General features: G+C 50.7%; 2 protein-coding genes across 3 annotated transcripts; one reads left to right on the plus strand and one right to left on the minus strand.

Moving 5' to 3' along the window:
- The first annotated feature begins 52,951 nt into the window (after positions 1-52,951).
- Positions 52,952-198,430, plus strand: GNG12 (G protein subunit gamma 12). Of its 2 annotated transcripts, none has more exons than XM_055140516.1 (4): positions 52,952-53,277; positions 123,896-123,946; positions 192,108-192,222; positions 194,288-198,430. In XM_055140516.1, exons 3-4 carry the CDS (start codon positions 192,130-192,132, stop codon positions 194,411-194,413), a joined length of 219 nt encoding a protein of 72 aa, XP_054996491.1. In that variant the 5' UTR covers positions 52,952-53,277; positions 123,896-123,946; positions 192,108-192,129; the 3' UTR covers positions 194,414-198,430. The 2 variants fall into 2 exon arrangements, with proteins under 2 accessions (XP_054996491.1, XP_054996490.1); XM_055140515.1 differs by having other exon boundaries at positions 52,956-53,273.
- Positions 198,431-211,522: 13,092 nt separating this feature from the next.
- Positions 211,523-214,589, minus strand: GADD45A (growth arrest and DNA damage inducible alpha). Its single transcript, XM_004607077.2, has 4 exons — positions 214,337-214,589; positions 213,739-213,840; positions 213,288-213,522; positions 211,523-212,196 (listed from the first exon to the last, which is right to left on the minus strand). The coding sequence occupies exons 1-4, from the start codon at positions 214,378-214,380 to the stop codon at positions 212,083-212,085; spliced, it is 495 nt and encodes a 164-aa protein (XP_004607134.1). The 5' UTR covers positions 214,381-214,589; the 3' UTR covers positions 211,523-212,082.
- Positions 214,590-285,968: the final 71,379 nt, after the last annotated feature.

Below are 285,968 nucleotides of genomic sequence, written 5' to 3' on the forward strand. Positions count from 1 at the left end.
AAGCCTCTGCCCTCTCAGAGAGCCCAGCAAGCTACCAAGAGTATCCCACCTGCACAGCAGAGCCTGGCAAGCTACCCGTGGTGTACTCAATATACCAAAAACAGTAACGATGGTCCTCATTCCCCTGACCCTGAAAGAGCCCCCAGTACGCCATCGGGCTACACTATCACATGACAGAACGAATGGAGACGTTACTGGCACCTGCTCAAGCAAATCGATAAACAATGGGATGACAGTGATACAGTGATACAGTGGGAAAAGGATAGATGCACAAGAAAGGACTGGACAGCAGTGTCAAGAGGCAAGGACATATGACTATTTTTCTGAGAATGTGACCATTTTCTATTCTTCCCATCAGAGGTTTACTTCAGGCTTGCATCTTCCAGAACCCACTAGCAGAGATAGATTCCACCCAACTTGCATGAACCTGAAATGGAGTATGTTGTAAGAGAAAAAGAATTAAGATGGGCTGTGAGTAATGGTATTAAAATACTCAACATGTTGATCACCATCAAATATGTGTGAACTATATTTTGCAATGCCGGTGATCAAACCCAGGCAAGGCAAGTGTTGAACTGCTGAATCACATTCCCAGCCCAAAGATATATACATTTTATTTTATTTTGTTAAAATTTTTAAATGAATTACCATGAGGTACATGAGGTACAGACTTACAAACTTTCGTGATTAGGTTTCAGTTATACAATGATCAAGTACCCATCCCTCCGCCAGTGCCCATTCTCCACCACCCATGTTCCCTGTTTCCCTCCCACCACCACTCCCCTCCCCCACCTCTGTGACAGGCACATTCCCTTTTGCTCTCTCTCTCCTTTTGGGTGTTATGGTTTGCAATACAGGTATTAAGTGGTCATCATGTTCGGTCTATATTCGACTTTCAACACCATGTATTAGTCATAGTAAAAATACTCTCAGAGACATAGCCAGAATATTTTGTTTCTCAGAGAAAAAGATTGAAGGTAGAAACCCTAGACTACCTCTTGGAGGCATTTCAACTTAACCATTCTGGAAGGGAATGGGTGACATGAATATTAAAATTTCTCCTAAAGTTTTAAAACTCTGCACTCCAAACTATAAATACATCAGGTTTTTTTGGGGGGTGGGGGAGAGGAGGGTTGTTTTGTTTGAGGTTTTTTGACTCCCAAAGAGCTTCATGACCCAATAAATCAATAAGTGCTCCCCTCTATTGCTAATAATAACTGCCTTCCTTAAGACAATTTATTTCTATCTCTGTTAAAGAAAAATATAATAAAATTCCTAAAAGGGGAGAAGGCTGACTTTTGACCTCTGAATTTATTTTCTTCCTTCCATTTCCTTTACTGTTGTCACTGTGATGACCGGGGGTCACGGAGACTTGGCTGAGACACTCACATTCTAGTTGTGGTGTCCACCCACACTTGGTCAGTGGCAGAAGACCACATTCTCTGTGGAAGTAGCAGAGTGGCTGGATCCAGGCTTGGCAAATACAGAGCACCAGAGCTCTGAGAGTGAGGAACTCACAGCCTTGTGCTTCCTCTGGGGCCCTGGGGCCATCCCTCAGGCCCCCTGAGTTCAAATGGATCTTTTGTAAAAATAGGTAAAGGGACACCAGAATGATAGTACAGAGAAAGGGTGCTTCCTTCAGGTGGCTGACCTGGTGTTTATCCCCAGTACCCCAGAAGGTCCTCCAATCCCACCAAAAGTGATCCCTGAGTACAGAACCAGAAGTAAGCCCTGAGTACCATCAGGTATACCCTCTCCCCTCTCCCACCAAAGAATAGGTTGGGGTAGGGCTAAGTGGGAATCAAAGTTAAAATTTTTAAGAAAATACAATTCCATTTGGCCTATATGGACTGGAGCGATAGCACATCGGGTAGGGCATTTGCCTTGCACGCGGCCGACCCGGGTTCAATTCTTCCGTCCGTCTCGGAGAGCCCGGCAAGCTACCGAGAGTATCCCACCTGTACGGCAGAGCCTGGCAAGCTACCCGTGGCGTATTCGATGTGCCAAAAACAGTAACAACAAGTCTCACAATGGAGACGTTACTGGTGCCCACTCAAGCAAATCGATGAACAAAGGGACAACAGTGTTACAGTGCAGTTTGGCCTATATTGTGGAAAGTGCTATTTGTATTATTGAATAATATGATTGTAACATGTTCAAATTTGCAGCCAAGTCCCTGACCAGCACTTGGAAAATATTTAGAGTTTTATTGGGTTGGGGGTGGGCTGAGAATTAGACCATACTCAGTGTGCTCGGGGCTTATTCCTGCCTCTGTGTTTAGGGATCACGCCTAGTGGTTCTTGGGGGACCATATGAAATGGCAGGGATTTAACCCAGGTCAGATACAGTCATTCAAGCAATGTATTTTAGCCCTGTCCTGTCTCTCTAATACTGATCTGTGTAGGGCTTTGATTAATATTGCTCTTGAGAGTATCGCAAGAAGGATGGCTTTTCCTCCAGAAGGGGTCGAGTCTTGTGGGCAAAATCTGTCTAATTAAGACTCACGCTTTATGCTTCTGAGCCTGGGTCCAGCAGAATAGTTTCTTGGGAGTACTGGGAGATGGAAAGGGCTCACGAAGGCCATGCAGAAGGCCGGATGGATAAATTTGATGTGTGCTTTCAGTCAGCTCAGTTAGTATACTCCCGTTCCTTTGGAAACGTGGCAACAGGAACCTAGAAATGCTGAATTCTGGGCTGGAGCAATAGCATAGTGGATAGGGCATTTGTCTTGCATGCGGCCAACCCAGGTTTGATTCCCAGCATCCTGTAATTCCTGAGTGCAGAGCCAGGAATAACCCCTGTGCATCGCCGGGTGTGACCCCAAAAGCAAATAATAATAATAATAATAAGTAGTAGTAGTAGTAGTAGTAATGCTGAATTCTGTGACAGATAAACAGGAGGTGTCAGGGATTATAGTAAACCCCAGACAAAACACATTTTAAAGGCTATAATATGTTTCGTAGACTAGAGTGAATACGCCTAATGAAGTGTGTTGTCTTGCACTGGTTCACAATCTGAATTTTGAGTTCTCATCTTCCAGGTACCCTCCCTCAGAATGTCACTGTGTTGGTTTTAGCACACAGGCAGGTCATGAAGCACGACTGTGCTCTAACACACTGCTCAGCCTTTCTCTGGTTGTTTTCTTTCTTCCGTCTCTGTTTTCTTCTCTCTTCCTCTGTGATTCCCCAGTCTTCTGCTCTGGCCCCGCATTGATGTAATTCTCATCCTGCACCTCTTCGGAACATCCCGGGGGTCCCAGTGGCCCTAGAATGAGAAGTACGACTCTAGGACTGTGCCTCCCTAGTCTTGTTCCCCCAGACTTTCCTGTTTCCATCTCCTGGGACTTTATTGGAAACGCGGTGCTTCCCGAGATGTGCTGACCCAGAGCTGTCCTAGCATAGGAGACTCAGCAAACGGGTCCAGACGCAGGGGTGCTGAGTAGAGAGCGGCTGGAGTCCCACCAGCACCCCTGAGATCTGAGTGCAGATGCTGCTTGGCAGGGGGAGAGTCCATGCTGCTGAGGATGATAGTGGCGACATGGTGGGCAGGAGTGAGCTGTTGGGGAAGCTGTGGGCTGCGGGGACAGGCGAGTGTGTGCCCATGTAGCTCAGGGAGCTTTCCCTTGTGGTGGCAGGGACATGGCCGCCGGGAGTCAGCCACCGGGAGAGGCAGCCGTGTGGAAGCAGGCTTGGGGCAGGGCATGGCAAGGACGCGATTTTCTTTTACTGGAAGCCAGAGTCGCATGCAGGGTGCTGGGTGCTGACTCTGGAGGGCTGTCGGAGGGAGGCAGAGAGGCCAGAGTGTGCCTGGCTGGCTGGTATTCATGTCCCGAGTCACACCAGGAGAAGATGACATACAAGCCGGAGAGGGGAGAGTCTCGCTCCACTGCGTGGCTGGATGACACCCTGCAAATCAGTTCAGCGCTTAGGGCCAGGCTGATAGCTCAAAGGGCTGCGGTGCATGCGTGGCATACATAGGACCTTGGGTTTCAGCCCTGGCAGCTCGTGGGTCCTCGGGAACTGCCCAGCCTAGCCCCAGTAACCCCCGCCCTTCTGGGAGCCCTCCCCAAACAAAACTAAACAACTCAACTTCCTCACTGTATTTTCATTTTCTTAATGATTACAGAGAGTCTAAGGATGGGGAGTTCCAGGGACTAGAATATACATTGTAACCATCTACTTTAGGTTGCCGGGTTGCAGTTCTGCAAAAATGAAGCAGCTTTGCCCGACTGAGTCCCATTTTCTTCTTCCTCCTTTTGCTAGTGTCGTCTCTCTCTCTCTCTCTCTCTCTCTCTCTCTCTCTCTCTCTCTCTCTCTCTCTCTCTCTCTCTCTCATATTACGTAAATATTCAATAACCAGCATCTATTCTATGAAATCTGTATTTCAATTCTACCTCGGTTCTATATTTAACATCAGCATGTATGAAATGAATAATCTATTTAATATTTCTTCACCCCACAGCACAGGATCATAAACACTGTTTCCCACAAATGTATTATTTTTTTTAATGAAGTGGAAAACAAATGCGCTAAAGCAGGTACTTGAAACAGGGAACGCTGCCCATGGCGAAGGGAAAAGAGCCTTTCTCTGCTCTGGTTGGAGCCTCCCCCCTCCAACCCCCTCCATTCCTCTCCACCACCCACACCCACACACCCACACCCACCCACACACACACACACACACACACACACACACACACACACACACACACACACACATTCACACAGCCATGCTGCTCTACCCCCAAGGACTTTGCGCACACGCAGCGCCCCCTGCCTGCCAGATGTGTGCAGAGCCGGTCTCCTGTCCAAGGTCCACCACTCAGGCTACCCAAGCTTTAGCTGTCTCCCCAGCAGCCAGGCCAGGGACCCCCGTTTCCCACACAGCCCCAGGCAGCAGGTGGAGACAGAGCAACCACCCCCACATCTCCCATGACCAGAGTTCCCTGCCCACCCCCGGGTTTTATAACCTTCGCCAGCCTGAAGTCTATGACGTCAGGTACTAGCATGGCCAACCCTGCTTTTCTGAGGGGCTTGTTGGCTTGAAGAATTGTTGTCCAGGCTTTGACTTTGAGTCTGTGTTTGTTCTGACTGTTCAAGGGTGTCTCTTGCAGGCAGCAGAGTGTTGGGTTCAATTTTCTAATCCATCCTGCCGCTCGGTGTCTCTCTTGATTGGTGTGTCTATTTAGTCCATTGACATTGAGAGAGATTACGGTGATGGGGTTACGTGCCTTCTTTCTTTGGTGCATTTACAGGGCTTCTTTCCCCGCTTTTAATTGTACATATTTCCCAATGTGTTGTTGACTTTTGTCCGTTTCCAGAGTCCTGATATGGTGGGTTCAGCCCATTTCCTCCAGCTGGTTTTCAAAGAGAGGTTTGGCCTGCTGGGAGTCTCCGTGAACAGGAGACTCCTCACCAGGAAGGGGACTCTTCCTCCTGAGTCCTGAGCTTGGGTTTCTGAAAGTGGAAACTTGGTTTCAGAAATCTGGTTCCAGAAAACTGGGAATGGGTGACCTCTGCCTCTGTCCCCATTTCCGGCAACTCAGCAGTCACGCCCACAAGCCACCTCTGGCTGGCGCCAGATAATGTTGTCAATGGCCATGATCCAGAGACTCATGTTCCTTCTCTCACAGAAGAGAGCATAAAACAACACATGCCACAGTCATGCCACTGGACCCTGCACCAGGCTGTTTCATTCGGGGCACCCCAGAGTGGGGGGATGTGAGGTCCCTCCCAGCCCCAAGGGACCCAGCCCCTGCAGCAGAAAACCTCCAGAACCCAGCCGCCCCCATGCTCACAGCCACTCTCCACATGCCTGAGTCAGCCTCACCCATGAGTAAACCTATCCCTGAACCACATGACCGCATTTGTGGTCTCATGACACCTCATACCTCACACCAGTCATACTCCAAGAGTAGCACACTACATTTGATGGGGTTTAATGTAGAAGGCAACCAATCTTAAAGGGAAATATATTTTTACAGATATATATATATGTATATATATATATATAAAATTTTGCTCTCAATGTAACGAGCATCTCCAAATGGAGCAGCTATGTGTACCTGGGTCGAGAACTCAACATGAGGAACAACTTGGTGCCAGAACTGCTCAAGAGGAAGAGAGCAGCGTGGAATGCCTTCAAGAGTATCGAAGAAGTGGTCAAGAAGACAAAGAACCTCTGACTCCAGGCACATATTTTTGACTCCACCATTCTTCCTGTACTAACATACACCTCAGAGACCTGGGCCCTACAAAAGCAGGATGAGAATGCTATTTGGGTATCCCAAAGAGGAATCAAAAAAGCTATGCTTGGAGTATCACATTTTACTCAAGTGAGAGAAGTAATCCAGAGTTCTGACCTCCGTTGATGATCAAGAATTAGGGACACTGTCTTTTTTGCAAAGGCGTCGAAAATCAGATGGGTCAGACACGTAATACAATTTGGAAACGACTGCTGGACTAGAGCTGTTACCTACTGGATTCCACAGGACATAAAAAGACTGCATGGCCGCCCACCTACGAGATGGTCAGACTTCTTTGTCAAAACCCTGAACAAACGGTTTGAGGCTTTTCGTGTCCCTGGAGTGAGCAGATACCACTGGGCTACTAGCACGCAACAGGGATGAATGGAGACGTTACTAGTGCCTGCTCAAGCAAATTGAAGATCAACAGGATGACAAGTGATACAAGTAATATATATATATAAATATATAATATATATTATATAATATATATACAAGGTCAACCCTTAACAACATATTAGGAATCTCTTATAGAAGGGCTTAATGGACCCTGGATGAAATACAACAACCTTTATACACTCTCCTCTAAGGAAAGTTTTTTTTGAGCATCTTCAGTGGTTTTTCATAACAAACAATACAAAATAAATTATTTCAGTCTGCTTGGGGCAGGGGTTGTGGTTCTGGCTGGAAACATCCAAAATACGGTGGCGGGAAGATGTAATGGTGGTGAGATTGGTGTTTAAATATTAAATGTAATCAAATACTGTGAACTACTTTATAAAAATAAAATATATACATATATATATTTCACTGTATCATTGTCATCCTATTGCTCATTGATTTGCTTGAGTGGGCACCAGTAACACCTCCATTGTGAGATTTATTGTTACTATTTTTGCATATTGAATATGCCATGGGTAGCTTGCCAGGCTCTCCGAGAGGAACAGAGGAATCGAAACTGGGTCAGCTGCATGCAAGGCAAACGCCCTACCTGCTATGTTATTGGTATAGGAAGAAAGAAAGGAAGGAAGGAAGAAAGAAAGAAAGAAAGAAAGAAAGAAAGAAAGAAAGAAAGAAAGAAAGAAAGAAAGAAAGAAAGAAAGAAAGAAAGAAAGAAAGAAAGAAAGAAAGAAAGAAAGAAAGAAAGAAAGAAAGAAAGAAAGAAACCTGGTTTCAGAAGCCTGGCTTCTCCTAGACTCAGGTTTCTGATGGTTTGGCGAGACTAGAGGAGGAGTAAGAGGCAACATCAGAAGAGCCAGGGTGAAGTCTTGTGAGATAAGGGAGAGAGCAGAGATCAGAGAGATGCTGGAACAAAGCCAAAGGGCTCCTGCTTCCTCAGCCCAAGAGCAGCCAACAAACAGAGCTGGTCCTCGCACAGCTGAACCCTGACCCCATGCCCAAACTAGGTAGTTGGCAAATACCTGCCAGGGGGAAGAAAGGGGGTGGGGAGAGACACGGATACAGAAAGGCCTTGACTCCATTAAAAAAAAACCATACATTTAATATTGACTTCAATTTTGGAGCCACACTTGGCAGTATTCAGGAGCTTCTCCCAGTTCTGTGCTCAAGAATCACTCCTGATGGAAAGGGTCAGAACAGCAAATCAGCCTAGGACTCACTGGCTACCATAATGTGGAGGGGCTGTATTCTCCCTCAAACCAGCAGCACTAGAATAATCTGGACTTTTCTCAGACTACATATTCTTGGGCCCTTTTTTTGGTCTGATGTCTCTTAACTTTGCAGATAAAATGGGGGTCCCCGGAGTCTATTTTAAAAAATTTTTATAGCACTGATTAAAACTCATGTGATTTGCTAAGTTGCTCATAATATTGTTGTTTCAGGCCTCAAATGTTCCAACACCAATCCCACCTCCAGGGTGACTTTTCCTCCACAAATGTTCCCAGTTTTCTCATCCCCCACCTCAGCCTGTCCCCATAGCAGACACAAAAAAATTTACTTGATGTATTTGTTATGAACTGGAGCGATATCCCAGTGGGTAGGGAATTTGCCTTGCATGCAGCCAACCCAGTTTCGATTCCTCCGTCCCTCTCGGAGAGCCTGGCAAGCTACTGAGAGTATCCTGTTCGCACGGCAGAGCCTGGCAAGCTCCCCGTGGAGTATTCGATCTCCCAAAAATAGTAACAAGTCTCACAATGGAGACATTACTAGTGCCCGCTCGAGCAAATCGATGAACAATGGGATGACAGTGACAGTATTTGTTACAATACAAAGGCAAATGGAATTTATCAAAAGTTAGATCAATCAAAGTCAGTTTGTGATCATCATTACATCTCACGATGTTGTGACGGAAGTCATTGTCTGAGGATTTCCTGAACTCATCTGTGTTATTGTTTCCATCCACGGAACTTGGTGGGCTTCTATGCAACTCTCCCATCAGATTTGCGGTGACCATATTGGGCTGACAGTCTGTGAAATTTGGAGGTGTCATCCAGCCGCACATGCAGCCATGTGGTCCAGGAACGATGGAGCTGAAATGAATCGGGGGCTTAGCAGTTTGATGAGGTTTGCTTATGGAGTTGGGTCGTTTCTTTGTCCGAGGCTGTGGGGTATGGCTGTGAGCTGCCGTGCCTTCAGGCAGAAAGGGAATCTGCCTGCCCCTGTTTTGAAAAGGCCCCAGAGTTGTCAGCCTGGACCAGTCTACATGAGAAGATCCAGCAGCATTTTGTCCTTACCATGATTTGTTGTAGAGCTGGGGCGTTTCTCTACCAGCGAGAATGCAGGTGTGGGAGGGGTCTCCGAGTCTGTATTTTTAACAATCTTGTCCCACCCCACCCCCCACAGCCAACCCCTGGAGAATCTCATGCATAATAGAATTTGCGAACCACTGCCAAAGTGATTCAACATAAGTGTGCTATATCAAGAAAAATTACTTCGACTAGAATATGTAACAAAGTGAAAATTTTCTTTCTCGTAATTTTTTTTAAATCAATGCATAAAAATTGTCCTCTTCAGTTAATCTAAGCTTCACAGCATAGCAAAGTCCTCCATTTTCATTTTTCAGAAAAAGCAATCAAAATGGATCTTGGAAAATAGATCCGTGAAAGCCTGAGTTAGCGCCAGGGAGCAGTTGGAACTGTCCATGCCCTTCTGGTGGTCACCTGCCGTGTATACTGTTATTGTTATTGTTATTTGTCAGAGCTGTTTCCCCTACTAATAAACTCGGAGTTCCATGATTGTATCTTACGACTTTTGTACTCCTGGCACAAAAACCCGGCCGAATCAAATTCAGAACCTAATGCTGTCCCTAAATAAACAAAAAAGGAATTTCCCTTTCCCCCAGTTGCTCCTGAGGATCTTGTGACCCCACCCTGGGCCATTCCAGAAGCCTCCAGAGGCCAGCATTGCCCTCTTTGGGAAACGGCACCTCTAAGGGTACTCTTCTTAGACACCCATCAACTCTGATAAAAGGACTGTATCTTTTCATTTCCAAAACCATTTCAGGTATCCTATTAAATTGACCTTTAGAACCATTTCCCTTACTTTTGAGCACTCAGGAGAAAAGTTGCTCAAGGATGTGTATTGCAGAATAATTATGCAACTAGCCTTGTTATCATCATCAGAATTGCACCCCACACTTTGATCAAGGAAAAGCACCTCCTTCTCCTAAAACAGCATTTTTAACTTCGGAGTTTAAAAATTCCGAAGCGAGAATGAGACCAAACAAGCTTTTAAAAGAGCAACTCCTGACCGAGAAGAGATGGACCGTGTTCTAAAAGGAGAAGGACAAAAACAATGTATCCATTTTACTGTTTCAAGGGAGTGGACGGAGGATGAGACATGCCTTAAAATTTTTCCATTACCATGAAAACTCATATAGGAGCACTTATTTACAAGGAAATAAAAGAGAAACATAATACAGTCTGTAAAATAGAAAGCCTGTTAGCCCCCAAAGTGAAACCATTTGGGAGACAGTTCCCAGAAATTAATTAAGAGGATACACTGGAACCAGCCAGACATGGTTGAAATCTAGACTTAACCACAGGGAAAAAAAGGACCTACGTAATCTTCAACAAATTAAGAGCTCTGTACCTTTATCTTATCATTTCTAAAGAAGGAACAATGACAACCTCTTGCAGGGCTGCAGCCCAGAGTGCTCTTTAATTATTAGCTACTTTTCTTGTTATTTGTAAAGTTTGGAGCAAAATGAAAACACAAATTGTGTCCAGGAATAGGCTGCTGGCTCGCTATTGCACCTAATAAAGGAAATGGGCTTTGGGGGTGGAGGGGACACGTGACAATGGAGAAGTGTAGCTCTGGGTTCTACCAGAGAGGAACATAAACTCCAGGACAGAAGGGACATAGTTCAAGAGATGACCATATTTCACCACCTAATCACTGCCAACGGCCATATCTTACCACCTAATCATCATTGCACCGTTTATTTTTCAGCAATTAGTATTAGTATTCAGTAAATACACCTTTTAAAGGTCTCATATGGAAAATATTGGTTTTGGAACCATACACACCTGAGACTATATCATAAATATCCTTGCAATCTTGTAATTCGTGGTGATTCAATTTAAAATAATTTTTTTAAGTCTCCATAGGGTTAGTACCCTACTTTTTTCATGTGCACACACAAAAATTGGCAGCAATGATGAGGTAAAATTTGGGGTTCCGAAATTAGAGAGCTTAATTTGGGGGCAGGGTTTGGGTTTCAGGAAGGAAACATCTGAAATCAAATAATGGGAAAGTGTAATAGTGGTAGGATTGGTGTTCGAATATTAAATGTAATCAAATATTGTGAACAACTTTACAAAAGTAAAATTTTTAAATTTTTTTAAAAAATCAGAGAGCCTGAGTTCTTGACTCTATCCAGAGCAGAGGAGGAAGATGACAAGACGCTCAGTGCCCTGGGATTCTGCTCTCATTCCTCTCGTTCTGGCTCAGTGACCAGAAAAAAGCTACCTACTCCCTCTGTACTTCAGATTCCCGTTGAAAAAAATAAAAATATAACAGATGGGGCTGGAGAAATAGTCTAGTGGGTAGGGCATTTGCTTTGCGCATAGCTGACGTGGGTTCAATACTCAGCGTCCCATATGGTCCCGTGAGCACTTCGAGGAATAATTCCTGAGTACAGAGCCAGTAGTAACCCCTGAGCATTGCCGGGTGGGACCTAAAAGAATAAAAATAAAGATGACATCACAATATCTAAACTCACAGCATAGTTTCTGAATTCAGCATAACTATGTGCCCATCATGTCTATCACGATGCTTGGCACATAGCACCATAGCACGTGTGCAAAGAACACTGAATATTAGGAGCAGTAACGACGCTACCAGTAGATGTATAAGTAGCGTCTCTCGTGCCACACTCTAGTTCCTAAAGAAGATGCCTGCTCCAGCATGATTGAGAACTGAGAGGGCAAAAATGACACCTATAGTTTTATAGAGCTGGGTAAGCAAGGCAGACACTCAGGGAGACGCTTTATAGGATTCAGCGGCAGGGGTAGGAACTCCTTCTCACCACAAGTCCTTGTTCGGTAACTTTCTCACTAGGTAAACAAAATAGGTCTCCTCAGACAGCCACCCCTTCCCAAAGTGGCCAATACTGAAATGATGGGGGACTGCAAGGATCCAGGGTGGGGTGATTAGATCCTTTGGTGCAACTTGGGGAATGGGGCCCTTACTTTTTTGTTTATTTAAACGAGGCATGTTTCCAGGGGTAATTTTTTTTTCTGAAAAGAGGGCAATAGGCCAAATAAGTTTGGAAGTCTTTGCTCTGAACCATTATCAGAAGATATGTGACAGAGTCAGGCATCCCCAAAGCTGCCTCTTTCCTTGTCCAGAATCCCTTCAATTCCATTTTATATACAATTTAACAATTTAACATACCATTGGGTTTCCAGGACCAATTTTGGAAGAAAAGGAAAAACTTCTGCAGGGAATCTTGTCAAGAGGCAGGTGCTCTAAATAAATCAAAATGGAAACAGACTACAAAGCATAGGGGTCTTGCACCATTTCTTGCCATCACAGATTGCCCTGGATGCCTCATAAACCAAGGAAGCACAGGCAAGAACTAGATATTCATCATGATAATTCTGAATTCCCATATAATAAGAATATCACCAACCACCCATGGCTCAAGCCAAAAATCCAGTAGTTACTTTTCTTCCAGACCCCCACCCCTCTTTTTTTTAATTTCTTTAATTTTTTTTTTGCTTCAGCCTCATAGTCATTCATTCAGCAAGTCTTGGGTGTCATAGAGCCAAAATATGTTCTTGGTTGGCCTCCACACTCTATCTCCACTTTCTACCTCGAAAAGTCTCTGGTCCTTGGGGAGTGGGAGGTATACTGGGGTTTTTGGTGGTGGAATATGGGCACTGGTGAAGGGACGGGTGTTTGAGCATTGTATAACTGAGACATAAGCCTGAGAACTTTGTAACTTTCCACATGGTGATTCAATAAAATAAATAATAATAATAAAAAAGAAAAGTCTCTGGTCCAAAAAGATCACAGCAATGGCCTCCTAACTGGCTCCCACAACAAGCCACTCAGCTAAGTGAGCTTTTAAAAGCAAATACTCTGCAGTTGAGTGGGGAGGGCACAGCCCTTGCATGCGGTGGGCCTGGGTTTGATCTCCGGCATCCCATATGTTCCCCCCAAGCCCCACCAGGAGTGAGGCTTAGTCATCCCCAGGCAAACCCTCCTTCCCTCTGTCTCTTTTCCTTTTCCTTTTTTCAAATATAGATTATCGAGTTGACTGTTCTGAAGCCCATGGCTTCCCAAGGCCCTTTGCACTTGCTCTTCTCTGTTCCTTGCATCTCCAGCCCGGACGTCAGTTCTTCCCACACATCTTCCAATACCTCGTTCCACCCACTCAGTCCATTACTTCTCAATGTTTGGCACCGATCGATGGAAGCTTCTCGTCGATTTCCCAGAGCTTGATCTGCTGTCCACACACCGGAAGATGATCTTTTCTCTAAACCCTCCTTGTGGCTCCTATCACCCAGAGCGGTACTGGCTCCTACTAAATGCCTAATAAATGCTAATGAGAGTGAACATCGATGAATAAATCTCTCCTTTTTTTAAAAAAAAAAAGTTCTTAAAAAAAAAATCATTGCAGAATCTTAGGACCTCACTGCCTCACTGGAAATCTATGACAAGCTCTCCGCTCCTATGCAGGTCCTTCCTGGTGGCTGTTGACTCGACTCTGCCTGCTGGCAAGCGATGCGGGTTCTCCCCAGAGAGAAGCTTGGGGGAGAAGATCAATTAGAGAGGTGAAGTTGGAAGCATATGCAGGAAAGGTCAGAAGAGGGAAGGTGAGAGCCCAGGGACCAGAGAGATGTTTGTTTTCTCTGTCCAGGCACGAAGTGATGGGGCTGGAATTAGCAACAGCAAAAGGAACAGATGCAGGACCCTGGCACTGGCAGATAAGAGGGTGGGAGGCTGATTAGATTTGTGGAGGGAGTGACCAGGGTACACCTCTGAGAGCTCCAAATCTTGGCACCGATCTTCTCCCACGTAAACGAAGTCTGCTCTATGTAAATGACAAGCTGCCTGGTTTAATAAAGCAATATGGATTCACAAAGAGGTGTAGCAGAATGTTGCCTTTTAATTTGATTTTCTTGCCCCGATAATCATGAAAACATGCATTCTTTTAAAAGATTGGGAAGCCTTTTTTTCCTACCCATGACACACCAATAAAAAATGATAAATTATGGTTATGTACTCTATGAACACTAATATTCTGAAAAAAATTCAATTAAAAACAACAGTTGGGGTTTCTTTTTAGTGTTTTAACACTTTGATGGCAATGACTGGATTTGGTACTTGACCTGCCCGTTTGGTGTAGACGTTCGGTTTTCGAGTGCTGTCCCAGTTGAAGACAGCAAACTTGGTAGCCAAGGCACAGCTCCGAGAGTTAGGATGTGACCCCAGGGGCCCTTCCACCCCAGGACTCTCCAACATCAGATCATGTGGGAGAGTCCAGAGTACTCAGAAATTCCTGTGTGAACAGGGCTCCTTAATAGACCCCTCCAGCTGGTTGCCTTGGAGATTCCAGCTCAAGGAGCATCTCCCTCCATGCCAGTAATGCAGCCCTGGTTTTCTCTTTGTCCCTGACACCCTGCCTTCTCCTGGCCTTTGCCCAGGGGATGACAGCGTCTCCTCCAGCTGTTTCTAGCCTGTGCTCTGCCTTGCTCTCTGCTAGTGGCTCTGGCTGCAGAGACTTGTTCGTGATGAGATTGGGCTATGGTCTGTCTCAATCTAGGGGCCCCAATTCTAGAGGACAGGGAACACACTGAGATGTAGATAGGGGGTGTGCAGATGTGTTCAGAGTCCTAAATTTATAGCTGAGTTCACCTACACACATGCATGCATGCACACACACACACAGAGACAGAGAGAGAGAAAGAGAGAGAGAGAGAGAGAGAGAGAGAGAGAGAGAGTATAACAGGTCAGAATACTGGCCACTGATTACTCCCTGATGCTTATGCAACACAGTATTTAGACCTGAATTTCATAGCACATGAAAATAGAAAGAGGATGACCCTGGGGCCAGATTGCTTTGGCTGGACCCCACATTGCCATAGGTAGTAGTTCTTCTCCCTTCCCATGCCTGCCCCTCCATGGGTGGTGGGTCACAGTCATCCACAAACTCCCACCCCCACCACCCTCCATGCTTGTCTCTGAGCCTGGTGAGCTAGTCCTGAAGCCCCTCGTGGATAAATGCTGTATGGCAGGGGCAGCATCCTGGCCACAGTTAAGGGCTTTATGCAAATCATCCACCCAGACATTTTCTCTCGCTGTAGGTTGATTCCATTTCTGGAAACTCAGGGCCCCTCCTTAGACTGCTTTTGGGGTTTTGTTTTTTGTGTTTTGGAATCCCGCCCCTACCTCACCCCACTTCCCTGGTAGCTTGCTCATCACAGGGAGCCAAGTCTAGAATCATCGATCTTCCACCTTATCTCCCATCTCCGCAAACACCTTGGAATCGTGTATAAATCAATTGTTATCTTTCCCCAAAGCAACTTTTCCTAAGCTGCAGCCTAGGGAGACTGGCAAAATTCAGCTCTGCTCCCGACAGGGAACGTGCAGAGCCTATCAGCCCTGCTTTCAACTGTTCAAGGGGCCACTCAAGAAACAGCAGAGCTGAGCCCATCCTATCTTGGTAACACAGGGACCCAGAGAGTTGTGGCAGAAAAGCCAAGGTGAAGGACAAAACCAGCACTGCGCTGAGAACGATCAGTACCTGGCATATTTTTATTTGCTCCATCTAAACATCTCAACTCCTTTCTTTCACCACCTCTTTTGTCTGATTTGGGGGAGACCTGGAAGGCTTGAACAATGAGATGGGCTGACAGTAGCAAAGATAAAGTAACTCTTCTTGAAATGTATCCGTAACTGGTACAGCTTTCTGAAAGATATTTCTGAGACAGGATGATGGAATGGCTCAACGGGCTTGGATGCACGCTTTCATGTGGGAGCCCCAGATTTACTCCCTGACACCATGATCCCCTGAACCCCAAGTCTGGAGTGGCCTGCCGGGTTAACACACTTCGGTGGGTGAATCCCCCCAAAAAAACACACAAAAAAAGTAAAAAAGAGTAAGCTATTTTGATACAGAAAGTCCATTCTCTCCCAGTTAAAATGGTGGGTGGAAGGTGAATTCCAAGCCCAGGAAGCACCAATACCAGAAGCAGGTGTGCACCTGAGTGTGAATTGTACGTAGGGAATTTCCCGCTTCCCCAGTTGTGTTGGGTGGTGGGATAGGGGCCATCAGGATTCACATCCTCTTCTCACTATGCTTGGCAGCCCCAAGACACCATGCTTTAGAACACAGGACCTTCTTTCACTGAGGTGAGGCTGATGAATGAGCCCATACATGTTTCAGCGGTACAATTGCCTATCTCTTTAAAACGTAAAGACACGGTATACTTTCATACCTCTTTACACGTGATTTGAGCAAGTTGGGAGAAAGCATGTTCCACTCACTGGGATGGCTTGTCAGGAGAGAAAACTACTCAGGACAGACAGGTGTCATGCTGAGAGTAGCTTCTGCCTCTCGATCCCCAAAAGAGACTCTGTCTGTCTCTTTGCCAGGAGTTTGCTCTAAAGCCTCCGTTCCCTACTAGAGAAGTGGTGAGGAGTTGGTTTCCTTAGGATCAAGTGCACCTAAGCTGGGACAGCAAGCACTTGTCATCGAGAGGACCAAGGCTAGCTCCAGACAGAGTCCAAAGGACTGAGCCCCTGCTTAGCATGCAGGAGGCCCTGGATGGACCCTTGGCATTGCACAGACCGCCAGCCACCCTTGGGAATGACCTTACAGCACAAAGTCGGGAGTAATCCCCGAGCACTGCCAGACCCCGCACACACATAAAATAAAAAGAACTTGAAAAGAAAATGACAAGCTAAGTCTGACTGACACATTCTCCGTGTACACAGAGTTGACAGCTGAGTGAAGCTTGCTCAGAAAGGAAGTGGGCGGGTTTTGTCTCCTTTGACTCGGGGTGCCCAGAGCCTTGAAGGGTGCCCTGGTCATAGAAGGCTGCTCTAAGAGTGAGGAATGAATGAGTGATGGACTCGTTCACATCTCGCCTCATGGAGAAAGTGAGGGACTGTGGACCGGTGCAAGATGCTGGGGGAAACTGGGGTTGCCCAGTGCCTGCGTAGATCTCTCAACCACAGAGTCTCAACTTGCCCCCAAAAGGAAAAGAAATCAATAGAGCTATGTCTACGCGGTTGGACCGGCGGTTGAAGTACAGCACTGTTCTGGAAACCCCACATCATCTAATTCTTGCCTCCAAATCCTTCTTGCCTCTTTTGCTGTTCAGAATGGGTCTGCCAGCTGCACAGACCAGCATCAGCACCTGCCAGAAGTGGTGTGGGAATTCAGATCAGCCTCTCCTGAAAAGCAGCCTCAGAAAGACTGAGGCACCTCCTGTGTAAAACATAAAGCAACCACCCAGGGGACTATCAAATGCCCCAAAAGCAACAGAAAGGAAGAGCAGGAGAACTGGTTTTCAGGGAGCCCATGGGGACAGGTTAGGGAAGGCAATATTGGGAAAATAAAGGAGGTGGAAAGTACCCACCATTAAGGCGGGTTGGGGCAAGGGGAGACCTAGGGGCTGGGGCAACTGGAGACATTAGTGGAGGGCAGTGGACACTGGGGTCGGATCATCGAAACATTGTATGCTTGAGATTCAATCATAAATATATTTGTAACTTTATGATGGGTCAATTAAAAAAAAAGTCAGGCTTAGCTTTGTGTGCAATCTGCAGAAACAGCTCAAATGGGACAACAGAAATGGATTGTTTTGCCAGAAGTGAGAGGATGCTAGATAGAGCCAGGAAGAAAAATCCCTAAGTTTCGCAGAGAGACAGAAAAGACGAAAAAGAACCCAGAGCATTCTAGGGGTGGGTTTGGAGACAGAGCATTGGATGCCTGAAAATCTGCTATTAAAAGCACTGTCCAGCACAGTGGCTGAATAAAATAAAATATTTCCCTTTGGGATAATCAGAAAAGAAAAAAAAAGACAGAGAAAAATGAACATACAGTTTGTCAGTAGAGGCACTGAGGAGCCACGAAATGGTTAACTTCTGAACAAAATTACCGGGTGAACTTTACAATAACATAATAAAAGGAGAACATGAAGAATCTAAGTGCTACATGGTGCCATTTAGATACAAGAGAAGAGGTTTTCAGAGGTATCTCCTTGACAACCAAAGGCAGGGTGGAGGGAGCGTAACCCTCTGTAGCCTGGTTCTGTCAAAACAAACAATCTCTTCATTACATTGTTCCAGGTGGGGGCCTCTCCGTGTTTCACACACACAAATGAAATCATGTTTATTCATTGGAGTGATTTTCCTACCCAGATTTAATTTGATTTGATTCAGAAATGAAAAGCCCAGATGCATAGAGTAGGGCTTCTGAAACTTTTTCTGCCTGTGACCCCATTTTTCGCCAGAGACATGATTACCCGGTCCTGAGTATATAGGTATAGTGGCAGATGAAATAGGCATGCAAATCAACCATTCTACTGATAATAAGTCACAAGGAAAATTTATTTCAAAGCAAATTGTTTAGAGTCCCCCTATAATTCAGTTAACCCCGTAGGGAGCTGTTTCAATCCTCTGTTTCAGAAGCGTTGGCAGAGAGAAACCCAAACTTTTTGGGGTGGTATGGGCAGCTTCTCGATGGTCCTCTCCCTCTCCCCCTGTCTCCCCCACCCAGCTCTCTCCAAAGACATTGCAGCCACCAGAAACCAGCCCTACATCCCCACGTATGCTGGTTCCTAAACAGGGTCCCTCTGAACCTCTGCAGTCTCTGGGCCCCACCCCGGACATTTTCATCCTGAGATGCACAAGAGGCATTGCTCTTTTCTTTTTCAGATCCCTGGGACCCGTTATCTAATCAAAAAGACTTCTCTGGGGCTGGAGCAATGGTATGAGGGTAAGGCAGCTGGCAGTTCAATCCCCGGCAACCCCCTCTGGTCCCCCAAGCCCCACCAGGAATGATCTCTGAGCACAGAGACAAGAGTAAGCCCTGAGCACTACTGGGTGTGGCCCAAACAGCAAAATGAAAAATGAACAGAAAAAAAGGGAAACTTCCCTGGCCACTCTACTAGAATGAGCAGTTCCCACCCTATCCTTCTTGCTTGTGTTCCCCATTTTTAAGGGTTTTTCTTCTTTGATCTCATATCATCTGAGTTAAAAAAAATGTGGGGTGTGTGTGTGTGTGTGTGTGTGTGTGTGTGTGTGTGTGTGAGAGAGAGAGAGAGAGAGAGAGAGAGAGAGAGAGAGAGAGAGAGAGAGAGAGAGAGAGAGAAATGAGAGAAACAGAGAGGGAGCGCTCCCGAGTCCGGATAATGCTCACACAGAATCACAGAATCAGAAGCTGCCAGGTTGACTCAGATTCCGGACACTTTCAGACACTCTTGGAAGTCAGGGCTCATCTGGACATTCCACCCTATTCAGAGGATTAAAAAAAAAAAAATCTGGCGGGTCAAAACCCTCCCGGGATTAAAATTAGCCAATCCTATGCTACCTCCCTTCAGTAGCAACTTTCCACCAATCAGAACTGCACTCACTAAAAGACTCATTTGCATAGGAAGGACCTAATTAGTAACTAGCCCCAACGTTTCCCACTGAGCTATGGGACCAGATGTGGGTTTTGCTCGGGCCACCTGAGATTATAAACATGCATCTATAGATTTGCTCTTTTGCTTTGCGATGTCCCTTTCTAAGGGGGGGAGCCCCTGAAGGCAGGTATGGCTCTTTGAGTCCACAGCTGCTCCCCCAGTGCCAGGACCAGTCCGGGAGTACATTCACTTCCAGGTGTAGCGTGTGAACCCCTATATTCTCCCAGCAGTTTCCACGCTGCTCCCACACACCGGCCGCGGTCCTGTCTCCACACCCTCCCACGTTATTGTTCCTCCACCCAGAAACACCTTTTCCCTTGATCGTGGCTCTCAGAGCAGTTCTGTCTACCACCTACAGGAGTGACATCAACGGGGAGGAGAGGAAAGCGGGGTGGGAAAGGGAAGCTGGCCAGAAAAAACACCGGAGAACGAGGAGCAGTGGCCGAGCTAAGCACCCCTCCTCGCCAGCCTGGACCTCAGGCTCACACATGCCTGCGGTGTCTGCTCTGGTGCCAGTACTGCAGCCAGGGCCCTCCTCCTCTCTTCCTCCTTTCCACTGATCACTTTTGTGATCTACCCAAAGCCCCCTGACACCCCACCCACCCAAGGCAACTGTCCTGAGTTCAAGCAAAAGAATTTATTATTATTTAATTTTAAAAAAATTTATTGAATCACTTGTGAGATAGTCCCTTACAAAACGGTTCATGATTAGGTTTCAGTCATACAGTGTTCCAGCATCCCACTCGTCCCCCCACCAGGGTATATCACCCGGCACCAAAGTCCCCAGTTTCCCCTCCACCTCATCCCCTCAGATTGTCTCTATGCAGGTGCTTTTCTTCTCTCTCTCTCTCCCTCTCCCTTTCTCTCTCTCTTTCCCTCTCTTTCTCTTTCTCTCTCTATTTCTCTCTATGTCATATTTCTTTTGCATTGAGTTTTCCTCCCCAATATGTACTCAACTTCTCGGAAAGCAAAGGTACCCACTGTGAGATATGGTTGAATTCTGACTCCCACCATATTTTGCTAAATCTAAGCTGGGGTAAGGCAGCATTATTTCCTATATCACTGATCAAAAACAACCAAAAAATACTGCCAAGTCATGTCAGACAGCATCAGTTGTCAAATGCAATCTGATTTCAGAAGGATGAGAACGGGGAAAGGGGGCGTGAAGACACTGGGAAACTCTGGGATGGGCAGTGTGTGGCATAGAGAAGTGGCCAGCCCTTGGAGCTTTGGGCTTGCCATTTGTGACATGAAAAGCTGCTTTCCCACTCCTCCAATAATAGTTATTGGATGATTAAGTGTTCAGATTGGTTTTATATTTTTGTAGCCAAAGAGAACAGGAACTGACTCTGGTTCACTTAAGCAAAAGGAGATTTACTGGAAGAAGGTTGGGAACTCAGAGAACTAAAGAGAGGCTGGAGAACCGGGCTTTGTGATGCAGGACGCAGAGATGCAGCGTGGCCCAGGAAACAGGAACCATGGTAACAGTCTCCCACCAGGAGGGGTCCAGTCAGGACAGGGATGCTGTCCTTGAGTAAACTCAGGGAACTCTGATGGATGCAGCCTGCCCTCTGGTGTGAGGGTCAGGACCAGCACCTGTCCCTTTGGCTTTCATAAGGCAGGCCGACACCTGTGTTTAACACACAGCAGGGCAGAGAGCATCCATTTCCTTAGAAGAGCCACACCTTATTGAGAAGGCAGGGAAGGGGAGGTTGAAGCCAAGTGGACAGAACAGGAATTGCAACAATAAAATGATTTTGCTGTGAATTCTTTATAGATACTTCCAAAACAGCCACGGTTTTGCTGCCACAGGACCACAATCCAATTCAAAATGTGGAAGGGGGTGGGGTGGTGAGAGGTGTGGGGGAGTATTAACCCCTTATCCTACATCCCCCCCACTGAAAAAAAAAAGGACGAAATTAATGAAGAGGCTGCTCGGAGAATAAGTGGAGCAAGGCACACGTGTCTAAATCCAATGTTTCACTCGGGGCGCCCCAGAGAGGGGCCGGGTGAGAGCCTTCCCTGCCCCAAGGGACCCAGCCTGGTAGCCAAAAACCTATTCCTGGACTACGTGGCCACGCGACACTTCATACCATACACCCTACGCATACTTTAAGAGTACTACACCACATTTGATGGGGTTCAAAGTAGGAGGCAACCAACCTTAGAGGGAAACTTTTAACAGGTACATTATGTATATGTATATGTATATCATGTATATATGCATACAAGGCATAACCTTTAGCAACATGTTAATGATCTCTTATAGAAGGTCTTAATAGCCCCTCGGTGAAATACCAACAATCTTCACATTCTTTCCTCTAAGGAAACTTTTTTTTAATAGCATTTTCAATGGTTTTTCATAAAACAATACAATATATATAATTTCACTTCTACTTTGGGACAGGGGGTGGGGTTCGGGATGAAAACATTCAAAATATTGTGGTGGGAAGGTGTAATGGTGATGGGATTAGTGTTTGAAAATTGAATGTAATCAAATATTCTGAATTACTTTGTAAAATAAAAAAAATTAATTAATAAATCCAACAGCCTATTCTCCTATTTTCCCCTGAACGCTCAATCACTTTTGACAGTCAATCACTCCGGCTCTGTAAAACACTTTCTCCACTTGGCGTAAAGTCAATTCTCATGGCGTACCTCCTTCTTCACTAGCTGCTCTTCCCCTTTGCCATCTTCTTCATCTGCCTGTCATCTTCATCTTAGGTATGGCCGGGCCCCAGGACTTAGTCTTCTGATTGCCTCCTCTCTCTACACTCATCCTGTGATGAGTGCATCTAGTCTCCAGGTTCCAACTCACAGCAGAACACTGGAGGCTGATACGAGCATTTTTTCCAGTCAGAACCTCTAGGCTGAACCATAGACCTTTGTAGACAGCTAATGTCTCTGCATCTCCATGGAGATGTCTAACCAGAGATTTGATTTCATTGTGTCAAAATCTAATTCTTCATCTTCCTGCAGCTCAGCCTGCCCCATCCAAAGTTTTCTCCACATGAAGAAGTGTCGGCAACTCATTCTACAAACTTGGGACATGAATTTATCAGCACCTGCAATTGGTTCCAGTTTGGGTACCTTGAGATGGGCCGTATGATTCAAGGACACCATATGCTTCATATGCACAGGGTGCCCCAAGTTTGATCCCTAGCATTTCAAAATTAAATAAACTTATGGCTAAGTAAAGAAACAAAATCCATATCAGATCCTGCCCACCTGCTCAAAATTGTTGACCCTCCTCAAATCCTCACACAGTCTTTCTTCCAACCTTTTCAATTTCATCTTCTGATTCTCTCTTGTTCATTCACTCTGTGCCAACCTGGTTTCCTCTTCTGAATTCTTCCAATTGCTCTCACTTCCTCCCAGAATGTTCCTTCGCCTATGGGTTCACATGACTTCCTCCCTCATCTTTTTAGCCTTTATCGAAATGTCATCTTCTCCATTAGGTGCTCTTCCACTACCTAATACCAAACTCCAGTACCACCATCCTTCAGACACACACCCGTCCACAGTCCTGATCCCAATGCCCCTGAGAATTTTCTCGAGACCCCTTGTGACTCACAGACATACTATATTCGAGCTAGGAGTGTGTTGCTTCTGTCAATGTAAGCTGCCCAAGGTCAGGGCGCCAACATTCACAGCTTCAACATGGCCTGACACAAATCCACCAATAATTGTCTTTATCTCATCTGTCTACATGCCAGTTGAAGAAAATGTGAGAAATTATCCAAGTCTACCATGGAAAGCTCATGGAAGCACCCTCTGAAGCCCTGCACTTTGAAAGTCGAGTTGTGCTGAAGACAAAGGGATTCACGAAGTCACCTTTTCACACACATTTGGCCCATGTTGTCACCTTTCCTATGAACTAAAGACTTGAAACTGTGTTTTCTCCCCTGCAATTCAGTGAAAATGTCCTCATCAAATCTTTTCTTCTCACGACAGTTACACATTTCCTCTCCTCTTGTCACCATTCCATCAGTCTCTTCCCCAGCACCCCCAAAGCACTTCATGAGAAATAAAGAGAAGATGAACACAACTAGAACAATATTACTATATAATAATCATTGTTATTAGAGCAATAGTTGATTGTATGTCCCAAAACATGTTTTTAAGACATCCAAATGCCTAATGTTTTTATAGAGGAGAAGGAGGGAACTAGAATAATAATAATAATACAGTGGGTAGGGTATTTGCTTTGCACACGGCCAGCCAGGATTTGATTCTTGACATCCAATATGGTTCCCCAAGCACCACCAAGAGTGACCCTGAGTTCAGAGCCAGGAGTAAGTACTGAGAACAGCCCAAACTCCACCCCACCCCCCAAAATAATAAAATTAAATAAAATGGAATGTCTGGTGAGCTGAGCTAGAGGGCAGGAAGGAGACCAGTACTGGGAATGAGAGACAATTCCAGGGGCCCAAACCCTGAAAGTAGCGTCACGTGGCTTCTTCCCCAGACAAATCTGAGCTGCCCTCAAAGCATGTCAACCTCCACACAGAATGAGCTCCTGGACATACCCCACCTCACAGCCCAGGAAGATAAAATTATAAGTCCACAGACAACCGTTGTTCATGTTTTAGTTGTTAGGAAATACTGCTAAAGAGAGAATCACTGGGTTCAAAGCAGCGTGTTTGGAAACAACTGACTTGATGGCATTCATTCAGATGCTTCCTCCTCCTCTCTCTTCAGCATCAGCCAGTCCCGTCACTCAAAGCCGCTGCAGAAGGACTTTGTCTTTCTGTAAAAGCCCTTGAAAGGCAGGATGATCTGGAAGCAGCACCTGGCATAAATCAAGGCGTCCCAGGACCCAGCAGGAATCCGCCATGTTGCTGTGACTTGCGTGTCCCTGGAAGGCTGCCCACCCGTGTCTGGCAGAGGGCCCTGAGGGAGGCAGGGACCAGTACAATGAGAGCCACCCTGTCCTCTGCGCACAGTCTGACGCAAACCCATGCTGGACACTCGGAGACGGCCATCATCTGATTTTAGACTTAAACTGGCCCCATGAGGTTGCACTTCAAAAGCTCACCAAGAAGGAAGTTCCTACCCATTGTGTGGGGCTTCCCTGTCACATTGTGGGGACACTACGGGTGAGGAGGATTAAGGGACTTTTCATGGTATGAAGTGCCTGGTCCCAGGTAGCTAAGACACACACACACACACACACACACACACACACACACACACACACACACACACTCACTCACTCACTCACACCCTTCCTTGTCTCCTTGGAAGGGTCTTGCGGAAGGCACTTGCTAGTCCACCTACAGCAGCTCAGGTGCGTCAGCAGGGTGGGCTGTACTGCTGTACTTCTCGATTTTTCCAACAGTCTGCTGTGTGCTCCTCGAGCCCACCTTGATGTAACTGAGGGGCTACTGTCCAGAGCTGGTCTTTTCTAAAGAAATATTGCCATCTGGTGGACATCTGCCCATACTTTCAAAAACAGATTTTCATGAAACATCCTAAACGGAAGGGGAAGATAAAAGGTATTTTGAACTCAAGTTGTTCTTTTTCAAGTCTTGATTCTTGAAATTCTCGAATCTTCATCCATTCCGCGCGATTGGCTTATTCTCTACTGTCAATACACTTCAACCTCCAGATTTTATGCTCATCTGAAAAGATCAGGATCACTATCCACTGCTGACCACCTTCTGCTATCACCACTGATGGCCCCACACATCAACTTCCCTCTTGCTCCGACCCCTTATGTAGAGTCGAAAGGACTCATCAGTCTAATCAGTCAAGCATTCTGGGAGTTATTTGTGGTAACTTCTTTATCATCTGACCTCCTGCTCCCCTTCACGTACAACCCCTCCCCATTCTTTTATTTTAAAACTGATATTTTGCTCAATCTTTATTCCTTTTTAAAATTAAAATTTAGTTACTGTAGATTACAAAGTTAGTCATGATTGAGTTTCATATATACAATGTTCTTTCTTTTTTATTTTTTGCTCTTTGGGTCACACCCAGCGATGCACAGAGGTTACTCCTGGCTCTGCACTCAGGAATTACTCCTGGCAGTGCTCGGGGATTATATGGGATGCTGGGAATTGACCCCGGGGTGGCTGCGTGCAAGGAAAATGCCCTACCCGCTGTGCTATCGCTCCAGTCCCCAAACATACAGTGTTCTAACACCAGTTCCTTCACCCGTGTCACTTCCTTCCACCAATGCCCACCCCCACCATTTTCCATTCAACCGCCAGCCTGCCTTCACCTTCTCATTCTTTTTGTTCATTTTGGTTTGGGGGCCACACTCAGCAGTGCTCAGGGGTTGCTCCTGGCTCTGCACTCAGTAATCCCCAACCAACCAAACAAGGCCCTCCTATGCACAAAACCCTTTTAAGCCCAAGGGTATAAAAATTAGCCATCTTTATAGCTAATATATAGCTTCATAATAGGCGAAGACTTGGGTATTTAAAAAAAAACAACAGAAAATGCACATGATATAATTATAAAGAACAATGTGCTCCAAGAACAAGCCATCATACAGAAAGTACCCTGGAGTTCAACCAGAACCAAACTCCTAGCAGTGCTCAATGGACCATATCGGATCCCAGGGATTGAGCACAGGTCACCTGCCTAGGAGGCAAATAACCTACCTGCTGTGCCCGTGCTCTCCATTCTTATAAATCCTATATCCAAAACCTTCAGACGACCCCCTCCACTCCTTCCCTGGAGTACAGTACTGATCTCCTACTGAGTTTCACCGGCCGCCACACACTGATCACCTCACTTCCTTTCCGGGTTCTGCCTATGTTGCTGAGTTCATCTTCAGCTTTCTGCCTCTGTTGTCCTGCATTTCAGGCACCTCAGAATTATACACTGTTTCTGCTTCTTCCTGTCTCAGAACCTTGGCATATACTCTCCAGGTGTGACTTACTCTCTGAGTATTACTTAGATGTTGCCCATATAGGCAAGAATTGAAAGTTCTTGAGTCACAAAGTCAATCAGTCTCCGGGGTTCTTTTTGTATGATGTCTTGTTCTTAAAGCACATTGTTCTTTATAATTATACAATGTTCATTTTCTGTTGTTTTTTTTAAATACCCAAGTCCTCGCTGATTATGAAGCTACATATTAACTATAAAGATGGCTAATTTTTATACCCTTAGGCTTGAAAGAGTTTTAGGTATAGGAGCGTTTTGTTTGGTTGGTTGGCGATGTTTTTCCCCCTTTATTTAAACACCCCAGTTTACAAAGTCATTTATGGTACATTTGTTTCAGGCATTCAATATTCCAACACCAATCCCACCACCAGTGTGACCTTCTTTCCACCATTCTCCCTATTTTCTGAGCCAGATTCCAAGTCTGCCCCTTCAGCAGGCACAAAATAATTTATTTCATATTGCTTGTTGGAACTAAATGACTAATGGAATTACCAAGAACACTTTTTGTCTCTCCGGGGGGGTCATTAAGTTCTTGTCTGAGGGTTTACTAAGGTTTACTAAGCTATTCGTTGCTAGTTGAGTCTTCTGTGTCAATGTTTTTAGTTTTTTGAACGTAGTTGGCTCTTATGATACTTTCCCATTAATTTGGTGTCCTCCTACTGGGATGACATTATTGTAGAATTTGGAGGTGTCACTGCTTCGTGTTCCAGAAACTCCAGAATATTTAACTGGGCTATGAATTTACATGGCATCAGTCATGGAATTGGCTGTGGCTGTTGGGGCTTCCGAAAGTATGGGGGTAGGGGGTGGCTGCTCACCGGACTTTGAGAAGACCCCAGAGTTCACAGTCTAAAGACCCGGGTACCTGGAATTTTCAGCAGTTTGGCATCTATGTAGAGCTTAGTCGTGAGGCAGTGAAGCTGAGCCCTTGGCTTGGCGGTTGCTGTGGGGGTGTGAGTGCAGCGACCAGGACTTTGACAGGGCTGGAACTCAGCCAACCCACTCGTCAAGGGTGCCCCAGCGTTTTCAGTTGGAAGACTTGTGCACCCATGAATCTGGGTGGCTTGTGGATCTCTTCCAAGATTTAACCAGGAGTCTATAGAGCTGGGCCAATGAATGAGTTTAAATGGTAGTGGTTACCGGATGGGAAGTTTTGGGTTGGTTTGGTTTGTTTTTAAGACCTAAAGCTTCCTATTAATAATTAATTAGCCTTTTTACATTGCGATCATTGTTGATAATAATAGTAGCCTGTATTCTTTTAAGCACATGGTTTATTAGAAATGGTTATTGTTATTTCACTGAATGGGACATAAGATGAAGCTATGGACTGAATGTTTGCCCCACACCCGGGCCAACTCCCATGTGAAGTCCCAAAGCCTAATGCAATGGAATTAGGAGACGGGACTTTCAGGATGTAATCAGAACATGAGAGTGGGGCCCTCGTTAGAATTAGAGTCCTAATAAATGAATCCTAAAAAGCTAGCTCCCTCTCTTCTCCTATTTTCTAAGGACCCATCTGGAAATATGGAAAGAGGATCCTCACCAGGGACCCCACCAGGCTTTCACTGTGATCTCAGGCTTGCAACCTTTTAAAGAGTCTGTGAGAAATAAGCATTAGTTGCTAAGCCACCCCATTCATGGTTGTCTGTGACAGCCGCCAGCATGAAGACAGACAAAGAAGCACATGGAAAGAGTTCAGTATTATTCGGTGTTATTAAGTTGTCTCCCCAAAGAAACCATCTTCCTAATGATATTATCCTTTGCATTTGCACCAAATTTCCTGTCCCTGTCTCAGGAACTCCTCTCTAGTCCAGCCAGTCCTTTTAATTTTGTGCGTGACCGGTAGAGTCAGCTTCCTCTGTGCAGTGTCACTGACCTTCAGTGTGATAGTGACCTATTTGGCCCCTATTGATGCTGAGGGTCCCAACCCATTAATGGGCCAAGGACACCCACCCCACCACAGTAGGTTTTTTACCAGCATTTATGGAAATTAAATTGGGGGCAGGGATAGAAACACAGGTGCAGGCAATGTTTACAATACTAGTATTTTGTTTTGTTTGGGGACCATACCTGGTGGTGTTCAAGATTTATCCTTAGTTTTGCACTTGGGGTCACTCCAAGTGGGTCTGGGAGACCATCTGGGGTGCTGAGGGTCTAACCTGGGTTGTCTGCATGTACTCTCTCTCTCTCCAGGATTACAATATTAGCACTTTTTAAAAAAATTGAATCACCTTGAGATACTGTTACAAAGCCTTCATGATAGGGTTTCAGTCATACAATGTTCCAACACCCGTCCTTCCACCAGTGTACATACATTTCCCACTACCAATATCCCCTATATCGTCCTGCCAACAACCACTGCCCACCCTCCCCAACCCCGAGCCTGCCTCTATAGTAGGGGTAGGCTCTTCTCTCTCTCTCAGCATTATGATTTGCAAATTATTCGCATTTTCATCTTCATTAAACAGAAAAGTTAAGTAGGAAATCTACTTTTTCTTCTTCCCAGTTTTCCACTTGTGCTCATCCTCCGGGAGAAAGAACAATCGTAGCCACACGTTCAGTTCCTTTCTCTCTAGACCCCCTTGTCAATTGACTCCAGGAGGAGCAGTTGCTGATCTGAGTGACTAGAGTCTAAATCTCTGGTTACCTCTTTATTTCTCTTTTTAAAAATTTAAAATTTTTTATTAGAGAATCACTGTGATGTACAGTTACAAATTTATGAAGTCATCTCTTTATTTCTTGTATCACTTGTCATCCCGTTGTTCATCGATTTGTTCGAGCGGGCACCAGTAACATCTCCATTCGTCCCTGTAGCGTGCTAGTGTAGCCCAGTGGCGTCTGCTCGCTCCAGGAACACGAAGAGCCTCAAACCGTTCCTTCAAGGTCTTGGTGAAGAAGTCTGACCATCTCGTAGGTGGGCAGTCACACGGTCTTTTGATGTCCTGTGGAACCCAATCGGTAACAGTTCTGTTCCAGTGGTTATCTCTAAATCGCATTACGTGTCTGGCCCATGTGATTTTTGACGCATTGGCAAATGAGACAGCGTCCCTAATTCTTGATTGTCGATGGAGGTCTGAACTTGGGATTCCTTCTCTCACTTGAGTGAAACGTGATACTCCAAGCAGAGCTCTTTCGATTCCTCTTTGGGATACCCGAATAGTGTTCTCATCCTGTTTGCATAGGGCCCAGGTCTCTGAGGCATATGTTAGTGACCTCTTTCTATAATTTTAAAAAATATTTCACTAAGGCACTTTGATTTAACAAAGATGTGCCCCACTGTCCCCAAGTTCCCTCCCACCCCAAGCCTGTCTCCTTAACACATTTTAAGTTTGGTTTTTGTAGCTTGTGGGGGGAGGGTGGGGGTCAGTGGACAGTGCTTCCACTGTCGTTGGCTCTGTGGTTCAGGTAAGTACACAAACCACACCCCTACACCACACCTGTGCTTGAGGCCCTAGGCCCCTCCCCCTGTTATCTCTGGTCACACCCATCTTATTTCCCGCCTCCATTTCTTTTCTCCCTGTCCTTCTCATTTTTATAACCTAGGGTCAAGGGTAATCCAGGTAGCCTTGATACCTTCATATCTTGTATTCTCAGGGAACACTTCTGAAGGAGAGTTTGGCTGCTGTTCTCCAGTCCTCCTCTACGACAAGTGGTCTTGCAGAGTGGAGCCCTGTCCCCTCCCAGCCCTCGCTGGAAATCATACCCTGGGCCCAGCTGTCTCTCGCAGAGATACTAGAATCCTGCCCTCTCCCAGTTTTTGACCTGCAGCCTGAGAGTGAGGCAGCCAGCCTTCCTCTCTTGTATGGCAAGTTTGGTCGGCGAGTAGATGAGACGCTGCAGCGCCGGCTGTTCTAGACTCAGCCGGTCTCCACCTGAGATGGCAGGAAACCCCAGGTGAGCTTCCAGCCCCAGGCCCTCCAGTACAGCTCACTGGACAATGCCCGCCGTTGTACCAACTAAATCTGTTTCTTTGTTCTCTTGGTGGCACTGGGTCCGTAGAGATGTAGGTCCCTCTTAGCTCAGCCCTTTGAAGGTCTGGGACACCAAAACCCCACTACAGATTCTTAACAGGAGATACATAGCACTCCCCTAGGAAATAAAGCAGATTTATATCATGGACATTAAAAATCTCCATGTATTGGCTGTAAAACTTTAGGCAAGTCTGTCATCTCTCGAGTCTTAGATTTATAAACTCAGATGTTGGCTTTCTTCTTTTTTTCCCTTCATTTAAATGCCTTTGAGTTTACTTATCTCTGAAAAAATGTTGCTTTTTATGTTTTTAATTCTCATTTTTTTAATTTTTTTATTTATTGGGGGTGGGTCACACCCTATTGTGCTCAGGGCTTATTCCTGGCTCTGTACCCAGGGATGGTTCCTGGAAGGGCTCAGAAGACCATACGAAATGCTGGCGCGCGAACCCAGATCGACTGCATGCAAAGCATGTTCCCTAACCACTGTACTATCTCTCTGGCCCCTATTGTCATATTTTAGCTCCACTGAACTCACACTAAGAAGTCTATCTCTTGAGCAGTAGCTCAAATTTCCTATTAGCTCTTTTATTCCCACACTGGAGTGTTTCTCTGCCCTGCACATGTGTGGTTTAGGGTCCAGTAAGATACTTAGGCATAGTTTTTTACAAAATTTGGTCCATCCCTCTGCCACCCTGCCTTCAAGTTCTTCAGTTACTGCAGCACTACCGCAAATGTTCAGTGACTCTAGTTGTCTCAGAGTCTCTTCTAAGTTTCCAAGGATGGAAGATGCCCAGTTTTCAACTGAAATTTCTAGGTGTTGACTGTGTGCTGCCTTCAGGAACACCATCAGATGCAAAGCTCAGAGGGGCCCACTTCTCTTTCCCATTTCTGCCTGCATTTCTATACATGCCAGTGACTTCAGAGAGTTGTAGTGGAATATACGTACATAACCATCAATACTCTTCTATGGGAGTACTCCTACAATAGGAACCAATTTCACCACAGATAACACCGATTTAAAAGTCTAGGGACATCCCAATTTGTCTCCTTCCCAGATCACTGGCCTTCCAGCAACCCTCCAAACTAGTTCTCCCTTAGGATCTGTTTGCTTTCTGCCTCCCCTCTCCCACCTGCTATTTCTGATACTAACTTTTCACTTATTTTTCACTGAATTTATTTTATTTTCCCCAAATTTTACTGCACTGTACTGTAGCACTGTCGTTCCGTTATTCATTGATTTGCTTGAGTGGGCACCAGTAACGTCTCCATTGTGAGACTTGTTGTTACTGTTTTTGGCATATCAGATATGCCACGGGGAGCTTGCCAGGCTCTGCCGTGCAGGCAGGATACTCTCAGTAGCTTGCTGGTCTCTCTGAGAGGGATGGAGGAATCAAACCCAGGTCGGCCGCGTTCAAGGCAAACACCCTACCTGCTGTGCTATCGTTCCGGTCCCTGAATTTTACTTGTCAAAAATTAACAGAATAAAACATATATTAACTTCTCGTTTAATTGTTTTCTTTCTAAATTTTTATTTATTTTTAATTTATTCTTCTATTTTGGCGGCACAAAACAGAATATCATGTCTCACTCAAGTGAGAGAAGGAATCCGGAGTCCTAACCTCCGTCGACGGTCAAAAATCAGGGATGCTGTCTCGTTTGCCAAGGCGTCAGAAATCAGATGGGCCAGACATGTAATGCGATTCAGAGACGACCGCTGGACTAGAGCTGTTACCAACTGGATTCCATGGGAAGTCAGAAGACCTCGTGACTGCCCACCAACTAGATGGTCAGATTTCTTCATCAAATTCCTGAATGAACAATTTGAGGCTCTTCCTGTTCCTGGAGCAAGCAGATATCACTGGGCTGCACTAGCACACGGCAGGCACAAATGGAGACGTTACTGGCGCCTGCTTGAGCAAATCGAAGATCAACGGGACTACAAGTGATACAAGTGATTTTGGCAGCATTATTTACAAAATTACACATAATTGAGTTCTAGGTATGTGACTTTTCCAACACCTGTCTTGTCACCAGTGTGGCCAACTTCCCTCCTTTCCTCTGCTTCCCCTCCGCACCCCCACCCCACCCCCACCCCCACCCCCCGCAGCCCCCGGATTCCCTCCTCAAGCAGCACATTTTTACTTAAGTGTAGTTCAGATCGCATGCTGTCAGTTTGGTTGCTTCCATGGTTCAGAAATGATGAGTCTCAGGACCTTACCTGGCACAGACAGAGGGACAGAGACACGTAAAGTGAAGAAACAGGAGATGCTTATGGAAGTGCGCTCCTGGGCACGCCCTACAGACGTCTGGTGAGGCTGGAGTAGAGCCTCCCCGGGTAGAGACGAAGCAGATTTTAAGTTGTCTTGGCAGGGAAGGAAGGAAGCCCAGTGGGAGTGGTACTCGTGGTAGGCATGGAATGTTAGCCTGGAGGCTACCAACCTCGGGATGGGCCCCTGGGCCAATCAATAAACCCCGTCTTCATTGCAGGAGGGAGCAGGGTGATCTTTGCTTTTGCTGCATGCCGCTATCTTATCATCTGGCTGCCATTCGGTCCCACGCGAACCTTACCAGAAATATAGTCATAGAACATCTCTACACCACTCATGTGTCTGCCCCTGATACCCTCTGTCTGCCTCTTTTTGCTTCCCCCCTTCGTTTTCTCTCCTTCCCTCTCCTTAGTTCTGGAGATCAGGTCGCAGGGTAATGTAGGTACCCTCCCTCTGCTGCCTTGCTTTCTCTTGTCCTGTCATTCCATCCGCCACAGATAACTGCATTCTCCCAGTATTTGTCTTTCATCTTCTGACTCATTTCACTCACCCCAGTTCCAAGTTTGAAAACAATGATGACTCTACTTCAGAGCTGGGGAGAGAGCTTAAAGGGGCAGAGTCGGAAGCCCAGCACCGTGGGGGCCTCCAGGAAGGCTGGGTACGGCCCCCAGTTTGTTCGTTTGTTTGTCAAAGTCATGTTACTTTTACCATACACATGTGTTAGAACTCAGAAGAGGCTCAATGAGCATCTGCCTTCTCCTCCACATAGGGTTTAGTGAGTGCCAGGAGCCTGTATTTCCTGTTCTCTTGATAGTTTCCTCACTCCGACGTGTGGTGCCTCAGTGCCCACACAATCACAAACACACACATGCAGAAACACACAAACACAGAGAGACACACATGCAAATACAAACATGCATCCATGTCCAAACATGTGCACACACAAGCTTGTATAAACACAAACACACATACCCACAAACAGAATCACACAAACAGAAACACACAATGCATTGTGAGGCAGCGTAGTTCCTGCTCAGTTGCTCTGTCTACAAACTGCTCTTAAAGTTAATGACTTGCCAAGTTCCTCCTTTCCCTCCCCTCTCCCGCGATTCGGTCTATGAAACACATTCGGATGGAGCCGAGAAAAATATTCATGGGCTCTCAGAGATTGTTCCGGACCCACAGCCTAATCTCCAGGTGGCGTTCACAGGCTTCAGAGAGTCGAGCTAAATACATACAAAGCTCGGCTGATAGCAGACTCACGTTCTTTGGAATCCGGAGGTCTGTGGACAAAGTCAGAGCTGAGTAACTCGGACGCAGAGTTACAGAGCCGTGGGGGAGGTGAGTGAGCCTGAAACCAACGCCGTATCTGCACAGAAAACCCACCTTCTTTCAACTTCAGCTTAGTGGAAAGCTGTTCTCTTATCCTGAAGGCTTCAGGACTTGGGAATATTGGGGCGGGGTGGGGGGGGGGGTGTTTGTTCATTTGTTTTGGGCAGAAGGCAGGGCACAGGGAGAAAAACTTCTAACAAGATGAATCTTGCTCCGTGGAGGGGCCATCTGCAAGAGACATACTATCTGTGCTCCCTAACTCTTTTTTCTTTTATCTCCACTTGGAATTTTTAAAAATTTATTTATTTTTTTAATTAGTGAGTCACAGTGAGGGTACAGTTACAGATTCACACATTTTCGTGCTTGTTTTTCCCTCATGCAATGTTTAAGAGCCCATCCCTCCACCAGTGTCCATTCTCCACCACCAATGAACCCAGTATCCCTCCCACCCCCCAATCCCATCCTCCCCACCCCACCCTGCCTCTGTGGCAGGGATTCCAGTTTGTTCTCTCTCTTTCCTTTTGTGTGTTGTGGTTTGCAATAGGGGTATTGAGTGGCCATCGTGTTCAGTCTCTAGTCTACTTTCACGTGCTCCCTAACTCTTGGATTTTGTGCTTTACCCATTAGATCTCTGAGCACACAGCCGGGGTGGAGCCAGAGTGGCTCCCAGTGCCCGGATGGTACCCAGGGTCTCACACAAGCAAGGCCCCACTCTGCTTCCTGAGTCATGTATTCCCCAGCCCCGTCCCACTATTTTTTTTTTTTTGCTTTTTGGGTCACACCCAGTGATGCGCAGGGGTTACTCCTGGCAGTGCTTGGGGGACCATATGGGATGCCGGGGATCGAACCCGGGTTGGCCGCGTGCAAGGCAAACGCCCTACCCACTGTGCTATCGCTCCGGCCCCCCGTCCCACTATTGTGTTTTTATTTATATGTGCTATATATGGACTGGAGTGATAGCACAGTGGGTAGAGCATTTGCCTTGCACGCAATGCAGCCAACCCGGGTTCGATTCCTCCATCCCTCTCGGAGAGCCTGGCAAGCTTCGCAAGCTACCCATGGCGTATTTGATATGCCAAAAACAGTGAAAACAAGTCTCACAATGGAGACGTTACTGGTGCCCACTCGAGCAAATCGATGAACAACAGGACACCAGTGCTACAGTGCATATGTGAACTACTATAGTAACAAAAGAAAAAGCCAACAAAAAATTCTAGCTACGATTTTTTTCCTCTTCCTGGGGATCTCGCCTGGGAGACTAGAGTAATAAAGACTGATGGGGGAGGCTTTAGGCAGTGATCAAGAAAGGTTTAATAAAAATCACGCATTGGGGCCGGAGCGATAGTACAGTGGGTAAGGAGTTTGCCTTGCACGCGGCTGATCTGGGTTCGATTCCCAGCATCCCATAGGGTCCCCCAGCACCACCAGGAGTAATTCCTGAGTGCAGATCCAGAAGTAACCCCTGAGCATCGCTGGGTGTGACCAAAAAAAAACCAAAAATAAATAAATAAAAATTGTTCATCAAGATCATCATTAGGATACGGAACAATTAATGTAAGGATTCTGCTAAAGACTTTGCCCTGATCTCGGCTTTCAGGAAGGAAGGGTAAGCGTGCTTTTGCGGGGCAGGCAAAACCTTGGGTTACCAGCCAAAGAACAGAGGGCAAGATGGCAAGTCCATTGTGAGACATCATTAATATTTGTAGAGGACTGGCAGCCAATTAGATGAAGAGACGGGCTCAAAGGCAAGATTTATTATTACTAGCACGTTCCTGAATTCCAAGCAGATTCCAAACATGTGACCTAAATCTACCCAGTCCTGTGGCAGAGTTACAGACAGAGTAACTTGGAGAGCGTTGTCACCAGCTTTGCCCCCACTGCCCCACCCTCACTCCCCCCCCACCCAAAGTCTTGCCAATGAACAGAATGTGCCCTGTGTCTTTCTAGTTTTAGAACAGGAGCCGCTGCTCTCAGCAAAACTTGTTTCGTTTCCCTGCTGGACATTCAAAGCCTCCTGAGTCGGAGTAGCTTTCATTCATTCACTCAGTATTTGGTGAGCCCTGCTCTGTTCAGGGGCTGTCAAAAGAGCTGCAGCTACCACTGGGACCCACCAGTGCCCCTTCACAGAACCTGCAGGCAGATTTGAGAGACAGGAGGTGAATGCACATTGTTGGACAATGATGAGCAGAAGAGAAGAATGTATGGCACTAGGGCTCAGAGTCGCACTGCAGGAGGAGGAAATAAGGGACCTGGTGTTACCCTCCCAATCGATAACAGCCGCCCATTCAGTGAAATATAGGAAACAGCAGCTTACAGAGCACTCTCCCTGGAAGGCCAAGAGATAGGGATCTCTGAGAGGTGGGAGACAGAATGAAAGAGTGCTACAGTTTCTCAGCTTGCCACCCGGAAAGACTTTCCAAGCTACAGCAGATAGAGGGCACATTCAGGAAGAGCATGTTGAGAACCCGGAGTTGGGGACAAGTATCCCAGGGCATCAAAGCATCCAGGATTCACAGGACAGAGCTCCAGACAGACTCAACTGAACAGAAAGAGAACCCAGAGGACAGCAAAAGACCCCCTGGAGGATAGCCACGTGTATGAGACAGGCGATGAATGATGGTGATCTCGGTTGGAGGTTGCCTCTCCCCAGGGCCGGAAACTCTATTGTCTGAGCAACAGCAGTACCTGATGCTTCCTTGGAATGGGACAATGGCTGTTCTCATCGGCCAAACCGGAAGACATAGAGATTTATAGAAAACAGGGGTAAACACACAAAGTTACTTTTCAATAGGATGGGGCATGGAAGTTATCCCTAGAGTGATCATTACTTTAATTCTGTTGATTACATATTAAATGCAAGGGGCTGGAGTGATAGTACAATGGGTAGGATATTTGCCTTGCACACATCTGACCCGGGTTCAATCCCCAGCATCCTATTTAGTTCCCCAAGCACCACCAAGAGTAATTCCTGAGTGCAGAGCCAGAACTAACCCTTGAGCATCGCTGGATGTGACCCCCAAAGAAAAATAAAAGAGATAAATGCAAGATACGGAAGGATAAAATTGCTTTTACATCAATTAAGTGTATTCCAGAACAAAGTCCAAGGCTGCTCAAAGCAACACAAAGTGATCCTCACATGATGCATCGGGAACCTCCAGAAGTAGATCCATGTCCAAATTGACGCTGGGGAAGATCCGCAGCCTTAGTAACCTAGGAAATAGGAAAGAACTCTAAGTGACCCCCGAAGAGGATCTGAGCAGGACAGAAAGATGGCCAGAACCCTCTGTAAATGAATGTGCCTTCTCACATTCAAAACTTTAGTGGGCCTGTCATTCACTGGTTGCACTCAAGACAAAAATAGTGCCCACTTCTATTTTTGAAAACTCTGTGATAATGGAGGAATCTGGACTTTGTTGTTGGTGTTCCTTTGTTATCTCAGTAATTCTAGAGAAAGGCTAGAGTAATAAAATAGTTTCGAATTGAATCATTGATTCACATTTTCTGAGATTCCCACACACTTCCCAAAAAGCTATTTTCTCTATCTTGAGAATCGCGCCGTGGTTCAGTGCTCACAGGAATTGGAGCCAGTGGTTGTAGGCTGGGTGCTTTCTGTTCACCCTGGAATACGAAGCTGAATGAAAATGAAGAGGTCTGTTATCAGAGTGCCCAGAAAAGAGTTTGCACTTCCATCACAGCTTAGCTCACAGGTCTACACGTTTGGCTCGGTCTGCTTCCCTTTCCGACGCTCCTGGATTCACAGGACAGAATTTCTCTTTCCTTCCAGGAAGGCCAGGTTCGGGTGAGTGGCTGACAGTGTTTCTGCAGAACCATTCGATGACTTAGCATCTGCGTATCTTCCACACAGGGGGCCAGCATCCAGCTCTTCGGGCTGCCTTCTGGAAAGGACAGGGACCTGGCAGAGCGTGTCATTCCCAGGAGCGGGAGTGTAGATTCTGAGCACCAGAGTGGTGGAGGGGGAAGCCCCAGACTCTGCTAGAAGTGTTCCCCGGGTGCCTGTTGGAGCAAGGGGAGGGGAAGAGTTAAGGAAAATAAATGGAGAAAGGAAGAGGGAGGGTTTGTCTTATCCTTTTGTCCCTGGTGTTTGTTGTCATTGTTGGTTATTTGGGGAGGGATAGGGAGCACACCCAGCTACACCCAGGGTTTACTCCTGGCCCCTTCACTCGGGGATCACTCCTGGTGGGCTCAGGGACCATATGGGATACTGGGAATGAATCTGAGCAGACCACAGGAAAGACAGATGCTCCGTCCACTGCACCATCTCTCCAGCCTCATGGTGGGAGTTTCTTCCGCTCCACCACTGGATCAAGACGCAATTAGGTGGGTCACTACTCTTACCACAAGTCAGTTCTTTCTTCCCTTTCTTCCTTTCTTTTTTCCATTCTTTCTTTCTTCTCCCTCCCTTCCTCCCTCCCTCCCTCTCTCTTCCTTCCTCCCTCCCTCTCTCTTTCTTTCCTCCCTCCCTCCCTCTCTTTTTCTTTCTTTCTTTCTTTCTTTCTTTCTTTCTTTCTTTCTTTCTTTCTTTCTTTCTTTCTTTCTTTCTTTCTTTCCTCCCTCCCTCCCTCCCTCCCTCCTTTCTTTCTTTCTTTCTTTCTTTCTTTCTTTCTTTCTTTCTTTCTTTCTTTCTTTCTTTCTTTCTTTCTTTCTTTCTTTCTTTCTTCTTTCCTTCCTCCCTCCCTCCCTCCTTTCTTTCTTCTTTCTTTCTTTCTTTCTTTCTTTCTTTCTTTCTTTCTTTCTTTCTTTCTTTCTTTCTTTCTTTCTTTCTTTCCTCCCTCCCTCCCTCCCTTCTTTCCTTCCTTTCTTTCTTTCTTTCTTTCCTCCCTCCCTCCCTCCCTTCTTTCTTTCTTTCTTTCTTCTTTCTTTCTTTCTTTCTTTCTTCTTTCTTTCTTTCTTTCTTTCTTTCTTTCTTTCTTTCTTTCTCTTTCTCTCTTTCTCTCTCTCTTGCTCTCTTTCTCTCACTTTCTTTCTTTCTCTCTCTTTCTCTCTTTATTTCTTTCCTTTTTTCTTTCTTTCTTTCTCTCTCTTCTTCTCTTTCTTTCTCTCTCTCTTTCTTTCCTTTTTTCTTTCTTTCTTTCCTTTTTCTTTCTTTCTTTCTTTCTTCTTTTTCTTTCTTTCTTTCTTTCTTTCTTTCTTTCTTTCTTTCTTTCTTTCTTTCTTTCTTTCTTCCTTCTTTCTTCCTTCCTTCCTTCCGTCCTTTTGGGTCACACCTAGAGATGCTCCTGGCTCTGCACTCAGGAATTACTCCTGACGGTGCCTGGGGGGGCCATATGGGATGATTGAACACAGGTCAGCTACCTTCAAGGCAAAACGCCCTACCCTACCCGCTGTTACTATCACTTTGGCCCATAAGTCAATTAGTTACATCCAGGATTCCTTCCGCATTTTATGTTGAAGAGAGGCATGCAAAGGAGGGTAGGGCCCAGCTTTTCCCATTGAAAGAGCATGGGGAGAGGGGCAGAAACGAAAACCCAGATGGTGGCTTATCTCATCAGGATCATGGGAGGGCAAGGAAGAGCATAAAGAGCAGGCAAAGAAAGATGGTAGGAGGGAAAGGAAGGAGAGGAAGGAAGGTGAGAAGAAAGGAGAATCTAGGGACAGACATGCTAACCCAGAATTAGGCTGTGATAGAATCAAAAGGCATTTGTTCAGAACAGGAATCATGATCCCAGTGCACCACCAAGAGGCAGTTCCCAAGTGGTATTCCAGGGAGTATCAAAGGATCAGGCTGATGGGCTGAAACTTTCTGGATTGGTTATTATTTTTGAAGGGGTCACACCCAGCGGTGCTCAGGGATTAGTCCCAACTCTGTGCTTGGGATCACTCCCCTGTGGTACTTGGGTGACCCTGTGGTGCTGGGGATCCAACTCAGGCTTCCTTCATGCAAACTGTACACTACAGCTTTTTGAGCATCTCCCCTGAGGGATGGTTCTGAGGTTCATTGGTCTTCAGACAGAAGGGGGTTTGCTGTCTAGATCTGTAGATCGTCTCTCATTTTCTCCTTCATTACAAATGGCTGAGTCAGGTTGTTTAATTTCTACCCCAAAGTCTCAACCTGACGCTTGGAAACAAGATAGTGTCTGTTTGACTCAAAACAGGTTCCACGTGAATTGTCCCAATACTGGTATTGTCACTTCGCTCTATTACCATAATCACTACTCAGATTGGGAGACGCTTTCAAATAGATTGCTCTTGTTCTGTTTGTAATAGAAAAATTCAGAGATATTGAAATTGAAAGAATTATTGGAATCCAAATTTGCCGTTTGGAAAAATGTTTGAAAGCCTGCTTTACTGGTCTGCATACTTTCTCCTTAAAGAGGTAGATTCATATTTTAGGCTGCTCATGAAATACAGTATCTGTAGCCTAAAAACCAAACAACTCTTACTTTGGCAAAGCAAAATTCAGCCAAACAATAGCTAAATAAGTGGGTGTGGTCTTGTTCCAATATAACTTTATTTGCCAAAGCAGATGGCCTGGGATTATCCCTCTGTTTGCCAACACCATTTTCACATTTTCCCCCTTTCTTTAACACACATTAAAAAAGATACACTTATAATTTTAAAAACCATTGTTTTATAGCAAAACTATATGCTCACACTTGTGGAAAAATTGCATACAGGGCCGGAACACTAGTACCATGAGTAGGGCTTTTGCCTGGCACCTGCCCACCTCAGGTTCAATCCCTGGCATCCCATGTGGTCCCCTAAGCACCGCCAGGAGTAATTCCTGAGAGCAGAGGCAAGAGTAACTCCTGAGCATCGCTGGGTGTGGACCTGATAAGACAAAAACAAAAAGACATGCAGTATACAAACCTGAGACAATCACTGTTAACATTTTGTCACATCTCCTTGTGACTCCACTCATTTGACTGTGTGCTGTGTTGTGTGTGTGCATCTGTGTTTTCTGAAACGCTTCGTTTCCTTCTCCCCTCCCCTTCCCTTTCAGGGTCATATATCCTGTTGCAATGCGGGTGCCCCTTAGTTTCGGTGATCCAGCGCGCTTTGTTATGATGCCCTGCAGGAGACTTTGCTGCGGCACCAGAGGTCCCAGCTGGCAGTGCTGCCTGGATCCCAGTTGGCATGTGGGGTGGTGCTGAAAACCAAATTCATGGCCTTGTGCCAGCAAGGCAGACTCTCTCCCAAGGAGCCAGCTTCAGATCCCCTCGACATTCCTTTCTTTTCCATCACCTTTCTTTGAAGCTAAGATATATGTTCGGGGCTGCCTCTCACATGAATATTTAGATTTGTCTCTGGCCACCAGGGTACTTTAGATGGAGGTCGTGTGGGTCATCCGGTGAACATCTGGATTGCTTCCCCAGATACTCTCTCTGCATCTCCTATTCCTTACTTGTCCACTGATCCAGTCTTTCCAAAGTAGGGAAATTTGCTGGTTTTTAAAAAAATATTAATATAAATTGTATTTATAGTTTATTATTTGTTCATTTACTTGACCTCTGGACAGGAGTGTCTGGAGATAACTTGCACTTTTTTCCCCAGAATTAGAGGGCTTTGTTTTGTGACAAACTTTAGTTAGTAATTAATTAACTTGAATTACTTTTTTTTTTCTTTTTGGGTCATGCCCAGCGATGCACAGGGGTCACTCCTGACTCTTTACCCAGGAATTACCCCTGGAAATGCTCAGGGGACCATATGGGATGCTGGGAATTGAACTCAGGTCGACCGCATGCAAGGCATATGTCCTACCTGCTGTGCTATCACTCCAGCCCTAATTAACTTGAACTAATGCCTCACTATTGGTCACTGCCACCCAGGCCCCCTCAGACTTTTGCCTCTCTATGTAAGTGAGTCAACATGGCACCCTCCTCAGAGAGGCAGAAGCTGGCAGGTGCCATATTGACTCACTTATTCATCTCGTAGCCACAGTTTGGGTCCAAGCTCCTGCCAGTGGCAATACAGGTTTCAACAGGTTACTTGGGGATTTCCAAAATTGTGGGTGCTTCTCTCTGACCTAACTTCTACATGGGATGATGGCAGCTTCTGACTGAGCAGAAAAACCAGTTTGTAGAACACTTACCCATGGAAGCTATTCAGTAGGAGGCACGGAGACACGACTTCTCAGGCAGGTGCGGACAGAGAGTGTGGCCATGTGCCTCGGGACAAATCAAATCCTTAGAGGCAAAGCTCATACCTTGGAAAAGTGGTTCTGAAGCCTGTGGAATACGAGTCACCCACGGCCTCATAGATTTGTCTCCTTTTTTTTCCATCTTCCTTCACCATCTGATAATTGGTTGATGCTTTAGTTAGGGTGTTGCTCTTTAGCATATTGAATATACATTCACAGAAGTCAAACTTTCTAGATGCAATGGCAACTCATTTTGAAAAACAACTTCCTAAGTCTCTTGCTTAATTTTTGAGGGAGTATCTAGCAGACCATGTCATGTCTTTGGGAAACAAGCTCTTATTCTCATAGAACTGGAACTATAGAGAAATCCTCTACAGACCCCTTTAGAGACAAACAAAAGGTCAGGAAGGTGAAGTGATGGCCCCAAATCCACCCAAGCCAGGACTTCTTCCTCAGGGCCTCATCTCCTGGTGAATCATATTTTATGTTTCTGCACAGTTGTTCTCTCATAGGCTTGCTTGCTTGGTGACTGAACAATTTATTTATTTATTTATTTATTTATTTATTGCTTCTTGGGTCACACCCGGGGATGCACAGGGGTTACTCCTGGCTCATGCACTCAGGAATTACCCCTGGCAGTGCTCAGGGGACTGTATGGGATGCTGAGAATCGAACCCGGGTCAGCAGTGTGCAAGGCAAATGCCCTACTGGCTGTGCTATTGCTCCAGCTCCTGAATGACTGATCTTAAGCATCATTTGAAAGACTGGAAAAGAGTTGAACTTGATAGTGGAAACGGAAGAGTAAGGAAGATGAAGGGAAGCCTGTGAGGAGGAAAAAACTAAGAAATTGAATTCCTGGGAGGCCATTCCTCCTGGGTGCTCCTGCCGGGATTGCCAGCCCGTGGATGGCAGCAGAGATGAGAGCCTGGAGTGCACATGATGGGGCTCGCCTCAGACTCCCAGTTCGGGCTGCCGAGAATCCTGGCTCCTGACCGCTCACAGTGGTGTCCACCAATGGGCAGTACTCTCAGGGAAGGGCTAAGACTAAAGCTTGTCCTCATCCCAGAACACGAGATCTTGGGTGACAAAAGCCCAGTCAACCCTCGCCTCAGCATCCCTCCCAGTCACCCCCCAACGCCCCTCCCCCCCACCATCACAGCATTCCTTTCCCCCATGCGTCACAATATCCTCCACCTTTTGGTCCAACTCTAAAGTGCCAATAAACCGTGATCCCTGGATACTGCAGGCCCACCGTGAGCCACAGAGAGGAGCAGCTTTGGAACTGGCCACCAAAGGCCTTCTTCCTCCAGGCTTGCTTCAAGGTAACTCAATTGAGGTACCACTCCCATTCATACTTTGTGGGTCTCCCTGGGAATCTGAATGACACCCATGTTTCCTGACCCATGGTTCTGGTAGCCAAAGTCATCCTCGGTTTCTCTCTTCTCTGGGTCTGAGGTGCTTTAGAAGCCAACTCGATGGAACCACCCCCCCTCTTCCTTGCAAGGCGGGCAACCCATCACCCCTCCAAAGGACCTTCAGGGTGTTACACAGATGAGCTGGGTCATGCCTGGATAGCCGCTTTTGACTTTTAGAGTTGTTATCTTAACCTGGGTTTCTCAAATAGTAGACCCTAAGATGAGGTTGCCCGGGAGAAAAAGACTTATTAGTGTCCCTGCAGCGTCACAGGTACACTGGCTGCGAAGTCTTGTGGGGACCAAGCTAGGATTAATACTCTGATTTTGTCTTACTCTTATTTTAAAATTAGGAACATTAAAAATAAAAATGTGTATTTGAGGGGCCAGAGCAGTATTATAGCAGGTAGAGTGTTTACTTTGCATGTGGCTGACCCAGTTAGATCCCCAGCACCCCATATGATTCCCTGAGCACCACCAGGCGTAATTCTTTTTTATTTTCCTTGGGTCACACCTGGCCATGCACAGGGGCTACTCCTGGCTTTGCACTCAGGAATTACTCCTGGCAGTGCTCAGGGGACCATATGGGATGCTGGGAATCGAACCCGGGTCGGTCACGTGGAAGGCAAACGCCCTACCCGCTGTGCTATTGATCCAGTCCCAGGAGTAATTCTTGAGTGCAGAGCCAGGAGTAACTCATGAGTATCACCAGGTGTGACCCCAAAAGCCAAAAAAAAAAAACCCAAATAAATAAAATGTGTACCTGAAGGATATCTAGTAAATGGTCCCCCAGCAAAAGACCTAGCAGATGTGAGAAGAACAAGAGTTGATTCCTGGAGCCACCCATATCCGTTTAGCTCCCGCAGGCCTCACAGCTCAACAAATGCACCCCTTCCTCCAAACCCCACAGGAGATCATGTGTGCAAACACCACAATTCAGACATGGACCCCAGGCCCTGCAACACAGAAAAGGGACAGGCAATGGATTTGCTCCAGGTTCTGCAAATCACAGAGCCCAATCCTGATTAGAAAGGATCTGGAAAATAATACTAGAAGGAACGAGGGGTCGGGACTCAGAACGTCAGCAGGCCAAGCAAGAAAATGCTGTGAAGAAAAGTCTCCTCGGGGAGGTGAGAGAATTTGGCCCAATCTTGCAGGAAGTTCTGCAGACAGTAGCAATCTACTTTGGAGTTGCCCCAACTGGGGCAAGGGAACTGGAAGATTTATCCCTTGAGATGCCTCCGACGCTTGTTTTGGGCTGCGGCAGAGGAAGGGGGCGCTTTCAGTTTTCCTGTCCAGAGGAACAGCGAACTTGGTGCCTGAGGGTGATGTCAGAAGTTCAAGCTCACCTGCAGCCGTGGGTATAGGGAAGCAATTGCTGGAGTTAGGCCCCCACTGTGAGGTGAGCTAGGGTAAAAGGCTGTTTCTCACTGAGTAAACCCGTGATTTCAGGGCTAAAATTACAGTCAGGGTAAAACAGGCAAGACCCAGCCATAATCCAGCCCAATGATGAGATGTAAAGTCATGCAGGAAGAGGGGGAGAGGGGAAGGAACATGAACCCTTGGGGTCTGGCCTCAAAGGAGAAAGCTCAGCACCAGAGCCACAGTTAGGCCCCAGAGCTGAAGTCAAGGGAAAGTGGCCGGAGTTTGAATTCTGCCTCTACGTCAGCCTGGACTGACCTCCAGGTGCCTAACCACTAGGCTGGTTGGAAGGAATAAGAGTTAATTATGTAAAACATTTAAAGCAACAGCTGTGAGGTGGGCAGTGACTGTGTCCGTTCTTACCATTTCTGTCCCAGCTGCTAACGAGATCTGTGCTGCTAGAACTATCGGGTGCATTTTCTTTTCCATCTTTTGTGGAACATGAGAAACTCAAACTGGCTAATGAGAACAGGGAAATCAAAGAGACACACAAATGTAAAATGATAGTTGCAGGCAGAACATTTATTCTAATTTCTACCAAAGTTGTAACCTGCGCCTCTTCAACTTTTATGTTTATCTCATAACAGACAGGACACAGTGCCTGGAATTTCTCTGTTCCCTGAACCACACTTGTACTGATTCTAATCTATAAATTTCTCTTTATACATGAAATACTAATTTTTTTAAGTGCCTAGAGAAAGTAAACAACCATGTACACGAAGAGTTTGAATGAGATGTATATGTATGGCAAAATACCCCAAGAAACAAAAAACTCAGGTGAAAAGATACTAAATAAGAGGTAGTCTAAAGTGTGTCTGGGGGGCCAGAGCGATAGCACAGCGGGTAGAGCATTTGCCTTGCACGCGGCTGACCCGGGTTCGATCCCCAGCATCCCATATGGTCCCACAAGCACCGCCAGGAGTAATTCCTGAGTGCAAAGCCAGGAGTAACCCCTGAGCATCGCTGGGTGTGACCCAAAAAGCAAAAAAAATAAAATAAAAAATAAAATAAAATAAAATAAAATGCTTAAAAAATATAAAAAATAAAAAATAAAAAAAATAAAGTGTTTCTGGAAAGCCGGACCATACTGGGCTTCCAGACACACTCGAGACAGGTTTGTGAGCACAGGAAGAGTGTGAAATGTGTCCATGTAAATGTGTAAATGTAAACGAAAATGAGAAAGAGACAGAAGTCAGATTCTGACGGTCCTTTTAGGTTCTTACAAGGGACTTGCATTTTTCTTTGGCGCCATTTCTACAGTGAAATCCGTTCATACTGCATTTTTACTCTTGCAGAACAACTATAAGCTACAAAAAATAAAAATGAAACTTAAAGACTACCCCTTCCAGAAGTCATTGGCAAGGGAAGTCACGCAGGCACGTCGGGGAAGCGTGCCAAGGTTGAGAAGAGAAAGTGGGCCAGGCTGTGCTTTCCATCTGACAGCGTGTCCTCGGGCCACATTCAACATCTTAAGGGGTTAAAACTCCAGTTCAGGGCCTGAGCAATAATACACCAGGCGGGGCACTTGCCTTGCATGTAGCTGACCTGAGTTTGATCCCCAGCATCCTATTACAGTCAGGGTAAAACAGGCAAGACCTAGCCATAATCCAGCACAGTGATAAGATGTAAAGTCATGCAGGAAGAGGGGGAGAGGGGAAGGAACATGAACCCTTGGGGTCTGGCGAGATAGTACAGCTGGTACCGCACTTGTCTTGCATGTAGCCAATCTGGTTTCAAGTCTTAACACTCCATATGGTCCCCCAGAATCCTTTATGAGGGATTCCTGAACACAGAGCCAGGAGAAAGCCTTAAACAGTTCTGGGTGTGATCCCAGCATCCTATATTCCACCCCCCCCTCAAACTCCTGAACGCATAGCCAGAAGCATGCCCTGAGCATCGCAGGGTGTATCCCCCAAACAGAACAAAACAAAAGAACTACAGTGAAAACTAGACATCTTCCTGACTTGAAAATTCACGAGAGCGTTTTTGAAATGACTATAGCCTTTAGAGTCGTACTTCAGGGAGCTGGAGGGATAGTACAGCATACGGTAGGGCGTGTTTGCCTAGCACGTGGACAACCTGGGTTCCATCTTCGATGTTCCGTAGGGTTGTCCCATTCAGAGTGATCCCTGAGTGCAGAGACAGGAGTAAGGCCTGAGTACTGCCAGGTGTGGGCCAGAAAAATAAAAGGGAGTGGGGTGGGAGGGGGACTTCGCTAACAAGAGAGCTAGGAAGTAAGGTGGTACAAGGACAAACCAAATTTTGTAGTAAATTATGTCTATGTATCTTACTAAATTGCACATGCGCAGATCAGAGTGATGCATCTCAACCAGATGTCAAAGAGCCAAGCAGAAATCTGAGCCACAAGACAGAATCTCCAGTGTAAATCCACTCAGTAGTGTGAATTCAACTGTGCTAACATATGAAAATGAAATAGAAAGCAACATAGCAACATTTTTTTTAGAGATACATAGCAGGATACAGAGACTTAGAATGTACCAAATATCCGGGATATGATCCAACATTATTCAACAAAAGAATTAGGACAACATGATCCATTCTCAAAAGAAAGTTAATGTAAGACCAACCTTGACTTGAGCCAAATGTAGACGTGAATAAAATAATATCAAACTTCTCTTTTAACTACATTTGAGATAGAATGAAAAGTCATTAATACATGACCGTGCACAAAATCTCAAGAGAAATAAGATATATTTTAAAAGAATCAAGATAAATTATAGAACTGAAATAGACAATAACTGGAACTTAAATTAAGTTTGGGCTCAATAGAATAGTGCAGTGGTTTAAAACACCTGTCTTGCAATGTATAGTGGAGTTCAAATCCCCAGAGTCTCATATGCATGGACACAATGCTGATAGTTCTGCTAACCGAGTCTAGCTGCTACAGTCAGTTATCCCTGGCACCATAGTGATTTTGAGCCACGCTGTACACAGGTGTATGTAAGCTGATGTGTGTCCTGTACCGATGAGTACCACAGCTCAGCCAGGCAAGTGTGTGGCCTCCAGTCACTGCCAGCGACACCCACAACAGTGAAGTGAAAAATCAAATGAGGGGCTGGAGAGATAGTACAGCTGGTACCGCACTTGCCTTGCATGTAGCCAATCTGGTTTCAAGTCTTAACACTCCAGATGGTCCCCCAGAATCCTTTATGAGGGATTCCTGAACACAGAGCCAGGAGAAAGCCTTAAACAGTTCTGGGTGTGATCCCAGAACCAAAAAAGCAAACTTTTAAAATTAGTAAATAAAAAACTCAATGGCACTGTAGCACTGTCGTCCCGTTGTTCATCGATTTGCTCGAGTGGGCACCAGTAACGTCTCCATGTGAGATTTGTTACTGTTTTTGGCATCTTGGATACTCCACGGGTAGCTTGCCAGGCTCTGCCGTGTGGGCGGGATACTCTCGGTAGCTTACCAGGCTCTCCGAGAGGGACGGAGGAATTGAACCCGGGCCAGTCATGTGCAAGGCAAATGCCCTACCTGCTGTGCTATCACTCCAGTCCAAAACTAAATAGACAACAAGAAAAATTATTAATAAATTGAAATAAAATGGAACCCCAATTACTATTCTTCTCTTCTGTGTGTTATATTTTTTAGGTATCTTACTATTTTCAAGAGGGGTTAATTTCCCTTTTTGTAGAAATTCCTTAAATACTTCTTTGAGGGCTAGTTTACTGGTGACAATTTTCTCTATCCATTGTTTGCCTGAAAAGTTCTTTATTCCTCCTTCAAATCTCATGATAACGGACTGGATAGAATATTCTGGAAGATCTTTTCCATTATATACATCCTGCTACTCCTTTATTTTTTTATTTTTTAAATTTTATTTTATTGAATCACCGTGACAAAAGTTACAAAGCTTTCAGGTTTAAGTCTCAGTCATATAATGATCAACCCCCCATCCCTTCACCAGTGCACCTGTCCCCCCACCCCTTCCCCACACACCTGAGTGGCCAATGATCTTCACTTTATTCTCTCTATACTTTGGATGCATTCAATATTTCAACAGAGAACTGATGATTAGTATTTGGAATTTTCCCCCAACAATCAAACCTGCTGAAAGGTTTCATTTGATAGTTTGTTTTCCGTTGCTGAGAATGAAGATTATAGGAGCGCTATAGGTTTTGGATTTCTGTTGTTTTAGCTCAGCTCACAGTCTAGATGCATTTCAATAAGTCTCTGGGTGCCAAAATGGGTTAGTAGACCTCCTGGATCAGTCTTTAAGGAGCAGAGGGGCCGGCCGTGTCATGCGCAGCTGCTCCGGATCTCATCTAGGCCGAGGGCGTGCTACTCCTTTCTGACTTGTAATTCTGCCCAGATTTTGGGGTTCCCATCCATGTGATTCTTCCCTTCTCTCTTAGTGCTTTTATAATTCTCTCTTTATCTCCAATTCCTACCATTTTCATTATAGTTTGTCTTGGTATTTTCCTGTGTGGGTTTATTTTGTTCGGAGCTCTTTAAACTTCCTGGATACAGTGTTAAAACTCTTTTCACCTTGGGTAAATTATTTCTCCAAATAATAATTGTGCTCCTTTCTCTCTTCTTTAAACTTTTTTTTAAGGGAATATTGTTCCTCTTGATAACCTTATGTGTTATCTTCATTGCTCTGTGCTGGTCTTTGTTGCATGGTTTCCATTACTTTGAGTTCAATTATTCTGTTTTTAGTTTCTTTCATTCTGCTCTAAAGCCCTTCATCCATTCTGCTCTAAAGCCCTCCTATTGTGTTTTTAGTTCAGACTAGTATTTTGTTCAGACTACTATATTCTTTTTTAAAAAAATTTATTTATTAGTGAGTCACAGTGAGGGTACAGTTACAGATTTATACATTTTCGTGCTCATGTTTCCCTCATACAAAGTTCGAGAACCCATCCCTTCACCAGTGCCCATTCTCCACCACCAATAAACCCAGCATCACTCCCAAACCCCCCAATCCCATCTCCCCCCAACCCCCCACCCCACCCCCACTGTGGCAGGGTATTCCCTTTTGTTCTCTCTCTCTAATTAGGTGTTGTGGTTTACAATAAAGGTGTTGAGTGGCCATTGTGTTCACAGTCTACTATATTCTTTAGTCCTAACATTTCTGTTGGGACTTTCCCCCGACTTTCTCTCATACTTTCTCTATCTCTGTTGAGGTTCTCTTTCATTGTCCTTGTTTCAGGGAATATCATTAAAACTGTTGCCTTGAACTCTTCTTCTGGTAGCTTACATAACTCTGTAGTATTAGGCGTTCTTTCCAGTCTGCTGTCATGATCATGGGTGTGTGTGAACTTCTCTGCCCCCTCCCCCATGTTGCTCTAAGAGGGCAGGGGCCATAAAATTCATGTTCACAGGTACCTGTCCCAGGCTTGGCCCTGAGTTCAAGCAGGCCTGTGTGGTGACCAGAGGGTTGGGATAACAAGCACCTGAGGGCATCTGTGCATTGGGTTCAGGCAGGCCTAGGTGACCTCTGTCCCCAATTGACCGGACAGTGTCTAAGGAACCCAGGCTGGGGTGGGTTTAAGAGGAAGTGAGGCCTCAGTCCTAGGTGGTGGCTGAGTGCATGCTGCAGGCCTGCAAGGTGCAGAGTCTGATTGGCTGAGGGCCAGCCAGTGGGGACAGGAGGCACAGAGATCCCCTGCCTAAGTACTGTGTTTTGGAAACCACAACACCCAAAAGGAGAGAGAGAGCCAAAGGGAATGCCCTGCCACAGAGGCGGGGTGGGGTGAAGGGGACAGAGTGGAGGTGGTGGGAGGGATGCTGGGACCATTGGTGGTCGAAAATGGGCATTGATGGAGGGATTGGTACTCGATCATTGTATGACTGAAATGCAAGCATGAAAATTTGTAAGTCTGTAACTTCATCTCATGGTGATTCACTAATGAAAAAAAATAATTAATTAATTTTTTAAAAAACTGTGCTTTGGGTGGTCTCTAGGATACTCTGTTTATAGGGGTATGCTTGCTTTGTAGCAGTCAGACCTGCAATGTCTTGAGTAGAATCTGCTTGTTAGGAAAAAGCGCCGTTTGTGAGTGTCACTTAGTCCCCAGTCACCTTGGCTTTCCATCTGGTGTACATCAAACTGTCGTGAGAAGTCACCAATATGGCACCCACCGGTGATTCAGTGTTTTTGCCCTACAATTTCTTGTCTCCCGTTCCAGTGTTGGATGTATAAGATGGGTTAGGCCATTCACGTGGCCCTCTCCTGCTCCCCAGGGAAAAACCATACCTGAGAAGTTTTCTTCAGCTTACAGTTAGTTGTTGCATTCAGGGTTTCTTTCCAGCCACATTCATCTCTCTGTCTGTCTACTGAGATATCGCGCCTTCTCCCCTTGCTGTAGAAGCTTGCCCTTCGGGATTTCAGGTCCAGTTCTTTCTTTTTGGGTCACAACCGGCAATGCTCAGGGGTTACTCCTGGCTCTGCACTCAGGAATTACCCCTGGCGGTGCTCGGGGGACCATATGGGATGCTGGGAATCGAACCCAGGTTGGCCTCGTGCAAAGCAAAAGCCCTACCCGCTGTGCTATCACTCCAGCCCCCTGGTCCATTTCTATATTGATTAGCCCAAGTTTCGGGGGACCTCTGTTGGGACTCTGGGAGGAATTAACTACGAAATCTCCCTAATCAGCTATCTAGAACTTACCATCTCTGGGCCACTCTTTGAATTGTGCTAAAATAGAAAACCTTTGAGAAATCATTCAAATTTTGGAGCCTCCGTTTCCAGGTAAGAGATTACTTAGGTGAAAGCATCAGTAAACTATAAAGTGCCCCGGAAACAGAAATCAGTGGCGCTGGAGCGATAGAACATCGGGGAAGGCACTCGCCTTGCATGTGGCCAGCCCAGGTTTGAATCCCAGGCATCCCATACGGTCCCTGAGCACCGCCAGGAGTGATTCCTGAGTGCATAGTCAGGAGAAAGCCTTGAGCCAGTGGCCCCCAAACAAACAAACGAGAGAGACGGAATCAGGGGTCAGATGGCAGTAGTGGACACACAGTCCAGCCTGCGTCCTCCTTGGCGAGAGGCTGCGTTTCAGGGTGTAGCCTCGGAACTGTCAGTGTGTGAATCAGCCAAGCGTTTCCTACCACTGCCCAGAACAGAAAAGAAAGGGCTCCCCTGGCAGGCTGCGGCTTGCACCCCAACAACCACTCCGGTGCATTGCTTGCTCAAACTATCCTCCTGGGTTCAGGCATCCAATCACAGACTTCCTCTCGGGGCAGCATCCCTTCCGCTGCCTGTCCAAATGACTTCCTGAGAACCACAGCCGAGGGGTCAGGAGGAGTGAGATCGAAAGGTTCTTGCCTGCACCCGGGCTCTCAGCTTGGCCCAGGCTCCCCCGACCCCCAGGTGTGTGTGTGTGTGTTTGGCGACATCCCGCACCCCCGAACTCTGAGGCTCCATTTCACCCGTGGACTCTGCCCACGCTGGCTCTAATGACCTACTTAGGTCTCACCTCTTTATCTCCACCCTGTCAAACCAGAAAGCAGATATCTCTCTGGGCAGAGATGGGAAGCCTGCTGGGGGTGATGTGAGGTGGGGGAGGAGACTGGAGCCATTCACCTCCCAGGCTTCTCTTGGACTTTGTGTAGGCTGTGTCCATGCGGGTTTTCCTCTTCCCTCCCCACGAAACTTCCTCTGGCGCCAGCAGAGGCTCAGTGAACGTCAGTCCAGTGGCTACACGTAGGCATGAAGAGCTTGACGTTGGTGGAGACCCAAGAGGAGCTTCCAAGACCCATGATCCCATCCGGAAAAGACCAAGCAGATCCAATGAATTCAGCCCCACGGAACGCTGCCAGGAACGCTGGGCGTTGGAAGCGGACTTTTCCTGGGGTGGCCGGTAGAGGGGAGCGAGGGAGGAGTTCCTGTGCTTCCAACCCCACTGTCCACAGCCCGGTCTCCACTTTCTGGGAAACAACGCTTCCCCGTGGCCCCAGGGCCCTTTAAATTTCCCTGTGACTGTTTTCTTAAGAAATTCCTGGAGCGGAGCCGAACTTTTTTTTGTGTAGGGGGGTAAGGGTGTTGGCAGAGCGCGTCTTCGCTGCCCAGGGGACGGGCTGGCCTGCGAAGTCCAGTTCCCGGGAGTCAGAACGAGCCCGGAGAGGGTCTCGATGGCCTGGACGGGGTTCGGGACGGGAGGTGGGGTAGGGCGGACGAGCCCCTGAACCCGGGGAGGGGGGGGGTGTCTCTCCGGAATTCCGGAAAGAGCGCCAGGGGGTGGGGGCCCGGACGTTGGTGGGGGCGTCCCCCGGCTCCCCACCTCTCCAACCTCTCGTCGGCCGATCGGGCCACGAGCCGGGGGCCCGGCGGGCGGCCGAACCCGGGACCCGCCGGGGCGTTCTGGGCCGGAGGGCGGGCCGGGCCGGGAGGAAGGAGTCGGGGCCGCGCCGCCCCGCCCGTCGGGCCGTGCGCCCCGCCTCCCCGGGGCGAGCGAGGCGGAGCCGGCGCCCGGAGGAGCCGCAGCAGGCGGAGGAGAGCTCCGAGCCGTCTCCACGAGCCCGTGGACACCGAGGCCCCGGCGGCCAGCGCGGCAGCAGGCGAGTGAGCAGCCCCGGACGGGCCGGGACCCCGCGGGGCGGGGGGCGCAGCGCCGGGCGGTGGCCGGCCCGGGCCGCCCTCGACTTCCCCGGGAAGCGCGATGGAGGGAGGGATCGGAGCGAGGAAGCAAGGAAGGGAGGAAGGAAGGAAGGAAGGAAGGAAGGAAGGAAGGAAGGAAACAAGGAGGGAAGGAAGAAAGGAGGGGAGAGTGTCCCGGAGGGCGGGGACTGGTTGGGGCGCCGGAGGAGGGCGGACCCGGCACGCCGAGCCGGGGAGCCGGGACCCCCGGGGCTGGGCAACCCCCAACTCGCGCTGCCTCCCGGCGTGCCGGCACCCTGACCTGCCCGCGCCGGGAGGGTGGCACGCTCCGCCGTCCCCAGCCCTGGCGCGCGCCGCGGTGCCAGACTTGGCGGTGAACTTGGCATCGGGGGCGCCCGGGGCGCCACGCCCCTCTCCCCCGCTTTCTCGCGCTCCTCCCGGGCGCTGGCGGACCTAGCGCATCGCCCCGGACCCTGCCGGGCGCTCGGCGGAGGGGGAGGGAGGGTGGGTGGGTTGGGGGGGGGGCGTGCTGGGGGTCTAGCGGATAAGTAGCGGGTCGCAGACACAAGCCCCCCGCACCCCACATCCCGCGCGGGGTTCGCCCCCTCCCCCAAGCGCTGCCTCTGCAGGTGACTCGGGGAGGTGCGTAACTCAGACGTGAGTCTGGAGTGATTTTTTTTTTTCTTTTAAAGTCTTGCCGGAACACTTACTGCGTGGAAACTTCCTTTAAGAAAAAAAACTGTGTTGTGTTTTTTTTGAGAACTAAGGAGGCATATCCATGAAAGCGACTTAGAAAACGCCGTCACCCCAAGTCTCCCCTTGTCCCCGCCGCGCCTTGTTTGTGCGCCCCGTACGCTCGGCTGGGAACCATTCATAACTTTGGAAGAGGAGCTCGTGATTCCCAGGAAACCCCCAAGACGGCGCGGGGAACAGTGTGGGACCCCCCGGGACAGCTTAGGGAAGGAACTCGGAGCCGCTGGAGATTGGGGTGCGGGGTGGGGGTGGGCTTCCCGCTCCCCACCTCCGCTGTCGGGGCGTGGTTGCGCGGTTGAGAGCGTCGGGGACAGGGGAAAGGGCCAAAGACCAGGGCAAAGGGAGGGCCCGGGGCGCCCACGTGTCCGCGCCGCAGAAAAGCCGCGGGGAGCCAGCAGACCCCGAGAGTGGGCGCTGCCCGGCTCGGACCCCCGGCGCGCGGTCCGCTTCCTTCCCCATCGCCTCCTTCCCCTCCGCGTTCCCCGGCGCCCGCGGCCTTGGCCGCCTGTGTTTATGTTTCCTGGGGCGGTTGTAGCTGCGTCTGAATGGATTGTCTATAATGAATCTCGGGGATGTCAGGGCGTCTCTGGGGCTGGCTCTTCTCTCCAAGCCCAGTTTGCCTTCGCCTGGTTTTTTTTTTTTAATTTTTTTTTTAGCGCTAGTGCCTGCGGGGAGTAGGGTGGTGGGGGCGGCCTGACTTGGGGGTACCCGGATGGCAGGCAGACTTGGGGGGATAACCCTGACCCAAACAGGTCACTCAAGTTAAGAGTTTGATTTGATTTGATTTTTTTTTTTGGCCTAATCTCTTCCCCCTTCCCCCTCCCCCCCTCCTCGCCTTTAAAACCAAATTGTATGTCTTCGCCAGCCCCTCTTCGGTAAACATATGATTCACACACATCATTTTTAAAAGCCATCAAAGGTTTTCCAGGGACTTCAGTGATCAAAGGACTTTCAGGGTAAATGTTCAGTCCCTTTGCCTTCCCTCGCAGGCAGTTCACCAGCACCAACCAGGCTAGTTTCATTTTTTTTGGTTTAAGTTCAAAAAATATAAGAAAGAAGAAAAAGGGGGAAAAGAAGTAAAACCAGACTGTACAGTTCAGCGGCCGCGACTTTAGACCTGACCGAAAGCGCAGTCTTCTGCCTCTGTCCACGCCCCCCAGGTGACTGGCCAGTGTTCAGCTCAGCCTCCGCGCCCCACATATAAATACAGAAAAAAACCTGGCCCTCAAAAAGGGTCTGGAACGACGGAGCCAAACCAGTGGGATGCTGGGGGCTGTGGAGGCTTGGAGAGCTCTCTGGCAGTGGGGTGTGGGGTGCTGTCTGCTGGGGCAAGGGCTCAGGTGGGACATCAGTCCAGAGACAGCAAAGAGCGTCAGAGTGAAAACTTCAGGAAATAGCTTGTGTGTGTGTGTGTGGAGGGGGGGGTGTACCTTTGTCTAAATGATCCAGTCTGGCTATGGCCAGATTAGTTTCGATTTTTCTGTTGAAAACCTCTCTTTGAGAGAAAAAGAGGCATTTCAAATTTAGGATTGTGCCATTTACTGTGTTGGATTTATCTGTTTTGTTTGGATTGGGGGGGGAGGGGGGGGACGACGCACATCCTTCAGTGCTGGGAGTTGGGGGGAGTCACTTCTGGGACCATATAGGAAATGGGGAATCTAATTCTGCCCAGCCTGTGATGGGCAAGTGCCCTACCCACTGTGCTCATCCCCTGGCCACTTTCTCTTTCCCTTTCTTTCTTTCTTTCTTTCTTTCTTTCTTTCTTTCTTTCTTTCTTTCTTTCTTTCTTTCTTTCTTTCCTTTCTCTTTCCCTCCCTCCCTCTCTTTCTTTCTTTCTTTCTTTCTTTCTTTCTTTCTTTCTTTCTTTCTTTCTTTCTTTCTTTCTTTCCTTTCTCTTTCCCTCTCTCCCTCTCTCCCTCCCTCCCTCCCTCTCTCTCTCTTCTCTCTCTCTCTCTTTCTTTCTTTCTTTCTTTCTTTCTTTCTTTCTTTCTTTCTTTCTTTCTTTCTTTCTTTCTTTCTTTCTTTCTTTCTTTCTTTCTTTCTTTCTTTCTTTCTCTTTCCCTCCCTCCCTCCCTCTCTTTCTTTCTCTCTCTCTCCTTCCTTCCTTCCTTCCTTCCTTCCTTCCTTCCTTCCTTCCTTCCTTCCTTCCTTCCTTCCTTCCTTCCTTCCTTCCTTCCTTCCTTTCTCCCTAGCTTTAGATGTTCACTTAAAACTTCACCTAAGGAGGTCATGTAAGTCTAATACATGTTCTGAGTCTTGATTTGGGAGTCGGTTTTGGTGTCAGACAGACCTACATGGGATAGTAGTTGTTCTGATGTTTCCAGTCTCTCATTTTATAACAAAGGTGAGCGTGGTCTCTAGCACAGAGGTTTTATGGAAGTTCATAAAACAATCATTTGAAATCTCTTATCTGCACCTAACACCACCATTAATGTTCAGAATTATTAAAAATTTTACTTAGTGGTCCTGCTTCAAACCTGGACCTTGACTAGATTGTGGACGGGTAGCTAGAATCTTCTGGAAACACTTGAACAATTTCAAATTTCAAAAGGACTCCCTGGTTAGGTACAAAGAGCTGTGATGCATGCATTATGTGTGTGCATATATACACTTACTATTTGTGCCCTTATATGTGCTTCTACGTTGGATGAATATTTGTGATTAATCAGCTGGCTAACAGCTTTAATATGCTTTTAGTGCTGGAGTCATAACTGTATATTTTCAGAGCCAGGCAGTCAGGAACATTTCATTAATCATCTTATTAAAAGAGAATATTTTAATATTTTTTACATAGTGCTTTGTTAGCTCTATGCGAGCAAACCCAACTGAAACAGAAATATCTGTCTGTTACCAAGTATGCAAAAAATGTAACCCAGGAATACACAGTCATTTACTGTTTTGACATATTGGTAGCCAGTGGCTAAGAAGTGTTTAGAACCGATGGATTGGGAACATTTTATAAATGTTTTGTGAACGTATTGTGGCGGGTTATAAACTCTGGTGAGAATGCTGCTTCATTAACCCCTGGGAGTCAGTTCATCACACCATTGAATAGTTTGCTAAAATTTCAAACGCTTTGCCTAGTTTTTTAAAAATGGTCTTAATCGCCCGTTACTGTATCTTAATGCAGGGCAGGTACTAGGGACTGAGGTCACAGGAGTTGTAGCCGGTGCCTAGGTGATTCGGTGCCTCGGATAATATCCTGTTATGCTAAGGGGAAGGCAGAGGGGGGTATTTTACAGCATTTTGATATATCTGCAAAGGGACCGGTATTCTCCGGAATGGTCTCTTGCCTATGATGTCATGCCCAGGAGCTGCTGAGGATGTGATTGAGTCAAGTACTAATGCATCTTGCTCCCAGCACTCTATGGTGGAGTGACAGGCTCCTGGGTCTGGCTTCCTGCCGTGGGGTGTAGGGTGTGGGCATGAGGTGCTGCGAGGCTTAAGGTTATCTATGAAGCATTTGGAGTGGAGCCTGGCACAGAAGTCTATGTTTAGTAAATATTAACATTAAGTTACTGTTTGGTGACTTTTCTGAATGCTCTATTGTGATTTTTTGCAACAAGAAAACAACTGAACAAAAATTGCAGTGTTTCCCAGAATCTAAAAAAAAAAAAAGAAAGAAAGAAAGCTGTTACTAAAAAGTCCTGCCAAGCTAGGCTTACAAATACAAAGATAATCGGGCAATTGTCATAGCATTTTTAAAGTGTGAAATGAATTGCAATGTTAATTTGTTGAATCATTCTCCTAGATCTCAATTCCTTTTTCCTTTTTTATTGGGAATTAAAGAAAAATCAGTGATTAGTGAAGTCCATGTTCTAAGAGTTTAACTAAGGAAAGGACTGTAGCACTGTAGCACTGTCGACCCGTTGTCCCGTTGTTCATCGATTTGCTTGAGCGGCACCAGTAACGTCTCCATTGTGAGACTAGTTGCTACTGTTTTTGGCATATTGAATACGCCACAGGGAGCTTGCCAGGCTCTGCCATGTGGGTGGGATACTCTCGGTAGCTTGCCGGGCTGTCCGAGAAGGATGGAGGAGTTGAACCTGGGTCGGCCACGTGCAAGGCAAACACCCCACCCATTGTGCTATGTACACAGTAGAAATATGTCATTACAGTTACCACTTGGCGGAAGGAAAACCATGCAGGAGAAATGCAGCAGTTGGATGGTGGGTGATGATGCTTTATGCCCCTCCACACCCAATTTCCCCAGTGAACATGTATATATAATAAGAAACACATTTGTGTAGCTGTGTAAACTCTACTTGTCAGCTACCAGGAGCAGGATTTTGTCATGTTAGAAGAAACACCAGCATGGCAATAGGTGTAGCACGAGGCTCCTTGAATGAAGTAGCAAAACCTTCACAGTGAGATTGGGGTCGGAGCAATAGTACAGCGGGTAGGGCATTTTGCCTTGCATGCAGCTGACCTGGGTTCGATCCCTGGCACCCCATATGGTCCCCATATGGAGTTATTCCAGAATGCAGAGGCAGGAGTAGCCCCTGTGCATTGCAAGGTGACCCCCAAAGCCAAAAAAACCCCAAAAACCCAAAGAGCCACCAGAGGGGCCCTTTCAGACACTGTTGGTTTATCTTCATAGGTGATGTTCAAAGCTAGGGTCTGCCCACAGAGCCCTGGCCTGGACTCTGGGCGTGGCCCCTCAGTGGCCTGCTGTGGGGACTGTCCATTGCAGCCTCCCAGCTGCCTGCAAGCAGAGACCTCCCTGTACGTACCAGCTGAGGTCTGGATAAGGAGTTGTACTGTTTTGTGCTCCCCAGGGTGGGATGTCTGCGGCCCCCGTGCCCTTGACATCAAGCCTCCCTGCAGCTCAGGGGCAGCCGCTGAATCTCTTTATGTTTTATGTTTTCCTTTTTGGATCACACCCGGTGATGCTCAAGGGTTCCTCCTGGCTCTGCAACTCAGGAATTACTCCTGGTGGTGCTTGGGGGACCCTATGGGATGCTGGGAATCGAACCCGGGTCGGCCACGTGCAAAGCAAATGCTCTACCCACTGTGCTCCAGCTCCCACTGAATCTCCTTAAGCCGAAGGACCTGAGTGCTTTGCTAGAGTGGCATGGCTCTGTGGTGGGTAAGACTGGGGTGTGTGTGTGTGTGTGTGTGTTTGAGGATGCATGGTAAGTCTCTAGAATTATTATTTCGGGGCAGGAGGGCCACACCCTGTGAAACTCTGGGCATCAAAAGCAAGGCTCCTGGGTGCAAAACATACCATCTCCTGCGCCCAGGAAGTCTCACTTAGGAGCTATAACTCAGACCCAGGGAAGCTTAGGAAAGGATGCTCTTAGGGAGTCATCAGTGTTCTTCATTTGGGCTTGTTCCTCATCGGCCATGGGCGTTAATGTTTCTAGACTTGCTGCAGCAGACCTGGGGGTGATGACATCAGCCTGCCCCATGCCTGACTCACAGGAGGTGCTCGGGAGAGTGAGGACCACCCTGCTGACGAATGGTGGAGAGCAGCTCCTCCCCTGAGTCCTGACCTCCCCATCTTCCCTTGGGGGTGAAAGGACCGCGGGGAGCAGGAGGCTCCCATCCCGGCGGAGGACAGAGGTGACAGGGCTGAGAGGCACTTTGCGCGGTGCTGATTCCGTCTCCCTGCTGGAGAGAGCCTCTTGAATGTCATTTTGAACGTGGCATGTTCGGTGTGTGCCAGGCTTCATGTGCGGCGTGAAAGCTCTTCAGTGTGAAATGCTGCTTGCTGGGTCTTCTGTTTCAAGGCTCTGCATTTTGTGAGGTGGGGGCGGAAGGGCTCCTCAAAAGATACTCACCAACTGGGGTGTTGCAGATTTTTGAGAGTGTTGATTCTGCTGGAGAACTAGTAGCTTAAAAAAATAATAATTTGCTTTAGGTTTGCGTTCATGAATCGGCAGCCAGGAATCATGGGGAGTTCTTCATGATTCTTTGATTATAAGAATTGGGGGCCCGTGGGTCAGTAAGTCCTGGAGCCTGCCTGAGTTGGTCTTTGGCTTTTTTGTTCGTTTGTTTTAATTTATTTTTTAATGAATCACCGTGAGATACACTTACAGATGAACATACTTTATGATTGTTTCAGTCATACAATGATCGAGTACCCATCCCTTGACCAGTGCCCGTTCTTCACCACCAATGTCCCCAGTATCCCCCCTGCCACCCCGCTGCCCCCTCGCCTCTGTGGCAGGCACAATCGCTTTTACTCTCTCTCTCCTTTTGGGTGTTAGAGTTCACAATACAGGCACTAAGCTGCCATCCTGTTTGGTCCATAGCCTACTTCCAGCACGCGTCTCCCAACCCGAGTGAGCCCTCCAAGCATCCTTTACTCAGTGGTCCCTTCTCTGTCTGGGTGGGCCTTTGTACCAAACCAATGGCCTGTGGCCTGGGCGCCCGGGTCTTATAATCGACAGACTGTCTTCTGGTGGGGGACGCTGGGAGGTTGGGTTGAACTCATGCTCCCCTGGGGTAGATGCGGAGTCTCCACATCTGCCTGCTCCCGAGAGCTGCGTCATCGGAAGGGCCGTTTGCGGGTGAGTGCGCGTGGGCCCACAGGGCGAGGGGAGTGGCGAACCCCACCAGTGGAGACAAATCCGACTTTCATTTCAATGTTGATGCTACCTGCCAAATCGTGCCTGGACACAGGAGTTTCAACCCTCATTCCTGTGGCGACCCAGGGACTGAGACCTCCACACGAAGGGACCTTCCCCCCCCCCCCCCCCCCCCCGCCCCGGGTCAGCTTGGCTCAGAGCCTCGCCGTTTGGCTCAAATGTGACCTCAGTCTAAGGGTGGGGGGCGGGGTGGGGATTCCAACTTCACACGCAGCTTGGACTCGACCAAGGTGTGAGGATGTGCCTTCACCTGGGTTTATCTAGCCAAGCCCCTTCGGATCCCGAGGTGCTGGAACCAGGTTACCTGCTGTGTGTGTGTGTGTGTGTGTGTGTGTGTGTGTGTGTGTGTGTGTGCGCGCGCGCGCGCGCGACGTGCACCTGCCTGCCTGCCCGCCATCCTGAAACCAATGGGGTGCTGAGTCGGGGCCTGCACTTGAGCCCCTGGGGCTGCACATGGGTGTGCGGGTTTGGGACTGACTGCCGCAGAGGGGTCTTGGGGGCGGGTGGGGAGTCTGGCTAAGAGCAGGCGTGGATTGAGACTTCCTGACAATTCTTCAGAGGTTGTCACAGGAATGTCTGGCCAGGAAAATGTGGTGTGTGCGTGTGTGTGTGTGGGGGGGGGGGGGCGTGCAGTCGCAAATCTCCCAAACCCTATGATGAGAACAAGAAGGGGGCTCTTCTCTCTGCAAGGTGGGGTCCACCCGGTGACGGCGCCCCTTCCTAACTCAGGAGCACCCCACGACCCACTTCTCCCCTCCGGTAGCACAGCAGACCCCCACTCCAGGGCCACTGTGCCTGGCACTTAGACGATGTCAGTGGTGTACAGGATAATGGGGTTCACGGCAGCAGGTACCTGGCCAGGATGCTCTGTTCATCCCCCAGATCATGATGCTCTAACTCCCCAGGCCATCCCCGTCTCTTCCTCCTTGCGTCCTCTGGCCAGATTTGGGCCGGGGGGCAATGGGTCACCTGTACCTCTCACTCATGAAAGCAGTGTTGGGGGGGGTGCACACAGAGACCTCCATGCCATCCCGGGACCGACTGTGGACCCTCCCGTCGGACAGGACGCAGACGCCGCCTGAGCTTAGCTGCTGGCACGACAGACTTCTTGAGTGTCTGGTTCGATGTGGGAGTCTCGGGGAGGGAGGTTGTTAGGGTCCTGCTCGCTGCCAGCTGGCACCTCTGCCAGCTTTCTCTTTGAAGCCTGTGACGGCCTTCTTGGGCACCGACTTCCTCTTCCTGGCTCGTCTCTTGCCAAGCGGGCATACGGCTAGGACAGCCACTGCTAGGGGGCCAGACTGCGGGCGATGGTGCCAGGGCTCACGGTGCAGGTTTGTGCTCAGCCTCCCAGGCCACGACGGATGGACAGATGTCCCCGGGTGGAGCAGGGTGCCGGGTACAGAAGCCTCTCGCGTGGAACCGGGCTGAATGCTGCCTTTGTCTGCTAAAGATTGTCCGGAGGGAAACAGCAGGTGGCCAGCAGGGATCTAAACTGCATTTTATTTATTTAGTTTTTTTTTTGATGCAAACTCACCTGTTGCATCCTTTGCAGAAGGATTTGGTTTGGGTTTGGGCCCACACCTGGCTTCTTCCTGGGCTCTGCGCTCAGGGATCACTCCTGACAGGGCTCAGGAAACCATATGTGGTTCCAGGAATTAAAGGTGGTCCAGGGACCTGCAAGGCCAGTGCCCTACCCGCTGTCCTATCTCTGGCCCGAGAAGGAACTGTGTTTTTCACAAGATGTCAGGAGGTTCCAGTAGTTTAGAAATCTCTGCTAGGCCGAGCTAAATATTGCAGCACCGGTGTTGCCCTCTCTTTGAGCTTCAGTATTTGACGAGCATATCCGTATCTGTCCAAGGGCAGAGGCCCGAATGTCTGGGGCGGAAGCCTCGCGTTTCTGTGCTCCACCCTTCTCCCTGCAGTTCTCCGACTTCCTCTGGGTTCAGGGCAGAGGGCCGCCTCCCGTGCTGGGCCGTGCCCACCTCCTGAACCTGGCTTCCTCCCCAGCCTGTGCCAGAGCCCTGGGCAGCTCCTCCCCACGGCCACTGGCTTCTGGGGGCTCTTGCCCCATCTTCACACACCTGGAGAAACGGGCTGTGCGTTACCCTGGCGAAGGCGGCTGGGGGCTCCTGGGGCCAACCAGGCGGGCAGCTCCCCGGGAGGCCGGAGGATGTGGTGCAGCTCTGAGGCGCTGAGGAGGACCTGGGTCACCTCGCGGCACTCGGAAGTGCCTCCAGGGACGCCCCTGGCAGTACTTAGAGTGTGTGTGGGGGGGGGATTGCTGTGTGGTACCTGGATGGCAGCTGGATCTCACACATGCGAGGTACGTGCATAACCTATTAACCCCCTGGCCCCAAACCTCTGGATTTGTATTTACTTTTTTGTTGGTTTTAGGGTCACACCCAGCTGTGCTCAGAGTGTACTCCTGGCTTTGCTCAGGGATCACGCCTAGTGGGGCTCGGGGGACCCAGGGGTGCGGGGGATCGAACCCAGGTTGGCCGTGTACAAAGCAAATACCTTTCCTGTTGTACTCTCGAGAAATCTACTTTTTGATTTTTTTTTTAAGGTAAAATGTATATCCCCCAGTCTGCCACCGTACAACCTCAGAGCTGTGTGTGTGTATACATATATATGTTAAATGTATTTATATTTATATTATATATACAGTATATGTATGTATATATATTATATATATGCTGCTCTGAAGATATATATTGTACATATACTGTGTTCTATACTGTACGTATAATATATATATACTGTATATGTTATATATATACACAAATTGTACAAAATTGAGATATATATGTGTGTACACACACACACACATATTACTCCCATATCTTCAGAACTTTTACATTCTCTCCCCAGGTTATAAATAGGAACTTTTTTTATTATATATTTTTTATATGCCGAAAACAGGAGCAATAACAGTTCTCATTCCCCTGACCCTGAAAGAAGTCTCCAATAATTGGGAAAGACGAGTAAAGAGAGGCTGCTAAAATCTCAGGGCTGGGATGAATGGAGACGTTACTGGCACCCGCTCAAGTAAATCGATGAACAATGGGATGACAGTGATAGTGATAGTGATTTTTATTATATATTTTATTTATAAATATATATATATTTGTAAAAGAGGAAGCTTGCAGAGGTGCCAACTGGCAGCGAGCAGGACCCTTTATATTTAAAGATTATCCCAGCCAGGGGCTGGAAAGATAGCTCAGCGGGTAGGGCGTTTGCCTTGCATGCGGCCGACCCGGGTTCAAATCCCAGCATCCCATATGGTCGCCTGAGCACGGCCAGGGGTAATTCCTGAGTGCAGAGCCAGGAGTAACCCCTGTGCATCGCCAGGTGTGACCCAAAAAAGAAAAAAAAAAAATTATCCCAGCCACTTTTTGTTGTTGTTGTTTGTTTATAATATATAGTCATATATTTTATTTACATTTATTTATAAATGTATGGATATATTTATATTTTATTATATATTCTTACACATTTTTATTTTAAAAATAAAACTTTAAAAAATTTTATTTAAAATAAATTGTTATTTGTTTTAAATAGAAAATGGAATTTATTTCCATTCTGCCTTTTTCTTTCACAAAAGGTGTTAGGAGACCCCAATATGTCATATACTGATTTCCCACTGTGGGGCCTATTCCTTCAGCCCCCGGCTCCCCACTGTGGCTCCCTACCTTGTTCCCCATCTTTGCAGCAGAGACAGGTGTGAGCATCCCGTGCTCGTGAGCAGGGGTCCCAGGAGAGGGGCTGCCAGGAGCCAGGCCTGTGCTTCCCGTCACTCTCCCACCGGCCTCGTCCTGCACCCGTACCCTAACACTCGAGCCCCACCGGGGCCTGCTGTGCCGTCCGTCTGCTTCGGCGAGCCTGGCCCGGGACTCTCGCTTGGACCCTGAGCTTTTCCCACCGTGCGGAAAGCAGTTGTCTGGGACTGTTTGTTCTTCTTTGCTGGCGGCTTTTGGGGTCTCCTGAGGACACTCCTCAAACTTCCGTGCCTTTTGCAGAACTGCGTTGCTCGGAACTGTCTTAATTCGAGACTTAGGAGCAGGATGGCTGGAGCCGGAGAGACAGTGCCGCGAGGGCGCTTGCCTTGCACAAGACCGACCTAGCTTCAATCCCCAGCGCCACGAATGGTCCCCGAGTCCCGCCAGGAGTGATCCCTGAGAGCAGAGCCAGGAGTGAACCCGGAGCACTGCCGGGTGTGGCCCCGAAACGAAAACAAGAACATGATGGGCCGAGGGGGAGAGTGGGCTGCCAAACGGTTGGTACAGAATCGAGAGAGGTGGAAAGTAGGGTTTTATGCCAGTGGCTAATGTCTGACTTATAAATAGTTTTCTGCTAATGGTATTTTTAAACTGGGACTTCTCCAGAACCATTATGAAGATGATCTTCTAGTCTAGAATTTCTCCCTCTCAGACAAAAACAACAGAGAGAGAGAGAGAGAGAGAGAGAGAGAGAGAGGGAGAGAGAGAGGGAGAGATTGAGGAAATGTAAATTTCAAAGGCATTTCCTGCACAATCTTTTCAGAAATCTGGATTTTTTTTTCCCACTGGCATGCATCTCTTGAAAGATTATCCCAGCCACTTTTGTTGTTGTTGTTGTTGTTTGTTTGTTTGTTTTACTCATGGAACATCTCTTCCCCTTTGATTTTTACCGACAGAGATATTTCACTTTTTCCCAAGGTAGCAGTAAAGAGGAAGGAATGTGAAAGCCCGAAGCCTGCTCAGGAAGGCTCAGAGTTGCTCGGAATCTTCTTTCTTTAGGCTTTTTCCAGTGAGCTCCCAGGATGTCAGTTCCCTACAAAGATCAGTTCTCGTATTCTGAATATGAAATCCAACCAAGTGGAGAGAAATTGCGGATTAGGGCAAAGATATTCCCGGGGACGGCTGCCTTAGGAGGCAGTTGTGCATCAGGTTAACCTGCATCAACAACCGAAACCCGGAAGATACCGCACTTGCCACCGGTGTTCCTTCTTGGAATCCCCTTGACAGCCCCAGAACCTGTCTACCCCCGAAGTTTGTGGGTTGTACCTTTGTGAAAGCTGATTTGAAGCCCCAGGGCTGCTTTTCTCCTTGGTCCCAGTTGGAGTCTTGGGTTCTGCTGATTGACGGCTCAGCGCCGTCAGCTGCTTCGGCACAGGCTCTTGGTACCCTGAAGGGAGCCCTTCGCTCCCTCAGGCGCACCACCCCTTGTGGGTGAATGAGGGTTATGTCTTCCAAAGCCAACTGGATCTTCATGTCCCACTGTGTAAAGGCCCCCCCATGTCAGACATGGGCTGGGGGTTGCGGGAGGAGTGTCACGGTGACATTTCTTGGCCACCTGGCAGGATTCTCCAGCCATGGGGTGCTTGCGGGCTGTGTGCTTGGTTCTTTACAGCTTGGACTCGTGATCTCGGCCACTGGGACAAGTCACCTCACCTCTGCTCCTCTGCTCCCTTGTAAAATAAAGACGGTGCCTCCATATACCAAGAGACCCAGGGTGCCATCAGTGCTGAGAGGCGCTGTCGTATTTTTGTGCCACTGAGATGTGGGGAGAGTGGGGACACCTGGCTCACTGGACATTTAGCGTCTTTTGGGGGGAATGGGTGGAGGTGCCGGCGATGGAAGCCAGGGTCTCTTCTGTGGAAGGCAAGCGTTCTGCCGCTCAGCCACATCTCCAGTTTCACTGTCACTGTCACTATCACTGTCATCCCATTGCTCATCGATTTGCTTGAGTGGGCACCAGTAATGTCTCCATTGTGAGATTTGTTGTTACTGTTTTTGGCATATCGAATACTCCAAGGGGAGCTTGCCAGGCTCTGCCGTGTGGGCGGTAGCTTGCCGGGCTCTCCGAGAGAGGCGGAGGAATCAAACTCAGGTTGGCTGTGTGCAAGGCAAACGCCCTAACCGCTGTGCTATTGCTCCAGCCCAGCCTCACCTGTAAGCATCTTAAAAGAACAGATGCATTCTCCCAAAGTTCTGTGCTCAAAAGTTGGCACGGGCTCAGCCGACTTCTCAGCTGAGGGTTTTACAAGGCTGAAAAGGGAGGAGCCAGGCACAGGTCCTGCCTCATTCAGGGGTTTGGTAGAATGCAGTAGCTTAGAGTTTCGGAGAGAAGGTCCCTGCTTCCCGCTGGCTGTCAGCTGGGGGCCGCCTGCCCTTAGCCCTTCGAGACTTTCTGGCGCTAGAACTTGGCTGCACATCTCAGAGCCGGCGAGGTTTTCTTTGGCCTGAAGTCTCTGTGAGATTCCCTTCCGCTCCGTCTCTCAGCCTCCAGGCAAGCCTCTGCTGTGATGGACCAGTTTGGACGGAGTGACATGACTCACCTGGCTGTCTGGCCTATGTCCCCCTACAGGAGGGTCTGCACTGTAATAACCCTGCAGGGTCCCTCCTGCCATATAATATAACGTATTCCAACTTCTTGAAAAAAGGATGTGGACTTCTTGTGGGAGGGCATTTTTTTTTTTTGCTTTTTGGGTCACATCCAGTGATGTACAGGGGTTCTCCTGGCTCTGCACTCAGGAATTACTCCTGGCAGTGCTCAGGGGACCCTTTGGGATGCTGGGAATCGAACCCAGATCGGCCACATGCAAGGCAGATGCCCTACCCGCTGTGCTATCGCTCCAGCCCAGGAGGGCATTCTGTTCCCCACAAACAACCATTCCCACGTTAGGAAGGATCAAAGGTGGAAGGCATGCCTTGGAGAATTGATGACATGCTGCCTTTGATTGGAAATAAATGATTTCCAATCCCGACGTATGTGAAGCGTTCAGCTTTTAGCAGTGGCTGCTCAGGCGTTTACTGTTGTCATCATTGCAATTAATATTATTGTTCTCACATAATACCCATCACCTTTTCTTTCCCTTGAAGTTCTTTGCACGGTTCAGTGCATTTGACAAACACTAATTGAGAGAGTGGTGTGTGCCAGCAATTAATTCAGTGACAGTGAGGTGATGGTGCCTCCTTGAGTGACAGCTAAGTATCCACACATGTAATGCCAGAAGCGTTCCATGCGTTTCTTACTGCTTGCTCTGGCCCCTGGGGGGGTCACACTGGCAGCTAGTGAGGAAGCAGCGTCTGAAGCCTGCCTCTAGGCTCAAGAGCACAGCAGGAAGAGATGGTGGCATCTGGGTTGGAGTGTGCAGCTGTGCATTCACCAAACTCTGCAGCTGGTATTTTTTCTGGCACCACATTCCCTGGTGGTACTGGAGAGACGGGGTGTAGATGTGGCCGGAGATGGTAACCTAACAGCATCAGGGACACAGGCGACATTCTCTCTCATACTCATGTCTTTTGTCATGACAATTTGCTCACTGAAGACTAAGCTCCTCTCTCATTATCCATTTCCCCCCCATTTTTTAAGAAGGACAGAATGATTGTAAAATGAAATAAATTTTGATATATAAAATGATCATTTCCCCGAGGCCCCTCAGAGGGGATGGACTCCAGCTTCCCTCCCCACCCCGAGCAGAGCTCCCCGGCGGCCAAAGACCACCGGAACCTAGCTACAGCCATGCTGGAGGTCCCTCTTCACACATTCGGACTCATGCATGAAGGTACCGGCAGAGGAACCCAGGTGTGTGTCAATCCCATCAACGGCCAACATTCAGAGAGAGACTTAAAAGCAAGCTCCCAGAAGCTTATATCTTTCGCCTACTTCTCCCTCTGGGAGAAACTGGCAAGCTACTGAGAGTTTCCTGCCCACATGGGACAGCCTTGCAAGCTTCCCATGGTGTATTCATATGCAAAATCCAGTAACAAGCTGGATCTCATTCCCCTGACCCTGAAGAGCCCCCAGTGCAACATCATTAGAAGGGCCGAGTCGAGATGGACTTCTAAGATCTCAGGGAAAGGACGAAATGAGATGTAACTGAGCCTGCCAGAGAAATCGGTGATTAACGGGATTTCATGTGTGATTCGTGTGAAAATGATAATTGAATGCAAATGAATTGCCACCTAAGTGAAGAGTTAGGATCTGAAATGTCAACTAGGAAAGAGATAAAAAGATCCTAAGAAGGCCAGAGCATGATCCTCAGTGTTAGAGCACATACTGTGCATGTTCAAGGCCCTGCGTTTGATTCCTAGCTCAGTCCCTCCCCCACACACACACAGGGGCCTAAAGGAGGAGGGCTAGTTTGAAGTGTTTCATGGGTGGCCTTTGTGCTTGGTGAATCATGAGAACATGGACAAATATGGTATGGGAGGGAAACGCAAGCCAGATCCTGACGGTCATAGAATTTCTTCTAAGACATTTGCATGTTCATTTTATGGTGAATTCCGTTCCTGCTGCATTAGCCCCTTTTGCAGAACAATAGTAAGTGATACAAAATAATTTTTTTTTAAAGATAACTATGATACTCTGAAGTCATTTGCAGGTAGAGAAATGCAGGCCGATTTGGGAAAGGATGAGAAAGTAGGGCAGGCTGTTGAACTGTCCAGTGGACAGTGTCTCTTCAGCTCCCAGAGTGTCGGAAGCTCCTGTTGGAAACTGGACGCCTCCCTGCCTTGGAGACTCGAAAGAGAGTTTGAGACAGCTGGGGCCACTGAACATTTAAGGTAGCGAGTGCTTCAGTCACTAGGGCACCAGGAAGCAAGGTGGTGGAAGGTATGCCAAATTTTGTTATAAACTGTGCTTATAGAGCCCTAAATTTCACATGCACAGGTCAGAGAGAAGCATCTCAATGAGGGATAAATGAGCCAGGCAGAAATCTGATATACTGTTCAAGAGACAGACTTTGTAGTGTGAGTCCAGCAGGGTAAAAAATTTGAAATGAGATGGACCAGAGAGATAGTACCGAGGGTAAGGTTCTTTTCTTTCTTTCTTTCTTTCTTTCTTTCTTTCTTTCTTTCTTTCTTTCTTTCTTTCTTTCTTTCTTTCTTTCTTTCTTTCTTTCTTTCTTTCTTTCTTTCTTTCTTTCTCTTCCTTCCTTCCTTCCTTCCTTCCTTCCTTCCTTCCTTCCTTCCTTCCTTCCTTCCTTTTCTTTCTTTTCTTTCTTTTTCTTTTTGGGTCACACCTGGCGATGCTCAGGGGTCACTCCCGGCTCTGCACTCAGGAATTACCCCTGGCAGTGCTCAAGGGACCATATGGGGTGCTGGGAATTGAATCCAGGTTGGCCGAGTGCAAAGCAAATGCTGAGGGTAGCACTCTTGCCTTGCATGTGGATGACCCAGGTTCAATCCCTAGTCCCCCATATGACCACCCTGAGCACTGCCAGGGGATTGCAGAGCGTACCGCTGAGTCTGACCCAGAAACAAACAAATCGAAACTAGGGCCAGGGAAATGGTTCAAAGGGGGTGGAATGCATTCCTTTCATGCTCAAAGCCCTGGATTCAATCCCCAGCCCCGCATGGCCCACTCAGCATGTCCCAGTATGGTCTTGGTGGCCCCAGGCTAAATATCACCAGTAGCTTCTGGGTCCCCAGGCACCACTGGAGACGCCATTCCAGATGTGAAGATAAAGAAAACAAAAACAAATCTTCAGAAGAATAAAGCAGAATCAGAGACTCAGTAGACTACTTAAAATATGTAGGACAAGGTCCAAAATTACTCAGCTAAAGAAGAGTTAGGACAACATGACCCATTCTCAGAGAAAATCAATATAGACCATTGAACTGAGTCGAATGAAAACCAAGCATCTATTACAATTACATTCAATTACGGAATGGAAACTATGCTAATAATTGAGGAATTTATATATGAAAACACAGCAAAATAAGGTCCATTTTTAAAGGATTAAATGTAAAGTTTAGAATGAAAATACACACGATGTAAAATTGAAAATTCAACTGAGAGAAAATATTGAGGAAAGATCAAGTTAACTTCAGGGCCTGGGATTATGGCTCAAGTATTTGGGCACATGCGCTGCGTTTGTGAGGCCCTGGACTTGATCCCTACCACATAATTCTCCTCCCAGCACCATCCGGTGTGACCTGTGGGGGGAAAATATTAGTAAACTTGAAAATAGAGACCCCATTATTAGTCCCATTCACGTTTTATGCTTTTCTCTTTTGTTTTGGTGTCTTGCTCTCTCCTACTGTGCTTCTTTTCATTTTGCAGAAATCTCAAGGTTTGTTTTTTTTTTTTTTGAGAACCATTTTAGTAGTAATGAATTCGTCTGTTATTTTTCTGAACACTCATTGTTCCTTCTGCAAATATGAGTGATGACTATTCCTGGTGGGAGGTCTTTTCTATTTAACATTGTGTGTGTGTGTGTGTGTGTGTGTGTGTGTGTGTGTGTGTGTGTGTGTATCAGCCCTATAGAGTATGTAGAGGAATCTACTAGACTTATGGGTGATCCCTACTTATCAAGACTGTTTTTTTCTTTTAGATCCTCTGCATTTGATGTTTGCCATTTTACTGTTAATGTGTCTTGCTGTGAGAATAGGTTTATTTTATTTGGAATTCTTCGGATTTCTTGGATTGAGGAACTCCTTTTACAGTTTGGGAAGTTCTCAGCTATTATTTTCTTCAAAGAATTCTGCCCCTATCTCTCTCTCTTTATCTGGAAGTCCTACAGTGTGAATACTGTTTCTCTTGATGTTGTCCTCTAACGTCTATGTGTGATCTTTATTGATTTTTCATTCTTTCTACTTTGGGCTCATCCTTTTTTTAGATGACTTTCACTAATTTTCTTCAAGCTCAATGATTCTGTTTTCATTTTCTTTCATTCTGCTTGCTATAAGCACTTCTATTGTGGTTTTTAGTTCAGGCTACCATATTCTTTTTCTGGTTTTTTTTTTTTTTTTTGGCCACACCTGCAGTATTCAGGGCTTATTCCAGGCTCTGTGCTCAGGGAACATTCCTGGCAAAACTCGGGACCATACATGTTGAATTCATACAAGGCAAGTGCCCTACCTGCTGTACTATCCCTCTAGCTCAGACTACTGTGTATTTCAGCACTAAGATTTTTTTTTTTTTATTTTATCACCATGTGGAAAGTTACAAAGTTCTCAGGTTTATGTCTCAGTTATACCGTATTCAAACACCATCTCTTCACCAGTGCCCATATTCCACCACCAAAATCCCCGGTATACCCCCTGCCTCCCACCCCAACTGTATAACTGATGAATTTCACTTCATTTTCTCTTCACCTTGATTATGTTCCATATTTCAACACAAAACTTACTATTGTTGTGGGAGTTATACCCCCAAACAAGATAACCCTACTAAGGAAGCATTTGATAATTAGTTTTCCATTAAAAGATTGTATGTTTTCAGGTTTTAGAAAAGGTTGCGTGGCCGCTATTGCGGCTGCGCGGCTTGGATGTGTCCCAGTCCCGAATCCCGGAGCCGTGTTAGTTGCTGCTCAGTGTCGCCAAGGCTCCATCTGGAGAAGGTGTGCAGGCTCCACCTCCACCTTCCGGCTCCCCAGTGTCGTTGGCCCCAATTCGGGTCCGGAGCATTTTCCGGGCCGTGTTGCTCACCAGAATGCCTGGCCGCTTCTCTGTTGAATATGGCAAGATGGCGCTGAGGGTGGGTCGAGGGTGTGACTTCTGGTGGCCGGGACCACTTGGAGTTTGGGCTGGCGCCGCCCACTCCAGTGCCCCCCCGCGGCTCGGATGTGTCCCAGTCCCGAATCCCGGAGCCGTGTTAGTTGCTGCTCAGTGTCGCCAGGGCTCCATCTGGAGAAGGTGGCAGCACTAAGATTTTTGCTGGGATTTTTCTCCAACTTCCTCTCATGCTTGTTGTTGTTATTGTTGTTGTTGTTGTTGTTCTCCTCCATTGTCCTCACTTCAGGGAGTATCATCAAAACTGTTGCATTGAAGTCTTCTTCTGGTAACTTACATAGCTCTGTTTTATTAAGCATTCTCTGCAGATTGCTGCCATGATCATGAGTGTGGGTGAATTTCTCTGTCTCCCTACTCTCTTGTTTCATTGAAACCTTGGGCAGGGGGCATAAAATTCACTTTCACAGGTGCCTGGCCCAGGCTTGGCAGAACATTCAAGCCGGCCTGGGTGGTGACCAGAGGGTTGAGATAATAAGCACTGGAGGGCATCTGTGCATTGGGTGCAGGCAGGCCCAGGTGACCTCTGTCCCCACTGGCCTGGGTGGTGTCTGTGGAACCCTGTGCTGGGATGGGCTTACGAGGAAGTGCAGCCTCAGCTCCAGATGGTGACAGAGTGCGTGCGGCAGGCCTGCAGGGAGCAGAGTCTGATTGGCTGGGGGCCAACCGGCGGCCCCTGTTACTTCCCTTCAAGCTCAGTGATTCTGTTGAATGTGTCTTGGTGGGAGTACCAGTTTTCTTTGGAATTCTCTGAGCTTCTTGGAGAAGCTCTCTGTGAGGCCCCCTGGCTAACAGCTGTGCTCTGGGAGGCCCATGGGTGCTGCCTGTCTAGTGCTTGCTCCCTGACAGATGTAAACTGACCTGGGTGGGGTCTGTTTGTCTCCCTTGCCCTCACTTGCTTGCCTTTCGGCAGTGGATGGGCTCCCAGGGAGGTCCTGTGACTGTGGAGACGGAAACCCAACATGGTATCTGCCAAATTGTTGTGAGAACCTACCAAGATGTTGCCAGCCCCTGACTCGGACCCTGGTGCTCTCGCTTCCCGCCCCCGTGTTCTAAGTACAGAATTATAGGAATGATGCGTTGGGTGTTGGGGGGCCCCCTCCTTGTGCTCTGCAGGATAGATCCCACCCCTTCCGTCTCTCCCATATTATAGCTGTGGCTCCACCCAGGGCTTCCTGGTGAGGATGTCACCCTCTCACAGGTGAGATGAACCTACATCAACCCTCTCACGTTGATAGGGATGCTCTCCTTTCCTCCCTCGATGGAGACCCTTTTGGGCTGCTTGTTGGTGCCTGTTCCTGGGGGGGGGGGACACAGACCTAGCATGCTGGCGATGGGGTATGGCATGTGGTGCTGGGGATTCAACCTACACTAAGGCTCTGCTACTTGAGTCAGGTTCCTAACCCCATGGAAGCTCACGTGTAGTGTTGTCTTTTTTATGCTAGTTCAAGTGTTAGCATGGCACTTCCGTGATCTTTGGACAAGGTAGAGCCAGGTTACCCTAATTCAGCCACGTTGGGCCACACATTACAACTGTTTTGTTTGCAGTGACAAGTGTTTATCAGTCACCAACACGGGAGGGTGAATGATGTGCACTGAGTTCCTTGAGTTAAGCCACATTATTATTATTTTATGTTTGTTTGTTTGGGGGCCACATTGCTGCTTAGGGGTAACTGCTGGCTCTGAGCTCAGGAATCACTCCTGGTGGTGCTCAGGGGGACCATGTGGGATGCCAGGGATCAAACCCAGGTCAGTTCTGCAAGCCAATTGCCTTTCCCCACTGTACTGTCTCTCCAGCCCCATAAAGGCCACAGTGAACTGGATGAACTGGATTCTAGTGGGGGTTCTACTCTGTGAATGCTGGGTGCAGGCACCTAGGAGAAGAAGGTAGTTGGCAAAGGTGTCGGGAAGGACAACCCTAAGGTGGTGACATTCTGCCTGAGGCCCCAAAGATGAAAAGAAGACAGCCAGTTGGGAGAAGAGCATTTCAGGTGGTGGAGGAGGTTGTGCAAAGGCCCAGGGGTAGAGTGAGTTTGGCATGTTGTAGCAGAAAGGAGAGGCCCTTCTGGAGCAGAAACTGAGAAAGCAGACAAAGGAGAAGATGAGGTGAGAGGAGGCAGAGCACATAGCTGCAAAAATGAGCTAGATGAAGCAAAAGGCAAACAGGACTGGGCAGAGACATCTGCCTTCTGTTCCCACAGCCGGGGCGTATGGTATCCCAGATTTACACTGGGATGTGGTGATTCATGGAGTTTCTGGTGCAGAACTCCTGGGTGCTATGAGTTAGTTATTCGTGTGTGTTTTATTTTGCTGAGGCAAGAACCTTTGGAATGTCCTTAGGTCACCTCTGTGTGGAGACGGGTCTTTGAAGAATCAGCCAGGAGTAGAGATAAAACTGCCAGCCCCTCCCTCCGGTTTCCCTGGAGGGGAGAGGGGAAGGGGGTTGAATCAATGAGGTCCTCGTGCCTATGAAGTGAAGCCTCTATAAAAACCCAAAGGAAGGATCCGGAGAGCTTCTCACAGATGTACAGGTGGAAACTCAAGGAATTGGTGCTCTTGGAGAGGTCACTCTGTGTGTGTGTGTGTGTGTGTGTGTGTGTGTGTGTGTGTGTGTGAGAACAGTAGGGAGAGGGTTGGGTTGATTCCCTATGCCCAGACCTGGGCATCCCTTTTCTCTGAGGGGCCCCAAGGCATTTCCTTTTACCATAAAATGGTGATCTAGAACCAAAACAAACGTGAGAGGGTGCTCTAGAGAGCCGAATGTCTGTCTGAGTCCTGTGACCCACTCCAGCGAGTTCATCAAAGCCAAGGAGGGGTCAGGGTTGGCCATAGACATAAGTGACAATCTGGACTCGGGACTGCTGTCTGGTGAGGATGGGGGTGTCGAGACACTGTATGGGACTGAACCCTCAACTTAGAGAACCGGCGCTACTTTCAGACCTAAACTAATTCTGTAGCCAAGTGTCCCTGCCGGCGTCCGAGAGGTGCTTGTTTGTGTAGCGACCCCCTGTTCCGTACCCCCGTGTCAGAACCGGTGACCAGGCCGCTTCGTAGGTGGTATCCGACTTTCAGAAGGAGGAGAGTTTAGCATTGGGGAAGTCCCGCCTTGGAAGATGATGTTATGCTACTGGGCCACAGGAGAAAGGAGAAAGCCCACTCGGGGTCAAAGTAGTAGCCCCCTGAATTCATGAGCAAATCCATGCTCATAGTCTCTAGAATTTCCTGATCCACAACTGCCCATTGCCCGCCTCAGGCTCCTCCGGTGGGTGGCCGGGTGGGGGGGGAGGGGGTGGCCAGTCTCCCATCTGAAACTGCTTCTTCCTGCCTCAGGGGGTGTCCTCGTGCCACCTCCCTCCAGCCAGGGTGCAAAGCTCAGAGCCCTCGAGTCTTCTGGAACCTTCTTCCGTCTCACCCCGCCACACCTTGACTGACCAACTCCCCCCGGTCTCCCTGCCTGTTCTTCTCTACTCGAACTGCCACTCGGTGGGGTGGTCCCACGTCTTCCTCGTAGACTCCTCCACTGCCAGGCGATTGACGTTTTCCCCCTGAAACTCGGGTCTGGGCATGTTGCTGCGTGTGTAGCAGTCCCCCACGAGGCAGCGCCATCTGTGGGGTCAGCGTTCCAACCGTCCCTGTGTGTCGTAACTCGCCCAGGAGTCTGGGAAGGGTCATTGCATGGCCTTGCCTCCGTTTCCCCATCTCTCTTTCCCCACGGGGTGCTAACGGTGCCTTTTTCACAAATGGATGTCAAGCGTGAGCGTGGAGCAGCAGGGCCCTTAGCCGGAGCCTGGCCCTTGGGAAGTCCAGCCTGAGCTGGCCTGACCCACTCACCGGCCCTCCCTCCCGTGTCCCTCAGTGGCCAGAACACGCCGCCGAAGGCTTGCAGCATGGTGAGTGCCAGCGTGCCGGTCCCATCTCTGGACATTCTCCCAGCAATTCGACAGTCATCTCTGGCCTTTTCCATTTCATTTTCCTTGCAGTTCCTTCGACTGCACTTCCCGAAACTGGCTGCCCAGGGCGACTTGTCCCTTGAACCCCAAAGGGGGACCTTTACAGCGGACAGCCCGAGAAGCATGGCCTGTGCCCACCTTGCCCATTCTCCCCGTGTGGCCGCAAAGCCCTCTGGGTTTCCACCTCATTCTCCTGCCCTTCCCTGCCCGCCCGCCTCCCGGAGCTGATGGCGTGGTGGCTCCCGAGTGTCATGGGGCCAGCCCACACTGAGATGCAGGGATGGACGGAGAAGTACTTACTCCCTGACTCTGGAGAAAGGTCTCCTCAAATCGTCAGTGAATTGGTGTTTGTAAGCGGAGAGTCGTTTCATCTTTTTGTTTCATCGTTAAGAAAACATTTGTGAAATACCAGCTGTTGGCTAGACACTTTCTCCTTGGCTTCCTACTGGAAAGCCGGGCGAGCAAGACGGGGGTGGGGGGTGGGGCATGTGTGTGTGACAGACACAGAAGCAGGGGAAGTCGGAAGGGAAGGGCTGATCATGTGTCAGTGCGAGGCTAAAGAATTGACAAGCACAGAGAAGGGTGTGCCCCGTTGGGCCTGGGCTGGCCCAGGGTGGGGGGGTGGTCACAAGGGTTCCATGGTGAACAGCTGAGGTCCAGCCCTGGGGCCAGCTCAGCTCTGCCCCTCACCCCCCTCTGATTCCCTTCATGGGGGGTGCGGCTGCCTCGGTGTCCCAGCCCACCCGCTGCAAAGCCAGAGCCTGGAAGGCTGCTCAGCCACCAATTAAATGTGTTTCTCCTGGGCCTGGAGGCCGGGGCCTTCAACCTCCAGTCACCGGCAGCTCTTCCCTCCGTGGGACCCTCTGCTGGTTCCTGCTGGACAGCGTCTCCTCTCAGAGCCCTCTCGTGTACAAGGGGGTGTCTTCCCTTCAGGAAGGAGGGTATGACACCCACCGCTGGGCCAAGGGTGCCAGAGGAGTAGTCAGCGGGCAGCTGTCATTGTCACTTGGATGGGAGGGGGCCTCTGGGGAAGGAGGGAATCCAAACAGCCTCAGCTGTGGTCTCCGACCCCGAGCACCCAGGTGGAGGCTTCCGAGATGGGGGTCTTGCTTCCCAAGGTGCGGGGAGGCCGGCCCAAGGTGCTGGAAGCGTCCACTTCCCGGGGGCAGAGACCTGCATCCCCCTGCTGTCCCTTCAAGTGCCTGAAGGCGGAAGGGCGACCTCAGGAGCCTCTTACCGGCGCCTCGGCCGCAGGACGGATCTCCCGTCGGCCCCGGCTCCCCGCGTCTTCAGAGTTCCCAGCTGAGCTGTGAGATGGGCCCAGCTGACTAGGTTTCTGGGCCCCGTCAGCACCTGGGGTGCGTTTCCCTCACACGGCGGCCGTGTGGGGCTGCCCTGGAGTTACTCTGCACCTCCTGGGAGACGAGTAGGTGCAGAATGCACCCCAGAGAGAATACAACCCCCCCCCACACTCTGCATTTTCACCCTCCCTCCTTCCCCTACCCCCTCCCCACTGCTTCGTTTTCCCTGGCCCGGTTCCCTGTAGGTTACCTGTCAGCCCGTCCTAGCTAGGATGTGAATGGAGGCATCTTCCCGGCCACGTTTCTGCTTCGCCTCCAGAGTGGGGGACACACCCGGGGTCCTTCTTGACAGTTGTCCCCCTTTCTTTACATTGCCTGTGACGGGCAGTGTCCGGTCGTGGGATTTCGATGGAGTCACAGTAAACAAACCTTGGCATGTGGCCAACTCTGGTTCAACCCCTGGCCTCGAATGCAACGGCTCAGGGTGTTACCCAGCCACCATGAGCAGGGCAGCCCAGAGCCCATCCCCCCCTTTCAACCCCCCCGTCCCCCGCGCCCCCACTCCACTGGGCCATTCTGGAACTTCTCGGTACCTGTACCTCAGGAACCGAGCACAGCACCATATCCTTGGGTCAAGCAGTGCCGCATTCTCGGGCTAATATGCAGCCTGGTTGCCTGAGAATCACTCGGGGCGGGGGGCCCTCGGGAAGCCCCCCCACCCCCTGAGGAAGGAAATCCAACTTGGAGTAGTTGTGTCTTTGGGAAGCTCTCGCAGGCTGCTTGCTAGGGCCTGAATGTTGTAGCCCCTCCCCCCAAAATCCCTGTGTGAACCCCTCCTCAAGTGGGGGGTGGGGGGGCGTCATAGCATCTCATCAGAGGGACCCTGGAGGACGCTCCGGCTCCTCCCAGTGTGAGGCCACAGCGCAGATGCAACCTCCCAAAATCTTGGGAAACAGACGCTGCGGCCTGCCAGCGTGTGTGGTCTGAGGGGACTGGAAAACGGGCCACACAGCTTTGATCCCACTTGTCAGATGGGGAAACTGAGGCTTTCTCAAGCCTTTTGGCAAATTGCTCAGAGTCATGGAGCAGCGCGTAGAAGCTCGCCAAAGTGAGGTTGGGTCACCAAGGTTCTGTGATCTGGGGGCTCCGAGGGAGCATCAGTCCCCAGACCCCCCCTGCCCCTGCTCTACCTGCCTCACAAAGAGCCGCCCCGCTGGGATTTAGGGGCTGCACACCTGGATGGAAGCCTGGGGCGCGGGTGGCCCCGGAGGCAGGTAGTCACCCCGCCCTGGAGGCTAGAAGAATTCCAAAGGCGGGGTGGGGGGTAGCGTGGCAGTGAGTCAGGGGGACCAATGACATGGGGTTCAGAGTTGGGGGGCTACCCTAGGAAAGGCTGGTTCCTGGATGTCTGTCTCCTCCGCGGTCACTCGCTCCTTCAGCCTCCCCGCCCCCGACCAGGCGTCCCAACACGCCCCGTCAGCAGGCAGATGCCTCACCCCTGCACCGGGCTGTAATCTTTATGAGGGAGGCAGGGCGGGCGGGGGGAAGATTCCCAAGGACTCTGGCCTCCAGGTTTCCTGTCTTGAGAAGAACGACCTCAGAATATATGAATAAATGACCTTGCACGTTATCTTATCATCCTTGGATTTTTTTTTTCTGCTTCTTCTTCTCTTTCTTTAATAAAAACGGCCTTCGGAGGGACAAGCCCCGGCGGCTCGGGCCGACGTGCAAGCGGAAGGGCGCCGGGCCGAGGTTTGCAAACTGGCCTGCGGGGTGGACGGTGAGAGAGAGCTGGCTGCTCCCCAGATCTGGGCAGCCAGGGCCTCTGGCACGGGGCCCGAGGGTGGCCATCTGGGAAAGCTTCCAGGTGGTTCAGGGCACACCAGGAAGGGTGGGGCGTGCGGGGAGGGGGGCCCGCCCGCTGCCTGCATTCAGGCCCTCCACAGGGACGGGCAGGAGAAGTGATGTCGCCCCGCCCCCACGTCTGAGGGGTCCTGGCTCTTACCCTCCCCTAATTACGGAGTCTGGGAGCGGCAGCTCCCGCCTTCCCCCTGGAAACACGCTGAGCTCTACCCTTAGGCCATCTAATCCACTTTGCCTACGTTGGAACCAAATATTGGCAGAATCTCTTAAGTAAAAATTATTATTATTATTATTGTTTTTTGTCTTTTTGGGTCACACCTGGTGATGCACAGAAGTTACTCCTGGGCACTCAGGAATTACTCGTGGTGGTGCTCGGGGGACCATATGGGATGCTGGGAATTGAACCTGGGTTGGCCACATGCAAGGCAAATGCCCTACCCGCTGTGCTATTGCTCCGGCCCCTGTCAGTAAAAATTCTTGACCGGTGGGGCTGGAGCAATAGCACAGCAAGTAGGGCGTTTGCCTTGCATGCGGCCGACCCGGGTTCGATTCCCAGCATCCCATATGGTCCCCTGAGTACCGCCAGGAGTAATTCCTGAGTGCAGAGCCAGGAGGAACCCCTGAGCATCGCCAGGTATGACCCAAAAAGAAAAAAAAAAATTCTTGACTGGACAATGTCACCGGTCCTGTTTTTGTTTTTGATGCTGTCAGTCAGTGCCGCAGCTCAGCCACCCTGAGGAAGGCTTGCGGTAGAGCAAGGGGGCCTGGCCGAGGTCTCTATGGCCAGTCACACCACCGCATGGTCGATTTTCTCTAGAAGGCCAAGTCTTGGATTCTGCCACAGGAAGGTCTCCTAAGGCCTCCTTCATCAGAGCGACCCAAAAACAAAGGGTGGGTCCTAAGGGGTCTGCATAAGCTCCTTAATTTTGACTAGAAATGGCCATAGGGTATTAATTTTTATTTTCCGTCCAGAAGCATATTTTCTTTATATCAGTAAAGGAAAAATTGGGAGGGAAGGTGACTTATACAATTCACAGTCAGTGAAATTATTAAATTATTTGTAGATTTGTGTCGTGAGGTATGGATAGTAGACATATATATGTTATTTTATTTTTGGGTCATACCCAGCAATGCTCAGGGGTTACTCCCGGCTCTGCGCTCAGGAATTACTCCTGGCGGTGCTCGAGGGACCATATGGGATGCTGGGAATCAAACCCGAGTTGGCCGCATGCAAGGCAAATGCCCTACCCGCTGTGCTATCGCTCCAGCCCCTGACTAGGATACTTTTCGAGAGAGATTCTGTGAGGATTGACTTCCCTCACTGGTGATGTTCTCTCACCCCTCTTGAGGGCCAGAAGCCTCTGCTGCATGTAAAATCTCTCCGGGAGCGTTTGAAAGTGGGAGTTTCTCAAGAACTCTCCTGGTCACCGCCTCAGTGCAAATGAAAAGTGAAAGCTTACGCAGGGGAAGCTGGGTTTCGGAGCTCACTTCACTTTTCACAACTTGGCTGATGAGGAGGAGGAAGGAGGGAGGGAGTGACTTTGTATAAGCCTGTGCTTGGCCAGACAGTACCATCCTCTGTTTCAAGGCAAACTCAGAGAGGTTCTGAGGCAGGCCTGAAGCTACACAGCTTCGCAGGAGGACACGTGGGCATACCCCGCTGCCCAGTGGCTATTTTCTCTGTGACTTTCAGAAGAAAGGCACGGGGGCGTGCGGGACTCAAGCCTTTGATGGCTGAGAATTGTTCCCCTGGCCGGCTCCCGGCGACGGACAGACGAAGGGCCCGGGGTATGAGAGAAACAGGGACTGGGCCCCAGGCTGGTGGGTAGTCAGTCTATTTCTCTCCTCCCAGTGTGGTCCGATCTCTCCCTTTACAGCACAATCACCGTCGTAGTTTTGGTCGTAGTCCCAGTCATCACAGTTCCATCACTCTAGTCTCCTCGTGGGCCTCCAAGTCCTCTACTTAGTCATATCCTCTCTTTCCCCTTACAGCATAATTACAGGGAAGTCATGAAGGGTGGGGGGACACCTAGGTGGGGTTGAACATTGTCACAACAACAAGCAGAGGTAGAGACAGTCAGGGGAAGCTCTAGGAGATTAACGCAAGGACACAATCTGAGGGTTCAGATTACTAGGAGATCTGCTCAAGGACGGGATTCCATCCAGGGTCTATTGCTTTCTCCTCCCGTCAGCTAATAACCCATTTAAACAGTCATAGTAAATTTACTTATAATAATTCTAGTCATTTGGTATGAACACAGATATTAAGTCTAAAGTTTAGCTCGTCCTGGGGACATATCACTATACATCCCAGACCACAGTCCTCAGACCAGGTTAGTCTTTCCTTACCCCAGCAGGGTCCTTATTCAGTTACTTCTTTTTGGGTCATGACAGAGTTTGTTCCATGACCCTGCTCTTATACTTATGGTGCTTAGCTTGTCCCCTTTTGATGCCAGAGTAGCTGACAGCTTGCCCTGGGTCCATCCAGTCCCTTTGTTGGGATCCTCCTTTTGGGAGTGTTGAGGAAGTAAGGACAACTGAGGCTTAAGTCAGGTAAATATGGTGGATGCCCAGGAGTAAATATTATGGGAGTCAGTTAACTCGCATGTCACAGAAGCATAGCACCAACTGCCTTCCTGTGTCTATACTAAGGGGACATTGCTAAACACGCCATGCAAATGACATAAAGGAAAAAGAAAAGCAATGTAGGATTATGAGTGCTTGATGGAATTGGGTGTGCCCCAGGGGCACCGTTGTGGGAGTAGCTCAATAAACCTAAGCTCCCTGCAGGAGGAGCAAGGACAACCCAATGTTATCCAACACTCCAGCACCAGAGAGTCAAGGAACTCGGAAGGGGGGTCATTTCCGGAGATTTTATTGTCCACAGAAGCCTGTGCTGATTGGCATGTAAAGCAGAAGAGCACAGAAACTCACTAGAGAGCCCTCAGCTTGGCAGGAATGGGGCGTCCCCCAACCTAGGCGTCCCTGCCTGTCCCCAACCTTGCATGCACATGTGACTGCAGAGATGGCAGTGGTCAGCTGTCTTCCGCCTAGGGGACCTGGTCTTTGCCATGAGTCGTGGAGCCCAGTGGGAAGAGCTTTCCTCCCTGTGCACAGGCCCGTGGTGGGTGTGCTGGGTGTAGGCTTCGGGGTTATTCCACCAGAAAACAAAGCTCAGGATGTCAAGAGTAGCACTGTAGCACTGTCTCCTGTTGTTCATCGATTTGCTCGAGCGGGCACCAGTAACATCTCCATTGTGAGACTTGTTGTTACTGTTGTTGGCATATCGAGTACGCCACGGGGAGCTTGCCAGGCTCTGCCGTGAGGGCGGGATGCTCTCGGTAGTTTGCGGGGTTCTCCGAGAGGGACGGAGGAATCAACCCAGGTTGGCCATGTGTAAAGCAAATGCCCTAACCACTGTGCTATCTCTCAATAAGTCAAGAGTAGCTATTGGAGAAGAACTATTGGAAAACACAGGGTAGGCATCGTTCGGGATTTCTAAATAAGAACAGCCCAGGATGGGCGGTCTGGAAAGGGTGCTCCAGGACAGATCTGGAATATTCTGTCCCGGAGAATATTTGGCTTACGTAGTTGGGCGTAGGCACTTTTGTAATATCTCAGGTGATATTTCTGTTGTGGTTATGGTGATGCTGGGATGGACCCCGTGGCCTCAGAGAAGGTCTTGCCACCTCAGCCACAACCCCTGCCCCGAAGATGTTTATAAATGGCTAAGTTTGAAGGTGGCACAATATTTGTTGTTCTGAGTAAGAGGAGGAGAGCCCCAGTGGCCAAGGACAAGCGTGACCCTGACACTTGCTGTCATTGACTGACCCTCTCAGGGCCTTTGTTTCCTTTTCTAGAAAATGAAGATGATGATGATACCTTCACCTTGGGATTCTTTTTTTTTAAATTAATTTATTTTTAATTAGTGAGTCACAATGAGGGTACAATTACAGATTCACACATTTTCGTGCTTGTTTTTCCCTCATGCAGTGTTCGAGAGCCCATCCCTCCACCAGTGCCCATTCTCCACCACCAATGAACCCAGTATCCCTCCCACCCCCAATCCCTTTCCCCCCCCCCCACCCGCCTCTGTGGCAGGGCATTCCAGTTTGTTCTCTCTCTCTCCTTTTGGGTGTTGTGGTTTGAAGTAGGGGTATTGAGTGGCCATCGTGTTCAGTCTCTAGTCTACTTTCAGCACGCATCTTCCTCCCCGCGCGGGATTTCCAATCACATTTTATTTGGTGTTCCCTTCTCTATCTGGGATGACTTTCCCCCAGCGTGTGAGGCCAGTCACCGTGGGATTCTTGTGAGGCAGAAGTCATAGATACACAGTATATAATATACAGCCTATACCATGGCATATTACATATGTCACCTATGAAGATTCCAAATATATTACAACATGTAAGTCATAAATATGAATGCCGTATTATGAATATGGAAGGACTATTGATGCGTGGTGCTTAGAACTGGGTCTGACCTGTAAGTAAATTAGGTGTTTAATAAAGTGGATGCCTTTGTTGCTTTAATTGGAGCTCAGTTATTGTAACTGGAGGCAAGGAGGAAGCTCATGCCAGTGGAGAGACTCATCTGCCTTGCAGGCAGGCAGACGGTCACGAGTTTGACTCCCAGTGCTGCCTCGTGTATCGAATGTAATCTTGGAAGCTCTGCTTTGAGCACAGCCAAGGAGTGTGGCCCCCATGGCGCATGGGAGCGAGTGCCACAACAGAGAAGTGCCCCTCTATGAGCTCCTGGGCCGAGTGTGTGAGTACTCCCCCCAGTGGCGGGGGTACCACGACAGCCGAGCATGTGTACAACCCCCGCCATTGCCTCAGGAGCATGGACACCCCCCAAGTGCAGGGTTGGGAGCTTAAAAAATTTAGAATAAATTTATTGTTTTAAAAAATTTTTGAGTCACACCCAGCAATGCTCAGGGGTTACTCCTGGCTCTGCACTCAGGAATTACTCCTGGCAGTCCTCAGGGGACCATATGGGATGCTGGGAATCGAACCCGGGTTGGCCGCGTGCAAGGCAAATGCCCTACCTGCTGTGCTATTGCTCCAGCCCCGAGAATAAATTTCTTTTAAAAATGATAGTGTGGGGGCCAGAGAGAGAGTACAGTGAGTAAGGGCACTCGCCTTGCACACGCCAACCGACTTGCGATTCCTGGCACCCATTGGGTCCCCTGAGCCCCACCAGGAGTGGGCCCTGAGCACAGCTGGGTGTGGCCCCAAACCCTCAAATAAATAAAAATAGAAGTGATGTGTTTCTGTTCAAAAAAATTTAGAGCCCCCTCTCCCTTTCCCCCCTCCCCAGACCATCTTCTGCAAAAGCTTCTAGGTGGAGTAGTTCAGACCAGCGCCATGATTTTGAGTTCCTGGTTTTTTTTTTTTTTGCTTTTTGGGTCACACTAGCAATGCTCAGGGGTTCCTCCTGGCTCTGCACTCAGAGATTACTCCTGGCGGTGCTTGGGGGACCTGGGATCGAGTCTTACAAGGCAAACGCCCTACTGGCTGTACTCCAGCCTAGGAGTTCCTGGTTTTTACTCTTCAAGGGCTCCAAATGGGCGTCTCGGCAGCCCCGTGGGATTGGGAGGTCCTGGGATTGGGGGAGTCGTACCTGTGCTCCCATTCCAGCTGGATCCAGCTGCCTTCCAAAAAGTGTCCCTAGCTGCCACTGCTGCTGAAGGAACGGGCCCCGTGGGAGGGAGCCTTGGTGGGAAGGAACCCTGCGGCCTCCACCCCACCCAGGGCCCCCGAGAGAGCCACGGCGCCTTCATGTGGTTGGGGAGGGCGTGAGTTTTGTGGGAGCAACACTTCCACTGTCAGCAGAGACCCCAGGCGGTCCGGGGCGTCGGTGCCGCTGGAGGGGACGTCAGGGAGACGTTCCTTGGTCCCTTCAGCAGCTGCCCTGGAAGAAACTTTGGAGAGAGGGTTCTTGAGGCCATTTCTCACAGGAACCCTTATTATAATTAGAAAGATGCGGCTGGGGCCTTTTTTTAGCCACTGCCTCTCCACAGGAAGTAATAAAGTGCGAGAGCATTGTTCTCCGGGTCAATTTGACAGGAGGCCCCCAGAGGGTTCTCTGGGGAGGAGCGGGGGAGGGGAGCCGGACATCTGGGGCCTGAGGCAGCGCGAAGGGGTGTACAGCTCGGCCTCCCGGAACCCGGAACCCACTCCCTGCTGGCGAGCCTGAGCCCAGAGCCCCGGCCCTCCCTCCTGCTCCGGCCTGGCCCCCTTTAGGGGGCAGCACAGGGCACTAGAACTTTCTGCAGCCAAGGGACCGCGAGGTCTTCAGGATCACCCGCACGGGGCTCCTGAGCTCCCCGCCGGTGGCTGCGTGAGCGGCTCTCTCCTCCTGCGTGACTCGATGGAACCTTGTGTGGGTCGAGGCTGCCGTCCCGGAGGGGCCGGCGTCGGAATACGGGTGGGGAGGAGAGGGAGAGAGGCCTGTCCTCGCATCCTGTCCCCTCTGCAGCAGGGAGCGCCTCTCTTCCTGGGGCTCAGGGGGTTTGCCTCGCAGCAAACCCAGAGACCCCTGCGTCCCCCACCGCCCCCACGCACGTGCACGCGCACACACGCACAGACACATACAGACACACACGCACAGACACACACACAGATATACACAGACACACGCACATGCACAGACACACACGCATAGACACACACGCATAGACACACACACACATAGACACACACGCATAGACACACACACACATAGACACACACGCATAGACACACACACATAGACACACACAGACACACACATGCTCAGATACACAGACACACACACATTTCTTACTCTGCAAGATGGCAGGGCTGAACCTAGTTTCTCTCTCTCTCACTCTCTCTCCCCTCTTCTCATCCCTTTCCCTCCCTTTTTCTCTCCCTCTCTTCCCCCTCTCCCCTCCCTCTGCCTCTCTCTCTCTCTCTCTCTCTCTCTCTCTCTCTCTCTCTCTCTCTCTCTCTCTCTCTCTCTCTCTCCCTCTCCCCACCCCCCCACCATGACCTCAGTGTCCCTGCTGACCTAGCCCCACACGGCATAGTGCTATAACTTGTCCCTGGACTCCCAGCCTCTCCATGCCTCAGTTTCCCCATGGGTCACCTGAAGCTGACCATTCTCTCAAAGGCTCCTGAAAGAGATTCAGATGAGCAGACCCTCCGCCAGCTTCCCAGTGTCTGTCCAGATGTCAGCATCCGGACACCTTTCTAGGTTTGGGACGCCGCCGTGCTGGGTTCTCTTCCCTCCCTCCGAGACTGCAGTCGCTGCGGCCCCCGGCCTCGGGCGGGCCCTCCCTGTCCGAGCTGGAGCCTCCGGGCTCCCTCCTGGCCGTGCTGCCTGCAGCGAGCCTCCGACCCTTCCTCCGAGAGAGCCTTGGGCCCAGCTCCCGGGCGGTGACGGTCCCGCTGGCCTGCCACCACCCTGTCCCCAGAGGTCGCCAGGGCGTGACACGGGTCTCGTCTCTCACAGAAGTTAGTCTTCCCTACCCGCTTCCAGGGGGCTCGGCCCGGCCTGGCTCGCAGGCTCTGAAGTCTCAGCCAGGCTGGCACTGGCGAGAAGTGTGCCCCCCCCCTCACGAGACAGCGGCGTGAGGCCCCCTGGCGGGGCTGCTCCGTGCAGGACGCCCCCCCCGCCCCGTGGGGCACACACCTGCCGTGTAGGGATGCTGGAATGAGGGCGTGGGGGGTCCTCAGCCTCTTCCTGCTGCCCACCGCGCCCCAGGCAGGTGGCGTCCTTGCAGACCTCTGTTTCCCGTGGTCCCCAGGACCCTCCACTCCCCGCCCTGCAGCCTCCAGGCCCGACAGGGCAGCGGACACCTGCGCATCACAAAAGGCCCTTCTGAAGCTTGTTCGAGGAAAGGGCTCCCGAGTCTATGGAGGGAAAACGGTTTCCCGTCCTACGCCCCAGCTGTGATTCTCAGTCTGCGGAGAGTCGGGATCCACCCAGGGCCCTTTGAAAGCAGCCGCGGCCCAGTCTGGCCCCAGGCGAGGCCACACACACACACACACACACACACACACACACACACACACACACACACACACGTAAGGCTAAACATTCTCTCTAAGTCGTCTCTGAGAGATGCTCGGGCCACTGTTCTAAGGGCCACTCTTGGCGCACAGGGCTAGTAGTGATGGTAGAACACAGACGTCGTCTTCCTGTTGTTGTGTGTCAGGTTCTGGGTTGCAGGGGATACTTCGGTCTCCCTGGAAGCAAAACTCCAGATTCCCTCCTATACAAAGGACGTTGCCTGATTCAATAACTCAGCTGCCGTTGGAAGTCGAACCCAGGTCTGGGTAATGCCAAACTCCTTCCCTGCCTGCAGTGTCACTCAACTGACTGTTTTTTTTAAAATTTTATTTATTTATTTTATTTATTTATTTTTATCAGTGAGTCACCGTGAGGGTACAGTTACAGCTTTACACATTTTCGTGCTTGTGTTTCCATCATACAATGTTCGGGAGCCCATCCCTTCACCGGTGCCCATTCTCCACCTCCAGTGAACCCCGTATCCCTCCCACCCCCCAATCCCATCCCCCCCGCCCCACCCTGCCTCTGTGGCAGGTTTTGTTTTGTTTGGCCGGGGGGATTGTGAGGAAGAGCTGGCAGAAGTGCGGTGGGGGTGGGGGTGGGGGTGAGGAGCGCAGTCGGGCCGCCCTGTATCGCTGGCTACGATCATGCCGACTCCTGGCTTTGTGCTCCGAAATCATTCCCGGTGGCACGTCGTGGGGACCCATATGTGGTGCTGGGGATTGAACCCAGGTCGACCTCATCCGTGCAAAGCCAACACCGGAGCCTGGACCATCCTCTCCGCAGTTCCTGTCGCTCGCCCTTTGCTCCTTCGTTGTGGTGGTGGCGCCCGGGATCAGGTCTCACACAAGACTCATCCCTGGCCCTCGCCTGCCTCTTTCGTGCCTCAGCCTCCCGCCGTGCTCCCCGCACCTTCGCCTTCGGCCCCTGCCTCCCTCCTCCGCTGGTCCAAGACGGGAGAGTGGCCGGGTTATTGCGAGAGGCTTGCAAATGGGGATGTAAAGCAGCTGCCCGCAGACCGAAAGTCTCGCCTGTTATTCAAATGTCTGTTCGTGATAAAGATGCTCCGAAGTCTGATCCCGGGGCCGGGCTGGAGGAGGCCGGTGCGGGGGGCTGGTTCCGCGCACACCCCCCGGGGACTCTGGGGTGCAGGAAGATCAGCTGCTCCTCCTGAGAAGTCAGACGTTTGCAGGGGAAGATGCGAGGCTCGGGCCAGACAAGACTTGGAAGGACTGTGCCGAAGCCGGGTGTCCAGTTGCCTTCATTATTACTTTTCCAGCCTGAGCCTGGGAGAGAGAGGAGGGAGACCCTCTGCAGGGGGGGAGTGCTGTCTGGGAAAAAGTAGCCTTGTCTGTCCTGGGCGCCGCCGAGTCCCAAAGGAATTCAGGGTCCGCTTGCAGCTAGGCACAAGCCCCGGCCCCCGCCCCCTGCCCCACTCCCACCCCAGCCCTGCCCCCTCACCTGCCCACCCTCCCTCCAGGCCCGCTGTCTCTCTCCGCTTCCTTCCCGTCCCTCTTCCTGCTCTGGGCTGGCCAGGCCAGCCCTTCCTCCGGGACCTGTTCTGTCCTGCCCCCAGCTACCTCCCGCCTCCCGTGTCTCCTCTCGATGTCTGGCATGTGCTTGCTTCCCTGCGGCCTCCCTGGAGCATGCGTGGTCTCCCCCACGGGGCAGGACCCTCTCCGTGCCCAGGCTCTGTACTCAGCTCTGAGGGCTAAACTCCCGGGTGTGGCTGCCCTGGGCTCAGCGGGCAGCTTGCGTCTGAGCAGCTGGAGAGGCAGCGGTGGGGGCTGGGAGGAGGAGGGGGGACAAGGAGGAGGAGGAGGGGGGAAGAGGAGGAAGAGGAGGAGGAGGAGGGGCGAGGAGGAGGAGGAAGGGAGGGAGGAGGAGGAGGAGGAGGAAGGGAGGGAGGAGGAGGAGGAGGAAGGGAGGGAGGAGGAGGAGGAGGGGGAGGGGAGGAGGAGGAGGAGGAGGAAGAGGAGGAGGAAGAGGAGGAGGAGGAGGAAGAGGAGGAGGAGCGGGGACCACTCCCCTTCCAGAGCGCAGGGCAGAGGCTGCGAGAGGGAAGGAAGTAAGTTCTTCTTCACTGTTCTTTCACCCACCTCTCCTGTCTCCCCGTCTTTGGAAGTACCGTTTGTTCACTCCGTTTCCAAAACCCCCTTCTTCTCCTTCGTGGCTCCTCGGCCTTTTTGTTCTTATCACCCCAGAGGAGAAAAGTTAAAATCCACCCAACGGAGTTCAGTAGATTGACGTAAGTGTAAGTGAAGTGAACTCTCCTAACACAGTGACTATGAAGGGCCCTGTGGGTAGGGCTCAGTGGGTAGGGCTGAGCTTCGGGCAGGCCACACGCCCCCTCTGGCTTGGAAGAACTTTTGAGGCTCCTCCTTTCAGGGCCAGCTCCTGGGGCAGATTGGGGAGAAGGCACTGTGCACCCCGGATCCTCCTCCCCCATCACCTGCTTGACAGTCCACAGCACGTGGACAGTCACCTGATGCTGCTGGGTCTCCCAAGGGTCCCACCCTCTGCCTCTCGCACCCCTTCTGGCTGCTTCTCCATCCGCCTCCCCAGCCCCTGGGCCACACCTCCAGGGCCCAGCCTCAGATGCCCAGGTAAGGTCACATCTTGGCAGAGCCAGAAGCTGTGGCCCAGAGAGTGGGGAGCAGCCCGAGCAGGGTCTGCCAAGGTCCTGGGAGAAAACAGGAACGAGAGAGAAGTGGAGGGGAGGGTGGTGGGACCCAGGAAGCAAGACCTTCCAATTCTCTGCATCCCAGTGATTTGAGTTTCCTGTCACTAATTTTTTTTTTTTTTGGCCTTTCGGGTCACACCCAGTGATGCTCAGGAGTTACTCTCCTGGTTCTGCACTCAGGGCTCACTCCTGGCAGTGCCCGGGGGACCATATAGGATGCCAGAGATCGAACCCAGGTCAGTGCATGCAAGGCAAAGGCCCTCCCTGCTGTGCTATTGCTCCGGCCCCTGTTGCTAACATCTTGACATCATCCCCAACACGCTTTTTTGAAAGTCTTGGCCTCTGGGGGATCGGGTGCCGGCTGCAGAGGCTGCAGAGTGGGGAGCCGCAGGAGTGGCCACCAGAACTGGGGTGCAGCCGGGGAGGCCGGGAGGGAGGGAGAGCTGGTGTTAAGCAGGCACTTCCTTTTGGTAGTGATTCTCTTTCCCCTCATTTCTCCTCACTTGTCCCTTGCACATCCGCGCCCTGGGGCTCTGTGTCCTGCCCTGACTGTCCCTTTGCTGCCTGGCTGAAGCTTCATGGCTCACTCACCCCCACTCCCCGTGGATGCCCTGTGGGGCCCAGCCTTGCGGCTCATTCTTCTGGTCACTCAGGCCTGACCCCCCGGGTCGGTCTGCTGCTGCTCCTGCTCTCGACTAGGAAACCATGCGCAGGGTTGATGGATGAGCTTTTCCTCGCTGGCACTGCCCAGGCGCACTCGGGCCTTCAGTAAGTACTTCCCTACCCTCCCTTGCTCTCCCTGCCCCGGCAATCCCCACCCTCCTTCCTTCCTGCCCAGCCCTCTGGATTCGGAGTTAATCTTTATCAAACCCAGGATTGTGCTGGTTCTGTGGTGCACTGAATTCTCCCCACAGTTCCGTGCAGCGGGGTGTGACCCTGCCCCCACCTGAACTCTCTGGCTTTTCACTGATCCCCAGGGACAGGATCCCCTTGGTCTCACCCCCCGCCTGTCCCTCTTGGCTGTCTCCACCCCAAACATCCCAGATGCTGATGGGTCAAAGGCTCTCCAGCACAGCTGTGACATTATGACTCTGACCCTTTGGGCTGTCTTGAGCAGATCATTTTTTCTGAGCCTCATCTTTCTTCGATTCTTCCGGCCCTCTCGGAGAGCCCGGCAAGCTACCGAGAGTATCCCACCCACACGGCAGAGCCTGGCCAGCTACCCGTGGTGTATTCGATATGCAACAACGGTAACAACAAGTCTCACAATGGAGACGTTCCTGGTGCCCGCTCGAGCAAATCGGTGAACAGCAGTATGACAGTGTTACAGTGTATCTTTCACTGAGCCCGTGAGTAGCACTTGTGTGTCTCTCTGATGGGCTGGTCACGCTGGATATTCAATAGAGAAGGAACTGGACCTGGGTCCTGCCTCCAGAGAGGCGGCTGACTCATGTGAGCAGGGATGATGCTGATCACGCCCTGAGCATTGGCTTGTGGTGGGGAGTCACTGCCGCAAGAAGGGTCCGTGGGTGTATGTCAGGAGCCGGTCACCTGACCTTAGATTTTCTGCTCTGGAGTCGACAATATTCCCTGTACATTTCTAACTTTGTTCTGTGCTCCTTGAGCTTCCTGTGCATATAAATACTCACTGTGGTCTTCACGGTCCAGCCAGAAAGGTATCTTATCCATGACATATTTCCAGAAGGTTTAACATGGAGTGTGGCTTAGTCCTGGAGGGGTCCAAGAGTACTTAAACACGTTTTAGAGTACTGTTTCTCAAGGTATGGTTCATAGACCCCCCCAGGTTTCAAGGGCCCAGAGGGTCAAATTGATTTTCACAATACAAAGGTAATTGGACTTTTTCATTGTATTGGCCCTAGACACATAAACATGATGAGAACATAATCAAGGCAATAACTACCCACACACGTTCCTCCTGCATGTGCACACACGTTCCTCCTGCATGTGCACACAGACACACACACACACACACACACACACACACACCATAAAAAGATGCAACTTTTCACCTTAAGAGTCCTTAAAGAAATTAAAAAAAAAAAATCTAACTCTACTAAGGCACAACCCTTGAATGCATATCTTTTTACTTTTTGGGTCACACCTGGCTCTGCACAGGGGTTACTCCTGGCTCTGCACTCAGGAATTATCCCTGGCGGTGCTCAGGGGACCATATGGGATGCTGGGAATCGAACCTGGGTCGGCCGCATGCAAGGCAAATGCCCTACCCACTGTGCAATCGCTCCAGCCCCGAATGCATATCTTTTTAATAGTCTGTGTGGTATATAACAAACTCGAATGCTTCTGAAGGAAAAGATGGTCATGCTATTCTTTGAGTTGCCAGCTAAGCTAGCCCCCGCCCTCATTTTTGCACCTGATACCATTTAACTTGGAAAAGTTTCACAAATGATGATTGTTCAGGGCCAAACAGATAATCCAGGGGGGATAGGACACTTGCCTAGTGCATAGCTAATCTGGGTTTGGTCTCCAAATACGGGTTTGGCACCATATATGGTCCCCTGAGCCCCACTCGGAGTGATCCTTGAGTGCAGAGCCAGTAGTAAACCATGAAACTAATGGTTGTGTTCCAAAGACAGTCCCCACTGCACCCCCCCAAAATAAAATGCTGATTGCACTCTTGGATATTAGGTGGACAGCTTTGGGGGGAAAACACAGCATCAAATTGCACTTCAAGAAAAGCGAGTGTTGGGGCAGGGCTGGTCACTCAGGGTTCAGGCGAACTTGCCTCGCCTGAGGAGCGCACTGCATTTGATCCCTGGTATCACGTGGCCGCCTGGGCATGCCTGGCGTGGCCTGAGTGACCCCGACCCTGCTGGGCCTCAGCAGTCCACACTGCTCCACCCAGGTGAACTATCAGGCCATTGGCTGAGTGTCACCGGGTGAGACCCTGCACCCCTTGAGCACTGCTTGAGCACTCCCCTGCCCTCCCCCTGTTACAGCAACAACAGAAACCAGTGGTACAGATTTTTCATCCGTGGAAAACGTAGCTTTTAAGCACAGTGTGGGATTTTGGGAACACTTACATCTACTACTAGCTGCTTGACACCTTCATTATATTTGAAGAGGGGGGGAGGTGAGGTCAGCCGTCATGTGAGAATGTGAGAGAGTTGACCTTTCGATGATGTGTGATGAGGCTGGTCAACATTTGGGAAAGCCACAGACCTCAGTGAGCGGAAGTTTCTCGCAATGTGTGGAGTAAGACAAAGCCTATTCAAGTGAGAGATCTATTTTCTTATTAGTCTTTTTTTTTTCTTTAAAAGTTAAAAATCTTCCAGAATTCAATCACCGCCATGCTCATGGCTGTTCTCCACAGGCTCAGAGGAGCCTCACCTATGAGTGAATCTGCTGTATAATCTATTCTAAATTTTAGAATTCCGGGAGCAACATCTCATACTCTGCACCACTGATATACCAAGAGTAGCACACAACATTTAATTGGGTTTAAAGTAGAAGGCAACCAATCTCATGGGGCGGGGGGAATTATATGTGTGTGTGTGTGTGTGTGTGTGTGTGTGTGTGTGTGTGTATGTGTGTGTATGGGATTTGGGGTGGAAACATTCAAAATTTGGTGGTGGGATTGGTATTTAAATATTAAATGTAATGAATTATATTCAATATGCCAAAAACAGTAACATTAGGTCTCCTGACCCTGAAAGAGCCTCCAGTCGTTGGGAAAGACAAGTTAGGAGAGGCTGCTAAAATCTCAGGGCTGATAGACTAGAGACTGAACACAATGGCCACTCAACACCTTTATTGCAAACCACAACACCTAATCAGAGAGAGAGAACAAAAGGGAAGACCCTGCCATAGTGGCAGTGTGGGGTGGGGGGAGACGGGACTGGGGAGGGGGGGAGGGATGTTGGGTTTACTGGTGGTGGAGAATGGGCACTGGTGAAGGGATGGGTTATCAAACTTTGTAAGGGAGAAACACGAGCACAAAAATGTATAAATCTGTAACTGTACCCTCACGTTGACTCACTAATTAAAAATAAACTATTAATTTAAAAAAAAAACAAATACCTAAAAAAATAAATAAAAAAAAATCTCAGGGCTGAGAGGAATACAGACGTTACTGGTGCCCACTCGAGTAAATTGACTGAACAATGAGTGATACAGTGACAGAGAATGAATTATTTTGAACAACTTTATAAAAATAAAATTAAAAACAATTAAAAACAACCTTTCCCTCTCCCACCCGTTTGTGGCTGCTGTTGGTTCTGCAGTGACTGGGAATCTCACACACTTAGTCCTGATGCGACCCCTGAGATGTGGAGCACTGTGTGGGCTGCATCCTGGTTGTCTCACCAGACACAACACCGCTTGGGGCTTCGGCTCTCTGAAGAGAGCTGCGAGGGTAGTGCTGGAGATGGAACCTGTCTGACCAGCCTCCTGGTGCTCCACTGCTGACTGGCCCCTGGCCCGACTCATCTCATCTAAAGCAGTCAAGCTACAGAAGCTGCTTGAAGGTGTCAGTTCGCCTTTAAGAAACTACCGCTTGCGAGCTAGGGATGTAGCTTAGCCGTAGAATAAATACTTGCCTTGTATGTGTGAGGTCCTGGGTTGGATGCGTAGCATTGCAAAACAAGAAACTGCCGCTTGCTATGCTCGAGTGTAATACTGAAGAAGAATAGTCAGAGTTACCTGAAAAGTTGTTCTGTCTGTAGGTGAAGGACGCCAAACTTTCCTCACTTGCTCCAACCAAAACAACATATTATAAGAGATTGGACTACACGAGCAAAGAATAAAAGTCCAGCTGTGGTCAATTAAAGTCATTTGCAGGGACATGCCATGGAAAACGATTTACAAAAATGTCAAACATTTCTACTCTCGATTTTTTTTCCTTTGGGAAGGCAGTTTTTCTTTTCTTTCTTCCTTCCTTCCTTCCTTCCTTCCTTTCTTTCTTTCTTTCTTTCTTTCTTTCTTTCTTTCTTTCTTTCTTTCTTTCTTTCTTTCTTTCTTTCTTTCTTTCTTTCTTTCTTTCTTCCTTTCTTTCTTTTTTTTTTCTTTTTGGATCACATTCCCTGCAATGCTCAGGTCTGACTCCTGACTCTGCATTCAGAAATTACTCTGGGACCATATGGGATGAGAATCAAACTCACGTTGCTTGTGTGCAAGTCAGATGCCCTACCCTCTGTACTATCACTCCAACCCCTAGGTAGAGTTTTTCATAAAATAGCATTTGTTAAATGTAACGAATTGTTTGCTATATTTTTTACGCATAAAACCTTTCGTAAAACCTATGCCTTGTCTTCTCATTGTAAAAATACCAGTCAAGGAAGCTAGGGAAGCTAAAGACCTTAGCGAGCATCCATTTTGGAGAGTGGAAAGGGCTTCTGAGGTTGGAGTGTTGGGGACCAGAGCTGTGCCTCCAGGAACGGCTAAGTCCTCTCCCGGAATCGTCCCATGAGTATCACTGTGGGCTGCGTTCTCGGGCATTGCGTCGCTAGGCACAGACAGAGTGGGGACAGAAAGCATGAAGGGATTACAGAATAGCGTGCAGTGCCCTGCCAGCCAGAGTCCGGCTTGGGGATGAAGATCATTTTAAGTGGGTCAGAGATGCCAAGAAGAGCGCTTTGGTGAAGAGGGTGAAGAACATGGCACTGTGCCTTTGGCCCCTTCCTAAAAGTTCAGCTTCTGCCCAGGGAAGAGCCTGGACCGCTTGTTAAAAATGGATCACGATGTGCCCACATTTATACCTCCTCACAACGTGGCTAAAGTCCAGAAGAGCCGGGGCTGGAGGGATAGCACCGTGGGGAGGTTGTTTGCCTTGCACACAGCCAACCCAGGTTTGATTCCCAGCATCCCATATGGTCCCCTGAGCACTGCCAGGAGTAATTCCTGAGTGCAGAGCCAGGAGTAACCCCTGAGCATCGCCAGGTGTGACCCAAAAAGAAAAAGATCCAGAAGAGCGCCTTAGTTGTGTTCTTCCAGGCCTCTGTGGGCTGTGGAAACTTGAGCTCAATTATTTATTTACTTGGATTTGGAGCCCGTACTAAGTGGTGCTCACCGGTGACTCCTGCCTTGGTGCTCAGGGAACCATTCAGTGTCAGCTTGGTCCCTGGTCTCTTGATGCAAAGCATGTGCTCCAGCCCTGGAGCTACTTCTCTCTATATATTTTTAAAAGATTTTGGAACCATTTCTTTTCCTATTTTTAAATTTTTTTTAAATTTATTGAATCACTGTGAGATACAGTTACAAAGCTTCCATGATTGAGTTTCAGTCATATAATGATCGAACACCCATCCCCCCACCAGTGTACATTTTCCACCACCAGTGTCCCCAGTATCCCTCCCACCATCTGCACCCCACACCACCCCCTTCGTCTATTACAAACACTTTTCTTTTTTTTCTTTTGCTTTTTGGGTCACACCAGGTGATGCTCAGGGGTCACTCCTGGCTCTGCACTCAGGAATCACCCCTGGCACTGCTCAGAGGACCATATAGGATGCTGGGAATCAAACCCGGGTCGGACGCGTGCAAGGCAAACGCCCTACCCGCTGTGCTATCGCTCCAGCCCCTGCAGACACTTTTCCTTCTTACTCTGTCTCTACTCTGGGGCATTAAGGTTTGTAATACGGATACTGAGAACCCTGGTGTTTGGTCCTCTGTCTGCTTTCAGCACACATCTCCGTTCGAAGTGATCCCTCTGACCGTGTTTGACTTGGTGATCCCTTCTCTATCCCAGCTGCCTTCTCCCCTCAACTTCCAGCCATGGAGCTGTCCTCCCGGAGACTCCTCTATGATCCCACTCTAGAGACATGACCAGTGCAATCCCATCCTTGTAGGAACGGGTGAGCCGACCCCACCCAGGGCAGGGAGACTGGCATATGACTCCTGACTCTGTGGGTTGAAAAGACAGTCACGGAACCGGACAAGAGCAGGAGCGTTGTGAGGAAGCAGTGGGGTCATCCAGGATGGATGTGACACAGCAGCAGAGCTGTGTGTCATGAGGGGATCATGTCCTTGGCTGGTGGGACAGCCGAGAGGTGCATCCCCAAGGTGCCTTTTGCCCCTTGAACTGCTCATTTGGGGGAGAGGAGGGTCTTAGTGACATCTGTCCCCAGTGCCATTATTGTCTTGCGTCTGCTTGTATGTGAGGTCTCCCCAAGAGTCTGTTGCTTTCCAGTCAGGAGGTTCGCCGACAGGAAGTTGCCTGGAAGGCAGCCCCAGAGGCAGGAGATGGGTGGAGCAGCCTGGGAGGAGGTGGCGCTCAGGCCTGACAGGGCTTGAGTGCAGAGTCTCCAAGGCCAGACAGCAGTGTGTGTGTGAAAGAGAGAGAGAGAGACAGAGAGAGAGAGAGAGAGAGAGAGAGAGAGAGAGAGAGAGAGCGTGCATGTGTGTCTATATATGTGTGAGTGTGAATGGTGGGGGAGGTGACAGTGTGTGTTGGTGTGATAATACCTGTGTGTGACAGTGTTTGTTTGAGGTGTGTGAGAGTGTGTGTGAGAGAATATGAGAGTATTGGTGTGAGGTATGTGTATGAGTGAGGTGTGGTGTGTGTGTGTTAGTTGGTGTGAGGTGTGTATGAGTGTGTGTTAGTTGGTGTGAGGTGTGTATGAGTGTGTGTTAGTTGGTGTGAGGTGTGTATGAGTGTGTGTTAGTTGGTGTGAGGTGTGTATGAGTGTGTGTTAGTTGGTGTGAGGTGTGTGACTGTATAAGAATGTCAGGTGTACATGTGAGAGTGTGAGTGTTGCTGTAAGGTATGTGTGAGAGTATATGTGTGTTGGTATGAGGGGTGTGTGTGTGTGTGTGTGTGTGTGTGTGTGTGTGTGTATTTGTAGTCATGGTGTCATGTCCACCGAGTTGCTGGTTGCTGAGCTCTGCTGACACAAGAATAAGGAATCCAATGACTCCGTCGCCGAGAAAGGCCTTGACTGGGGAGGAAGTGGTTTTGTTGTTTGATGTTTGTAGCCCCGTGGGCACTATTGCACAGAGTACCCCCTGAGAATTGGAATGGGATTTGGGACTTCTTGTCCCCCTACCTCTCACCCCACTTTCTAAGTCAGAACATCCTCAGGCAAACTATGGAAAACTTAAGTGAGACTCGTTGGCCTCAAACCAGCTGGAGGTGGTCCAGGAGGCAGAACTACTGGAGGGGCCTCTGGCCCTCAGCCACACCCTTCACTCTCGGCCGCTTGAGGTGTCGGTCAGGTGTGGCCTGTGGAGTTTTGTTTTTGTGTTATTCATACTTGAGTTATTTTTCTTCCACAGTGGATTTAATTTATGGTCTTCTGCTGCTGACTCAGCTGTGTTAGCGCACGGGCCGGAGGGCTGCCTTCCTGCCCTTGCGTCTGCCTTGCGCCGGCCTCCTCAGCTGACTACATCTCCGGGTCCCCCTGGGAGGCACAGGGGTGGGCCCCTGCCTTCCCAAGGTCTGCAGCCTGACATGGGGCAAGCTAGACACAGGAATTAAAAAAAAAAAAAAGAAAAGAAAAACCATGATAGAAATCATTCTGGCCGGCCTGGCTTTTTGCGTTGTTCCTGTTAATCTTTAACTCGCCCAAGTGTGATACTAAGAGTTAGAAGAAGAGAGGGATTGAAACGGGTGAGCAGAGGTAGGTAGAAGCTGACCAACCCATTTCTGTGGACCTTAGCAAAGTGTTGTTAGCCCCTGAAAGACGGACTTTACCTCCCTGTGCCTCACCTGGAAGGCGCTGGCGGTGACAGCCCCCCTCTCTTGGCGTGGACATGAGCGTCCAGTGAGTTAGCGTGTCCCTCAACAGGCCACCGGCTGCTTGTCGCCTGCTCTGTGCCTTCACCCCTGTGCTTGGGGCGTGGTCAGATCCAAGATTGGCAAATGTTCGCAGCTGTGCCGAGGGTAGAGTCAACCCTTCAATCACGGACACCCCTTGCCGCTGTTGTGATTTGAGGGTGATGCTCCCAGTTTCAGAGCTTGCAAACAGAGTCTGCCCAGGGGAGGGTGGAGAGATGCCGGCCTCGCAAAAGCACATCCCATGTGCTGGTCTCAGCCCTGCACGGCTGTCCCTGCAGAGAGTGGGGGCGCTCCGGGGGGATACGGTTTGCAGAGTCATGTGTGATGCTTTCCACACAATCCACACGCAGAGCCTTGGGGTCACGTGGCACTGAGAACAATGCCCATGTTTAGCCTGGCAAATCAATGGGCGTCCTTTTTTTTTTTTTTCTCTGTAGGGCATTCATTTTTCAACCTAGGAGCCTTGGAGGACTGACTGTTAGAACTGGTCCCCTGTTAAGTTGTGCAAGTGCATTTTGTAGGACTTCCATACCCTTTTGTAGGACTGTGGCGATAAAATAACAGAGGAGCCGGTGGTGGGTCATTTTTATGAAAATCTGAAGTTGTATGGGACCTGTCAGTCCAGGCCTGGGCTTTAGAGCCCAGAGGCACCGTTTCCAGCCAGGCCACTTCTCCTGCTTAGTGTTTGCCCCAGTTGGGGGGCAGGTCAGCGTGGTGCACGTTGCCCTTTCTCTGTGTCCTGCACGTTCCACATATTTCTAGAGCCCTGTCTGGCAACAGCATAACCTGTCCTGTGCCGATAAAGTAGCCATGGGTTAACGTCTCCTCCAAGTCTGGAGCTTTGGGTGGGTTCCAGCCCTGCACGCTCAGCGCCGTGTTTGCTGTAACCCTTGCTTCTGAATTTCTGCTTGGTCAGCTGCTCGCTCTGCACCTTCTGGAAAGGCACCTTCTGCCAAGCTCTCCAAAGTGATATCAGCTCATTAAACTAAGAGTCCTGAGAACTGGCATCCGGGACTTCCTGAGACAGCATCTTGCTCTTTGGCTTCTTTTTCGCCAGTTAATTAGCAGATATGTAAGGAGGACCGGCCACGGGCTTAGGAACACCCAGGCGGTGGCGAGCAGGTAGAGGAGGACCTGGTCGGATGGAGCCGACCCAGCAGATGTACCAAGGAAGCACACGTCTCCCCGGAGCTGTTGACGGCCTGTAAGCAGTGACAGCCCCCTCCTTCCAGGGCACAGTGGACATCTGCGCAGGTGTGATAATTATCTAGGCAGTGTGCAATGGAGCTACTTTAGCGTAGCTGAAGGATGGTGTGGGGGAAATGGGAATTGTAGTTTTATTTTTTTTTTTAAAGCAGTGATACTTGTTCTTACTTCTAATTTAGACGAACAAAAGTGATGGCTAGTTTTGGAAGCCTTATGGGATAGTGAAAAGGCCGACGCTGGTGATGAGAAAGAGGCCACTGGGTGCTGAGTTCTGTCACTCGTACATAGTCATTTGAGAACAAGCTTTCTGGACCCCAAGTATCCTTGTTTCTAAAATGCCAATTTTGGTGTTTTGTGACTTTGGGGATGTGTGTATCCCGAATGTATAGAATAGACCATGCACGTGGTCAGGGCTTAGCAATTAGTTATTGATCCATCCATCCCAAAAGATGGATGGATAGATGGATGGGTGGACAGTTGAATGGGTGGATAGATGGTAAGTGAATGGTCAGATAAATGGATGGTTGGGATGAATGGATGGAGAAATTCTCTGCTTTGAGAAAGATGGAACTCTTCCCTGCAAATCAGTATTAACACCTGCAGCAGGTCATATATACCCACAGCCTGATATGTATGATATATATAATAATATATATATATAGTATATATAATACCCATTAGCTTGCGGTTTGCTAAGCAGTTTTCACTTCTTAACTAGTGACTGAAGTAAGAAGCCATAAGCCCTTCTTTTGTTATTTTGTTGATCAGCCTGTAAGTAACCAAAAAAAAAAAGAAGCTAGACTAATCTGACTGCTGACAAATGGGCCTTTATTTTCTCCACCTCTTGAAAAAGTCTCCAGGGGGCGGCTGCCGCTGCCACTTACCCATCTTCATTCCTTCCCTCACCCTCCTTGCTGTGGAGCCTTTTGAAAACACAGACTTGTTTTCCTGGGATCAGCCACGACTTAGTTCTGTGCCTTGTGACCGGATTCCCAGAAGCGCTTCTGCCACCGCTCCTGTCATTCGTGAGAAAAGCCCTTGTCTGCATCTCCACCAGTTCCCCCTCTGCTACCCCCCCCCACGCTCCCCAGTGGACAGGGCCTATTTCTACTCTCCGTTTGGGGTACCCACCTTTCCTGGGCTCCAGCGCAGCAAGCCAGGATTCTGGGATCAGAGAAACGTGGAGGGAATACGGAGGAGGCCGCACTTGCACCCCGCAAATCGGGCCCAGGGATTGGAGGAAGGCAAAGATTCAGGTGTCGGGGATGAAATTTACTCCCTAAGACTTTGCCATTTGTGTTAAGAGATTTACGATTTCAGATTCCCAGTTGGGGTGTGAGGTTTGTGCTGGCTTTAAGCTGGGTAAAGACTTTTTTTTTTCTTTTTCTGCAGTGAACCCTCTCTTTGTTGAATGGGTGAGGATTTTCCTTTTCTTACTTGAGGGGCAAAAGCAAGGAGAAGGAAGGAGTTAAAATCTGAATTTTTTTTTTCTGGACTCAGGCTTGGCTCCAGACTTTTACCAGATGCCCTGAGCTGAAACAGGCTGAAGGACTTAACAAACACTTCCCCGCCCCAGTGCAGGGAAGAGAACATAGAAAGAGGCTGAGAGCTTGGGCGGGAAGCTTTGCCGTCGAGGGCTGGAATTTGAGGAGCATTGAAAGGTCACTGGAGTATAATTTGTGTTCACTCTGCCCGGGTTCTGTCCTCAGAGGGAGAAAGGAAGCCCCTTGCATAGCCCAACAGGGGGATTCGAAAACACCCGTGGATTTAGTTCGATTGCACGTAACGCGCTGTCTGAGAATACGGATATGTGGTTAAAAACATGAAGAAAGAAAAAGATCCAAGAGCTTTTTGTGGGCCCTTTTGATTGGGATGATCAGATGCTAACTCAGCAGAGTCTGCCCTTTTCATCTTTTGGACCAGCCACCCAAAACCTACTCATCCTAAACCTCTAACTAAGATCCCATGGTCCCCAACAATCAAAACTTGGGGGCTTTCAGCCAACACACATAGACATAAAACTGGTCATGGGCATTTGTCTGTGCCCCTGTGCCTTAATTAGTTGAAGAGGGAACAGTGAAGGTGGGTGATAACCACTGCGCTATACAGCTGTTCTCTGATGTGGGTCCCATACTCAGCTGTATCTGCTTCATCCCTGAGTGGGTGAAGGGAAACCCTCTCTTGCTTGTAGGTGGGGATTTTGAAGTGGGGCAGGCAGAAGCTACAAAATATGTGACTGTTTTTTTTAAAGTAAAACATTTTATTTGGAGGTTTTAGAAGGGAAGGAAGAGAGAGTAACACGTTCAAGAAAGAACATGGGGGTCTGGAGCGATAGTACAGCAGGTAGGGTGCTTGCCTTGCATGCGGCCAACCAGGGTTCGATTCCCAGCATCCCATATGGTCCTCTGAGCAATGCCTGGAGTAATTCCTGAGTGCATGAGCCAGGAGGAACCCCTGTGCATCGCCAGGAGTGACCCAAAAAGCAAAAAAAAGAAAAGAAAGAACATGGGCCTCTCCAAAGGCAGAGAGCGCCCGTACACACACTTCCCAGCATTGGATAGGAAAATATGAAAGGACTCAAGAGGGGAGATGTGGGCGACACATGTGCTCAGATACCATGTGTGCTCAGCCACGTGGGCACAAGCAGCTCATGGGTTCCAGCGACTTATATACCAGAATGCACGGGCTGTAAGAAAACTAGAAAAGTGCTTTGTCGAGGGCCAGAGCGACAGTACAGCAGGGAGGGCATTTGTCTTGCACATGGCCGACCGGATTCAATCCCTGTTCATCCCATATGTTCCCTGGAGCACCGCCAGGAGGGATTCCTGAGTGTAGAGCCAGGAGTGACCTCTGAGCATCGTTGGGTGTGACCCTGAAAGCCAAGAAAAGAAAATAAAAGAAAAAAAAAAAAGAAAGGAAGGAAGGAGGGAGGGAGGGAGGGAGGGAGGGAGGGAGGGAAGGAAGGAAGGAAGGAAGGAAGGAAGGAAGGAAGGAAGGAAGGAAGGAAGGAAGGAAGGAAGGAAGGAAGGAAGAAAGGAAGGAAGGAAGGAAGGAGAATTGTAGACGATGCCCATGGCCACTCGTCTGCCAAGCTGAGGTTGGTTAACCAGAGTGGGAGAGGAAAGCGGGGCTTCCAGAGAAGAGTCACCCTCGCTGCAAGGTGGTGCTCGGCCCAGGCGGGGAAGAGGGCAGAGGGCAGCAATGGGACTGTCCCCTCGGAGCCCGCGTGGACCGCTCGGTGCGTCAGGATCAAAGGGGTTCGTTCAGGAAGGAGAACAGTGCTCTTCTGAGAAGAAGCCGCCCGAGACCCCGCATGCCTGGGGGGCCCGGCGGGAGCGAGCGCTCGGGCTTCCTTCTGCGTCTCCCCCGAAGACCAGGCTCCCGGCTTCGTCGTGGTCTTCTCAGTGACCCCCGTGCCCCAGCGGCCTGGCAGCATCGGACAGCTGTAGAGGTGACACATCTCCAGACATTGCCAGGGGAGCTCGCCGGAGCCCGAGGGAGCGGAAAGACGTTCTCTTTGTTGCCTGGCTTTGCCGCGTTTTATGGAGGTAATAAAGGGTTAAGGCTTGAGCGGGAGGCTAAAGTCCACAAAACGTGCCGGACGCTTGGGGAGAACTCAGGGGAGGGCCGTGAGTTTGTCTCCACTAAAGTCCGCTGCGGCATCAGTGCTCCTAGGGTCGGGGGCTCCCTGAGCCCATCCCTGGGAGCCAGGCCAGAGTCTGAAGGTGTGTGTGTCGGGGGGAGGGGGCAGTGAGGGCCACAACCACCCCTCTGTTCCCCCCACCCCACAAAGAGCAGAAAAGCAAGTCCAGGAGAGCAAGTGAAGAGCTCCTGGCCGGAGTCTAGTGAGTGGTGCATCAGTCGGAAACAACAAAACCGTCCTGGCCGGCTACGGGGTGGGGAGCAGACAAGGGCCTTTCTCTGGGGGTTCACACTTGTGGGGGAGGGCATGGACAGGGCCCCCCAGTGAGGGGGAGAGAGAGCAGAGTGCTGGGAAGTGACAAGTACAGGGAAGAATCACCCAGCAGGGCGAGGAGACGGAAGGGGGCCAAGAGGCGGGTGACAGGGACCCCTGTCCATGAGCCCCGGGTTTGAGAAGATCATGAAAGGGTCTGGGGACACCCGGGCAGGGCAGGGGCTAGACTCCAAAGGGCAGAGGCGAGTGGGCAAAGTGGTGAGTATCACCCAGGGGAGGAAGCTGCCGGCATGGGCAGGAGAAGCCCAAGAGAGGTCGAGCGGGGGGGAGTCGGGAGAGATGCTGGGGGGAGAGAAGGAGCCAGGGAGAGAACGGCAGCCGCGTGGGGGAGGTCAGGAAGGGCTTGGCGGTGGCCCCTGTCGCGTGTGACCTGCTCCAAAGGCATCGTGGGGGAGACGTGGAGACTCGACCCAGAGAGTGCAGGGGGGTTTGGAGGCAAGGCTGCGAGTGGATTCAGAGCTCTGGGAGAAGGCAGGCGGGGGGCGGGTACAGGAAGGAGAGGGGCGCGCGTCCCGGCTCCCCGAAGCAGTACGTGAGGCACACGAGGGTCTGGTCAGGGGACGGGGCGTTCGGTGGTTGCTGGGAAGAACGGGAGTTTGCAAAGGTTAAAGGACTGACGTCATGGGTAGCCGCGGCTGTTAGGAGGACGAGGGAAGTCGCGCCCGAGGAACAAAGGCCAGCCTCGGCAATAAAGATAAAGCGGGAGCCCAAGTTCTGAGCGAGCGGTTCTGTTTCTCTTCTGCCAGGCCACGCTAACATTTCAGTAGATAATTAGATATAAACACATCCACCCCAGGCCTCCCCGCCCCCCTCCAGTGTCTCAGGGGTGATCTGTGCACACTCAAACCCAGAGCAGGGCCTCTCTTAAGCTTTTTGCATCTGTGACCCGCTTTCACCCAAAAAACCTTCCGGCATGGGGGCTGGAGCGATAGCACAGTGGGTAGAGCATTTGCCCTGCATGCGGCCGACCCGGGTTCGATTCCCAGCATCCCATATGGTCCCCTGAGCACCGCCAGGGGTAATTCCTGAGTGCAGAGCCAGGAGTAACCCCTGTGCAGAGCCAGGTGTGACCCAAAAAGCAAAAAAAAAAAAAAAACAACCTTCCGGCGACCCAAGCATAGAGCAGAGGAGGGTACCAGACATTTACCGATGATCCACAGATTTATTTGTAAACAAATTCGGTTGGCTTTTTTCCCCCCCACACACACACCCAGCAATGCTCAGGGCCTCCCGCCAGCTCTGGACTTGGGCTCACTCCTGCCAGTGCTCCAGGAACCAGGTGATGCCAGGAATCCAACCCTGGACACCTCCAGCAAAGCAGGCTTTTTGTGCTTTAAACACGTTTTTTATATTTCTCACGATCGAATCCCCCTCTATATCCCCCCATTCAGTGACACAATCTGATATGGGGTCGTGGCCCACAGTTTAAGAAGCTACGGTCGGGGGTGCATCTGTACGGAATTGTCCGCCCTGATACATAGTAGGATAATGGGAGGGTCCCTAGAGAAGAATGCGTGTGGAAAGGGGGTGTTCCTAAGACGCTGCCCAGTGCCCTGCACTGCCTCTCACACACACACACACCCACGCCTGGAGTGAGGGGCAGACGTTTTTCCTGTGGTGCACAGACTCTGTCCCATCAGAGGGGGACTGTATATTTCCAAGGTCTGTAAGATGGGGTGTCCAGGAGGTGGCTCAGTGGCACGTGCCTTGCATGTGTGAGACCACGAGCTCCATCTCAGGCAGCTCTCCACGTGGTGGGGACCAAGTGTCCGGTGCCAGGACAAGCTAAGTGCATGGCCCTCAGACAGGAGCGCAGGATGCAGCCAAGGGCAGGCAGGGAAGGTCTGGAATCCGCACTCCCGGAGAGGCTGCATTTGGATATCCAAGGGGTGACGGGGGTGAGGTTGTGGTACCGACATGCAGCTTCTCAGCCGCCGTCTTCTTCCTGTCCATTCGGGCTTTCGAGGGGAGGGGAGGGTGCTGGACCGGGTTGCATTGCCTATTCTTAGAAGTTGCCGTATCGCAAGATGACCCGGGCAGCGGGGCGCGGTTCCTCAGACCCCACCATAACTTACTCATGCCTTTGATGCGACACAGAGGTTCTCTACACCCTGCCTCAGTTTTGCTGGCCGGGGGTTAAGATGCAACAGCGCAGTTAGCCACATCAGGAGTCCCAGGCGTTTGTAGCAGCGCTCGCACCCGTTGTATGTCTCGGGTGATAGGAGTGTGAGTGGCAAGTGTTTAAGGAGCCATTAATTTAACACGCGCAGGGGAGCTAACACAGGGGTCAGCGCATGCGCCGAGCCCAGGAGGTGGGAGAGGGATTAGTTAGCGTGTGTGCCCAGCCCTGGCAGTGTACAAGGGTTAGCACTCGCACCCAGCCCAAGTTCCATCCCGTGCCACGTGGCCTCCTGAGCACTGGGCGGGGCAGCTCTGCTTCCTGGGTCCGCACAGAACTCCCAGCCTGGTTGACTGAATACTGCCAGGAGGGTCCCCCTCCCCACCCCCGCACACACCCTGGTCCCCTGGGTACTGTTTGGGAGCTCTGGCCCCTCCAAAGATAAGTAGGCCTGCTCTAGAATTGCTGCTGTTCTCCTCGGATAAGCACGGTGTTCCTGACATAGAATGACCGCACTCATTTGTGGAATGTGAAATAGTATGACACCTAGGGACAGTAGAGACAAGGGCCAGGAGGATTGCTCCATGGTTGGGAGCCTGCCTCGTGAGCTGGGGGAGAAAGCAGCTGGGATAGAGAAGGGATCACCAAGTCAATGATGGCTGCAGGGATCGTTTGGGATGGGAGATGTGTGCTGAGAGTAGATAAAGGACCAAACGTGATAGCCTCTCAGGATCTGTACTGCAAACCAGAATGTCCAAACGTAGAGAGAGAGTAGCACTCTCTGTCTGCACTGTCGTCCCGTTGTCCGTCAATTTGCTCTAGCAGGCACCAGTAACGTCTCCATGGTGAGACTTGTTGTTACTGTTTTTGGCATATCGAATACACCACGGGGAGCTTGCCAGGATCTGGCGTGCAGGCGGGATACTCTCGGTAGCTTGCCGGGCTCTCCAAGAGGGACGGAGGAATCAAACCCGGGTCAGCCGCGTGCAGGGCAAACGCTGTACCCGCTGTGCTATTGCTCCAGTCCAGAGAGAGAGTAAGAGGGAAATTGTCTGGCATAGAGGCAGAGGGAGGGTTGGGATGGGGGAAGATTACTGGGGACATTGATGGTGGAAAATGTGCACTGGTGGAGGGATGGTTGTTTGATCATTGTATGACTGAAACTCAAACAGGGAAAGCTTTGTAACGGTAGCTCACAGTGACTCAATTAAAAAAAAAAAATAAAAGAATGGTGTTCCTGGCCCGCAGGTCTGAAGCACTGGAAATTGCTTCAGCAATGGATCTTGCCACCTTTCTACCTTTCTACCTTTCCCCTCCCTCCCCCCAGCCCTGCTGACTTTCTTCTCTGGGATGCTGCCCCAGCTCCCCCTCCCCACCCCCCCCAGCATCCTCCAGAGACAGATCAGCCCCCCTCCGCCTGACAGACAGTGTCCCCGAGTACAATCCCATCTGTTGCAGAGGGGGTTGTTGTTTACACATTGTTTTCTAAACTGTGTTCATTAACTCCCTTCCCCAGCGAGAACAGCAGCTGTTCTGGTGGGTGAGGCGCGAGCTGGCTTTAACCGAGGCCCGTGAAAGTGTGGAAACCCGCTTAGGAAAGAGAAGAATCTCTGAGGATTTCCATGAAATCTGAAGTGGGTGTGGAGGCCTGCCTTAGACCATGGGGGCAGGGAGAGGCAGTCTGAGTTTCAGCTGGTCCTTGGCAGAGCATGGTTGCCCCCGTACCCCCCACTGCCCGGAGCACCCGTGACTCAACCACCCAGCCCCGGCTGCAAGACGGGCATCGCCGAGTGACCCTGTCCCCAGCTCTGCTCATGTGCCCCTATTACAGAGCTCAGGGGCTGGAGCAATAGCGCAGAGGGTAGGGCATTTGCCTTGCATGCGGCCGACTTGGGTTCGATTCCCAGAATCCCATAGGGTCCCCTGAGCACCTCCAGGAGTAATTCCTGAGTGCAGAGCCAGGAGGAACCCCTGTGCATTGTTGGGTGTGACCCAAAAAGCAAAAAAAAGGAAAAAAGAGTTCAGACTGAAATCTACTTGGTTCTCTCTTAGACACAAACCCCAGTGGACACTCGGGTCGGACCCAGCTCCTGGCTGTGCTTCTACAGCTTTAGCCAAGTGGCCGGTGACCACCCACTTCTCGCCTGGCCTCAGAGCCTTGCAAGTGCTGTTCAGTGTGAATGCGTGCCAGTGGTACAGGACCCCCCAGACAAGCCCCTGAGATACCCCAGACAGCGGCCGAGCTCTCGAGTCCAGATCAACTTGGGGGAAGGGGATCCGGGTAAATCCCATGCAACTTGGCACTGGTCACCATCACCACCCCTCCCCCAATAAATCCTGGGACACCAACCCTGTCGTCGGTCCACTTGGGGCCCCTCTCAGATTCCTGGGTTTGTGTGCCTCGGGCTTTTCCTGGCATGTGGGACTTTCATCTGTAAAACCAGAAAGGCGCCGGCAGAGCCCCGTGACTCAGTTTCCCCTTCTCCGAAGCAGGACCTGTTGCTGGAGAGGAATCTCAGCCCACACTCTCCCAGAGCCGGGCACTGGTCTGTATCGCCCGGTTCGTTCCAACTCCCCGGGCGTGATGCAGGACTTGCTGCTTCCTCCCACCGAGGGGGCTGGGTGGCAGCTGCCGGCCTCCACCGGGAACCGGGAGCCGCCCGAGGGGCTCATGCCGCCTTGATCTGCAGAGACCCAGCCCCTGAAAGGGCCTTGGCCGTTTCCTGGGCGTGAGTCAGCGCCGGCTGCTTCTGATGTTGAGGTTTCAGAGCGCTGTCACCTCCTCGGGCCGCAGGATGCTCGCTGCTGAGAGTCTGGGTCTGCGCATGCGCCCGCCTCCAGCATCCTAGAACCCTGGGATCCGAAGCGCCTTATCCGGGCTCAGGAGCCTGGCTGTGCCCCCAGTGTGCACAGCGCTACCCGCTTCTCCAAGGTGGTGGGCACAGGTTCTCTCCTCTGCCCTGCCCCCTCCTTTCTTTCTTCTGCTGGATTCTGATCATTTTTATGCTTGAGCGCACCCACTGCCACCTCCTAGGAACCCTCCATGATCAACCAGACTGGTCCAGGTGCGGTTCCCTTGGGTGCCGCTGGGATTGTTGCCGGAGCCCTTCTGCGTGACTCTGTTATGCTCTGCTGTGCCCCTGGCACCTTCTACATGCCGCTGGCACAAAGAGGCTTCTAGGGAGCAGGACGCTGGGCAGCTGGGCCCCTTCAGCTTGCGTCCACGTGCTTGAGAGACAGGTGGCCCCCCTCCCCATAAAGCCCATCCATGAGAACCATAAGGCCCATCCATGATAAACAGCCCCCCTCCTCCCGGTTCCTCCCGGTAGGGCTCACCGTCCAGATTAGTCAGGTCTTCACTTAACTCATCAGTCATGGAGCCCATTATGAAAATCTGCCCAGGGTAAGCCGCCCCAAGGGCCTGGAGCCTAGAATTATCTGCAGGGAGAATCTTACGCAGAAGGTGGTGTGTGTGTGCATATGTGTTTATGGTGGCGGGGGATGGGGTGGGGGCAGGCACACAGACGATGTTTTTTAGGATGTGGGTGGAGTAAACGTGCTTCCCTGGGGACAGGTTTGATTTGAGTGTGACCTCCTTCCTGTGGTCCCCAAGCATGGATGCCTCGCAGGCTATCCCATAATTAAGTTGTGAGTTTGGGATGTTTCGTTTCCTAATTTGATCCAGATTATTTTTCTTTCTCCCCAGTGAACAGTAATCGTTTCCTGTAAATTTTCCTGGTATGAGGAAACAGATGTTCCATATTTTTATCTGTGTTTTTCCTAAATGCTGAACCAGGACTCTGTGTGTTTGTGTGTGAGTGTTTGTGTCTCTCTGTGTGTGTCTGTGTGTGTGTCTGCATGCACATAGGGATGTTTTGAAGAATGAGTTATATCTGAAAAGTGTGACATGCAGAGTTAGAGAATTAGATTTGTCTAAAGACTGGCAGAGGGGCGCCACGTCCTGTTCAATGTAATTTAGTGTCAGTTATCTAGTGCAGACTTCCAGCCTGGGGGCAGAGGAAACAGAGTCCCTGGGATGTCCCACTTTGGGACACTGTCAGCCCATTGAAGCGGTGGAGCCTTCTGAAATACTCAAAAGGGGCAATGATAAAGATTGTACCAGTTTAGGGATGGAAGCGATTTTGCAGCACCAACGTGTGAGGGAATATTTAGGGGAAATAGGTAAGCTTGCTGAGTTAGAACAGTCAGGGGACTGGAGAGATAGTACAGGAGGTGGGGCACTTGCCTTGCATGCTGGCATCCCAGGTGGCCCCTGGTGTCTCTTATGGCCCCCAGAGTGCCACCAGGAGTGTTTGCTGAGCATAGAGCCAGGAGTAAAGCCCTGAGCTCTGCTGGCTGTGGCCCCCAAACGAAAACAAAAAGGAAAAGTCAAAAGAAAATAGTGCCCGGGGCTGGAGCGATAGCACAGCAGGTAGGGCGTTTGCCTTGCGTGCGACCAATCCAGGTTCGATTCCCAGCATCCCATATGGTTCCCTGAGCACCGCCAGGAGTAATTCCTGAGTGCAGAGCCAGGAGTAACCCCTGTGCACTGCTGGGTGTGACCCAAAAAGCAAAAAAAAAAAAGAAAGAAAAGAAAATAGTGCCTGCCATAGAGGGAAACTGGGGGCGTTGATGGAAGGAAGTGGACACTAGGGAAGAGTTTGCTCCTGGAACATTGTATGCCAAAAACTCAACCATGAATAACGTTGTAACTGTAATTTATGGTGATTCAAAACAAATTTTTTTTTTTAAAGAAACATAAGCCAAGGGCCCGGAGGCGGCTCGGAGGACTTGCACCTTATGTGTGGAAGATCCTTGATCTGTTTTCAGGTGGCCCCTGAACATAGGATAGAGCCCTGGGGACTCTACCCTAGCACTTCTGGGCTCTGGGCCCTGAGAATTATTTGGGATCCCTTTCCCTCCTCCCCCCAAAAAAAGCGGTTGGACCAAAGCAATAGCTCAAATGGTAGATAATGCACCTGCCTGGGTCTCCAGTGCCCAGGCTCCGGCTGAACATGAGCGTGTTCCCCACCATCATCAGATGGAGAAAAGTACAGATTTTCAGCTGCTCTGAGATGAATGAAATTTGAGCATCTAGTGAAACACCATCATCACGCCGAGTTACAGTGCATTATAGCTATATTTGTTTCAGGGGGGTGCCGTACATCATGTTGTCCAGAGAATTCGAAACTTAGCCCCTGCCTTAGCATTCTGCCCTTCCCCGCTCCTGTCTACCTACCATGACTTATTGCCGAGTCTCAAGTTTCTTCTTGTGTTCTAAAGCCACCTGTTGGGTGGGTTTCTTCACCGGGGACTGCGTGGCCTTCTCTCATAAGTGGGGATGCTTCAACATGAGATGATGGGGCCCATGGGTAGGACAGGGGGGCCCCAAGGAAGGAAACAAGGTCAGAAGGGGGCCGCCGTCAGAAGAAAGCAAAGAAACTCTGGTCCACGGCTCCCCGGAGCGGAGCTGGGCTGGTCTTCCTCTGACCCGCTACACATGATGCCCGCTGGGTCCACTCACGGGGTTGTGAAAAGCCGGATTTCATCTCCATCCACCATGGCGCTGCTAGAGTCAGATTTCATCCAGATCCTCTCACAGGGCTGTGAAAGTTGGGATTTCATCTGGATATTATAGCAGAGTCATATTCCTCTAGTCTTACCAATTTTCTTTTTCTTCAGCCGAGCTGAAAAGGATGCTTTCAAAAACATTTTGATTTTAGTTTATTGTTTTGGTTTGGGCTGGAGTGATAGCACAGAGGTAGGGTGTTCGCCTTTCACATGGCCGACCTGTGTTTGATTCCTCCGCCACTCTCGGAGAGCCCGAAAGCTACGGAGAGTATTGCGCCCACATGGCAGAGCCTGGCAAGCTCCCCGTGGCGTATTCAATATGCCAAAAACAGTAACAGTAAGTCTCACAATGAGAGACGTTACTGGTGCCCACTCGAACAAATTGATGAGCAACGGGATGACAGTGACAGTTTTGGTTTGGGGGCCATACCTGGTGGTATTTGAGTTTTACTCTTGGCTCTGAGCTCAGGGCTCCCTCCTGGGGCGAGTTGTCGGCGGGGCTAGGGGGTGTTCATAGGGGTCTGCGAATTAAGCCAAGATGACTGCATGCAAGACAAGTGCCCGGCCCACTGTACTATCACCTCTCTGACCCCAAGAAGACCCTTTTCTCGAGCTCCTGAAGTGCAGCAGGCCTGGCCCTATGCTTTGCATAAAATTTTGTCACAGGCAACACCATGGAGCTGACACTTTGGGTTCTAGTCCTTTCTACATCCACCACCTATAGAGGCAGGTGGGGGATGGGGGTGATGGGAGGGAACCTGGGGACACTGGTGCTGGGAAATGTGCACTGGTGGAGGGATGGGTGTTGGAACACTGTATGACTGAAACCCAATCATGAACAGCTTTGTAATGCTCTAAATAATAATAATAATCACTGTATCACTGTCATCCCATTGTTCATCGATTTGCTCGAGTGGGTGCCAGTAACGTTTCCATTCATCCCTGTCGCATGCTAGTGTAGCTCGATGGTATACTGGGGGCTCTTTCACAGTCAGGGAAATAAGGACCTTCATTGTTAATGTAAAACATAACATATCGAGTACTCCATAGGTAGCTTGCCAGGCTTTCCTGTGCGGGAATAATAACAATTAAGCAAAAATAAAAATATATGGCATAATCAGAGACCTTAGGCGTCGGGCTGGTCTCTTTCGCCCTTCAGAGCAGTGGTTTTTTGATCTTCCGTGCCTGTGGCCCACCACTGGTCTGCCCCGGTCAGAGGACAAGCAGTTACTAACCAAAGCGCTGAGTCTGTGTTTTTCATATTGAGGGGAAATTTGTGGGGGGGGTGCAGATGACATTTCCACAGACTGGTGCCAACCCATGGACCACAGATTGAAGGTCACAGCGACTCACGGGTTAGTTGTACAGGGGCTTGGGGCCACGGGGGCAAGGCATGCTAACCTGAGCCTCCCGCCGCTCAGTCTGGCCGCCGACAAACAGAGCACTAGTCCGATAAAAATAGGGCTGGAGAATGGGGGGGAAGAGCCAACAAAACTGGCCATACTGTGAAAACTAAACTGGGGCGGGTGAGGGGCTGGGAACAGGGGACAGACAACCTATAAGACCTGTTTTGTTTCTTTTTCTTTTTTAGAACTCATTGACAATAAAGTTAGAAAATTTTGGGCTGGAGTGGTAGCACAGCAGGTAGGACGTTTGCCCTCCGCGAGGCTGACCCGGGTTTGATTCCCAGCTTCCCATATGGTCCCCTGAGCACCGCCAGGGGTAATTCCTGAGTGCAGAGCCAGAAGTGACCCCTGTGCATCGCCGGGTGTGACATAAAAAGAAAAAAAAAAGTTAGAAAAATTTTTGAATGCATAATCTTTACAAAATCTTATGTTCTAAAATGTATGTTTTATATTCTAAAATATTCTAAGAATAAACTTTTTTTTCCTTCAGGAACACATTGATTTTAGGAAATATTATATGAGGGGGAAAAATCACATAATATTAATATAGTTGTATAAACACACATTTCTCCTTAACCCTAGTATGGCAATATCAAATATGTTACTCTAAGAAATTGTAATAAAATTGTTCTTGTATTGGAGCGATCGCACAGTGAGTAGGGCATTTGCCTTGCACATGGCCGACCCGGGTTCGATTCCTCCATCCCTCTCGGAGAGCCCAGCAAGTTACCGAGAGTATCCCGCCCACACGGCAGAGCCTGGCAAGCTACCCGTGGCATATTCGATATGCCAAAAGCAGTAACAACAAGTCTCACAATGGAGATGTTACTGGTGCCTGCTCGAGCAAATCCATGAAGAATGGGACAACAATGCGACAGTTTGATGCAAAATAAAGATTTAATTTTTAGGACCATTTTTTTTACATTATTCACAGATACTTCCCAGTGTTTTAATTTACTTTTTCCTCCTTTTTTTAAAAAAATTGGATCACCACGAAATGCACAGTTAAAAAGTTGTTTATGATGGGGTTTCAGTCATATACCCATCCCTTCACTAGTATACATTTCCTACCACCAGTGTCCCCTGTTTCCACGTCCATCACCCTACCCTCAACCTACCTCTGTTGAGGTACTGTACTTCTTCCCCCTCTGTCTCTGTCTCTCTCTCTCTCTCCCCCCCCCTCCTGCCTCGATTTTGCACTCTCTCTCTCTCTGTGCTCTCTCTGTCTTTCCTTTTGGGCATTATGCTTTGCAGTATGGGTTCTGAAAGGTCATCATGTAACCCCTTTACCTTCTCTTAGCTCTCTTGCTAGGAAAGAGGGGAAATACGAGGCAAGACCTGTGAAGGGGAATTCTTTACTCTGATTTGGGTGATCTTCTCGTCCAGTTTGGCAGCATATCGAGATGCAAGTGCATTTTCAAACTCCCCATCACCTAAACATGGTCAGGATTCTCCCCTTCCGCGACATCCACTCATGAACGGGGACACATCCCTGTTGCTGCCTGGTTCATACAAGGGTTTCAGGTCTCCGGAAGCTTGTTGTGAGTTGAGAACAGTGACCTGGTGGGAAGTTTCCTCCCAGTGAACAGCCCAAACCAGCTTCTCCTGCACGCAGAGATAATAGGGTGGTGCCAATGGTTCAACCAGTCAGGTTCAGTTCAAGGGTGTTCCCCTCTCTGGGACTGAAACCCTTGCCAGTTGGGAGATATTGTCACCACTTTGCTTCACTCTGTCTTTGCCTTTGGGGTTCAGGCCTTGGCTTGGGATTCTTTGGCCGCTCGATGGTCATTTCCCACAGTAGCCCCATCAGTATCTAAGCACAGATACATAAGATGGACTCGGGGCCCTGAGGGACACCCATTGTCTCAACACGCCCGCTCGGCAGAATCTGGAGCTTGGGTGCCTCCTAAGAGCGTCAGTTACATCCCCAAGGCCCCAGGAAGTCCCTTGCCATACGAGGTAGCATCGTGTCAGAATTCCTGACTAGAGAAAAGTGTCACTGTCTTAAGTGGAAAGCTCCAATGCTTCATTTAGTCCCTCTGGGGCGATGCCCCATTTTGCAAGCGGGGAATTGAGCCCCTGTAAGTTAAGTGGTTTGCTGGAGGCACCTGGCAGCCAGGGCTCTCTTTTCTTTCTTTTCTTTTTCTTTTTGGGTCACATCTGGCGATTTTCAGGGGTTACTTCTGGCTCTGCACTCAGGAATTACTCCTGGTGGCGCTCGAGGGACCATATGGATGCCGGGGATTGAACCCAGGTCGGTCATGTGCATGGTAATTGCCCTCCCCGGTGTGCTATTGCTTGGGCCCCAAAGCCAGAGCTCTTAGGCCTTAGCAGGGAACTTTCCCTGCTCCCCAATGATCTGCCTCACACTAATCAAAATAAGACTCATGTTCAGAGAAATCAGAATCTGGTTGTCATTCAGAGCCAAAGACCAAGTGGGTATAGAGGTTTGCATTTTTTAAAAATTTTATTCTTGTAAAGTTGTTCATAATAATTTATTACATCTAATATTCAAACACCAATCCCATCACTGCGTACCACCACAAGAGGAAAGTGTGTGAAGATTGTTATATTTCATCCTGGAACTATTAAGCCCTTGTATGAGAGGTTATAAATATGTATGTTAAACCCAAACAGATGTGTGCTACTTTTGGTATATCAGTGGGGTAGAGTATGAGATGTTGCTCCAGGAATTCTGGAATTTAGGGTGCAATTATAGAGCAGATTCACTCAGGGGCAAAGCTGTTTCGGTCTGTTTTGGGAGCTTTATTTCAGAGTCTCTGGATCTTGGCCATTGATGAGATTATATGGCACTGGGGGCAGTTTGTGGGTGTGGCTGCCAAGCTACTGGAGAACTTGGGAGCTGGGGGGAGGAAGCCCAGTCCTGTTCTGTTCCCAGTGAGCTTAGAGATCTGAGTCACGGGTCCCACATACCTGGGTTTTTCTGCAGGTTCCCTCGTGGGTGAGGCTGGTCTGAACCATGGAGAGTGGCCTTGAGCATGGCTGCGGTTGAGTTTTGGAGGTTTTCAGCCGGTGGGGTTCTTCTGGGACGAGGAGGGAAACTCAACCTGCCTGCCTCCGAGTTGCCCTGGTAAAGCGAGGTTTGCATTTTCTAATTTCCACAGTCTTTAATGGAAGAAGCCTCATAGGAGCTCTGTCCTGTGCCTGGTATAGCTGTCGTCCACCTTGCTTCTAATTGCCCATCTGTGGACAGGTAAACAGCCAGGTGTGACTCAAGGTATAAAAAGGTAGTAGAAAGCTGTTGAAGACAAGCTTTGCCTGAATTACTTTTTCACACTGCTGGAAGTTTTCTACACCAGTGATGTTTAATAGAATAGCAGTTTCCATGTCCCCTTTGCCACTTGAAATGTGCCTCATGCAACGGGGGTGGTACACTTGTTTTTTTTTACATTTTCTAACTTTATTTAAACATTGTGGTTTACAAAGTTGCTCATAACACAGTTGTTTTTGAAAAAAATTTATTTATTTTTATAAAGTTGTTCACAATAGTTCATTTCAGATAATATTCAAATACCAATCCCAGCACCATGCACCTTCTTACCACCATAAGAGGAAAGTGTGTGAAGATTGTTGTATTTCATCCTAGAACCATTTAACCCTTGTACAAGAGATTACAAACATATGTGTTAAACTCGAACAAGTGGGTGCTACTTTTGGTACATCAGTGGACTAGAGTATAAGAGGTCTGCAGCCACACACTCCAGGACATTCTGTGTCTCTCTCTTCCGGGACTTTATTTCATAGTCTCTGGATCTTGACTGTTGATGAGATTACATGGCACTGGGGGCAGTTTGTGGGTGTGGCTGCCAAGCCACTGGAAAACTGGGGAGCTGAGGGGAGGAAGCCCAGTCCTGTTCCAAGCGAGCTTGGAAATCTTAGTCATGGGTCCCACATTCCTGTGTTTTTCTTAAGGTTCCCTCATAGGTGAGGCTCCTCCGAGCCTGATAATACAATTGTTGTAGGCGTTGAATATTCTAACACCAGTCCTACCACCAGTGTGACTTGCTCTCCACCATTGTCCCCAGTTTCCCTCTCACCACCCAAACATACCCCATTAGTAGGCACAAAATAATTCATTTTATGTTGCTTTGTGACAACAAAATGATAACTAGAATTATCAAAACATGGGTCAGTAGAAGAACACTTGTGAAAATGGTTACATATCCCAATGGTGTGGTTAAAGGCCTTATCTGAAGTACTGAAAGGATTATTCCACAGCTTAGAAGCCGGCCTCACATACTGGGGGGGGGAAAGGCAGTTCAGTTAGAGAAGGGATCACCAAGTAAATGGTGCTAGGAGGATCCGCTCAGGATGGGAGACGCACAATGAAAGCAGACTATAGACCAATCATGATGGCCACTCAATACCTCTATTGCAAACCACACTACCCAAAAGGAGAGAGAGAGAGCAAAAGGGAATGTCCTGCCACAGAGGGGGGTGGGGGTGGTGGGAGGGATGCTGGGACCATTGGTGGTGGAAAATGGGAAAATGGGTAGAGAGATGGATACTTGACCATTGTATCACTGAAATGTAAGCATGGAAGTTTGTAAGTCTATAACTATACCTCATGGCATTCACTAAAAATAAAATAAAACAAAATAAAAAGGTCCTTATCGGACTTTATGGAACTGCGTGTTGCTGGTTGAACCTTCTGTGGTATTGCTTTTGCTTGTTGAGTTTAGTGGGCTCCTGTCCCTTTCCCATTTAATTTGCTGTGCTCCTTCTGGGCTCTCAGGATTTGGGGATTTGGAGGTGTCGCATGGCTGTGTATGCCCCAGGAGCTGTTGGACTGGGGCAGTTCTCCGCCCGCCCCCTCCCAAGGAGGCGCCTTGAGTTTTCAGCCTGTGTGTTCTATTGGCTTGGAGTCTCTTCGAGATCGGGGTCATGCACTTTAAGTTGTATTTCACATGAGTCCTTCATGCCCTGAACTACTTGACTGGTCAGCATGCTTCTCGGTTTGTTAATTCTTTCTGGACATCTCCCCTCGGGGGACTCAGAGTTAACCTGATCCAGTCACAGTGCTTGATTGTCTTTTCTCTCCCCACCCTATTCTCCTCCTAATCAAGCCATCACTGACCCAGATACTTGAGCCCAAACACATGGCTGTCCTCTGACTCCTTTCTCTTCCTTATCTCCTATACCCACTTATCAGGTCCTAATTGCTTTATCTCTAAACTTAAACTGAGTCTAGCTGCATATCTCTCCATCTCTATCTCTATCTTCCTGGGCCAGGGTACCAGTCTATCTTCTTGAACAGTGAAACAGTCATGTAATTGGGTCACCCTGGTCCCATTCATCTGCTGTTTTCCTCCTCCAGCCTCCCCCATACAACTGCAAGAGGGGTTGTTAAACTCCCCCACTAGATCACATTTTTTTGTGAAAAAGTGTCCAGAATAAACTCTTTGGTTTATTCATGTCTTAAGTTGTCTTATTTGCCTCTCATAGCACAGCAGGTAGGGCGCTTGCCTTGCACGTGGTCAACCTGGGTTCGATTTGTCCATCCCTCTCGGAGAGCCCAGCAAGCTACCGAGAATATCCCGCCCACATGGCAGAGCCTGGCAAGCTCCCCGTGGCGTATTCGATATGCCAAGAACAGTAACAACAAGTCTCACAATGGAGACGTTACTGGTGCCCGCTCGAGCAAATCAATGAACAACGGGACGACAGTGCTACAGTACTTATAATGGCAGGGCCTCCCTGTCATCCTTGCTTGCCTCATTCACTCCTTTGTCTCCAGCACGGCAATCCTGCCTGGCATATAATTTGTACTCACTAAACCCCTCAGTGATAGTCAGGGACGGAGACGAGATAGCAAGAGTCAAAATGCAAACGGGTCATGTGGTAAAAAAAAAAAAAAATGAGACAATGCTGCTACTCATATTCATGGAAGGTTGGTGGTTTCGTTTTGACATTCTGGGGTGGTGGGAGGCAGGTGTTCTGACTAGCTGCCTTGTCTGGAGATGGGAGGGCTGGGCCACCACCGTCCCAGGGCCACCTGGGACCCAAGCTGGAAAGCCCTCTGCTCCCTCGGGGTCTGTGCATGGTCCAGAAACGGGAACCTTTGTCTCTCTGGCTCCCGGGCTGTAAGAGGAGAACATCTCCCCGCGGGACTTGGCGTTTCCACCCAAGCAGAGTCTGGATCGAGATGGAAAGAAACGCCGTGTGATTCTCGGGCAGGGAAAGGTGACGCCACTCAGGACAGCAATGACTTTTTGCAGGTTTGCAACCTGTGGTTGTGGTTTTACTTTTATTTACTTTTTATTGTTTTCGAAGCCACACCCAGAAACGCTTGGGACTTCCTCCTGCTTCTGCACTCAGGAATCACTCCCTGAGATGCTCTAAGGACCCCATGGAATGCTGGGGCTCGAACCCAGGTTTGACGTATGCAAGGCCTCACTTACCCGCTGTTCTTGCTCTCCAGCCCCGTGATTTTATTTTTTTTCTTTTTTTTTTTTTTTTTGCTTTTTGGGTCACACTCGGTGATGCACAGGGGTTACTCCTGGCTCATGCACTCAGGAATTAACTCCTGGTGGTGCTCAGGGGACCATATGGGATGCTGGGAATCAAACCCGGGTTGACCGCATGCAAGGCAAATGCCCTCCCCGCTGTGCTATTTGATTTGATTTTTAAAATGTTTTGGGGATATAATCATAGCAATATATAGTTATATTTGAAGCCAAAGAAACTTCAGTAAATAGGTTTTCTGAAAACTGAAGTCCTTAGCTGGTTCTTTTTGCTTGAATATTACTCTGTGTGTATGTGTGTCGGTGTGTCTGTGTGTTGTGTTGTATTGTGTTCCTGGGGATGGAACCCAGGGCTCCAGACATGCAAAGCAAGTGCTGAAGTACTGATCTACACCCCAGCCTGAGCATCACGTCTTTAAGTGCAAGTGTCCAGCTATTCCTTTGTCATGGGTGGCCCAGGCTTTCGGAGGGTCCCTGCTCACTGAGGTCTGCGTGCAAAGCCAAGCAAAGCAGCCAGGTGAGATCAACCCCCGCACTGGGTCGTGTCTGTCCCCTCGTGTGCTGAGAAGTTCCGGGAAGTGAGACTCCCTCGGCACTGGCTGCTTGAAGAGATGGAGTTAAGGCTTGTTCGGGCGAAGAGTGTATTCAGCTTGGTCCGAGCAGGGTTTCTTGGTGACCTGGCCGTGCCAGAGCTCGCCTTTACTGGGCTTCTACTAGATGCCAAACACTTGATATGGTCTTGGAGACACACACACACACACACACACACACACACACACACACACACACACAAACCAGAAAAAAAAAATGAGCTAGACAGTGCTGGAGTGATAGTACCGTGAGTAAAGCACTTGGCTTGCATGGGGCTGTCTGGGTTCGATCTCTAGCACCCCGTGGCCTCCCCCAAGCACGGCCAGGAGTGATCCCTGAATACAGAGCCAGGAGTAAGCCCAGAGCACAGCCAGGTGTGACCTGAAAACAAAGCCAGAGAGGAATCAAACGCCCTTTTAGCCTCTTAGAGATTCTGCAAATAGGCAGAAAGATCACTGTATCACTGTCATCCCGTTGTTCATCGATTTGCTCGAGCGGGCACCAGTAACATCTCCATTGTGAGACTTGTTGTTGCTGTTTTTGGCATATTGAATACACCGTGGGGAGCTTGCCGGGCTCTGCCGTGTGGGCGAGATATTCTCAGTAGCTTGCTGGGCTCTCCAAGCAGGGTGGAGGAATCGAACCTGGGTTGGCCGCGTGCAAGGCAAACACCCTACCCGCTGCGCTATCTCTCCAGCCCAGGCAGAAAGATGGAGAAGGGAAAAGCAGAAGGCCTGGGTGCCCTTTGCACTCACAGAGGGAGATCCCCAGGGCTGGAAGCAGCGTGGAGTCGGTAGGTGCTGGCTTCATGGTCGGGTCCTTCTGTTTCAAGACTTTTCCTCTAAGCCTCAGTTTGCTGGTCTCTAAGTGGGGTGATAAGACGCCACTTCTTATGACTGAGAGGATTGAGGAGCAGGCAGAGCATGGGGAACAGGCTGGGTGCCCAGCACCAGAGCAGTCGCGTTGGCGTCTGTTGAATCCACTGAGTGCCCAAGCCAGCCCCAGAAGGGCACACAGACCCCCCCCAAGGGAGAGGCACTTTCACGCGGGGTCTCCACCAGAGACTGATGGTGTCGGGAAAGGCCGGACCCTGCTGGGCCACAGAGGTGGTGGGGGGCTAGTTCTGCCCTGCCGTTAGGGCCGTGGGGCAGAGCCCAGGCCGGTGCACCCCAGAACACGGAGCTTCTGCGACTGAGTACGGGACTTAGAAGAGGGGTCAGAGGGAGAGAGTACTGCAGGCAAGGGACCCGGGTTCGATCCCCGGCACCCTGTAGGGTCCCCTGAGCCCTCGAGCTCTGCTCAGTGTGATCCCTGAGCTGGTTATCTGTCTCCCTCTCCCCCACCCGTCACACACACACACACACACACACACACAGACAAACCCTAGAAGCTGCTGACGGACTTTCAGCAGACTTGGGTTGGGGTTCACCAGGGGAGACCCGGCAGTAGTGACCCACAGTACCCTCTGCCCTGGCCTGTTCCCTCCTGTCATACGTGGGTCCCCTGGTGCTCACTGCGTGTGATTTTTTTTTTTTGAGGTGGGTAGGGAGGCCACAGGGGCATCTCGTGGGAGGGATGTTCTCTAAACCCTCCGGCATGGATAGTGAATCTGCATACGGCTACTAAGGTGCATGATTTAGTACTCTTATATGTTTGTGGGGGTGTTGCATTCTTTTTATTCCTCCTGATATATATATAATGCATATTCGATGTGTTCCCTTTTGTACGTTGAAAGTGTAGCGGCTGCTCCTTTGATAAATTTGTGTACTGCGGACAGCCTGGAAGCAATGTTTATCGGATTACTTCGCAGAAGTACAATACTGTTCATAGTCACTCGTCCATGCAGTTGATCACAGTCAAATACTTAGAAATACATTTAAAAAAATAAAAACAAAAAGATAAATTCCCCTCTGGCTTGCCCTGGGCCCCTGTTAGACTGCTGCGGGAACACCGAGTTCTCACATCTCAGAGTCGGTGACAGTGACCGTCCCCACCCTCAGAAAGTCACCAAGACAGGTGACTTCAGGAAGAATCTAGGTTAACCTCTGACCCCACGAGCCCCACCTTGGCTGTTGAAACAGGACCCCCTCGCCCCCCACCCAGACCCGGTAGAGTCCTTTAGTCCCCAGACCTGCTGGTGGTTTGTATGTTTCCCGTCCAAGTTGATTTTAGGTTCATTTGCTGAGTGTCTGCCCCTCTTCCCTTCTCCCCTCTGCCTCGTATCCCACAGTGGGGCAGGAAAGCAGCCTGGGAGTGCTCGGTGGGTTCATCAGAAACGAGAGCCAACGTCCTATTGGGAGGGAAGGGGTCACACCGGTAGTGCTCGGGGCTGACTCCTGGCTCTGTGCTCAGGGATGACTCCTGGCGATACTCCAGGCATCCAGCTGAAATTGACTTTGTGCAAAACAGGCGCCTGACTCCGGTACTATCTCTCAGACCCCAAACATCTTATTTTGAACCATTCGGATTTCGCAGAGACTCAGAACCCGGAGACTGACCACGTGAGGGAGAATCCTGCACTGTCACCAACCTGTCACTAATGTGAATTAGTCCGGGCTCCTCTGTCCCTCAGTTTCCTCTGTGCTCAGTGAGTAGGAAGGGCTGGGGTGATAGTACAGCGGGTTGGGCATTTGCCTTGCAAGCAGCCAACCTGGATTTGATCCCCAGCACCCCAAAGGGTCCCCGAAGCACCACCAGGATAATTCCTGAGTGCAGAACCAGGAGTAACGCCTGAGCATCGCCGGGTGTGATCCCCCCCCCCAAATAATCTCTGCCCTCCTGAAGGTATTACAGAGGGAGGAAACCGGTCTCGTAGGAAGGGGTCTGGCTCACAGAAGGTGCTCAGTTAGCATTTGCTGTTGTTCCGTTGATCAGCTCTGTGGTGGTGTCCTGAACTGCATTGATGACCGGAAACTGGGCATTAGGAAAGAGACGGAAAAGATCTTCCCATGCACTCAATTCCCTGGGGAGTCTGGCGGGACTCGTCCCATGCCGTGGCGGGGAGTGCATGTGGACCGCCTGGAATGCGGCTCTGGCCGTAGCTGGGGTGGTTTCCGCCTTATGTTGGTAGCATCATGATACTGCGCTGAATAAGTGGAATAAATTGCCAGACATCTATTGTCGCTGTATCTCGCTTTAAATTATAAATAAGCTTTGTCTTCCGTGTCCATGGAGCAGCGTGACCTTGAATGCACCATTATTAGTAAAACATACCAGTCTGTGGTCATCTGTAATCCGGTGAACCAGTTATTCCTCTTTGGGTGGGTTGGGAGAGGGCACACCCAGCAGTTGCTTGGGGACTTCTCCTGACTCCTGCCCGTGCTCAAGGAATATGCAGTACCTGGGCTTGAACCCGGGACTCCCGCATGCGTCCCAGATCCCATTGAGCCGTCTGGCGGCTCAGCTCAGATTAGCCATTTTGTAATGAGCTCCAGCGGGGGTGGGGGGGGGCGATGACTCGCTTGTAGCAGAGGGAGCTGAAGTACTAGGGCAAGAACAAGAGCTCGGCGGCGGCCGGCTTCCGCTGGCTGGGAAGGGCTTGGAAGAAAACACTACCATTTATAGTTACAGCCGCCTCCGACTTCCAGCACTCCCCGAGCCGATGAGCGAGCACGCTCTATTCAGGAAGTTGGGCTATGTCAGCAAAACAACTCTCCCTATCCCATCAGGAGCCAGACAAGTCTTGGCTGATCTTTAAGTCAAGGACTAAATGCACAACGCCATGGCCGGTCTCTGGGGACCCGGCGCACACCCCGTGGGCGTGAGGGACTGATGGTGACTCCTTCTATTCTATTTCAGGTTCATCCCATCGCTTGGGACCCGGAAACTGGACCACGCAGCCTCCTACTGGTGAGTTCTCTTTGCTTTCCGGATCCAAGTGACTGGCCGACATTATTTTTGAAATGATATTCACACTTCTAAGTTCGCTGCATCTCTCCCACCGTTATAATTAGATGTCTACTTATTCACACTATTTTTATTCCCCTCCCCCCGTCTGAGCCATTTGAATGTTTCTGTGCCTTCGGAGCAACACATTGATCCATGTTCTGTGTTTAGACGTGGTCAGGAAGGAGATCTAGGAGGGCATGCCAAGTAGATTAAAAACATTCAATTTTTTTTTTTTTTGGTAAGGAAACTATTTTCAGGCCTCTGTTGACAGTCTGCTTGCTGCAAGCAGTATCCAAAACAACAGAGTTCCCCAAGCCAAGGAATTTCAGACCGTCTCACGCAATGGGTGGTAGCGGAAACGCGTGTGACTTTCCACAGAGGTGCTTTCTCGTTGCTCTCTTTTTCCTCTCGTCTCGGAAGTGGGATTGTTGTACAGTGACGTTTCTGCGGGGATAGCAAACTTCCTTTCCCGTTAGGAACGTGGTTTACTTTGCCAGCGGAAGTTTCTGGGCTTCCTGTAGCATTCCCCCCCGGAGAGCTCAGCGGTGCTGTTCTTTGCCTCATGTATCGGTTGGCGTTTGCTGCATAACAAACCACCCTGAACGGTGCCGGCTTGAAATAATGGTCATCTCTTTAACCGACGAGGCTCTGGGTGGGCCACTGGGGCTGGGCTCTGCCGTGTGATGCTTCCGGTTTCTGCAGTGTCTGCGCTCCTGGCACGTTGGGGCAGTGAAGCTGACACAACGATGACAGTGACTGAGAACTGGATTCTACCATCCTGTAGGCTGCCTCTTGCCCATTCACCTCGTGGGCAGGTAGTCGGGGGATGGGTGGACGGTGGGGGGCAGGGTATTGGGAGAAAAGGCAGAAGCATCTTGAGTGCTGCTACTCTTTTGGTGTTTTATGATCTTTTAAAAAAAAATTTAAATTTAAAAAACTGTAAATCTACTAAGATCTTCCCACGTGTCATGATTCCATGGGGAGCCTTCGTGGAGGTGGTCTTGAAGCATGTACGAACTGTTGTACTCATGGCACTGTACTGCTCTCTCCAGCCCCGTGATTCGATTTTTCAAATATGTTTGAGATGTGCGTAATTTGATAGATATAAAATGATTTGATGTGACTTATTTTTTTAAAATTTTAATATTGGGGCCGGAGCGATAGCACAGCGGGTAGGGCGTTTGCCTTGCACGCGGCCGACCCGGGTTCGATCCCCGGCATCCCATATGATCCCCCAAGCACTGCCAGGAGTAATTCCTGAGTGCAGAGCCAGGAGTAACCTCTGTGCATCTCTGGGTATGACCCAAAAAGCAAAAAAAAAAAAATTTAATATTAATATTTCAGTTCTTAAAATGGAATTGAAGTGCCTTGCAGAGCAGGACTCTGCAGCTACTGGTGTTACAAAAGGGGGCAGCTGGTGGCGGGCGGGGGGTGTCGGGAGCCATGAAAGGGGGCAGGCTGGTGGCGGGCGGGGGGTGTCAGGAGCCGAGGAGGGATCCAGCAAGGTGTCGTCAGGCTCGGGTATGGCATGGCCTCGTGGAAAACATTGTGACTAGCCGTGTCAAGGTGCATACTGACGGGTGCCAGCCCACGCCCACCCCCACGCCCAAATCCCCCCAACCCCCCTCCCACGCCTGTAGAGTGAGCCGAGACCTACTGCAAGAGCCCGTGTTCTTGTGCTCCCGGCACCGTGAGCACCCACCCCACCTTTTGTGAGTTATTCCTTTGGTTTTTTCCTTCCTCCCGGGCCCTGCCAAAATGCACTCACCAGAGGCAGAAAACACATCCGGGTGCTGTCAGCCATTGCCAGTGTCAAACGCAGCCCTGTGCCGGGGGTGGGGGGTCGAGGGGGTGGGGAGGAGCGTAGCCCCTGGGGTTGGGCGCTTGGGGCCGGACCATCCTTAGGATGGAGGGATGGAGGACGGGGAGGACCAGGAAGGGGGTGGAACTGATGGTCTAAGTCCCTCCCTCCGTCTCTCACAGGGCAGTGCCCAGCCTCGGACCCGGGGCCTCCCTCACCACTGGTTTCTGACCGTTTTCATGGTTGGGATCGAGCGATGGTGGCCCAGACTCTCTGGACACCAGGGCCGCGTCCTGCTGCTTCTGCGCCCGGGTCGGGCCGGTCAGGAAGCCATGGAAGGGCGTCGGGAGCCCAGGATGCTCTCCGGATGACGCCGCCCGGGGCCCGCCGGCTGCCCTGCCTTCTGCCCGCTGCTGGGGGCGGCTTTTCAATATGGGGTCCGCACCTTCGCGATTCCAGAGCCTGGGAAGGACTTGGTGGGTGAGGACAGGTCAGAGGGGAGATTAGAGCCCCCTGCGGTGTCAGGGGTGAGAGCCCAGTGCCACGGGACGGGGTCCGAGGTTATAGCCCCATGCCGGGGGGCAGGGGCGGGGGCAGAGGGGGTCTGGGTGAGCGCTCTGAGAGGGGTCAGGCCTGGACCCTCTGAGCAGTTGGCACTGGAGGGAAAATGCACTGGCGCCCCGTTTCCAGTGGCCGGAAGGAAAAGGCCGCGTGCAAGTGGACGTCCGGGGAGTGGGTCCCCGCACGAAGAAGGAATGACTGTGGCCCCGAGTGAGGGAAGGAGGGTGACCGGCTCCAGGGGGCAGAGTCCACGGATGGCCAGTCTCAAGTTTGGGTCTCGGAACCTGGACGGTTTAAATCAGGCTCATCGGGCCATGCTGGTCACCAGTGCCCCGTGCCGCGTGGGGTGATGGGGGGGGGGGGGCGTCAGGCGGGCAGCCCCTGCAGGCCACAGGATCCAGGACAAGGCCCGGGCAGCCCCTGCAGGCCACAGGACCTAGGACAAGGCCCGGGCAGCCCCTGCAGGCCACAGGATCCAGGACAAGGCCGTGTTGAGAGACACAGGGAGGGTCCAGTGGCCGGAATTCACCCGCGTGCCCCTGACTGGTTCGACGTGAACCTGCACTGACAAGGTCAAGTCGGGTCTCTCCCCGGCCCTGGCCTTGTCCCCCGGGGTCCCCTCCTGCCTGGCGGCCCCCAGCCCATCACCCTTAGAGAGCGGGCAGTTGTGAGCTGTCCTGTTCTCCTCTGGGCGCGGGCTGGGAGGCCCTGCGTCCCTGGGAAACTGCGCCCGGCCCCCACAGACACGCTGACGTCAGCGGCTGAGCACGGCGCATTAAATTACATGTGTCCGTTTGGAGGCTGCAAGGTGGACCCACCCTCCGCCCGCTGGGCTCATGCTGGCGCGGCCGTGCGGGCTCTGCGGGGTGTGGGGCGGGTGCGGGGGCGCCTCTGCCACCCCCGGCCACCCCGCAGGGTCTCTCTTCTCCCCATCAGCCCTGGTGGCTTCCAGACCCCCCCAGTCCTTCCGTCTGCTGGTTCAGGGACCCCCCCACCCCGAGTGGGAAAGGGTCCCTGTCGGGGTGGTCCGGACAATGGGGAACCTCTCGGCTGGGAGGTGGGGTGCAGGGGGGGGCACAGGTGAGACACGTGTGCTTCATAGCTCCTCGAGTCCCCCGAGTGCTTCCTCAGAGTGGTCCCGGGGTGCACATGCCCCCAGCCCCGCTCTGTTGGGGCCTGTTGCCAGCAGTTGCCGGAGCAGCCTGGAGAAGGTTTGCACCCCTGGAGCTGGACTCCGGGAAGGTGGGAGCCCCCTTCACACCCCCCTGGCCCGGGTGGTGCCGACAGTGGCCAGGGAGCAGTGGGTTCAGGCGGGAGGGTTGGGGGGGTCGCGGGGCGTGGTGGTGCCCAGTGCTGTGCAGGCCCCAGTGTTTGGAGCAGGAAGGAGACGGGGTTCAGAGGGGGCACCCTCGGGCTTCTGCTCCGGTGGGTTTAGGGAGGCTGGTGACCCCAGGCCCCTGTCGGTGAGACAGTCCCCGGCCACTTCCTCAGAGCTGCACAGGCCACGGCCCTGCCTCTCTGGACCTAGGAGGGCAATTCTGGTCCCTCCTGCTCCCACCCCGCGGGGTGGGGGGAACCCTCCCCGGCGCCCCACTCGGGCTCTGAGCCTGGCTGACACGGAAGGGCGCCCTTTCTCTGCGGGCCCTTCCTGTGGCAGGCTCCAGGCCTTCTGGAACTTTCCTCCTGGATCTCGCACTGTTTCTCCTCTGTTTTTGTGTTTCTTCGGGGGCCACACCTAATGATGCTCAGGGCTCACTCCCGGCTCTGTGCTCGGGACTCACTCCTGGCGCTGCGCAGGGGGCCGTGGGGGATGTCGGGGATTGAACCCGCGCTGGACGCATGCAAGGCAGACGCCCTCCCTGCTGTGCTGTCGCTCCGGTCCCCCATCTGTGTTTTCTCTCGGGGCCCCTTCCCACAGGCTGAAATGCTTTGGGGCAAAGCATAGTTGAAGAAGAAAGATCCCGGCTTCCGTGGGTGCGGGGTGGGGGACCCTCCAGCCCCCGATTCCGGGCCCTGGGACCACTGCCGTGTACTGGCTGCCCGCCCGGGCCCCTGGCAGCCTCCTGAGATGGCCTTCGGAGCCCTTATTCTCAGGCCTCGGCCCTGGGCCTCCTTTGCACTGTCCAGGCAGTTAGTGCCCCCAAGGCTCTTGGATTTGACCCTCCGCCTCCAGAACCTTCCATGGGAGGCCCTCACCCCTTGCTTTGGAATCTCCCACCTTGATGCCACAGTGGAAGCACCTAATGAGTGTTTGTTCTTGTGACTGTTAGCCTGGCCCAGCCTGAGAGACTGCAGGACGGCACCCCGCCCCGAGAGACACGAACCTTCACCCTGTGGCGTGCTGGGAACCGGCCCCTTCTGGGGAGCCCCCCTCCCCCTCCCTCCCCTTCCTCCCAATACCACGATTCCGAGGTTCAGATCACTGGAGTTGCCACCCCACGGGGCACGTCAGGTGCCTGTCCCGCTCACGCCCTTGAATGTGTGCGTGGGCAGCTGTGTAGAGGAGTGTGTGAATGTGTATGTGTGTGTGTGTGAATACGTGTGAATGTGTGACTGTGCAGGTGAGTGTATATGCTGTGTCGAGTGTCGACAGAATGAAGGTGTGTATGTGAACGTGTGTGATGTGGGGGTGAGTGTGAGTATGTGCGTGTGAAGACGCGCGTGTATGGTTGTGTGGCTGTATAAGAGCATGTGAGCGGGGGTGAAGGTGTGAATGCATCTGTGTGTGCGATGTGGGAGCGCTTATGTGATCATGTGAGTTTGTGAGCGTGTGTGACTGTATCGGAGTGTGTGGGGGTGTTGTTTGACTCTGTTGTGTGTGTGTGACAGTGTGTGGCTGGATGAGAATGCGTGTGAACATGAGGGCACGAATGCGTGTGTTTGAATGGGCGTGGGGTGTGCAGTGAATGGCTGGGAACATGGGTGTGATTGTGCGAGAGTGCGTGAGTGTGAGTGTGAGAGAAAGAAGAGAGGAATAGAAGAGCAGGAAGAGAGAAGGGGGGAGGAGGGGAGGGAGGAAGGGCAGACAGACCCAAGGACACCCGCACTCGGACAGCAGACACCCCCGGCCCGCGCCTGTGTGGAAACGCTGCGTCAGCTTCGCTTCTCCTGCCCGTGACGGGCCGGCGCCCTCCGATGCGAGGCCCGATCAGCGTGGCTCACGGGGGGTTGAGATCAGGGCTGAGTTCACAGTGCCAGCCTCTCTGGACGTGCCTCTGGGCCTCCCATCCCCCGCTGGACCCTCCACGGCACGTGTCCTGGGGGCAGCTGCGTGAGCCCCTCTCGGGTGGCAGCTCTGACGCGTCCCCGCACAGACCCCCGGAGGCTGCAGCCTGAGAGTGAACCAAGAGTGCTCCGGGTGGTCCCGCCACGGAGGGTCTCGGGCGAGCCTCCCCGTTGCGTGTCCAGGTGGAAACCCGCATTGTGTCCTGGCCGGCCGTGGCCGCGGGGATGGCAGGAGCGGGCACCGCCCCCGCCGTCCCAGGGCGGAAGTGCTCAGCCCTCTTCTCCCGGGGTCTGGGAGACGCCGCCAGCTCACGGGCTGTTAGACACGGGAGCCAAGCGTCAGCCCCAAGCCGGGGGTCCCCCTCTGGGGATGGTCGCGGGCCACTTTGTCCTCGTGCACCAGCCACAGACCTCGGGGCTGCAGCTGGTGGTGTCGTGGCCAGGGGGTTACAGGGCACATGGCTGTCGGGCAGGGAGGTGGTGCTGCCCCCTCGGACGGAGGGGTTGGACCTGTGTGAACCTCAGTTTCCCCCGCTGTCCTCAGGAGAGCTGCCGGTGTGCGCCAGGCTAGCTGTGTTCAGGGAAGCAGTCGAGGCAGCCCAGCGGGCCTGGCCCAGAGCCGCTGACCAGTGAATGGGAACATTCTGGGGTCTGTGTCCAGTGCTGCCACGGTCTCTCACAAGGTTGGAAACCACAGAAAGGGAGCTCCCTCTCCTGCGGTGGGGCTTTGTTGGTATTGTTATTATTATTATTATTATTATTATTATTATTATTATTATTATTATTATTATTGTTACAACTAGCTTGCAAAAATTCATTGATGCTTTGGGGCAATCATTTCTGCCTTATCATACTTGTGGGCCAGCCCTAAAATATACCACTGCTGCTTGCCAGCCTTCCTTCCTTCCTTCCTTCCTTCCTTCCTTCCTTCCTTCCTTCCTTCCTTCCTTCCTTCCTTCCTTCCTTCCTCCTTCCCTTCCTCTTTCCTTCCTTCCTTCCTTCCTTCCTTCTTCCTCCCTTCCTTCCTTCCTTCCTTCCCTCCTTCCTTCTTCCTCCCTTCCTCCCTTCCTTCCTTCCCTCCTTCCCTCCTTCCCTTCCTCCCTCCTTCCTTCCTTCCTCCCTCCCTCCCTCCTTCCCTCCTTCCTTTCTCCCTCCCTCCTTCCCTCCTTCCTCCCTCCCTCCCTCCCTCCCTCCCTCCCTCCTTCCTTCCTTCCTTCCTTCCTTCCTTCCTTCCTTCCTCCTTCCTTCCTTCCTTTCTTCTTCCCTCCCTCCCTCCTTCCTTCCTCCCTCCCTCCCTCCCTCCCTCCTTCCTTCCTTCCTTCCTTCCTTCCTTCCTTCCTTCCTTCCTTCCTTCCTTCCTTCCTTCCTCCTTCCTTCCTTCCTTTCTTCTTCCCTCCCTCCCTCCTTCCTTCCTTCCTTCCTTCCTTCCTTCCTTCCTCCTTCCTTCCTTCCTTTCTTCTTCCCTCCCTCCCTCCTTCCTTCCTTCCTCCTTCCCTTCCTCTTTCCTTCCTTCCTTCCTTCCTTCCTTCTTTCCTTCCTTCCTTCCTTCCTCCTTCCCTTCCTCTTTCCTTCCTTCCTTCCTTCCTTCTTCCTCCCTCCTTCCTGCCTTCCTTCCTCCCTCCCTCCTTCCCTCCTTCCTTCCTTCCTTCCCTCCTTCCCTTCCTCCCTCCTTCCTTCCTTCCTCCCTCCCTCCTTCCCTCCTTCCTTTCTCCCTCCCTCCTTCCCTCCTTCCTTTCTCCCTCCCTCCCTCCTTCCCTCCTTCCTTCCTTCCTTCCTTCCTTCCTTTCTTCTTCCCTCCCTCCCTCCCTCCTTCCTTCCTTCCTTCCATCCTTCCTTCCTTTCTTCTTCCCTCCCTCCCTCCTTCCCTTCCTCTTTCCTTCCTTCCTTCCTTCCTTCTTCCTCCCTCCTTCCTGCCTTCCTTCCTCCCTCCTTCCCTCCTTCCTTCCTTCCTTCCCTCCTTCCCTTCCTCCCTCCTTCCTTCCTTCCTCCCTCCCTCCTTCCCTCCTTCCTTTCTCCCTCCCTCCTTCCCTCCTTCCTTTCTCCCTCCCTCCCTCCTTCCTTCCTTCCTTCCTTCCTTCCTTCCTTCCTTCCTTCCTTCCTTTCTTCTTCCCTCCCTCCCTCCCTCCCTCCTTCCTTCCTTCCTTCCTTCCTTCCTTCCTTCCTTCCTTCCTTCCATCCTTCCTTCCTTCTTCCCTCCCTCCCTCCTTCCCTTCCTCTTTCCTTCCTTCCTTCTTTCCTTCCTCCCTCCCTCCCTCCCTCCCTTTCTTCCTTCCTCCCTTCATTTCTCCCTTCCTGTCTTCTTTCTTTCTTTCTTTCTTTCTTTCTTTCTTTCTTTCTTTCTTTCTTTCTTTCTTTCTTTCTTTCTTTCTTTCTTTCTCTTTCTCTTTCTTTCTCCTCCCTCTTAATTTTGGGGCCACACTCAATGCTGCTCAGGGCTTACTCCTGGCTCTGTGCTCAAGGGTCCTTTCTGGCGGAGCTCAGGCAGCCCTATAGGGTGTCAGGGCTCGAACCTGGGACAGCTGCCTGCAGGACAAAATGCCCTACCCCCCTCTCCCATCTCTCCGGACCCTGAAATTCCTGCAGGGACTTGGTGGGGGCTCGGGACAGACTCCTCACATGTGCCAGACTCTGGGTTTCATCTCTGGCACCCCGTGGCCCCTGGGATCCTTCCGGGGATAAGCCTGGAGGCCCCAGCACTTCCTGGGCGGGGGTTGGGACCGGGCTGGGGAGTGAGTTCTGCTCAGGGGTGGCTCCTGTCCCCCTGCATGGGCTTGAGGTCCCCGGCCACGTGGGTGTGTCTCTCGAGCCTATCCAGAGTGTCTCGGGCTGGGGGTGGAATGAGCCAGGCCCGAGCCCAAGGCCCTCACGCAGTGACTCCACAACGCCCAGTGGAAGGGGGGAGGCAGGACCGAGGGGGATGCCGGGCCCGGGCGCACGTGGGAGCGAGCCCCCAGGTCACGGGGCGCAGGGTTCCCTGGAGGGGCAGGTCAGGGTTTGCAGACCCGCGCCGGGGTGGTTTTGTTCCAGAAGGGGCAGGATCACGGGGCGCTGCGCCTGCTGAGACCTCGCAGACGCCGCCGAGATAACGCGGGTTCACGCTCCCCGTTTCCCGGGAACTCTTGAGTAACGGTTTGGCCATGCAGCTGTTTCTCTTTACAAGGCCTGTGCAAGCACACGAGCGCCGCCCCGTGGCGGCCGAGGGCGCTGCAGCCTTGCCTGCTGCCTTCTGCAGGACGCAGGCGTTGGGCGTCTGGTCAGGAGCGGGCAGGACCTGAAGACACAGGTGACCCGACTGGGGACCAGGCAGGACCCCCGAGGGGTTGGGCCATCTCCGCCTGGACCCTCGCCCCCCCATTCCTCCCTGGGCCTTCTCAGCAGGGGTCCCTGGGGGAACCTTGCCTGTCCCCTCTGGGCTGGTCCAGGCTGAAGACTCCGCCGTGAGTTATTGGAGGTTTTTTTGTTTATTTTGTTTTAATGAATGCGCACGTTTGCTATCCCATTCAACACCAGTCCCACCACCGTGACACCTTCCCCCCACCATATTTCGAACGTTCCCACCCCGACCTCCAAACCCAGCCCCCAAGTAGGACCTAGATCATTTCTTTTGTATTGCTGGTTATGAATAACCCACTAAATCTGCTAAAAATGATCCCAAAAAAGTTTCCTTGGAGGAGAGTGTGCGAAGACTGTTGTATTTCACCCTGGAGCCATTATCCCCTTGGGTAAGAGGTCACTAACACCTTGTTCAAGGTTGAGCCATGTGTGCTTATATGTTTTCTCCCCGAGATGGGTTGCCTTCCACGTTACACCCCATCCAATGTGGCGTGCTACTCTTGGCACGTCCGCAGGTAGAGTACAAGATGTTGCGTGGCCGCGAATGTGTCCGCCGTGATGTCTTTTATTTATTTATTTATTTTACAGACTTCCATACTTTCATGATCACGTTTCAGTCATACAATGGTCAAGTACCCATCCCTCCACCAGTGCCCATTCTCCACCACCAACGTTCCCAGTGTCCCTCCCGCCACCCCCACCCCTTCCCACCTGCTGCCGCTGTACCAGGCACATTCCTGCTCTCTCTCTCTCTCTCTCTCTCTCTCTCTCTCTCTCTCTCTCTCTCTCTCTCTCTCTCTCTCTCTCGTTATGGTTTGCAATACAGGTAGTAAGCAGCCACCGTGTTTGGTCCTTAGCCTACGTTCAGTGCGCATCTCCCATCCCGAGCGGGCCCTCCAAGCATCGTTTACTCGGTGCTCCCTTCTCTGTTCTCGGGCTGGTTCTACGGCCTGAGTTTGGTTGGTGCAGGATTGGGCAGCGGGCAGGACCTTCTCCTATTGGGGAGCCCCTCTCCCCACAAGGTGGGCTGGCCACTTCAGGGAGCGTGAAACACGGCAAGGGTAGGGGGGAGTAAGGCAGAGTCTGTGAGTCTGTGTCTCGGGCTGATGGAGCGAGAGCAGAAGGAAGGACCCCTCAGGCAGGGCCCCCGTGTTCTTCCTCCCCTGGCAGGACGCAGGGGGCAGCTGAGCACTGTGTCCACGGCGCCTGTCCATGCCCAGCCGCTGATGGGGGCTCCGAGTGTGCACTGCCCCCTGCGGAGACCGGCTCCGCCCGGGCTGTGCTGGCTCAGGACACACCTGCTCTGGCCCCACCAGGGCCCGGCTCAGCACCACGACCCCGAAAGCTGCCTTCTTGACCTCCGGGACAGCGCTGCCCCTGCACAGTGGGCTCTGGACTCCTGCCGGCCCCAAACTTCCTCCCTGGGGTGGGAATCTGGCCCCACACGCACACTTGTGAAGGCGGGTGGATACTGGGGAGAGTGGAGGCGGGAGAGGGGGTGCTCTGCAGAGGAGACCCGGGGAAGGAGAGGGGAGGGGAAGGGGAAAAGGGGAGGGAGGGGAAGGGGAAGGGAGGGCAGGGGAGGGGAGGGCTTCCCCCAGGGGAGGCAGCAGCCAGATGCGAGTAGACCCAGTGAGAAACTCTCTGGAATCACCAAGAAATCTGAAAACTGCTTTGGCAAAGCCCCACCTCCGGGTCGGGCTCTAGAACGGGCGGACCCCCAGCCCATAGGCGCCCTGCGGCTCACTCCAGGCCCTTAATCACGGCCCTTCCCGTGTATTGCAGGAAGGGGTGAGACTGCCCTGATGATCAGCCAGAACTCAGTGTATGGTGAGGGAGTAGGAACGGGCAGGCAAGGCTGCACTTTGTGCATGAGTGGCCCTGTGGGGGGGGTGGGGGTGGGGGGGAGTGTCTTTTTTCAGTGATTTGCTGGTCAAGTTTGCCCTCTAGTGGAGAACAGGAGAATTCTCCAGCATCCTTGTTCTCAGCCCGGGAGAAAGCAGGGAGACTGGAGAGTGTGTATGTGTGTGTCTGTGTGTGTCTGTGTGTCTGTGTGTGTGTCTCTGTGTGTCTGTGTGTGTCTGTGTGTCTGTGTGTCTGTGTGTGTCTTTGTGTGTGTGTGTCTTTGTGTGTGTGTGTCTGTGTGTGTCTGTGTGTGTCTGTATGTCTGTGTGTGTCTCTGTGTGTGTCTGTGTGTCTCTGTGTGTGTCTGTGTGTGTCTGTGTGTCTGTGTGTGTCTGTGTGTCTGTGTGTGTGTCTGTGTGTGTCTGTGTGTGTGTCTGTATGTCTGTGTGTGTCTGTGTGTGTCTGTGTGTCTGTGTGTGTGTCTGTGTGTGTTGTCTGTGTGTCTGTGTGTGTCTGTGTGTGTGTCTGTGTGTGTGTCTGTGTGTCTGTGTGTTGGCTTGTTTGGGGAGAGGGGTATTTGTCTTTGGAGGTTCACATTGGGGTGTGTTGCACTTAATATACCATAAAATGGGTACAGGCTGCACTCCCCAGTGTAAAACTAGCGGTTTTCACCAGCCTTTGCCCTCAGATCCTTCGGGATTGTCCCGAGCAGCCCTGTGCCCCCACGCTTGGTCCTGGGCAGCCCTGGAGCCCCGCTACTGGCCGTGGCAGGGACAGGAATCCCGCAGGAGAGAGACTCTGCATCCCCCCTGGGCGGGCGGCTCTGGGGGAGCCGGGGCGTCCACGCTTGTGTCGAGATCCGCAGATTCAGACCCTGGCGCGTGTGTCTCCGGCTCTGTCGGCTCATGTGCCGGGAGGGCCCCTGGCAGAGGGGCCAGGCGAGGCGTGGAGACGCGGGGAGCAGCCGTTCCCAGCTGTTCCTGCAGCTTTGGAGAAGCCGGGAGGGATCCCGGCCGCGGGGCGGACCCGCCGGGTCCAGCACGTGCCCCCCGTCCCGACGTCGGGATGAACCTTTCTTTGGTTGGGGGCGGCACCCAGCAGTGGGGACCCCCCCCTGGCTCTGTGCTCGCAGGTCTCTCCTGGGGGCTCGGGGACCGTATGGGTGCCGGGGGTCAGCCGGGCCAGCGGTGGGCGAGGCAAACGCCCTGCCCGCTGCGCTCTCGGTTCCTCTCGTGCTCGCTCCGCGGCTCTGGGTTCCCCCAATCAAAGGCCGTTTGCCTCCTTGGGTGCCCCTGTGGAAAAGCCCCCCTGCGAGGAGCCTCCTCCGGGGTCTTACTCCAGGCGGCTGCCGTGGACGGTTTCTCTTTCCCCCCTGCTCCCCAGACTCTGGGTGTTGGTGCCGGGGTGTGGCTTTGCTGAGGGGGTGCTGGTGATCGAGCATGAGCGGAATCGCCCGCTGGCAATTCCCAGTTTCCTCCCCTGCCCGGTGCTTTCCTCACCCGCTCAGCCGAGGTTCAGGTGTGGGGAAGGTGTTTGGGAACCACTGTGCCAAGCACTCGGGGTAGCTGTTGTTACTGGGGGGGAGGGGTTCGAGATACTCGCCCAAGCGGGGACACACCACACACACACACACACACACACACACCCTCCACATACACACCACACACACACACACACACACCCTCCACATACACACCACACACACACACCCCCTCCACATACACACCACACACACACACATACACACAGACATACACCTCCTCACACACCACAACACACACACACCACACCACACAAACATAACACATACACACCACATATACATACTCCACACACACCGCACACGGGTGCTCACCCCCTCACACATACACACCCCACCACCACACGCACCACACATATACACAAATCTCACACCACACATATATACACATCACACATACACCCACACACACATCCCACACATACCCCACACACAGACGTACACCCCCTTACACACCACACACACACACACACCACACTACATAATTATACCTCATACACACCATATACATACTCCACACACACCACATGTGGATGTATACCACCTCACAGACACACACACACAACAAATTACACACCACACATATATACGCACCACATACACAATCCACACATCCCGTACACCCCACACACATACACCCCACACACAGATATATACCCCCTCACACCACCATACACACAGTACACTCGGACATATACCCCTTCATATACACACACCACACACCACACATACACACCACATACACACACACCACATATGGATTTATACTCTCCCCACCCACATACACATACATGCCCCACACACTACACACATGTACCATACACATAGGTGTATACTCCCCATACCACACATCATACACAAATGTACAGCCCTCCACCTCCACTCCACATACAAGCATACATACACCATGCACACACCACATACATACCACACCATAAATACTGTCATACACATTCATATACATTCTTACACCCCTCACATACATATCACACACCACACACACCATAAAACACATAATGCATATGCACTGTACCCCACGCACCTACAAAATACATATAGACACCCCATACATGTTTACACCCCACATACATACACACCATGAGTATACCATACACATATGCCATACAACTCCACACTGAGACACACCACACACACCACACAAACATATACCACAACACACATATGCCATATACTGCCCCACATATATCTGTACACCCCACACATATACACATCACACACATGCATACACTTCACACACAAAGTAAGACATATATACACATCACATACGTAAATGTCACATATAAACATACCACTGCACACATGTACTCCACACCACCCATACATGATAAACAATGCACATATACCCCCACATTTTGTAGCACTGTCTGTAGCACCGTTGTCCTCTTGTTCATCGATTTATTCAAGTGGGCACCAGTAACGTCTCCATTGTGAGACTTGTTGTTACTGTTTTTGGTATATTGAATACGCCACGGGGAGCTTGCCAGGCTCTACCGTGTGGGTGGGATACTCTTGGTAGCTTGCCGGGCTTTCCGAGAGGGACGGAGGAATCAAACCTGGGTCGGCCGCGTGCAAGGCAAACGCCCTACCCGCTGTGCTATCACTCCAGTCCACCCTCACATTCATACCACAAAATACATATCCCACATACTGAGTACAACAAAGCATACCTCTTACTATACATTGTGTCACACATGCCCCGCACCATATAGCACACACAGCACACACGTACCACATTACACAATGAACACAGCACACACACTGCACAGACATAGACCCCACATACTCCGGACAGACACATGCCACAGACATGCACCACACACACATGCCACTCAGTCATATACACAACACGTACACCACTGACACACAGTAAGCAGGACACACACATACGCCATGTAGACACCCACACCCCCACAGCTGGGCCGTACCATCCCCTGGGAACTGCTTCTCCTTGGCCCAGGCTCCGAGGGACCCATCAGGGCCCATCTCGACCAAGCACAGTGAGCAGGGGTGGGGTCTCGGGCCGTGTGGATCGAGGGCACTGCGTGGACTCCGTGAGGAGTTGGTCCACCCTGGCTCCTGGGCAGCTGCTGAGGCACTGGCTGGGGGGTCCCGGTGAGGCGGGAAGTGGGGGCTGCAGGCAGGAAGGGGATTTCTAGGGCTCTGTAGCAGACCAGCCTGAGTGTCCCCATCACAGCGGCTGCACAGGATCCCTGAGCCCCCCCCCCCCCCCCCCGCTGCTGCACAGACACGCCCAGGGGAGGGGCTAAGGGGCGGAGGACTCAGCAGGACCACTGAAACACCATGTTCTCTTTTGCCCTCCCCTTGGCTCCTCTCCTCCCCCCATCCTTCCCTCCCTCCCCTCCTGCTTCTCTCCTCTCCCCCACACCTTTTCCCTCCCTCCCCTGCCCTTGATGGTCGTTGCTGTAACCAGTAACAGAACGCACTTAGACGCTGGAGTTGCTGCGTTCTTGTACTTTAGCTGCAGCTGTTCCGTGAACACTTTACTGCAGCTGTTGTGCTCACACTTTACTGCAGCTGTTGCATGCATACACTTTAGCTGCAGCTGTTGCGTGCACACTTTACTGCATCTGTTGCATGCATACACTTTAGCTGCAGCTGTTGCGTGCATACACTTTAGCTGCAGCTGTTGCGTGCACACTTTACTGCATCTGTTGCGTGCATACACTTTAGCTGCAGCTGTTGCGTGCACACTTTACTGCAGCTGTTGCGTGCATACTTTAGCTGCAGCTGTTGCACGCAAACACTTTCACTGCAGCTCCTGCGCTCACACGCTTTAGCTGAGGCTCTCACACTCATACACTTTACCCGCCCCCTTGCCCGAGGGCTGGGGAGACCCTGTTGCCATTCCGAAAGCCCCAGGCCTCAGAACTGCAGGAACCTGGTGCTCCAGGGCAGTCACTGGCATTGGGCTTGGGCAGCCTTGGCCAGGGGCCTGTGCTGTGCGTCACTGGCCACTAGGGGTCGCGGTTGGGCAGGGATGGAGAGAATGTGGTGGTGTCAGCGCCAAGGGTAGTTCCCAGCACTGAATGCTCCGATCCGGATCTGGCCCGGGTCAGGCTGCTCTGGGACAGGACTAGGGGGGTGGAGGAGAGGCGGGTGCTGGCCTGGATTAGAGAGCACGGAGCTCCCAGCTCTGCCTGTACCAGTCCGCACCGCAGGTTCCCTGAGGTCTCTGAGGTCTCTGAGATCTCTGAGGTCTCCCTGGATGCTCAGGGTCCTGCAGAGAACAGGCGCCTGGTGGGGCAGGGGGCAGGGAGGGGGCGCCTGCTAGCGGGTGCTGGTGTGGCTGATGGGGGGAGGGCGCATCCACCCAGGGCTGCTCAGGGATTACTCCCGGCTCAGTGCTCAGGAATCACTCCGGGGCAGTGCTCGGGGAACCATATGGGATGTTAGGAACCGAATCCAGATAGAGGTGCTGGCTGACCTCGGGGTTCCAGGGAGGAAACTGAGGCATAGGAGCTATGTAGATGTCACACTGAAGAGAGAGAATACAAACTAAACCACCTGATCCAAAGTTATTTTGACGGGGTGGGGGATGGGGGTCCAGGTACCCAAGGGCCATCCCCACAAGATGCTCAGACCTCCCGGCCGGTGGTCCAGGCTCGGCCTGGGAGGCAGCCAGGGCCACCAGAGCCACATACGGTCCTTGGGGTGCTGGGGTCAACCCCAGGTGGGGTGCATGGAGACATGTGCCCTTGACCCAGACCTCCTGGGCCTAAAGTTCTTTTCTTTTTTTGGTATGAATAATTTATTTATTTTACTATTATCTTTCCATTGCATCCCTGAGAGACACGGTTACACAGCCTTGGTGAGTTTCGTACACGATTCAACACCCTCCCTCCACCAGTGGACCTTTCCCACCGCGAGTGTCCCCGGTACCCCTCCCGCCACCCCCTCCCCACTCCCTGCCTCGATGGCAGGCACCTTCCTGCTTACTCTCTCTCTCCTTTTCATAGTCTGCAGGACGGATTCGAGAGCCCACGGTGCTTGGTCCTTAGTCTACTCTCCGCACACATCTCGCGTCCTGAGGGATCCCTCCAGCCATCACTGACTCGGTGGTCCCTTCGCTATCCCAGCCGCCTTCCCTTCCAGCGGGCTGTGTGTCGGGGGAGTGGGGATGGGGGGGGGTGCTTGCTTAGTGCCTGTCCACAGACTGTCAGTAGCCAATCAGAGAAGACCGTGAGTCACACCCTGCCCCCCCCCACACACACACACATCCTGGGGCTGGGGGCGGGGGAGGGGGCGCTCTGGCTCTAGCCTTGCTTCCTAGAAAACCAGAAGTTCCCAAACCTATTTGGCCTCCTGCCCACTTCCGGAAAAAAAACAAATCACCGCATCCCTACCCCGGAAATCTGCCTTTTACGAGCAAACAAGCAGGAAGCCCCGCCGACAGCTAGCTGCAAGCAAAGGGCTGGGTCCCTGGACCTTTCGGCACACAGTCCTGCCGCCCTGGGGGGCACCGGTGTCCTTAGGGACCATCCCCTCCAGACTGAAGCTTTTCCCGCTCCGCGGACATGGAGGAGTGAGGGGCATCCCTGTGGCACAGCTGGAGGGTCGGGAGGCGCCAGTGGGCGTGAGCCCGAGGCCCTGGGGTCCCTCGCCACCTGGGCACCATCCCGGCCTTCCTGGGGAGCAGGGGCTGCCCAGGAGGCTCTGGGCATAAGCGCCCGCCACCTGTCTGCTGTGTGGGCCCCTGGGGAGGGTGTCCCTGTGCCGGGGCCTGCGTAGCCCCTGGGGGCTCGGTTACCCCCCACCCCCACCCCAGCCCCGAGAATGTTCCACGGCAGGATCCTGCGCACCGTCATTGGCTCTCGTTCCTTTGTAGAGGGCTTCGTGGTCAGAAAGGCCCACCGTGGGCCTGAGGGTGGGTCAGAGGGAGGCTGTTGCTTGTCCACTGGTTCTCTTCCCCTCCCCCCCACCCCTGCCGTGAAGCCCCCAGCTGAGCGAGTGTGACAGCTGGCTGCTGCCCTGGGGCCCGGGGCCAACCCGGAGCTGGACACCGCATGGCCCCCCCGGCTCACCTCACGACCCTCGGGGGTCGGCCCAAGTCTCCCGGGCCCAGTGGAGCGCGGGCAGGCCCGGTGAGGAGTGGGGGTCTCGCAGTCTGTCTGCAGCCCGACACAGCGCTCTGGTGTCCCTCTGATTCTCCTGCATGTGTCGTTTTAAAAACCCACGCAGTGGGGCTGGAGTGATAGCACAGCGGGGAAGGCGTTTGCCTTGCACGCGGCTGACCTGGGTTCGATTCCCAACATCCCATATGCATATGGTCCCCTGAGCACCGCCAGGGGTAATTCCTGAGTGCAGAGCCAGGAGGAATCCCTGTGCATTGCCGGGTGTGACCCAAAAACCAAAAAAACACACACACACACACACACAGGGGCCAGGGACAGCACAGGGGACAGAGAGACAGCACAGCGGGCTGGCAGAGAGACAGCAGGTAGAGAGAGAGACAGCACAGGGCGGGGCGGGGAGAGACTTGCTGTTTCTGTGGCTGATCCCAGTTCAATCCCTGGTACCGCGAAGGGCCCCTGAGCAGAGGGGCGGGAGTAGCCCCCAAGCACCATGAGATAAGCCCCCTCCCAAAACGGATTCAACAAAAGCAGCCCAGGGCCTACGAGGGGTCTCTAAGACCCTCCTGGCAGGTGCCTGCAGAGCGCTGTGGGGTCTGTAAGTCACAGGGACGGGACGTGGCCCGGAGCCGGGGCTCGTCTCTGCCCAGGGAGGTGGCTGGGCCTGGCTCTGGGCCACAGCTCTCCCCGTTGCGGCTCTTTCAGCATCTGCCGCCATGCCGGGACCCCCCAGGAGAGCAGGAAGGCTGTGGGGACCCCGGCTCCTCCCCTGCATCCAGTGGGGTGGGGGATAGATCCTCAGGGCCTCAGGCCTTCGAGCACCCCGTGGGCCTCCCGTGTCCACCAGTGCGCACCCCTGAGGTGGAACAGCGTGGGATAGGAGAGGAGACCCGGCTCGTCTGCGTCCCACGGATGGAGCGGGGAGGGCTCTCGGCGGCAGGCTTGGGTTCCTGCGACCGATGAAGGAATCTCAGGGAGCTGCCTCGGACGGGGAAGACCTGGCACCACTCTCCATTGCTCCGTGTTCCAGTGACGGATGACAGGAGTCATCAGAGCATGCCTGGAGGGCGTCCTGGAGGAAGTGCCATCTGAGGTGTGGACACTGAGAAGGGGCATGGCGCAATCCCATTTTCCTCTCTGAAAGACCTGACGGCCAAGAAAGGACGGGGCGGATGGGGAGGCAGAGCAGCTGGGAAGATGCCGTGCCCTGTGAGGGAGACCCAGCCCAGCAAACCAGCCAGTGGCGAGGGGTTAAAGATGAGTGAGCAGGACTGACAGAGGAGGCAAGGGGAGAGACGAGGAGGGGAGAGACAGTGAGGGGAGAGACAGTGAGGGGAGAGACATTGAGGGGAGAGATGGTGAGGGGAGAGATGGTGAGGGGAGAGATGTGAGGGGAGAGATGGTGAGGGGAGAGACAGTGAGGGGAGAGACAGTGTGGGGAGAATCGGTGGTGAAGAGTTAGGAAGGGAGAGATGTGAGGAGAGAAATGGTGAGGGAGAGACGTGATGGGAGAGACAGTGAGGGGAGAGTCGGTGAGGGGAGAGACGTGAGGGGAAAATCAGTGAGGGGAGAAACGGTGAGAGGAGAGATGGTGAGGGGAGAGACGGTGAGGGGAGAGATGTGAGGGGAGAGATGGTGAGGGGAAAATCAGTGAGGGGAGAGACAGTGAGAGGAGAGATGGTGAGGGGAGAGTCGGTGGTGGAGAGTTGGGAGGGGAGAGATGGTGAGGGGAGAGATGGTGAGGGGAGAGACACGAGGTGAGAGACGGTGAGGGGAGAGACCTGAGGGGAGAGACGTGAGGGGAGAGATGTGAGGGGAGAGTCAGTGAGGGGAGAGTCGGTGAGGGGAGAGTCGGTGAGGGGAGAGTCGGTGAGGGGAGAGACGTGAGGTGAGAGACGGTGAAGGGCTGACGCCAGGGTGTGGAGCAGGCATGGGCAGATGGGCAGAGGTTTGTGGTGAGCACAGGAGCGGGGTCTTCAGGTAGGACTGATGCTGTGTGAAGGTGGGCGAGTCTGAAAAGAGCTGAGTGGTCCCGGGACTCAGTGCACAAAGGGGTTCCCAGGATTCAGCTCTGAGGGGTCTCAGGACTCAATGCTGAGGGGTCTTGGGAGTCAGCTCTGAGGGGTCTCAGGACTCAGCTCTGAGGGGTCCCGGGACTCAGCTCTGAGGGGTCCCGGGACTCAGCTCTGAGGGGTCTTGGGAGTCAGCGCTGAGGGGCCTCAGGACTCAGCTCTGAGGGGTCCCGGGACTCAGCTCTGAGGGGTCTTGGGAGTCAGCGCTGAGGGGTCCCGGGACTCAGCTCTGAGGGGTCCCGGGACTCAGCTCTGAGGGGCCTCGGGACTCAGCTCTGAGGGGTCCCGGGACTCAGCTCTGAGGGGTCCCGGGACTCAGCTCTGAGGGGTCCCGGGACTCAGCACGTGCAGGCGCCCTGGGCCCGGCCGGGAGGGCCCCAGCTGCCTGCAGGCCTTTGTGCGGAGAAGGCAGCGAGGAGCACCAGGCCCGGCAGGACACGGAGGTCCAGGGACACCATGGCCGCAGCCTGAGCAGCACCAGGACATCTGGGAGCTCGCGTGGACACGGGCGTGGCCGTGGGTTTGGACACGGCAGGACACGGCGAGTTCTCCTCCGTGTCGGCAAAACAGACAGCACTGAATGGCCAGAGACTGCTGGCAGGGACTGTCCCCTGCTGTCCACCCAGGGAAGGCCAGCTCCTGCTGGGCGGGCTCGGGCGAGCACCCTGCGATGAGACCCCCCGCCAGTGAGCGGCAGCGCCCTGCTGTCCCCGCCCAGGCCGGCTGCATTTCCTGCGGTCACCAGCCCGGGACTCAGTGAGCAGAGAAACACGCAGTGGACAGTCCACTTGCCGTGGAGTTGGAAATGGGCTCCAGAAACAAAGGCCAGGTACAGGGGAGCAGGGAGGCAGGGAAGGGCTCTGAGTGTCCCTGAGCTTCTGGAGTTTTCCCTGTGTTTCCGGAACTTTCTGCAAGTTTCCGGAGCTTTCCAGGCGAGGAAGGCCTGGTGTCTTGTAGCCATGGCCTGCGTGGGAACTTGGCGGTTATCTGGACAGAGGAGCCTCTAAAGAGACCGCTGTGGCCGGGTGCCGGCGTCCACGCGTACTCGGATGTGGGTCCTACCCTCTCGGAGCTGAGGAGAAACTCAGCTCTAGCACCTGGCCACTTCCGCCCGCGGAGGCTGAGGGAGGCCGTGACCACAGCCTGAGCAGCACCCGGGCAAGTGGCCAGGGCCTCAGATGCATCCTTGCTTCCCTGCTCGGAGAGGTCTGTGAGGAAGGACACAGGGACAGAGGTTGGCACCCAGCGTCTAACACTGTCGGACGCAGTCGGCAGCGCCCCGTGTCGTGGCTGCGGTTCTCGGAGGCTCAGATCAGCAGAGGGACGGGCAGAGACGAGAGAGAACGTGGCTGCAGTTCAGCCGTGGGGCTGGGGGAGAGGGAGGTTGGGAGTTAAAGCACTTGCCTGTGTGTGTGCCCGATGCTGGCTGGAGTCTCCCGGGCCCCCGAGCACTGCCAGGAATGACCCCTGAGCACTGAGCCTGGAGTATGTCTTGAGCCTCGCCTTAGCCCCCCAGTGTTTGAGCAGGAAACTAGGTGATGACGCCCGAGTGAGTTGCATTGAGATAAGAGGTGAAAGATCCTTTGGTCTGGGGGTTGCTGATGGTTTTCTTTTTTTTTTTTTTTTTTTTACTTTTTACATATTTGGGGCTTGGGGCCACACCCCGGTGATGCTCAGGGTCACTCCTGGTGGTGCTCGGGGACCCTCTGGGATGCCGGGGAGCGAACCTGGGTCAGCTGCGTGCAAGGCAGACGCCCTCCCCACTGGCCCACTGCTCTGACCTCATCACCGGTGGGTCTTTACCTGCGTGTAAACGACACTGGATGGGGCCAGCTTGAGAGGCCGAGTCAGCCCCGGGACTCGGCAGGAAGAGGGCTGTGCCCGTCACAGTGGCAGGGTAGCAGGGTGGCAGCTCACACGGCCTGACATTAGAACAGCCCTCCGTACGCTGGGGGTGGGGTCCGTGTTTCCGAGACCCCTGGCCAGCACCACCGTTGTGTGTAAAGGTTGGGAGTGGGCGGGCCCGATTCTCAGCCCCTTCAGAGTGGCTGGCCCACCCCTTCAGCCCAGACTCCTGTCCCGGGCACTTGCTTCCAGCTCCCTCCCCCCTCCCTCCTCCCCCTCCCCCTTCCCTTCTCCCCCTCCCCCGCCGCCCGCCTCACTCCACTGGCACCTGGGCGCAGAGAGGAAAGATGAACCCGGCTCCCGGCTCTCAGCCACATTTCTCCCGGGGCCCGGGATGGAGGGGGTGCTGTGGTGGTCTCCGGACCCAGGGGTGTTGTGGGGGCTTCCCGGGGGCTGCCCGCTAATCAGAAGCTCACGCGTTCCTATAGAGGCCACGGGGTGCCGAGGGGCCCCCACTGTCTCGTGTCGTGGCACTGACCTGGCTGGTCGACAAGTGAGACCGAACACCGGGCAGGTGCGGCCTGGCCTCGCGGCCCCTCGCCCTGCAGCTCTGGTGGGCGCACAAGCCCCGTTCGCAGCCGGCCTTCGCCTGACTGGGACAGCCGCTACTGGGAGAGAGGGTCACTCCAAGGCTCACGTCACTCATTCGTTCACTTGGTAGTGAGTGGAAAGTTAGATGGCCCCGTGTGTGTGTGTGTGTGTGTGTGTGTGTGTGTGAGTTCATGTTTGTACCAATAGTGAGACAATAGGAATAGTGGACACTCCAGGACGCTGTGATTGTCACCGCCAGGCTTCTGTGCAAATAGACTATGAATGACACAGGGTATGTGTGTGTGTGTGTATGTGTGTGTGTTGCGGTGCTTCTAGTGCATGGGTGTGTGTCTATGATGTATGTGGAATATGAGTGTGTATGTGTGAAGTGTATAGGTGTGGTATGTATGGGTATTACGTATGTGGTGTGTATAGTTGTGAGCCATCTGTGTGAGTGTGCTGTGTGTGTGTGTGTGTGTGGTGTAGGTGTGGTGTGTCTATTCGCATGAGGTCTGTGTGTGGTGTGTACATGTGGCCTGTAGTGTGTGTATCTGTGGGTGGTGTGTGTGTGTATTTGTGAGTGTGTTTGTGTGTTCCATGGTGTATTTGTGAGTGGTCCTCGTGAGTGTGTGCTAGAGCGTCTACATGTGCACATCTGTGATGTGAGGGTGTGTGTGTGTGTGTGTGTGTGTGTGTGTGTGTGTGTGTGTGAAGGGTTGGCGTGTGCCAGCTGACCGACGTCACCGTTGTGATGAGCCTTTGCAGCTGGGCGAGAGCTGAGAGGCCGGGGCAGGAGTGTGGCTTCCACCCCCTGCCCCCCGAGACGGGGCCTGGGCGGCTGGCCCCTGTTTGCAGGGAGCAGGAACGATTCCTTCCCCGAGCTTGTCCCGCAGCACCGCAAACTCGGAAGATCCGCGGAGGCAGCGAGAGGGGTCCGCAGGGTCCCCTGCGGCTGACGCCTGCGAGTGGGCCCAGCCCGCACCTGCGAGCGTCACGTGGCCCGAGGGTCACAGAGTGGCCGCCGGACACCTGAGCAGCCTGGCCGCCTGCCATCTCCGTGGGAGATTCTGCTCCCAGAACTTCCTGCTGCTGCACATCGGTGCTTGGGGGGGCTGCGGAGCGAGACGACCACCCCCCGCTGCTCTGTGCCCGGCTGCCACTCGCAGAGCAGGTGACACGAAAGCAGGCGGCAGGCACGGGCCACATGTGCTCTGCGCTCCGCCCGCCACGCGGGGCCGCGTGGTCCATCATTCAAGTGCTGGGTGCTGCCGGCCGGCCGGGCTCGACCCTCCCCGAGTCCCCGTGGGGCGGCAGGGAGACAGACCCTCCTCCCCGAGAGGCGGCCGGGGCGGGGCCCAGGTCTCAGCGCTGTCACGGGCGCCCGCGCGGTGCCAGCCAGCCGGGACAGTCTTACCTTATTAGGCAGCCGAGCCCTTTCCTCGTGCGCCCGCCCTGGGTGGCAGTGAACCGCGCTCTGCCTGCTCGGTCCCCGCTGCCCGCGCGGCGCAGCCCTGGTGAATCAGCCCTCGGAGCAGGAGCGCTGCTCGGGGCTGTCGTGCCGTCTCCGGCAGGACAGGCCCTGCCGGCCCGTGACTCAGCGCCCGCCCCGGCTCCCGGCCTTGTTTGGGGCTGCGAGATTCCCGCCCGCTTCTTCCCGCAGGCTGGCATCGAGCTGAAGAGGGGCAGGGACGTGGGTCCCAGGGGGACTGGGGCTATGCCGGGGGCCTGCTGGGAGGCGGAGAGCTCGGCCGCGGGCCGTGGGGGGCAGCCCTGGAGAGAGACGCTTGCTCCTTCCCACCGGCGGCCCCCACGAGGGCTGGAATTAAAGCACTCGCCATCGATGGGAGCGAAATAGTCGCCCGGCACGCGTCACAGGGCCGCTGGCCAAGAAACATACAGCACTCCCAAAAGCGCAACTGTCATCCCGTTGCTCATTGATATGCTCGAGCGGGCACCAGTAACGTCTCTATGGTGAGACTTGTTGTTACTGTTTTTGGCATATCGAATACGCCACGGGGAGCTTGCCAGGCTCTGCCATGCGGGCGGGATACTCTCGGTAGCTTGCCAGGCTCTCCGAGAAGGGCGGAGGAATCGAACACGGGTCGCCGCGTGAAAGGTGAACGCCCAACCGCTGTGCTATCACTCCTGGGGATAGGGCCTGAGCAGATGCTTCCTCTAAGAAGACATGCCGAGTGCCGATGGGCAAAGGGGAAAACGCTCTTCATCGTAATTCCCTGGGAACTGCAAACCTAAAGGACGATGAAGGAGCTCCGTGAACAAGGCAGAGATAAGGAAGTGCAGGCCAGGAGGTGAGGAAGGAGAAGCTTCGCTCTCGGCTGCTGCAGCTGGTGCTTGTTCAGCCTCTCTTCAGAGGGCGGAGACTTCTCAAAACACAGAGAATAGAGTTTCCGTAAGACCTGCAGTTCCACTCTTGAGCAGCTGCTCCAAGAATACAGGCATGTTTGTCTGCAGGACAGAGTCACACCTCTGTTCACTGCAGCACTCTTGACCCATGCCAAGATCTAGAATCGGCCCAGGTGCCCTCGGAGAGATGAAGGGATGAGGTCACGGCTCACTTGCGTGGCGGAATACTACACAGCCGTGAGGAAAGACGGGACTTTGCAGTTCACCGCAAGTTGGATGGCATTGGAGGGTGTCGTGCTGAGTGCAGGGGGTCAGGAAGAGAAACACAAATGCCAGATGATTTTGCTCATGGGTGGAGTATAGAGAAACTAAGCAAGGCCGTGGGCACCTATGGATTTGGGTTGGCAGACAGTAGGGACAGAACCGAAGCAATGGCAATGATAGCTCCTGTGTTAAACCCAGTGTTAGAACCAGTCTGAACTAGGGCCACACCTGACGCTTAGCCGATACATGATGGGGGGGCTGAGGGAGAGGTTGGTTTTTGATGAACCACCGGATGTTGCCACACCGGTGTGCTTGAACAGGATTAGAGCAGCCCCAAGAGAGGCAAATCCTGAGCTGTGACCAGTGGAACAGTCAGCGGAGGAAGCTATAACATCGCCGGGACGGGGGGTTCCTGGAGGCAGAGTGGGTGGTACTGGCACTTGGGAGGTGGGCATTGATGCTGTATCAATAAGCACTATAATACCCTACCCTAATAAAAACAGATTTCGAAGGGGGGAAATAGATAGATGTAAGTCCAGGTCTTCCTTCGGTTGGTGCTATTTAGCTTCTAGAAGCTTCTAGAATTCTTAGTTACTAGGCAGGCATGTAATGATATACCTGGGAGAAGGGCTGGAGCGATAGCACAGCGGGTAGGGCATTTGCCTTGCACACGCCCGACCCGGGTTCAATTCCTCCGTCCCTCTTGGAGAGCCTGGCAAGCTACCGAGAGTATCCTGCCCACACAGCAGAGCCTGGCAAGCTCCCCTGGCGTATTTGATATGCCAGAAACAGTAACAATAAGTCTCACAATGGAGACGTTACTGGTGCCCGCTCGAGCAAATCCATGAGCAATGGGACAACAGTGCTAGGCAGACAGCAGCGGAGGGGCGAGGTGTCAAGGCTGAAACTTAATTACCATTGCCAGCACAAACCTCTCTCTGCGGAGTGTCGCCAGTGGTCTAAGCATTGGGGACACTTCCTAGACTGTCTCGCTTAGTTCTCCAGGCAGCCCTGTAAGGGCATGTTCCTTCTTGTTCCCATTTTACAGATGTGGAAAACTGAGGCCCCAGAGCCTCCCCACTAGGAAGAGTGAAGGCTGCAAGCAAGCCCCAGTCTCCGACAGTAATGGCCAAGATTCCTCTGCAGGGACCCCCGGGATTGCATTGTTTACAGATCTTCCCCCTTGAGTTTCTGGCAAGGAAGGGAAGGAGAGGCGCTCCCCTCCCCGCCCCCCTGCCCCGGGGAGCGAGCAAGACAAGGGACAAGGGTAGGGCTTTGGAAACATAAGAGCGGGATCGTTCCTTTTGAACCGGGAGGGAGGCGGGAGCTGGACCGTCTTACAGGCTCCCGAAAGAATGCGTGGAAATGAGTGGGAGAGACGGAGAGCGGCGGGGGCAGGGCCGGCCCGGCGGGAGGAAAGGCGACCGTCAGCAGGGAGAGCGCCTCCCTCCCGGCCCTGGGCGTTAATGATTAGCACTCTGCCAGCGTTCGGGGGCCCACGTGCGGCCGGCGGAATGCAGGGCTCCTCGTCTGGGGGAGAGTTTGTTGTGCTTCCCAGAAAAACAGAACCAGGACATTAAATTCGGAGTTTCTGCAGGGCTGCGTGAAATTACCACTGGAAAAACAAGAAGGGCAGCACATGTTAATTATCTCAGGCGCTCTGACGGGTGCCAGGAGAGCCCCGGCCAGCTCCGGGAGAGATGCTGGGGGGGGGGGGGGTAGGGGAGGGCTCCTCCCTTGAGTCTTCTCCAGCCTGGACCCTCTTCCTGACTCCCGTGAAAGCCCCTTCCTGCTGCCTCTGGCAAAGAATTCACGTCCCAAGCATTTCTTTGAAGCAGGGAGGGAAAAAAAAGGGCAAACAAAACGCGACGTGTGTAAAGCAAACTGCGTCTTCCCATAAGCCGGTGGGTTCTTTGTTGGGTTCCGGGACCTTCTTAGAGGATTGATCTGTTTGGCCCCCTGCCCTCTCACACCCCGGCCTCTCTGCCACCGGCTTCTGCAGAGACAGAGATTTCCTGGTCTTGACCCAGCTCTTGAGCGCCTGGGACGTTTTTTCCTCCCAAAGAACTGTTTGTCCTTTTTATTATTTTTTCTTTCTTTCTTTTTTTTGGCAAGTAGCATAGCAGGGTCCCTTCCATAGAGAATCCTTCTTGGCCGCCTCTCTCTCTTCCCCGGAAGAAGGTCCTCGCCTCCCTGGGCTGATTCTCAGCCTCTGGTTTTGATCTAGCGAGTCCTGTAATTTGTTGTCTTCTGCCAGATCAGGCTGCTGAACTAGTGCAGTTCCTCTCCTGGGTTCCTGCCCGGCCTGCAGAGAGCCCCCGCCACCCCCTCCCTCCCTCCTTCCCTCCCTCTCCCCTCCGGGCCAGCAGCCCCAAGCCCCACAGTCTCTTGGGGGCCGGGCACAGGGCGCCAGCATTGCTGGCATAGAGTACATTCCTGGACAATGGACACTATCCAGTTTCACCTTCCGCGCACCCCGCACTGGTCTCAGAGTGTTTGTTCCTGGGAGCGGGGGTGAGATGGTGATGACCAGTATTCCCCCCCACCACCCCTCACCACCCCTGCCCCCACCCTCCCCTCCAAATCCTTTGTTGGTGTTTGTGTGTCATTGGCTTTTTTTTTTTTTTTTTGGCATTTTGCATCACACCCGGCGATGTACAGGGGTTACTCCTGGCTCTGCACTCAGGAATCACTCCAGAGGACCCTATGGGATGCTGGGAATCGAACCTGGGTCGGCCTCGTGCAAGGCAAACGCCCTACCCACTGTGCTATTTTTGCTTTTACTTCCCAGCCACAACTTGCAGTGCTGGGAGGGGGAGTGGTGGGGAGCGGCTCGAGGTGGGGAGGGTTGGGGGGAGCTTGTGGAACCAGGGCTGGAACCCTGGGCCCCCAGCATGGAAAGCAGGTGCTCCCACTATGAGCTCTATCCCCAGCCCACGAATGCAGAGCTTGTGTGCGCCAGAGATGAGGTGGAAATTGGACCACTGCAGTTCACCGGTGAAAGGAGATTTTTGACGTCTCCCACCTCCCTTTCCCACGCAGATCGCACTGATGGCCCACCATTCCCAGGCTTCCTGGAAATTGGGCTGAAAACAAGCCCATTCTGGGGACAGTCATTGTTGGTCAGGAAGATAGCGTCCCATCACTCGGTGAGAGAGAGAGAGAGAGAGAGAGAGAGAGAGAGAGAGAGAGAGAGAGAGAGAGAGAGAGAGAGAGAGGAACATCAGGTCGATCCTCCAGACATAGAAAGATTCTCCCTGCTTTTTCAAGCTGCCCAGCAGGAACCGTTTGCTGCTTTGTGCTCGTGATGATGGGTTTTAGAAGTGAGATCAGGAGAGATGTGAAGTCGGATCTCACCCGGTTCTCTTCCGCAGGTGTGTTAGCTCACTGTAGACTCTACCCTCCCCTACCCCCAGTTCATTTTTCAGAACTTATGTGCCGTTGAAACGTCTCGCTTACTCTTTGCCTTCACACCGGGATTTACGCCTTAGAATCTGTGATCTTCTCCTCTTCTCCTCCCTCATTCGAAAAGAATATGTTTAATAAAAAAAAAAAATCTTGAAATCAAAACAAAATGGCAACCTCCTGGCTCACTTGCTGGGATTCACTGGAGTTTTACACAGCTTTCTGCTCATTTTTATTTTTCCTTTCTGGGTCACGCCCGGCAATGCACAGGGGTTACTCCTGGCTCTGCACTCTGGAATTACTCCTGGCGGTGCTCAGGGGACCCTATGGGATGCTGGGAACTGAACCCGGGGCCCGCATGCAAGGCAAACGCCCTCCCCGCTGTGTTCTTGCTCCAGCCCCTCTGCTCATCCTTTATAAATCAGAATACCAACTGGTGGTATTAAGCCAGATCTCTATTTTTAGGAGAGCATTTTTTTTTTTTTTTTTTGCTTTTTGGGTCACACCCAGCGATGCACAGGGGTCACTCCTGGCTCATGCACTCAGGAATCACCCCTGGCGGTGCTCAGGGGACCATATGGGATGCTGGGATTCGAACCCGGGTCGGCCGCGTGCAAGGCAAACGCCCTACCCGCTGTGCTATCACTCCAGCCCCTAGGAGAGCATTTTTTAAACGCTTTTCATTTTAGATTTAATTTTAGGCCACAGGGCTGAACAGTCTTAGGGGACACTTCTGGGCCCTTCTCTGCCCTCCTGTGTATGAGGGGAGCATTGGAGTGCCCATCTCCTGCCCCCCCCCCCCCCGCCTCCCCCCATCCTTCTGAGCACCAGCCCTGAGCTGGTAATCAATCAGTCACTGGGAAGAAAGGATGTTGCAGACTTAATTAAAAAAAAAAAAGAAGAAAAAAACGCCAATGGAGTTTTGTAACTTTCCCTTTAGTTCTAGTGAATTTAAGGACTCCTTGAACTGAGAGGGGGGCGTGGAGGGGGGCTGGGGGGGGTCAACCCGAGGGGAGGCAGTGGGACTTTTTTAAATTAAGAATGGAGAGAAAAAGTTTCCTTCGGTATTCTTACAGGACTTCAACTTAATTATGCCTTTGTCACAGGTAGTTTATAGGGGAGTCAATTAAAAAAAAAAAAAAAAAAGGAGAGTGCCCTGGCCTTTAATTATCCCGGTTGGGATTCAGCTTTGGAAAGTCGGTGTACCTGCTGAGTATGTTAATTTGGCCACTTTATGGGTATCTTCCCTCTGCTCCCCTCCCCCACTGCCTGCTGTGGGGGGAAAGAATTCGAAGCCGCATCTGTGGCGGGCGCTGCCTTCCCTGGGTCGCTCCAGGCTCTCATTAAAATCCTCCAGGCCCTCGCTGGGGAACTTCAAAGGACCGTTTCTCTTTTCCTCCTGGTCGAAATTTCCCGCAATTCGGGGCTTCTTCGCAGCTGACCTTCTCCCCGCTCAGGACTCGAGACCCACGTCCTGTTTCCGGGCGTCTCCGGTTCCCACGGGCCTGGGAATCACTGCTCTGTGCACGCGCGCGGGACGCGGAAACCAGGGCCGCCCTGCCCAGCCTTCTGGGGGGGGTTGCCTCGAGGAGCCCCAGCCTCACGTGGCTCCCCTGAGCACTGCGACCGCCACCCCTGAAGCATCACGCCAGGAGCCCCTGACCCCCAAACGGGCACGGGTTCAAATCCCACCTGTCCCGTGGCTCAGGCTCACCCCACAGGCCTGCAGAGACGGAGGCGTTGGAACGAGAGCGGCCTTCCCTAGCCCCTGGGGGGGACTCCCGAGTCCTTGGGCAGCTGGCCCAGGGGCTTGGGGACACTGTGTTCACCAGCCTTGCCCGCCTCCAGCTCTTTGCAAGGGGCCAGCCGTGGACCCACCCAGCAGGAGGCAGGCAGGCACACCCCTCTGCAGCGGCCTCCTCTGGATCTGAGCCCCCAGACTCTGTGGGGGCTGCGGGGCCAGAGGGTGGAGCTCGGCACCTGGGGGGGGGGGTCTCAGGCCTGGATGACAGCTGGGCCCGCATCTCCCAGTTGCCAGAGCCGCTGGCTAAAGGGGATCAGTGTCTCCAGCGTCTGCAGCACTGAGCTGCAGGGCAGGGATGGGGGGGGAGGAGGCTCTCTTGGCAACACCCTCGCCAGCTCCCACATGCTCAAGTCCCTTGTGCCTCAGTTTCTCCACCCATTGAGAACTCCTGAGACCTCAGTGCAGCTGCCCACCCCTGGGTTAGTGTGAGGGTAGAGGAGCTGGGCTTCGCACGCACAGACAGACCCAGGAAATAAACACAGCCAAGGGCGGGAGCAGTGGCACAGCGGGGAGGGCGTTTGCCTTGCACGCGGCCGACCCGGGTTTGATTCCCAGCATCCCATAGGGTCCCCTGAGCACCACCAGGAGTAATTCCCGAGTGCAGAGCCAGGAGTAACCCCTGTGCATAGCCGGGTGTGACCCAAAAAGAAAAAACAAAACAAAGCACAGCCAAGGTGACTACTAGCGTCCTCTGTCCTCATCCTGTCCTTCCTTTGGAAGGATCGATTTCTCTCTCTCTCTCTCTCTCTCTCTCTCTCTCTCTCTCTCTCTCTCTCTCTCTCTCTCTCTCTCTCTCTCTCTCTCTCTCTCTCTTTCTCACACACACACACACACACACACACACACACACAGACAGTTGCTTATTACAAGATTTCCACTAACCATTTTCAGCATCCTACTGAGAGATAAATGCCATTTCTCTCCAACTGGGTATATTTCCAGGAAATCACTCAGCATCCAACGGATGTTCCCACGTCTCTGAAGGACCAATTCCCTTGAAAAGAAAAAAAAAAAAAAGCTAAGAAAAAACGTAACTCCTGTTTCCAGAGCTAGAAATAGAGACGTTTCTGGAGCATTCGTCAGCCTTTCTGAGGAGCTCTCCGAAGTTTTTGAAGTTTTCCACTTAGCTGGGGGATTGAGAGAGGGCTTCAGCAGCGGAGGGGGGTTCAGGCTGTGTGTCATTTGAGGGGGGTCGTGGGAGGGAATCTGAGAAGCCCATTTATTTTTTTTTTTGCTTTTTGGGTCACACCCGGCGATGCACAGGGGTTATTCCTGGCTCTGCACTCAGGAATTACTCCTGGCAGTGCTCAGGGGACCCTATGGGATGGTGGTAATCGAACCCGGGTCGGCCGCGTGCAAGATAAACGCCCTCCCCGCTGTGCTATCGCTCCAGCCCCTGAGAAGCCCCTTGGTGGCATTTATGGGTGGGAACGTAGGCAGTTGAGTTGCACGTGGCAACCCAGGTTCAGTCCCCACGTATGAGGTGCTGGTCCCGCCGGGAGTGATGCCTGAGCACCTTGGGCTGTGTCCTCCACCCTCCCCAAAAGAGGCACATTCCGACCTTAGCAGGGGTGGGTGCCTGTGACGTGACTGCTCTGCCCGAAACCTGCCGGCTTCCGCTCACCCCCAGCCCTCAGCCTGCTGGGGACCCGGCCCCCTCTGGCCCCTGGCCCTCGCCTTGGCTGCAGCCCATGGAAAGCTCTTTCCTCTGTGGCAGAGAGTTCGAGAATATGGGGGGGGGGGGGGTGGCTGGCCCAAGCCATCCCAGCAGTGCTTGGGGCCTCTCTAGGGCTCTACCCAGACATCTGGGTGCTGGGCGGGCCATGTGCTGCCCTCAGGGTTGGCTGTAGGGAAGGTCGCAAGCCTTAGCCCCTGTACCATCCCTTCAGCCCAGCAGGAGTCTTTGGGAGGTTCCCTTCATCCCGAGTCAGTTCTGGAAGGGGGTGAGAGTGTGGTCTCTGGCTCACTCCTGCCACCGCCTACTGAAGAAACAGACGCTGAAGTTCAGGCTCTGATTCCCGAGCTGGTCGGGGGGAGAGCATCACCTGCTTCATGCTTCACGGGGACCACCGTGTCATAGGCAGAGATGGCAAAGGGCCCCCGGGCTGTGTGGCCTGAGCGAGGTCCCCTTCCTCGGCCTGGGAGTGGGGGCGCTGCGATCACGTGGGCGGGTGGTCCCCTACAGAAGCCAGAGAGCTGCATCACCGTCCCATGTCTAAGGGCTGGCTCCATTGTTTGTTCCTGTTTTAATTCGCCCGGTGGTGACCTTTGATTGAGATTTGACTTCCCTGACCTGATTTTAGAGTTTCTCCTTAGACAACAGACACACATTTTTTAATCGTTTATTCTAACAGCCAGTGGTTCACTGATCTCAAAGTCTAAGAATGCTGGAGTCAAAGAGTTTTCTCTAGTGTGGGGGGTCAGTTTGAATTGGGGTAACCCCAGCCGCCCAAACCTCAGGGCAACTGTGGGCCCGAGACAATGGGCTCCATGCCTTCTCACCTTGGCAAATAGAAGAAACTAGTGAGTTCAAAAGGAAACCCGCTACAGCACAAGTAACCAGTTAACTGCACAGACAGTCGGTTAATAGCACAGAAACCTGTTAACCACACGGGTGATCAGGTAACTGTTACAGATAACCTGCAAGCCGCACAGGGAACCAGTGAACCACAGGGAACCAGCTACCCACAGGTACCTTGTCAGGGATTCTGGTTGAAGCTGGTCGAAACATCCCATGTCAGTGCCCTTTAGCCAAGCAATAAGGAACTGCTTGGAAGATAAATCCTTCTTAGGCTCCTGGTGTTTACCTTCGCTACAAGGGGAGACTGTGGAATCCAGGGGTGCACTCAGAATAGCCAGGAACTCGGAGTCCTTTTTCCTTCTCAAAGGAAAAGAAGCTTTAACCACCACCACCACCGTCACCACCATCTAAGTCCTAATGATTTAATAATCTCAGTTCTCAGCATGAAAAAACTAACTCACACGTTTCTCTGTCTCCTTTCCCCTAATCTGTAGCATTGTTGTCCCATCGATTTGCTAGAGCGGGCACCAGTAACGTCACCATTGTGAAACTTGTTGTTACTGTTTTTGGCATATCGAATACACCACGGGGAGCTTGCCAGGCTCTGCCATGAGAACAGGATACTCTTAGTAGTTTGCCGGGCTCTCCAAGAGGGATGGAGGAGTCGAACCCTGGTGAGCATGCAGGGCAAATGCCCTACCCGCTGTGCTATCACTGCAGTCCAATAGTCCTTTCTCCCAAAAGTTTTCAAAACTGAAATGAGCCCAAATGTGTTCCATGCTCACCTGTCATGTCTAAGTTGAAGTTGAAACCGGCAAGGGGAGGGGGGATAATGTGGACCAGCCATTCCTTTTCATGCTGTTTTTTGAAGAACTGGTGGGTGCAAGTTAAACTGGCAACTCCCCCAGGTGTCAGTCAGATTTAGGGGGTCCCTGGGAGGTTCTCTATGATGGACTTTTGAATGAAACCACGATAAGGGGTCAGCAAACTGGTTATATAGAAGCTTAGAGGGAATATTTCAGGCTTTAGGCCTACACGTAGGGTGCTGTCACGTGCCAGGGAAACCACCAAAATTGCCCGTGGCTGGGATCTGGGCCACAGCCTGGCATCTGCCAGGCCCCTTGCTCAGAGGGAGAAAGACATCGGGGCAACTTAATGCCATCTGTTACCATCAGCGTCGATCTCATAGCCCTGCTTCCCTCCCCTCCCTTCCGTTGTTGCATTGACCTGGGGTCTCACACCGGAGTGCTCACCTGGGCTTACACTATCGGTTCCAGCACACACTAAGTTGTGGGGAGAGGACATTTTCTTCCAGTGGTACTGGGAATCCCAAATAGCATGCCCACGGTGCAGGACCCGGGCAGGCCGCAGTGTTGCTACGCTGGCACTCATCCGCTCCACCTCCTCAGCCCCTCTTCCTAATAGCTTTGACTGCTGGAGCGAAATAGCTAAAGAGCATTCCTAGTCCGGCCTAGTAATTGCATCTTTCTGTGTCCTGCCCACTCTTTGTCATTTTGTGATTGCAAGCAGATCTCAGAGGCACGGTCGGTTTGGTTCCAGACCAGCCCAATAAAGGGAAGGTTCCAATAAATACCCAGGCGAGGTGTTCGGTTTCGTGGTGCATGAAAGTTTTCTTTATACTGGAATCAGTTCTCTATGCAAGCCTTGCAAGCTTCCCATGGTGTATTCATATGCAAAATCCAGTAACAAGCTGGATCTCATTCCCTTGACCCTGAAGAGCCCCCCAGTGCAACATCGTTAGGAGGGCCGAGTCGAGATGGACTTCTAAGATCTCAGGGAAAGGACGAAATGAGAGGTTACTGAGCCTGCCCGAGAAATAGGTGATTAACGGGATATTGTGATATTGTGATATTGATGGTTTTCAAAGGTGATGCCCTAAGGTGCTGGCCTTCTGCATACTGATCTCAGCTCAGTCCCCCGAGTTACGTATGGTCTCCAGAGTTCCACCAGGAGTGACCCCTGAATACAGAGCCAAAAGTAAGCTCTTAGCACGCCCCAGTGTGGCCCCAGCGTACGCCCCTCGAGATGATGCCTTCCGTGGTATGGAACGTTCCATCTGGCTACCATGCATAGTTCACTCACTTTGGGGTCTCGTATATTTTATTCTGTCCTTCGTTTTTCAGTTCTTCAACCAACAAGAGGACCATGAAAATCCCCAAGCCCATTCATGCCTGTCATTTAGTTTCGGGGAGGTTTTGTTTTTTTGTTTTTTTCGCACGCCTTTCACTTGGGATTCTTTTCTGAGGTTAAGTGTTCTAGGTTAGATACTTGGTTCAGACAGCAAAGAAAGGCACATTTCCAGGCTTTGGATGGTTTTTCCAGGATTTTCCAGGATTCGCCAACGGCTTTAGAGGTGTCGGGACTATGCCCTGCTTCACTTTCCCGGCGGCCTTTGTGATGCCTTAGGTGTAAGTCCCTGGTTACGTGGTTGGGTCCCCGATGCCCGGAGCTCCCTGGCCCTGCCCTGTGGCCTGCCCCGCTCTGCTGACACCTGCACTGTGCGTGACCTTCCCTCCCCTCTGAGCTCATCTGCCAGGTGTCCTGTCTCAGGGGGATCCTAGGGAGGAAACCTCAGCGTTCCAAATGGGCGGGACCCAAGGTCAGGCCGGGGTGGCGGACGGAGGCCGAGGGGACACCAGGCTTCTGAGACGACAGCTGGAGGAGATGGACTCGGTCGGCCAGTCGGGGTGACCTTGGGGGAAAGGCTCCTCCTTCCCACCACATGGGGTTTGTGGAGGGGGGAAGCGGTCACAGTCAGACAGAGGCATCTGGGGCACTGGGCTGCTGCCAGTCTCTGGAAACGGTGTCTGTTGGCAAGACGCAGGTCCTGGATCCCGGAAGGGGAAAGAATCGGTCGGAGTTTGCTGAGGCAGAGACCGAGGGCCGGTGGTCATCCTGCTGGAGAGACCAGAGCCTGCAGGGCCCCCCGCTGCCCGATTGTTGCCTCCCTTGGACCTAGCCCACCCACCCGCCCTTTGGCGTTGTCCCCCGCGCTCCTGGTTCTGGACCGGGACGTCCCCTGTCCCTGGGCTTCTCCCTCTCTCCCTCTTGTGCCTCTCTCACAGTCTCCGTGAACTTGACACTGAGGGGCTTCCTCTGGGGCCTCTGATGGCGCTTCCGAGGCTGCCAAGCTTAGGCCTGGCCCCCACCCTCACGTCCTCACCGGCGGGTGGCCTAATGGAGCAGGTCACCCGGGGCCCCGTGGCCTCCACCAGGTGGAGTAGGGGGGACTTTCTGTCAGCCTGGTCCCCCTGCCTGTCACTCTGGCAACCGCCGGCCTGGACGAGGGAGGACGGGATGGCGGGACGGAACCTGGGGGAGAGGCAGTTGGTGTCTGTGGAGCACTCACCACCTACACAAGTTTCTGTGACGTGGTGTCCACGGAGTGTCAGGGTCGCGGCCCACAGTCGCCGTGTCCCCATACTCGGCCCCCCGCCCGGCTTTGTGGTCGCCCTGTGATGCACCGTCAAAGCGGGAGCAGACCGTCTCTCCCTTGGTGGCCTGGTTCTGGACAGGCTGGGTCGGGACTAGTGACCGTGGGAAGAGACGACTGTCCCGTGAGCCACAGCAGTGAGTGGACCCTAGGCGGTTGGGTACCCCTATCATTCATGTGGGCTGGAGCGATAGCACAGCAGTAGAGTGTTTGCCTTGCACTCGGCTGACCCGGGTTCGATCCCTCCGCCCCTCTCAGAGAACCTGGCAACCTACCAAGAGTATCCCACCCGCACGGCAGAGCCTGTGAAGCTCCCCGTGGCGTATGCGATATGCCAAAAACAGTAACAACAAGTCTCACAATGGAGACGTTACTGGTGCCCGCTCGAGCAAATCAATGAGCAACGGGATGACAGTGACAGTGGTCATTCCTGCATCTGGCACCTGGACCCCAGGCACAGAGCTGAGAACGCCAGGCCTGTCCCCCCTGGAGCACCCACGCTAGGGACAGAGGCAGACAGAGGCCACGTGGACCGTCCAGGAGGGACCTGTGCTCAGAAGAAAACTGAAAGGGAGGATTTTCCAGCAAGGAGCGTGGCTCTGGAGAGGCCGTGTGCGGTCCGAGCCTGGGAGGGAAGGAGACACCGGCCCGCCCAAGCGCATGCGCGTGTCTGAGGCCGTGGCTGCGGGCAGAGCAGCAGCGGGGCAAAGGGTCGTGGCAGGGACTGACTCTGCACCTTTCTGGGAAAGCCAGCCGACCCCAAGGGGGGTAGGGAAGAGTGGCCGGAGGAGGAGCGGCCAGCGGCCAGACCCCGGGACTCCTAAACCAGGCGTGGACCCTGGAGTGATTCCAGGAATTCTGGGAAGCCAGGGAAGGGTTTGGAGCGAAAAGAACAATGTGACCCGATTCCGTTTAGGAGACTTCAGCCCTCGCTGCTGATTGTGAAATAAACTGCCGGGCAGCAGAGAGAGGGACATCCAAGCACGCGTGTGGTGAGGGGGGGAGGGGGCGGAACATGCGGGTGATAAGGGGGCGCTGAGTTCAGGCCATGTTATTGGCATTTCTTGCTGTTGTACCAGCAGAACTTTCTTTCTTTCTTTTTTTTTTTTGCTTTTTGCTTTTTGGGTCACACCCGGCGATGCTCAGGGGTTATTCCTGGCTCTGCACTCAGGAGGACTTACTCCTGGTGGTGCTCAGGGGACCACATGGGAGATGGAAGGCTGGGGATCGAACCCAGGTCGGCCAGTGCAAGGCAAACGCCCTACCCGCTGTGCTATCGTTCCACCAACAGAACTTTCTGTGGCATCCACAGCTGGGTTAGAGAAGGACAAAGTGGAGTGCAGGGGGACTTTAGCATTCGGGTGAATGGTGTCGCTAGGGTGGGCACAGGCAGGTGGGAGACGAGAGCCTGGGGCTTGCTTTCCACACGTCACGCGTCTGGTGCAGTTGATCACTGATCTCCCCACCCCCACCGCTCCTCTTCCTGTATGTTGTGTTATTGTTGCCTCGGCCAGAGGGTCACGCACTGGGATGCCCTATGCCCGAGATCACACGCTTTGTCGCGTGCCACCCAGATCTCACTCAGCTCAGGGGGCAGTGCCAGGGATCGAATGTATATCCTAGTGCCAGCACCGCAGCTGCTCTGACACTGAGCTCAGCGTTTGTGGACCAGCCCTCCAGAGGCATCAGAAACCTGCAGTATGGGGTCTCCAGGCATAGGCTGAAGCTGGAGATTAGTACAGGCGGGGATCTCGGCATCAGGGCAGAGATTGGGCAAGACCAAAGCAGACGACAGCCTAGACCGCCAGAACCCGGAACCAGGGCCAAGGCTGGCTTTCTCTCCCTGGTCCTTATGGCCCCATTACACTCATCTCCCCTTTTGTTTATTTTTGGACCACCCCTGGAGGGACTTCCTCCTGGCTCCTTGCTCAGGGCTCGGTCCTGCTGGTACACAAAGAGTCTTTGGTACACAAGGCAAAGGTAGGGCGTTTGCCTTGTGCATGGCCTTTCTCTGGCCCTGGAGGCATGGCCTTAGAAGGGAGATCGTTTCTATGTGGATGATGAATTATTTTAGTGATTTCGTTTTGCTGGTGGTTTAATATGGGAATTATCATTAGACTTAGCTTTAGCTAATCCCAAACCCTCGTATTTGCCCCCGTATTCCAACACAAACACTCAGTATCCGATGATTTCAGTTTCCTGTGGCCCCCAAATCATGGCCCGATGAGTGTGGTCTAGCAGTGAAGTCACCAGCTCAGACGGTGCTCTCTTATTCCAAAGAAAACATCAGACAGCTCGCTGCAGGCATTGTTGGCCCAGGGAAACACAAAAGCTGGACCCTGAAAGGAATTTTGAGGCCATTTAAGGCGAAGGCTCAGCGTGTGCCGTGGCCAGAGCAGGTGGGAAGCCTGGAGTGTCTGTCACCGAGCAGGAGAGAGCTGTCTTGCTGACCGTCACAGGCCCAGGCTGTCCTCTTGCCAGGGGCGTGCTGAGGGGGCGAGGAACCAACTAGAGCGTTTTGGCTCCAGATCACAACTGGGCTCAGCGGTGGGGGGGAGAGTCGGAGAGTCTGTCTGTGAGAGGTATTGAAAGGATGGAAACGTGGATGGACTCCAAGGCCTTTGTTGCTCTGTTGCAGAGAGGAAAGGCGAGTGGGATGAAAGTAAGCGGCATAGATTATGCCGTTAATTAATGGCTGACAGAGCCTCGACAGTCAGACCTGGAACCGGAGCCAAAGCCTTCATTCTCCGCCCCCCTCCCCCCGCCTTCCTTCCTCACAGCTGTCTCTGGCCTCGGAGGTGTGGCCTTCGAACACAGACCGTTTCTATGTGGCCGACCAGCTATTTTAGCAATTTCGTCTTGTTGATGATTTAATATGGGAATTGTCGTTAGACTTAGCTGGAGCTAATTGCAGGATCCATCTACCGTCCCTAAGCACTGTCCACTTGGCAGGGCCGGCGAGTGCGCTGTTTAAGGGGGGTGTCAGGGGGGCCAACTTTGCAATTGGCGGTAGGTCGTCAAGCCAGTGATTCAGGAGGGAGGAGCTGGAGCCATCACGCACCGGGCAGGCCGCTTGCTTGCTTGCCTTGCCCGGGTTCTGTCCCTGGCACCACGGCTAAGACTCTTTTTTGCTTTTTTGGGTCACACCTGGTGATGCACAGGGGTTACTCCTGGCTCTGCGCTCAGGAATTCCCCCTGGCGGTGCTCGGGGGACCCTATGGGATGCTGGGAATCGAACCTGGGGTCGGTCGTATGCAAGGCAAACGCCCTACCTGCAGTGCTATTGCTCCAGCCCCACCACTGCTCAGACTCTGCGTAGCAGCAGGAATGAGCCTTGAGCAAGGAGCCGGAGTAAGTCCCATCAGGGGTGGTCCAGAGGCAAACAAAAGGGGAGATGAGTGGAGGTGCAGACAGCCTCCTGAAGGACGGCTCTGTCGCTCTGGGGGTGGGGGGAGGCCACATGAGAATGTCCCTGATTCTCCGTTCAAATTCGAGCTGCCCAGCTCCACATCTTGCATGGACCCTGGCCGCAGGAGCTCACTGCAAAAAGCTGGGGAGAAACGCCTTCATTCCTAGCACTGCTAAAGAGCACGGGTGTGTGTGTGTGTGTGTGTGTGTGTGTGTGTGTGTGTGTGTGTGTGTGTGTGTGTGTGCGTGTTGGGGTGGGGGGTGTAAGTGGCAGCTCTGAGCCCAGAGATGAAGCCTGCCGTCCTAATGGGTGACCCCGAGGCTGAGGAGAGGGACCCCAAAGCCTTTCCTGTTAGCCTCCAGCTCAGCGCCTCCCTGGGCACTCCTGGGCCCGGCCCGCCAGGAAACGGCCTGCATTTGCCACCTGGACCAGCCTCCTGGCACAGGCGGGCCCCCACCTCTCGGGGCAGCTGGCCCGGCCCCAGCCCCGGCTCCTGGGCATCGCTGCCCACGGGAAGCAGGTCCGCTTGTGCGTGGGGCCGCACTGGCCTTGGACGGGGCGGGGGGGCGGGGGGAGCCGCTGTCTTCTGCAGCATGGTGGGGGGCCGGGGAGGTTCCGCGCTTTGCTTTGTCTTTTGCCAACTGTCACATGTTTGGCAGGCATGACCGGAAGGGGGGAGGGCGGTGCCCTTTGTGGAGTCCCAGTTCCTGCCCCGGCTGCTCCCGCAGTGGCTGGGAGAAGCGAGTGAAATGGCAGATGTGTGAGTCACGGGCAAGGGGGCCAGGCCGTTCCCGGCTCACTCAGGAGAATCCGCACCCGCCCGCCCCGCCACCTGCAGGCAGCTCCCTGCTCTGCCCAGAGGGCGGCCCCGCGCCTTTGGGCCTCCTTTGGCTGGGGGCCCCCCCCATATGTGTGTTGGGTGGGGTGGCGGGACAGCAGGCCCCTCGTGTCTCTGACGAGGTCACGGCACCCGCTGGGCCAAAGCATCTTTCGGGCTGAGGCACCTGGGGAAAGCGTTTCCCCCAGCTCTGCCCTGGGCCGGGCTGGGGCATTTGCCAATTGTCCTTTGCATAAGTGTTTTATGTGTTTGCCTCCCTTTTTTGTTTTTTTGGCGAGGCGGGTGGGAGGGGGCTCAGGAGACTAGGAGGTGCAGAGCTGACCCCTGGCCCCCTGTGCCCCCCTGCCTCCGGCTCCTGCTTTTCTCGAGCCCCCTCCTTCCCTGTGGCTGCTAAGTGGGGTTTCACACCCATGGGGCCAGGCCCCCACACTTGGCTTCTGGTGCTCACCAGGACTGCCGTGCTAAACTTAGCCTTGGCCATGCACGTTCGGACTCTGGTGGTCTCCAAAGGGCACACTTCTGACCCCGGTGGGACTCTCACATCTTCTTAGTCATGGTGCCAGCTGGGTGTCGCACCCTTTAATTGTGGTCCTGGCACAAACCAGGCCGGGATGTGGGCAACTAGTGGTGCCCGGGTTCAGGGACGGCCGGAGGGTCCGGGGTCCTGTTCAGTAACAGGCCCAGGGAAGCAGGCATCAAACTCTTGGTCTCAGGGGTGCTCTAGCTCAGCCAGGAACTGCCGGGAGTCAGGATCCCTTTGGTTCTCACCATTCCCTTACTCTTCCTTCACCGTCCGGTGTTGCTGATCTTCGTAACCGTTCCCGGTTGGTGAATGCGTTCAAGCAGAGGTGTCATTTTAAGGAAGCCTCAGAGACATTTTTGCTCACGAGGGCCCCATGAAGTACAAGGATGGCTCTTCCCGTTTTGAGGTGGAGGAGACCGAGGCAGTGCGCAGTCACCCAGTTAGCGCAACGGCAGGAGCTGGATGAAAGCCCCGTTTCGACGGCTCCCTTGGCTTACACGGACTCGTCTGCTGTGCGGCACAGGGTGGATGTTCCTGAGAGCGTTTCTGGGTTCGGGTCGTCTGGGGAGATGCTGCAGAGCGTGAGACACCTCCTGCAGCCCTTCCCGGCATCTTTGTGTACAAAGAACCCGCAAGGTCGTGCAGGAAAAAAACTCTGCTCTGAAGTCGGGCTTTCCAAGACAAACACGATGGTGGCAACCTGCTTTCCACGCATACTTGGTCCATTAGGAGACATTTTGGGAAACACCACGCGACTCTATTTTTGCATTAGTCAAGTACTGAATTTATGTTTATTTTAATAAGGTTCCCCCCCACCCTCTCTTTTTTTATTGAATCACTGTGAATTACAAAGTTATGGCAAGGTGGAGTTTCGGGCACACCATGTTCCAGCACCGAGCCCTTTGACCAGTTCCACTCCCCCCGCCGTTGTCCCCCGTTTCTCTCCTGCCCCCAGCCTCCCTCTATGGCGGGCATGTGTTTTCCTTCTTCCCCCACCCGCTTAGGCACCGTGGTTTGCAGGACTGCTGTTGACAGCGTGTCATGCACGTCACTGTCCCGCCTTTCAGCACCCTGTCCTCCAGAGTGACCACTTCCCTTCATTGTCCTATTGTTTCCTGCTCTGACCCGTTCCTCCCCCCCGCCCCCCCCACCTGTGACGCGCTTCTTCCTGAAGACCAGTTCTCCCGCTCCTTGTTTTTATCGCCTTTGGGCATTTGTCATTACCGCCCGGCTAAGTTTCTCTCTACCCTGCTTCTGAGTGAGATCGTTCTGCCTCCGTCCTCCTCCCTCTGACTAGCTTCACTCAGATTCATCCATTTGTGGCTGCAAATTGCACGACTTCATCTTTCCTTACGGCTGAGTAATAGTCCACTGTGTCTGGCCCATCACTTCTTAGTCCCACTCATCTATCTGTTCTCGGCACTTGGGTTGTTGCCAGCTTCTGGCTATCGGGACTAAGTTCTGCAGTGATACAGGGGAGCAGATGACTTTTCTGCACGCCGCACGGATCGTAAGAAGACGTGGAGGGGCAGGAGCCATAGCACAGCGGGGAGGGCTTTAGCCTTGCATGCGGCTGACCCGGGTTCGATTCCCAGCATCCTATAGGGTCCCCCTGAGCACCGCCAGGAGTAATTTCTGAGTGCAGAGCCAGGAGTAACCCCTGTGCATCACCAGGTGTGACCCAAGAAGCAAAAAAAAAAAAAAAAAAAAAAGGACATGGAGTCTGGTGGGAACTGTGGAGAGTTTGGAGCCGGTGTCCATCACGACTGCTGATGCCCGAGTTTGTCTCCTGCATCTGTTGATGCCCGGCTCACATCTGTGCCTTCTAGCTCCGTGGCATATGGATTCCTTCCCATGCCTCACTGTTCACATCTGCATAATGGAGAAATACAGTAGCATTCTCTCACCAGGGCTGGTGAGAAGTGCTGCCTTGGCTTGGCTTGTTTCCTTTTTTGTGGAGGGGCCACGCCAGTGGAGCTCAGAGCTGACTCCTAGCCCTGTGCTCGGGGGTCCCCGCCTGCCTGTACAGTGTTGGGGCGCACATCAGGGTGAGCCTCATGCAAGACAGGCGCCTTCTGGGTGGTACTGCCTCTCCGGGCCCCTGGTTTGTGGGGATTGATTTCGTCCAGGCAGAGACCTTGTGAGGATCTCCTGCCCTGGGTACTTGAAGGCCCTCGCATAGCCGGAGCAACGACGATATTTGGTACCTGTGGAGCGAAGCCAGGACCCAAGGGGCCGCCCTGTTTTGCAGTGTTCAGAAAGCACGGCAGAATCAGTCTCAGCCCCTCCCGCCCCGCCCCTGCGCTCCCTGCATTCCCTTTGCCCCTGGACAGCTGCGAGGACCAGATAGCGTCTCAGAGCCCGGCTCAGGTCTGCGCCGTGGCAGGACTAGCGTGCAGGCTTCCTGGGACCCGGGGCAGCTATCAGGGCGGCCCACATGCTCAGGGGTGGCCCAGCAGAAACGGCAGGGCCCGTGCTGGTGAGACAGGAGCCCCCGAGCCCTTGTTGAAGCAGAGCGGCCGGCTGCCCTTTGGCACCACTGACCCCTGGGTTTCCCCAGAAGGAAAAACACTCCCAGCACATTTGCACTTTCACTGAACCCGCCCCTCGGGGGCAGGTGGGACGCCTCCCGGGGGGAGTGGGTGCCGGGGGAGCAATCCTGGAATTCCGCACCCTGGCCACTGCCGGCCTCGCTGCAGCCAGCCCCACCTCCTGCGGCAGCCCCCACCCCAAGTCCTGCGCCAACAGATATCACCCAGGGGCCTGCTCCGAGGCTGCGCGGGAACCACCCCCAGAACTGGGGAGATGGCGAGCAACTGCAAGAATTCTCTCTCTCTCTCTTTTTTTTTTTGCTTTTTTTTGGGGGGTCACACCCAGCGATGCACAGGGGTTACTCCTGGCTCTGCACTCAGGAATTACCCCTGGCGGTGCTCAGGGGACCCTGTGGGATGCTGGGAATCGAACCCGGGTCGGCCTCGTACAAGACAAACGCCCTCCCCGCTGTGCTATTGCTCCAGCCCCGAATTCTCTCATTTTCAGAATAAAACTATCTTGGGTCTGTGTGCTGCCCTTGGTATTTCCCGCCACCTGTTTCAAATGTCTCGGAGCCAGACATCTAAATTCGAGAATGCACGCGTGTGAGCAAGGCTTCACGGGAGGCACTCCACAATCTAGTGGCGTGCAAAGGTAGAAACCTCTGTCCGTGGGCCCCCGACGGTCGAGAACAAACCTGTGCGTGATGTGTGCGATTGTGAAGACCAGACGGGCGTGCGGGAGGAAGGAAGGCGGGGGATGGCCCCCTTCAGGTTCCCCTTTCGGAGGGAAGCCAAAGCACAGAGAGTTTGTCACAGACACAGAGTTTGAATGTGGGGCTGTTTCTTTTCTGGAAGAAAAAGCATCCACCCGAGCCGGCTCCCGAAATAGGGCTAGACTAAATCGTGGTGGCTTAGTACTGGGTGTTGCCCGGCCGTGCACGCAAGGAGCCGGAGAGGAGAGCAGAGAGCCGTGGGGTCTGGGTGCCCGGAGGGAGGGAGTGTGGCCACAGAGCCTGGCGGGGCGGCTGCAAAGGGACCTACAGAGTATCCCTGGGTACCCCCCCCAACCCTCCCTCCCCTGTGGGTCTCTCTCCAGCCCCTCCGTCCCCTTCTTTGCCTTGGGTAGTGGTAAAGAACTTTCATCTGTGTCCCAGACAGGGAGGGCGATTGTTCTTTATCAATGGGGAACCTGTGAGCAATCGCTCCCCCGCCCCCCCCCAAGAAAGGACTCCCCCAGACCCTGAGTCCCGGCCATGTAGCCAGTATCAGAAAGTGCAATGGAGTGGAGTGGAGGCAGCGTTATCTGAAAGCCAGACGTGGGGGCCTTGGGCAGGGGGTAGCATTTGTTCCCGAGGACTCTCTCCGCACACACACACACACACACACACACACACACACACATCCCACCCCCATGTTCTCAGAGGTGAGCTGTGCAAAAGAGTTCAAGGACACGGCCGGGCTGTGGCCTGCAGAGGCCAGACAGAGGCCAGGTGGGGCCGGGAGGGGGTTCAAGGGCTGGACTCGGCTTGCAGGTACCCTGTGTCTGATCCCCCCACTCACGCCACACGGTCCCCCACCTCAAACCCCAATTCCCGCCCCCCCCACCCCTGCCAAGGACCAGCAGGGCCCCTGCTCCCGGCCTGAGCCATTTTCATGCCCAGACCAGTGTTTCACCTGGAAGCCGACAGAGCCACTTTCTTCACCGTCTTTTTGTTTGTTTGTTTGTTTGGGGGCCACACACAGCTACACTCAGGCCTCACTGCTGGCTCTGTGCTCAGGGATCACTCCTGGCCAGCTCCGGGGACCATGGGGGTGCCAGGGATCCAACCCGGCTTGACCACGTGCAAGGCCAGGCCCTCACCCGCTGTTCTTGGGCTCTGACCTGCCCGTCCTTTAAGTGCTGGTGGTCCTAGAAGCCCCCTTTGGAGAGCAGAAACCGAGGCCTGAGGGTGTAAGCAGACTCTCTCTCTGTCTCTCTTTGTCTCTCTCTCTGTCTGTCTATCTGTCTGTCTGTCTGTCTGTCTGTCTGTCTCTCTCTCTCTCTCTCTCTCTCTCTCTCCGCCTGACCCGGGGCCCCAGGAGTCAGGGGACAGGGTCGGGGACAGAACAGACTCCGGTTCTTCCTTCTCGATGCTGAGTCTAGACTTGATTCTCCTGGTACAGCAGCTCCATCCTGGTGACCCACACGCCCCTCCCCCCAGCCGCCCCCCCCCCCCCACCGGCTGGCGCTCAGTGTTTATCAGAGAACAGAAGGACAGAAGGAGGGGTCCGCCGCCTCCCGCACTCTCCCCCAGGACCCCCGGAGCTGCAGCGGTGCCCTGGTTACTGCGTGCTGAGAGGCAGAGGCCAGGCCTGTGGGTGTGCGGTAGCACGAACTCGGCCCGTGGCAAGACACTGGACGGTGCCCAGTTCCTGGCCAGGAGCGGGGCCTCCTGCTCCTGCCTCCTGCCCTCCGGCACGTGCTTGTATGCGTCGCACATCCACTTAGGAGGGGATGTTGGGGCCTGGGCTCAGACCTGGAGTGCTCAGGCCCTTGGGCTTGGGTCGGCCCCTGCCTGTGTGACTCCTGCGGGGACCAGACGCTCGAGAGCCGCAACCTAGGTAAGCATGTTGCAGAGCGAGAGGCAGGCGTGGCTGTGCGAGACCCTCAGGAGACGGGGAGGTGGGCTGCCCCCACGTTACAGACCCCCAGGAGGCACGCCCCCCCCACACCCCTTGGGGTTCCTAAGATGACCCTCCTCCTGGCAGCTGGGCTGTCCTTCGCCCTCCTGCCTGCCCTTCTCGCTCTCCGCCAAGCCGCCTGCTTGCCCTGCCCTCCGGGGCACCCGGGCATTCTCAGCCGTGGCCTCTGACCCTGCCCTTCGCTGGCAGAAACCATCTGCCTCGCAAGCAGGAGGCCATGAGTTCGATCCCGCAGTGCCGCCCACAGGCCCAGAGAAAGTTCTGGAAACTCGGCCCATCAGAAACCACAGCTTGTCAAGCTCGGGACCCACTCAGGAACTCACGTGTGCAGACACCACAGCTGAAGTGTGTGACCCCTGGCAAGCCCTGGGCCCAGCCAGGTGTGCGTACGCTGCCATCACGTGTCCCACCACCCCAGTCATCCTAACAACAAGGGGACGGGCGGAAAACGTCCTTAGGATGCGCCCTCCACTCCGTACGCTGAACCCTGCAGCTCAGCATCGCCGCCTCCAGAAAGCCAGCCCAGATTTCCCCCAGCCGAAAGGAATAGCTTCCCCCTGGGAGCTCCCTTTCAGCTGACCTCTCTTTCTCTCTCTTTCCTCCGTAAAGTTTGTTTCTGAGTATGGATCTATCTTTCCTGTGTTGGAGTCAAAGCTCCCTGTTTGTTTGTATAAGCTCAGTGCCACGCAGAGGGTCCAAGCAGGGTCCCCGGGTGCCGGCTGTTGGGGAGGGGAGGAGCAGGGCGCCTTGGGTTGGAGGACCAGCAGGGACTTGGCTGCAGAGGCAACCTCGAGAACCGGAGGCTGGACAGACTCTCGAAAGAGGAAGCTGAGGGAGGCCAGGGCTTTCGAGAGAAAGTCAGGGCCAGGGGGCTGGAGCTATAGCACAGCGGGGAGGGCGTTTGCCTTGCACGCGGCCGACCTGGGTTCGAATCCCAGCATCCTATGTGGTCCCCTGAGCACCGCCAGGAGTAATTCCTGAGTGCAGAGCCAGGAGTAACCCCTGTGCATCGCCGGGTGTGACCCAAAAAGAAAAAAAATAAATTAAATAAAGTCAGAGCCAGGTTCAGAAGCCCCCCCCCCGGCGCCGCCCACACACACACACACACGGGGCGGAGGCGGGGTCGTGGGGGCAGCTGCTTCTCGTCTTCCTGGTTCGGGTCTAAGCACTGGAGCCCCTCCCCAAGAAAAACAGCGCCCACCACCTTTCACGGAGGGTAGAAGGGCTCCCCAGAGCCAGTGAGAGTGGGGGGGCCCACACTGTTGGGAAGGGGCGTCCAGAGCCCAGGGGAAGTCACATTTCCGGCCGGCCTCGTGTAGTCGGAACACGCGTGAGAGAAGCAGAGCCCGGCCAGCCCTGTGGGAGACGGGCAGCCAGGACCTGCTTCCCCCGAGGCGGTTCTACTGAATCTGCCAGTTTCAGGGGCCCGAGGACACCGTGCAGTGGACACACTGTGGGCATGGGCACCTCCCCAGACCCTGGTCGGGAGCTGGTCAAGCCTTGGAGCCCTGGGCGGGAGAAGGCAGTAATAGTAATGCATTACAGCTTCCATCGGGATTGTTCCCCGTCAGAAGCAGAACCCCAGATTTCTACACTGGAGCAGTGGCATCGACTGGGGGGTGTTGCCCGGGAACTCCACTGGGCACAGTTTCAAACAGGGGGTCCCCACAGCTGCCCCGGCACAGATGAGTGTCTGGCAGCCGTGTGAGCGTCAGGCCTGTGCATCGATGAAGGTTCGAGCTGCTGGGCCAGACTTGCTGGTGCTGGTTCACACCTTTGGCGCAGAGCGACCTCGTCGTTGCTGCAAGGAAGCCCGTGTCGTTTGCTTGTACTCTTATAAAAGCGTCCTGAGGATTCTTATGGGCATTCTCCACCCGCCCTCCCTTTGTTGTCCTGATGACCAGGGGTGACACACGTTTGGCTGTGGTGACACAGTTCTCCCTTGTGGTGTTTACCTAGGTGCTTGCAAGAGACTGTGACATCTAGTGTTTGATGTATACACACACACACACACACACACACACACACACACACACAATGCACATGCCAGGCTGCCATGCACTGTCACATTGCTTGGGGCCCCTAGGAGCAGCACCGTGGCGACCTGACTCGATGCACGTGGGTGACAGTGGACTCCAGTTTAAGGCCTCAAACTTGCAAGACAGAGTGTGTGTGTGTGTGTGTGTGTGTGTGTGTGTGTGTGTGTGTGTGTTTGCCGTTGAACCAGTCCTAGGATCTCTCCTGGATTTCTGAAAATATTCCAAGGACAAACTTGATAGCATCTACTTAACCTTCTGGAACTCATACATGGTCACAGGCAGCTAAAGGCATGTTATGCCCAATGCTAATCATAAGATGACCTGCCCTTGGGAAGCAACACACACACACACACACACACACACACACACACAGACCCTGCACCTGCAGATTGAAACAAAGGCGGCATTGGGGCCACTTTCATTTTCTCTCCCTGGCCTCAGCACCCGCTTACTTCCCTAGTCCAGTCCCCACCAGGGGAAGGACGCCCCGAGGTCAGAGGCTAGATAAGGAACTGCTTTTGACATGGGTAGCGGTTGGCTGACAGCCAAACTCTGTCCACAAGGACAGAAGGGAAGAAACTACACGTGGTGTGTTCTGGAGGCACGGGGACACAGGAGGAGTTTGTGAAAAAAAAAAAAAAAAGACAATTTCGTGTGGATCTGTTTCTAATCGATATTTAACTCGGAGCAGAGCTCCACAATTAATTTGCCTGACTTAACCTCCCATCCGGGAGAGAATCCCGTTAGCCATATGTGAGCCAAAGGAAGCCTTCTGTGGTGGGACGTGCACCCCATGGGTCTCAGAAGCGCTGATGCTTGGCCCTGGCGTTAGACCTGTCATCATCACTCACCTACATGCGGGTCCTCATTGGTGGAGCAGATCATGACTGAAATCTCACAGTGAATTATGAAGAGGGAAAACGAGGGGAAACCGTGACGTCCCCGTCAGTGACGTAAAACTGTCACGTGTCAGCAAGTAGCTGTCCTCGGTGCGTTACCGTTGGAAGAATTAAGGGCCCTGTAGGATGGGTGCTGGGCCCTAACTCCCCCACGAGGACCACACTCCCGGGCTGATGGGTGAAGCGCTCTGAGCGCCCTGTCACTGAAGTCCACGTTGGTGCTGCTGAAAGTAGAATGCCCATAGTTTGGGGTTTGGCTGACTTTGGGGACCAAAGTCTGGTGGCGCTCAGGAACTATTCCTGACTTGGTGCTTGGAGATCAACGAGGGATCATACTTAGGCCCCCTGCACTGTCCCCCTTTGAGTTCTCTCCCTGGTCCGCTGCCCAGAGGTTCCAAGCTAAATCTTTTTTTTTTTTTTTTTTGCTTTTTGGGTCACACCTGGCGATGCACAGGGGTTACTCCTGGCTCTGCACTCAGGAATTACCCCTGGCGGTGCTCAGGGGACCATATGGGATGCTGGGATTCGAACCCGGGTTGGCCGCGTGCAAGGCAAACGCCCTACCCTCTGTGCTATCTCTCCAGCCCCCCAAGCTAAATCTTGGGTCTGTGATCTGAGGAGTTACTGGTTCTCCCAGAAGAAGAGTACTGGGAAACAGTCTGCCCTGGAAATACGGGGTGAGAGGGATCATGAAACCCTTCTGTGGAGAAATCTTTTCCATGGTGTCCCACTGGGTTAGCCGCTCTGGTGTCATTCTTAGGTTGATATGAATAAAAACCTCCCATGCAGGCTGTTGGTAGGAACAGGCTGTGTGTTCCTGGCGTGGTCCTTGTTCCAGTTGTATCTGGCCTTATACCCATCCGTTTCCATCAGACCCCTTCTTCTCAGGTTCTAGTTGGCATCAAGAAGAAAAATGATCATTTTTTAAAGGAAAAAAAAGATATTTTTTTAAGGAAAAAACTTCAGTGAATGTGAATTTATTTTCGTTTCTTTTATCTCACGAGAAAAGAGTTTTTTTCTCTTCTCTGTTTTGTTGGTTTGGGGGTAATTGTTTTGGTTTGATTGGATTGGTTTTAACCACACCTGGCAGTGCTCAGGGCTTGTTCCTGACTCTGGGTTCAGGGATCACTCCCGGCGATGCCAAGGGTACACCCTGGGTCAGTCAGGTTCGGGGCCAGCACCCTGTTTGCTGTACTATCACTCTGAGAACTTTTTAGTTTTTATTGCTGAGAAACTCCGAGTGCCTTCAGCGTTGGCAGGCTGTCAGGGCCGGGGCTTGGCAGATGATGGTCTGAGGTGTGTTCCTTAAGTGACATCTGGCGGGTTCCAGGCCCTCGCCGTCCCTTAAGTCAGGTTCGCTTGGAAAAAGGAGTTGGCCCACGTACATGCCTGAAGAGGAAGAATGCTGATGAGTTTGCGCCAGGAATGAGGCGGCTCTAGCCAGCAGTGTGGCTCAGGGGACCCTCTGTTCTCTGCCCTCGGAAAGGAACTATGTCAACTTTCAGGTTCTCTCGGAAGCTCCCCGCCACATACATGCCCTGGGACTGGGAGGGCCAGCACAGAAGGTTCTTCTGGCTGGTTCACCTCGCAGGGGCCCTGGAGACGGCTCTGCACTCGGAGCACTTATCAAGTCCAGGCACGACGGCTGGAGGTAGGGCCCGCCCGCCCGCTCCAGTTTCACAGGAGAGGACGAGATGAAAGAGAGAAGCAAAAAAGAAGCCAGAGCTCTTTCCCGGTGCGTTGGCAGGTACCGACGTTGGTATCTGGACCCCGGTGTCGGCCTTTGGCTTCTGCAGACGAGAGTGCTCACAGCCCTGCTTGCCGGCTGTCCCGGCCGGCCTCCATGACCCGGGGCCTGGGCGCCGTGTAAAGTGGTCCAGGGGGGGTTTGCCCCCGCGCCGGGCCTCCTCGGAAGGCAGTGAGTGCCTCCGTCCTGTGGACATTGAACCTGCCGGCGAGGTCGTGATCTGGGGGAGGAAATGGTAGATAATAATTAACGTATCTCGCAGGTTAATGACAGAGCTCCTCTCCCAGGGCTAATAATGACCGTGCTCCCTGGCAGACAGCATGTAGCAGCGTATGAATGGGGCTCTTAATTGTATTCTTGAACTTTCCAAATCCTCCCCAAAGTAGACTCCCTGTCTCCCTGTTCCCCTCCTGCACCCGCAGGCGCCCAGCTCCTGGCCGGCCCGCTGGGCCTGGCCTCGGCCGAGCCGCCTTCCGCTGGCCCTCATGGCCCTGACTCCTGTCGCCCTGGGTGAGTGCCACGCCCCCCTCCCCCTGCTGCTTTCTGGAGCCCACCTGTTTGGGGACAGGGGCCTGTGTCCAGGTGGGGTCTGAGCCGCCCATCAGGGGGACCCTGCGTGGTGTTTGACCTCCCTCTCTCCTCTGCCTGTGGAAGGCTGAGCTTCTGGACACCCCCCTGCTCTCTCTGCCTTTTCACCTCCCTCTCCTGCCCTAGCTCCTCCTGCCCTGCTAGCCCCTGCTCCTCCCTAGCTCTCAGTTGACCCTCCTGGAAGCTTCTGGAAGCTTCTCTCTCTCTCTCTCTCTTTCTCTCTCTCTCTCTCTCTCTCTCTCTCTCTCTCTCCCTCCTCCCTCCCTCCCCCCTCCCCCACACGGGCTTGACTGTCCTTCCAGTGTGTTTAGAAAGGTGTCTCTTGGCTGGACAGATGACAGAGCAGGCAAGGCACTCACGTTGCATGCATGCAGCAGACCCAGATTCAATCCCCGGCACCACAGAGAGTCCCCCGAGCACCCCCGGGAATGACCCCTGAGAACAGAGCCAGGAGAAAGTCCTGAACGCGGCTGGGTGTGGCCCAGAAAGTCCAAACAAACAGAAGCACATCTCTCTCTCTCTCTTTTTTTTTAATTTCATTTTAATGAATCACCGTGAGATACAGTTACAGACTTACAGACTCTCATGATTATGTTTCAGTCATGCAGTGTTCAAGCACCCATCCCTCCACCTGTGCCCATTCTCCACCACCTGTGTCCCCAGTATCCCTCCAACAAAGGGGACTATCTTAAACTAAGAAGCTGCTGCACCTCGAAAGAAGAAAGGGGGGCTGGAGCAATAGCACAGCCAGTAGGGCGTTTGCCTTGCACGCGGCTGACCCAGGTTCGATTCCCAGCATCCCATATGGTCCCCTGAGCACTGCCAGGAGTAATTCCTGAGTGCATGAGCCAGGAGTAACCCCTGTGCATCACCGGGTGTGACCCAAAAAGCAAAAAAAAAAAAAAGAAGAAACCCGGAAGCAGGTCTCTTGACACAGCCCCCCCCCCCGGTCCCTAGAAGTGCCACTTACGTCCTTGTTTTCTGCTCCCAGCCAGAGTTCTCCTAGCACCCACCCTCCTGACTGCGGTCCTGAACGCTCGGTTCCCCTCTGGGTTCCTTAGGAACCCCCTTCCCATCCCGCTAGAGGTCCCCTCTGGACTTCCCCAGCTCCCTGTCCCTCTGGCTTGGCCACCCCTCCTTCCTGTCTGCCCCGGAAAGTGACTAATGGCCGCCCCCCACCCCCCACCTGCTGCTTTGGTAAATAACAATTACTGGGACTTTTTGTTTTTAATCATAAAAGTGTCGCATGTGCTTGGGAGCACAGGGCCAGGAGCCAGGCTGCTGGCCGGCCGAGGCCCTGCTTACCTTGGCCCTGACCGTCCCGGGGTCCCCAGCCGCTGCCCGCCTCGGTTCTTTTATCCTCCCTGACATGAGCAGCCACCCCTACCCTCTGAGAACCCTGCGTGTTCCACCTCGAGTGCTCCTCGGACAAGACGTGCCAAGGGCACACGGCCGTGAAGGGATTTGCTTCTCAGGCCAAAATGAAGTAAAAACATACAAACCACCAGAGTGCATAAAATCACACGCACAGTCCCCGAGCACTCTCGCTGCCTGGCAGTAAGCACGGTCTTTGGGGTGCTATCTGGGCTTGGTATTTTTAGCTGAAGATATTTGCTAATCTAAATAATAATCTAATAATAACTAAAGTAAGGAAGCTTGCCTGTGCCCAAGCCCATTGGGAACTAAAGCAAGTAGGACTAACTATAGCCAAACTGATTTTGTTGTCATTTGTAACCAGAGTAGCTGGGACTAGCTAAATCTCTTTGCAATCAGGACCACCTATCACTAACCCTATTTGTAACTGACTTGGTTCCACCTAGAACTAAATATATTTTGCAATTAAAGTACCTGGGAATCCCAGGTACCCCCCGCCAAAAAAAAAAAAATTCATTTGTAATTAAAGAAGGGCCAGCCCTAAATAAATCGAGATGCCACTGAGGTTCCTGGGATTAAGTGTTATCATTTGCCATTAAAGTAACTGGGCCCTTGGGGCTGGAGCGATAGCATAGCGGGGAGGGCGTTTGCCTTGCACGCAGCCGACCCGGGTTCGATTCCCAGCATCCCATAGGGTCCCCTGAGCACCGCCAGGGGTGATTCCTGAGTGCAGAGCCAGGAGTGACCCCTGTGTATCGCCAGGTGTGACCCAAAAAGCAAAAAAAAAAAAAAAAAGTAACTGGGCCCGTCTCTAAACCTCTTTGCAGGAAGTAACTGGAGAAGTAAAGTAACTGGGGACCCCCATAACTAAACCTTGCTGGTGCCACATCAGCCTTGCTCTTCTTTCTCTCCTCCTCCTAGCTCTGGGGGCAGCCGCCTGCTCTGGCCACCCCCTTCTCTGCTCCTCGGAAGAGCCGCTTCTGGTCTGGCCCAGGAGAGCAGGGCCTCGGGCGCGTGGGCTGTGCAAGGCTCTGCCCTCAGTGCTCTCCCTGCCATCCGGGCTCCCCAGAGCCTTGGACTGTGGGTCCCCTTCGCCTGCCTTCCTCCCCTGCCCTCTGCTTCTCCGTTGCCCGCGTCTGTGGCCGGAGCTGTGGCGCGTGTGGTTGCTGACCTCTGGGAGGCTCCTGTAGCCCAGGCTTCCCTCTGGGTGACTCACGGAATCACTGCATTCCTCTGGGGTAGCTCCTCCTCCTATCTCAGTTCCAGGCAGAGACTCTATGGGCCGGTTCTCTGAGGGCTCTGGGCTCCAGGTGACTCCAAGCAACGCTAAGTGGCACCATCAAGATGTGAACGTGCTTCTGGCCGATCCCCAAGCCGAGGTGCCTTGTTTATTCGTCTGAAATGAATTAGCTGCCCCAGCCGTTCCCCCAGAGGGATTGGACCGTGCCTGGCCCCGTCTCCCAGCTCCGTTCTGCCCTGTGTGAAGCCTGCTCACTTCCCTTCCCAGTAAATACCCTGTGCCCATCCTTAGGCTCAGGAACCTTCTGGAACTTCCATTTCCCACTAGCCACGTTAGCCTCGAGCCGTGCTGCACCTCCCCACCCTCCCCGCTGAAGCATTCAGCCACTGTCCTGCTCGGTGCCCACCTCGGCCATTCCCGAACTGCATCCTGCACCCGCACCTCTGCCCGCCCGAGCCCGCCCCGCCATCCCTCCTCACGGCACCACGGGGCTTGGCCCCAGGGCCAAGATCACCCCAGCAGTCGGCACTTTAATGACCACCCCAGCATCCGCACTCACTGTTCCCATGCGCGTGGGGAGCCACTCTCGTCCCATCCCTTCTCGGCCCGCCCACTCCCGAATTCAGCGCCTTCCACCCCAAGGTGTTGCCTCTTGGTCTGAAAAGGCTGCAGCCGCCTCTGCCTGTGGCTGTCACGTCACCTTTCCAGGGGGCGGGGGGTGGGGCACTGAGCTTCTCTCTCTGCAGCGGTACTGAGCTTCTCTCTCTGCAGCGGTATTTGAAAGCTCGTCCTCTGGATCACGCGTGTCGGGTGCTGGGTTGGGGGTGAAGGCAGGTTCCTCGGAAGGGATATGGGGGAGGACTCCCAGCCCGTCACCTCAGAGGTGAAAGGAAGGGGCATGAGGCCTTGGTACCCTTAGGGTCACTTACCCGGCCGAGGAAGAGGTGGCTGGCATTTGGAGCGTCTGCCTCTGTCCTTAAACCGGAGGCCCTTTAGCTGCCTGGAGCTGGAGCCGGGTCGGCCCATCCTCTCCCTGCTGGTCCAGGGACGGTGCCCGCAGTGGACCAGGCTCAGTTCAAACCAAGTGTGGTTTCACTTGCCCGCCGGGTTCCCCAGCTCAGAAATCGCCGCGTTCCAGCTCCGGGGTCCTTAGGAGCACCGCCCCCTCCAAAGCCCTTTTCAGATGGTTTAGGGGGAGAAGGGGTCTGACTGCTGGCAGGGCTGGAGATGGCTTCTGGGGAATCACCGTGTTCTCCGGGGTGCCTCGCCCTGAGGCGGCCTCCCCCGGCTGTTTCTCTCTCCCCGGAGACAGGGTCCGTGAAACTCTAGGAAACGTTCTTTGGGAAGTAAGACTTCTGCTTCCCTGGTCATACCCACTTCCTCTCCCAGTCCCACCCCGCTGCTGATGGCCACAGGGACAGCAAAGGTTTGGTTGCCCAAGGACAGAGTGGGAGAGTATCAGTGTCCTTACCTGGAAAATGGGAGAGGAACCCCACAGCTCGCTCTGCGGTCTGACATGAGCCCAAGTGCGTCTCACGTACTCCCAGCTGTCACTGAAAGCCAGGTAGATTAAGGCACGTCTGTAGATGCCTGGGGTGACTTAAGAAGGAAGCACAGGGGGCTGGAGCGATAGCACAGCGGGGAGGGTATTTGCCTTGCACGCAGCCAACCCGGGTTCAATTCCCAGCATCCCATAGGGTCCCCCGAGCACCACCAGAGTAATTCCTGAGTGCAGAGCCAGGAGTCACCCCTGTGCATTACCAAGTGTGACCCAAAAACCAAAAAAAAAAGAAGGAAGCACAGGCCACGGGGCACAGTGATGAACTGGGGGAGTCTGCAAGTGGGTTCCGGCCGGGTTTGGCTGGCTCCCTCTTGGGGTTGCTTCATGTGTTTGCAAGGGAGAAACGGAGTTAGCAACACTCGCTGTTGTCTTGGGACTGCAGCCAGGAGTGGATAAAGCCCTGAGCCCAGGGCCTGGCACCCCAGGAGCCCGTCCCGGTCCACTATTTACCTTTGATTTTAGGCTGCACCCAGCCCCTCAGGGCTTACTCCCGGCTCTGCACTCGGGGATCCCTCCTGGTGGGGCTCGGGGAACCAAATGAGGTGCCTGGGATCAGACCCAGATCAGCCCATGCGCAAGGCACGCGCCCACCCCGCCCCCGTTCACTCTTAGCAGCTCCGTCCCCTGCTTCTCGCACCTGTCCCTGCCCCAGAAGCACAGGGGACATCTGCCACGTGGCAGGAGCCCCACTTCTCAGCCAGGCTTCCTCCCGGAGGTCAAGAGTATACACCTCGCTGGGAAAGGTCACGTTGGCTGTTGACTGTCAACTCCAGTGCCAGCCTGGCCCCGCGGCGCACAGCCGGGTTCTGCCCTCCGAAGCACTCCAGGGGCAAGTATGGGGCACAGGACAGTGGCCAGCCCTTGCCGAGGGGAGAGAGGACCCCGCCTCATGCAGTTCCACGCAGCCACGGGAGACCCACGCCCCACCGGGCTGCTCGTGCAGGTGCGTGACCTTTGACTGGGAACTGGCCGTATTTGCAGGATCGCGATGGACGGAGCAGCAGGATGTGCCCTATTTCCAAGAAAACTGGCGCCATGTAAACACCCCCGGGGGGATCTGTTCGTGCCGGCTCGGGTGCTAGTTGCTCCACCGTCGTGTGTCTTAATGGAACCCACGTTACCTCTCTTTGCATTTGTCAGTCGGAGAGAGAGAGAGAATGTGACTGGGATGGCTCTCACCGGCCGAGAGAGGCCTGGCAGCTGGGATGGAGAAGGGGTCACTAAGTCTGTGGTGGCTGGAGGGATTGTTTAGGGCGGGAGATGTGTGCTGCAAGCAGATAAAGGCCCAAACGTGATGGCCTCTCAGCATCTGTATTGCGAACCCTAATGCCCCAAAGTAGAGAGAGAGTATAGGGGAAATTGCTGAGGAGGCAGGGGAGAGTAGGAAAGGGGCAGGGGGTGCTTGGGACATTGGTGGTGGGGAATGTGCACTGGGTTGAGGGGTGGGTGTTTGATCATCGTATGACTGAAACTCAAACATGAAAGCTCGGAACAGTTGTAACTGTATCTCACAGTGATTCCATTAAAAGGGGGGGTGGGGGGGCCGGAGCGACAGCACAGCGGGTAGGGCGTTTGCCTTGCACGAGGTCGACCCGGGTTCAATCCTCGGCATCCCATATGGTCCCCCAAGCACAGCCAGGAGTAATTCCTGAGTGCAAAGCCAGGAGTAACCCCTGAGCATTGCTGGGTGTGACCCAAAAAGCAAAAAAAATAATAATAATAATAAAATAAAATAAAAAAACAAAAGAGGCGGTGGGGGCTGGGTTCCAGTCCCCTTCCTGCCACTGCAGAATCCCTCCCCCCCCCCAGTGTCGGACAGCTGGATCCCGCTTCCTGAGCTTCCATCTCAGTAAGTCGGGTAAACAGGACTTCTCCCGGCGTCAGCACCTAATGAGCTAACTCTGACGAAAGGACAAGGACGTCAGCGAGCACCTGGCTCGGGGCATACCTGTGTTTGCGCTCCCGTGAGGACAGAGCGGATCAGCTCTCGTGGAACGGGAAGGCACGTTCCCAGGGCAGGTCCCAGGTAGCGTCGGCTTGAGCTGGCACGCAGCTCCGCGCCAGAAGAGGTGGTTGCTCTCGGTGTCGGCGAGAGCTTGACCACAGCCGTGCCACCTCACCCTTGGCAAGTTAACACGCAGGCAGCCATGCCAGGTTTTGCTGGCGATGTCGGGGGGGGGGGGGCAGGCACAACGCCCCGTTCCTGCTCACCCAGTCTCAGGCCAGTCCCAAAGGGGGTCCTTGAAGCTCCGTGTGTGAAACAGGAATTTGTCCAGGGAATTCACAGGAAGTCCGTGTTAGCAAGACTTGCCTGACGGAGGAGGAAATGCAGAAAAATTCTCAGTAGAAAGAGCAAGGCCTAATGGGCCAGAATGATAGTCTAGTGGGGCTGGGCGCTTGCCTCGCATGTGGCCGGCCCAGGCTTGGTCCCTGGTTCCTTGGACGGTCTCCAGGAGTGCAGATTCCTGGGTGCAGAGTCAGTGGTAGTTCCTGAGCATCACTGGGTGTGTCCGCAACGGCAAAGGAAAGAAACAGACAAACAAACAAAAGAGAAAAGCACATAAGTAGACCAAGAGGAGCGAGCAGAGAACTGAATTGAGCTTGCGGGGGGGGAGCTTGCAAAGGCAGCCCTCACTATCCTGAGCTTCAGTGTCCTCACTGGTAAAATCGGGGACTGGGGGGTGACAGAGAGCCGGGTCCCCAGGTCCTGAGGAGGACCCTGCTGGCTGGGGTTTGGAGAGGGACAAGCACAGAGCCCGGTGTCTGTTGCACATTCAGCCTGATTGGCAGCAAAGCTCTGTTGCCATCAGGGTAGTGATTACGACAGAAGTACAAGCCGAGCCCTTTGACCTCCTTCCCGGGGTGCAGGAAGCCCCTGGGCCTTTCACTGAGCTGCAGAGAGATCTGTTGAAAGGACCCTGCCTGCCTTTGATGGTCCGCCTGGGTTCGATTGGACAGAGAGAAGGGATACGAGTCTTTGTTCGAGCTCCACCCCACCTGATGTTGGGGCGTGTGTGTGTGTGCGTGTGTATCTGTGTATGTTTGTTTCTGTGTGAATGTGCATGTCTGTGTGTCTCTGTTGATGACTGTGTGAATGTGTATAAGTGAATGAGTGATGTGAGAGTGTGTGACGTGTACGTGTCTGTGTGCGTGTGTGTGTACGGGTGTATATGTCTGTGAGTGCATATCTCTTAGTGTGTATGTGTGTGTGAGTGTAGTTATATGAGGATATTTATGTGAATGAGTGTGAGTGCATGCGTGTATATGTGTTATGTATGAGTATGAGAGTACATGGGAGAATGTGTGAGTGAATGTGTGTGGGTATATTTATGTGAATGAGTGTGTCTGTGTTTGTGTGAATGTGTGTATGTGTTGTTTGTGTGTGTGAATGAATGTGTGTATGAGTGTATATGTGTATGTGTGTGTATGAGTATGTGTATGTGTATGTGTATGAGTATGTGTATGTGTGTGTATGTGTATGTATGTGTATGAGTATGTGTATGTGTATGTGTGTATAAGTGTATGTATATGTGTAAATGTGTGTGAGTGTATGAGTATGTGTGAATGTGTGTATGTGTGAGTGTATGAGTATGTGTGAATGTGTGTATATGGGAGTGTATGAGTATGTGTGACTGTGTGTATATGGGAGTGTATGAGTATGTGTGACTGTGTGTATGCGGGAGTGTTTGTGTATGTGGGAGTGTATGTGTATGTGTGAATGTGTGTATGTGGGAGTGTATGTGTGAATGTGTGTATGTGGGAGTGTATGAGTATGTGTGAATGTGTGTATGTGAGAGTGTATGTGAATGGGTTTATTTTTGCAAATGTGCCTGTGTGTGAGTGTACGTGAATGTGAGTGTGTCTGTGTGCTTATGAGTGTGTGAATGACTGAGTGTATGTGTGTGTGTGTTGTGTCTGTGTCTGTGTGTGTCTGCGTGTGTGCCTGCGGGTTGCTCTGCATACTCCGTGCGGTCGGGAACTCGCCGTGCAGGCTGTCCTGCTCTCTCCTGGATTTATGACCTGGACTGGCTCACCCTGCTGGGTCCCTGCCAGCTTCTCGGGCCCGGCAGAGGGTAGGAGCCTGGGCCGTCGGCGGCGCCTGGCCTGGACTTGGGTCAGCCTCTCTCCAGGAGGGCCATTATCTCTCACCCAGCTGTTCCCAGGAGCTCCCCCTCCCGCCTCCCGCCCCTGCTCAGGACCCTTCTATCGGGGCCAGTCTTCCAGGCCGCGCTGGCCTCCCTACATGCTGGGATGTTTCCTGGTGCTCAGAGACTGGCAGGATGGTGGTGATGGTGACTCAGGTGGCCCGAGTCCCAAGTCCACTGCTTATGTCAGTGACCGTCAGGACTAGGTCTCACCTGCTCTGTGCTTTGACGCAGAAATGCTTCCTTCATCTTTGGAGGAGCTAATGAAAGTCTTCATGGACTCCATTAACCTCCGTTAACGTCCAAAGGACTGCTGCTGGCTTGCCAATTTTGTCACCGGGTCATCATCTTCATCACGATCTGTGTTGGGATTCGGGGATCGGGGCCACCAACGGGAACACATGCAGCCCGCCCTAGAGTGGCAAGTATGGGAGCTCCTGCCTTTAGAGTTTGCGCTCTGGGGAGGCTTGAGAGAGTCTCCTGGGCTGCTCCTCAGCCACTGCTTCTCCTGTCTCTCTGTCCCCAGCCCTGCTCCCGTGGCCCTTCCTCTCTCCCTCCCAGGGGCCTCTCCTGCTGCCCCTGACCAACCATCCACGGGTTCTTTTTGTTCTCTCGGAGCCCAGTGGGCTCGGCCACCGTCGAGACTGCAGGTTTGGGTAGGGGGAAGGAGAAAGGGCCTTGTGTCTCCCCTCTGCCATTTTTCCAGTCTTTTTTAAAATTTTATTTTACTTTTACAAAGTTGTTCACAATATTTGATTACATTTAATATTCAAACACCAGTCCTACCACCAGTACACCTTCCCACCACCATATTCCCATCCCGAACCCCAAGCAGAACCAAAATAATTTATTTTGTGTTGCTTGTTATAAATAATCCACTAAAAGTGATCCAAAAAAGGTTTCTTAGAGGGATGTGTGAGAAGATTGTTGTATTTCACCTAGGAGCCATTAAGCCTTTCTGTAGGAGATTAGTAATGTGTTATTAAAGGTTGAGCCTTGTGTGCTTATATCTATCACACTGTCACACTGTCATCCTGGTGCTCATCGATTCGCTCGAGCAGGTACCAGTATCGTCTCCATCGTGAGACTTGTTGTTACTGTTTTTGGCATATCGAGTACACCACGGGGAGCTTATCAGGCTCTGCTGTGTGTGCCAGATACTCTCGGTAGCTTGCCGGGCTCTTCGAGAGGGATGGAGGAATCGAACCTGGGTCGGCTGCCTGCAAGGCAACACCCTACCCTCTGTGCTATCACGCCAGCCCGTGCTTATATTTATATAAGTATATTTCCCCGCTAAGGTTGGTCGCCTTGTATTTCAAACCCCATCATTTGGGATGTGCTACTCTTGTTATATGGTGGGGTAAAGCACGAGATGTCCAGGAGTAGATTCCCTCATGTGTGAGGCTCCTCCGAGCATGCAGAGAGCGGCCCTGAGTGTGGCGGCAGCTGAGTTCTGGAGGGTTTTGGCTGCCGGGGCTGGCTCTGTTGGGGCGGGGAGGGGTCTCACCCACCCCGCCTCCGGGTTGACTGGAAAGAATCAGCCTAGCATGGCATCTTGGCGAGTGTGTGTCCAGTGACTGCATGGCTCAATAGAAGTAGCCGCTCCCCCTCGCCTGCCTGCAGGTTACAAAGCGACAGACGAACACTTGCAGTGGCACAGCCGCTGGGCCTCAGTGCCAGTCAGTGCCAGGCAGAGCAGGAGGCAGTGTGAGCGCCAGGGGCTGGCATCCGGGGCGTTAGTTGCTCCCGTAACTAGTCACTGGGCTACAGGAGTACATTGTCGGCCGAACCCCTGGGGATGACTTCCTGCAACCTCAGATCTGACGTCAGGCCCGAGAGGAGGTGGCACGGGGGTAGGCCCACAGGTTCATACATGTCTTGACATGATACAGTCTGTCGGGGGACACCCAATGCCAACACCCATCTGGTCCCCAGAAATGTGCCGAGCACCATGAAACGTGTCTCTCACCTGTCACCCTCCAGATCTCTCCTGGCTGCCTCAGGTGGTCTGAGCCTGTACGGTGCTGAGCCCCAGCCACGCAAGAGAGTGTTGGCGAGGGAGGAAGCCCCAAGACGGAGGGGGAGAGGTCACTGGAGCCCCAAGCCTCTCTTTCTCCCAGTCTCGGGGGCTGAGGCTTGAAGTCAGGAGTCTCCCCGCAGGCTTCGTCCCTCCCAAGGCCGCTCTCGGTGTCCTCTCCCTGGGACCTCACCAGGTCGTTGTCCTCTGTGTATCTGAGTCTTCATTGGGGGCCTCGCCTCAAGGACTCAGTTTTCACCTGACAGACACACCCAGCAGTGCTCAGGGCTTACTCCTAGCTCTGTGCGCAGGGATCAATCCTGGCAGGGCTCAGGAAACCTCTTGAGATGTCGGGGATCCAACCCAGTTCGACATCATGTAAGACAAGTGCACTACCCACTGTACCACCACTCTGGCCCCCAAACTTCACCTCTTTAAAGGCCCTACTGCCCCAAAGAGGGGGCTCTGGGGGTTTGGAACATCAGCCGTATGGATTGAGGGGAGCAGTCATCTTCCAAAGCTCGGGATAAGGGGCTGGAGCGATAGCACAGCGGGTAGGGCGTTTGCCTTGCACACAGCCGACCTGGGTTCGATTCCCAGCATCCCATAGGGTCCCCTGAGCACGGCCAGGAGTAATTCCTGAGTGCAGAGCCAGGAGTAATCCCTGTGCATCACCAGGTGTGACCCAAAAAGGAAAAAAAAAAAAGGCTCAGGATAAGTTCTCACATTTTATTCCATCCTTGAGCCTTTCAGGAAATGCCCAGAAGGGTCTTCTGGGAGCAGAAAGTCTTCTCCCCACTTTCCCTTGAGGACGTTGAGGTTTATGCAGGTAATAAGTCCTGTCCAGGGTCCCCCACCCTCCCTCCCGCCAACATTCTAGACACGGGATCTGCAGCCAAGCGCTCCCCTTCCCCCCAGAGCCCCCGACCTTGACTATGTCCCTGGAACTGCAGATCCCGGACTCAGGAGGAGGGAGGGTCAGTCATGCCACAAGTTCGAGTTAGCAGGACGCACCCGGTGCGCCACCAAGGCTGGGGAGCTTGTACTCCCCCGTTCAGCCCTGTTCGGTCCTGTTGTCTGACTTTTTCTCCCCGAAATCCTTCTTTCAAAGCGAAATCCCTCCCTTTTGCAAATGTGGACCATTTAAAATTAAAACACACCATCGGGCTCAGCCTGTGTGGGCCCCGACCACACACATCTGCCGGCTGGATCCCGCCCGCGGGCTGTGATGGAGAAGCCCGAGTGAATGTCTGGGAGGGCGAGAAGCGGGTCGGCCCGGCCTGGCCACACTCAGCAACACCCCCCACCCCGCCCCGTCCCCGCGCCTCTCCCCGGCCGCAGTTGGGGTCATCTCTCACTACCTGCCCACATCCCCTCGGCTCCCCCCTGTCTGGAGGCCCTTGTGCATCTGACAGTCACATCTGCCGGGCGTGGTCCTGGTTGGCACAGCGGTCGGTGCCCCCGGCTGCCCTGGGGAGGTCGGGCCTGCCAGCCCTTTCTTCCTCCAGGAGGGGCTACAAGCACTGCTGGACGTCACAGAGAGTTGAAGCAAGATCAGAGGCTACTTGGAAGCCTGGGTTTTTTTTTTTGGGGGGGGGGGGTTTGTTTGTTTTTTTGTTTTTGTTGTTGTTGTTTATTTAACCTGCTCTTTTCATACCGGCGCAAAGGGGAGATTTGCTCCTCCTGAAGATTGAAGATTGGCTTCACGCCAAACATTGACTTACCGGCCTGGGTCACGGGTGCTTCAGACCGTGGGGCTCCCTGGCGTGTGCCAGGAAGTGCACGTTTCCGTGGCTGACCCCCTCTCTCTGCAGGGGGAGATAGCTCAGTGGGCTCGGACCTTTGCAGGCGTCCCACTCAGATCCCGGGGCCCCTAGCACCTTCTGGGCCCTGCCTGGACCCGCAGCATAACTGAAAGTGTCCCAAAACACACACACACACACACACACACACACACACGCCAATGAAATAAACATCCGTGTTATTCCTAAAGAATTTCTAAGAACCTGAAAATGCTAATGAACAGCCCTAAGACCAATGCCAGTGACCTAACTAGCAAACACCACCTACGTGTAGTCAAGTCTCTTAGCCAGACGTAAGCAGGAAAACAGATATGATGGTCAGATTCTCCCAGACCTGGGCTTCGCATAGGCCTTGGCCCTGCCAGGTGGAACAGAGCCCCTCCCCCCAGCCCCCACCCTATCTGGCCCTCGAGCCCCAGATGCTGACCTCAGTCCTTGTTTAGGAACAGCCGGGGAACGTTCTTGCTTAGCTTGCAGATCTGAGCGGGGCGGCCCTTCGGGGGCCTCGGAAGGCAAACAGATGTACAGAAGGGGGGGGTATCACACAAACACGCAGCAATCAGCAGCCCCCCCTCCCCCTCACTCCGGGTCCTAGAGGGCCGAGGTCACGCCTGATTAAGCACCGGGTTGTGGCCAGTTGAGTGGCGTCTGGGGGGGGGGGGGGGGAGCTGACGTCCGCTGGATTGAGCACTGGGCAGCGGGGACTGCTCATCGGGGCAAGGCGCTTCCACCCAGCTTCGGGCGACCCGCTGGGCTGACCTGGAGCGGGTTTCCAACGCCAGTGGCCTCTCGGCCAACACCGGGAAGGAGGGTAACAGACCTTCCAGGATCCCGGCGAGGGAGGCTTCACGGACAACTGCGCCCGAAAGCGGCGCGTGCGCACGGAGGTTCCTTGCAAATATCAGGTGCTGTTTGTCTTGGAAGCGCTTCTTGGAGTCAGAAGAAAGCGAGCTTTTTGTCCACCTAGCAGCGCAAACAAACAGCCGGGCATCCCTGCCGGTGACGGGAGGCCCAGCCTCCCCTCTGCTTCTGCCAGGCCAGCTGTGGCGCTGCACAGCCGCTGGGACGTGGGGGAGGGGGAGGGGGCATCCCGAGCTGGCGCCCCCAGCACCCCTGCATGCCTCCCGCTGCGCCACAATCCAGTAGCCCGGGCATCGGAGTTCTTGGAGAGGTTTCGGAAACGGAAAGAGTGTAAATCTCCTCTGAGTGTTCCAGGGACCATGTGAACATTGAAGGAAGATTCTATTCTTGCGTTTTTGGTTTTTTTTTGGGTTTTTTTTTTTTGGTGAGGGGGGGCTGGAGAAGGTGCCCCCAGCAGTGTTCAGGAGCTACTCCCATCTAAGTGTGCTCATCTAAGCCTGTGGCACCAGGGATTAGTTGCAAAGCTTGTGCCCAGTCGTTGAGCCCTCTGTACAGCCAGGACACATCATTTTCCCCACCCCGGTGTAGTTTTTTTCTAGGAATGACCCCCCCCCCCCACCCCGCACCCCGCCCCCTTCAATGACTTGCCAAATCTGTTCCCATGCAACTTCCAGCAGAAAGGTGATTGGGTTGGCACCAAGCTGGGATGCTGTGAAAATCACCCATTGCCGGAACTAGTTTCCGGGGGGGCTTATCCCTATGCCAGCAGAGGGGCCGGAACTGGAGAAAGAAATTCCATCTGAGTTGGGAGTCCCAGAGGTGGGCAGAGCAAAAGGAGAGACCGAGAGAGGAGGGGCTTAGCAGTGGCTGGAGAAAGAGGGGTGCTTTGGAGAGGACCTCCGGGAAGGTAAAGCAGGTCTGGTCAGAAGCAGATGCCAGGACAAGTGCAGATTATAGATGTCCCCTTCCCTGTGGCGGTAGTTGCCCCAGTCCACAGTCCACACACTTGGGTGCTGTGATTCTCACCAGGGGTCACACACTTAGCTGGGGGGTGTGTGTTGCACACCCTTGATTGCATGAGAGATCTCACCCTTGATCGTCTTGGGGACGGGTGAGAGCTGGTGCCAGGGGTCAAACTCAAGGTCTTGTATCTGCGAGGAGCCATCGTCGGCGGGACCCACAACGAGTTTTGAGTCCTGCCTATAATGCAGTTGGCAGTTGAGAAAGGCCTCCGGACCCCCGGTGCAAAAGGCGAAAGGGGGCTTGCACCCCTATCAGTGGGAGCTCCTGAGTGTTTGTTTTATAAATAGAGCCTGACGAATGTTTGCTTGTGGCCACACTGGCAGGGCCAGTCCCTGCCCCCTCCCGATACTGGGTGACCTGTGGGCCAGTTAACAGGAAAACTCACTCTCGCTCTCGGACTCTCGGGCCTTGGAAACTTTTCTTCACCCTGGAGAATGCCTGGCGTTATTCTCATGCAAAAGGGAACATTTGAGAAAGACACCCAAAAGGGTGTCGGGTTCGCTTTCTGGAGGCTCAGAACCGGCGCCAGCTGGCAGGGGCGCCCTCCCCTACGTGCTGCTGCAGGAACAAACTCGGGGGGGCAGCGCACCGGGGGAGCTGGGCGTTTGGCTCCGTTCTCGGCAGCGGGCAGGGCTGCCTGCCTCCTGCGTCCCATTTCAAAGGCCGGTTAATAAGTGCTTGCCCGGAGCCCTGGAAGAGGCCGGGCCAGCAGGCGACTGGGCGTGAGCGAAATCACCGGGAGGAAATCTCGGCCCCTCCTTCGGGTGGGGCAGGATGGCTGAGGATGAAGGGGGAGTGGGGGCAGCTGGTTCGGGAGATGTGGCAATAAGGCTGTCGGGCACCAGGAAGAGCCAGCTGGGCTTGTCACGGGAATGCCAGGGCGCCCCTTTTCTGCAGAGTCCCGCGGGCCGGCCTCAGCCTCTCCGTGCCTGGCCGCATTGCCTTGGGCTGTGCTGAGGAGGCTCAGGTGCCTGCCCGACTCGCACACTTCCGGCCAGTGTGGTTCTTTGACCAGTGGAGGCCGGCATTGGGGCCCAGGGAACCCCAATACCCCCCTAACCACCTGCCCCCGGGGTAGAGTGAGAGCGGCTGGAGGTGGAGCATCGTGACCCAGTGCTCATCCTACAGGTGCTGCAGCTGATCCTGTCCTCAGAAGCAACCATCTGGGGCTGGATCCAAGGTCCCAGGGGTAGGGGAGAGGGTGGAGAGCACAGTCTTCTAGGAGATCTGAGACCCTGATGGCTTGAGCATTGCCGGGAGGGGCCTAGGGTCCCCCAGCACTCCTGGCTATGACCCCTGGTTGGTTTGTTTGTTTTGCTTTTGGGGTCACACTCAGCGATGCACAGGGGTAACTCCTCACTCTGCACTCAGGAATTACTCCTGGCGGTGCTCCGGGGACCATATGAGATACTGGGGATCCAACCCAGGTCAGCCGTGTGAAAGGCAAACGCCCTACCCACTGTACTGTAGCTCCAGCACCCTGTTTCTGGATTTTTTGTTTCATTTTGTTTTGTTTTAACCTAAAACATAGCATCTTGGGGCTGGAGTGATAGCACAGCGGGTAGGGCGTTTGCCTTGCATGTGGCCAACCCAGGTTCTATTCCCAGCATCCCATAGGATCCCCCAAGCACCGCCAGGAGTAATTCCTGAGTGCAAAGCCAGGAGTAACCCCTGTGCATCGCCGGGTGTGACTCCCCCCCCAAAAAAAAGCAAGTAAAACATGGCATCAATTGAGAAAAAGTGGGTTTTCTAATCTGCCCACATTGCTCCCCTCCCAGAAAGAGGTACAGTGGGGTACAGGGCCACAGGACGTTCTTGGCTGATCACACTGGCTGGCATGAAGGTACTGCACCCACTTAAAAGCTCAGTTTCCCCTGGACTTTGGACCCCAGGCTGCCTTTGACCCGTGTCCTGGAACTTGGCCATCAGGGACTTCCTCAGCCTGAAAAAGCACCGGGCAGCCACATGGTTGCACCAGGAGCCTTTGGTGGTTTGGTGTCTCAGCAGCACGGTCCACTTGGAGCATGACCGAGTCGGCCTGGTGCCCTCGAACTTGCTGAGAACCTTCCCAAGTGCCGGCAAGGCACCCCTAGGTCTATCTGGGCCCGTGAGTCATGGGTGTGCCACATGGCTGCCCGGCCTGCCAGCTCCATGGTCCCGGTCGCCACCATGCCGAGAGAGTTTCCAGCCAATCCGTGGACTGTACATCCCCCCCGCCGCTCATCGTCCACTGAGAATAGTGCCCCTGGACAATGGAGAGGTCAAAGGTCAAGGTGGTGCTGGACGCTTCCATGGTTTTTTCACAGGGAGGCTCTAGAGAGGGAGGTGGGGCCAACGCAAACCCAAGGACAGAGCAAAGAGAAGCATCAACCCATGAACGTGGTTGGGGGTGGCCGGGGGACAACGGGATTAGCAGGTGGCGGCCAGATCAAGGTCAAAAGAGAACAATCCGGTTGTGTTAAATGTCGCTCGCTTTCGTTGACCGCGCGTCGCCCACGTTTGCCGGGGATCCATCATAGAGTCCTTTAGCTGTGAAAGGGCCCCACTTTTTCTTGAATAAAGGCTTCCTTATCTGCCCAACTAACTTTCCCCCAATGATTGCAGAGCTTGATAGCACCTAAAAATGCACCCTTTGTACAAAGTTCTCCAGAGGCACTCCCTCTGCCAGCCCGTGCTGCCAGCCCCGTCCCCGTGTAATAGTTGGGTAAGAGAGCCAAAACGAAATCAAATCAAACCTTCTATTAAGGGACTGAGCAGCAGCGTGCCCAGGAACGGGGCCTCTGGGGTACATGCTCGGGTTCGCCGGAAGCCGCCGCGCCCTGGCAAGTGTTGCTGCTGCTGTGTGAGTTTCCTCCTGGCAGGTCCAACAAAAAAAAGGGCTGCTTTTATGCATGCATGTACGGGGGTGAGGGCTGCACCCCTGGGACTGGGCCCCTGCCAGCCCGAGACACAGAAAGGTACCCGGGGAAAGAAGCTGAGGCTGGAGGCCAGCCCTGGCACCGCAGACACTGCGATGGCTGGGGACAGCCAGCCTGCCCCCTCCTCAGGGGCCAATGCCTGGGCCCTCTGACGGCTCCATTCACCTAACGCAAACTGCCCTGCAGATTTCAGGTGAAAGAAGCCAAGATGTCGAGCAAAACGGCAAGCACCAACAACATCGCTCAGGCCAGGAGAACTGTGCAGCAACTGAGACTAGAAGCTTCCATCGAACGGATAAAGGTAAGGGGCCCGGATGGGACCGGAAGTGCCTGGCTGCCCCTTCTGCCTGCTCAGCAGAGCCGCAGCCACACACGTCAGCGCCAGCAGGCAGTGCCAGCGCCTTGAGCCCGGTGCAGGTCGCTCGGCTGGCAGACCTGCAGCGTTCCTGACGGTCCTGCGTGGGCCTCGTGTTAGAGGCCCTGGAGAGCCGACGTGTCCGTGTCGGCCTCTGCTCGGCCAAAAAAACCCCCCAAAATCTTAGACAGGATTTCCTGAGGACCTGTCTCCCCCGGGGAGCGCGCCGATCCTGTGATGTCTTTATTCCCCTCTGGGGTTCCCGATGGGCCTCATAAACATCCTCGTCATCCCTCTGGAATTTAGGAAGTGTTCTAGAGTTCTCCGGGCCGCCGAGGCAGCGGCTGGCCAGGGTCTTCCTATCTGGGCCCGTGCCACCTTCTCCGTGGGTGGGTTTCCAGAACCTCCCGCTGCATCCGGGGGCACGCAGGGCCAGGTTGCCTTGAGGCTGGGGAGAAACCGGAAGGCAGTTGTTTGGTCTCCGGCCTGTGAGCTCTTCCTCCCCCGAGTCCCAAGAGGGGACTGACGGTGAGGGCCCTGGAATGCCCGTGAGTCATGCTGCTTCCTAGAAACGGAAGCGGTCACCTGATAAGTCCCTCCTGGCCTCGAGATGGTCACCGTCTCCAAGCGTGAGGCTGCCCTTGATGTAGGCTCTCAGCTGCCCCAGGTGCCATTATCAAAAAAATAACCCATCATTTTTTTTCCCAGGGGTTTCCCCCCACCCCAACTTCAGAGCAAGGCTCGGCACGTACCAGGTCAGACTCTGCGTTTCTCTAGGCTCATGCTATTCCTCTTTAATTTCCCAGCCACGGTCATTAACAAGATTGATGGTCAGTTGTGGTACAGCCAGATCCAAGTGTTCCTGTAAATCTTAACATCGCCGTAGCACCTGGCTCTGTTCTCTCAAGAGCTTAAGGCTCCAGGGCTACGACTTATTTCTTTAACTCTCTTTCTCTCTGCATTCCAGTCAGTTTTTCACTGGAAAGCAACCAAGGTGTAACCTTCCCTTGATCCACATACACTTTTCCTCCGCCCCACACCCACTGGTTTAGAGAAATTTCGAAACCCCGGGAGCGTTGTAACAATAAACACATCCCCTTTGTGGAAAGAGCCACTATTGTTCACGCCCTTGCACATTTGCACTCCCTCCGTCTGTATACACACAAAACATGATTTTTCTTTGTAGGCACCGCAACTTTCTACCACAAAATATTTCACCATCTGTTTCCTAAATACAAGGGCATTCTTCCACATAACCATAACACATTATAACATTCAGGATCAGTGGGGTCGTCTTGGCACACACAGACCCCGTGTTTGAAGAAACCCGGCCCCCGTTTTGGCAGGATGGCCCTCACTTTGGATGCCGTTGGTGGCTGATGATTAGATTCTGGTTAGGTGCTTCTGAGGAATGCTAGCTAACTGGGGACATGTCCTCGGTGAGTGCCCTGGGAAACTCACCGTGTCCACTTGGCTGATCACCTTTATGTGCACTGGTGAAGGGATGGGTGTTTGATTATTGTATGACTGAGACTTAAAGCTGAAAGCTTTATAACTGTTCTCACAGTGATTCAATTTAAAAAAAAAAAAAAGGTAAAAGGTAAAGGAAGGCTCTCCCAGAGTGCTCCCTTTCAAAGTACCTTTTATGGGCCAGAGAGTTGGTACCGGAAGTCAGGTGCTCACCTTGTATGTGGCCAATCCCCAGCACCACATATGCTGACCGCCCTATATACAAAGCAAAGTAGGGTCACTCATGGGCCCTTAGGAAGAGTTCCTAAGCACCAGTGGGTGTGGCCCATCCTCCAAACGTACGTGTGTGTGTGTGTGTGTGTGTGTGTTTCTATATATCAACTACCTTTTCCCTTTGTAATTCCAGAGAAATCTGGGAGTGATTCTTTGTGACTCCAATCCCCCCCCACCCCGCCCTGAATCTTCCACTGGGCAGCCACTGAGACACACGTGGATCTCATGAATAAAGGATTTTCTCTCCTTTGTTTTGTCTGCACGTCAGGTGTCAAAGGCATCTGCGGACCTCATGTCCTACTGTGAGGAGCACGCCAGGAGCGACCCTCTGCTGGTAGGGATCCCCACCTCAGAAAACCCATTCAAGGATAAAAAAACTTGCATCATCTTATAGAGGAAGAGGAAGCCCGGTTCCTCGTCTCTTCTCCACGAAGCCGGTTCTGAGCAGCTCCTTGAAGAGACCCCCTCCTTCGCTTCTTTGGTAACCACTCTGATCACTAACATGCTCTTACCTCGGCCTCATGGACTCTAAGTCTTATTTGCCCGAGCTGCCCTTCCTCTCAGACCCCCCTCTCCTATTGAATACAGAATAACAATCTTGTTCTCCATCTGGAAACTATGGTGTCATATGGGGTTACTGCTTAAGAAGAGTTGGTCTGGGTCTTTAACCACACAACACACACATACACACACACACACACAGTTATATTCTCTCAAATGCAATATGAATGATCCAGTTGTGTCAAGACCTAAATTACCTACGCACCTGTCTGGTTTAACATGTGAAAAATCTAGGTCCTAAAACCTTTATAGCATCGTGTATTCTTAATAGGGTTGTTGTGCCTGCCAGAACAGGCCACTTCAGGAATGGGAGAGTTTGGTGTGTATTGATGAATATATATATATATATATATCGGTGACTTCCTGTATATCCACAGAGCAAATCTTGCTTTCTGATAAAAACCTTTCCCTATATATACCACCAGGGCCGCATCCTCACAAGTTAGACCTGAGCTGTGCGTAGGTGGAGTAACAAACGTTCTTCATACGGGACCAGAATGTGGCACAGTGATAGAATGTATGTGCCCCATGGAGGGAGGGAAGTTAAGGGTGGGCCTGGAGTCAACCCCCCACTCTCCCTTCCTCCCCTCACCCCACACACACACATACAAAGCAAAATTTTCTTTTCATGTAGTCATGGTACAAAAACTCACTGTTTCTTGTAACCAAGAAATGAAGTCATCTCTGCTCTCTTGAAGTCCTGCTGACCTCTCGGACGACAATAAACAGTGCCAATCCCCAGCCAAGAGCCCAGCTAGAAAGGCTTGTAGAGTAGGAGGTATTAGTTCACTCTTGCCGTGAGACTCTTGGGGCCGACCCTGGGCGGCTGTGCCCCCAGCTCTGCTGGGTGGATCAGGGGTAGACAGCTCTGATGGGTTGTACCCTGAGGATGGGGACACAGTGTCACACTGAAGGTGTCACACTGAAGAAGGAACACCAGTGTGGGAAACCCGGTCCAATTTGGCCCTGTTTGGCCTGAGTTGGTGACTTGGTGACATGTGCTCCTTCTCACTCCTGCCTTTCCCTGATCATCTCTCCGCTGCTAGAACATGTTATTTTCACAGGAAGTGTGCACCAGCCCCAGGGGGAAATACTACGGTAAGAAAGAAACACAACACACACACACACACACACACACACACACACACACACACACACACAGAGGCATCCAGACACTGAGCATTTTTCAAGTCACTTGCAGCCAGGCCCACCTTCTCCCCGGCCCCCATGCCCCAAATCCAATAAAGACAACAGCAGAAGAGGCTCAAATTCACCGCTCCGCCACGCTGTCTATTGGGTTCCTTAACTTCTCATTTTCAGAATCTACAGGGGGGAGATTCCTAACTGAAGGCCCATGGCCGGAGGGTGTTTTAGCTTTATCAAAGAGGAAGGGGGCGGGGTCCTTTTTCAATCACTAGGCCTTTGTGATCTTAAGCCTCTCCCGTTTATTAGAAGTCACCCCTGGTAATGATGGAGTACAAGGTATTCTTCCCACACGGGACTCACTCGGCCCGGCCTGGCCCAGAAGAGATGGTTCCTCTTAGTTCTGTACTCAATTCTTGCAAACACTGGTCTCTGAACAGCCTCGGGCCCTTTGAGCTTGCGTGGAAGGTGGGAAAACAAAGTTTGCTCCACACAATCAGGATTTTCCACCTCACCTCTGCTTCTGAGGAGTGACGGGCCTGTCTGCCTCGGTCTCTGAGGCCAGGGGGAAATCAGGCCACTGCCCCTCACCTCGGGTCATCTTCCCACTGGGTTCTGCACTCGGCCCCATTCGCAGGAAATGCCAACATCCCTGCTTGCAACGCTAAAGGCTGCATTGGGCACCGCACGTACAAAAAAATAGAGGCTGGCATGGTTCACACTTCTCTTAACGAGACTTTTTATTTTTTATAAGTGTCTTTTTCTACTGATCGTCCCAGAACACTACTCTTAATTTCACTCTGATTCTGAAACATGCTCGATGTATTTATAATGCAGCTCGTTACGAGATATTCTCATGAAATTGCTTTTTTGTTTTGTTTTGTTTTCACCCCCCTCCCTCCTGTTTCACATGCCCATTTTTGGTAGCAAGCACAATTTCCTCTTGAGTCCTAAAACGTGTTCTTTTACCTCACAGAAAACAGATATGTTTTGCTGCTTGTGAAGAGGCTTGTCATGGGAAGGCATGGGCTTGAGGTTCCAGCAGATTTTATTTTGTTTTCACCAGCCACACGTCGTGTTGGCTAGGAGCGTAACTGTTCGATTGAACTTCCTAGCCAGGTGTAGGGTTTGTTCGAGAAATGCCGAATCAGAGGCTTTAATATTGAACCCAGGGGGAAGAAAATTGTAGCTACATGTTGATTTACTTACAACCAGACGCCTGTGTGAGAAGTGATAATATGCGTATTCGTATCTAATAAGCAGAAGTCACTTTCATTTATCAGGCTTTATTCTAGGTATACAGGCACACAGTCCTAACTGCTGGCCAGCAGCCGACTTAAAATAGTGGTAGATGACTTAAAATAGTGGTAGATGTTTTCCCTCCCTGCCGCTCTGCTCACTCTCGTCTACACCCACCTGAGCAACTTCTTGGCTTTGCAGCTGGGAAGCTCTGTAAGCACGTTCAATAGTCTTTGCCTCTGATGCTATTTCAGTTATTTACCAATGCTGTTTCAGTTACCGATGACCTCTTCCCTTTTCTCTCGCATATGTATCCCTTAGTTCGTAATCTGTCCAGTTGAGCCTCGGAACCCTGATGAAGAAAAGCGAGACAAAATGTCACGACTCCAAAATATTGTTTTTCCAGAAACACATTTTAAGCAACTAACACTCTTTATATACCAGATGGTTCATAAGCTATAGGTTGTAGCTGTGTTTCCTAACAACAAGTCAGGTTTTTAAATTTCTTTACCTTATTCCAGTGAAAAGTGCCATACTTTTAAAGACCTGATTCTTGTTCTCTCTATTTAGTCTGTTTTTATACATTACTAATTACTGAAGTGTCAGAAGAAAAACAAACTGTTATACCAGTGATTCGGTGATTTTAAGGCATAGGTTAGGTTAGGTAGATGTGCCAAACTCTTTCTCCAGATGCCTTCTCCTTAAGATAATGTCAGAGGGATTACTCAGAATTTAATTTAAGATTTTTCTAGGCTTAAGAAGTACAGCGCCCTTTTCTCAGTAAATAGAACAGCAGAGCGTGTTATGAATTATATTGATTGCTTTACACTAGACCTGTCAATAGGGGAAAACTCCATTGAATCAAATAGAATCATAGGTGTATGAAAATCGAGCACTTCTTTAGCGTTGGGTGGTGGCCTGTAGTATACGTAGAGCAACTTCCGGTCAAGTTCGGGTGCCTGTGTCACGTGGCTCTGGGCAGGCCCTTCCTCTCTCCAACTATAGAGTGAGGGACTGCTCAGTCTACGTAACCGAGCTCCCTCTGTGCTCTCAGATGTCCCCTCTGTGACCTACTACCCTTCTGCTGGTCTGTCAACGTGTTGGTGCTATCAGCTGCTTCAGATAGAAAATTGGTTTGTCAGCAGGACAGCTCGTCTATAGCTTCTGGAAAGACATTTTGTTATTCAGCTTTTTTTTTTCCCCTCTCCTGGTTTTGTGGACTTGATTACTGTAATAATGTCTTTTTATTAGCCATGTTACTATGAACATATATTCTCTGGATGTCGCAGTGAATTTGCATTTGATATACAATTGATGGGATTTTGTTCTTTTATACCCTCCTGTGGCCCCTCATCTGTCCGCATCATATTGACTTCAAACACTGTGATCTCTGTTTGGAAATCTGTCCAGTGAGAAGAATAAAAGCATTTCCTTCACAGCGACCGTGTGCACAAGAATTAAAAGCTGTTTCATTCAAAGCCCTGCGGATCTCGTGCCTGAATCAGTGCCTTCTTGTATGTACCCTACTGCCGGGGTTTTGCCTGGTCAGATCAGAGACCAATCCTTACCCCCGTTTCTTCCACTTCATTACCATTTGCTGAGCCCATGCTGAGAGCAGCTGTTCAACATCAGGCTCTGATGACACCCAAATGATTAAGATGCACACACAGGGCTTATAGATAGTGCTCCCTTGTCAAATTAAAAAAATATATCACTTTGCAGCCCCCTGGAAATCCACCTTCTTTATGCGAATAGGAAGCCATTCCCAATAGTATCCAAGGTTACTACCTGCCCACCTGCAGCATTCCAACCCCTCTGACGAAGTGTTATCATCCAGTCAGGAAGGAGTGAGACAGGTATCTACATAAGATGGAGTGCCAGGGGAAGTCCTGGGACTCAGGTGAGCAGAGGGAGGGAGGAAGAGAAGGAGGGAGGGAGGGAGGGAGGGAGGGAGGGAGGGAGGGAGGGAGGGAGGGAGGGAGGGAGGAAAGAGAGAGGGAGGAAGGAGAAGGATGGATTAGAAGAGAGGGGGAAAGAAGGAAGGAAGGGAGGGAGGGAGGAAGGAAGGAAGGAAGGAAGGAAGGAAGGAAGGAAGGAAGGAAGGAAGGAAGGAAGGAAGGAAGGAAGGAAGGAAGGAAGGAAGGAAGGAAGGAAGGAAGGAAGGTGGAGCAACTGGAAGGGAGGGAGGGGGAAGAAAGGAAGGATTGGAAGGGAGGAGGGAAGTAAGGATAGTGAGGGAGGGAGGGGGGGAGGGAGGCTCCTGGTGGATGTGTAGGAATGCAGTCTTGTGGGGAAATGGCAGGAGGAGAAGAGAAGTGCTCTGCAGGGCAGCGCAGTCACGGAGTTCATTAAGGAAGCATAATTACTGGTGCCCAGTGTCCAGAGCCACATCATTCCCATGCCACCCTGAGACCCAACTGTGACCATGGCAACAGAAAACAGATGGAGAAGTCATTAGATACATAATGACTCATTTTCACCCGTGTTGGTCAGAGGTACTCTGCCCTCCTTCTCGGTCCCTTCCCAAGTGGAAGGGAGGACACCACCACCCAAAAGAAGGGATGGGGGAGGGCATCTGACGACAACCACCTGCTTATGAACTGGTCAAGTGGTATCAGTGGCCCCCGGTGTAGACTATCACACGCTTAGTGCTCACACGCTCCAAAGGGGCCGGAGATGGCTGAGCTCCCCGTGAGAGGGAACTGAAGAACCGAGAGACTCGGATCAAGAACCCAAGGGAGCACTGACCAGCACCTGGCCTGGTTCAGACCAAAGTACCACAAGCTCAGTGGAAGACGGCTGGGTGTGGCCGAGGGGATGGGTGGCGACTAAAGCAAGGTGGGAGGATAGGGGATGAAAAGGCTGGAAAGGTCGCGACTGTGTGAGTAAACACGGAGGTGAAAGATGACATGACTTCCGTGTCAGGAACAAGAAACCCAGCCCGCAGGCGCGTGTGGGAACGCAGGGGCCCTCCGTGCCTTTCCGCTCTCCCGGCGATGGCCTGATCCGCTGTCACGGGCCGGAGGGCCAGTGGCTCCATAACAGATATTCACTTTAAATGTCATTGGGGCTGGGTGAGACTTCTGTGGCGCTTGATGCAGAAACTTTTGAGTATTCCTTCTTCGTTTCCTTCCTATGAGCAGGTTTATAAATGTGATAGACCTTGTTTATCAGCATGTTTCTAGAGCCTGCTTTCACCACCAGCTCTAGCCTCCTTTGCCCACTCTGGCATGGCTGTCACTTGGGGGGCACGTCCCTACTTGCTGCTGTACCCCTTTACTACTGAGGTTAGTGAGCCAACGTCCTTCGCATGTACCCTTCTGTTGGCAGCAATTACTATCACTTTATCAGAGTCATTTGCGTCTATCAAAGACCATTAAACTATGAACCAGCCCTGGGCAAACATGTACAGTTGGTCTCAGGAACCCGCATCTGCACTATCAACCTTTTCAGAAACCAATTTTTTTTCTCTGCCTGGGAGGAAAACGCAGTCCAAATAAAGTCAGCCAAAATGCTAATGGCTTTGTGTATTCACCCATGGAGACGACTGACATTGCAAACTGGAAGTATGCACGGCGGGAGCCTGGCTGAGCTCCGAGGAATGGAAGTTGATAGCAGCATCGTAGGGGTCACGGTGAAGTTTACGATGGCAGCATTCCACTCCCCTCTACGTTCCCCTAGGCCATCTATGATGAAAATGACCGCAGTGGTCGCACCCTAGGGGTGAGAGCGAGGGCTTGGCAGTCTTAAGACATTTGCAGGTGAGACTCCTGTGGATAAGATGCTCCCTCTGGTTTCTAGAGTCAGTCCCCCCCATCTGTCCCCATGCAGACACCCTCTACTTGGTGGGGAATGTGATGACCCCACACTACTGGAATAGCACTTTCAGTCTCTGGCTTGAGCATGTGGGGAGGTTGGAGAAGCATTGATCTAGGGGGCCTGAGTGATTCTACAGCAGGTAGGGAATTTGCCTTGCGTGAGGCTGACCTGGGTTCAGTCTCCCAAGCCTTGCCAGGAGTAAGACCTGAGAATTGCCAGGTATATCGTGCCGTGCCCCCCCACCCCCCACACACAAAAAAATTACCACTGGTTTATCATGTTGGCTAGAATTGCCTATCTGTGAACACATATGCAGGACACATGCCAGCCACAGGTGTAAAGTAGTTTAGGAACAAGGCACTGAAAGACCTTCAGTTCGGTCCTAGTGTTGGTCTTTAACCTGTGGCAGAATGAATGCTCTGTAGATTTATAAACTGGATTGTGGGGAACTAATCCCAAGGCCTTCATGGAACAAAGGTGGACAGGGGGCCCCACTGCAAGCTCGATGTGGATGGACTTAAACTCATGTTCCTTCAGATCAGGGTAAAGATCCCCCCGGAGAAGTGGCACGTAAGATTTAGGAAGAAGATAGGTTGAAAAATATTTCACAAGTTGTATGTTTTACATGGGCTGGAGCAATAAAACAGCGGGTAGGCCGACCTGAGTTTGATTCCTCCGCCGCTCTCAGGAAGCCCGGCTAGCTACCGAGAGTATCCCGCCCTCACGGCAGAGCCCGGCAAGCTCCCCGTGGCGTATTTGATATGCCAAAAACAGTAACAACAGGTCTCACAATGGTGCCCGCTCGAGCAAATCAGTGAGCAACGGGATGACGGTGATACAGTGATACAGTGATGTTTTAAATATACCAGGAAAACGAGAGCGAGCTCAAGAAGTGACTATTTCCTTCTAAAATGACTTAAAAGACAAATCAAATTTATATGATACAGGTAAGTACACAATAGCAATACACAATACACAATACACAATACTCAGGGATGACACAGATTATCAAGGCACCTTCCACGTTGGCAGCCACAAGCGTCCCTTTGGGGAACCGCGCCCCAAGAATCACCCAAGTGCCACAGATCAATTCTACATGTAAACTGGAAACATTTTCCCACAGCGAATGCACCAGAGCTGCTTGGTTCAGAATAAAACCTTTCAATGCTGACAACATCTGTCAGTATTTACACGTGAGCACAGAGGCGATCAGGGCGTGAGGTGGGAGCTGCTGTTTACACCAGGCAGGGCACTGTGTATGGTCTCGTGTGTGAGCCCTCCCACAGCAGTCTAACACAGAGACGGTGTGACTTCACCCTCCATCTGAGCCACGAACTTCTCACACTTGTTCATATCCCTGAGCCAGAACCACCACCTTTGTGGTGGCGTGGTTTGAATAAGAAAAGGGGAGACAGGTTTTATTTTTTGGGTTTGGTTTGATTTGGTTTGTTTGTTTGTTTGTTTCTTTTTGGGTCACACCCGGCGATGCTCAGGGGTTACTCCTGGCTCTGCACTCAAGAATTACTCCTGGAGGTGCTCAGGGGACCATATGGGGTGCTGGGAATCAAGCCTGGGTCGGCCTCATGCAAGGCAAACGCCCTACCCGCTGTGCTATCGCTCCAGCCCCAGAGGGAGACAGTTTTAGAGAATTTTATTATTATTTTTTTTTGGAGTGGGGGCACACCCAGCAAGCCCTCTACCCGCTGTGCTGTCACTCCGGCCCAAATAAACCAACAAAGGTAAGGTGTGCAAGTAAGTTCTGCAGCATTTGCTCTTTCGGGGCCCCTTGGACAGAACTGGAGGGTGTGGAGCTGAGTGAAGTCAGAGAGTCTGAATGATCGGGGCTGGAGCGATAGCACAGTGGGGAGGGTGTTTGCCTTGCACGCGGCCGACCCGGGTTCGATTCCCAGCATCCCATATTGTCCCTCGAGCACTGCCAGGAGTAATTCCTGAGTTGCAGAGTCAAGAGTAACCCTTGTGCATCGTTGGGTGTGACCCAAAAAGAAAAAAAAATGATCTGAATGATCATAGGTGGTATTTAATTAAACTTTAAATTTTAAAATTTTTAATTAAAAAGAAGGCATTGCTCTGGGGTCTCGATCAGAACAACTGATACTCTATTGCTAGCACATTATCTGGCCAAATACTGGGTGTTGTTGTTTTGTTTGTTTTTGCGAACGAAGGGCAATTTATGTTTAGAGGCAATTTACATCTCCTACATCATTTTCTCCTCCTTGAATCAAAGAAAATCAGGTGAAGAAGCACCAGAGGCTGGTACACAGGGTCAGAGAAGGACACGTGGGTTTTCTGCATGTAATTAAAGGCATTTAAAAGGTATTTAAGGAATTGCTTCCTGATACTTGAACCACTGACTCATCAGGAGGACTAGAAAGAATTTGAGGAAAAATGAATCGCAGAAAGGTATGAATAGAATGAGGTGAACAGAATGCCTCCCTCAAGTGCCAACAATGCCTTTTAAGATGAGTTCATAAAAACTTAACAAGTGAGAGAACGAGCCCACTCAGTCATTGAAACACAGAGAATTTGGGGTTTTAGAAGCAAGGCAATGAGTCAGTCATTTCTTTTGTTTGGTTCCTAGTGGGAATGCTCCTCTCCCACCAGCAGGGTGCTAAGTCTATCCTAGAATAAACCCAGGAAGGACAAGGATCTTCCAGGATAGTGGACCGGGGTGGCTAGAGACCTGCACGGATTACTCTGCAAGCCAGTAAGTGCTGTTATAAAAAGCTTGGTGTTAGAAGGTGTTTCTCAAAGGAGACAATCCATCACTTGGGCTTTGAAGGGCGAATAGGAGCTTGTGAGTGAAGAATAAGGAGAAGATAAGCTCAGCAGCAAAAGTTCTGGGGAAAAAAGCTCAAGGTTCTAAAGAACCTTGGAGTACCAAGCAACACAGATCCTTGTGGCAGGAATAAGAGGCGGAGATTTGATGAGCCTGAGAGAGTTTGCAGTGGTCAGGCGCAGTCCTGTATGTTGTCAGGCAGGCTCCTGCCATGATAACTCTTTTCCCCATGAAGATATTTAGGATGCACAAAGCAAATGGCGAGATTAGTCAGCGCTAATCTCCGTAGAGACCTCAGGAATATCCCGTGACTCTTGTGTTCCTCCTTTTCCATACTCAAACCCCACTGTTCATCTCCTTCACCCACTACAAATAATCCCACGCACACGCACATACACATGCGTGCTCACAGGCACACCTGCACGACACCTATCCAGACTTGCCAGCCCCATGCTGACTGGTTAATAATCTCGTGACACTGTCCTGGACCAGGTTGCAGTGAGCCGCTTCCACGATGACGGGGCAGTGCACAGTCCATACTCTGCCACCGATTCTTTGTTTTTGCTGTTGTTGTTGTTTTGGGGACACACCTGGTGGTGCTCCGGGCTTACTCCTGACTCTGTGCTTGGGGGTCACTCCTGGCCGTGCTCAGGGAGCCCTATGGGATGCCCGGGATCCAACCTGAGCTGGCCACATGCAAGGCAAACAGCCTACCCGCTACTCTAGCTCCGGCCCCATCAGCATTTGATTCTGAACAAACTGATTTACCTTTCAAGTGTGTGTGAACATGGACAAGAGGAACTAGCTTAGTGGAATTGATGGTTTCCTGGGAGGGTAATTTTCTAGATTAGGTTCAGTTGGGCTGTATAGTATATGGCGGCTGGAGTGTAGGGGTTTCCTTAAGTCTCCTTCTGATTTGTAAACAGAGGATTTCCACCAAACACACCCACATTTTCGTAGGACACATAAATTAGGGAAAAGGAGGTGATCCTTAAGTTCCCCACACTGAACCCTTGCGGGACCCCAGGCAAGTGCTTCTGTGTATTGAGCTTTTCAGTCTTCGTAACAACCCAAAACACCCGCCTTGTCTATCTCTTCGGGTGTATAGGAGAAATAACTGAGTTTCTGTCGCTGTCTCTCTGTCTCTCTCGGTCTCTCTCTGTCTCTCTGTCTCAGTCTCTCTTGGTCTCTCTCTGTCTCTGTGTCTCTGTCTCAGTCTCTCTGTCTCTGTCTCTCTCTTGGTTTCTCTCTGTGTCTCTATTCTCTCTCGGTCTCTCCGTGTCTCTGTCTCTCTCCCTTTGTCTCTCTTGGCCTCTCTCTGTCTCTATCTCTGTGTCTCTGTGTCTTTGTCTCTCTCTTGGTCTCTCTGTGTCTGTCTATCTCTGTCCCTCTCTATCTCTCTGTCTCCTCTTGGCCTCTCACTGTCTCTCTGTCTCTGTCTCTCTCCCTTTGTCTCTCTTGGCCTCTTTCTGTCTCTGTGCCTCTGTGTCTCCGTCTCTCTCTCTTTGTCTCTCTCTGTGTCTCTGTCTGTCTCTGTCTCTTTCTCTCTATCTCTCTGTCTCTTCTTGGCCTCTCACTATCTGTCTCTGTCTCTTCTTGGCCTCTCACTATCTGTCTCTGTCTCTGTCTTGGTCTCTCTCTGTCTGTCTCTGTTTCTCTGTCTCTTTCTCTTCGTCTCTCTCTCTTAGTCTCTCTCTGTGTCTCTGTCTCTTTCTCTGTCTCTTTCTCCCTCAGTCTCTTTCTGTCTCTCTGTCTCTATCTCTCTCTGTCTCTCTCTGTCTCTCTCTGTCTCTCTGTCTCTGTCTCTCTCTCTCTCTCATCCAAGCAAGGCCAGGTCCTCTGGTGCTACATATATGTCCTGGGTCTTAGCTGCCACTCTCTCGCTCTTCTTTTTGCTCTGTCCTAGGATGTTATGGAAAGAAGCAAAATGAATCAAAAGGTCCTTCTCCAGGCAGTTCTTTTGATGATGACGAGACCGTCCTCACCGAGCGGCATCGTCGTGTGCTGAGCGCTCAGACACACGGCTGCTTCCCAGCAGTTCTTCTCAGACACTGAGTAGTAGAAGCTAAATCCGCGTAAAAACACCCAGGGACAAGATTCCCTTCTCCCTTGTGGAGCTTCTCCACAGGAAAGAAGAGTTCTTAGAATTCTCTCTTTCTTCAGAGTTCCTGAGGCTCTGTCCCACTTACTGGATAAGTAAGAGATTAGATCCAATTAGCTGCTTCCTCCCCCGGGCTGTCTGGCTGGACGCTCAGCGAGAACTCCTGAGAGTTGAGTTCGCAGTAGAAGCCTGAGTTTTGTCCCCTTCCTCGCCAGATGTCTTTGGAGGTGTCCTTGACCTCCGTGAGCCTCAGTCGCCTGCGCCAGAAATCAAAGGAATGCCTGAAAGCGAAAGCATGTGATAAGGCAGAAAGTGCAGCTAGCTGCTAGACCAGCAGGAACCGTGCTTTTTCCTGAGCTTCTGCCTCGTGCTTGGCACAGAGAAGTTGCTCATATGCCTGTCAGCTCCTCACGTGTCTCATCCCAAGTGTCCGGCGCTGGCTGACACCTCCTGTGGCTGCTGGTCCACCCATCCCAGCGTGCTCTCAGAGCCAGTAGTCACAAGTGGATCCTCCCAACTTTCACAGAAGGCTCTTGCAATTTTGGCAGTCGTGACCTTAGCGAACTCATCAGCACAGCGAACTCATCACGTCCAACTCTGTCTCCCGGTAGCAGACGATTCTGGTTCTCCTCCTTCTCTGGGACTCTCTGGGGCCTGTGGAGAGAAATGCGTGTACGACTCAGGGTCCGGTGGGCTGACATCAGGGGATGACGAGGAAGAAACGCTGCTTCCTCTCCAGCCAGCCCCTGCCCCATAGTTGGCAGCCTGATGGGGCTGAATTTCAGCCGGAAGAACGGTATGGGCCCAGAAAGCGTTTCTTAAACTTCTCTGACCACAAGAATCACCTGGAGTGTTTGTGATTAGATGTTGGGGTCGGTGGAGGGGGTGGCGGGGGTGAAAGGCAGACATTTCTAAGAAATGTCTCCATAATGAATTGTCTACCAACTGGTTCTGAAACAATTGAGCAGTGCAGGATCCAAATTGCTCTTGGCCGCCAGGTTTCAACTTGGCTACAGGATTCAGGGCCCGTTCCCTCCTCCGTCCTTGCCTCCTGCCGTCACTTTGTGGCCGCCTGCCTCTTCCCAGTTGCTCCTGAGCGTGTTTCTCTCACCTCATCCAAACAGGTTGCTGCTGCCTGTCGCCTCCCCCACGTCAGCTGTCCTGAGAGAACCTGGGTCCCAGAGCCAGTGGATGTGCCTCTTGTGAATAAGAGGCAGAGAGAGGGTCCACGTGTTTTGACTTCTCCCCATGTAGGACTCAGCAGGGCTGGGGAAATGGCCCGGTGGCAGATGCTGAGCATGCCGAAGGCTCCATCTCCAATCCCTGGCTGGCACCAGATGCTCCCTCCTTCCCCTGAGCACTGCTGGGTAGACCCTGGTGATCTCAACATTGCTGGGTTCGAGTCATATGCCCAGGGGAACCAGCCCCAGGCTAGAGGCCCAGGAACCATAGGAGCACGGGGAGGTGATTGGATGGGGTAGGTGGGTGGATGGTAACTCAAAGGACTGAAGTTCAAGACTTATTTATTTATATATTTACTTGGTTTGGGGACCACATTCAGGAGGTTTCTCCTGGCTCCGTGCTGGGAAGTCACTCCCTAGAGGGGTTTTGGCCTCCCCTGTGCCAAGTATTCTCTGACTACACTTAGCCCGTGGAGAAACTCTAGAGGGTGTGTTTTGTATGTGGAAGCGTTGGCTTCATTCCCTGGCATCATCCGGTCCCCCCAAACACTTCCAGGAGAGGCCCTCCCCCAGCCCCAAATAAAAGACTGCTAAAGGAAGGAATGGATTGAGAACATTTTATTTGATTATAAACTTCTCAAAATGACAAGCACGCCTGTAGGCAACAGCTATGTATTCTTCAAAGCACCTACGGAATTACGTTCAGTAAACCAAGTAACTTAACTTGTGTAGTTTGCAACACACTACCTAAGTTTCTGTCAAGGAAAAAAATCCTTTTTCTTGATTCCGTACCCATATGTGCTGCAAAGATACCTACCCTTTGAACTCCCATTGCAGTTTCCCGGGCCGTGCTTATGTTACTGGGCGCATTTTGCTTGGGGTCCTGTCAGTTGATGGATGTCTCACTTTGAACTCCTTGAGGTCAGAGTATGGCTCTAGATTTTCTGAAGACTCCAATGTCAGCAGCTGAGTCCCTTGCCCATAGTAAACACTCCCTAAATATTTCCCAGTGGTCTTCATGAATACAGCCTTTTCATAGTTCCTTGTGGTTTATCTAAGGATTGCTAAAAAGCATAAAAAAAGATTCAACGTAGTTGGAAGGCCACGGGCTTGGTGTCCTGTCATACCAGTGGAGTTTTGTTTGCTTGAAGTAAACTCACCTCTGCTGAGTTCTGCCATAAAGCAAAAGAATCAAATTTCCCCCATATCGTTGAAAATTGAGGAAACAATGATTAGGCAAGGTTATAGTAAGTCATCTCAAGACATGCTTTGGAAATGTTTCCAAGTGACATTGTCCAAACATTACTTTCCCTTTTCCCTTTATTTGGGAAATAATGAATGTGTTTTAGATTAGTGACCTTCACAAGTCCTTTCATTATAGAAGTTTAACTTCTCCAGGACCTTGGTTAATTATGAAAAGGAGGAGCCTGCTATTTCTGACACTGAGGTGAAGTTGCCAGTGGAAAAAACAGGTATTTTCCACATCCAACACACCCTCAGTGGATGAGGGGATTTTTGTTCTTGTAATATTTCCACCACATACAGTAAGTATGTTTAATGGCATTTAAAGCTACAATTAAAGGGTATTCATATCAATTGGAGATAGGAGGCTATTACATTTTTATTTATAACAAACTCAGCTGTCTCATGAGTGAACATCTCAGTTGAGGTGGATTTTGTCAATCAGGAAAGAAAAACAACAGTTCAAACTTAAAAACAACTGCATTGCATTAATTGTTGATGTTTTATCCTGAGGGCTGGAGCGATAGCACAGCGGTAGGGTGTTAGCCTTTCACGCAGTCGACCCGTGTTCGATTCCTCCGTCCCTCTCGGAAAGCCCGGCAAGTTACCGAGAGTATTGCGCCCACATGGCAGAGCCTGGCAAGCTACCCGTGGCGTATTGGATATGCCAAAAACAGTAACAATAAGTCTCTCAATGAGAGACGTTACTGGTGCCCGCTCGAACAAATCGATGAACAACGGGATGACAGTGACAGTGACAGTAACAGTTTTATCCTGAAACAAAGGAAAAAGCAAATCAGAAGAATGTATGCCAATACCTCAAGTCACAAAGCTCTATGGATTTAGAGATGTGCACTTCTTCTCTCAAAAGATACTTCTATGTATTGGGGGCTGGAGTGATAGCACAGTGGGTAAGGCATTTTTCTTACATGCGGCCGACCCAGGTTCAATTCCCAGCATCCCATAGGGTCCCCCAGCACTGCCAGGAGTAATTCCCGAGTGCAGAGCCAGGAGTAACCCCTGTGCATCGCTGGGTATGACAGCCAAAAAAAAAGTTACTTTTATGTATGTATATTATGTTCTAAGCAGCCAACTTTCTGAAGCTGGGGCACTATTAAATGCCACCTCTCTTGCATTCCTTTCTAATTTTTTTTTTTTTTGCTTTTTGGGTCACACCCAGCAATGCACAGCGGTCACTCCTGGCTCATGCACTCAGGAATCACCCCTGGCGGTGCTCAGGGGACCATATGGGATGCTGGGATTTGAACCCGGATTGGCCGCGTGCAAGGCAAACGCCCTACCCGCTGTGCTATCGCTCCAGCCCCTGCACTCCTTTCTAAACCATTTATCCAGTCAAGAAAATACTCACCCAGGGGGCTGGAGCAATAGTACAGCGGGAAGGGCATTTGCTTTGCACGTGGCCAACCCGGGTTTGATTCCCAGCATCCCAGGTGGCCCCCTGAGCACCACCAGGACTAATTCCTGAGTGCAGAGCCAGGAGTAACCCTATGTGCATCGCCAGATGGGACCCAAAAAGAAAAAGAGAGAGAAAATACTCACCCAGCACCTACAGTAAAGTACTGAGCTGCATCATTTCCTACCTTCAGTCAAGTTACACACTTATAGGAGAGACAACAATTTTGCAAGGCAGGTAACTTTATGTCCATTTTACAGATAACCAAACTGAGGTATGAGGTCAATACAGTTAGCTTCCCGTGCCCTTCTCTGTAAGCAAAAATGCTCCCCAACCCCTTCCTACGTTCCTAGCTTAGTCCTTATTGCAGAAGGTTTTTAATCAAGTGTGTTATCAAAAGAATTGACAATCCTTACTTTGGTGGGAAGGGGACAATTCTATTTAAAACTCAACTGTCTTTTGGTAGGAAAAGACAAGTACACAACACCTGTTACTTTGGGATTGAGTTTTGGCTCAAATGAATGAGACAAGCCTAAACAAGGTCTCAAACCCACCTTTCCAGCAGATGGTTGGAAGCTTTGTTGCAATATGAATAAGTCTTTTTGTTCATAAAATATACAGCCAGTTCCTGTTGTTGTTACTATTGGTTGGATTCGGTCTTCTGGTTTGGTCTCCTTTCCTCGGGCTGCACGCAGCTATGGCAGGGATGGGAACCAGATGGCACTCACGAGGATGATGGAGAAGCAAAGAGTAGACTAGTGGCCTGGTTTTCTCCATGTGCAGTTCCTTGGGCCACACCTGCCCCCGACCTTCCTACCAGCTACCCAGCAGTGGTTCTGCTAAAGCCTTTTCTGCCTCTTGCTTCCAGCCCTCCCACCTGATCCAATTTAAGCAGATTCCACAGAACCAGAGCCGCTGTGGGAAGCCCTCGAAGGAGAGCAAGGGCACCAGACACCTTTTGTCAGGCTACTTCCCTGATCCCTCAAGAGGGTCTGCAAAAATGCACAGCCCTTGACTGTTAGTCACTTCCTAATCAGCCCTCTTACTACACCCTCTTATCCCGAATAACCCTGCTCTCGCAGTCGGCTTATCTCCCTTGAGCAGACCGGTGGAGTCACTGGTCCTTTGCAGGCAGCCCAGCGTTTACAGAGCGGAGTTTCAACGCAACGGGGATGTGGAATGTCCTTCCCAGCCGGACTCCCACTTACCTTGTCATATCTTGCCCTTGCTTTCCGCACCAGAGGCGGACACAGTCCTTCTTTGTTCCCCACCCAGCGTTTGGTCTCTCAGCCCACCTCTGCTTTGCACCAACTCCAGCTGCCAAGTTCTGCACTAACTCATCATCACGGGTACCAGCATCGTTCTCCTCTAGCTGAGAATGTTTGGAACGTGGTTGAGATCCCCGTGATCTCTCTTCCTAAGAAAAATATCGCCAATCATTGACGACTCTCTCCTCCGCCTCTTTAGCATTTTGCACGATAGTTTAGTACTTAAGATCTCACAAGTTCAATTCTCACACTTTTCCCTGCCACTCTATATTGTTTGTTTCTGTTTGTGGGCCACACCCCGCAGTGCTCAGCGCTTACTCATGGCTCTGCACTTAGGGATCACCTTTGGGCAGGCTCCAGGACCATATGGGGTGCCAGTGATTGAACCCGGGTCAACCACATGTAAAGCAATTGCCTTACCCACTGTATTATCTCTCCAACCCCCTCTTGCCATTAACTCTTAAATCACCTTTGTTTTTGTGACTTTGGCTGCAGTGTCAATCAAGGTATCAGTTCAACAACTCTCAAAGGATTAAAAATTAGAAAGTTGCTCCCCCCGCGGCCAGCCCAAATGTCTAGAAGTGGAAAAAATGGATGTATCACACAGACATACACACACACACACCTGTAGAAACACATATCATGTATCTATGGTTTCAGAGGGGGTTTGATTTTACTGTAGAAAATCCCATTTTAAGTCCAAGGTAAAAGAAACAAAAAACACATACTCAGAACTGATGCAATTATCCATAACCAGTTTATTGTAGGTATAATGTTTCAAAAATTTATAGCATAAATAACCTTTCACATCATAAAATAACTTAGGATTTATAATAAAACTTTGAGAATGAACATCTCATCAAAGAATAATAAAATATGGTTGTCAAATAGGATTAACCCTTTTTGTTTTTCTTTTACTTGAGGGCACATAAGCCAAAAGGACGCCAATGCCTGTGGCACATTGAAACCTTTTACAAAGCATATTTGGTATATTTAAATGTAACTCAGCCACCCCAAATTTATAAGAGAGTTTGTTTTCCGTCCTGCTTGGTACTTCGTAATTTTTGTTCCTTTGGACTTATACTGGTTTCAACATAGCTTCCTTCTTCATTTTCTACCTCTTGCCACCTTGCAAAGTCATCACTCTCTCCGGCCCCCAGAACATGTAGTTGAACTCAGCCCCTTCGACATCAATTCTGTAATCCTTGCATCAGTGTAGGGAGTAACTGCTTGAGTAACTACAAAGGTATTTCAAAACTTCAGTGCAATTTGCTTCAGTGATTTTCATTCAGATGCCATCACCGTTCAGGGAGATTAATCACTGGCACCCACTGGTCCATGTAGCGACTTTCCCGGCAAAAACAAATAAGTTGACTCAGGGCCGGATCCTTCCATTGTGACGAATGTGGATTCTGGGAACCAATTTGAAAAAAAAAGAAAAGGGTGAGCTTACAATTTAGAAAAAAGTCAACATTGACTAATAATTTCACCACCTGTAAGGTGAAGACACATGAACATTCTGTAGTTTTGGCTCCAAGGACACTGACCAGTGATAACCACAACGAATACAATTTCTTCTAGAGAGTTGGGTTTCCTGCAAAATCCTTTCAGGGTAATTCTCTGACATCCTCACCAGGTCTGAACACCTGCAACCCACCGAAGCATAAACGTTTGCCTGATAATATTTATTCAGTTTTGCATACGAGGGCTCAGCTACCAATCATAGACTTATTTTACCAAACTTGTACCCTGAGCCCTGATTGAAGCCACCGGGAAATATTTCCATGCAGTGAGTACAAAAAAAAAAAAAAAAAAGAGGGCTGCAGAGCGGTTAACTGGACTCGCCTGCCACCTGTTAGTCTGCCAAATAGCCTTTTTTTCATAGAGCTGCAGAATAACTGAACTGTCATGTCACTACACCAGTCAAAATGATTCAAAGTATTGAAAGACAAAACAATCCCATTTATCTACGAATACATTAATTACCTGAGGGTTTCATGAGTGGAGGAGGGAAGGAAGGTAGGGGGGGGGCATTCATGTGTGTGTTGTTTTTTTTAAAAAAAAAGAAACTGCAAAAAATTGCAAAGAAAAAAAAATTTCCACTCCATCCTCTTAATGCATTTCTAGGGAATTAATAAGGTCTGTCTCCTCCACCACTTCTATTTTTAGCTCCGACTGGCAGAGAATGAAGCTGACTCCTTAATGAGGGCGAGCCAGGAATTTATTTGGCTTAATCTAATCTGCCCGGCTGAAGGAATTAGTCACGGGAGGTAGTGCAGATGTAGGTAGGGAGTAGCTAGACCCACAGTGCTGACTCACAAGGATCTCTTCCGCTGCTGGCAGCCGCCAACGTGCTCAGACATGTTCTGTCCCCGAGAAAATCCCCATGATGAAACCAGCACCTCTCGGCTGAAAGTCCAGCCGCCCCCTCCAGGTCGCGCGCCTCTTAACCCTCGCGGCTCTCTCTCTGCAAGCCTGCAGCGGGTCCCCGCCCGTCCCTTACCGTCACCAGCACGCAGTGCAGGTCGGGGGGCTGCTGCGCGCCCTCGCTGGCCGGACTCGCACTGGGCTCCAGCAGCAGCAGCTCGGCCAGCCGGCCCGGGTTGCTGACGCGCAGGATGTTGATGTCGTTCTCGCAGCAGAACGCCCGGATCAGGGTGAAGTGGATCTGCAGGGCCACGTCCCGGTCGTCGTCCTCGTCGGCCGCCAGCAGGCACAGCACCACGTTGTCGGGGTCGCTGTGGGCAGCGATTTGGGGGGGGGGGGGAGTGTGAGCTGCCGTGGCCCCGTGGGGAGGGAGGGGGGGACTCGCTCCGTGCCCCGCGTGCGCCCCCCCCCCCCCACACACACACCCTGCAGCGGGCGGTCATCGGGCAGATGACAAGCCTCGGGGAGCCCTCCCCGGACAGGAAAGTGCTACGAGGTTCACGCGAGGAGGGGGGGTCCCCACTTACACGTTGAGCAGCTTGGCCGCTTCGTACACCCCGACAGTGATGGTGCGCTGACTCAGGGCTTTGCTGAGCACTTCTTCCAGGGCGTCCCCCACTTTATCCATCCTGCAAAGCCGCGAGAGCCAGAGGGTCAGCTCCGAGTCCCCTCTGTGGGGACCGTCCCACACCACCACCAACCCCCCAGCATCGACGCCCTGCCCAGCACCCCTGCGTGACAAGCGCACGAACAGCCCTGGCACCTGGACCCTTGCAATCTCGAGTCCCCCCCGCCCCCCCCCCCCGCGCCGGTTCCATCACCCCTGTGACTCCAGCTGTCCCGGAGTTGCCACCAAGGCACAGCCACAGGCTGCAGCCCCGCGCCGGCAGGGCAGTTCTGTCCAACGCAAAAACCGATGCCCAACGCAAATAAAAAAGAAAAGAAAAAGAAACAAAAAAAGACCCGAGTGGAGAGTGAAGGGGCGTGCGGAGAGTCCCCGCGGGAGCAGGGCGGAGGAGACTTTTCTCGGGTCACTGTTGCTGCGCTCGCGGCCCCGCCAAGCCTCCCACCTCCTGCTCTGCAGCCCCCGGGCACCAGCTCGGAGCGGGGCTCCGGCCCACCGACCTTTCGATCTTCTGCTCTCCAGTCGCGAATTCCTCCAGAGTCATATTGCAACTGCAGCTCCCTCCAGGAGAGAGAGCGGCGTGCGGGCTGCTCCTGCCACCTGGGGCGCGCGGGCACCGGCTCTCTGCGCGCGCTCCTGCCCGGCTCCTCCGGCCGCCGCCGGGCTGGCTCGCTCGCTCGCCGCGCCGCGTCTCGCCACCCACCGCGACGCCGACACCGCAGCTGCCTCCCAGCCACTGGAGGACAAAGGCCGGCTGGCGGGTGTTATCGTGCCCTCCCGCAGCCAACCACCTCCGGCCTCATTTGCATACGCCCAGCCATTGGCTATGCAAATCACCCGCTCCGATGATTTGACCTCAGCTCCTGGGACCCTGCGGAAGTGGGAGGAGCCAAGGGGGCGGGGGCGGGGCCCGGGAGGGACCCAGGTCCCGGCCGATTGCTGCGGGTGGGATCTGGGTAGGGGAGGTGTTGGCTGCTGCAGGCTGGGGAGGGTGGGGGGTGGGGGGGTGGCTTCCCGGATGTTTTTAGCTTGGACTGGAGCTGGTGCCCAGTTTTGGTGTTTTTTTTTTTTCTAATGGGTGCACTTTTTTTTTTTAATTCTCCTTTCATGTCTTTTGTTTTTAGGAGGTGCAATTAAATTCTATTTCCAGGATTAAGGCCCCAATCTAGTAATTATTAGTAAGCAGGTTACATAAAAAGAGTGTGTCCAGAGCTCTGGGGCAAAGTTTACCTCAGAAGTGTTGTTTATGTAAGCCTAAGCAGAGCTGCTTATTAGTCGTCGTATAATTTCGGTGCCCCGATGGCTGGTTTATTTTGGGAAGGTGGCGGCGAGAGTTTGGAAGCTCCAAAAAAGAAAAATCAACACATTTGTGTTCGGGAGTGGCAAGGGAACAAGTTGCAATCTTTTTTTTTTTTTTTTTTTTTTTTTTTTTTACAGAAAGCAGTGGGTAAGTAGGGGTGGAGAGGGAGGAGGGTGTTCGCTGGAGCCGGTGAGCATGTGTGTGTCCCAGGCTTGCAACCCCGCCCCACCTTTCCCAGAGCTCATCCAGGGGCTCCGTCCACCCCTCACCAGCCAAGAGACAAATGTTGCTGGCCCACTCACGACACAAGTCGGAATGCTCTCAGTATGCCCTGTGCAGCCTCTCGGCAGGCGACTGCATCACCCCGTTCCACAGAGGGCTTATGATCTCACTGTGCATTATTGAAGTTGGAGGCTGAATCACGGAGCTGGAGCTATAGGACCTTTTAGTCATCTGCTGAAATTTCCCCCTCGAGATAATGGCCACCTGTAGGTGGAAAGCAAGAGATCCTTTTCGAAAAGCAAACTTTAATGTCTACACTTTCATTGAACAGGTTGAAAGTTCTTGCCTTTGTTTTAAGAGTCAAGGCAGCAGATGCAGAAACCTTCCTTCAGCCTTCTGCAGCCCCGAAAGGTGGTGAAAATGTCCCCTTCTCCGTATTTGCCTGCAAAACGATGCTTGCATTAGTAAGGTCGCTATCTAGTCAAAGGTCACAGGAGTCATTTTTTTGGCAAAAGTATATGGCACCTGAGTTTTTGGCGCCTGTGTGCTTGCATCACTCCAGAGAGAAGATTCTCCTGCTCTCTTGATATTAATTTAATGGGGTGTGTGTATGGGGGGGGTGGAAGGTCAGTTTTCTGACCCTTTGGAGATGCCATTTTGCACGTGACCCCTAGCCACTCTATTAGTAAGGGATCCTGTTCGAGCAAAGGAATGATGGTGGCCACGCATCCTTCAGCCCAGATGTTGGTGCTCCACATCTGCACCTTCAGTCTCAGCCTGGGATGCCTTGGTGAACTGTAGCACTGTCGTCCAGTTGTTCATTGATTTGCTCGAGCAGGCATCAGTAACATCATTGTGAGACTTGTTGTTACTGTTTTTGGCATATTGAATACACCACGGCAGTTTACCAGGCTCTGCCCTGTGGGCGGGATACTCCCGGTAGCTTGCCAGGCTCTCCGAGAGGGACAGAGAAATCGAACCCTGGTCGGCCATGTGCAAGGTAAATGCCCTACCCATTGTGCTATGGCTCCCGTCCCCTTGGTAAACAAATTCCTTAAAATTGAAATTTAGACAGGTGTTAAGGCACTTTCTGTTTTTCAGATAGTCTGAATTGCACAATCTTGTCTGAGTCATTATTTGGAGATTGAGTGTTTCCGAGGAACTCCAGGGTTGAAATATATTCTGAGGAACTCGAGGGTTCTATCCACTGGGCTTTTAGAGGCTCTTGGAAGAAAGTGTGAGCATGGCAAACTGACAAAGAATTAGGTAACAGTGTGAGTTTCTTTGTAGCCGGACTGGAACTATATCAACTTGGCATTCTCAGCACCTAGCACAATTTCTGCATTTGGTAGCAGCAGGGTCGAGGTGAATATGGATTTGCAGAGAAGCTGAGTTGAATGAGACCTCAGAACCCAGCAGTCCCTGCAATATGTTGGCTGAATTTTCACTACGTTTCACGTTAGCTAAAAATAAATAAATAAATAAATAAATAAATAAATAAATAAACTCTTTATTTTGCTACCAAGAGCTCTCTCTCAAGAACTGTGCAATTTCTGCTCCTTTGCCTTTAACCTGCTGGCCAGCTCATTGGTGTCCCTGTGCTTGATTTGGGGACAAGTAGGATTCACTGTCACCAGCTAACTCTGCTGAAAGTCCCATGACTTTAGTCATCTGAACAGAAGCTGGAAGCCAGAGGCACTTGGATACTGTTTATGCCGACTCAGATGAAGCCCAGTCTTCATAATGCCCCCAAATCAGCTATGTGCAGTAAAAACACGGCAGAAGCATGTCTTTCACATGACCTAGCCCCTCACTCAGAAACCATACTGCATGCTGTCTGTGGCCTTGTGGGCAAGTGTTGTGGGCAAGTGATTTGTTCAAATGTTGTGGGGGTTTTCTCTGTGAGGTAAGCCTTGCTTTCCAGTATTCAAAAATACTCATTTGTCATGCTTTCTGACTCAGAGAGATTACATCATTTTGCCTCACTGCTGAGTCTATCTAGAATGTTTCATGTTGCTCATCTTCACAGTTGGTCCCCTCTGCTGAAAGAGAAGCCACATTTAGCCACAGTTAGGTGACAGTTAGACATTAGAAGATCATATTTATGAATAAATGTTCTTTAGCCTTGGAATAAGCTGGTATTTAATGATATAGCAGAGGAGTTTCCTAGATCACTATAGAATACATATGTTTAAATAACTCCAATGTGTACAATCATTTGTCAAAATCATTTGTCATATCATTGCTCCTGGTAAGTCTAAGCCAATACTGAGCTGACATCTAGTAATGTGTGTAAGGATGCCAAATGATTATATTTAGGAAGCACAGAGAAATGTGCACTCTGAGTCATTAATTTAGCACTGTTGGTATAATATTGTAGCACTGTTACCTACTTTGCATATTAGGAATCTTTAGATACCTTCTTTACTTTTTTCATGCATATATTCCTTCTCTTGGTTATACATACAAATTTTGTTATAAAATTACACAATATTTTTAAGATCTGAGTGAAATGTGATGCTTATTAAATTCTATATTAGAGGTCATTTTTTAACAATAAACGATTTAGATGTATCTCATACTTTCCCAAAATCATTCATATTTTATTGCTAAAAATCAAAAGGTTCCTGGTATAATTTAATGTGCAAATCTGTTGAATTTACTCTCTAAAAGCGGGTCTCTGAATTTCCTTTATATCTCCCTGCCAAGTCCCAGAAAATAATTTAGTCATAATTAACTATCACTTAAAATGTATTATCTCTTAGGAATCAATACTTCCATTTGACTTTAATATGAATTTTTAGTTTCTTGAGCCATTACTGCAGTAGATAAGTTTTAAGATAACCTCAGTGACCTCTAACCCTGATGTTAACTCTATGTATACCTCTTCCATTGAGGAAGAGGGGAGTCCATGACTTGCCTATGAGTGAATATGGGATGGTGTTGGACTAGTACATCCACATTCTTAGGTAAATGTGAATTTTTCAGATTTAATTAAGGTCCCCAACAAATTGTCTGTCCTTCCTTTCTTCCCCCCCTCCCTTCTCCCTCTCTCCCTCCCTCCCTTCCTTCCTTCCTTCCTTCCTTTCTCCCTTTCTCCCTCCCTCCCTCTCTCCCTCCATTCCTCTTTTCCTTCCCCTTCCTTCCTTCCTTCCTTCCTTCCTTCCTTCCTTCCTTCCTTCCTTCCTTCCTTCCTTCCTTCCTTCCTTCCTTCCTCCCTTCCTCCCTCCCTCTCTCCTCCATTCCTCCTTTCCTTCCTCTTCCTTCCTTCCTTCCTTCCTTCCTTCCTTCCTTCCTTCCTTCCTTCCTTCCTTCCTTCCTTCCTTCCTTCTTCCCTCCCTCCCTTTCCTTTCTCCCCTCCCTCCCTCCCTCCCTTCCTCCCTTCCTCCCTTCCATCCTCCTTTCTTCCTCCCCTCCCTCCCTCCCTCCCTCCCTCCCCTCCCTTCCTTCCTTCCTTCCTTCCTTCCCTTCCTTCCTTCCTTCCTTCCTTCCTTCCTTCCTTCCTTCCTTCCTTCCTTCCTTCCTTCCTTCTTCCCTCTCTTCCTTCCTTTCTATCTTCCTTCCTCTCTTCCTTTCTTCCCTCCTTCCTCTCTGATGTTAGGAGACAAGTTGTGCTAGGTAGGCCTCACCTAATCAGGCAAGTGCCTTGGCCTAAGCCTTCTCTGAAGAGAGTAGAAACATTCCAGTGCCTTGGCCCAGGCCTTCTCTAGAGAGAGAGTAGAAACATTCACTGAGAGGCTGGAAATGGATTCTTCTCTAGGTGAAAATGTAGCCCGGCCAACACAGATTTGAGTGTTTGAAATCCTGAGAACAAAGTCCAGGTAAGCTTTTCCTGGACTTCTGACCTGCAGAAACGATGAGATTTGGTTCTCAGAAACTATGAGAACTACACATAAGAACAAGTGTTGTGTTGTTGTTGTTTTTTTTTTAAAAAAAAAAGACCTGTGGTAATTTATTTACATTAGCTTCCAACCAGATGCAATCCTTTTAATGCCATTTTGTGTGTTCCAAAAACCCTCATCCTATGGCAATTCTTTTTAGTTATTAATATTGAAGACCGTGGAATCACGGATGCTTTGAGCCCAAGGCCAACCACCTTAGGTTGCCATCAACAACTTTCACCGGCCACCTCAGTAATAACCAGTTGAGCACCAATGAAGAATCACTGAGGCACTTTTTCCCTCCTCTCATTTTATTTATTTATGTGACTCAATATTGTTTATTGAAAACTTATTTACAAAGATGGGGGGGAGTCGAGAAGTGTGTTTTCAAGAAAGAATACTGGCTTCTCCAGAGTGGATATAGCCAAGAAAGAGACATGCAAGGAAAACTCATGTTCAAGGGAGAACACTGGCTTGAAGAGCAACCCTTTAAAAAATTTTTTAATTGATCATTTCGTTTAAGTCACACATTTATAATAGCGTTGTTGTTTATGGTTTTGATAGTTACCACACCTTGTCACCACCAAAGTGTTACAACCCATTAACCAATGTTCTCATGTTACTTCTGGTCTACCTCCACATGACCCCATCTTCCTCCCCACCCTTGCTGGTAATCTCAGTTTTGTAATCTAAGGCCAAAGGTTTATCATTGCTTGATACTGTCTGTTCCCTTGTTTGTTTCTTTATATACAGCAGAGTGTGATCATCCAGTATTTTCCATTTCCCACTACCTTATTTCACGTAACATGATCAAGTTCTATTCATGTTGCATCAAAACTGCAAGATTTCATCTTTTCTTGTAGCTGCATAGTATACCATTGTCTGTGTAGACCACGGCTTCTTTGTCACCTGTTGTTGGACATTTCAGTAGCTTCATGTCTTGGTCAGTGAACTAAGTTCTGTAATGAACACCATGTGCATGTATCTCTTCAAATTAATGTCTTTGTGTTATAGGGGTAGAAGCTAAGAAATGGAACTGCTGGATCATGGGAAGCTCTGGGTTTACTTTTTGGATAAATCCCCAGACTTTTCCATAGAGACTGAATCTGACGACATTTCACCTACATTGAGTGAGGGTTTCTTTTTACCCCACATCCTTGTCAACACTACTTGTTGCAAGTGATTCTGATATGTGCCATTCTCACTGGCGTGATATAATATCACACTGTTTCATTTTGACTTACATTGGACACTTTTTTCATATGCCTACTAAGACTGTCCTCTTTGGGGAAGTGTCTACCCTTCAGTTCTGCTCCCCAATTTGATATGGTTATTGGTTTTGTTATTGTTGTTGAGTTTTGAGAATGCTTGATGTATCTTGGAGATTAGCTTTTTATCTGGCATAGGGTTGTACAAATATTTCCTCCATTCAGTAGGGTGTTTTTTATTTTAGCCAGAGTTTCTTTTGCCATGTTAAAGTCTTTTTTAAGTTTGATGTAATCCCTTTCTTTCTTCCTTCCTTTCTCTCTTTCTTTCTTTCTTTCTTTTCTTTCTTTCTTTCTTTCTTTCTTTCTTTCTTTCTTTCTTTCTTTCTTTCTCTTCTTTCTCTCTTTCTTTCTTTCTCTCTTTCTTTCTTTCTTTCTTTCTTTCTTTCTTTCTTTCTCTTTCTTCTTCTTTCTTTCTCTCTTTCTTTCTTTCTGTCTTTCTTTCTTTCTTTCTTTCTTTCTTTCTTTCTTTCTCTCTCTCTCTCTCTCTCTCTTTCTTCTTTCTTTCTTTCTTCTTTCTTTCTTTCTTTCTTTCTTTCTCTTTTCTTTCTTTCTTTCTTTCTCTCTCTCTTTCTTCTTCTTTCTTTCTTTCTCTTCTTTTCTTTCTTTCTTTCTTTCTTTCTTTCTTTCTTTCTTTCTTTCTTTCTTTCTTTCTTTCTTTCTTTCTTTCCAGTGGAGTCAAATTTCTCCATGGTCTATATCCTTAAGTGTTCTGTCTATGTTTGTATTAGATGTATTTTTGTGGATTCAGATCTAATCTGGAGTTCTTTAATGCATTTTGAATTAACTTTTGTGTATGGTGTGAAATAAGTATGCAGTTTTCTCTTTGTTAATTTATTTTTATTTTAAATTTATTTTAATATAGGAAAAAGGACACAACTGTTGATACAATTCTAGAATTCAAATTGATAACAAAGCTTTGATATTAAAAATCGTAAGTATGAAAATCAATTTAAGTGAAAATTGTTATATCAGATCATAGGTTAAGTCTTGTCTACGAATTCATTAAACTGTTGCTAGTTGAGCCATCTGTGTTATTGCTTTTATTTGTTGAGTTTAGTAGACTTCTATGCTACTTTTCTAAGGGATCCAATTTTCTTCTCTCTCTTCTCTCTCTCCCTCTCCCTCCTTCCCTCTCTTCCTCCCTTCCTTCCTTCCTTCTTTTTTCTTCCTTCCTTCCTTCCTTCCTTCCTTCCTTCCTTCCTTCCTTCCTTCCTTCCTTCCTTCCTTCCTTCCTCCTCCCTCCCTCCCTCCCTCCCTCCCTCCCTCCCTCCTTCCTTCCTTCCTTCCTTCCTTCCTTCCTTCCTTCTTCCTTCCTTCCTTCCTTCCTTCCTTTCTCTCGCTCTCTTTCTCTCTTTCTGTCTATTTTCTTTCTTTCTTGTGACTATCAAGTTTTCGCAGCACCATTTTTTGAAAAGGCTCTCTTTGCTCTATTTCATGTACCAAGTCCCTTTATCATAAATTAACTGTCAAAAAAATCTGAGGGTTTGTGTCTGAGCTCTCAATTCTACTCCAGTGGCCTGAGAATCTCTCTTTACTCTAGGCCACATTGTTTTGATTAGTATAGATTTCTAGTGCAATGTAAACTTAGGAAATGCAATACCTCCCATCTTCGTTTTCTCCAAGTAACTTTAGCTACTTGGGGAATTTTTTTATTCCCTATCAATTTTAGTTGAGTATTTTCTAAGCTCTTGAAGAATGTTATAAAAATTTTGATGGAAATTTCACTGAATCTATATCATACTTTGGGTAGGAAGGTCATTTTGACAAGATTAATTCTTCAATCATGTACACGGAATATTTTTCCATTTCCAGGTATCCTATTTCTCTCAGTAGTGACATAGCATTCAATGTATAAGTCTTTCACATCTTTTGTTAAATTGATTTTTAAGTATTTGATATATTGGGACACTTTTAAATGAGGTTGTTGCTCTAATATCTTTCTATTTCAGGTCAATATTTGCATATGGAATGCAATCAATTTTTGTGTATTTGTTTCATAGCCTGATATTTAGCAGTGTTGGTTTGTTGTTTTCAAGAATTTGTTTTAGTGGGTTTTTTTTTTTTTTTGCTTTTTGGATCACACCTGGCGTTGCACAGGGTTACTCCTAGCTTTGCACTCGGGAAATTACTCCTGGCAGTGCTCAGGGGACCATATGGATGCTGGAATCGAACCCGGGTCGGCCGCGTGCAAGGTAGAACCCTCTGTGCTATTGCTCCAGCCCTGTTTTAGTGATTTTTTTAAAAGGGTGTTCTATGCATAGAATCATGTCATCTGTAAATAGTGATAGGTACCCAGGGTAAGGCTCCCCTTATCCCAGGTCACATCTCCTCACTGGCTTAAATATGTGTCAAAAGGTTTCTGTGGTGGAAGGAAAGTTGGGCAAATCTCTATGGAGGAAGTCAGTTGTCTGAATTGGTAATTGGCTGTGAGTTTCAAAGAAGTGTGGGAGTGCGGGAATCAAGTGCTCGGTGGCCAAGAACCATTCCCCTGCGCGACCCACAGCAATGGACAGATGAAGGAGTGAGGGAGCAGAGGAACAGGGGAACAGGGCCCCAAGCTGATTGGTAGTTCATTTATTTCTCTCTCCTCCCCCATGTGGTTTGACCTCGTCCCTTACAGCACAATAATTTCTCTCCCTTTCCCCAACATAGTCTTCGCTGTAGTCGTACTCAACGTAGTCCCATAGTCATCATCATCATAGTTGTTGTCTGTAGGATAGCATTGGTTTGTCCTTCCTCCCTTGCCACAAGGAGTTTAGGTTTAAGTGCTCTGGAGACTCTCCCATTCCTTTGTTTATCTGTAAACTCTTCTCTGCACCCTCCTTCTCAACTAGTTAATCACCTTTTCCCCAATCAGATTCTGTTAGCTTGTAAGATCAGATCCTTCTAAGGACTATGAATTTGTATTGTAAGTTAGTGTCTTTTGGATAGTTTACCTTAAAGCAATGTCCTTTCCGTATGGACACAGGAAGACAGTTAATATTATGCTCTTGTAACTTGGGAGTTGATTGATTCCAAATAATATTTACTCCTGAGCATCTGCTTTCTCAACTCAGTTGCCCTTAGTTCCTAGCATTGCAAAAGCAGGGTCCCGATGCGGGACAGAATGGACCCAGGGCAAGCTGTGAGCTACCCTGGCATTGAAATGGGCCAGGCCAAAGCGCCACAACTCAACTATAAGCTGAGCACATGATCATGGACAAATGCTGTCATGATCCAAAGGTAACAACGATATTAGGACCCTGCTGGGGTTAGAAAGAGTCACCTGGCCTGAGGACTGTAGTCTGGAATGTATAGTGAATGTCCTCAGGAAGAACCAAACCTTAAGCTTATATCTCTTACTGTGCTCATACAGAATGACATTGATAGAAATAATAGAAGTAGATTTACTACAACTATAAGTGGATTACTAGTTGAGGAAGGGAGAAAGCGACACACCCTTGTTTGGATCCCACCTTTGAGCAGATCCCCTAGTAATCTTCTTAGATGAGATTTTGTCCTTGAGGAGTGGTCTTAACCTCTCTTTGTTGATGTGTTAATGTTCCAACCCACCTTTGTGTCACCACCCTATGTGATTGCTATATAAACTAAGACTGTAGGAGAAGTAAGGGGGAACACACAGAAGTGAGGAAGAAGCAGCAGGACGGGAATAAACTGCAACTGATACCGACCGGCCTGGCACTCATTCTTTCCTTTGCCTGCCCATCTCCACCAGCCTCCCCGGGGCGGGGAAAGCAGCATGAGACTACCGAGATTGGAATAAACTGCAACTGATACCGACCAGCCTGGCACTCATTCTTTCCTTTGCCTGCCCATCTCCATCAGCCTCCCCGGGGCGGGGAAAGCAGCATGAGACTACCGAATGCGGGCAGCAGGAGAGATAGAGCCCTGCTAGCCCCTCTCTCTTTTGTGAACACACACAGTTGTCCCCTCTTTCCCCTTACAGCATAGTTGTATAGAAATCACGAAGGGTGGGGGTACACATAGATGGGGTTGAGCATTGTCATAACAACAAACAGAGGTACAGCCATTCCTTCAGGGGAAGTTCTAGGGGATTAACTCAAGAACAAGATCTCATCTGAGGGTTCAGCACTCTAGATCACTAGGAGATCCACTCCAGAGCAGGAGTCCACCCAGGGTGTATTGCTTTCTCCTTTACTCAGCTAGTAGTCCATGTAACCAATCATAGTAAATTTACTTCCTATAATATTTCTAGTCATTTTGTATGAACACAGTAAGAGATATACTAAGCTTAAAATTTGGCTCTTCCTGGGGACATCTCGCTGTATATCCGAGACCACAGTCCTCAGGCCAGGTTAGTCTTTCCTAACCGCAGCAGGGTCCTTACTCAGTTACTTCTTTTTGGGTCACGACAGTTTGTTCCACGACCGTGCTCTTAACTTGTTATACTTCTTATGGCACTTAGCTTGTCCCTTTCCAATGCCAGGGTAGCTTACAGCTTGCCCTGGGTCCATCCACTCCCTTTTTGGGGACCCGCCTTTTGGGGGTGTTAGGAAGTAAAGGCAACTGAGGCATAAGTCAAGTAAATATGATGGGTGCCCAGGAGTAAGTATTCTGAGTCAATTAACTCCCACGTAATAAAAACATCACATGAACTGTCTTCCTGTGCTTATACAAAAAGGACATTGCTAAACCACGCAAGTGGCATAAAGGAAAGAGAAAAGCAATATAGGATTATCAGTGCTTGATGGAATTGGGTGTGCCTCAGGAGCACTGTTTTGGGAGTAACTCAATAAGCCTCAGCTCCCTGCGGGAGGAGCAAGGACGACCCAATGTTATCCAACAATTAGCCAATGGTAGTTTGCTTTCCACGTCATATAAGATTTCGAATGTGTCCTCTCTGAAGGAAAAATGATGATTCTTTTCACCTACCTACTTCACTGACAAGTTTTCCTCTGCCTAATTCTTCAAGTCCTTGAACTTGTCCCCTTCTTTCTCCCTTCACCTCCTCGATGATGCCATCCAGTCTCCAAGCCTTAAATATTTATATGCTGATGACTCTCAAATGTTCTTTTAAACTGGTCAGTCATCCTGCCTGACCCTCAGGTTGAGTCATCATTTTTGTTCCAATATACAATGAACATTTAATCTTCCAATGACAGTGCTCTTGATTGTCCTCTTATAGGTCAATGGCAGCTCCTTTCTTCCTATTGTTCATCCCCAAAGCATGGTGTCTTCCATGACTTCTTCCCTGTGAGCACACTTCAAGATGCAAACCAAGTCAGCCAGTCCGAGGGCTTCCTCCCCCACCTGGGAAACGGCGACAGCTCCCTGCTCTGCCCTTCCTTTCTCTCCCCTAGCAACCCAAATAGTCACATAGGGGCCACTCAATTCACCATCAACTCTCCAACCCAAACTCACCATTGATTGCTTCTCTTTCTCTCTCTCTTTCTTCCATCCTTCCTTCCTTCCTTCCTTCCTTCCTTCCTTCCTTCCTTCCTTCCTTCCTTCCTTCCTTCCTTCCTTCCTTCCTTCTTTCCTCCTTCTTTCTCTTTCTTTCTTTCTTTCTTTCTTTCTTTCTTTCTTTCTTTCTTTCTTTCTTTCTTTCTTTCTTTCTTTCTTTCTTTCTTTCTTTCTTTTTATTAAATCACTGTGAGTTACAAAACTTTCATGTTTGAGTTTCAGTCATACAATGATCAAACAACCATTCTCCAATAGGGAACATTTTCCACCACCAATGTCCCCAGTATTCCCCCTCCCCCAACTCCGCTCCTCCCCCTGCCTCTGAAAGTAAAGAATCAAACATGATGGCCTCTCACCATCTTCACTGCAAACCTAATACCCATAAGTAGAGAGTGAGCAAGAGGGAAAGTGACTTTTTTTTCTCTAAAGTGCTTACAGCAGATTTTAAAATAAACAACAACACTGCAAAATCATTCACAGTGAGGAAAAGGTTCTAATATTGAGAGTGGGGGAGTGGGGCCAGAGCAATAACACCGAGGGTAGGGTGTTTGCTTTGCACATGGCTGACCGGGGTTCAACCCCCCAGTATCCGATATAGTCCCTCGAGCACTGCCAAGAGTAATTCCTGATCTTAGAGCCAAGAGTAATCCCTGAGCATAGTCGGTATGACCCCAAAAGCCACAAAAAAATTGGGGATGGCACTTTGGGTCATATCCAGCAGTACTTAGGAACTATTTCTGGCTCTGTGCACAGGGGGCATTCCAGGTGGTACTCAAGACCTGGTGGTGCACTTGCAGTGCAAGAGATCATACCTGGATTGGCCACATGCAGGTCAAACAACCTTACCTTCTGTAATATCTCTTCAGTCCAAATGTTCTATGTTAATGGTAGTAAGAATTGCATAACTGAGTTATGATATTAAAACCTATTGAATGACATATATAGAATGAGTGGTAAGGGATGCAATCAGTATCTCAACAACACTGTTTTGTTGTTGTTGTTGTTTTGCTTTTTGGGTCACACCTGGCGATGTTCAGGGGTTGTTCCTGGCTCTGCACTCATGAGTTACTCCTGACAGTGCTCAGAGGACAGAATGAGATGCTGGGAATCAAACCTGGGTTGGCCGTGTGCAAGGCAAACCACCTACCCGCTGTACTATCGCTCCAGCCCCAGCAACACTGTTTTTAATTACACTGGATCCATGTTTCAGCCTCATCTACTACTGTCCCAATGCTTGTCCTTTGCAGTCACACTGGCCTTCCTTTGGCTACAAGGCCTTGGTGCTGGCTCTGTGCTTAGGATGTACATCCTCTTGCTAACCTCGGGGTTCACCTCCTTCCAATCCCCTTCTCAATGAGCGAGGCCCTGCAAAACCTCTTCCCCTTGCACTCCTGATTTTCTAATTCATGTTCCCTCTCTTTTCTAACATATATATATTTGGCTAGCTTCTCAGAACTCCCTTCTCCTGTAACTCCCCACGTATAAGGGCAGGGGGAAGGCTTTGTTTTGTTTATTGGTTGATCCCTATGTGCTTAGGAGAGGGCCTTACATACGGTGAATACTAATTAAACACATGTTGAGTTCAACATTATTGAAGAAATAAGCAGTAAAGATTTAAAGATGTAAAGATTTAAAACATAAAAACACAAGTCTCCTGCTTCCTGTTTACATATTAGAAAGGAAGGGATTTTTATTGACTTCTACTTCTATTGGTTGTCTTCTTTTTTTCTCTTTTCTTTTAACTTATTTCATTTATTTTTTTGATTTTGTGGCCATACCCAGCATTGCTCAGGGATTACTCCTGGCTCAATGCTCGTGGCTCAGAAATTACTCCTGGTAGTGCTTGGGGGACCATATGAGGTGCTGAAGATTGAACTCAGGTTGGCACACACAAACACCTTACCTACTGTATAATCGATCACAATAGCCCCGACTGCATTCTTTTAATTCAGAGGTGATGCACCTATTTTTTGTGTTTTGTATTTTTTTAAATATTTTATCCACCCCCACCCAGCTGCTTTTTCAATATTTGTTTCTGAACCACTTGGCAAACTAAGGAGCTGAGCCCTCTTCCAGCCTGCATTGTATAGACATCTAAAGCCCAATAGATTAAAAGGTGCCTAATTGCCAAGCTTCAAGGCTTGTTCTTTCAATGTTGCATAAAGAGATTATAACGATGAGGAAAACAACCTTGAAAGGCTTTATGTAGGTGAGTTTTGAAGCTGGAGATTTGAAAGAGCGGAGATGGAGGGGGGTTGTTATTGAAGTAACAATGGAGAGCAAGTGAAGATGAAATTCAAGAAACAGCAGTATTTGGAGACTGCAAACAAAAGTAACAAGGGGTGAAGGAAAATAAAGGCATTCTTGACTACTATTTGTACTTTTACCTCTTTCTCTGGCTTTAAGCACTCATAAGCATTTGATCTCCTTTCACCGGAAATTTCTGCCAGTGGAGCTTATACTTTGTCATTGTATGTAAAATCTCTGTGAACAGCAGACATTTTTTTTTCACCACCAACATTATTTATTTATTTTATTAGTGAATCACCATGAGGTACAGTTACAGACTTACAAACTTCCGTGCTTACATTTCAGTCATACAATGGTCAAGTAACCATCCCTCCACCAGTGCCCATTTTCCACCACCAATGGTTCCAGCATCCCTCCCACCATCCCTACCCCGTTCCCCCTCCCCACCCCACCTCTGTGGCAGGGCATTCCCTTTTGCTCTCTCTCTCTCTCTCCTTTTGGGTGTTGTGGTTTGCAATAGAGGTATTAAGTGGCCATCATGTTCAGTCTATAGTTTAATGGCAGACATTTTTAGGGATCATTTTGGTCCTCCTTTAGCCACGATATATCAATCTCAAGGTCTGGGAGATGGGAGGGCTAAAGCAACACCTTTTATTACTAAGCCCTAGAATGCCGATGGTTGAAAGAGTAGTAGGGTAGGGCCTTTGGAAGCCCCTGTTTCTGGATGGTTGGTTTTAGAAGTTGGTCAGAGCTGGGGTTGTCCGACAGGGTTCTATCTGGCTACTGTTTGATTTCATATCATGAAAGTTCAAAGTAATCTCTTTTTTCAGTAACAAAAGAATGCTGTGAACTATTATCCAGCTGTCCATTGTGAACACTTTCCTCGTGTGTTTCGTGAACTCTCTCAGTCTGTGGCCAAGTGATGGATTATGTTTGACATTCTGTCACTGACCTACAAGGACTTTTGCCATATGTTCTAGCTCATCCCTTGAAGATATAGGAGGCGGAGGGCGTATTCGCATCTTCTGGCCACTAAGCAGAAATGTGTCAGGGATTTTGCTTTCTCAGCTGGAACATCTCCCTTGGCAAGCCATTCCCCCTATTTTAGGAAAGCATCACCGTCAAATACAAGAAGCCCTGTTTATAACTCATTTGATTGTTTATCTTTTATATCTGTAGTGTAGAGATGTTTTGAAATGATGCTGCAAAATGAAGATGTCTCTGACTCCTTTGCACACCCCTGATCAATCCAACTTGAAGTCCTTCCAAGAATGAGACCCGACCAAAGCCAGTTCTTAGGCAGGTTGTTAACTCTTTCAGAACTTCCATTTCTCCACTTGCCAATTTTTTTTTTCCTGTGAGAACTCTCTTTCCTTACAGCAGATAGTAGGCGTAAGAGCCACAGATGGAGACAAGCAGAAGTACTTTAATTGAAAGTGGTCAGGTACAGGGAGGCAGCACTCTTGCCCAAATTCAACCAACAGTCTTGGAGACACAGTAAATCCCAGTTGGAAACTGGCAAGTTTGTTCTCTAAGACCCTTTCTAACTTTTTGCACTTAATTTTTTTCTGGGGGCCAGGGGTATGGTGATGAGGCATAGGCCACACTCAATGGTGCTCAGGGACTACTCCTGGCAGTGCTTGGAAGACCATAGGCAGTGTTCAGGGATTGAACCGGGGTTGGCTACATGCAAAAAAGGGCTTGTCCTCTCTCTCCCCCTGGGTTTAATCATTTTTTTGTTCTTCCCTGAATTCCAGCAGCCACCATTCAACTTCAAATATCTCTCTTCACCATGATAGCAAGTTCTTTTTTTTCCTGGACCTTACACTTTTCCATCACCAGATCTGTCTAGAGAACTGCAAACACACTCTTCTGCTTCCTCTTTGATATCAGTTTTCAAAACTTGCCATCTACTTCAAAAGTGAGCTGAGATTATGTTGGGCCTTCCCTTACCCACCAGATCTCTTGCCAGGGGCCCAAGTGCTATGGGGCTGAGTTAGCTTCATGCTGAAGAAAGAGGTCGCACCTGAATGCATCCATCTCCAAAGAAACGGCCACAACAGATGGTGAAACGGGTATAGACCAGGTGGGGTCATTGTGCAATGATCATCTGACGGCCGTTGGGTTAATTTGGCATGCGTCTCTCTCATTATTCCTAGCAACTGGACCCTCCGTTCCTCTTTTTAAGCCTGGGTTTATATTTTCCACGTAAACCATCAAAACAAGTCCATCTGTGAGCTGGAAGCTCTCTCTGCTGAAATCCAACCACAGGGTAAACCCTAATTTACTCCCTTCTAGCTCCGAGGACCCTGGAGGGCGGGGCTTTGGCCCTGCTCCGCAATTTCTTTCTCCTCTGGTTACTGCTTGTCACCCCAGACTGGGATCCACCCTGTTCCTCTTTTCTGAGTTTACTGACACAAAGAACTACCTTTTAGGTTCTTTTTTCTGGACCTAACACTTTCAAGCTAAAATGCTTAGTGGCATTGCTTCCAAGAATCGGAAACGGTGACATTTCAAGCCTTCCACTTTCAAAGGTTCTCTTCTAGAGTCTGTGTGTAACAGAGTTGGCTTCTGAGAATATTCCAGAGGGTACTGAAGCTATAATGTATTCCAAGCTTGCCTCCTCATTTCAAGACCCATTGTTTGTTTCCTAACTAGATTTGCTTCTTATAAATTAAAAAAAAATTAAAAACCACCGCTGTTCTGTTCAATGCTCATCCCACATTTGATACTAGGATAACATTTTCTTTGCATTTTTCTGACATGCACCCAAGATACCATTCTCTTCTTTTTCTTCTTCTTTTTGTTGTTTTTTGCTTTTGTTTTGTGGGGGGGGAAGGGTCCATATCTGGCGGTGTTCAGGGCTTACTCCTGACTTTGCACTCAGGGATCACTCCTGGAGGACTTGGGGGACCAAAAGGGGTGCTCAGGATTGAACCCCGGATGGTTATATACAAGGTAAGCGCCCTACCTGCTATACTATTGCTCTTGCCGCTCTTCATTTTTTTGCTCAAAGAGCAGTGGCTTGTTGGAGAGGGAAGGCCAGCTAGCAGCTCAGAGCACCCTGTACCTAAATGATTGAGTCACGCTGCATTGCCCATATCTGGATTCCCGAGTGTACAGTCCAAGCCATGGTTTCTCTTCCCCTCGAACACCTATCTGTCCACTCCGTAGTGTCCACATTGACAACACCTACCCTTCAGTCTGCTCAGACAAGTTCCTCACAGAGTCATCCTTTGTCTCTTTCTGGAGATGTACGCTTGACATTTACACAATGGTATAAGCCAATGAAACCTCCGAAAGATAGCCCCCACCCCAACGATGAAAACTTACGGAGCCTTTCACTATTTTCAGTTGTAAGAAACTCTGTAGGGCTTTGAGACATGACAGCATAATCTTAAATTTACATTAATCAAAATGTTGAGTCTGTAAAATATTCTCTTCCATGAAGTGTTTTGTACCTTTCTCCATTAAAAGCATAACAAGCATATTTGTTGTGTGTTATTTGTAAAACTACCATTTACAAAATGTGCTATTTTATAAATGTGAACCAAATAAAGCTGAGAAATACTGCTTGGATCATCTGTGTATTTTGATGACTAAATGAGCTAAGATGCTGACAAAACCTAGAGTAGCCTGCACAGAGAACCCCAAGAATGATAATGCAAGAACCCTTTTCCTATTCCCTTCCTAGTCTTCTTTGTTCTTAATGCCTTCAACCTGATTAAAAAAATTAGAGTTCCATTTTCTCTAGCATGCTTTTATGATGTTAAAAAGTCCTGAGTATCTCTGACCATACCTCACGTTGTGAAAATTTCCCTGAGTTTTAATACAACTCAGAAAAGGTCAAGGTCAGTGTTTGCCCTCCAATGTTGGAGAAACCAAACTGTGCACCTTAGATCTTTGTATGATTTTGCTTTTCTGGGGTGGGGGGAGTCACACCCGGCGATGCACAAGGGTTGCTTCTGGCTCTGCACTCAGGAATTACTCCTGGCAGTGTTCAGGGGACCATATAGGATGCTGGGATGCGAACCCAGGTTGGCCGTGTGCAAAGCAAGGGCCCTACCCACTGTACTATCGCTCCAGCTCCCTTTGTGTGATTTTGATAGCCTGAATGTGGTGCTTTCTTTCGGCCAAGCACTCCTGCATGCTAAGTACTTCTTGTGCTAAGTAGTATAATAACCTAAATACTGCACTTCTGTGCTAAGTCCTTCTGCATGGTAAGTGCTTCTGTATACTTTTGTTAAGCATTTTCAGAGCCTGAGTGATGTACTTCAGAATGCTAAGTCCTTCTGCATGCTAAGGACTTTTTGTTATTCAAATCACCATGTGTGTGTATGTGTGTATATGTGTGTGTGTGTGTCTGTGTGTGTGTTGTGGGGTTATGAATGCAGGGCATCGAGTCTCAAACTATAGAACGCCCTTGCATTTCTTTTATCCTCTGAGAGCTTCCTGTATTGGGGAACTGCTTTCAGATCAGCAAATGCTGTCTCCACATCTGGGTCCTCCCTGCTGTCGGGAACATAAATTACGTGCTCGAGTCCCGTAAATGTCTCGGGGCGGGAGGGGGGGTCCTCAGAGGCTGGCCAGGGTGTTTCAGTACCTACAGCTGCGCCTGATGCGGTGCCCCAGAACTGGGTCTCGCTGACGTCAGATCGAGCTGATGTGCACCAGATTGGCCTGTCGTACCCGTAGAGCTGAGTCCCCCCTCCCACTTCCCCTCCTGCCCTGGAGCTTGCCAGAGTGCTGGAGACCATTATGAACTCAGTTGTCATCTGATCCCCAGCTGGCTGCTGACTCTGAAGCTGTCTTTTATCGCCTGCCAAAAGTGTAAAGCTACAGACATTTCTCTTTCTCACAGATCTTTGCTTCTAGTCCTTACTTTTCTCATTTTCTGGGTAGCTCCAAATAATACCCCAGTCTGAGTCTGTGTGCCACCAACGGGAAGTTGACCCCACTAGAACATTACCCCGCGTGCCTTCTACTTGAACTTCACTTGGTAAGAGATGGAGGAAGTGCTGGAGGTGGGCTGTGGCTTTGTTGACTTCAAATAGTATGTCTTCAGTTTGATGTGGCTTGAGCGTCGGAGATTTCCGAGATTTGTGCGTATGCTTGCAAGCTGTGGTCTATTTTGTGGAACTGTACCTCAAAAACTGTCTCACCGTGCAATTAGACGGGCCCCTGTACTGAATTAGAATCCACACAAATTAAACTGTAAATTTAATGGTAGCATGCCATCAATCGGATTTTATAGCAGCTTTATAATCTGAGGAGGACACAAAGATAAATTCTGAGGTGATGTATTTTCTCGCCAGAATATTTTTAGTCCGTGCTAATGGTCTCTGTGGAAAGATTGCCTACTAGCGATAATCAGGCAGAAGTCAGCCTTGTCGGTTCAGGGAGATAGCTCAGAGGGCTTGAGTTCATGCTTCGTTTGCAGGAGCTTGATCCCTGACACAACATGGTTCCCTAAGCACGATTGGGAGCCCCCAAACACCACCACAAGTGTTCTTCCCCCACCCAAAATAAAAAGAGTTAGACTTCTTAGTACTGTAGCCAGGAGGTCATAGTTGGCAAAGAAGCCTCTTTACATGGCATTTTCCATTTTTCTTCTACATGTTGATGATGGAAATGTAATGATGAAACTGCCATCAGCTTTCAAAGCTGGGAGAACAAATTTAGGATCCTGATTCTTTAGTAAATGAATCCTTTAAAAGCAATTTCACAGGGGCTGGAGTAGCACAGAGGATAGGGCGTTTGCCTTGCACGTGGCCAACCTGGGTTCGATTCCCAGCATCCCATATGGTCCCCCTGAGCACCTCCAGGAGTAATTCCTGAGTGCAGATCCAGGAGTAACCCCTGTGCAACGCCGGGTGTGACCCAAAAAAAGCAAAAAAAAAAAAAGCAATTGCACACCCCTCTTATGGAAATGTAATGTATACCCTGAGACCATCATTGACGACCTGATATTAAACATTTGAGAGTTGCTAGGATGATTAGTAGTCTTACTCAGATGATCATTTCACGTCCAGGCAGAAGTTGAGTTGTTGTATTCTACCCCCTGAAGCTAAAATAATGTATGTCAATTATAGTTCAATTGAAAGAAAAAGAATCTTTGACACATGTTCTCAATATACGGGTTTTGTTTTATTTGGGGACACCCTAAGCAGTTCTCAGGGGGGCTAGAGCCACTTCCTGTGGTAGTATGCGCACCGGACAGTTCAATGCTCAGATTCAGTTGTGCTAGAGGCCAGCAGGACCACCCTAGAAGTGCGCAGGGGCCACCACGGCTGCATCTGGTGGTGTGTGGGGGACCATGTACCATGTGATGCTGGAAGGGAGCTGGCACGTGCCAGGCACACACTCTAGCCATTGAAGTCCACTCTCTGGCCCTGTGTTTTCTTTTTTAAATACCATAAAAAAATAAATAAGGAAGCATTGCATTCCCTATAAATCCATTATGTTTATGTGTATAATCAAAATAATTTGGGGGCTGAAGCACCTACCTTGCATGTGAAAGGTCCCAAGTTTGATTCCTGGCACCACATCCCCTCCTCTTCCGGCCCCCATGGCTCTCCTTGGTACAGCCCTGGCGACCCCAGAGTACCTGCAGGTGTGGCTCTGGTGGTCCACAGCACTGCTGGGTCTGGGTACTTAGCTGTTGGGCCTATGGAGAAGGTGGCCTTTGATCGCTGAGTCACCTCACCACCTTCCACAAAAATAATCCTGCTTCTTAGAGAGAGGATGGCTGGGATCAAGGCAAGGAAGATATAAGAAGCTCAGTCAAGGGACTCCTGGAGCAGTATAAGGGGAGTTCAAGCTTGGCAAGAAGGACAGCAGAGTAAGGGAAAAGAAACAGAGTTCAGAGGTTGGACTGAGACCTGGAAAATGGTTAACCGTGGATAGGAGAAGCCCTTAAGTTCCCCCCTGCTCCCGATCTTTATGCAAAAGAAGCTTTGCTTATAGGTTATAGGTTGCTGAGGCCAAACCTGCAGGGAACAGAGTTCAAATCATGACTCTGTGTGCATTGTACCTCTGAGGGTATTTGGAAGCAGGGTGCAAGGCAGAAGTTAACAAAGTGGACAATGGTGATGTGGAAGGACTTTTATGCCCACCACCTGCTCTCTTGCTTCTGCCCAGGCTCACCCCCCCTCCCATTTTCTTTAATCAACCCTCAAATCCTTCCTGATAACTCATTCCTACAAAGGTAATTACTGATAACTGTGGCTTTATTTGAGCTGCCTTTCCCCCATTTCCCAGTCCCCACATACCTTGAATTTTTGTTTTTCTTTTCTTATTTTGGCTTTTTAGGTCACACCCAGTGATGCTCAGTGGTTAATCCTGGCTTTACACTCAGGATTTACTCCTGGGGGTACTTGGGGGACAATATGGGATGCCGGAAATCAAACCTGGGTCAGCCACATGCAAAGCAAATGCCCTAACTGCTGTGCCATTGTTCTAGCCCCTAATTTTTGTTCTTCAAGTGTAATAGGATAAATAGGACATTAGGATGGATCATGGAATCAGTTTTTGCAATTGCTTTTTAAAAACGGGGCCATTTGTAGCCTATGTGGGCTGGGTCCATCTTCCTTCTCTGTTTTCATTTTTATTCTTTTCAAGAATTTTCTTTGCATTCTTCACTTATCAGCACTGTCTCTTCTCTTTCTCTTGTTCACTCTCCCTCTGTCTATCTGTCTGTCTGTCTCTCATTTTTGGGTTACACCCAGCTGTGCTCAGAGCTTACTCAGAGGTCTCCTGGAGATGCTCAGGGGACCAGATCCAGTGCCAGAGATTAAATCGGGCAGGATTCAACCACATAAAAGGCAAATACCTTGGCCACACCGCCCTATCTTTCTGGCCCCAGTTGTCTTAATTTTGGATTTCAGCTCTGCAATCCTCTGAATCTTGTTCTCTTCAGCAATAATTAGGGGATAATGTCAATGCCAAATAGACCCAGTGTCTTTCATATGATAGATTATTGATTGCTTTCCCCCATTACCATTCATAGACTCATGATCTAGAGTCCTTGGCCAGTTGTAACTTTCAGACATACTCAGTTTTGATAGGCAAGTGTAAAAGTCCCATCACAGTGCATTTGGAGGTATAACTCTCACTTCTTTTTTTTTGTGTGTGTGTGTATGTTTTATTTTATTGAATCACCATGTGGAAAGTTACAAAGTTCTCAGGCTTATGTCTCAGTTATACAATACTCAAACACCCATCCCTTCACCAGTGCCCATATTCCACCACCAAAACCCCCAGTATACCTCCCTCCCCAGCCCCCCACCCCCACCTGCATAACTGATAAATTTCATTTATTTTTCTCTTTACCTTGATTACATTCCATATTTCAACACAAAAATCACTATTGTTGTTGGAGTTACCCCCCAAAAAAGACAGCCCTACTACCAAGGAAGCATTTGATAATTAGTTTTCCATTGCTTAGAATGAAGAGATATGAAGTGCCACTGCTCCAAGTACATAACTCTTTTTTTCTTTTTCTTTTTTTTTCTCTTCCCCCTTCCCACACCGCCCAGTTCATACCTGCTTGGTAGACCTCATAATATGGTGGACACCACGCCGCGTTTCTCCCTGAAAATGGGGAACAACCGGGAAAGAGGTATATTTCCTCTCCTCGGCTGGCATGGGGCTATGGTTTAGTTCACAGTCTAGAGAAATGGCTGCTACTTTGATTACCTTCAATATTTCAACAAAAAACCCACTGTTATTGTTTGGAGTTTCCCCCCAAAGTCAGACCTGCTAAAAAGTAACCGTTTCACATTGCTGACAATTAAGAGATATTAGGTTTTGGATTTCTGTATAAAGTCCAGGGAAAATTCTGCCAGAAATTGCATCCCTGCAAGCTTTTACTTCCCTTTTGTGGTGCTCATAAGATGGAAAAGCCTGGAGAGAGAAACCCTGACCCGCTGGTGCCGCATGGGGTAGTGGCTCAGCTCACAGTCCAGAGGCTTCTCTGTGAGCTGCTGGTATCCAAAGTAGTTCAGTTGGCCTCTGGGATCATGCTCGTGCAGCAGCCGAAAAACTCTCACTTCTATATCTTCTTTATTTGCTAACTACATGAGGACATATGACCTTTGAGAAATGGGTGAAGTGTCACCTAATTATTAGTGTATATCATCAGATACAATAATTATTAAGGAAGACAGTGTGGTTAACTTTGCAAAACTCCATCCCCACCATGAGAAGAGCAATTCAAAAAGGATTGCCTACTAATCACCAATCACAAAAGTCCTTGTTTATGCAAACTGGTCCTTTGTTTGAAGAGTATAGCTATCTCTATCTGTTGAGCAAATTAACCCACATGATTTATATCTATGACTAATATCCTTGTTTGTTTTCACCAGTTAACAAGGGTCCAGCATTCACTTCCATTTACAGAGCTTAATTCCCTCCTATGAGCCAGAGAGAGTGTACCAGGAACAGAACAAGACTGAGTCCAATGGAGTTCTTACTCTGTTGAAGGAAATGCTACACAAACATCTTAAAACAAAATTAAGTGTCTAATTTATAATTGTGGCAAGGTAGACAAAGAAACAATTAGAGGCTGCTCTGTGAGCTGATGTGGGAGATCAGATCTCCCACTGTAAGGGGAAGTCAAGGATTTTGGGGAGACTTGAGAGGAAATATCTAATAAGCACAGAACAAGAAAGCTGAGAGGCAATTCCTGGGAAGAAGTACTCAAAGGTGAATTTTCCTAAATTTCTCAGTGCTGGTGGTGGTGTCAAGATCTGACTTAGTCAAACTAGTTTCAGCATCAACAACTTGTGCGTGTTCTAAAAGTGGAGTCTGCAAGGACCTCCCTACCTCGTTACACCAAAGAAGAAGAAACCCTCTCAGACAACCCTCAGTAGAGTATAAAGATAGTAAAGATCTCTATTTTCTTTGTCAGAGGTACACACAGGCAACTCAACCTACTGCATTTTATGGATAAGCTGCTTCGAGGTTACAGTTTTACCAGTTCATGAACTCATTCTGTCCTCCATTTACCGAGAACTGTAGGTAGAAATCCCATTTTACGTCTAGAGAATCTGAGGGCTATGGAGAATGAGTGACCTGCCCAAGGTCACGGCTGTACCAACCCTCGTCCATCTGACTTGAAAGTCCAGGATCTTTCAGCTGCATCAAGCTTCTTAGTTGTCAGCAGATTATTAGTGACTGCTGTCCTTTGCAGGGGGCACTTTGAACATCAAAGAAAACAATTTAAGAGTGGCAATGAGCCTAAGACAAGAGGACAAATCTAAGTAGAGTCTATAATGTTCGCATTAAAAAAAATTGTTATTTAGTGAAGACGATTGTGACTCACGAACAGCTCCATGGTTTAACTGTTGGAGTCCTGGATGTTGCTTTCTGGTTTTCTGAGTCTTACCAACAGAGAGGTAAAAGGGGGGTTAGCACAGTTAAGAGTTTCCACAAATTAGCTGACCCTTGAAAATGTGAGTAAAAGAACATACTCCGTCACCCTCTATATCTATGACTTGTTTTATATATATATATATATATATATATATATATATATATAACAAGTTATATATATAGAACAAGATATAGAAGTAGTTGAGTGTGTGTGAACTAGCTGGCATTCCCAGGAAGCTTCCTGTCTTCATTCAACTGACATTCGTTTCAAGCAAACAGACGTTTACAAAGCACTAATGCATTATCAAATTTGATCCTTTCCATAAGAGATCACATTCAAACCACTCGAGAACACCAAAGGGAACTCAAGAAACGTCTTGGAAACAGTTTAGCCATTGAGAAATCATATCAGAAGGATTTCAGGATCTTTTTTTTTCCAACTTCATGGGAAAAACTCAAGTGACCCCAAAAACTCAAATGACTTCCTTCTTTGGAAGCAGATCAAGAAACAAATAAATAGGCTCTTCATGTGCCTCTTGACTGGTGGGAGTGACAGAAATGGAAATCTGCATCGGGCTTCATTTCTCACACTTTGTGCATTGGCTTTCTCTGGGATTGGGGGGAGGGGAAGGATCTCTGAGAGGAAGGAAGCCGACTAGCTTTATTAAACTCTGCAGAATGGTGACTTAGCTGGACACTCCAACCTTGCATAAGCTTTTGTCCATTCCTAGTTCCTCATTGGCTTCTTAGCCACCTTAAATGTTTTATTTTTCTTTTTGGATCACACCTGGCGATGCATAGGGGTTACTCCTGGCTCTGCACTCAGGCTCTGCACTCTGGCAGTGCTTGGGGGGAACATATGGGATGCTGGGAATCGAACCGGGGTCAGCCGCATGCAAGGCGAATGCCCTACCTTCTGTGCTATCGCTCCAGCCCACCCCCTTAGGTGTTTGCACCTATAAACTGTGTCCTCCTCCACCTCCTCCTCCCTCCCACCTTCCTTCCTTGGACTCTCTGAAGAGTCCATTGGAAGTCTCTCTGGCCTATCTCATGCCTTCCGCTCTATCTTTCATACCCGCCCTCCATTCCCAATAGGAGGCGAGTCCAAGCAGATTGAGTCTTTGCTGAGAACCCTGCACCCGTTTCCTGTTCATGGTGGAACAAAGTCCAGGCTGCTGAGCCTGGCCTAGGAGCTGACCTCTGCCGACCTCCTCTGTGTCATTTCCTGCCTCATAAAGTCTTTCTGCCCCAGGTACTTGTTGTTCCAGCAGTGCTGAAGCATTTACGGTGCCCAATGGGTCTGATCTCATGGACTGGTGCAGGTTGCATGGGGCCCCAGGCTCAGGAGTCCCCGCTTGATTTCACGCTCTGCTGCTAGCTGAATGCCTCTGCTTAGGAATTCGTGGTAACTAGCGTATGGACAGGGGCCCCGTTGCCTTTCTCTTCTGGGCTCAGCACATTTTCTCATTGCTCTTATGGCCCCGGTACCCTCCTCCTTTGTCCGGTGTCCGCACCCTGCCTACGTGTCCCTCCTCCTTTGCGAGCACTTTGTGGTCTTTCAAACCTGATTTGAATCCCACTCTGCTAGTGAAACCGCCCCTTCGCCTCTGAGCGTGCAAATCACTTCCTCTTCTGTATTCGCTCGTCGTCGTGCCGTCTAGTTACCCATTAGAGTCATTTGGGCGGCATCAATCACTTTCTGTCTCCCTCTGCCCACCTTTGAACTCCCGGAGTACACGTTTCAGGCAGGACCCAGGCAGGGAAGTGTGCCGGGCAGGAACTCTGGAGCCAGGCTATCTGGCTGGGCGTGACCCTGGGTAAGTCCTCGTCTCGGTCCCGGAGTTTTCTGAGTTTATAAGAGAAGAATGGTAGGATCTGCCACCAAGAGCACTTGCTGGGAGGCTCGAATCCGATAATCCCCGTGAGTGCTTGGCGTCGGGCCTGGTGCAGAGTAAATGCTCAGTGAATGTTTCCTGTTCTTGGAGAGCCTCCCCTGCCGTGTTCCTGGAATCGAGTACAGTGGCTAGGACATCTGTGCTCGACGCTGATGGAATACCTGCTGTGCACCAGACTGCGGATGGCCTGGGAGAAGGAGTGAAATAAAACATAGCTCGGCGCTATCAGGGGGGTTGCGCTTAATCAGGGAGTGAGACCACCCACCCACACCCACGGCCCGGCTCAGTCACAACCAAGTTCAAGCGGCCTCATTAGCACAGAAGGGGAGATCAGTTGGCCACGGAGGTGGGTGTGAGCTTGAGCTGAACCAGAGTTAGTGAAGAAAGGGACAGGTGGTAGCACATCAGGCCTGTGCAACGGGTGAGATGACTTATTTAGGCAACTCCGTGTCGTTCTGTGTGGCTCACATGAGTGGTGTTGAGGGACCATCTAAAAGACTAGAGAGGGGCTGGAGCGATAGCACAGCGGGTAGGGCGTTTGCCTTGCATGTGGCCGACCCGGGTTTGATTCCCAGCATCCCCTATGATCCCCTGAGCACTGCCAGGAGTAATCCCTGAGTGCAAAGCCAGGAGTAACCCCTGTGCATCACCAGGTGTGACCCCAAAAGCAAAAAAAAAAAAAAAAAAAAGAGAGAGAGAGAGAGAGAAGAGAAGAAGAGAGAGAGAGAGAGAGACTAGAGAGAGAGAGGCAGGATTAGCACATAGATTTGAACTCCAGTCTGTGGGGTGCATTGAGAAGGATTCTAGAACTGGTCCCGTCTCTGTAAGAAGCAGTGGTAGGGTGCATTTGTTCCATGTGTTGCAGGCGCAGGGGAGAGGAGTGGAAGCCCGCATGGCCACCCCTCCCATGACAGAGAGATCATGTTGGGGCTCATGTGCTCTATTAAGGCAGTCGGATTTCTATCTGAGCTAAAGTGAGTAAATGAAAGATTTGAAGCATGGGAATGACACCGATCAGATTACTAATAGATGTTCCTGAATGCTTGTCGAATTGCGGTGGCCATGATCCCCCACCTTACCTATTAATCATTCTGTGTATCAAATAGCACCCAAATGATCTCAGCCCAGCAAATGAAACATGTGTAACCGAGCCTGTCATGCTCAGAGGCACTCTGCTAAGTGCTGACAGAATTTAGCCACATCTAAAGGTGCTTTGCATGCTCCCGTGGTGAGCCTTACACAGTCTGCTCACAGCCCAGCTTCAAATGGAGGATTAAAGTGGTATTAATAATTCATCCAGCTATTCTGTTTCATGCGAGGAGCTGAATGTATCCCACAAGGAAGAGATCCAGGGGGGGCTGGGGACTGAACCTTTAACCACCCTGCTGGTTGCAAATCAAACAGGAAGGAAAGGATGAGAAGGAAAGCAGATTGCCGTGTTTTAAAATATACATATACTGGTGTATGTTTTTGTTAACATTTCTAAAAGGTGTTTCATTTATAATTAAAACAAAAAAGCTCGTTAGTTGGCTTTCCACACAGCCCTGGTTCAGTCTCTGGAACCAAATAAAGTGTCCCCAAGCATGGACAGGAGGGTCCCCTGAGCACAGAGCCAGGAGTAGACCCTGAGCAATACTGGGTGTGGTCTCCAAACTGATCTATCGATACACATATGTATGTATATATGTATGTTAACAAAAACATGTATATGCACATCTATGTATATAAAACTGTAGCTATTTAACAAAATTTGTTCCTGGAAACCTTCCTTTGTGTATTCTTTTAATTTCTCAAAAATCTTTTCGGGTCCAAGAGCGGGAGCACAGGCCTTGCATGAGGCTGTCCAGGCTTGATGCCCAGCACTAGATGATGAGAGACTGTGCTCTGAAGAAATACTCCAAGGGAGGTGGTCAGGAATACATTTAGTATAACAACTCTAGGCGTATATTTTTTATCCTTCCTTGACTCCAAAGGGATTTATGACAGTACTGAGCAATGCAAACACCATAGCCAGTAAATATAATTTTAAATAACTATGACAGATGAGGCAAAGGGAATTTGAATGTAAGAAAATCCAACGTAACTCACGTGTGGAATAATACTTGGCCAGCGAATAAGGAAGTGTGTGCCTTGCCAGCAAGATGCTCAAGCCAGGCCTTGGTAGAGTTCGATGATAAAAGGCCACCGGAAGTTGGCGACGTTTCTGAGTTCGTTATTACAGGGCACAAGACTAAAAGCAGACTTTTGAGATGCAGCATAGGAAGCATCAGTGAAAATCTGCAGGTGAACCGAAACCCTCGGCCAGTACTCACAAAGCAGTTCACTTTGATTTGTCTTTTTGTTTTGTCTCAGTAACTTTCTGACATTTCCTCTAGTGGCTTCCTCTCATTCTAAGAGCTGACAATGGCCCCAGGTCAGTATGGAAGTGTTGCGTCTTTGTGTAAATACTCTTGTTTGCAGTCGCGTTTCAGATGTTCAGGATAAGAGCAAAGGATTTGGGCCACGATGGCTCTTGGGAAATGTTACGTCTGTGTTACTAGTGACTAGCAGGGCTGAAGGCATCATTGCTATTCAACCCTTGTGAACTGAAATAAGAAAGAAAGCTTCACCGAACTGGTTGATTCTGACCCCAAAATGCATAACCACCGAAGACTGATGCTTCCGTGGTACCCTTCTCACAGCTTTTAGAACTCAGCTCATAGGCTGTGCAATCGTGTGATCTGAACATTTTGTTCTAAATGCATATAAGTTCTAAAGGAGCCTTTTTCAAAAAAGGACATTATGGTACCAGGAGGTTGTCTCCATGGCTTGGAGGCTGGTCTCTCATTCTGGGCAACTCAGAGAAGGGAACACCAAGTAAAATGTGGTTGGAGGTCATGTGGGGGAAAGATGATGCGGGCCCAATATAGACTAGAGACTGAACACAATGGCCACTCAACACCTTTATTGCAAACCACAACACCTAATCAGAAAGAGAGAACAAAAGGGAATTCCCTGCTATAGTGGCAGTGTGGGGTGGGGGGAGACAGGACTGGGGGGGGAGGGATGTTGGGTTTACTGGTGGTGGAGAATGGGCACTGGTGAAGGGATGGGTTATCAAACTTTGTAAGGGAGAAACATGAGCACAAAAATGTATAAATCTGTAACTGTACCCTCACGTTGACTCACTAATTAAAAATAAACTATTAAATTTTTTTTAAAAAAAGGACATTATGAATAAAGAAATGGCAGCCCCGGAAAAAGCAAGAAGAGGGGACACAGAAATTTCTCGCCACCTCTCCTGTCTTGTGCTGTTCCTAATTTGTTGTTTCCTTAATTCAGGCTTTTGCAAAAACAGGAAGACCTCCACTAAGATTCTTCCTCACGCCCCCAACCTCCTCCTTAGTCTCAGAAAATACTGTTTTAAATCTCTTCCACTAAGACTGTGAAACAGCGTTCCTCAGAAGAGGGGTGGGGGAAGGGGGCATGTGGCACCCTGGTGGGCCCGCCAGGATATTCCAAGGGGGCCACAGATGAAAATCACAGGAATGGCAGGGTGGTGGGAGGGGTTGTGGTGATACAAGTATAGTGTAGGGGGTCAACCAGCAGTGCAGGGGGCCAGAGGAAGGAAGCAAGTTCAGAAGGGGATTGTGCCTGGGGGAAGGTTAGTAAACATTACACCAGAGTCCTCAAGAGATTTGGAAAGGAAGGAGAATTCACACTTTTTTTTTTGTTGGGATACTCTGTGTTGGGTTCTCCAGTAAGCAATTCAGCTGAGATTATACTATTCAATTCACTACAGAATATATCTAAATTTTGATCTAAATATATATAATCTATAACTCTGGTCATTGTATATCATATGTGATATACAATATAAAAACTACAACTAATAAATATATTTATTAGCTCTTAAATAGAAGTTCTTATCTTATTTGGGTAAAATGTAATGTAAGAATATAGCTTCAGAAATCGGTGTCTCTTAAGTTAACATAATTATAGAACTACGTGTAAATTAAGGAATTAATTATATGCATTAAATGTATGGTCTAATTTTGCTGGTAGGAATGACTAAATTAATTGTAGTGTATCCATATAATGGATTGCAACTCAGGTTAAGAAACTATGAGACAGCACCTTCATAATCACTGAAAAATTCTTTTAGTTTAGCTGTGATATCGAAGTCTTGCAGGATACATAACCTTCGGTGAAATCCTGGCTTCTCTAGCCATTATCTGTATCTTCTGGCTGGCATACCACCATTCTTGAACCTCAATATCCTTATTCAGAAGATGTAGATAATGTCTTTTATTGTATTGCAGGACTGGAGTGATAGCACAGTGGGTAGGGAGTTTGCCTTGCATGGCGCTGACCCGGGTTCGATTCCTCCATCCCTCTCGGAGAGCCCAGCAAGCTACTGAGAGTATCTCGCCCGCATGGCAGAGCCTGGCAAGCTCCCCTAGACATAGTCAATATGCCAAAAACAGTAACAACGAGTCTCACAATGGAGATGTTACTAGTGCCCGCTTGAGCAAATCGATGAACAACGGGAGACAGTGCTACAGTGCTGCTACTATTGTATTGCTAAGAATTCATTCATCAGAGGAAAAAAAAAATGTAAAGCCCCCTGCACTGAGCAGCACTAGACTCTTGTTACCCCCAGGCTGGTAAGGGAAAGAGGTCAGGGCTGCGAGGGGAAGCACAGGGGGCGGGACCCTGCTTTTGAGTGGCGTTCAGAGAAGCCTCTTGCAGAGACCATTTGAGGGTGACAGTTAAAGAGTGCAAAGGGCAGCAGGGTGAGTTCGAGTGGGAAAGTGTCTCAGGGAAGGGCAGGCGTTGCTGGATGTGCCAGGAAACTGAAAGCAGCCAGGAGTGTGAAAATGAAAAGTAGGGCTCTGTCTTAAGAAGTGGTAATGATAGTTGGAAATGATCATTTTGGACAGGAACCGGGTGTTGAGAGTAGATAAAGGGATATACCTGATCACCTTTCAGTATTCGTATTGCAAACCATAAGGCCCAAAAGGAAAGAGAGAGAGACGGAGACAGAGAGACAGAGAGAGAGACAGAGAGATAGAAGTGTCAGTCACAGAGGCAGGCTGGGGGTTGGGCAGTGTGAGAGAAACTGGGGACATTGATGGTGGTAAAAGTATACCGGGGAAGGGACAAATACTGGAACATTCTATGACTGAAATCCAATCATGAGCAACTTTATAAATGTGTTTATCACTGTGATTCAATTAAAAGACATACATGATGCTGGGCTCAGCCGCATGCAAGGCAAGTGTTTTTTATTCACTGTACTCACTCCAGCCCTCCAGATAATTTCAAATGCCTAGTAAAGAATTTTGCAAGTTGTTTTTTTAATGATCTGTTTTCCCCACTCAAAGTCAAGGTTATAAGATTTCATCATCGTTGACCCCAGTAGCTACGATTCATTCTTTTCACAGCCTTGTGACATGGCATTGTGCGAATGGGTCCACACTAACCTTTCCGGGTCCGTGCAGGCTCTGATCCCTTTCCGGTGCCCTCCCTGTCACACACAACGCTTTGGCGGGCTCCTCTTAGCCTACTTCTTACCTGGAGACACTGGGAGAAATTCTCTAGGCTCCTAAACCCCATCAGGAGTGATCCCTGAACACAGAGCCAGGAATAAGCCCTGAGCACAGCCAGGTGTGGCCCGAAAACAAAACGTTTTTAGAGATATTTTCCCTTCCTGGCAGAGGTCAAACCTAGGGCCTCAAATATGCAAGGCATGTACTCTCGCCCCGAGTCACATCCCCGACCCTGAAAACAACTTTTATTTTATTTTTAAAATGGTCTTATTTTTTAATTTTTTTTTTAGTCCAAACCGAACACCCAGTCGTCCCCAGGGCCACTTGGTGCTCTGGGGGGGGGGGGTGACTGCTGGAGGTGGTCAGGGGCTGACCATGAGATGCCAGGCACCCGACTCAGGCCTCGAGCACGTAGAGAGCGCTTCTCCTCGATTCAACTCTCGCTCCTGCTCTCGGAAGTATTTTCAGTGGCAAAGAAACAGAAATGTGCACGTCCAGCCAGGATGTTGGAACCGACCATAAGTTTACCCTTTGGCCTGAGACTAGAAAATGATAGAAATCAATGGTTTTTCAGGAATTGGACTCGGGGCAGCAGCGCTGGGCTGGAAAGAAAACAAGGAGAGCTCGTGCTCCCATCCCAGCATCCCTGCTGGCGTTTGGGACGCCCTCAGAGCCCGGGGTCTGGAGTGGAAGAAAGTGAAGAGGAAATCAGGTGGGAGCAAGCTGCAAGGGGCGGAGGGGGGGCTGGGCAGAGAGCCTGGGCTTCTGCTGGTTCCTCCCAGCGAGAGATGGCACGGTGCTGAGTAAGGAAGAAGGAATTTCAGGGACCGCAGAGCCAGGGGCGGAGCAAAGGCTGGACCTCACCCAGTGCTTCAGGTGGCGTGGGGCGGAGGGTGGGGTGCGAGGGAGTGGGACTTTTACTTCCACACGGGGAAGAGGAACTGCCTCTTTCTAGACGGGGCACCCGATAGGAACTGCAAAAGGCGAAACATTTCGTGGGGAGTGGGGTGGTTTCGCTGACATGACAGCACGGAGCGAAGAGGTCACTTTTAAAGGCTCAGCAGGAGTCGTCTCAAAGCAGCTAGCACTGTCTTTATTTTCTAGCTTAGAGCATCGAGCCCGGCCTACCCAGGTTAGATCTCTGTGGGCATCCTAGATAGTCCCCTGAGCACCGCCTGGAGTGATTCCTGAGTGCAGAGCCAGGAGTCACCCCTGAGTATCACTGGGTGTGGCCCCCAAACAAATAAACAAACAACCAACGTCACACCCACCTGGCTCTGCACTCAGGAATTACTCTTGGCGGTGCTTGGGGGACCCTATGGCATGCCTGGGATTGAACCCAGGTTGGCCGAATGCAAGGCAAACACCCCACCCGCTGTACTACCACTCTGGCCCTGATGTCAAACATTTTCAGCGTGGGCCTGAAAGCTTACTAACTTATTAAAGGCAATAGAGAACCCAAATTTCAACCAGCAACTTGCAGCCACAGTGCCTGGTGTCTGAGTAAACAAAACCACAGAAGGCATGCAGAGAAGCAGGAGAATGAAGAAGCACAACCTAGACCCAAACCAGCTGTTGCAACAGAAACAGGAAAGTCTATGAGTGAACTAGAAGAGCTGAATGGCAGCTGCAAATCTGGTAGAAAACTTGCAGTACATCTTTTTTTTTTCTTCTTATTTTATTGTTTTGGTTTTGGGGATCACATCTGGTGAAGCTCAGGGGTGAGTCCTGGCTCTGCACTCAGGAATTACTCCTGGCGGTGCTCAGGGGACCCTATGGGATGCTGGGGATCGAACCCCAATAGGCCGTGTACAAAACAAATGCCCTACCCGGATCTTGCCCTTTGCAGGGGATCTTGGTATCACTTTTTTAATTTAATTTTTTTTTTTTTTGCTTTTTGGGTCCCACCCGGTGATGCATAGGGGTTACTCCTGACTTTGCACTCAGAAATTACTTCTGGCGGTGCTTAGAGGACCATATGGGATGCTGGGAATCGAACCTGGGTCGGCCACGTGCAAGGCAAATGCCCTACCTTGCTGTGCTATCAACAGTGACTTCTGACTGAGGTGTTGGTCTTTTTTGGCCAAGGTAAGCCATAAGCTTTTTCTCCTTCTTTCCTTCCTTCCTTCCTTCCTTCCTTCCTTCCTTCCTTCCTTCCTTCCTTCCTTCCTTCCTTCCTTCCTTCCTTCCTTCCTTCCTTCCTTCCTTCCTTCCTTCCTTCCTTCATCCTTCCTTCCTTCCTTCATCCTTCCTTCCTTCCTTCCTGCATCCATCCTTCCTTCCTTCCTTCCTTCCTTCCTTCCTTCCTTCCTTCCTTCCTTCCTTCCTTCCTTCCTTCCTTCCTTCCTTCCCTCCCTCTCTCCCTCCCTCCCTCTCCCTCCCTTCCTCCCTCTCTCTCCCTCTCTCTCCCTGTCTCTCTTTCTTTCTTTCTTTCTTTCTTTCTTTTCTTTCTTTCTTTCTTTTCTTTCTTTCTTTCTTTCTTTCTTTCTTTCTTTCTTTCTTTCTTTCTTTCTTCCTTCCTTCCTTCCTTCCTTCCTTCCTTCCTTCCTTCCTTCCTTCCTTCCTTCCTTCCTTCCTTCCTTCCTTCCTTCCTTCCTTCCTTTCTTTCTTTCTTTCTTTCTTTCTTTCTTTCTTTCTTTCTTTCTTTCTTTCTTTCTTCCTTCCTTCCTTCCTTCCTTCCTTCCTTCCTTCCTTCCTTCCTTCCTTTCTTTCTCTTCACCTCATTCTTTTCCATAGAACAAAGATGTTTGGTAGCACTGCATACCCAAGCGCACTATGGTTGCCAAATATTTCATTTCTTACTTCTAAATGTCAACCCTTTGACAGTGACCCAGAATTTGCTCCTTTGGTTTCTGTTTTGTTTGGTCACCGCACCTGGTGATGCTCAAAGGTTACTCCTGACTCTGTACTCAGAAATTACTCTTGGTGGTGCTTAGGGGGACCATATGGGATGCTGGGATGGAACCTGGGTTGGCCACATTTGAGGCAAGTGCCTTCCCCGCTGTACTATGACTCCACCTCCCCGCCCCCACCCACCCCTAACATTAGCTATAAAGAATAGCACACCTGTAAAGGAATGAAGAGCTTCAAAGGCAGGATGCCACTATGCACAGTCTTTCCTCTTTATGCGTCTACTGGCCAGTTCCAGGGTCTTCCCCCCTTCCCGGGGATCTGAGTGGTCACTCACTCTCCTTTCCCTTTCTCCTTGCGGGTTAGAACTTCATCCTGTGCACAGAGCCTTACAACCTCTTTCTGTCCGTTTTGTTTATTTGAAATAGTCCTTCATCGACATTGCCCTTCATTGCTGAGGAAGAGTCAAGGTCAGAACTCTGGTTCTCCTCCTCTGTGATCGTTGTGTGGGTGCCTCTCTTCTGCACAGCGGCTGTGCCCACAGGGGCTTGGGAGGGATTCCCTGGGCTTCAGGCTCAAGCTCCAGTGCTCTCTGGTTCACTCACCACATGTTACACACTTGGCCTAGGGGTTAGTATATCTCTCAGTGCACCAGAGATTTGCATACTCAGTTTATGCTGTCAGGGATTCCAAACAGCAGCGCCACTGGTTGGCTATATTCTAATTTTCTGGGGATCAAACTCAGGGTCTCTTGCATGCTAGGGAGATGCTTTTACTACTGAGCCATTTTGCCATTTCTGGGGTGCCCTAGATACAGATTTCTTATTTGACAGAGCTTTTTTTGTTTTTGCATTTGAATCATCATTTCAAAGTTCTGTACCTTCTGATGAGCAGTCAGGCAAGAGTTGTATTGTTTTCATGTTTAATTCATTCAAATCTGCTTTCTGTGTCTTTCTCTCTCCTTTCCTTCTGGGCTCACAAATTCATGTTTCACACAAAACTCTGCTTCACGTGGTCCCATACCAGTCTTTGAGATTCTGTTCCCTGGACTATTCCCCCCTCTGTTGGATTTAGATTTACTATTTCCTTAGATCTTCCTTTAGGCGCTCTGTCTCTCCTCTGTGAGGTCAAATCTGTGAAACTCGAGAGGAATTTAATGGTTTTTTCATTTCACTGGGACACATCTTAGGACTAGAAATTCAACATGGATTTTTTTTTTAAATATAGTCTGTTTCTCAGGTGAGGTTCATTATTTATTTATTCATCATTAACATATTTCCTCTAATGATTTCAACGTGTATTTATTTATTTATTTTATCATTTTAATTTTTTCTTTTTAGGTCACACCCGGTGATGCACAGGGGTTACTCCTGGCTCATACACTCAGAAATTACTCCTGGCTGTGCTTCAGGAAACATGTGGGATGCTGAGAATCAAACCCAGGTCAGCCGCGTGCAAGGCAAATGCTCTACCCGCTGGGCTATTGCTCCAGCCCCTATATTTATTTTACTGTATAGACATATTTGTGGACTGGAGCGATAGCACAGCAGGTAGGGTGTTTGCCTTGTATGCTGCCGACCCAGGTTCGATTCCTCTGCCCCTCTCAGAAAGCCCGGCAAGCTACCGAGAGTATCCCGCCCACACGGCAGAGCCTGGCAAGCTCCCCATAGCGTATTTGATATGCCCAAAACAGTAACAACAAGTCTCACAATGGAGACGTTACTGGTGCCCGCTCGAGCAAATCGATGAACAACGGAACGACAGTGCGACAGTGCTACAGACAGGTTTGTATAAGCTGCTTTGAAATCTTTTGGAGGCTAAACTCATCAACACCTGGCCTTTTGGAATGGGTGGTACTGATGAGTTTTTATTTCCTAAGTATGGGTCATACTGTTCCGTTTATTTGTGTATCAGGTTTTTTGTTGTTCTTTTTTTTTTAATTATTTTATTTTGGAGCTGGTGGGGTGGGCCACACCCTTGACATTCAAGGCTTTCTTCTGGCTCTGCACTCAGGAATCAGTACTGGTGAGGCACAGGGCACTAAATGGGGTCCTGGGGACCAATCCTGGGTCTCTGGTGTCATTGTTGTTCTTTTATACTCTTATGATTGTTGTTGTTGTTTTTTGTTGTTGTTGTTCCTAAGCTAACTAACCTCTATGCACTCAAAACTGTAAAGCTTGGGCCAGAGAGAGAGCACAGGACTTGGTGCTTGCCTTGCCAAGGCTGACACCCATTTGATCCTGTCACCAAGTATGGTTCTTTGAGCACTGCCAGGAGTGATCCCATAACATCGAGCCGGGAGTAAGCCCTGAGTACAGCCAGGTGTGACTCAAAAACAGAAAATTGATAGGACCTACCTCCTGCAGAGAATATAGCTAATGATGACTCTGCTAAGCGTTGATTCACCATTCCCATCCCCGCCCCCAGAAAAGGATAGCTTGATTTCTGAAAACCCCTCATCACCCTCATGGCTTATTGCTCAACCTGTGGTTATACCTGGAGCCACTGAGTCCTTCTCAATACCCTGTTCCGTGCAGGTTAACAAACTCAGTTAAAGATGTAGCAAGGGGCTGGAGCAATAGCACATAATGCGCAAAAGTAGAGAGAGAGTCCCTGATTCTTGATCATCGACAGAAGTCGGAACTCTGGATTCCTTCTCTCACTAGAGTGAAATGTGATATTCCATGCAGAGCTCTTTCGATTCCTCTTTGGGATACACGAATAGCGTTCTCATCCTGTTTGCATAGGGACCAGGTCTCTGAGTCGTATGTTAGTGCAGGAAGAACGGTGGAGTCGAAAAGATGTGCCCAGAGCTGGAGGTTCTTCGTCCTCTTAACAACTTCTTCTACACTCTTGAAGGCATTGCACGCTGCCCTCTTCCTCCTGCGCACTTCTGGTGCCAAGTCGTTCCTCATGTTGAGTTCTCGACCCAGGTACGTATAGCTGCTGCATTAGGAGATGTTTGTTCCATTGAGAGCAAATGGAACCTCAGGGACTAGTTCATTTTTCATGAACATTGTCTTGGTGAGATTCAACTGCAGTCCGACATTTCCACACTCAAGGTCAAAGTCAGCCAGCATTTGTGCTGCTTGGCTAATGTTTGGTGTTATTAGAACGATGTCATCAGCGAAGTGGAGGCGGTGTAGAGTATGGGGGAAATTGTCTGCCATAGAGGCAAGGGAAGGGTAGGGAAGCAGGGGTTGGAATACTGGGGGCATTGGTGGTGGAAGATGTGCACTGGTGGAGGTCTGGGTGTTTGCTCATTGTATGACTGAAACTCAAACATGAAAGCTTTGTAACTGTATCTCACGGTGATTCGATTTAAAAAAAAAAGAAAGGATGCAGCAAATGCATATGTCTCCGAGGGTGTGTGCACATGGTTTAGCATTGATCAGAGCCATGTGGAAACTTAACTGCTTGCCCTTCGACAGCTCTCTCACTTCTCCAGGTTCCTCATGTTGGATGTCCTTCCACATTTCCCAGGCTAAGATCGTCACCAGAACTTCTAAGGCTGCCGGTTGCTGTTCCTTGTTGCTGAGGGGCGACAGATGGCTTAGGAGAATGCCAAGCAGGAAAACTGCACACTCTTTCTTCCTCTTTGCTCAGGTGAACATTTCACGATTAAACCTTCCTGCATCGTTGCCTGGTTCTGGCTGTTTTCTAGTCTTAGAATATGGTCGATAATTTTGCCCAGTTTTCTACTTGTTTGTGATGAAAAGGAATTTCCTTACTCCTCTGCATGCTGCCATGACTGAGAGCACTGAGAGCAGAGTGACCAAGAAGGCATTTTTTAGATAGTAATAAATTGAGTCTAACATTTTTATGGAAATGCAGATAACCTAAAATAGTCATGTGACTTTGAAAAAGTAAATTTCCTCTATGTGACCCCCAAGACTTAGACTTTTTTTTTTTGCTTTTCTTTTTGGGTCACACCTGGCAATGCACAGGGGTTACTCCTGGCTCTGCACTCAGGAATCACCCCTGGCGGTGCTCAGGGGACCATATGGGATGCTGGGAATTGGACCCGGGTCGGCCGCGTGCAAGGCAAATGCCCTACCCGCTGTGCTATCGCTCTAGCCCCAAGACACTATTAATCAGTGTTAGACTAGCATTAAAAGAAACTCATATGCCCAATAAATTTAAAAAAATCCAGAAATAATTACACTCATGTTGGGTCAATTGATTTGAAACTCAAACCCAGGGTTTCATACATTCAAAGTACACACTCTACCACTGAATTCCATTTCTGGTTCTGATGGGTCGATTGATTTTTGACAAAAGCACTCAATTGTTTCCAGGGGTGAAGAATAGTCATTTCAAAAGCTGCTATTACAACTTTTAGCTCTGACCCTGACACCACACACAAAAGTTTAGTTAAAATGCAATTGTTTTAAGAGCTAAAACTACTAAAGTTTATAGGGGGCGAAAACTTAGAAGTTCTTTGTGATTTTTTGTAGTCCTCAAACAGTTTTTATATTGAACATAAAAAAGTGTTGCATAAGAGAAAAATCTTGGAAACTGGATTTCATCATCATTAAACATATTGCTCTTTGAAATACATCCTTCAAAAAATGGAATGGAGCAAACCATTTATTGGAAGAAAATTTCCCCCTAAACAGTTACCTGGTGAAAGACTTGTATCCACAGAATATAAGGAATGTATATATACATATGTAAATATAGATAAAGCCTAGTAAAATAAACTGATTAAAAATGATACTTCACCAGAGAAAAAATATGGGTGACAAACACATTAAAAGATACTCAATATCATTAGTCAAATCAGGGAAATGCAAATGAAAACTAGGAGAGCGTGCTATAAGTGCACTAAAATGGCTGAAGTTGTGTATGCTTGAAAAGCATGATCAACAATATTATAAACCACAGTCACTGTCCTGTCATTGTCATCCCGTTGCTCATCAATTTGTTTGAGCGGGCACCAGTAACGTCTCCATTGTGAGACTTGTTACTGTTTTTGGCATATCAAATATGTCACAGGTAGCTTGCCAGGCTCTCCGAGAGGGGAGGAGGAATTGAACCCGGGTCAGCCGTGTGCAAGTCAAACGCCCTACCGCTGTGCTATCACTCCAGCCCTTCAACAAACCACAGTACTTCAATAAAACTAGGAATGAAAAAAATAATGAAAGATCTTTTTGGTCAAATAAAATAGCAGCCAGAGCCGGAGCACTGGCACCGTGGTTAAGAACCTCGCCTTGAGTCAGCCAACCCCTGTTGGAATCCTGGCACTGTATACATACAGTGCTCCCAGAGCACCACCAGGAGTGACCCCTGAGTAAAGAGCCAGGAGTCACCCCTGAGCACCACTGGGTCTAACCCCAAAGCCAAAGGGAAAACAAAGATCCAATAAATTAGAAGGTGAACCCAGAGTCATAGAGGACATCAGAGAGGAAGCGGAGTTCTCCAACGTTCCTTACTGGCAGTGATGGGAAAACAATGCAACACTTCAGAAAAGGCTTGGTGGTTTATTACCAAGTTAAACATACACTTTTGATAGAACCCATAATCCTATCCTGGAGTATTTACCCAAGAGAAATAGAAACATATGTTGACATAAAAGACCTGTACCTGTATCTTCAAAGCAATGTGAGTCATAATAGCCCCAACCTGGAAACAACCCAATTCTCCCTCAGCTTGGGGGTGGATAGAATACCCACGTGACGGAATATTCTTCCACATAAGAAAGGACCTATTGATACATGTAACAGGGTGAGTGAACCTCAGAAGCGACATGCTGACTGCAAGCAGTCAGATCTGAAAGCCTACATATTGTATGATTCCACTTATCTTAAACTTTCCTTATAGGAAGACTATGGCTACAGAATTCAGAAGTTGCTAGGAGCTGAGAATAAAAGTCAGAGATTGGGGCTGGAGCAATAGCACAGCGGGTAGGGCGTTTGCCTTGCACGAGGTCAACCCAGGTTCGAATCCCAGCATCCCATATGGTCCCCTGAGCACCGCCAGGAGTAATTCCTGAGTGCAGAGCCAGGAGTAACCCCTGTGCATTGCCAGATGTGACCCAAAAAAGCAAAAAAAAAAAAAAAAAGTCAGAGATTGAAAATAAAGGGGAAAGGGAAATCTTTTTTGTGGGGTGGGTGGGATAAAAGTATCTTCTAGACCTTATGGGGGGTCTAGATTTTCTAGACCCTTATGGGGGTGGTTACGTGCCTTCTATGTTTTTACAAAATCATTGAATTGCACTCTTGAAGTATGTGGATTTTATTGTGTGTAAATTATTTGATAGTACATAGAAATAAGAACAAAAGCAAGAGGGGCCTAAGAGAGAGCTCACTGAGTTCCTGCTTAGCAGAGCAGAGGCCCATAATCTCTGACACCTCCTGGTCCCCCGGCACAGCTGGGGGCAACCCTTGAACACAGAACCAGTAAGAAGTAGCCCCCGAGCACTATCGTGTATGGCTCTAAAACAAAAGATAAAATCAAGAGGGCCTTGCACACAGACCACCTTGGTTTGATCCCTGGTCCCATATATAGTTCCCTGAGCACTGCCAGGAGTAACCCCTGAGCACAGGACCAGGAGTAAACCCTGAGCACATTCTTTCTTGTGCCTCCCTCCCACCAAAGAGAATGATAGAAAATTCAGAGGCTACCTTTGCAGGAGGGTGGGGAGCTAGAGTAAGAGGGACACAAGCACCTCTGAATCTTGCTGCTTTTTAAATTTAAATTTCTTTATGTTAAAGTTTTAAAAGATGGTGGGGGATGAATATGAGAGGAGAACAGTGATAAATGCAAACTTAGGGAAAGAAGGCAGTGGAACCAAAAGGGTATGAGCACGGGGCATTTATTTCTTTTCCCTCCCCTTCCCTCCCCTCCCCTTCTCTTCCCTCCCCTCTCTTTCTCTCTCTCCCCTCCCCTCCACTCTGTTTCCTCCCCTCCCCTCTCCTCCCCTCCTTCCCTTCACTTTATTGTTATTTCAATGACCAGGTGTCCATACTTGGTTCATGCTCCAAGGATCACCCCCTCTGTGGTTGCGCCAAGGGTGGGGGTTGACTGTACTGGGCCCACGGGATGGTGCTGGGGTCTGGACCCACGGGCTTGTGCGTGGAGTCACATCCTCAGTTTCTCAGTTCCTTTCTCCAATCTGGAGCACGCTGTTCTGCCCATGAAAACGGCCCATCCAAGAGGGGCATGAAAGAGGAATGTCTGGGAGAGAGCACTGAGGGGTGCCCCCTGGAGCCCCGAGGAAGGCCAGGCCTCCGCCCTGTCTCAGGTAACAAGAGGGAGCCCGTGGGCACAGGTCAGTTCCTCCACAATGAGAAGATGAGGCCGTTTCCCTGAGACAGGCGACAGGCATCGGACCCACAGTGGAGTCCTGAGGAGGGGGAATGAAGTGGGCGTGCCAAGACTGGGGTGATGTGAGTGCTGAGTGCCTGGGGTCCGGTGCCCTGCCTGGCACATGTGTGCCCAGTGCAGCTGGGCGGGGGTCCCTCGTGGTCCGGCTCTTCCCGCCGGCTGTGGCTGAGGGCAGGAGCGTTGAGAGCTAGGCAAGAGTCAGCAGAGGTGGCAGCTGTCTTCCTGGCAGCCGCGCCGGCCTGCGTCTGCCCTGGGCAGCACTGCTAGAGATCAGTTTACAGCGTTTTGCAATCCGTGCAGGCCGAGGGAGGCCTCCTCGGAGCGTGTCTGCTGCCGGGGCTAATGTTTCCAACTAGGCTGCAGCTAGACAGGAAGTTTCCTAGGGCACCTTTGTTGGGAGCCGTGGTGCATGTAGTCTGGATGTGTTCTGAATCCACCGGATGATCACTTCTTTCATGGGGATCCCCGTCCTGGGTTATGCCATGTGTCGTGCTTATTACCCATGTAGCTTATAGAGCTATGCTTTAGGTACCAGTGTGCTCCATATGCTATATAGTGCATTATACCATACTTAAAGAGATGATATGTATGTATACGATTTCTATATATGCATATATACATATTATATCTGTCACTGTCACTGTCATCCCGTTGCTCATCAATTCGCTCGAGCGGGCACCAGTAACGTCTCCATTGTGAGATTTGTTGCTGTTTTTGGCATATCAAATGTGCCATGAGTAGCTTGCCAGGCTCTGCCGTGCAGATGAGATACTCTCAGTAGCTTGCCAGGCTCTCTGAGAGGGTGGAGGAATCAAACCCGGGTCACCCGAGTACAAGGCAAACACCCTACCCACTGCGCTATAGCTATACCCACATATGCACGTAATACATAAAGTATATATGATGTATATACACAAATAGCATATGTATATATATATATATATGTGTGTGTTCACAAAAGAGGGCAGCGGGATAGCAGGGCTCTATCTCTCCCGCCGCCCGAGTTCAATAGTCTCGCCCGAGTTCGGTAGTCTCACACCGCTTCCCCCACCCCAGGGAGGCTGATGGAGATGGGCAGGCGAAGGAAGGAAGAGTGCCAGGCTGGTAGGTATCAGTTGCAGTTTACTCCAATCTCCGTTCCCGTTCTGCTTCTCTCTCTTCGCCCTTCTGCTTCTCTCTCTCCCAAGCCCCACTCATTCTCACTTCTTTCATCATGAGCTATGCTTCTGTCTTCCCCCTGCTTCTGTGTGTTCCCCCTACTTCTGTGTCTTCTCCCCTACTTCTCCTACATTCTTAGTTTATATAGCAATCACATAGGGTGGTAACACAAAGGTGGGTCGGAACATTAATGCATCAACAAAGAGGTAAGACCACTCCTCAAAGACAAAATTTCCTCTAAGAAGATTACTAGGAGATCTTCTCAAGGGTGGGATCCAAATAAGGGTGTGTCGCTTTCTTCTTTCCTCAACTAGTAATCTACTTAAATAGTTGTAGTAAATCTACTAATATTTCTAGCAATGTCATTCTGTATGAGCACAGGAAGAGATAAAAACTTAAAGTTTGGTTCTTCCTGAGGACATCTTACTATACATTCTAGACCACAGTCCTCAGGCCAGGTGAATCTTCCTAACCCCAGCAGGGTCCTAATCTCGTCGTTACCTTTGGATCATGACAGCATTTGTCCATGATCATGCCCTCAACTTATAGTATTGTGGCACTTTGGCCTGGCTATTTCGATGCCAGGGTAGTTCACAGCTTGCCCTGGGTCCATTCCATCCCTCGTCGGGACCCTGCTTTTGGGGTGCTAGGAACTAAGGGCAACTGAGTCGAGAAAGCAGATGTTCAGGAGTATTATTCGGAGTTAATCAACTCCCAAGTTACAAAGCACAATATTAACTGTCTTCCTGTGTCCATACAGAAAGGACATTGCTTTAAGGTAAACTATGCAAAAGACACTAACTTACAATACAAGTTCAGAGTCCTTAGAAGAATCTGATCTTACAAGATAACAGAATCTGATTAGGGAAAAGGTGATTAACTGGTTGGGAAGGAGGGTGCAGAGAAGAGTTTACAGATAAACAAAGGAAGGGAGTGTCTCTGGGAGTGTCTCTGGGAGTGTCTCTGGGAGTGTCTAAACCTAAGCTCCCTGTGGCAAGGAAGGAAGGACAAACCCTAGGTTATCCTACATACATATAATGTATATACAGTGTATACAACATACTATACCATGTGTACATAGACTACATACATCATTATAATGTGTATATGGTATATGATATGCTAAACATGCTGTGCATATATACAAAATATATATCAAATAACATAATTTAATATAATCATTGTATTACTGTATCACTGTCACCCCATTGCTCATCAATTTGCTCGAGTGGGCACCAGTAACGTCTCATTCGTCCCTGTCATGTTCAGGGTCAGGGGAATGAGGCCCATTATTGTTACTGTTTTTGGCATATTGAATATGCCACAGGTAGCTTGCCAGACTCTGCTGTGTGAGATTCTGCACGGCAGAGCAGAATTTAATATAATATAAAATATTTATAAAATAGTATATAGAGTTAATAGGTATATAGACATATGCTATAGAGAGAGGTATGTTGTATAGTACTACATTGTACTAAATATGACATATATCTGTATATATATGTATACGTATATACATACATGTATATATATGTACATATATATACGTACTAGTCATTCAACTCAAATGCATTGAGGACTTAAGGGATGCATGGGGGACACGTATGCAAGACTGCAGACAGACAGGGCACCCGATCACCTGCAACCAATGGCAGATAAGACACACAGCTGAGAAGGGCACAATTGGGTGCAAGCATGTACTGAATTTGGAATTGATTTTGAAGTCTACAGACACTAGCTCAAAGAAAAAAGATCTTGTTTCTTTGTTTCTTAAAAACAGGCCTTGGGCGGGAACATGGGGCCCCTGAAGGCCTCTACAGCCCAAGGTCAGGTCTGTGGTGCTGGCCTGGGGCATCTCCGCAGGTGAATGGATGAAGCTGGTCTCCAGAAATGGAGTTTTGTAAGCTGAGGTGATTCCAGTGATCCAGAGACAGGAGAGCATCATCAAATGCACCTGCCACGTGCCACTGTGGTCGATGTCTCTCCTGGAAAGCGACTTAAAAGTTATTGATATTGTTTCATTGGGTCTTCCTAAAAACTTAGAAAGGTAAAAATATATAGATATAAAAAATATATATGCATATACATATACATATGTATGTGTATATATATATATATATATATATATATATATATTGCTTTTTGGGTCACACCCAGTCATGCACAGGGGTTACTCCTGGCTCATGCACTCAGGAATGACTCCTGGCGGTACTCGGAGGACCCTATGAGATGCTGGGAATCGAACCTGGGTCTTCCGCATGCAAGGTAAACACCGTACCCGCTGTGCTATTGCTCCAGCCTGTAAAAATATTTTTTAAGCACTTTTTTAAAATTCAGGGGCCATACCTGGTGGTCACTCAGGCTTACTTCTGTTTCTGTGCTCTGGGGTCAATCCTGGCAGGACTCAGGGGACCACAGGTGAGGCCAGGGATCAAACCCCATTGACTGCATGCCAGGCAAGTGCCTAAATCCTTGTGCTGTCTCTCCAGCCCTGGGGTTGTTGTTTGGGGGGGGGAGGGGGTTGTGGGAGACTCTTGGGCACATTTTCCAGAAGAGAACAGGGAAATAGTGGAGAAAATTCCAACTCCGATAGGACGGGCTAGATTTATGAATGCCACAGTCTGTCTGTGAGGCAGATGTTGGCAGCAGTGGTGCCGCAGAGAAGGCAATGGGTGGGGGCAGAGTTAGGGGGCAAGCGAGCAGGGAGGTGACTTCTGTGGCTGTAGCCATGAAAGTCTTTCTGGCAATGGGCTGAAGAAAGATCAGACCCGTATGTCTGATTATAAGACTGCAAAGCTTTTGTTTATTGCAAGGAGTGGGGCGGGCCACACTCGGGGATGTTCAGGGCTTACTCCTCACTCTGTGCTGAGAAATTACTCCTGGCTATGCTCAGGGCACCATCTGGGATGCCGAGGATTGAACCCACAGTGCAAGGCACACGCCCTCCCCGCCCCTTGCAAGTTTCTGTCGCAGACGTGGTGTGCTGTCTCAGAGGGGCAGGCTGAAGCTCTGAGTCAGCGACCTAGGGAGAGGGTGAGCCCGGGAGAGGGCCCGGTCTGGAGGGAAGCTGCATAACACAAGTCGGGAAGGACGCTGGAGGCCAGGTGACGGGGACACGAGCATTGGGGGAAGACATTTGCTGACAACTGTTTGGTAAAACTTGAGCCATCTCAGATCTGGCGTCCGGCCCAGAACGCAGGACATGGGCTGGAAGTCAAGATTTGTGTGCATGCAGAAATATCCCAGCTCCAGTTCAGACAGAGTTTAGAATTTGTCTGCTGCTTCATCGCTGGGGTTTGTTTTTTGTTTTGTTTTGTTCTGTTCTGTTTTGTTTGCTCCTTTCTGTGATCCCTTGGGCCCTGGGCTGGCCAGGGAACCCCAGTGGAGAGAGTCAGCAGAGGTGACGCACCTCCTTTCAAGTGAAGGCTGAAAGTGTCCGCTTCTCTCCAGCCCAGACAAGGTCCAGTGCACAGAGCAAGGGTGGGAACTGCACTGTGAGCGCCCCGCGGCTGCGCTCACTCAGTTTTCCACACTTCGCAGGACCGCCCCGATAATTAGCTCTCTGTACCCAACCAACAACTGAGCCCCTACTCTACGCTCCTCTTGGGCCAAACTCTGGGCAAGCGAAGATAAATATGTGCCAGGATTAGAAGACAGGAGGGGACCAGACCCAACTTTGTCACTGTTGAGGGCCAGGGGTCCCACTTGTTGCAGTGCGGGGGGCTGGGTGGGTCTGGCACCCTTGGTTGCACTACAGGGTGTTGTACCTCTGGGTAAGAGGCAGCCGTCATGCCGGGCCCTGCCGGGTGGGTCCAAGGACAAAGCTCTCGTGCATGCGTCTCCGGGTTGCAAAAGTCTGGCCAGGGCGGAGTGGTGGCCAGTGGCTGCACTTCAGTCATTAGGGAACAGGGATGCTGCTTGCCGAAAGACCCCACCGGCCCGCAAAGCAAAGTCTGGAGGGCATCTCCGTACCCTGGCATGCACATGCCCCTGGAGGCAGCGCTCTGGTGAAGAGGGATGGCAGCGAGAGCACAGGCTGGCAGCAGTGGGGGCGTCTCTGTCTGCCGAGAGACCCGCCGTGAGCAGTGTGGGAGCATGTGGACTCCAGCCGCGGGGGGCTTTGTCGAATGTCCCTCTGCTCTCCCAGACGGAGCAGAGGTCAATGGTGGTAGAGCACCAGGAAGTGGACAGGTGCACAGGAAATGGGACTGACTCCGTGACCCCCTCCAGCTTCCTGCCCCCCCATCTTTCCCCATACACCTTTGACCCTGACCCGCTTCCTAGCCAGTCCAATGTCTGACACAGATCTGTGTGGAGGGACAGTTCTCTCCACTCGGGAGAGTTCTAGGGGCCTGGGGTGAAGAAAACACAGCCCTTCTCTTTTTGGGGGGGGTCACACCCAGCGATGCTTAGGGGTTACGCCTGGCTCTGCACTCAGGAATGACTCCTGGTGGTGCTCAGGGGACCATATGGGATGCTGGGGATCGAACTCAGATTGGCTGCGTGCAAGGCATTCGCCCTCCCCACTGTGCTATCGCTCTGGCCCTTTCTTTACAAAGAAATGATAGAGTAAGCTTAATAACCATAACAAAAAATTACCATTTCAACTTTTTTTTTATGAGGGTACCAGGGATCTAACCCAAGACCTCAAACGTTCATGGTAGATGGGGAACCACAAAGTCACACCTCTGGCTTCTGTTTTCACTATTTTCACATTTTCTTCTGTTTGGGGAGCTACACCTGGCAGTGCTCAGGGGTTACTCCTGGCTCTGTGCTCAGGGTGACGGAACTCAGAGGACCGTAGATGGTGCCGGGAACCAAACCCAGGGTCGGTCCTGTGCTTTGACTCTTTTCGTGATTTCTCCAGCCTCAGATTTTTTTTAAAAAAATACATGGTTCTGTGACAAGTAGGACATTTGCATTATTTCCCAGCCATCACCACCATCCAGCTCCAGAACTTGTCTCATTTTACAAAACCAAAGGCTCTTTTTGAGTTTGTTTTTCTGGGGCTACACCCAGGGATGCTCAGGGCTTATTCCTTGGCTCTGCACTCAGATTTCTCTCCTGGCAGTGCTCAAGGGCCAATATGTGGTGCTGGGGATGGAATCCGAGTCAGCTTCATGCCATGCAAGAGTCTTACCCGCTGTGTTATCCCTCCAACCTCCACCAGAGTCTCTTTCCAAACTAACTCACTGTGTCCTGCTTTGCTCCTGCCAACCTCTCCCCCTTCCAACTCCATCCACCTCTCTAGGGATCTCCCACAAACAGGCTCCGGCGGTGTTTATCTGTGGTGTTGGAACGCTGGATGGCTGAAACCCGTTTATGAACAACTTTGTAAGTCACAGTGGCTTCATAAAAAAGTTTTAAGGGAAATAAAAGAAAGAATGCAGCTATCCTTCTGCGACTGTCTTCTTTCCCTTAGCCTGCTGTTCCTGGGGTCCTTTTATATTGGAATTTCCCCCTTTTTCAAGGCTGCCTTTTCTTCCTAGGCATATGCCCTCTTTTATCCATTTACCCACCATGGGCCTGGGTTGCTTGTGCCTTCTCATTACTGCAAATAAAACTGTGCAGAACACAGACATTCAGAGAGCTCTCTGCTCCCCCATTTTCAAGTTTTTTTAGGTACACTTAGCTTTTTAAAAGCACTCTGGGTTGGGGCCGGAGTGATGGTACAGTGGGTAGGGCATTTGCCTTGCATGTGAACTGGGTTTGATCCCCGGCATCCCATATCGCCCCCACCCAAGCACCGCCAGCAGTCATTCCTGAGTGCAAAGCCAGGAGTAACCCCTGAGCATTGCTGGGTGTGACCCAAAAAGAAAAAAAAAAAAGCACCCTGGGTTACTGAGGCCCAGCTAGGGATGGAGGACTCTCTTTCATGCCAAAGATAATTCAATAAAGAGCCGGAGCGATGGTACAGCGGGTAGGACACGTGCCTTGCACGCCACCGACCTGGGTTCAGTTCCAGGCACCTCTGAGCCCTGCCAGGAGTGATCCCTGTGTGCAGAGCTGGGAGTAAGCCTTGAGTACTGTCTGACATGTCCCCCGAAAAAACGCACGCACGCGCGCATACACACACACACACACACACACACACACACACACACACACACACACACAATGTAAAAATCAGTAGAGGAGTTGTTGAAGAATTAGGAGCGTGTGGGGCAATGCGGGACAGTACCAAAGCTGGGGAGAGACAGTTCCAGCAGGAGCCCCAGATCATAGCCGGTAGCTGGAGACCCTGGAACAGAGTTATAAGATCTCAAACAGGAGAGTCTGTGGGATGGGGTGACCCAGGTCCTTCATCAGAGGTGGTGATGTCATCCACCGGCCGGCAAGGCACCAGGTGGCCGCCAGGTTGCAGGGTGAGGACAGAGACCATCCGGCACAGCTGTTACGACTGAGCAGTGAGTGGGGAAAAGGCAGGGAGCCAGGAGAGCTGGGGCAGACGGCGAGAGCGCCAGGAATGCATATGCGGGAAGAGGCCGGGAGCGCCACGCCAGGAAGCACGGGGTCCGGGAGGGCCGGGAGCGAGGGCGAGTGGCTTAGAGGCCTAATCCGGGGCTGGGAGGCCTGTCAGGGGGACACACGGCGGGGGGCTGCAGGGCTCGGGGGTGGGAAACGGGCTCTGGGAAGGAGCCCGAGGATGTGGCAGGGAGGCAGATGCCAGGGAAGCACTGACCTCCGCTGGCCCCAGCCAGCCCACGCCCTGCCCCGTCACACGGACCCACCGGCATCTGGCCTTGCCTTTCTCTTCCACTTTATGAACTTCCCCCCCGCCTTCCTCTTGGTTTGGTTTTGTTTGGGGGCCACATCTGGGGTGCTCAGGGGCTGATTCCTAGCTTGGTGCTCAGGGATCACGCCTGGCAAGGGTTCAGGGGACCAGGTGGGGTGTCGGGGATTGAACCCGGGTCGGCCACATGCAAGACAAGCACCTCCCCTGCTATACTATCGCTTCAGCTTTCCCTCCCCTGGGAGGCCTCTGCAGTGTGCCTGCTGCCGCGGTCAAACACTGGAGCAGGGCCGGGGTCCCGGCTCTTGGCCTCACGCTTACAAGGCCGGCATTCAACCCCCGCATCCGGCCAGGGGTCCAGACCCCATCATGTTCCCCCCGTGACCCGTCACACTGCCCCTCCGAGCCTGCCCTTGGCCCCTGTCCACTTCTATCTACTGCCCACTGCTAATCCACTGTCAAGTTCAAGGTCTTCCCATCATCCTCGAACCCAGACCCCCACCCTGACCCGCTTTGTCACCTCCAGGTTCCCCAGTGCAGCCGGAGCCAGCTGAGACTTTGAGAAGCCCCTGGTGAGTCAAGGTACGGAGTGAACTTCCGGGAGCCTTTCTGCTGAGTAGGACATCTGTGGGCCGCAGTGCCAGGCCTGGCAGTGATGTCAGATTTTGAGCTCATCTGTAAAAACAGCAAGTTTCCTCGCTCACGATAAGGAACAGTCCCTTCCCGCCCTTCTCCCTCTCTCCTCCTCTTCCTCCATGACTTCATCCGTCTTTCGGGTCTGGAACTTTCTCCACCTGGTCTCTCAGGGCTAAAGTGAATCTTTGCTCCTGTCACCTTCGGATGTCCTCCTGTGCCCCCCACGCCCCGGCGTCTTGGTGAGGCGGGTGCCCTCTCTGCTCTGCCCTGTGGCTCTCGGCTCTGTCACTGTCTTCCTGTCAATTGCCCGCGGAAAAGTGTGCCCTGCCCTGGCGGCCTGCTGTTTGCGGTCTGTTATCTCTCCGGCTGGCTTCACTGGGCTCCGGCCGCCCTCTGGACGCGGCTGCTTGTTCCCAGGCCAGATAGAGATCTGTTTGTTTTCCTAGGCAGCCTCTCCCGCTGGCCTTCTGCGGGGCACATTGTGCTGCCTCTCTCTGGGCTTCCCCCCGGCAGGCGTGAGGGGTGCTGCGGCACGCAGGCAGCTACGGGAAGCTCTGCCGTCCCGAGAGACAGCCGTTCTGATGATGACGGCCGAGGTACCGGGCCGCGGGCAAGTCGCCAGCTGATTCTGGGCCCGCCCTGCAGAGAAGGGGGAGTCGGTTCTGTTTACTAAATAGCAGCATCTGCGAAGTCAGCTCCCGAGAGCGGGGAGGCTGGGGATCAGGGCACGTGTCTTGCGTGTGCAAGCAAGGCCCTGAGCTCGGTCCCCAGAGCACATGCACCGTGCCCAGCACAGCCAGATGTGGCCTGAGGGACCCCGGCCACTGATGGGGTGGCCCTGCTGGGTCCTAGCAGCACCCCACTGCCGGCCGCCTGAGCACTGACTCCTTGAGCTCAGTTGCTCTAACATGGTAGAAACGGCTCCAGGCTCCCTGAGCACTGCTTGGGAGCCCTACCCTGGCCTTCCAAGAAAGACAGGAGACTGGAGATGTCAAAGTCTCTTCTCCCATTTAAAAAACATTTTTTAAAATTTTAGTTTTATAAAGTTGTTCACTCATACGTGAGACTCGGCCTGAGCATATGGAAAGTGGCCTGGAGCGTGGCGGTGGTTGGGTAGTGGAGGTCGGCTGCTGGGGCTGGGTCCCTTGGGGTGGGGAGGGCTCTTCACAGCTGCACAACACATCGTAAGACACTCCTTACCCATTTTCTATAAAAGAATAGAGAGAAATTATATATATATAACAGCTGCATAGTATTCCATTGTGTAGAAGTACCAAAGTTTCGTTAGCCAGTCATCTGTTCTAGGGCACTTGGGTTGTTTCCAGATTTTGGCGATTGTTAACAGTGCTGCAATGAACATATAGGTACAGATGTCATTTCTACTGTGCTTCTTTGCATCCTCGGGATATCTCCAGAAGTGGTATTGCAGGGTCAGATGGAAGATCAATCTCTAGTTTTTTGAAGGACTGTCCAAGTTGTTTTCCAGAAAGCCTGGGACCAGTCGGCATTCCCACCAACAGTGAAAGAGTGTCCCTTTTCCCCCACATCCACGCCAGCACTGGTTGCTTTTGTTCTTTTGAATGTGTGCAGAATGAATTATCTTTGCAGCCCTGGGCTCTCGATTCTCAAACTGAGGATTATGACCCCTTACGGGGTCATGCAACTAAAGGTAGGGTTCATGGCAAAACTTTGAAAATGTGTTTTAGGGTTACAGAGATAGTACAGGGATTAGGGCACCGACCTTACGGGGACCTCACCTGGGTTTTAAAAATTCCCAACACATTGTGGTCTCCTGAGCATCACTGGGTTTATCCTGGAGGTCCCTGTCGTAGACAGGATGACCCTGATGGTCTCAGCCACTATATAGCCTAACCAGCATCTCATACTCAGGCCCTAGTATTGAAAGGCCAGTCCAGTTGACTGAGTGTCACTGGTAGAGTGGACCCCGGGTCGCCTGAGCACTGCTTGGGAGGCCCTCCAATTTGTTTGCTTTAAAATAAGTATTTTGGGGGCCAGAGTGATAGTGCAGCAGGGTGAGGCATTTACCATGCACATGGCCGACCTGAGTTCAATCCCTGGCATCCCATATGGTCCCCCAACCACTACCAAGAGTAATTCCTGAGCGCAGAGCCAGGAGTAACCCCTGAGCATCATTGGGTGTGACCCCAAAAGCAAAATAAATGAATGAATGAATAAAATAAATTTGGGGAACACTTTTGGGTCACTCTCAATGATGCTCATGGCTTCTATCTTTTGGTGGGGGGCCCACACCCAGTGATGCTCAGGGCTCCTCCTGGCTCTGTGCTGAAGTGCCACCCCAACTAAATCCCACAGCTGAGTGCATGTATAGGCACCACAAGGCAGGGGCGCACTTACCAGTCATTGGCACAAGGAAGGGATGAGAAAGAAGAAACTCGGGGCTCTGTAAAACGTAGCGCTCTGGAGTGGGGCGTTCTTAAACTTCACCCACTTCACCACCCTTTTTTGCCAGAGAAATTTTTACAAGAACCCCAGTATATGGGTTTAGTAAACAGACCTACGAATCAAACATCTGTTAGCAAATCATAAAGAAACTGATTTCAAAATGACCCCCGCATTCAGTTGCATGACCCATGGGGGTTGCGACCCATAATTTAAGAAGCTGGATCTAGAGCAATGTTCCTCTTCCCTTTTTTTCTGACCCTGTTCTCCTTCTGAACTTATTTCCTTCCCATAATCTCTCTGTCCAATCAGTTGCTCCCGTTATCTTATGCCATACCCCCCATGCCCATTTATGTGATTTTCACCTGTGGCCCCTTGGAACGTCCTGGAAGTTTCAGATCTTTTCCAGCTGGGAAGTGCTCATCTAAACCATGTACACACAACTAGCTTGTGTTATTTCACATAGAGAATGAGGCTCCCTGGCCTTATTCTTTCCCTAACAAGTTTTCCAGAGTTTTCTGCACCCGGGCACAGCAGGTAGGGCATTTGCCTTGCATGCGGCCAACCTGGGTTCAATTCCTCCATCCCTTTTGGAGAGCCTGGAAAGCTACTGAGAGTATCTCGCCCACATGGCAGAGTCTGGAAAGCTACTTGTGGCATATTCGATACGCCAAAAACAGTAAGAATAAGTCTCACAATGGAGATGTTACTGGTGCCCGCTTGAGCAAATCGATGAACAATGGGACAACAGTGCGACAGTGCAACAGTGGCCTATAAGCTGTGTGAAACAGAAGAATTTCACACAGTGCTCACCCTCCATGAGGCTGGACTCCTAAAAACATAACAGATGTGATCAGGCGCTCTCAGGGTGGTATGGCTGTAGACCATGCACTTCAATATTCACTGCAGCACTGTTCACAATAGCCAGAATCTGGAAACAACCAAGAACAGACGACTGATCAAAGAAACTATGGTACAGCCACACAGTGGAGTACTGCACAGCTGTTAGGGAAAAAAGGAGGTCATGAAATTTGCCTATAAATGGATGGACTTGGAGAGTATTATGCTGAGTGAGTCAAAGAGAAGGACAGATATAGAATAACTGCATTCATTTGTGGGGTATTTTTTTTAATGTATAAAACTGATATCCAAGGCCAGGGAAAATGGGTCTAGAGGAACTGGTCAATGATTGGAAATTACCACAGGGGCATGAGGAGTGGAAGGTAGTTAAGATAGAGAAGGTCCATTAGGACAACATTGGTTGGAAATGATCACTTTGGACAAGAACTGAGAAGAACTGAGTGTTGAAAGTAGGTAAAGGGATATACATGATAACCTTTCAGTATTTGTATTGCAAACCATAATCCCAGAAGGGGGGATAGAGAGAAGGAGTGAGAGTGAGAGAGAGAGAGAGAGAGAGAGAGAGAGAGAGAGAAAGGAGAGGTGAGGTGGGGTGAGGTGAGGAGAGGTGAGGTGAGGTGAGGTGAGGTGAGGTATGGTGAGGTGAGGTGAGGTGAGGTGTCTGCCATAGAGGAGGCTAGGGGGTGGTTTGGGGGGTGGGTGGAAGGGAAACTGAGGACATTGGTGCTGGAAAATTACACAGGTGGAGGAATGAATGTTGAAACATTGTATGACTGAAACCCAATCATGAGATAGAGCTTTATAATGCTCTATCTCAAGGTGATTTAACAAAAATTTAAATTAATATTAAAAAATAAGTAATGAAGAACAAGAACAATTAAAAAAAAAGAATTATGTAAAAAAATTCTAACAGGAGGATATAAAAAAAGACCAAAAAGTGCTACAACAGATTAAGACACTGTAGGAATTAAATGCGTACAAGGATGGGCTCCGGAGGGCCGAGAGCTCCCGGGAGGCTGCGGGAAGGTGCATCTTGCAGGAATCTGAACGCAGAGGTGAAGGAACAAGGAGGTAAGCCTGGTGCTTCCTGGCGATGGCAGAGTTCTCTGATGAAAAGCTGGAGAACGGCCACCTTGAGTGCGGTCAGTGGAGGGGCTTCTTTGCCGTCTTCCAAGTGTGCAGAAGAGAGATGACAAGTCCGTGACAAGTGTCCTGGTTGGGGCTGTTGGGGTCCCTGCTCGGGCTCCAGGTGTCTCACAGTTGCTCTCGGCTGTGGCCAGGCCGGGGGAAGGCACGTGCATCCAGGATGTGGTTCAGGATGTGCTGACTTCCCGTGAAAGACGTTCAGTGGGCAATCAAGATGCTTAACGATCTCTCCAGCAACGCCCCTGGGTCTGACTCTGGCTGCTGCAGAGACTCCACGTGTGTTCCCAGGCTTACTTCCCTGCTGGCGGCAGGTCCTCCCAGAAATGAGCTCCTCGCGGGAGAAAGGGGTCGGGGCTCAAGGGCCTTCCCTAGAACTGGGCTTTGTCTTTCCAATGAAGAAGCTTCCCCGCCCTCTTCAGGACCTGAAAACTCTGCTCCCTGCAGACACTGTTGCGTACTTCTCTGTAGTTCCTTGAAATGAAAGCTGAAGTAGGCATCAATTGGTAAAGTAATGTCCTTTTTCTTTCTCTTTTTAACTCATGGCAAACCAAAATGGATTTTCAGCGTTTTTACTTTATGCTTCTAGAATAAATTCTAGTTGTTCTTAAAATAAAAGAAAAATTTAAAAATAGAAGAAGAACACTCTGAAAAATCCCGATCTCCTCCCCTTGTTCCTAAAGTCTGTTTCCTGGGAAATCTCTCGGGCTAGAGCAGAACGGTGATGCTTAGACAACTCACTCCTGGCAAAGACTTCAGCCTCTCGTGCCTAACCCCGCCCTCTCTCTGGGGCAAACCCCCACCTTCCATGAGGTCACGGGGTCACTGCTCACTTTCTGAAGAAAACCAGAGCTTTCTCTGGCCAAGCAGGGTGTGGGTCTGACGGATGACGAGACAGAGAAGCGTCTGCCACTATTTTTTCAAGAGTTCCTGCCCCTGGGACTCCACTTGCCCTGGGTCTTCTCCAGCTCCTGACCTTGACCTTCTTCAGAAACCTGCCCCTGCTTTGCAGGGGAGGGGGGAGAAAATGGAGGGAATTGTTCCTGCAGAATCAGAGTTAGGCACAAAGGGAACCCACAACTCCAATTAGAAAATTTTTACTTGGTTTCTGGTTTGGGGCTACACTTGGAGCTTTCTCCCGACTGTGTGCTCAGGGATCACTCCTGGCAAAGCTCAGGGGACCCTATGGGGTGCCGGAGATGGAACCTGGATCAGCCACCAGCAAGGCAAACGCCCTACTATCTGTACTATAGCTCTGGCCCCAATCAGCAAATTCTGATTTAGAGACCCCTGTCATGGTCACACCCCACTGGCCAGACAAACAAATTTACTTTCACGTTTTTGTACGTTTAAAAAAATATACTTAAGGGCCAGAGTGATAGTACAGTGAGTAGGATGCTTGTTTTGCACGTAGCCAACTGGGGTTCAAACTCTGGCAGATGGTCCCCTGAGCTCTGCCAGGAGTGATCCCTGTGTGTAGAGCTAAGAGTGAACCCCGAACACCACCAGGTACAGCTCCCAAAACAATAAAATAAAATAAAATAAAATAATGTTCAAGTTAGTTTTCATTTTTCCAACTCACCTCCTGAACTAAATTCGCTATAAATGAACCAACCAACCTTTAGTGCCACCAGCTGCGCTGCCTTAGAGAACAGGTGTTCTTAGATTGTCATTGTCAGCTTACTTGTGGATTCAAAGTGTAGGACTGGCTGGAGAAAGAGAGAGAGAGAGAGAGAGAGAGAGAGAGAGAGAGAGACAGAGACAGAGACAGAGACAGAGAGACAGAGAGAGAGACAGAGAGAGAGAGACAGAGAGAGAGAGACAGAGAGAGAGAGAGAGAGAGAGAGAGAGAATCAGACTGAGAACCCTGCATGCAGAAGGACCAGCTTTGATTTCCAGGCACCATTTGGTCACCGCCCCTGGCACCACTTCATGTATCCATTCACCAATTACCAAAATAAATTTTGAAAGTCTAAAAAGACACAGTTGGATGTCTTAAATGCTTTTCTTCTTAAGCTCCAGAGCTGAGCAGTTCCACATAATAGCCACTGGCTACATACGTGGTGGAGGGTAAGCATTTGAATGTGGTGAATGAGTTTGAGGAACTATTACATTTTTTTTTTCATTTTCAGGGCTAGAGAGATAGTATATTGGGTAGGGTGTTCGCCTTGTATGCCGCAGACCTGGGTTCAATCCCGGGCACCCCAGAGGTCCCCCAAGCCCAGCCAGGAGTGAACCCTGAGTGCAGAGCCAGGAGTAAGCCCTGCACACAGCCAGGGGTGACCCTAAAACAAAAGATCATTTATGACATTTTCATTCATTTTTATTTAAAATATGATTCAGTTACTGTGAAACTGCTGGGCATAGTTTTAATATGCTCATAAGCCTATAATAGGTAGGTGCCTCTACTTTTTCAGCTATAAATTTTCTGAAATCTAGACACAGAAGAACTATTCACCAGGAAAAGAGTGCCTGGCCTGAGACAGCCTCTCCAAAGCCGCTCTCAAGCGAGCTGGCTTTTGAAGACTTTCTGTGGGAAAAAAATACATAAAAATTCCAATAATTTTTACATTGACCATATAATACATGATATTTGTGGTCTTGTTTGTGGAGTTTATTGAATCTGGGGCCCATACCTGGCTCTGTGCTCAAGTCCCACAGGGCCAGGGTTTGAACCAGGTCTTCCTGCATATGAAGAGTCCCCTCAGCCCAGTAAGCTCTCTATCGCGTGATGTTTGGGCTCTGCTGGGTTTAGTAAGATAGATCTTTAGACTTAATGTCATCTGTTTCTCTTAAGAAAAAATTTGGCTAGAGATTGGAGAGATGGTACAGTGGGGAGGGCACTAGCCTTGCACATGGTTGACCTGTTTGATCTCTGGTACCCCATCTGGTCCCCTGAGTCCCATCAGGAGTAATTTTTGAGCACAGAGCCAGGATTAAGTTCTGAGCATCATTTGGTGTGCCATGCTGAATTCCCTCAGAAAGAGAGAAAGGAAGGAAAAAAGTAAGGAAGGAAGGAAAGGAGGGAGGGAGGGAGGAAGAAAGGAGGGAGGGAGGGAGGAAGGAAGGAAGGAAGGAAGGAAGGAAGGAAGGAAGGAAGGAAGGAAGGAAGGAAGGAAGGAAGGAAGGAAGGAAGGAAGGAGAAAAGAAAGAAAGAAAAGGAGAAAGAAAGAATGAAAGAAAGAAAAAAGAAAAAGAAAGAGAAAGAAAGAGAGAAAGAATGAAAGAAAGGAAAAAAGAAAAAGAAAGAGAAAGAGAGAGAGAAAGAAAGAAAGATAGAGAGAAAGAAAGAAAGATAGAGAGAAAGAAAGAGAGAAAGAAAGAAAGAGAGAGAAAGAGAGAGAAAGAGAGAGAGAGAAAGGAAAGAGAGAGAAAGGGAGAGAGAAAGAAAGAAAGAGAGAGAGAAAGGGAGAGAGAAAGAAAAAAGAGAGAGAAAGAGAGAGAAAGAAAGAAAGAAAGAAAGAAAGAAAGAAAGAAAGAAAGAAAGAAAGAAAGAAAGAAAGAAGGAAAGAAAGAAAGAAAGAAAGAGAACGAAAGAGAACGAAAGAAAGAAAGAAAGAAAGAAAGAAAGAAAGAAAGAAAGAAAGAAAGAAAGAAAGAAAGAAAGAAAGAAAGAAAGAAAGAAAGAAAGAAAGAAAGAAAGAAAGAAAGAAAGAAAGAGAAAGGGAGAGACAAAGAAAAAAGAAAAAAGAGAAAGAAACCAAGAGAAGAAGGAAGGAAGGAAGGAAGGAAGGAAGGAAGGAAGGAAGGAAGGAAGGAAGGAAGGAAGAAAGGAAGGAAGGAAGGAAGGAAGGAAGGAAGGAAGGAAGGAAGGAAGGAAAGTCACAGCAAAAATAATGTTCCCCCTGGGCAGTGCGTATCTAGACCACAGCAAGGCCACCAACATTGATTGAAGCATGCATGAGCTCAGGACCTCATTACAGTGGCCCAGAAAGGCCCCGAGCCTTGAGACCCAGGTTCACTGGACCCCACACTCTCTTTCTCCTCCAACGCTCTGGGCTTTGGCCACATGCCCGTGTCCAGCTGCTGGACAGACACTCCAGGGTGGAAGTGAGCTTTGCCAGTCCTGCAGAGAGCAGCGGTCTTGGCAGACATTCTTGGAGGCTGTGGTTGGCGGAAAATGACAAGTTTTCATGGACAGAAGCTTGCGATTTAGGATGCCAAATCTCAGACGGCACTTCCTAAACTCCGGGTCAGCCGTCAGACTTTCTTATTCAGAAAGTTCTCGAAAAAATAGGGGTTTGGGATGGGATGTGCTATACTTCTGGGCGGATTTCTTGCTGTCCCCAGGGACCTGGTGACCCAGGACAGACAGTACCCAAGCAGGCTGTGTGTGTAGGGCAAGAAGAGGGCAGTGGCCACGCATGTACCACATACACACACACACACACAGGAACACACCCATATATACATGCATACATGCACAGATACACATATCATATCACACATCACATGCATACACACATGTACACATGCACACATACATGCATGCATACGAACACACCCATATATACATGCTTACATGCACACATACACATGTCGTATCACATATCACATGCATACACATGCACACACACACACACAAATATACACACACATAGACACACACACCTGCCTGCACTTGAAAGATGCACTGTGACTCCAGAGGCAGCCCCTGGGCTGTAATACGGACAGAAGTTCCCCCTAAACTACACCCGGAGCTTGGGGCCCAGCAATTCAGACCGGGTGCAAGGGCGGGTCACGCCTGCTATTTACCCTGCTCCAGCAACTCTTTATGGAGAGTCGCTCTCCATAGACTCTCAGCCAACAATTATTTATTGACTCCCCGGCTGCCAGGCAATAAGATAAAACCACACATACCAATTTACAGGTCTGACTTGTACACTAATTACTACTTAGCTGAACTCGGGATAAATTGTGCATTTATTTATCTGAACTGGCAAAGGCAGACAGTGGCACAAATGATTTTTCAGAACATAACCTGAAAGTATATGAATATATCATTTGTATTATATAAGCTAGCCTAGCTGCCACGGTGATTAAAACTGCAATCTTGCAAAATGAACGTGTTTTGGTCCCTGACACTAGCATTAAAGTATTTGGGGGTACGGGGGGCCGGAACGATAGCACAGCGGGTAGGGCGTTTGCCTTGCATGCGGCCGACCCGGGTTCGATCCTCGGCATCCCATATGGTCCCCCAAGCACTGCCAGGAGTAATTCCTGAGTGCAGAGCCAGGAGTAACCCCTGAGCATTGCTGGGTGTGACCCAAAAAGCAAAAAAAAAAAAAAGTATTTGGGGGTATTTCAAGGAATGTTTTTGACTAGGGGCCCACCCCCAGCGATGCTCCCTGAGACTGGGAATTAATTTTTTGGAAAGAGTCAGATATATGATCAAAGATCTATCTGGCCAGGGATATAGACCAGCAGTAGACCTCTTGCCTTGCACCCAGCACCCCATATGGTCCTCCGAACCTGCCAGGAGTGATCCCTGAGGGCAGAGTCAGGAGTAAACTCTGAGACTGCCAGATGTGATACCCCTCTCCCAAAAAAACAAACTAAATATTTAAAAGTCACTGTCACTGTCACTGTCATCCCTTTGCTCATCAATTTGCTCAAGCGGGCACCAGTTACATCTCCATTGTGAGACTTGTTACTGTTTTTGGCATATTGAATATGCCACGGGTAGCTTGCCAGGCTCTGCCATGCGGGCAAGATACTCTAGGTATCTTGCCGAGCTCTCTGAGAGGGACAGAGGAATCGAACCCAGATCAGCCACATGCAAGGCAAACGTCCTACCCGCTGTGCTATCGCTCCAGTCCCCTCAAATAGTATCTTTTAAAAATAATTTTGTTTTGTTTTGTTTGTGGGTCACACCCACTGATGCTCAGAGCTTACTACCGGCTCTGCGCTCAGTAGTTACTCCTGGTGGTACTTGGGGGGACCATATGGGACACCAGAGATTGAATCCGGGTTGGCCTTATGCCAGGCAAGCACCCTACCCACTGTACTATTGTTTCTGTCCTGAAAATAAGTTTTAAATAAATCAAGAACATAAATAAATAATTGAATGGGTCACATACTAAATACTTACCCCAGCTCCTGTAATAGCATATGTTTTTAAGTAGTGAGTAATTGGGGACCAGAGAGACAGCACAGCAGATAAGGCACCTTCCTTGCATGTGGTTGATCCCGGTTCCATCACCGGCACATCTTGTGCCTTGACCACCACCAGGAGTGAGTCCTGAGCAGAGACCAGGAGTAAACCTGAGCACAGTCAGGTGTGGCTCAAAATAATAGAAACATATATTAACACATACACAAATATACATTCAAATATATAATATACAACATTTTATATAAATATAAATTTATGTGTAATATATAATATTTTATTGCGACAATGTTCAGCAACAAAATTGTGCACTTTGACCTTTTTATTTTTATTTACTTATTGTTTGATCTTTCACATAGATTTGTATTTATTTCAATATCTCAAGCCATACTAAAGAGCAAGTGAAACATTGGGGAACTATTTATAACATACAAAAGAAGGTTAATTATTTTTAAATATAATTAAGGAATTTTTTGATTGAATCGCTGTGAGATAGACCCTTGCAAAGCTGTTCGTGAGTAGGTTCCAGTCATACAGTGTTCCAACATCTATTGCTCTGGAATCTACCCCAAGTGTGTGCGGTGTGGAGGGCAGGTAAGATAGAGAAGGGACCAATATGACAAGAATAGTTGGAAATGATCACGCTGGGCATTTTGTGGGTTTTTTTTTTTTTTGCTTTTTGGGTCACACACAGCACTGCACAGGGGTTACTCCTGGCTCTGCACTCAGGAATTACTCCTGGTGGTGCTCAGGGGACCATACAGGATGCTGGGAATCGAACCCTGGTTGGGCACGTGCAAGGCAAATGCCCTACCCGCTATGCTATGGCTCCAGCCCCCACACTGGGCATTTTGACCTTTTTAAAGTGCCCAGCTCCCTGGAGTAACGGACATGCATGCAGCTCTTCGACAATCCCCCTCACCCATCCCCAGAACCTTTGACATCTTCCTGAACGGAACCACTGTCCTCATTAACACCAACGCCTACTCCTTCCTCACGACAGCCCTGGCAATCTTCCTACTTTCTGTCCCTGAATTTAACTCATGCAGCACTTCAGAGTCGCAGAGACAGAAAGGTCGTAACTTTGGTATCTGGATATTTCACCGAATGTAATGTCTTCATGTTTCCTCTTTGGGGGGCCTGAACCCCAAATGCCCTACCTTTCTAAGTCAGCCTGCTACTCCCAGTGGTGGACACACCACCTTTTCTTTGTCCATGCAGCCTTGGATGACTGCACGGGTTACTCCCACCTTTGGTGACTATGAGTAGGGTCTCTAGCAAGGTGACTGTACAGATATCCCAGCAATTCTTTTGCTTGAAGTAGGGATTATTATGCAAGCAGGATGAGAATGCTATTCGGGTATCCCAAAGAGGAATCGAAAGAGCTATGCTAGGAGTATCATGTCTCACTCAAGTGAGAGAAGAAATCTGGAGTTCCGACTCCGTCGACCGGTCAAGAATCAGGGACACTGTCTCGTTTGCCAAGACATCAAAAGTCAGATGGGCTGGACATGTAATGCGATTCAGAGATAACGCTGGACTAGAGCTGTTACTGACTGGATTCCACGGGACGTCAAAAGATCGTGTGGCCGCCCATCAACGAGATGGTCAGACTTCTTCGTCAGAATCCTGCATGAATGGTTTGAGGCTCTTCCTGTTCCTGGAGCGAGCAGATATCATTGGGCTACACCAGCACGAGACAGGGACAAATGGCGCCTGCTTGAGCAAATCGAAGACAAGTGATACAAGGGATTATTGAATATGATGGTAATTCTAGTTTAGTCTAGATTTTGGGGTTTTTTTGGTTTGGGAGCCACACATGGCAGTGCTTGGGGGCTCCTCCCAGCTCTGTACTTGGGGATGTGTGCCAGGGATCAAAATCAGCCCTCTTTTCTTGTTTGAGCACTATAGGCGACTGTGCTCAGGGCTTACTCCTGACGTGGTGATCAGGAATCCCTCCTGGTGGTGCTCATGGGACCATATAGGGTGCTGGGAAACAAACCTGGGTTGGCTGCATGCATGACAAGCTCCCTACCTGCTGTACTATTGCTCCAGCCCCCCCCCCCAAAATCAGGCCCCTTACAAGCAAGACCTGCACTCAATTCATTGAGTTTTGTCTCCCATTTTTCTCTATTACTGTTTTTAAAGAAACAGCTATTTTCTAGTTTTGTGGCACCATCTTAGTCATTATAGAGTGATTTCAGTTTCCTTTTTTTCTGATTCAGTAAGAATCTTTTTTTTTCTTTGGGGAGGGGGCTTTGGATCACACCGAGTCATGTTCAGGACTTAGTCCTGGGCCTATGCTCAGGGATCACTTCTGGCAGGGTTTGAGAGACCATACAGTGATGTCCTGGATAAAAGCTGGGCTGGTCTTATGAACAGCGAGTGCCCTAACCACTGTACTATCTCTTCGGCCCTTGGATGTTTTCTTGAGATCAGGTGACTTATTGCATTTGCTTCTGAATTCCTCAGATCAAACTTAAAACTGCTTCAAACTTTGAATACTCCCTTGACATATTGGATGGATAAAAATTGTTTTCAGGGGTGCCAGAGAGATGACACAGGGTTTGGGACATGTAGCGGACCTTGCATGTATCGGACCTAAATTCAATCTCTCTTTTTTTTTTTAATTGAATAACCGTGATAACAGTTACAACGCTTTCAGGTTTAAGTCTTAGTCATAAAATGATCAAATACCCATCCCTTCACCAGTGCACATGTTCCACCACCAAGAACCCCAGATTAAATCTCTGGCACTGAATTGTCCCTCAAGCATCTCGGGGTACAACCTTGGAGGCCCCCAAGCATATTGGGTGTGGCCTTAAGCATCACTAAAGGGTCCTGAGTAATCTCTGATACCACCAGGCCCAAAGACCATCAGCTCTGTGAACCTTTGCATTGAACCAGTGGCCTAACCAGCTGAGATTAGCTGGTGGATACCCTCCCTACACACTTTTCAAACTTCTAGAAACTCCGTCTTCTCTTGGTGTATTCTTCAATTCCACATTCTCTACTTAGTTCTCACATATTGTGAAGCAGTCAGGTCCGGCTAAGCATTCCCATCCTTGTCATTACTCAGAACCCTGGTCATAAAGTAGGGCGTCCCTTCCAGGGTCACGCAGCTGTTGCAGGGATGGCAGCCGCGTGGGAAAGATCAGCTCTGGAGTCGTGGCTCTGCCACTGAGGAGCTCTCTGACCTGGAGAGGCTCCTGTCCTCTGTCTCACAGATGCATGGTTGTGTGACAAAACACTCTGAAACTCTCAGGCTGAAATGAAAATTAGTTTATTGTTCATTGCCCTTCTTGGGCCACAGGCTCCATTCTTATTAATTAATTAATTTATTTATTTATTTACTTTTACATTGGGCTGGAGCAATAGCACAGTGGTTGGGCGTTCACCTTTCACGCGGCCGACCTGTGTTCGATTCCTCCGCCCCTCTCGGAGAGCCTGGCAAGCTACAGAGAGTATCGAGCCCGCGCGGCAGAGCCTGGCAAGCTACCCGTGTGTATTGGATATGCCCAAAACAGTAACAACAGTAACAATAAGTCTCTCAATGAGGGACGTTACTGGTGCCCACTTGAACAAATCGATGAATTTTTGCATTACACCTGGTGATGCACAGGGGTTACTCCTAGCTCTGCACTCAGGAATTACTCCTGGCGGTGTCAGGAGGCCCTATGGGATGCTGGGAATCAAACCCGGGTCGGCTGCGTGCTAGGCAAATGCCCTACCCGCTGTGCTATCACTCCAACTCCTGGCTGCATTCTTGTGTGCCGCCCGCTGTCCACAGGCCTGGCACCTTCACCTAACACTCAGGCCTCGGATCAAAGTGGCCTAGAAGGCCTTTCTCACACAGCCAGCACCTCTGCCGGCTGCAGTGGTGGTGCTGAGAGGGCCTCTCCCTCCTCTTTTCTTAGTCTGTTATAAATAGGGAAGCTTGTTCTCCTGGGACTTTTTTCTTCACATCAGGTTCATTTGACTTTTCATCCTCACTGAGTTCCTGAGGCCCGAATGGGACATGCCGGCTCTCTGAGGACACAGACCAGTGTGGGGCTAGCGTTGATTCTGATGGATTCTGGTGTTGAAGGCAGCCACAGGGCCGCAAGGTCCCAATGGGCCAGGGAATAGGCTGTGGCCCCCGGCACAGAGGCCAGGCCTATGGGACGGGAAGAATCGGTGGTCACGTTTGCAAACAACCCTTAAGGCCTTGTTTTCTATCAGAGGCTTTTATACAATTTTTTAAATTTTTATTTTATTCTTATAAAGTTGTCCACAATAATTTATCACATTAAACATTCCCAACACCAATCCCACCACCATTACACCTTCCCACCACCATTATTTAGAGTTTTTCCAACCACCACCAAGCCTGTCTCCAAAGCAGGCCCTAAAAATTTTATTTTGTATTGCCCGTGGCATATTCGATATGCCAAAAATCAGTAACAATGTCTCCACAATGGAGATGTTACTGGCACCCGCTCGAGCAAATCGATGAACAACGGGATGACAGTGCTACAGTGCTTGTTATGAATAATTTGATTAAAAATGATTAAACAAGTTTTCCTTAGAAGAAAATGTGTGAAGATTGTTGTATTTTACTAGGGAGTCATTAAGCCCTTGTATAAGAGATTACTAACATGTTGTTATAGGTTGAGTCTTGTGTGCGAATATTTTCAATCGAGATTGGTTGCCTTCTACTTCACACCCCATCCAATGAGGTGTGCTATTCCTGGTACACCTTTGGTATAGAATATGAGATGTTCCTCCAGGAATTCTAAAATTTTAAATGGGATAATACAGTTGGAGTTAATTTTTTTTTTTCTTTTTGGGTCACACCCGGCCATGCACAGGGGTTACTCCTGGCTCTGCACTCAGAAAATACTCCTGGAGGTGCTCAGGGGACCATATGGGATGCTGGGATTCAAACCCAGGTCGGCCGCGTGCAAGGCAAACGCCCTACCCGCTGTGCTATCGCTCCAGTCCCTGGAGTTAAATTTTTAACTGGATGGTGACTTTGGCATCTGGGGCATCTCTGCAGCTAGCCGCTCTCTCCAAGATTCCTTTGTGAGTCTGTAGATTATGGCCATTAATGAGTTATTATAGCTCCAAAGGAAGCTCAATGGTGTGACCGCCAGACTTCTGGAAGAACAGACTAATGGGGGGAGGTCGCCCATCCCTGATTCGATGAGAGCATGGTGATTTTGGTCACAAAATCCACATACTGGAGTTTTTCAGCAGTTTCATTCATGGATGAGGCTCATCCAAGCCTGTAGAGCGTGGGTGTGAGCATGGTGGCAATTGGGTTCTGGAAGTTTTTGCCTGAGAGGTTATCTTTACGACCACAGGCAAGATTCAGTGTGGAAACGCCTGTGAGAAGTGTGGTGATGCTGATTCTAATGCAATTTCATTCCAACCAGCGTTGTTCAAGTTGCATGCATGTGTGTGCATGCAATGTGTATATGTGTGTGTATGAGGGCCACAACAGGCACCCTTTCAGCCAGAGATGTCCCCACTGGGACTATGACTGGTGGTACAGGGGGGCCGTGCAATGTTGAGGATTGAACTCAAGGCTTTGCATGTGCCAGGAATGTGCTCTAGCTAGTCAGTCTGTTTCCTCTTTGCAGGCTCCTTTTTTTTTTTTTTTTTTTGCTTTTTGGGTCACACCTGGCGATGCACAGGGGTCACTCCTGGCTCATGTACTCAGGAATTACCCCTGGCTGTGCTCAGGGAACCATATGGGATGCTGGGATTCGAACCCGCATCGGTCGCGTGCAAGGCAAGAGCCCTACCCACTGTGCTATCACTCCAGCCCCTGCAGTCTCCTTTTGACCCCCACTTCTCTTTCTCTGTTCATTTAGACCAACACCCCACTCATCATCTCCACAGTGAATACTAAAATGACCCAGAAATCCCCGTTCCCCTGGGCACAGGGGCACTGGCCTCCTTGGAACTCCTCAGCACTTCCCAGCCTCCGTGTCTGCACCCCATTTCCTGGAGGCGTGACTCTTGGGGTGAAAAGGTCATCCCTATCATGGGGCCAACTTTTTGAAATGCAAGAGAGTTTTCTGCATTTTTTTTAAAATGAGATCAGCATTTTGCTTCTTGGGAAATTGGAAGGCCTTCTTTCTGTCTTTGAACTTTGAGGTTTCAAGATGTACTTTCAGGAGAGAAAACAGAAAGGCGGGCGGCACAGAGTGCCCTCACTTCATCCTGCAGTGAGTCAAAGAAGGTCATTTCCAAGCTGAGCTGGTTTTCCTCGGCCAACCGTGCCCCTGAGCACTCGTGTCAGAGCTGGTGGAGGAGTTGCCCCGCCTGATCCTGCATTTGTTCCTTCTGCGCGATGCCCTGGGTGCGGGAAGAAACAGCTCTGCTGTTCTCAGAGCCTCAGCCCCTTCGGTTTCTCCCCCAACATAGTCTCTGGGCATCCGAGAAGAACCACATGGGAGTTCAAAGACTCCAGTGGTTAATCAGTGCTTCTTTTTTTTTGCTTTTTGGGTCACACCCAGCGATGCTCAGGGGTTACTCCTGGCTTTGCACTCAGGAATTACTCCTGGCGGTGCTTGGGGGACCATATGGGATGCCGGGGATCGAACCGGGGTCGGCCGCGTGCAAGGCAAACGCCCTACCCACTGTGCTATTGCTCCGGCCCCAATCGGTGCTTCTTGAACCTGTGGACGAACCAGAGTCGGGGCGTGAGGGGTGTGGGGTGTCACAGCGTATCACCTCTCCAGTCCACCTGCTAGCATCGAAACGGGAGTCAGAGTCAGGTCGTGTCATCTCTCTGGGATCGGAGTGCCCCGGGTGGCATGGACACTCACCTGGGCATTCTGCTCTGCCCGGTGCCACCCAGCCCCTCTGGTATCCTCCACATCTCCATTCTCCATCCCTTCAAACCCGGGGCCAGGGCCATCCCCTGAGGTTTGGGAGATTTTTCACTCTCAGAGATGAAGCCTTGGTGGGCCCACTGCCCGTGTCTGCTGTTTCTGGAAGCAGACATAGAGGAGCGGAATATATGGGTTGGAGACTAGCTACATTTTGGGGGGAGCGGGGAGAGTGTTGTTTGTTTTGGAGTCACATCCGGTGATGCTCAGGGCTTATGCCTCATTCTGTGCTTAGGGATGAGTCTAGGTGGTGCTTATGGTACCATATGGGGTACCAGGGTTCGAATTGGAATTGGTCTTGCAGGCAAGCGCCTTATGCTCTGTACTGTCTCTCCTGTCCCCTTGGGCTTTTTGCTTTTGCTGTTGTTTATGTTTACATTTTTCTATTCTAAAATGCCGGAAAGATAGTACGGTGGGTTGGGTGCTTGCCTTATATACAGATCAACTTAAATTTTATCCCCAGCACCCCATAGGGTCCCCTGAGTCTGACTAGGAGTGACTCCTGAGCATAGAGCCAGAGTAATCCCTGAGCACCAGCAGGTGTGACTCAAAGCCAAACCCAAATAAACAAAAACCATTTTTCTATTCTAGGCTGGAGCGATAGCACAGCGGTAGGGCGTTTGCCTTGCACACAGCCAACCCAGGTTCCATTCCTCTGCTCCTCTCGGAGAGCCCAGCAAGCTACCGAGAGTATCTCGCCCGCACAGTAGAGCCGTGCAAGCTACCTGTGGTGTATTCAACATGCCAAAAACAGCAAACAAGTCTCACAATGGAGACATTACTGGTGCTCACTCAAGCAAATCGATGAGCAACGGGATGACAGTGACCGTGAAGGTGATTTTTCTATTCTAAGCAGGTCTGGTATTCATGACCAAAGTCACTATCATCAATCTGCACAGTGATCCTGGCTAATTCTAATGATGACCAACCTTTATAAAGTCAGTCACACTGGTGGATGTTTAAAAAGAGACTTTGGGGGCTGGAGTGATAGCACAGCAGGTAGGGTGGTTGCCTTGCACACGGCTGACCCAGGTTTGATTCCCAGCATCCCATATGGCCCCCCGAGCACCGCCAGGAGTAATTCCTGAGTGCAGAGCCAGGAGTAACCCCTGAGCACCTCCAGGTGTGACCCAAAAAGCAAAAAATTAAAAATTAAAAAAATATGAAAAATAAATTAAAAGAGACTTTGGTATTGCTGTGCGTTTTCCTTGTGTTTATTGGCCATACTAATCTGTGTGTCCTGCCCAGACTTTTTGTTTAAATTAGGTTTCATCTTTTTTTTCTTATGAATTTATTCACCTGAGTGCCTATGTCAGCCTGAGTAGCCAGAATGAAATGCCACAAATGTGAGTGGAAACAATAGAAAATTATTTTCTCACAGTTTTTTTCCTGAAGCAGGAAAGTCCAGGCTTGTGTGGAGGGATCTACTTGCTGGGTGCCCAGAGAGAGAGAGAGATAGAGACAGAGACAGAGAGAAACAGAGACAGAGAGAGAGACAGAAGGAATGAGAGAGAAAATGAAAGAGAATGGGAGAATGAGAGAGAATGAGAGAAAAAATGAAAGAGAATGAGAGAGAGCGAGCGTGTGCACTTCCCTTTTTCTCTTGGAGACACAAAGTTCTTGCTCTGCTCCCATGAGACCTCTTCTTGGTGGGTGTGTTTGAAAAACGGATTCTTCCTTTCCTCAGCAGACCTCCTATTCTGTCAGGCCCTCCTCTCAGTTAGCTTCAGTTCCCACCTAAAGCCCCAACTCCAAACACTCACTTTGGGAGCTACTCAATCGTGTTCCATTCAAATTCAGTAAAATGAATTTAGGAAAGTCCCAAGTCCATAGCGGCAGGTTACTATTCTTATTGCTTATTACTGAGATTTGCAAAGTGTGTTTGCTTGTTCGTGTCCACATCTATACATATTTTCATAAACCTGCTAACATGGGGGCCGGAGTGATAGTATAGCAGGGAGGGCATTTGTCTTGCACACGGCTGACCCAGGTTTGGTCCCCAGCATCCCATATGGTCCCCTGAGCACTGCCAGGAGAAATTTCTGAGCACAGAGCTAGGAATAATCCCTGAGCATCACTGGGTATGACGCAAAGCACAAAACAAAACCCTGCAAACATTTTCTTCTGGACCGTAGCTCGTCTTTTTGTTTCGTTAATCACATCTTTTGTCATAGAGACTTTTTTCATGTTGATGTGTCCAATTCATTCATCCTTCCCTTTATATCTTTATTGTAAAAATAAGAAGGTTTCTTTTTCTGATTTATTGGAGACAGGCTATTTTACCCCAAGGTCATAAACTTATTTGTTCTTCTGCAATGGAACTGAAGAGCTTGTTCGTGAGACTTTTGATGTGAGGCCTTTGGCAGGGGCTGGAACAAGATCTGTTTTTAACTAACAATTCAGTTCCTTCCATGGCTGTTAGCTTAATTTTTTCTGCTTGTTCCTGGACACATTTGGGCAACCTATTTCTTTTTCCAAAAAAAAATCATTCCTTTTATTGGGGTCTCAAATTCAGTGGTATAAAGTTATTCACAATGTTCTCTTTAAAAATTACCCTTCACATGTGGACAGTCATTCTTTTTCATGCCTGATGTTACCCATTAAGTCTTTTCTCTTTTTATTATTCATTCTAATCAAAGGCTTGTTTTACCTCACAGAAGCAGACCTATGATTCTTTAACTTGGGTTGTTGAGTTATTCTCGATTGTATTCATTTCTGCATCTGTATTAATGACTTCAGGTTGTATTACTGAAGCATTAATTACAAATTCTTACTTCTTTGGCCTCTTGGAGAGCCCGGCAAGCTACTGAGAGTATCCCACCCGCATGGCAGAGGCTGGCAAGCTCCCCGTGGCGTATTCGATATGCCAAACACAGTAACAACAAGTCTCACAATGGAGACGTTACTGGTGCAAATCGATGGACAATGGGACAACACTGCTACAGTGCTACTCTTTGGCCTCACCTTGCATTTGTTTTTAATTTTTTCTTTTTCTAATGAATAAATACAAGCCTCAGCCTCATATTTGCTTTTGAAAATCACATTAACTCATTGGTTTTGAGGAAGGTGCTTCACTGTGATCCACTTATTGGTCATTTATTTCCTCTTTAAACCAAGAGATCTTCAGAAAGGTGTACGTTAGAAGTATAGAGACTTTTGTGAGGGCTCCTTGTTTGTTAATTTCTAAATTTATTATTGATCATGAATGTGACTTGTAGAATAGTTATTTTAAATGTGTTGTTGCTTTCGGACTGGAGCGGTAGCACAGTGGCTAGGGCATTTGCCTTGCACACAGCCGACCCAGTTTCGATTTCTAGCATCCCAAATGGTCCCCCGAGCATGGCCAGGAGTAATTCCTGAGTGCAGAGCCAGGAGTAACCTCTGTGCGTAGTCAGGTGTGACCCAAAAAGCAAAAAAAAAAAAAAAAAAAAAAAAGTGTTGATACTTTCTTAGGGCACAGAGTCAAGATTGATTAGCTCTGTAAATGTACTTTTAAACCCTGTCCCCAAATATTTCTTTTAAATATTGCATTATTTATGGAGCTGGAGAGATAGTGAAGTGGGTAGGGCTCTGGCCTTGCACACAGCTCACCCTGGTCCAATCCCTGGATCCCATATGGTCCCTTGAGCCCAGCCAGGAGTGACCCCTGAATGCAGAGCCCAGAGTAAGCCCTGAGCACAGCCAGGTGTGCCCCCCCAAACAGCAACAACAACAACAATAACAACAAAAATATCATCTTATTTCTACCCAGATATGTGGTTATAGCTTCTGAGTTACACTGTGGTTTAACTACGTGGGTAGCAAGACTCTTGGAGTTATTTATTGAGTGTCTCAGTGTTCTAGGCCCTCATCAACACTCTGGG

Source organism: Sorex araneus, chromosome 5, assembly GCF_027595985.1.
Source record: "Sorex araneus isolate mSorAra2 chromosome 5, mSorAra2.pri, whole genome shotgun sequence".
In the NCBI taxonomy this organism is placed as follows: domain Eukaryota; kingdom Metazoa; phylum Chordata; class Mammalia; order Eulipotyphla; family Soricidae; genus Sorex; species Sorex araneus.

Bases quoted from the DNA above. Each gene is read 5' to 3' on its own strand.
- GNG12 (XM_055140516.1), top strand. From the start codon at position 192,130: ATGTCGAGCAAAACGGCAAGCACCAACAACATCGCTCAGGCCAGGAGA. The intron at 192,223-194,287 runs GTAAGGGGCCCG...TCTGCACGTCAG, and splicing joins CTTCCATCGAACGGATAAAG to GTGTCAAAGGCATCTGCGGA.
- GADD45A (XM_004607077.2), bottom strand. From the start codon at position 214,380: ATGACTCTGGAGGAATTCGCGACTGGAGAGCAGAAGATCGAAAG. The intron at 213,523-213,738 runs GTAAGTGGGGAC...CGCTGCCCACAG, and splicing joins GCGGCCAAGCTGCTCAACGT to CGACCCCGACAACGTGGTGC. The intron at 212,197-213,287 runs GTAAGGGACGGG...ATTGGTTCCCAG, and splicing joins TGCACTGCGTGCTGGTGACG to AATCCACATTCGTCACAATG.